The following is a 281,787-nucleotide window of genomic DNA, read 5'->3' as shown; positions in this document are numbered from 1 at the left end:
GTGCTATAAACCTCCAGGATCTAATTTGGATATGGATAGAGCCCTTTTTAATGTTTTTAATGAAGTAAATGCTAATGGAAACTGCATGATCATGGGAGACTTTAACTTCTCAGATATAGACTGGAGGACCAGTGCTAGTAATAATAATAGGGCTCAGATTTTCCTAGATGCGATAGCTGATGGATTCCTTCATCAAGTAGTTGCTGAACCGACTAGAGGGGATGCCATTTTAGATTTAATTTTGGTGAGTAGCGAGGACCTCATAGAAGAAATGGTTGTAGGGGACAATCTTGGCTCAATTGATCATGAGCTAATTCAGTTCAAACTAAATGAAAGGATTAACAAAAATAAATCTGCAACTAGAGTTTTTGATTTCAAAAGGGCTGACTTTCAAAAATTAAGGAAATTAGTTAGGGAAGTGGATTGGACTGAAGAACTTATGGATCTAAAGGTAGAGGAGGCCTGGGATTACTTTAAATCAAAGCTGCAGAAGCTATCAGAAGCCTGTATTCCAAGAATGGGGAAAAAATTCATAGGCAGGAGTTGTCGACCAAGCTGGATGAGCAAGCATCTTAGAGAGGTGATTAAGAAGAAGCAGAAAGCATACAGGGAGTGGAAGATGGGAGGGATCAGCAAGGAAAGCTACCTAATTGAGGTCAGAACATGTAGGGATAAAGTGAGACAGGCTAAAAGTTGAGTAGAGTTGGACCTTGCAAAGGGAATTAAAACCAATAGTAAAAGGTTCTATAGCCATATAAATAAGAAGAAAACTAAGAAAGAAGAAGTGGGGCCGCTAAAACTGAGGATGGAGTGGAGGTTAAAGATAATCTAGGCATGGCCCAATATCTAAACCAATACTTTGCCTCAGTCTTTAATAAGGCTAAAGAGGATCTTAGGGATAATGGTAGCATGACAAATGGGAATGAGGATATGGAGGTAGATATTACCATCTCTGAGATAGAAGCGAAACTCAAACAGATTAATGGGACTAAATTGGGGGGCCCAGATAATCTTCATCCAAGAATATTAAAGGAATTGGCACCTGAAATTGCAAGCCCATTAGAAAGAATTTTTAATGAATCTGTAAACTCAGGAGTTGTACCGAATGATTGGAGAATTGCTAATATAGTTCTTATTTTTAAGAAAGGAAAAAAAAGTGATCCGGGTAACTACAGGCCAATTAGTTTGACATCTGTAGTATGCAAGGTCCTGGAAAAAATTTTGAAGGAGAAATTAGTTAAGGACATTGAAGTCAATGGTAAATGGGACAAAATACAACATGGTTTTACAAAAGGTAGATCGTGCCAAACCAACCTGATCTCCTTCTTCGAGAAAGTAACAGATTTTTTAGATAAAGGAAATGCAGTGGATCTAATTTACCTAGATTTCAGTAAGGCATTTGATACCGTGCCACATGGGGAATTATTAGTTAAATTGGAGAAGATGGGGATCAATATGAACATCAAAAGGTGGATAAGGAATTGGTTAAAGGGGAGACTGCAACTGGTCCTACTGAAAGGCGAACTGTCGTCAGGTTGGAGGGAGGTTACCAGTGGAGTTCCTCAGGGATAGGTTTTGGGACCAATCTTATTTAATCTTTTTATTACTGACCTTGGCACAAAAAGTGGGAGTGTGCTAATAAAGTTTGCAGATGATACAAAGCTGGGAGGTATTGCCAATTCAGAGAAGGATCAGGATATTATACAGGAGGATCTGGATGACCTTGTAAACTGGAGTAATAGTAATAGGATGAAATTTAATAGTGAGAAGTGTAAGGTTATGCATTTAGGGATTAATAACAAGAATTTTAGTTATAAGTTGGGGACGCATCAATTAGAAGTAACGGAAGAGGAGAAGGACCTTGGAGTATTGGTTGATCATAGGATGACTATGAGCTGCCAATGTGATATGGCTGTGAAAAAAGCTAATGCGGTTTTGGGATGCATCAGGAGAGGCATTTCCAGTAGGGATAAGGAGGTTTTAGTACCATTATACAAGGCACTAGTGAGACCTCCCCTAGAATACTGTGTACAGTTCTGGTCTCCCATGTTTAAAAAGGATGAATTCAAACTGGAGCAGGTACAGAGAAGGGCTACTAGGATGATCCGAGGAATGGAAAACTTGTCTTATGAAAGGAGACTTAAGGAGCTTGGCTTGTTTAGCCTAACTAAAAGAAGGTTGAGGGGAGATATGATTGCTCTCTATAAATATATCAGAGGGATAAATACAGGAGAGGGAGAGGAATTATTTCAGATCAGCACCAATGTGGACACAAGAACAAATGGGTATAAACTGGCCACCAGGATGTTTAGACTTGAAATCAGACGAAGGTTTCTAACCATCAGAGGAGTGAAGTTTTGGAATAGCCTTCCAAGGGAAGCAGTGGGGGCAAAAGATCTATCTGGTTTTAAGATTCTACTCGATAAATTTATGGAGGAGATGGTATGATGGGATAATGGGATTTTGGTAAGTAATTGATCTTTAAATATTCAGGGTAAATAGGACTAATCCCCTGAGATGGAATATTAGATGGATGGGATCTGAGTTACCCAGGAAAGAATTTTCTGTAGTATGTGGCTGGTGAATCTTGCCCATATGCTCAGGGTTTAGCTGATCGCCATATTTGGGGTCGGGAAGGAATTTTCCTCCAGGGCAGATTGGAGAGGCCCTGGAGGTTTTTCGCCTTCCTCTGTAGCATGGGGCACGGCTCACTTGAGGGAGGCTTCTCTGCTCCTTGAAGTCTTTAAACCACGATTTGAGGACTTCAATAGCTCAGACATGGGTGAGGTTTTTCGTAGGAGTGGGTGGGTGAGATTCTGTGGCCTGCGCTGTGCAGGAGGTCGGACTAGATGATCAGAATGGTCCCTTCTGACCTTAGTATCTATAAATCTATGAATCTATGAATCAGACGAGCCGTCTGGACCGAGTAGTGCCAGAGGGCTCTCTCTGCGGTGAAGGAGGCTCTAATCCAGGGCCCGGTAAATCTGGTAAACCCCGACTTTGCCAAGGCCTTCAGAGTGTTCACTGACACCTCAGACACAGGGCTCGGTGCAGGGCTGATGCAACCTGATGCTAAGGAATGGGAGAGATGCTGGGGCATCCATGGAAATGTTGGTGGGGTTGAACTTCCCCAGGTCACTGGCTAAAGTGACCTCGCTCAGTTTGGTCACGAAGGGGGAAGAGATGTGACGAAGTGGGACTGTTCTTAATGTTGTCTCTGAATATTGTGGGCGTGCCTCAGTTTCCCCTTTGCAGTTCTTAAGTATCTAGGTGGTGGGATAAGGGTGTAGGATCCTTGCAGAGCCCTAGAGGCAGGTGTGTGCAGGGGTCTGGACACAGAGAATAGCCAACACCCTGTTTCCTGGCAATTGGTGGCATGGCCCTTCCCCCCTGCAAGGTGAATGCTAAAGGGTTGGAGAACAAAGGAATCAGGTGACCTCCTGGCCCGGAAAGAAGCTCACAAGAAGTGGAAGATTGGACAAATGATTAGGAAAGAGTATAAAAATATTGCTCGGGCATGCAGGAGTGAAATCAGGAAGGCCAAATCACACCTGGAGGTGCAGCTAGCAAGAGATGTTAAGAGTAACAAGAAGGGTTTCTTCAGGTATGTTAGCAACAAGAAGAAAGTCAAGAAAAGTGTGGGCCCCTTACTGAATGCGGGAGGCAACCTAGTGACAGAGGATGTGGAAAAAGCTGAAGTACTCAATGCTTTTTTTGCTTCTGTCTTCACGAACAAGGTCAGCTCCCAGACTACTGCACTGGGCAGCACAGCATGGGGAGGAGGTGACCAGCCCTCTGTGGAGAAAGAAGTGGTTCAGGACTATTTAGAAAAGCTGGACAGGCACAAGTCCATGGGGCCAGATGCGCTGCATCCGAGAGTGCTAAAGGAGTTGGCGGATGTGATGGCAGAGCCATTGGCCATTATCTTTGAAAACTCCTGGTGATCGGGGGACGTCCCGGATGACTGGAAAAAGGCTAATGTAGTGCCCATCTTCTAAAAAGGGAAGGAGGAGGATCCTGGGAACTACAGGCCAGTCAGCCTCACCTCAGTCCCTGGAAAATCATGGTGCAGGTCCTCAAGGAATCAATTCTGAAGCACTTAGAGGAGAGGAAAGTGATGAGGAACAGTCAGCATGGATTCACCAAGGACAAGTCATGCCTGACTAATCTAATTGCCTTCTATGACGAGATAACTGGCTCTGTGGATGAGGGGAAAGCAGTGGACGTGTTGTTCCTTGACTTTAGCAAAGCTTTTGACACAGTCTCCCATGGTATTCTTGCCAGTAACTTAAAGAAGTATGGGCTGGATGAATGGACTATAAGGTGGATAGAAAGCTGGCTAGATCGTCGGGCTCAACGGGTAGTGATCAATGGCTCCATGTCTAGTTGGCAGCCGGTATCAAGTGGAGTGCCCCAAGGGTTGGTCCTGGGGCCGGTTTTGTTCAATATCTTCATAAATGATCTGGAGGATGGTGTCGATTGCACCCTCAGCAAGTTTGCAGATGACACTAAACTGGGAGGAGAGGTAGGTACACTGGAGGGTAGGGATAGGATACAGAGGGCCCTAGACAAATTAGAGGATTGGGCCAAAAGAAATCTGATGAGGTTCAACAAGGACACGTGAAGAGTCCTGCACTTAGGATGGAAGAATCCCATGCACTGCTACAGACTAGGGACCGAATGGCTTGGCAGCAGTTCTGCAGAAAAGCACCTAGGGGTTACAGTGGACAAGAAGCTGGATATGAGTCAACAGTGTGTCCTTGTTGCCAAGAAGGCCAATGGCATTTTTGGCTGTATAAGTAGGGGCATTGCCAGCAGATCGAGGGACGTGATCGTTCCCCTCTATTCGACATTGGTGAGGCCTCATCTGGAGTACTGTGTCCAGTTTTGGGCCCCACACTACAAGAAGGATGTGGAAAAATTGGAAAATGTCCAGCGGAGGGCAACAAAAATGATAAGGGGACTGGAACACATGACTTATGAGGAGAGGCTGAGGGAACTGGGATTGTTTAGTCTGCAGAAGAGAAGAATGAGGGGAGATTTGATAGCTGCTTTCAACTACCTGAAAGGGGGTTCCAAAGAGGATGGATCTAGACTGTTCTCGGTGGTAGCAGATGACAGAACAAGGAGTAATCGTCTCAAGTTGCAGTGGGGGAGGTTTAGGTTGGATATTAGGAAAAACATTTTCACTAGGAGGGTGGCGAAGCACTGGAATGTATTACCTAGGGAGGTGGTGGAATCTCCTTCCTTTGAAGTTTTTTAGGTCAGGTTTGACAAAGCCCTGGCTGGGATGATTTAGTTGGGGATTGGTCCTGCTTTGAGCAGGGGGTTGGACTAGATGATCTCCCGAGGTCCCTTCCAACCCTGATATTCTATGATTCTATGAAAGGGACAAAGCCCAGAGGAGGAGGGGGCTGGAGAGAGTTTTCAGTTTGGGTCTGGCTAGGGACATGGAGTGAAGTGCAGATGTGGTTGTCTGGCTCACTGCCCCCCAAAGCGGAGGGGTCCTGTTCTCTGTACCTACAAGCTGTGTGTTGGACCATGTTCCTGTCATCTAATAAACCTCTGTTTTACTGGCTGGCTGAGAGTCCCGTCTGACTGCGGAGTTGGGGGGCAGGACCCTCTGGCTTCCCCAGGACCCCGCCTGGACGGACTCACTGTGGGAAGTGCACGGAGGGGCAGAGGATGCTGAATGCTCTGAGGTCAGACCCAGGAAGGGGGGAGCCGGGTGAGCTGTGTGTCCTGCAGACAGGCTGCTCCCAGAGAGGAGACTCCCCCAGAGTCCTGCCTGGCTTCGTAGGGGGCAGTTCCAGAGCATCGCCCGGGGACTCCGTGACACAGCCCTGAGAGGGGTTTGTCCAACCTGGTCTTATAAACCTCCGATGACAGGGATCCCCAAGCCTCCTGTGGGCACCTGCTCCAGAGTTTAGCTCCCCTGAGAGTTTGAAAGTCTGTTCTAATCACCTACATCTCACGTGTTGCAGATTAAACCCATCATGTGTTGCAGTTTGCTTCTTGTTCTCCCATCAGTGGCCCTGGAGAACAATCGATCCCTATCATCTTTGTAACAGCTCTTAATATATTTGAAGACTTATCAGGTCCCCCCCTCAGTCTCCTTTTCTCAAGGCTAAACATGCCCAGTCTAACCTTTCCTCACAGGCCAGGTTTTCTAAACCTTTTCTTGTTTTGGTTACCCTCCCCTGGAGTCTCTCCAATTTGTGCACATCTTGCCTAAGTGAGGTGTGCAGAATTGGACATGGTATCCAGCTGAGACCTCCCCAGTGTCAAGTACAGAGGGACAATTACCTCCCGTGCCTTACATGCGACACTCTGGTTAGTGCCCCTTAGGGTGATATTACAATTTTTCACAACTCCACTACTTTGTGGACTCGCATTCAGTTTCTGATCCACTACAACCCCCAGATCCTTTTCTGCACTGCTACCGCCCACCCAGTTATCCCCCATTTGTAGCTGTGTATTTGATTTTGCCTTCCCAAGTGCAGTACTTTGCACTTGTCTTTATTGAATTTCATCTTGTTGATTTCAGATGAATTCTCTAATTTGTCAAGGTCATTTTGAATTCCAGTTCTGTCTGCCAAAGTGCATGTAACCCCTCCCCGTGTGGTGTCATCCATATATTTTATAAGCATATTCCCCGCTCTATAATCAATGGAGTAGTCCTTTTGGGATCCAGGAAGTGGGCGGGCGAAGACCGTCCACTGCTAAAGGATCCCCCCCAGCCTAGAAGGGAGATCCACAGGACCTAGATTCCAATTAATTTTGGGGGACAACTAATGAAATAACGGACAGGAGTGTGGTCAAAGGGTCAAACGAAGGGAACTGGACGGGGACACCGAGCAGAGAACCCCGGACAGCGCCCACTGCTCCTCAAAGGCGTCAAGGGAGTCAGAGGACGCCACCCAGAGGAACTCTGCCCGGATACGTGAACGGACCGAGGATCGGAAATAGGCCCCACAGTCACAGAAAACGCCATCGGCCAACCTCCTCACTCTGGCTTTATAGATGGCCATTTTAGCTAGGGATTAATTTCATTGGGTGGTCCCTAGTTGTTGTTATGAGAAGGAGTAAATAACACTTTCTCCACACCACTCATGATTTTATATACCTCAGTAGTATATAGCACGATAGTGTTCACCACCCTGTAATTTTTGACAGGTTTCCACGCCCCTTTTAGGGCTTATGTCCTGCCCTCCATTCCCATTAGAGTTTAGATTTGGTGCCAGCGGCCCTTGTGAATTTCTTTTTGATTATTTTTTATGTTTGAATAGGGGGTATGTTGCATGTTTGTGCTTTGCTACAGGTGGTTGACTGTTCAGAGGAAAAGGCTGGAAAAAATAGAAAAAAAAAAGATTTTTGTTTTTAAAGAGTTAGTTTGAAATAATAGAGGCAAGTTATTAAAGAAAAAGATTTTTGGTTAGGTTTAGCAAAGAGATAATTTTAAAGGCCTAGTTTGGCATGTTAAAGAATACAAAAATTGAAATTATATTTAATAAACATTTTAAATTTAAGAAGTTAAAAACACATGGCAAAAAAAAAAGGAAATGTTATAAAGTGGAGACTGTTTGGTAAGCACATGGTAAAATATAAAGGGAGGTTAATAGAAAAGCATTTAAAATATTACATATAAGGCTAGGTTAAGAAAAGAGCATTTAAAAACATTAAACAATATTGAAAAATATAAAGAGAGAACAGGGAAGAAAAGGGAAAAGAAAGCCCCTTTGCAAAGGGCAAAAGACAGGCAGCACGTGGTTGAGTCAGAGAGAATCTTTCCCCAGTAAAGGTCACAGGGGTAAGAGGGAGCTCCCAAGGCTCACAACCCCTCAGGCTAGTTATCTCCGCCTTTGGATCGGACCAATCAGATGCTGTTCTACAGCTGCATCATAGATTACATTTTCCTGAACCAATCCTGTCATCACAAGGTTTTTAAACAAGAGCCATGTCCCTCCCCTCAATACTTCCCTGTAGCATATCAAGCACTCACTGCTGTGGCACCTGATGCTGGTTGTCCAGGAATTAGCTCAATTCCAGCACTCTGAGCACCTCCTGCTGACCGGTGTCCCTCCCAGACCCTGGTGCCCCTTTCCTTGGGGTGCTGTCCTATAGCAGTGTCCCCACACTCTGGGTCTCCCCTCCCACCTATCCTCACCTTGCCTCAGTGGCTACTGCCAGTCACGATCTAGCCCCCTTTCTCTGGGGGCAAACTGCAGTCTGTAATAGCCACTCATCATTGTCAAGGGGGTTGGACCAGCTGCCTCTGCCTATCCCTGGACTGCACCTCTGCAGCCCCAGGACCTGTTTGGACCTTTAACCAGGCCTCAGCCTGGGGAGTTGCCAGGCTGGAGCTCCTCAGCTCCTCTTGCCCTTCCCCAGCACTGCTCTGCCCAAGGTCTCCTGTGCTCCCAGGCAGCCGGGTCCTTCCCCCTCCAAGGCTGGAGTGAGACTGACCCAGCTCCTCTTTTAGCCCTTAGATCAGGGCCAGCTGTGGTCTCACTGGGTGTGGCCACAGCTCTGTCTACTACTCAGCCAGCCTCCCTCAGCTGCTCTCTCCTTTTTTCCTAGGAGTGGGGTAACTGCCTTGCTACACCCCCCTGTCAAAATCACACCCCTGGGGGTAGGGGAGGTCCTCTAGCCTGCACGAACTGGAGATGTCCTGCCAGTCGCACTCACTTCTCTTCACTGTCCTTCAGCTTCAGGGCCAGATCTTCCTTCCCCCGTGGGCTTTCTTCAGCTCCACCTCCACTGTCCAGTGGGCCTGTTCCACTGCCTCCAACCGCACCCGCAGGTCAGCATCCCCCAGACCCTCCACCTTTAGATTCTGGATCCATTTTGTGGCCTTCCCCATGACCACCTGAGTCCTGACCTCTTGCTGGGCCCACTCCGTCTCAGTTCCTTTGGTTGAGACCTCCCCAGTGACGGTCTGGATCCTGACCTCCCGCTGGGTCCCCATTGCTGCCTCCACCACCTCCCGTTGGTGGCCCGTTGGCCAGTCAGCCATCTTCCCTGCAGCATCAACCCTGTCCATTTTTGACCCTTCTGGGGCCCCAAGCACCCCCTTCCTCAGCCCCTCTCTTCCCTTGAGGGGGTAGTGCCTCTTAATGTGGCCCAGTTCATGGCAGTCCCAGCAGGCTCCCCATCTCTTCACTGCTTTGGGCCTCTCGTGGTCTTCCTTGGGTCCAGCTTTCTCACTGGGGCTTACCTGGACCCCCTGCCTCGGGCCTGGGCACGCCCACTGTACGTGTCCGCAATGCCCAAAGGCCCAACATGTCCGCAGTCCCCTGGATTCCCTCACCAGGCAGGCTGTCTTAGGGACTTGCTCCTTCCCCTGCTTGGGGTGAGGCACCCTGTCCCCATCCCAGTAGGGACAATCCCTTTTTAAATGTCCACACCACCCACAGGCGTAGAAAGCCCTGCGCTCCACCACAGGCCTCCTGGCCCTTGGCTTCTTGCGCCATTCTCTGCAGCTCCTCCAAAACTCCCTTCTGAGGAGTTTTACCAGGGTCCTCTGTTCCTCTGCCTAACTGCTCCGGCAGGGGCCACTGCGCCTCACAATGCCTCTGCTGGGTCTCCCCGACCTCAAACACAAGACTCTCAAGCCTCTCAGGCTGCTGGACTGCCCCTTTCCTCAGGGGACCCAACCTGTGAGATGGCACAAGAAACTTCTGCAAAGAACACCTCCGTGTAGCCCAGATCCATCGTCCCCTTTCTCCTCTGTCCCAGTCCTGTCCCTTGTATCGGGTGACTGGCTATGCCCGCATTCTTCACCACGTGACACGTCGAGCACTCACCACCACAGCACCTCCTGCTGGTCATCCGGGCATTAGTTCAATTCCAGCACTCAGAGCACCTCCTGCTGACCGGTGTCTTTCCTGTCTAAGGCCCACCATGTCCCTCCCAGACCCCAGTGCCCCTTTCTTTGGGGTGCTGCCCCACAGCAGTACCCCCTCCCCCTATGCCCATCTTGCATCAATGGCTACTGCCAGTCATCCTCTAGCCCTCTTTCTCTGGGGCAGACTGCAGTCTGTAACAGCTAATCATCACTAGCAAGAGGGTTGGACCAGCTGCCTATCCCTGCAGCCCCAGTACCTCCCTAGGCCTTAACCAAGCCTCTGCCTGGGGAGTTGCCAGGCCAGAGCTCCTCTTGCCCTTCCCCAGCACTGCTCTGCTTGAGGGACCCTGAGCTCCCAGGTAGCCAAGTCCTTCCCACTCCAGGACTGGAGTGAGATTGACCCAGCTCCTCCCTTAGTGCTTAGATCAGGGCCAGCTGTGGCCTGATTAGGAGTGGCCCCAGCTGTGGCCACTTCCCCAACCAGCCTACTCCTTTTTTTCTAGGAGTGGGGTAAGTGCCCCGCTACACCCGCTCTTTAACTGCCTTATTCTTATCTAAAAAAAACCAGACCCCAAGCATCTCGCCCACAATGTAGCACTTTTACGCAGGTGCTTTAATAAAGGTTAAAACCATAAGCCCTTAGTAACAGTTTTTAAAAGTTTTCCCCCCTATGTTTTAGACTAACATTGGTCATTTTTGGTGAGGACAATTTGAAGCTACAGTAAAGCCACTGTCAGCAAAAACAGCATCTGTAAGTCAGTGGATCAGAGGGAAGAAGGCTGCTTCTTCCCCCGCTTTTTAACAAAAGCAAGTGAAAGTTATATGAAGTTTTATAAAGGAAAAATAGCTCTGTTTTATAATCACTTGAAAAGCCAAGCCTAGTTGAAGAAACAGCCCTTTATTTATAGGTGTTTTGAAAATTTTGAAAAAATGAGCATGCAGAAGCACCCCAAGGTTAAACCCACAGACAACCAGTTTATCAAAGAAATTTACAGTAATAAAAAAAGTTTTCCCCTGTGCTTTTGCTAACATTGGTTATTTTTTAGTGAGGACAATTTGAAGCAGCCTTTTTAAGTTAGTGGATTAGAAAAGAAGAAGACCACTTTGAAAGACAAGGCTATCTGAAGAAACATCCCACCATTTAACACTTTTACAGGTGTGTTTCAATAACAAATGAACATGCAGAAGTACCCCAGGGTTAAACCCACAAACCCTTACTAACAAAAAGTTTTTAAAAGCTTTTCCGTATCCTTTTCGTGAGGACAATTTGAAGCTGCAGCAAAAACAGCCTCTGTGAGCCAGTGGATCAGAGAGAAGAAGGCTGCTTCTTCCCCTACTTTTTAAGAAACACAAGTGAAAGTTATATTCAGTTTTGTAAAGGAATAAACACTTTAAAAGACAAGCCTACGTGAAGACAGAGTGTGTTTTTATGAAAAAAGAAAAGCAGTACTTGTGGCACCTTAGAGACTAACAAATTTATTAGAGCATAAGCTTTCGTGAGCTACAGCTCACTTCATCGGATACATACATGCTTTTCTTTTTGCGAATACAGACTAACACGGCTGCTACTCTGAAACCTGTGTTTTTATGGAGTTCAAGGTGTGTGGGGCCCCCATAGTATACGTGCAGTTAGGTTACAGTTTGTCAACAACAGCAAGAAGTATAGGAGGAGCGGGCTGTTCCTCTAACAAAGACCCACGCACCTCAGCCAGCCCAGGCGCTTGTGCATGAGGGATTTGTAATTGTTGCTTTGAAGGCCCTGCTACAAAGTATCTTTAAGTTTGTTTTTCTTAATATTTCTGATAGGCCATAGGATGGGGGAGATAATACCTCATAAAGTGGGAACGTGCTTCTGAATGACAAACGCTTGCCCGTGCTAAAGCATAACCGCTAACACGGAATGGCTGCCTGCAAAACTGTTTCTCTAAAAGAGTTCTCAACATTCCTTCTAAAACTCAGGACAGGTGTCTTACCCCCATGGCCTGATCTCTGGGGCTGTTTAAAAATTTGTTTGTCCTGAGTTTAAATTTTAAAAAACATTAGAAAAGAAGAAGGGGGAGGGGGAGAGTAGGAAGGTGTGTGGGGGCGGGGCAGACTCCTTATCTGAGGTTAAAAGAACAGCTCACTTGTTTTACATAAGCTAATTTTTTCTTGTTTTTTTGTATACATCCAAACTTTAAAAGCAATCTTGTTTATTTTTTGTTAATTTTGTTTTTTTATTGAAACACATGTAAACTCCCCTCAATTGCCAGTTTTCATATTGTTACCCAGTTGCTGTTTTGGTACTTTAAAAACACTATTTTTAAAAGGCTAGTGTTGCTTTTTAAAGCTGGTTCTGGTGGGACCCAACTGAGAGTGTCAATTCAGGACAAATTGCTTAGAGCAGGGCAGTCACAGCCCAAGGCTGGGGTTTTTATGCACACCAGGGCAAACCAAACCAGCCAAACAGAGAGGACTTTGGTTTTACCCCACTGGCTAACCAGGACAAATTGCTTAGAGCAGGAAAGTCAGAGCCCAAGGCTGGGGGTCCTTTACTAAAGGCACCAAACCAGCCAGATAGAGAGGACTTCGGTCTCACCCCACCGGCTAAACATTTCCCTAGACACTCCAGTTTCCCAGTATCACCATCAGTGCCCTCGTTATGGGGACAAATGGTTATGAAAACCAAAACCCCAGTAAAAGAAAAAAGGTTCTCTCGATCCCAAAGGACCAAGCCCCAGACCCAGGTCAATACACAAATCAGATCTTACCCACAAATCACACTGTTGCCAATCCTTTAGAATCTAAAATCTAAAGGTTTATTCATAAAAGGAAAAAGATATAGATGAGAGCTAGAATTGGTTCAATGGAATCAATTCCATACAGTAATGGCAGAGTTCTTGGTTCAGGCTTGCAGCAGTGATAAAATAAACTGCAGGTTCAAATCAAGTCTCTGGAGAACATCCCCAGCTGGGATGGGTCATTCAGTCCTTCATTCACAGCTTCAGTGTAGCAAAGTTCCTCCAGAGGTAGGAAGCAGGACTGAAGACAAGATGGAGGAGCTGCAGCAGCTTTTGATATTTTCTTGCCATGGGGCCTCTCTTTTTTTGTCCCAAAGACAAGCTGTCCATCACATGGCCTGGAAAAACCTCAGAGTTCTGTCCATAACCTGGTCCCTGCATACCTTGCTGAATCCCCAGGCGTGTCTGCCTTCTCTCAATGGGTCACTTGTGTAGCTGATGGTCCTTAATGGGCCATCCAGCAGGCTGGGCAGAGCTGACACCAACTTGTCTGGGGTGTCACCCAGAAGCACAGCATAAGTTTGAAATACAGACAGTGTAGAGCCAATACTTATATCTTTAACTACAAAAATGATACACAGACAGCATAATCATAATCAGCAAACCATCACCTTGTCTGAGACACCGCATTTGACCCCCTTTATACAAGATTTGGTGCCACTACAGGACATTGGTTGCAACCATGTACTATATGGTCCCAGTTCAAGTCAATGAACGTGACAGCTAGGCCAGTATCTTCAGCCTTTTTAGTTCACTAAACTTCTACAAAATATCCCTGAGGGGCTTTGTTTTGTTACAGCTCAGTCAATGCTGCTTTTTCATGTTAAACTTTTAAAAAAACAAACAAACCTAATGCTTCCAATAGGCCTCACTGCACACAGAGTATCCTTAAAAAAGCTCATGTAGTGTTACATCTTCGTCAATGCTGTATTTTCACGTTAAATGTTAAAAAAATCTTTATATAATGAAACATGGCATGTTTAGCAAGTGTTAAAAGTCTGGGGGGAAAGTTGAGGGGTGGGGATGTTCTTCAGATAGGCTCTCTCTGAGCTTCATGCAGTCACAAAGCGGTGTTTTTTGTCTTTTACAATCAATAAAGGGAATAAATACTTGTTATAACTTTCACAAAGTGTCTTTCAATGCAGTCTCACCATTTGTTAAAACTTTAACAGAGTTAAAAAAGTTAGGAAAGAAGTCTGTGTAAAAAAACAAACAAACCGAAGGGGTGACTGACCCCTAGAGCACTGCTAAGGCAGAGTATAGTGCATGGATCACTGCGAGCCTTATCTGCTAGTCTGATCTGTTTTTAAAATGTAGAGAAAGCCACAGCTCCAGCCTGTGCTGTATTATTTTAATAAAATCTATGGACCCAAAACAAACACAGGAGCTTGTCCCTGTGTCTCAGCACAAGGGTTGCAAAAATCTAAAAACAAAGACATTCTAATAATGCAACAGAAAAATTCATACTTAAATCTAAAAGTCCTAAGAAAATGAAAGTTTAATAGAACTTTCACATGGATTTGTTGAAAAGTGGGGAGGAAGATAAACTTCTCTTTGATCCACTGGATTATAGAAAAAGGGGAATATAAACTAGCTGTTAATACGGTTCTGAGCTTTTCACTCTGGGGTGTTTCTCCATGCTCTTTTTTTTTTAATTGAAACACATGTAAAAATGTCTAACAAAGCCTTCCCCTCCCTACCCCGCACCCAGCACTGGTGCTTGTGCATGAGGGATATAGGCTGTTGGGGCACCCGGACCATTGCAAAGCAGCCCAAGAACCCCTCTTAAACCATACCATCTTCTGCTTTGGCTGGACCTTTTCATTTCCCCACACAGGCCCTCTGCATTAGGACTTAATCATGACCCCTCTGATTTCAACAGTGTCTGAGGTCTCTTGTCTATTGGTTCATATTATTTAATGCTGGAGGGTACGCTGGAGGGTAGGGATAGGATACAGAGGGCCCTAGACAATCCTAGAGGATTGGGCCAAAAGAAATCTGATGAGGTTCAACAAGGACAAGTGCAGAGTCCTGCACTTAGGATGGAAGAATCCCATGCACCGCTACAGACTAGGGACCGAATGGCTCGGCAGCAGTTCTGCGGAAAAGGACCTAGGGGTGACAGTGGACGAGAAGCTGGATATGAGTCAACAGTGTGCCCTTGTTGCCAAGAAGGCCAATGGCATTTTGGGATGTATAAGTAGGGGCATTGCCAGCAGATCGAGGGACATGATCGTTCCCCTCTATTCGACACTGGTGAGGCCTCATCTGGAGTACTGTGTCCAGTTTTGGGCCCCACACTACAAGAAGGATGTGGAAAAATTGGAAAATGTCCAGCGGAGGGAAACAAAAATTATTAGAGGGCTGGAGCACATGATTTATGAAGAGAGGCTGAGGGAACTGGGATTATTTAGTTGCAGAAGAGAAGAATGAGGGGGGATTTGATAGCTGCTTTCAACTACCTGAAAGGGGATTCCAAAGAGGATGGCTCTAGACTGTTCTCAGTGGTGGCAGATGACAGAACAAGGAGTAATGGTCTCAAGTTGCAGTGGGGGAGGTCTAGGTTGGATATTAGGAAACACTATTTCACTAGGAGGGTGGTGAAGCACTGGAAGGGTTATCTAGGGAGGTGGTGGAATCTCCTTTCTTAGAGGTTTTTAAGGTCAGGCTTGACAAAGTCCTGGCTGGGATGATTTAGTTGGGGATTGGTCCTGCTTTGAGCAGGGGGTTGGACTAGATGACCTCCTGAGATTCCTTCCAACCCTGGTATTCTATGATTCTATGAATGCTGTACAGCATCTAGGGTTACAGTTTGCATAAAAGTGTTTTATAAAAAACAAAACACAAAAAATATTCTCTAGGGGCTTAGACAAGGTAATGGTCAACAAAATTCAGGTTTCAGAGTAGCAGCCGTGTTAGTCCGTATTCGCAAAAAGAAAAGGAGTACTTGTGGCACCTTAGAGACTAACAAATTTATTAGAGCATAAGCTTTCGTGAGCTACAGCTCCGATGCATCCGATGAAGTGAGCTGTAGCTCACGAAAGCTTATGCTCTAATAAATTTGTTAGTCTCTGTCAACAAAATTGGGCTTTGCAGGCCCTCCTACAAAGTGTCTTTATGTTTGTTTTTGTTAATATTTCTGATAGGCCATAGGATGGGGGAGATAAAATGGAAAAGTGTTTCCGAATGACAAACACTTGCCTGTGCTAAAGCATAACCAGGGGTGGCAAGTTGAATGGGCCTGAGGAGCACGTGCTCCAGGAATATTCAGAGCATGGGGGCCAAGCTCCACCAACGTTCGGGGCTGGGGTCTGCTGTCCCTGGGCGATTTAAAAGGGCCCGGGGGCCCCTGCTGCCACCACCATCTAAAGCGGCTTCCTGCCCGCCCTTGCTCCATGCAGTGCACCACTCCTGGAAGTGGCTGGCACGTCTCTGCGGCCCCTGGGATAGGTGTGTGTATATCTGTGCACGCTGCCCCCACCGCAGGTGCCGACTCTGCCATTGGAACTGCAGCCAGTGGGAGCTGTGGGGGCAGTGCCTGCAGGCAGCAGCATGTGGAGACCTCCGGCCCCTGCGCCTAGGAGCCGCTGCCAGAGGCGTGTGCAGGTCGCTTTTTGGAGCCACCTGAGGTAAGTGCCACACCCCTCACCCCCCAACCTCCTGCCCCAGCCCAGAGCATGCACCCAAACTACCACCTAAAGCCTGCCCCCGCACCGCCTCCTGCCCCCCAACCCCAGCCCAGAGTGTGCCCAAACTACCACCAAAAGCCTGTCCCCGCACCTCCTCTTGCCCCCCAACCCCCTGCCCCAGCCCAAAGCCCGCACCCAGCACCCCAACTCCCTCCCAGAGCCCGACCCCTCCCACACTCAAACTCCATTTCAGAGCTTTAGGCAGGTGTGAGGGTGGGGACGGGACTTGGACCAAGTTGGGCACCACCAAAAATTATACAAACCTGCCGCTCCTGAGCATAACAACTAACACAGAATGGCTGCCTGCAAACCTGTTTCACTAAAAGAGTTGTCAACATTCCCTCTAAAACTCAAGACAGGTCCAACCCCTGCTCAAAGCAGGACCAATCCCCAACTAAATCATCCCAGCCAGGGCTTTGTCAAGCCTGACCTTAAAAACGTCTAAGGAAGGAGATTCCACCTCCTCCCTAGGTAACCCATTCCAGTGCTTCGCCACCCTCCTAGTGAAATAGTGTTTCCTGATATCCAACCTAGACCTCCCCCACTGCAACTTGAGACCATTGCTCCTCGTTCTGTCATCTGCCACCACTGAGAACAGCCCAGCTCCATCCTCTTTAAAACCCCCTTCAGGTAGTTGAAAGCAGCTATCAATTGCTCTTATTTAAAAATCTTGGGACTACAGGATTGGTTCAGGAAAATGTATTCTATGACGCAGCTGTGACGCAGCAGGGAGCAGGGAGCAGTGACCTGGGAATGTGGCAGGGGAGTTTCACTGGGGATGGGAGACCTGAGAGCCTGTAACCTGAGCCAGGAGTGGGAGGGGGAGGTAACACCTCTGCCCAGGAAACCAGACAAAGGCTGCAGGAGGGAGCCTGCTGGGGGGGAGGGGGTTGGTTTCAGTTTGGTGCTGGGTGGTGGAATGCTGGGAACCCCCGGGATGGGGTCTGAGCTCCCTGCCCCCCCAGAAGGACTTGACTGAGGGGTCCTGGTTGTACCCACAAGCTCTGTTGTAGACTGTGTTCCTATTGTCCAATAAACCTTCCACTTTACTGGCTGGTTGAGAGTCACAGTGAATCCCAGGAAGAGGGGTGTAGGCCCCGGACTCCCACCGCACTCCATGACAACTGGTGGCAGGGGTGGGATCTACTGCACCCCCTGAATGGCGCTTCCTGCAGTAAGTGACTGGGAAGCAGTAAAACGAAGGGGGATTGACGGGGACCAGGCCTGCTGAAGATTCAGAGAGAGAAGGTTTCAGGGGGCGGTTAACTCCTGGGAGTGTGTGACCAGAGAGAAGGACTTTTGCAGTAAAAGGGTCCCCCGGGGGATTGCAGTGAGCGGTCCCAGGGGTGGAGGAGTCTGCAGCTCGACCCTGGCAAAGAGGTGGTGACCTCGAGAAGGGCTGGCACACTAGGGGTTCTCCCTGGAAACCGTGGAAAGCTGCCCAGGCCTGCGAGTGGCAGCAGGGAGATGTTTGCTAAACGCCTTAAGAGTGACCTGGTGGAGCTGTGGAGGCCGAGCAGGCTGCGCATTGGGAGGTCCACCAAGGAACAGCTGATTGCCCAGTTGGAGGAGAGGGATCGCTTGGATGACCCGATCCCTGTCCCTGAGAGAAGCCGCCTGGTGGAGGCACCATGGGCCTGGTGCCTGATCGGGCTGGGAAGGGTCAGACTGCTGCTGAGGACATGCCGAGACCCTTCCTACATATGCCAAGGGAAGGGGTTGGGGGAAGCCCGGCAAATAGGTAAGAGGTAAGCGGAAGAGGTTACCTCCAGAAGAGGTAAGCGGAATGTCCGGGTTCCAGTAACACAGACACAGGTAACTAACCGCTTTCATGTTCTCTCCACAGGTACCATTGCGGAGAGTGGACCAGATGATAGGTCTGGGGGGAGAAAGCGGAAGGAGACTCCGCTGGTTGGGAGGCATGAGATGCGATGTCCTGAGGTTGGGGGTTCCACGACCACCACTCCCAAGAGGAGAAGGCGGGTGGTGGTGGTCGGGGACTCTCTCCTCCGGGGGACTGAGTCATCTATCTGCCGCCCTGACCGGGAAAACCGAGAAGTCTGCTGCTTGCCAGGGGCTAAGATTCGTGACGTGACGGAGAGACTGCCGAGACTCATCAAGCCCTCGGATCGCTACCCCTTCCTGCTTCTCCACGTGGGCACCAATGATACTGCCAAGAATGACCTTGAGCGGATCACTGCGGACTACGTGGCTCTGGGAAGAAGGATAAAGGAGTTGGAGGCGCAAGTGGTGTTCTCGTCCATCCTCCCCGTGGAAGGAAAAGGCCTGGGTAGGGACCGTCGAATCGTGGAGGTCAACGAATGGCTACGCAGGTGGTGTCGGAGAGAAGGCTTTGGATTCTTTGACCATGGGATGGTGTTCCATGAAGGAGGAGTGCTGGGCAGAGACGGGCTCCATCTTACGAAGAGAGGGAAGAACATCTTTGCCAGCAGGCTGGCTAACCTAGTGAGGAGGGCTTTAAACTAGGTTCACCGGGGGAAGGAGACCAAAGCCCTGAGGTAAGTGGGAAAGCGGGATACCGGGAGGAAGCACAGGCAGGAATCTCTGTGAGGGGAGGGCTCCTGCCTCATACTGGGAATGAGGGGCGATCAACAGGTTATCTCAAGTGCTTATATACAAATGCACAAAGCCTTGGAAACAAGCAGGGAGAACTGGAGGTCCTGGTGATGTCAAGGAATTACGACGTGATTGGAATAACAGAGACTTGGTGGGATAACTCACATGACTGGAGTACAGTCATGGATGGTTATAAACTGTTCAGGAAGGACAGGCAGGGCAGAAAAGGTGGGGGAGTAGCACTGTATGTAAGGGAGCAGTATGACTGCTCAGAGCTCCGGTACGAAACTGTGGAAAAACCTGAGTGTCTCTGGATTAAGTTTAGAAGTGTGTGCAACAAGAGTGATGTCATGGTGGGAGTCTGCTATAGACCACCGGACCAGGGGGATGAGGTGGATGAGGCTTTCTTCCGGCAACTCACGGAAGCTACTAGATCGCATGCCCTGATTCTCATGGGTGACTTTAATTTTCCTGATATCTGCTGGGAGAGCAATACAGCGGTGCATAGACAATCCAGGAAGTTTTTGGAAAGCGTAGGGGACAATTTCCTGGTGCAAGTGCTAGGGGAGCCAACTAGGGGGAGCGCTTTTCTTGACCTGCTGCTCACAAACCGGGTAGAATTAGTGGGGGAAGCAAAAGTGGATGGGAATCTGGGAGGCAGTGACCATGAGTTGGTTGAGTTCAGGATCCTGACGCAGGGAAGAAAGGTAAGCAGCAGGATACGGACCCTGGACTTCAGGAAAGCAGACTTTGACTCCCTCAGGGAACAGATGGCCAGGATCCCCTGGGGGACTAACATGAAAGGGAAGGGAGTCCAGGAGAGCTGGCTGTATTTCAAGGAATCCCTGTTGAGGTTACAGGGACAAACCATCCCGATGAGTCGAAAGAATAGTAAATATGGCAGGCGACCAGCTTGGCTTAATGGTGAAATCCTAGCGGATCTTAAACATAAAAAAGAAGCTTACAAGAAGTGGAAGGTTGGACATATGACCAGGGAAGAGTATAAAAATATTGCTCGGGCATGTAGGAAAGATATCAGGAGGGCCAAATCGCACCTGGAGCTGCAGCTAGCAAGAGATGTCAAGAGTAACAAGAAGGGTTTCTTCAGGTATGTTGGCAACAAGAAGAAAGCCAAGGAAAGTGTGGGCCCCTTACTGAATGAGGGAGGCAAGCTAGTGACAGAGGATGTGGAAAAAGCTAATGTACTCAATGCTTTTTTTGCCTCTGTTTTCACTAACAAGGTCAGCTCCCAGACTGCTGTGCTGGGCATCACAAAATGGGGAAGAGATGGCCAGCCCTCTGTAGAGATAGAGGTGGTTAGGGACTATTTAGAAAAGCTGGACGTGCACAAGTCCATGGGGCCGGACGAATTGCATCCGAGAGTGCTGAGGGAATTGGCGGCTGTGATTGCAGAGCCCTTGCCATTATCTTTGAAAACTCGTGGCGAACGGGGGAAGTCCCGGATGACTGGAAAAAGGCTAATGTAGTGCCCATCTTTAAAAAAGGGAAGAAGGAGGATCCTGGGAACTACAGGCCGGTCAGCCTCACCTCAGTCCCTGGAAAAATCATGGAGCAGGTCCTCAAAGAATCAATCCTGAAGCACTTAGAGGAGAGGAAAGTGATCAGGAACAGTCAGCATGGATTCACCAAGGGAAGGTCATGCCTGACTAATCTAATCGCCTTTTATGATGAGATTACTGGTTCTGTGGATGAAGGGAAAGCAGTGGATGTATTGTTTCTTGACTTTAGCAAAGCTTTTGACACGGTCTCCCACAGCATTCTTGTCAGCAAGTTAAGGAAGTATGGGCTGGATGAATGCACTATAAGGTGGGTAGAAAGCTGGCTAGATTGTCGGGCTCAACGGGTAGTGATCAATGGCTCCATGTCTAGTTGGCAGCCGGTGTCAAGTGGAGTGCCCCAGGGGTCGGTCCTGGGGCCCGTTTTGTTCAATATCTTCATAAATGATCTGGAGGATGGTGTGGATTGCACTCTCAGCAAATTTGCGGATGATACTAAACTGGGAGGAGTGGTAGATACGCTGGAGGGGAGGGATAGGATACAGAAGGACCTAGACAAATTGGAAGATTGGGCCAAAAGAAATCTAATGAGGTTCAATAAGGATAAGTGCAGGGTCCTGCACTTAGGATGGAAGAATCCAATGCACCGCTACAGACTAGGGACCGAATGGCTCGGCAGCAGTTCTGCGGAAAAGGACCTAGGGGTGACAGTGGACGAGAAGCTGGATATGAGTCAGCAGTGTGCCCTTGTTGCCAAGAAGGCCAATGGCATTTTGGGATGTATAAGTAGGGGCATAGCGAGCAGATCGAGGGACGTGATCGTTCCCCTCTATTCGACACTGGTGAGGCCTCATCTGGAGTACTGTGTCCAGTTTTGGGCCCCACACTACAAGAAGGATGTGGATAAATTAGAAAGAGTACAGCGAAGGGCAACAAAAATGATTAGGGGTCTAGAGCACATGACTTATGAGGAGAGGCTGAGGGAACTGGGATTGTTTAGTCTGCAGAAGAGAAGAATGAGGGGGGATTTGATAGCTGCTTTCAACTACCTGAAAGGGGGTTTCAAAGAGGATGGCTCTAGACTGTTCTCAATGGTAGCAGATGACAGAACGAGGAGTAATGGTCTCAAGTTGCAATGGGGGAGGTTTAGATTGGATATTAGGAAAAACTTTTTCACTAAGAGGGTGGTGAAACACTGGAATGCGTTACCTAGGGAGGTGGTAGAATCTCCTTCCTTAGAGGTTTTTAAGGTCAGGCTTGACAAAGCCCTGGCTAGGATGATTTAACTGGGACTTGGTCCTGCTTTGAGCAGGGGGTTGGACTAGATGACCTTCTGGGGTCCCTTCCAACCCTGATATTCTATGATTCTATGATTCTATGATTCTAAATACCAAGGGCACCCTGACCCCGACAGCCAGCAGGGGATCCTCCCGGCGGAGCTCCCCATCCCTGGAGCGGAGGCGGATGGAATGGGAGAGGGAGATGAAAATGAGGGAGCTGGAGGATCATAAAAAGCAGCATCAGCATGAGGAGAAGCAACATCAGCATGAACAGAAGGAGAAGAAGAAACAGAGGCAGCATGAAGAGAAGCAGAGACAGCATGAACTGGAGCTGGCCAGGCTGAGGAGCAGTGGGGCCTCAGCTGCGGTGAGTGAGGGGGGACCCAAGACTGCAAGGAGCTTTGATAAGTGCTTCCTGGCCCAGCATAAGGAGGGGGAGGACATAGATAGCTTCCTGACGGCCTTTGAGAATGCCTGCGAGATGCACAGGGTTGACCCTGCACACAGGCTCCAGTTTCTCACCCCCTTACTTGTCCCCAAAGCTGTGGAGGTGTACAGCCGAATGACAGGGGTGGAGGCAGAGGACTACGAACTGTTCAAAAAGGCCCTGCTCCGTGAGTTTGGGCTGACCCCCGAGATGTACCGGAAAAGGTTCCGGAGTCAGCGTAAAACGCCTGAGGTCGCATACCTACAACTGGTTGACCGAATGCAGGGATATGCCCGCAAGTGGACAGCTGGGGCCCAAGCTAAAGAGAACCTGCTTGACCTAATTGTACTGGAGCAACTGTATGAACAGTGCCCTTCCGACCTGAGGCTATGGTTGGTGGATAAAAAGCTGGAGAACCCACAGCACGCAGGGCAGCTGGATGACGAGTTTCTGAACAGTCGGTCGGGGGTAGCCGGGAGGAGTCCCAAAAGAACAGGCCCCCCACGATGCAGAGAGAGAGTCACCATGGGACCTCCCAGCAGGGAAATATGGAGAACCCCTCCCAAGGGAAACACCTGGCGTCAGGACTATCCAACCTGCTCAAGGGGACCAACGTGACCTGAGCTGCTATCACTGTGGCCAGAGAGGCCATGTACGGACCCAGTGCCCCAGGCTCAGGGACAGACTGAGCAGACCCAACCTACCCAGGATTAACTGGGTAGGGACCCAGCTGGATGATGGGCAGACAGCCCAGGCAAGGGGGGCTGCCAGCTTACCACCTGCTCAGGAGGGAAGAGTACCCCAGGCCAGCTCTGCCAGAGGGCTGGATGCTCTGGACTCACGGTTCTCGGTTTACAGGGTGGGCGTGGGGCTGTCCCTCCGGAGCGAGTGCCTTGTTCTCCTGGAGGTGGATGGGAGGAAGGTCAATGGATACTGGGAAACGGGCGCGGATGTGATGCTGGCCCAGTCCAAGGTGATGGCCCCAGATTGGGTGGTGCCCAACACCTACCTGACCCTGACAGGGGCGGGCAGGACCTCATTCAAGGTGCCCATGGCAAGGGTACACCTGAAATAGAAGGCCCCCAGGATGTGGGGGTGCACCACCATTTTCCCACTGAGGTTTTGATGGGGGGGACCTAGTTTGCAAATTAATTCCAATTCAGCAGTCTCTCGTTGGACTTCTGTTTTTGAAGTTTTTTTGTTGAAGGATAGCCACTCTCAGGTCTGTAATCGAGTGACCGGAGAGACTGAAGTGTTCTCCGACTGGTTTTTGAATGTTATAATTCTTGACGTCTGATTTGTGTCCATTTACTCTTTTATGTAGAGACTGTCCAGTTTGACCAATGTACATGGCAGAGGGGCGTTGCTGGCACATGATGGCCTAGATCACATTGGTAGATGCGCAGGTGAACGAGCCTCTGCTAATGTGGCTGATGTGATTATCCACTGAATGCATCCGATGAAGTGAGCTGTAGCTCACGAAAGCTTATGCTCAAACAAATTTGTTAGTCTCTAAGGTGCCACAAGTACTCCTTTTCTTTTTGTTCCAATGGTTAATTCCCCTCATTGTTAAAAATGTGCCTTATTTTGAGTCTGAATTTGTCTAGCTTTAACTTCCAGCCATTGGATCATGTTTAGACCTTTCGCTGCTAGATTGAAAAGCCCATTATTAAATATTTGTTCCCCATGCCGGTGCTTACAGACTGTAATTGAGTCACTCCTTCACCTTCTCTTTGTTAAGCTAAGATTGAGCCCTTTGAGTCTATCATTACAATGCAGGTTTCTAATCCTTAAATCGTTCTCGTGGCTCTTCTCTGACCCTCTCTAATTTATCAATGTCCTTTTTGAACTGTGGACCCCAGAGCTGTATTCCAGCAGCAGTCGCACCAGGGCCCAGTAACCTCAGTGCTACTCCTTGAGATTCTCATTTACATGTCCCTAGCTCAGTGAGGTTCCCATTGCAACCCTGCACCCTGCAGTGAGGTGTGCCTGTTCTGGGCAGTGACCAGCCACATCGTGCCTTGTGGGCTCGCGGGATGTAGCACCCTAGCCTGGCCCCCAGCTCTCCTGTACCCCTGCATGAGACCCACCAGGCACCAGCCACTGCCCTTGGGTCACTGGCATTTCCTTTAGAAGCCCATATGACCTGAGAGCGACCAGAGGGCCAGGGATGCGATGCGCGTGCTGTGGAGATCGAGGGGTCAACAGCTGCGAGTACCTGGCTGGGAGGAGACCACAGCAGGGCTTTGCTATTCTGAATGATTATTGGCCCTCCAGTAGCCCTCAGAAGACCTGTCCGGAGCTGGTGCTCTCATCTGTCTGGACAGTCCCTGCCCCGAAGAATTTACAGGCTTAGTAAAGGAGACACAGGAGGGTGGATGGGGGGGGCGGGGGGAGACAAGGGTCACAGTGGAGGGGACCCGAGGCTGCAGTTTTAGTGTGTGTGGGGTATGGTGGCAGCATTGCTTAATGCCCCCCCCCCGCCAATCCTGGGACAATTCCACCCCCAACCTCAGTTATTTCCTCTTCTAAGCTGTGCTAACCTACAAGTGCCATAATGAGCACTGGAGGGCAGCACATGCTGGCCCTGCCCCACTCACCACCTCCACCCTGGCACACACCCTACTCCAGGGCCCAGATGAGGTAGGTTAGCAGCTGGGGGTCCCCCTCACTCAGTAGGGAACGTCTCGGCAGCCCATTTAAAGCAGCTGTAAGCCCCTTTGTGCAGCAGAGCAGTGCCCAGGGGTGCAGCCGAGGGTCTGGGCCAGGTATGTTTGGTGCTGAGTGTGGCAGAGCCCTGGGATTTCCCCATCGTGGAGTGTGGAACATGGGGGGTGCTGCCTCTCCCAAACCCACAGGGGCTTCACTAGGTGGGGACGCACCTGCTGCGGGAAGGTGCTCGGGGCTGCATGAACAGACGGCGCCTGTGGTGGCTTCAGGGTCGGGTGTCCCTGAGTCAGGGTCGCACGAGGGGGCTGGCTTGATGCAGGCACTGCCGGGGTGCTGCATGCCCAGCCGCAGCTGGACCCGGAGTTCCAGGGGAGGCCGTCCCAGCGGTTATACAATGTTATCGCCCCATTGTAGGGTTACTGTGTGTTCCTTGCTTCGCTCACCTGAACGTCACGGACGCTTGTTTGGGCCCCACTAGGCCTTGAGCTGAGCCTTGCCTGAGTTGCCCATCTTGGCTGCTGGAGCCTTTTCCTGCATGGACCCAGGTAATAAAGTCCAAGCGATCCCTCCAGCTTGCTTTCCTGGGCATTTCTCAGCACGGAACCCGCTGCCAGCGTGGTGCTCTGGGGTGCTCTCTGCCCACAGAGCGGGTGCTGTCTGCAGGCATGCTTGGGACACAGGGAGTTGCTGGGAACTTGAGAAGAGAGGCAGGGAGCATGCTTACCCCTCATTTGCCCACGGACGGGGGCGCTGCATGTGCTCACAGCCCCAGCCCCACCGTCCCCACGCAGGAGAGGGTGCGGCGGGCACCGCTTTGTGCCAGCCCCTGCAGGGCAGCCCTGACACTGCAAACCGCCCGGAGCTAGGGAGTGACCCCAGCTGGAGTTCTGGGTCGGGTTGCCAGGAGTCCAGTTTTTGATGGGAACCACCCAGTCGAAAAAAGGGATCCTGGAGGCTCCTGTCAGCACTGCTGACCTGGCTGTTAAAAGTCTGGTCGGCGGCACAGTGGAGCTAAGGCCGGCTCCTACGGGTAGGTGCAGTTAGGCAACTCCGCGCTCTGCCCCTGCCTCAAGCATCAGCTCTGCAACTCCCATTGGCTGCAATTCCTGGACCCACCAGAGCCTGTATCCCCAGCTGGAACCCTCACCTACCCCATGCCCCACCCCCTGCCCCTGACTTGATCCCCCTCCTGCCCTCTGAACCTCTTGATCCCAGCCCAGAGCACCTCCTGCACCCCAAATCCCTCATCCCTGTCCTCGCACCGGAGCCCACACCCCCAGCCAGAGCCCTCATCCCCCACACACACACCCAACCTCCAACGCGGAGCCCCCTTCTGCACCCTGAACCCCTCCTTTCTGGTCCCACCCCAGAACCTGCACCCCCAGCCCAGAGCCCATACCCCCCCAGCCCCCGAGCCAGCTTGGTGAAAAGTGAGGGAGGGTGGGGAGAGCGAGCAACGGAGGGAGGAAAGAAAGAATGGAGTGAGAGGAGGGCAGGACCTCGGAGAAGGGGCAGGGCAGGGGCAGGACCTCGAAGAAGGGGTGGGGCAGGGGCGGGACTTCGGAGAAGGGGTGGGGCAGGGGACAGCACGAGAGGGTTTGGTTTTGTGCGAGTAGAAAGTTGGCAGCCCGAGTTCTGGGCCGTGCTGTTCTGAGCACCATGAGAGGCCGGCAGGTGTCAGGGCAGGGGGCTCCCGCAGGAGGACTGGGTCAGTGAGATGTTCCTCGGAACCAGCTGTTAGCGGCTCCTTGGAGCTCCCATCACGTCGCTGGCCGGACTTGGAGGGGGAGCGGTGGGACTAAGGGCACGAAACTCATACAGATAGAAACCCTGTTAGCTGCTGTACCAGCCCCAGGGCAGAGGCCACAGCCAGGAGCTGAGGGTGGGTGCAATCTAATCACAGAGCACCATGCCCCCCAAGGGGACTCGGAGCCCAGCACCTCACTCACCCCCATCCCAGCGGCCTCCCTTGGCAGGCTGTGTGCCAGCGGCTCTGTGGCCCAAGCAGCTCGGGGCTCTCGGCCCAGTCCTCACACTGGTCATGGTTCTAATAACACGTGTTCCCGCCTGGCTCGGGGGCAGGGAATGTGAAATGGGGCCTTTTCCCTCTTGGGGGGCAGCTCTCATCTAGCCTCAGGCCACCCAGGGGACTGGCTCCCCCACGCTGCTGCCCTTCAGGGCTTTTTCCCTGGAGTCCCTCCCCTGGTCTGCCTCAGCACAGGTGACAGGTCCTTCCCCACATCCGTCTGGCTGGCATCTGGCCTTTTCCAGGGTCTCCTCTCCAACTGCCCCAGGAGACACCCTCCCTCTGGCTGCTACCTGCCAGCCCCCACCTGCAGCCCTCCCTCAGTCCTGCAGGGAAATGACCCACCTTCTTCCCAGCTGACCCCACCCATTGCCCCAACCTAGTCCCCAGCCGGGGAGGGTAGGGGTGACCGATCTGTCACAGGGGAGCACAGACTCAGCGTCACCTAAGGGCTAGCCAGCCTGGGACAGCCCCACGTCTATGCAGCAAAGCTAAATATCTGAACACGTCCCCCGGCACTGCAGCTGTCTCCGTGTTGTGGCAGGGAACACAAGCCAGCCTGGGCTGAGCCTACAGAAACCTCCCTCCTTATTGAACTACGTCTCCAATCGCTGCAGCACGGAGAGAGAGAGACAGACTCATTCTTGGCTTGAGCACAGAGGATAGTTACAGATGGCTGGACAGAGAGGGCAAGCACAGAACTCCAACCTTATTATGTGTAAGCAGGGTCTGAAGGAGTTCTCCCCTGACAGCTAGCTGTGACAGGGAGAGACTTCAGGAGCAAACTGTATTTACATCATGAACATACCTACTCTGCATCGGTATCCAGCATTCAGAGCGGTGCTGCCCAAAATTACCAACGTTGGCTAGTGTTGGGATACAAATCACTTCAGTACTGAATGCAGGGGGAGAGCAATGCTGTTTTCCATGTTCTTGTCTTTGTTGTATGAGTAATGGGGGGCAGTAACCTGTGCTTAACCTGTGCTTAACCTGCCCCAAATGAGGGGGTCACCCTCAGCTAAAAGGACCTTGTTAAGCCAGGGGCTCAAATGCCAGAGCCCCATGAAAGCAAGAGGGGTGGGGACAGGTATCCTAGCCAGGGGGTGTTGATTCTCCCTAAAGATCCCCAGTCTGCTTTAACCTGTTTCTCCCCACCCATTCACAGATAGAGCTCAATAGGTTCCATTAGGAGCCTGTTATTTTAAGTACTTAAATCAGAGCTGAAATCACTTGTGGTGGGGCAGCATTTCTGCCTGGCCTGCCAAAATCTGAAAAATCACTAAGAGACTGACCTGCAGAGGTCACAGCAGAGAGGCAGGTGGCAGCAGAAGGTAACTAACAGTCAGCTGGCAGGAGCCGCTTGAGCATCTGGAAGGGGAAGTGCTCAGAGGCCGGCGCAAGCCAGGTCCCTTCTTCCCTGGGTGGGAGGGGAACTCACACAGCTGCGCCTCTGAACCCTGGGTCCTCACTGTCCCAGGACAACCCCTGTGAGTGGGGTGCGGGGAGGGAGCAGAGGGGGGCACAGAAAAGGAACTGTTGGTTGTAGATCTCAAGAACATGAGGCGGAAGCTCTGCCCTACGCACTCTGGGCTGGGTGTCCTGCTCACAGTTTATGTTTATGAATCTTGTTTGTGGCATTTTCCCAAATTAATGCCGAGTTACTTCCCTCCTTTCATTAAAAGTTTCTTTTCTACATTCAGACTCTGTGTTTGCGAGAAGGGAAGTTTTGCCTCTCAAGGTGCCCAGGGGTGGGGTGTAATTGTCCCAGGTCACTGGGCGGGGGCTTGAGCCGGTTCTGTGTTGTATGGTTGAAAAGGAACCTCTAGATATGGAACCCGGCCTTGGTTGCTGCTGGCTCACTTGGCAGGAGGGCTACATGCAACCCAAAAGGAGTCTGAGTATCTGGGGTGGGTGCTTATTATTACCGACTCAGGTGATCACGCCACCAGTCATAGGTGCTGACTCCATGGGTGCTCCGGGGCTGGAGCACCCACAGGGAAAAAGCAGAAAGCTCCTCGCTCCACCCCCTCACCCCAGCTCACCGCTGCCTCTGCCTCCGAGCACGCCGTCCCTGCTTCTCCTCCCAGCTGTTTTGCAGCGTAACAAGCTGTGGGAGGGAGGGGGGAGGAGTGGGAGCCGCGCGCTCAGGGGAGGAGGCGGGGAAGAGGCAGGGCCGGAGCAGGGATTTGGGGAAGGAGTCCAATAGGGGCAGGGAGGGGGTGGAGTTGGGGTGGGGACTTTGGGGAAGGGGTTGGAATGGGGGCGGGGCAGCAGTCGAGTCGGGGCGGGGCCAGGGGGGGCATAAGCCGCCACTGTGCCAAGAGAAGCTGGGGCCTATGGCACCAGTAAGTAGACTGGTGGTCCCAACATTGTTACATGAAGCACACCCTGGCATTGCACGCGTGATGGGGCTCGCACACCATTGTGTGAGATGGCTGGGAATGGACCGGGAGATCACAAGTGTCGGGCGACACAGTGCAGTTTGCCAATCCAGCTGCCATGCTTCACCAAAAGTTCCTTTGCACCCATGGGCATGGCCTCAGCATCCCTGGGAGAGGCTTCATGGCGACTGTGCGGGTCCATTCAAAATGGATTGAGGCAGGCGTACTGCCCACTGCACAGCCCAGACTAAACTGCGACTTCCCTTTGCCATTTGGGGGTTGCCTGAGGCAGAGGGGAGGGACAATAGCACCCAGCTCTCTTGTGCTGCAGTTCAGGAATTTATTTAACAACAAAAGAGCATCCAACACGTTGGAGCTGCGCCCTGCCGCCCTTCCTCGCATGGCCGGGTGCCGTGGGCTGTGCGACTGAGAAGAGAGGGAATAAAGACGATGGTGCATGGGAGCCAAGCAGGCCAGGCTTCTTTTCCAAGATCACGGGACACCAGAAGCGACACCCGGAAAGCCAACTGCAGAACTCTTAATGGGAAGGAACCTAGGAATTCACCTGCTCTTTCTGCACCCTGCTGAAGATGCTGAGAGAGGAGCAGGCTGGATCCAATGTACAAGCATCACCACAAACTTCAGGTGTAAGTAACACACTATATGCTCTTAATTTCTGCAGTGGCCCTTGCCGGTTATCAGGTCACATTGTAGCACAGGTGGGACACTGTCTTGGGTGCCCAAGTTACCAAGTGGAAGGCACATTCGTAGACATTAGACAGGTTAATCTGCAGGACCATGAGCAGATGCCTGCAGAGAATTCTCATTTGGAGCTGGAGGTACCAGGTGTTATGGTGCCATTAGACCACCCAATTGCTCCATCCAGACATATGGAGACGGCTGAGGACTATGTACCAACCACTGCAGTGGACCTGGATGCGAGGCCTGCCAAGGGGTTGTGTTATCAGAGAGCCCTGCTGCACCCACTATCAAGAAGCACAAGTGTTTCCACTGAGCCTTTCCAGAGAATCTCCCAGACCTAGATACCGACTGGATGTGCAGCAATACAATAATGACACCAGAGGGCAGAACAAGGCCTTGTAAGTGACTGAGGATTAGGGACCTTGCTCTGAACTCTTCGTAAGGAGGTTGGGTTGGGCTGTTAGAATGGCACCCTGCACTCTGTCCTCCCCCTCCCCACAAGGCGCCCTGCACTCCGTCTCCCCCCCACCCCCGACCCACGAGGCGCCCACACATCCCCTCCTGCTCTGGCGCCAGCTTCACTGAATGGACCAGCTGCACCGGAGCTGGGCTCTCTGGGCCTGCAGAAATGCAGCTGGTGCAAAGCAGGAGCACTGTGATGCTCCTCTTGACTGAGGGTGGCTTCGTCGCTGAGCCAGCGGGTCTCCCAGCGTGGAGGGAAGTGTGAGTCATCCCATGGGACAGACACACGGCAGCAAGGCCTACAGCACGGTCCCGCTCCTCTCCGGCTGCTGAAAGCCAGTGAGACACACCTGGGCCACCACTGTTGGAGATCACCAGCACCTCTTCCAGGGAGGGCAGCCATGCATCAGCCCTGAGTCACAGGCCAATCCATGGGGTTTGAGAAACTATCACTCATTCCAACGGGTTTTCTGTCTGCAGCAATGCCTACGAGTGTCCCTGGCAGGGCTGGCAATGGGCTAATCCCAGCAGCACCTGCCTGATGCCTTAGGGACTCTCGGAGACAGAATCTGACCTGCCCTAAACCCTGGGTTATTCTGCATCTTAAATGAGCCATCAGCTCTTGATGGCCCCCTGCACACCCCGCCCAGAGGAACAAACACACCATGTGGTGGCACTATTTCGAACAGCTCCTCCCAAGGAGATCCTCACCTCCCAGAGGGTGTGACCCACAGGCTGCTGCACACAGCGCAGGGAGGTTATGCACAAGCAGGAGATGATGGAGACCACAGGACACTGTATCTCTATTGCCATGGTTGGCACAGAGATATCCAAGTGACAGGGACCACACAAGAGACTTGACAGGCAGACAGACGTGTGGCTTAGGCCGCAGGGCACTTGGTGGTGAGGTCAGGTTCCAATTCCTTCCAGGGACACTGCGTGATCACACCATGAATTGGTGGGGGGAGTCAGGCCCCATGCTCCCAGTGGGGTGATTTGCCTGTGCCGAGAGCCCTTGCAAGGGTCATGCTGACACCCTCTGCGCAAGGGGACAGGCAATGCACAGGCTGCAGGGCCTGGCATGTGCTCCCCGCCCAGGGCGATGGCACACTAGGAGCATGCTGCCCATTGTCCAGGTGAGACAGGCCAGACTGGCAAGAACAGTGCTAAGGGCCTGGATGGAGGGACGCAGGACAGACTGACAAAGCCAGGGCTTGTTTAGGCTGCAGCGATCTGGCAATGAGGAGATGGAACCAGAGGAGTAAAGCCAGCTCAGGACTAATGCGATGTAAAGGAACTGCCTGAGGTCAGTGTGACGAAGCGGGACTGTTCTTAAGATTTCCTCTGAATACTGTAGGGGTGCCTCAGTTTCCCCTATGCATTTCTTAAGTCTCTAGGTGGTGGGATAGCTGTAGCTCACAAAAGCTTATGCTCAAATAAATTTGTTAGTCTCTAAGGTGCCACAAGTACTCCTTTTCTTTTTGTGAATACAGACTAACATGCAGCTACTCTGAAACCAGATAAGGGAGTGTAATTGTTGCAGAGCAAAGGGCCAGGTACATAAATGGCGACACTCTGTCTCCTGGCAACTGATGGCCTGGGACCTTCCCCCTGCAAGGTGAGAGCTAAAGGGTTGGAGAACAAAGGAATCCGGTGTGCTCCTGGCCCCGGAAAGCCCAGAGGAGGTGGGGCTGGAGGGGGAGTCAGTTTGGGGCTGGCTGGGGACATGGAGTGAAGTGCAGCTGGGGTTCTCTGGCTCTCTGCCCCCCAAAATGGACCCAGCTGAGGGGTCCTGTTCTCTGCACCTACAAGCTCTGTTTAGACCATGTTCCTGTCGTCTAATAAACCTTCTGTTTTACTGGCTGGCTGAGAGTCATGTCTGACTGCGAAGTTGGGGGGCAGGACTCTCTGGCTTCCCCAGGACCTCGCCTGGGCGGACTCGCTGTGGGAAGCGCACGGAGGGGCAGAGGATACTGAATGCCCCGAGGTCAGACCCAGGAAGGGGGGAGCCGGGTGAGCTGTGTGTCCTGCAGACAGGCTGCTCCCAGAGAGGAGACTGCCCCAGAGTCCTGCCTGGCTTCGTAGGGAGCAGCTCCAGAGCATCGCCCGGGGACTCCGTGACAACTGGTGGCAGAGGTGGGATGTACTGCACCCTGCGGATGGCGCTTCCTGCATTAAGTGACTGGGGAGCAGTAAAACGAAGGGGGATTGACAAGGACCAGGCGCGCTGAAGGCTCAGAGAGGAGCGGTTTCGGGGGGGCAGTTACCCCCTGGGAGTGTGTGACCAGCGAGAAGGGCTGTGCAGTAATGGGGTCCCCCTGGGGACTGTGGTGAGCAGTCTCAGCGGCGGAGGAGCCTGTGGCTTGGCCCTGGGAGAGAGAAGGACTTTTGCAGTAACAGGGTTCCCCTGGGGATTGCAGCGAGTGGTCCCAGGGGCGGAGGAGGTTGCAGCTCGACCCTGGCAAAGAGGTGGTGACCTCGAGAAGGGCTGGCACACTAGGGGTTCTTCCTGGAAACCATGGGGAGCTGAGAGCACACAGGCCTGTGAGTCCACAAGAACTTGGGAAGAGCAGAGTGATGGCCTGTCACCATCTCCTTAAGAAGGACATTGTAGCCCTGTGCAAAAAGAGAGGTTTACACATTTGAAAGTTCACCAAAGCACAGTTAATTGTGCAGCTGGAGGAGGATGATCACTCTAAGGAGCAGATTCCTGACCCCAAATGGGGCTACAGCAGGATCTGGGAGCAGCTGGAGTGGTAGCCAGGCATACCTAAGACTCCTGTCCCTGAGCTGATGGGGGTCTTCATGATCGGATTCCCCATCCGGAGATCGGAGACGGACGGGATTGGAGCTGAGTCCCAGAGAGCAAGAGGACTGGGAGAGACAGCGAGAGCCTGAGAAAGAGCTGCAGAAGCAGCAGCAGCATGAACTGGCGATGGTGGAGCGGAGAGGCAGAGGGGACCTCCCAGGGGTGAGTGGGGATAGACCCCGGGGGGCCAGTTCCATAGGGAACCTCGAGACTAAATTGCTGCCTCTGGTTAAGGGGGGGATGTGGATGCCACCTCACTGCCTTTGAGCAGGCTGGCGATTTGAATCAGGGGGACCCTGCGGAAAAGCCCCAGTGTCTAGCTCCCTTGCTGGGTCCCAAGGCCATAGACTCATCAGCCAGATGGGTGGGGAGGTGGACAGGCTCCCACTCCTGGTCCCAACCTATACGTCTGTGTGGAGTTTCCTGGGGTCAGGCCCCTCGGACCCACAGTGGGAGCGGAAGGGGATGGTCAAGGGGGAGACATTCCTGGGGTGGCGAGATCCTGGGACGGAGAGAACTGTTGTCAGGCCCCTGGTGGTGCAGCCTCAGATGCTGAGGGGCTGTGTGAGCTGGGTGAGGGTCCCAGGGATGAAGCCCCTCGCCCTGCCTATGCCCAGATCCCTGTGCAGACACAGGAGGGGTGGGGCTGGCTGGTCATTGGGGTTCTCCAGGATATCAGCTGTGAGACCCTGTTGGGGGGTGACTGTGTCTCTTTGGGACAGGATCCAGGCCCTGCTCCTGTAACGGCCAAGGGTTTGAATTTGAATCCAGGGAACCAATCGGCGGAGAGGGAAATGGTCAGTGAAGATGCAGATGACCTGGCTGGCAGCGGGGAGAAGCTGCTAGGCTCAGGATACCTGCCTGCCAGTAACCAGACCCCTGGGGCTGGGTGGGAAAAAGAGATGTTCCCTGCCCCCCTGCATATCAGAGTGGGGGCCTATGCTGGCTCTGATGCTGTAAGAAAGCAGAGAGTTTGCTGCCTGCCCCACTGGAACAGCAAGGGCAGCACTGAGCAAGCGGGGGGGGGGGGAGATAAGACCCCAGTTGAGTGGGGAGACTCACAGGCAGGGCAGGTTGCCTGCCAACCAGGTTTGCCTTGTCCAGAGGTGCTGCTGGGAAGTGATTCCACGGCAGGGAGGGAGCGACCAGGGACAGGGTTCAGCGGGGCTGTGACCCCAGGCCCAGGCAGCGAGAGGGAAGACTGGATAGCTGAGTCTGCAGAGCAGAACAGCTGGGTAGTTAATCTCTGGAGAATGCAGGGGATGGCAGGTCTACTCTCATCTGCAGACACTTTGGATAGGACTTGTAGTCTTTCAGTGAATTTAACATCTAGTTCCTTGTGGAAGCAGAGGTGGGTAAGGGAAGGACAACAGAACGTTGAGAGCACAGCTTGTAAAAGGGAACCTGAGAAGGGTAACTGCGATTTGCTGGAAGTAGCTCAGGGTAGTGAGAAGAGCAGCAGGTTATCTGTTTCAGAGTAGCAGCCGTGTTAGTCTGTATTCGCAAAAAGAAAAGGAGTACTTGTGGCACCTTAGAGACTAACAAATTTATTTGAGCATAAGCATATCTTTGGGAGTGGCAAGGTGCTTGATAAGGAAAGTTTGGATGAGCCTAGGCAGCCTTGTGAGCTGATAGCTTTGTCTAGTCAGGAGGGTGGGAAGGCGAGGAGAGTGGAAGACGAGTGTCCCTGCACCTTACCTGTTAGCTGGGTGGAGAAGTGTGACAGGGAAGGAAACGTGCCTGTGTCTGTCAGGGGTATTGACTTGCCTATGGAGGGAGCTACCCCGGTAGTTATCTGTGAACAGCCCTGTGTGCTGGGACCAGGGGAATGATCCCGAGCTGGGTGTCTGGGAAAGGAGAAAGTGTCTCCGGCTCTTCTTTGTCTGTGGAGCAGACAGAAGGGGCCTTTCAGCCGGTGATGGTTGAGAATAGTGCAGTTGTCTCAGAGTTGGTTCTGGATTCAGCTGAAGCCCAGGAAGGGAATGGTCCTAAGTTTGTGTCTGCTCCGGAGACTGGCCCTGTAACTAGGTCGCATCCAGTTAGTGTCTATGTAAAATCCCAGAGACCAGACAGTTCTGGTGCTTGTATTTTGCCTGTTGCTAGTGTGTGGCTGGGGAAAGGCTGTAGCAACTCTGTCTAATCAGGGTGAGATCCTAGCCTGGGCACAAGGAGAGCAAAAAGGTGATTTGATTGTGTTACCTCCTGAGGGTGTGGAAACCTGTAGCAAGAAGGAAAAGATTCCTGAACTTGTGTGTGGCAAAGGGAAGGAGAAGGCTTCTAACCTTTTATCTAGGAAGTCTGACAGTTTGCCTGAAAGGGGGATTGTGTAGGAATCCGCCTGATGGGCCAGAGGTGATTCTGGATGTAAGTGAGACCCAGAAAGAGTCTGTTGTTGCTCAGGAAAGTGTTCCTCTAGAGCAAGCCCTAGGTGAAGAGGGTAAGGGCAGAATTTCTGTGAAGGGTGAATTGTTGCATAGAAAAGCCCCTAGGGAAAGGAATCCTCATGGAGTCTTTGCAAGCAGTTTACTGCCACTGAAGGGTGTGAAAGTGATTTAATCAAGAAAGTTTCAGTTCCTAACCGCCAGAAATTTTCTGTTGTGAATGAAGCCACTGACTTTCCGGTTGAAAGATCCAGTGTGGATAGCTTTGAGAAGGTCTCAGATGGAGTGAAAGCCGTAAAGAAAGTTGAACAGTCCTCTAACCAAGTGGCTGTGTTTGGCCAGCTTGTTGGGGAGACAAGGTTGTTGAGATAGGGATGTCTCCATGCTAGTTCTGTAAGTGAACAGTATGTGGCCCAGGTGAAGATGGGGGCTCTCAACCAAGAGAGCCCGAATTGCAGCCCTCTAGACTGGAGAGCTGGGAGAAGACCCGATCCCAGTTTGACCCCTGGGGGTTTTGGGGTGGCAAAAGGGCACGGGCCGCATAAACCTTCCCACATGCGGCATGCGAGTGCTATCGACCAGCCCCGACCTAAGAGAGTGCGTGAAACTGGAAAGGCGTAAAACTGGAAGGGCCTGGTGTAACTCCCACTGAGGAATGGGAGAGATGCTGGGGCATCCAGGGGAACGTTGGTGGCTTCGAACTTCCCCAAGTCACCGGCTAAAGTGACCCAACTCAGTTTGGTCTCGAAGGGGGGAGGGATGTGACGAAGCGGGACTGTTCTTAATGTTTCCTCTGAATAATGTAGGGGTGCCTCAGTTTCCCCTATGCATTTCTTAAGTCTCTAGGTGGCTGGATAAGGGAGTGTAATTGTTGCAGAGCAAAGGGCCAGAATACGTAAATGGCGACACTCTGTCTCCTGGCAACTGATGGCCTGGGACCTTCCCCCCTGCAAGGTGAGAGCTAAAGGGCTGGAGAACAAAGGAATCAGGTGCCCTCCTGGCATGGAAAGGGACAAAGCCCAGAGGAGGAGGGGCTGGAGGGGGAGTCAGTTTGGGGCTGGCTGGGGACATGGAGTGAAGTGCAGACATGGTTGTCTGGCTCACTGCCCCCCAAAATGGACCCAGCTGAGGGGTCTTGTTCTCTACACCTACAAGCTCTGGTTTAGAACATATTCCTGTCATCTAATAAACCTTCTGTTTTCCTGGCTAGCTGAGAGTCACGTCTGACTGCGGAGTTGGGGGGCAGGACCCTCTGGCTTCCCCAGGACCCCGCCTGGGTGGACTTGCTGTGGAGGATGCTGAATGCTCCGAGGTCAGACCCAGGAAGGGGGAAGCCGGGTGAGCTGTGTGTCCTGCAGACAGGCTGCTCCCAGAAAGGAGACTTCCCCAGAGTCCTGCCTGGCTTCGTAGGGAGCAGCTCCAGATCATCGCCCGGGGACTCCGTGACAGTCAGTGGGCAGACAGGAGCTCAGGGCACCCAGAACAGAGGCACACACAGGGTCTGCCAGCCTGGGCACCGTTACATGTAAAGCACTAAGATGGCAGCTCCAGGTGCAAGGGAGCCCTGCCCAGAGCTGGTCCCTCCTGCACTATGGGATTGGGGTCTGAGAGGCACAGAGGAGGTAGGGCAGGAGAACAGCTTACTGGCCCCTCTCCTGGCATTCGCACAGCCAGCCAGGGCAGAAGGGAAAGGCAGTTGCTGTGAATGAGCAAGGGTGGCTCTAATGGGCCCCACTGCCCCCTAGGAGTCCATCTTCAAAGGTGGGCAGCAGTGGTCAGGAGAGAAGGAGACCCGTATACATGGGAAGTGGGGCACGGGCAGCAGGTGGATAGAGACCCATTGCTAACGCAGAGACTGACCAGGGACATCCCCCAGTGTCCCCCTCCCATCCGGGTATCCCAGGATGGTGGAGTTTGGGCATTCCTTGCAGCTCTGGAAGAATGAGACCCATCCTCCTCACATGGCTCTGGCCAAATGGCAGTACCAGGGGAAGCAAAGAACCATCAGGAGGGACCATCTTGGAAGAACTCAGCTCACGGGGAGACAGTTATGCCCCTCTTACTGGGCTCCCATCCCTGGCACCCTGCCACACTTCAGCCCCTGAGACAGAGATGATGAAGGTGAACATAGGTCACTCAGAGCCAGCAAAGTCCATTAAGATGGACTGGCCTGTGCTTCGGGATGGGTCCTACCCCATGCGCAGCGCAGCGAGCCTGCGGCATGAGATAATCCATGGGGATGGATTCCCACACATGGGATGACCTTTGCATTTATGGGTTTTCTGTGCCCTTGTTGTCACGGTAACCTGAAGGATTCCTTGTTTGTGTTTGGATTTTATGTGCCAATGATGGAAAAAATGGAGCAGAGGCAAATATTTGAAAGGGAAAAATGTGGGTAATGCAGCAGCTGTGTTGTTCCATGGGTTCAGGGCAGGTTCAGGGGACAAGCTCGTTTATGAGTGGGCTGGAGGCTGGGAACATCTATCTATCTTCTCTGGGCTGGGCACTGATCTCTAGCCCTGAAAGCCCCAAAGGCACCCCATGGCCCCAGTACCACAGCCCAACTTGGCCAGCTCACCTAGAAGAGACACTTGCGTGCAGAGACTTTAAGGCCATCTCAGACCCCGGTGATCATGTAGGCCGACTTCGTGCATAGTACAGGCCCTAGAATTTCATCCCATGAGTCCTGCATCTAGATCCTAACTCGTGGCTTAGCTTGTGCATATCTTGCAGAATGGCATCCCATCATGCTGGGTGTGACCAGAACCGCTGTGTCTCATGGCCAACAAAGTGGCATCTTCAGCATGTGACTTGGTGCTCAAAAACAGCATTATACCAGATCAGTGCAGCACATATTAAAGGGATTAGACACTCACTGACAGATCTCAAAATGTATTTGTAAATCAGGAATCATCATCCATAGGGGCTGCTTCTAGTGGGGTCCCGCAGGAATCTGTTCTCTTCCCAATGAAAATCAATGTCTTTATCAATGATCCGGAAGGAAATGTAATATCTTTTTCCTCTTATGTGGCACCTCCATCACTGGAGGTTTGCAACCAGGGTAGCCCATTCAGTACAATCCTCTAATCTCTGTGTGGATGAATAGACCTTTTGGTCCCCCCAGAAGACCATGTGTCCAACCAACCAAGATCTTCTTTTTCTGCTTTGTGTTCGTCTGCCATCAACTTTCCCTTCCAGTGCCCATAAAGATGCATTGCCTGCTGAACCTCTGAAAATGTGCCCTGCACATTAAATCTCTCTTCAAAAGGTCTCTAACTGGTTTCTCAGAGAATGTAAAATCATTGATGGTAAAATCTGCAGATGACAAAAATTAGTTGAATGGTAAATAATGATAAGGACAGGTCAATTCTACTAAGTGATCTGGATCGTCTGGTAAACTGGGCTCATTTGGACAACATGCGTTTTAATAAAGCAAAAAGCAAGTGCATCTATCTAGTAAATGCAGGTCACACTTATAGCTGGGGGACTGGATTTTAGAGAGCGGTTACTCAGAAAAGAACTTAAGCTTCATGGTGGAAAGAGTCTGCACACGAGCTCGCAGTGCGATGTGGGGCTAAGAGAGCAAATGTGATGCGTGGGTGTCTAAGCAAGGAATATCCCATGGGAGCAGGAAGTAGCATTACCACTGTGTCTGGCATTAGTGAAACCGTTTCCGAATACTGGATTCAGTTCTGATGGCCACACTTCGGAATGAAGGGTGACTAATTGGAAAGGGTTCAGAAAAGAGCTACGAGAATGAGTCAAGGTCTGGAAAACTGTCTGGACACCAAGAGACTAAAGAAACTCAGTCTCTTAAAAAAAGAAGACGGTTAAGAGGCGACTGACTTGATCACAGTTTGTAAGTACCTACCCAGGGAGCAGATTTCCAACAGCAGAGTGCTCTTTCGTTTAGCTGACAAAGGTAGAAAAAGATCCAATGGCGGGAGGCTGAAGCTAGACAAATTCAGGTGCTAGTTTTTAATAGTAAAGGTAATTAACCATTGGCACCAATTCCCAAGGGACATGGTGGATTCTCCATCACTCAGAGTCTTTGCGTGCAGAAACTTTAAGGCCATACCATACTAATCGTGATGGCATTTCTTTCTAATATGACTGCTCTCACTCCCCAAGTAAAAAGAAAAGGAGTACTTGTGGCACCTTAGAGACTAACAAATTTATTAGAGCATAAGCTTTCGTGAGCTACAGCTCACTTCATCGGATGCATCCGATGAAGTGAGCTGTAGCTCACGAAAGCTTATGCTCTAATAAATTTGTTAGTCTCTAAGGTGCCACAAGTACTCCTTTTCTTTTTGCGAATACAGACTAACACGGCTGCTACTCTGAAACTCCCCAAGTAGCGCTGGGTGGGGTCACGTGGGCTACGCAGGTCAGACTGGATGGTGCTGGCTTTAAAAATCTCTGAATTTACAGGCTGGAAACTTGGGGCTTCATGCCATGTGGCCAGGGGAGGATGAAGGTGCCCCTCCTTCCTCACAACAAACACAGCCCTTTGTGTTGCTCTTCCAGGCCACTTACCGCGGGGTCCCCTCTAGTACATTCTATTATCTCCCCACATCAGGGGCTGCAGCCTAGCCGGCCGGCAGTGCCCACCTCCACCACCTGAGAACTGAAGAGAATCTCAGGAATCCAGGTGGCAGCAGGTGTGACACAAGGTTAAGAGCTACTCTGGCTGCTGCAGCCCTCCTGGCTGCCCCTCACAGCTCAGGTGAGGAACTAGATTTCCTCAGATGGGAGCCAGGGACAAACCCAGCCACCTACTGACCAACCCCCAACCCCCTCCCTAGAGACAGCGAGCTGCCAAGGAGCTGGAATCGGGACCGGAGGCCTTCTGGGAGTCAGGAGGAATCACACAGAGGAGAACTGGACGAGACTCCCCAGCGCACATTCACCTAGATTCTCTCTAGTCTACTTTTAAATACCTCCAGCAACCGCGCTCCCAGCCCTTCCCCGAGTGGGGAAGGTGCACCGCAGCCTGATACATCTGGCTGAACTTTCCCCTTGCAGACATCACCCTCATATGGAGGGGCAGCCACCGCCACCATCTCACTCTCAAGGGATTGTTTCTGAGGTTCAGCTTGAATTCTCTGTGGTGTCCTTCTGCTGAGATCCCCACACCCCTTGTCCAGAGTCACCCTTCTCCAGCCTCCCATGTAGATGGACCCTGGCCCCCACCGTTAGTTAACAGGATGTTTCCTAAAGTTCAATGATATGTTCCAAGCTTGGTGAATTCCAAAAAGTCAGTAGACGAAATGATAGAAAGTAAGTGTAGATTTTTCTACAATTGTTTCAATTGTTGGATTCAAGAGGTGATAACAAAGTTACTACTATCTTCCTTTGAGAAGGTAACTGATGTTTTCGATAAAGGAAATGCAGTAGGTCGAATCTACCTGGATGTCAGTAAGGAGTTTGATACAGTTCCACATGGGAAATTATAAGTTAAATCAGAGAAGATGGGGATTAATATGAGAATTGAAAGATGGATAAGGAACTGGATAAGGGGAGATTACAACAGGTCACACTGAACGGTGAATTGTCAGGCCAGAGGGAGGTTACTAGTGGAGTTCCTCAGGGATCAGTCTTGAGAACAATCTTATTTAACATTTTTATTCCTGACCTTGGCACAAAAAGCAGGAATGTGCTAATAAAATCTGCAGATAACACAAAGCTGGGAGGGATTTGCCAATATGGAGGAGGACCAGAATGTCCTACAGGAAGATCTGGATGACCTGGTAAACTGGAGTAATAGAAATGGGGTGAAATTTAATAGTGCAAAGTGCCAGGTCATGCACTCAGAGACTAACAACAAGAATTTTTGCTATAAGCTGGGAACTTATCAGTTGGAAGTGACAGAGGAGGAGAAAGACCTGGGCACATTGACAATTCATAGTCATCCTGGGATCAACCAATGTGATGTGGCCATGAAAAAGGCTAACACGGTCCTGGGGTGCATCAGGTGATGTATTTCCAGTAGAGATAAGGAGGTGTTAGTATCATTATACAAGGCACTGGGGAGACCTCATCTGGAATACAGCATGCAATTCTGGTCTCCCATGTTTAAGAAAGATGAATTCAAACTGGAACAGGTGCAGAGAAAGGCTACCAGGATGATCTGAGGAATGGAAAACCTATGTTATGAGAGGAGACTCAAAGAGTTTGGCTTGATTAGCCTAACCACACAAAGGCTGAGGGAAGATAGGATCACTCTCTGTTAGTACATCAGAGGGATAAATACCAGGGAGGGAGAGGAGTTATTTGAGTAAAGCACCAGTGTTGCCACAAGAACAAATGGGTATAAACTGGCCATCAACAAGTTCAGGCTTGAAATGAGACGAAAGTTTCTAACTATCAGGGGAGTGCACTTCTGGAACAGCCTCCCTAGGGGAGCAGTAGGGGCAGAAAACCTAACTGGCTTCAAGGCTGAGCTTGATACATTTATGGAGGGGCTGGTGTGACAGGACTGCCTATGATGGTGTGTGGCCCATTGGTGACTGCCTGTCACAAAAATCCCCAACCGCTGGAGACGGGACACTAGATGGAGAAGGCTCTGAGTTACTACAGAGAATTCTTCCCCAGGTATCTGCCCACATACTCAGGGTCTAACTGATCACCATATTTGGGGTTGGGAAGGGATTTTTCCCTAGGTCAGATTGGCAGAGACCCTGGGTTTTTTTTTGCCTTCCTCTGCAGCATGGGGCATGGGTCATTGCAGGTTTAAACTAGTGAATTCTCTGTAACTTGCAGTCTGTGAACCATGATTTGAGGACTTCAGTAACTCAGCCAGAGGTTAGGGGTCTGTTACAGGAGCAGGTGGGTGAAGTTCTGTGGCCTGCGATGTGCAGGAGGTCAGATCAGATGATAGGGATGGGCCGAATAAGAATAGACATTACAATTTTAAACCCAACCAGTTTCCCATAAGTGACTTACCACAAGATGTCAGAACATGTTAGTGTTAAAGCTGAGTGGGTCTAATATTTAATTTTCTTTCTTGAGACAGGAATTCAATACCGTGCTCCTGTCAGATAATTTCTAAATTATTATCTGCAAAAATACTAGAGTTTTCAGTTGCTTAAATAGCCCCTGGAATCACGGTTAAAGTTGTCTCCTCCCCCCAGTCTGAAATGGCGCCCCTTGGGCAGGGACAGAATTCCCCCCCCCGACACACACACACGCTGGCCTGACTGGAGCTGCCCCCCAATACAGAAATCAAACTACGCCAATGGTCCCACTCCCCCTCCTATGTGGAGCTGCACATGTAGCCCCAGCGCTAGAGTGGGACAGCCTTTTGCAGCCTTGTCCCATTGCAAACTCATGTCCAGTTTGCAGCCCCCCGGGTCTTTCTAGCTATCCCTGACTCCAGCCCCTTTCCCTTTGGAGCGCGTCACTGCACTCTTCCATCCTGGCAGCTTCGCCAGGCCCTTTGCTCACCTGTTTGAGAGGTGAGTTAAAGGGGACAGGACCTACCATTGATCCCTGTAGCACCCACTAGTGCAGGGGTGGGCAAACTATGGCCTGGGGGCTGCATCCGGCCCTTCAGATGTTTTAATCCAGCCCTCGAGCTCCTGCTGGCAGAAGAGGCAGGATATAGGTGGGGCCTCGGAGAAGGGGCAGGGCAAGGGTGTTCCGTTTTGCGCAAGTAGAAAGTTATGATCCCTGCTCCCCCCGAAGTCCCACCTATGTTCCACCCCCAGCCTCACTTGCCCCCTGCCTGCCACTCGTGCCTCTTTGCCCCCTCTTGCTGGCCAGCTGCTCACTGCTCCTGGGCACCTCTTCACCCCTCCTTTGAGGCTCCCATGAGAGTGGAGCGTGGACAGGAAGAGTCGGGGTCTCAGTGGAAGAGGACGAGCAGGAGCAGGGCCTCGGGGCGCAGTTTGGGTGGGGCCACGGCTGGGGGACCCACCTTTTTGGCAGCGGCGTGCTCCAGTCCAAAGGCGGTGGGCTGGCTGTTTGGAGAGGCTAGCCTCCCCATCTCCTATACCCTCTGCCTAGGCGTGGGTGTATATTTATATTCTCTCTCCCACTCACTTGCACACTGTGGGAGTCACGACCGTTTTGCCTCATGGTAGGATTTTATAGCGATTTCAATGAAGCGGGAGGTTTAGTGAAGCTGGGGAAGTGGCTAACACTGCTGCACAATGCCACTCAAGGGCATAAACCCCAGCCCTGCTGTGGAATCAAGGTCTGGACATAGGCGTGGGAAGTACGGGTGTGGGGGGTCCTGTAGGACCCCTATGTTTTGCAGCCAGCATCTCCACCACCCAGGGTCCTGGCCGCCAGCCCCATTGCTGCACCCCTCTTACTCCTGTCCGTGTCCCCCACTCCCATAGCCACGTACCTGCTCCCGGCCCCAGCTTTAGGGGGTGGTGAGGGGCACGGACAGGGGTAAGAGGGGTGCAGCTCAGCACCCCTACTCCAAAAACTGTTGGAGCGCCACTGGGTCCATTGCACTGCACAACCCAGACTCTTGGGTCAGGTGCAGAGTGGGCCAAGGATTGAGTGTGTATCAATCAGACTGTGGTGTGGGGTGGGAGGGGCAATGGGAGAGGAGGAGCCAACCCCAAGGAAGGCAAGTCCCAGCAGTCTGTGGGGAGAGTGTGACGGGGGCAGAGTGACATTAGCGACGTGATCTCGCTCACACTGCCAGGGAGGAAAGGGCGAGATCCCCCCCACCCAGGGCAGTGCATCTGATCTCTCACCCAGCATCCCAGAGCCCTGCCACCTCACTGCTCTGATTACTAAGCAGTCTTGGGGGGAGAGGCACAAAAGGGGCCAAAAATGGCCAGGAGACAGAAAGCGAAGAGCAGGATGAAATGGTCAATGTTCACCACGGGAAAAGGTTACCAGCAGTCTCCAGGCTCTGTACTAGGTCCCATGTTGTTTAATATATTTATTAATAAGCTGGAACAAAGTTATTTAAGTTAGTCAGGACTGTGAAAAACTTCAGAGAGACCCAACCAAGCCAGACGAACAGGCAACTCTATGGCAAATGAAGTGGAGTGTCTCTAAATGCAAAGGGATGGAAGGGGGAATTTAAACTCTCCTGCCACCTGACAGGGTTCTAGGTTAACTGCCTCAGTCCAAGAAAGGTTTCAGAGTAGCAGCCGTGTTAGTCTGTATTCGCAAAAAGAAAAGGAGTACCCGTGGCACCTTAGAGACTAACAAGTTTATTAGAGCATAAGCTTTCGTGAGCTACAGCTCACTTCATCGGATGCATTGTCCAAGAAAGGGAGCTGGGTGTCACTGCACAATGGAGACCTCTGCTCCCTGAGTCGCTGCGGTGAAAACTGCTAAGAAGAAGTCAGAAGACATTGGGAATGGGATGGGGAATGCTGCAGAGAATCTCCCAATGCCTTGACAGAGAACAGTGCACCCACCTCTCAAATACTGTGTGCAGCTCTGGTCACCCCAGACCGGACCGGGCAGAACCAGAAGAGGTCAGAAGGACAAGGGGAGGCCCAAGGGCCCAGATGAAAAGAGAAGGAAGATTGGGATTGTGTCCTGAGAAAGGAGACGGGTAAGAGGGGAGATGATTAAAGTCTATAAATACTGAATGGGCTGGAGAAGGGAGTTTGGGAGCTTTTCTCCCTGTCTCAAAACACAAGAACAAGAGGACAGCCAAGGAAACTGAAAGGTGACAGATTTAAAATGCATCAGAGGAAATGCTTTTTCACACAGTGCATAATTAGCCTGTAGAACTCATTGCCATGGAAAGTCAAGGAGGCCAAGAACTGTCAAGAATCAAAGAGGCAGTGGACATTTATAGGGTTATCAGGCATGTCTAGAATTATCAAAACTAATGTTACCAAAAATTCTGGCAGGGCTATTAAATCTTGTGCTTTATGGCTTGAGCCAAACTAACTCTCAGAGACCAGGAAAAAATGGATGTTGGGGCAGATAATCCCACACCTGCTTGCTGTGCACTTCTTACACGTTCCTCTGTCAGAGCTGATCCTGGTCAGTAGAGACGACAGGATATTGTACTAGGTGGACATCAGGTCTGACCATTCGACAGCTCCTATGGTCCCTCCAGCGCAACACTGGTCTCCACCCCTCAGCTTACTGTCACACCTGGAGCCTCCTGAGCCAGGACATGAAAGCACCAAGATGTCCACATGTCAAAGCTGGGTCCCTGGGCTCGTGTCAGTGTGACCCTCACCCCATCCACACAGGGTCAAAGATTCAGAGACCTTAAGGCCAGAAGGGTCCATTAGATCTAGTCTGACCTCCTGTACATCACAGGCCAGAGAATCTCACCCAGGTACCCCCGCACTGAGCCCAGTGACTCGTTGGGCTAAAACATCATCCAGAAAGGCCTCCAGTCTGGATCTGAAGACACCAAGATATGGCAAATCCGCCACTGCCCTGGGGAGTTTGTTCTTAGGGTTAATCACAGATACAAATTTGTGCCTTTTTCTAACCCAAATTTGCTTCTGCTTCCAGCCATCGGTTCTTGTCCTGCCTTTCCCTGCTAGATGCCAGAGCCCTTCGGTCCGGGGATTTTCTCCATGGGAAGGTATGCGGGCACTATCATCAGGTCACCTCTCACTGCTCTGTGCGGTACCCGGCGCAGATGGCGTGCCTGACGTCGCTCACCGGCAGAGATCTCTGCCAGCCCTTGACTCTCTGCTGCACCCTCTTGTGGCAGGATGGCACAGGCCACTCCACAGGCCTTTGGAGAGGGAGGAGGCCAGTTCACCTGCCAGGTGACCCCCACTAGAAAAGGTGCCTGGAGCCTACAGAGTGGGAGTGTGGGTGACTCAGGCCTGAGGGGCAGCTGGGAAGGGGGCAGGGAGAGCAGACATGGGGCTAGGAGACCAGGGCTGGGAACAGGAGACAGGCCAGAAGCCAGGAGGCTGGGGAGTGGGAGAAGAAGACTCCCAGGGAAGGCCCAGGGGAGCGACCTGTGGCCACGGTCCTGTACCCAGGGCAGGGAGCTGAGACAGGGCAGTCAGACCCAGCAGGGACATGAGATGTTTAACATGCCCCAGGCAGTGGGTGCTGCTCAAACTATTGCTCTGTTTGAACTCTAGCAGTGGGCTCCAGGCTCGCCAGTCTGAAGGGGATGACTGGGCTGATGAGGAGCTGGAGGAAGGAAGGTGTCCGTCTCCATAAATGAGCCTGTTGCATAGTCCACTCTGTGCCGGAGAAGTATTCTTGAGGAGCCCTGGGAAGGAGAATCGGGGGGTGGGACATCTGCAGGGCCAGCCCATGCTGGAACGGCCCGCTGTGAGGTGGCGACTCTACGACAACACTCTAGGTTTAAGACCCTTTGGAAAGTGTGCACACCAGAACCAGATGCAGGATCCAGCATTGGTTTCACCAGGGCTGTGTACAGAGATGTGGCATCCACACCATGCACTGGAGACAGCAGCCCAGGACGCGGCTCACTGGCGAAGAGTTGCCAGAGAAGGAACAGTCACTTGAGAGGAAAATTGCCTTGCCCTGGTCTCAGAAAAACACCAGAAAAGAAAGGATAGATGAGTGGCACGCAGCAAGCTTGGCCCAACCCTGCCTTCCAACATCTCCTGCAACATCTGCCACCAAGTTTGTGGCTCAGGGATTAGACTCCTGTCACCAAAGGCCTCATACAAAATAAAATCTGTGGAAGAGATCATCCTCGACCCCGAGGGATTGCCGACACTGCCCAGAGGTAAAATCCCCTCCCTGCGCCAACTTGCTCCTCCCCTGTTTAACCCCTCACAGATGGCATTAAACCTTGTGCCACAGCATCATGCTGGGGGCTCCCGTTGGGTTGCTTGTGCACCGTAGGCTCTAGATCCCTTTCAGAGTTGCTGCTTCCCAGGTCAGGCCCCCATTCTGTAGGCAGGGCCTGCACGCCCGTTCCTAGACGTATGACCTTGTATTTGGCTGTGTTGCTGTGAGTCCCACCCTGCTCCAGGAGGTCCTTTTGCTGTGACCCTTGCCCTGTCCCTGGGGGTGGAGTGTCACTGCAGCCTCCCCCCCATCCCCAGGGGGTTGTCTCACTAGGCCTTTCTCTGCCTTGCCTCAGCCCCCAGTTACTCACTTGCTGCATAGGCTGGCTGCTCTCAGGTCGGGGCTGGTGAGAGTGTAAACACAACAACAGTGTCAGTAGCCCCCACTCTCCCCAATGCACTGAAGCCCTACAAGCCCCCAACACCCTGCATCACCTCCACTATATCCCAGGAGCCTCCAGCGCTGAGACAGGGCTGCGTGGCCAGCCAAGCCCTGGCCCTGAGAGGTGGCTGCAGCTCCTTTGCTCCCGGCTGTGTCACGGCTCCCAGCACCTCCAGCGCTGAGACAGGGCTGAAGTCAGTCTGAGCCATTCCCACAGTGCTGACCGCATCCCCCTGCCGTAGCCCCAGGCCTGGGAACCTCCCGCCTGGAGCACAACTGCACAGAGCGGGCAGGTCAGAACGTGCTGGCCCTCTCGTTACTCCGGATGCTGGCTGCACGGGGGAGGTGACTGGGTCCCGGGGCCTTGCTGCTGCACTCAGTGTTGTTTGCACTAGGTGGAACGTGACAGGAGGGACCCAGGGTGTTTAGGAAAACAGGACTTGGCGCTTGTGGGCCATACTGGGAAAATAAAAACATCCGGGCATCCAGCTCTGCAGTGAGCTTGAGGGGCTGGCACTCTATAAATTTCCTTCAGCAGGTGCTTTGTAGTCTCAACACGGAAATGAGTCGTTTCAGCTTAAACCCCTCAATGTTTCCTGTCCTGTGAGTCAGAAATAACCCTGGGAGATCACAGCTCATTCCTGCACCATGAGGGAAAAGTGCTGTGCAAGCCAGTGCCACGCTCCTGTCAGGGACATGGCCGGGGTGCGTGCGAGAGCCAGGGGCATGGAAAGCCCAGCAAGGGGCTGTGGGGTGACACAGGGTGGAAAGGGAGGGTTAGGGCCCTCAAAATCCCAGCAAGGGGCTGTGGGGTGACATGGGATGCTGGTGGGGGGTTAGGGCCCTCAGGAAACCCCAGTGAGGGGCTGCAAGATGACAGGGTGTCACGGAGTCCCCGGGCGATGCTCTGGAGCTGCTCCCTATGAAGCCAGGCAGGACTCTGGGGGAGTCTCCTCTCTGGGAGCAGCCTGTCTGCAGGACACACAGCTCCCCCGGCTTCCCCCTTCCTGGGTCTGACCTCGGAGCATCCAGCATCCTCTGCCCCTCCGTGCGCTTCCCACAGCCAGTCCGCCCAGGCGGGGTCCTGGGGAAGCCAGAGGGTCCTGCCCCCCAACTCCGCAGTCAGACGTGACTCTCAGCCAGCCAGGAAAACAGAAGGTTTATTAGACGACAGGAACATGGTCTAAACCAGAGCTTGTAGTTACAGAGAACAGGACCCCTCAGCGGGGTCCATTTTGGGGGGCAGTGAGCCAGACAGCCACGTCTGCACTTCACTCCATGTCCCCAGCCAGCCCCAAACTGAAACTCCCTCCAGCCCCCCCCCCCCCCCGGGCTTTGTCCCTTTCCCGGGCCAGGAGGTCACTGGATTCCTTTGTTCTCCAACCCTTTAGCTCTCACCTTGCAGGGGGGAAGGGCCCAGGCCATCAGTGGCCAGGAAACAGGGTGTCGGCCATTCTCGGTGTCCAGACCCCTGCACACACCTGCCTCTAGGGCTCTGCAATGATCATACACCCTTATCCCACCACCTAGAGACTTAAGAACTGCACAGGGGAAACTGAGGCACTCCCACAATATTCAGAGGAAACATTAAGAACAGTCCCACCTTGTCACATGGGGCCATGGGGATAAGAGTCCTGCCTGGCCCCCAAGGGGTGGGAGGACATATGCTAGACCATAAGTTCCTGGACTGGGACAGATAAGTACTGTGGCTAAACAGAGCTAGAAGCAGCTGGAAGGGCTTCCCAAGGGTCAAAGACCTGAGGTGAGAGATCAACCTGTCCTGGGACAGTCCAAGGGGAAACAGCCACATGCAGTGGCTAATAGAAGAGAGCCAAGAGTGGACGCAGCTAATGGTGCCAGGGGGCAACAGTGCGAGCAAGGGAAAGTACAGCCATTATTAAATGGGGGAGGTCTGTCCATGAATGGTGCACAGCTTAGCTGCCAGGGAGCTCTGTTACAGATGTGTGTGCAGCCAGGAGTGCATTTGCACAAGAGGTTAATAAGGGACCCCAGTAAAACACCTAGAGGACATCTACACTAAAGAAAAAAAATCCTGCCTCAGTGAGTCTCAGACTCTGGGTCAACTCAAAGTAACAGTGTAGACATTCCTGCTGGGGCTGGCACCGGGGACGGGAAACCCGGTGAGGAGGGGGAGAGACTCAGAGCCCAGGCTCCAGCCCGAGTGGGAATAGCTACACTGAGCCCTGTAGTGCAAGCCCCAGGGGCCTGAGTCAGTTGACCTGGGCTCTGACGCTCGCTGTCGTGGGTGTTATCTTGCAGTGTAGACATATCTCTAGTGACAAACAGGGAACCATGGGCAACATGCTCATTGACCAGCCAGCCCAGGCAAAATGCAACCAGGGGATAAGGGAATCAGCCACCAAATGCTCTCATCCATTGACAATAGACTGATGTTGTAGATAAGCAAGGAGGCACCGACCGGCTGGGGACCATGGCACGGATCTGTGACTCTGGAAGGGAGATGATCCTGGTGTTCCATCCCCACATCGAACTTCTATTCTTTGCACAGTGGAGGTATCTGAGCATGGCCAGGCCTCTTGGGCACCTGCTTTCTGCCAAGGTTCCAGCAAGGAGGGGTGAAGAGGCGCCCACGAGCAGTGAGCGGCCAGCAGGGGGGAGGGGCGAAGAGACACAAGTGGCAGGTGGGGGGTGAGTGGGGCTGGGGCTGGAGCATGGGTGGAAGGGTTGCCACCTTTCTACTTGCACAAAATGGAACTCCCTTGCCCCCCCTTCTCCGAGGCCCCATCCCAGTCATGCCATCCCCCCCTCACTGTGTCACTCACTCTCCCCACCCTCACTCGCTCATTTTCACCAGGCTGCCTCAGGGGGCTGGGTGCAGAAGGGGGTGAGGGATCTGGCTGGGGGTGCAGGCTCTGGGATGGGTCCAGGGATGAGGGGTTTGGGGTGCAGGAGGGGGCTCTGTGCTGGGGGTGGAGTTTGGAGTATGGGAGGGGGCTCTGGGCTGAGGCAGGGGGTTGTGGTGTGGGAGGAGATATGGGTTCTGGGCTGGGGATGCAGGTTCTGGGGTGGGGCAAGAAATGAGGGGTTCAGGGTGAAGGAGGGGGAAAACCAGGTGGGGCAGGGAGTTGGGGTGTGGGAAGGGGGTGAGGGTGCTGGGTTTCAGGAGGGGGCTCTGGGCTGGGGCTGAGGGGTTTGGAGTGCAGGAGGGGTCTCTGGGTTGGGGCTTCTGACTCTGAAATGGGATTTGGGTTGCAGGAGGGGGATGGGGCGTGGGCTCCATCTGGGGCTGCAGGCTCTGGGGTGGGGCTGCAGATAAGGGGTTTGGGGTGCAGGAGGGTGCTCCAGGCTGGGATTGAGGGGTTCAGAGGGCAGGAAGGGAGCTGGAGGGGGTTAGGGGTGCAGGATCTGCGTGGCGCTTACCTCAAGCAGCTCCCAGAAGCAGCGGCATGTCTCTCCTCCAGCTCCTATGCGGAAGTGAAGACAGGTGGCTCTGCGCGCTGCACCATCCACAGCCATCACCCCTGCAGCTCTCATTGGCTGCGGTTCCCGGCCAATGAGAGCTGTGGGGGTGGCACTTGGAACTGGGGCAGCGTGCGGAGCAGCCAGGCCACATCTCCACATAGGAGCCAGAGGGGGACATGCCGCTGCTTCCAGGAGCTGTTTGAGGTAAGCGCCACCTGGATCCCACCCCATTCCAATCCCTGTCTTGGGTCCCCTTTGTCCCTGGATTCAGGCCAGTGCCTGGCACAGAGCCAGCCCTCTCTGCCCCCCCATGGATGCCCTTCTCCTGCCTGTAGTCAAAGGGAGCCCATCTACACTCATAGGGCAGCCTCTGGTGCCATTAATCACACCCGTCTTGCCTACAAGAGGCTAAAGGGATGAAAGGAAACACCCCGAAATGGCTTGGCTCTTTCAGATCTAACCTGGAGGGCTGTCCTGGACAATGGCCCCCACCAAGCATCTAGCAGCGACTGGTTTCTACTCCAAGCCCAGAAAGGTGACTTTTAATATAAATTATTCCTTAAATATTACCTGTAGACTGGCAGTGATTATGAATCTTGACAAGCTCTGAGCTTTCTTCTTTATGTGTAAATATCCTGTAAAACAGGTTTGGTGTGGTGAGTTTGTCAGGTCTGAGGTGAGAGCTGGTTTCAAAGAACAGGGGAGTCTTTGCCAAGGGGTCTTTGTATCACAATGCCAGGATCTGGAACCTCTTGAATTTTAGAGTGCCCTTGGCCTGTGAGAGGAGTGGGTTGGGGACTCTGCAGAAAGAGGGTCTGAGCAACCTTAACTCTGCACCTCCTGGGGTCCAGAAATGTGAGTCTTGCTTCGCTCAGTGTTCAGCAACAGGATGACCTACCACCAAGCAACTGTAATTCTGGGTTAATGTCATTTGTTTGCCATGGAATTTCCTAGTTTAACAGGAAGAGATATGTTAGGGATTAGCAGTCATTTAGGCAGTTGTGTATATCAATGTTTCACAGTTTGCATACTGGGCCAGCCATCCCCCAACCAGCTGGGCTCCACCACCCCTGCTTCGGCCGACCTATCCAGCCATGCTTCGACCCAGTCACTGTATTCCCCCTGCCCCCCCCCCCCATTGTACCCACGCTCTCCTCCCCCCTCCCCACAAGCAGGGAAGTTTTCACTCCCTGGTTGCTGTTTTACGCATAGCCACACTGCAACTCGCATCCAGTGCCTGGAGCGAAGGACAGCTATGTTACAGTGGAATGGCGTTCCTGGTCGTGTTTCACAATGGTTGGCGGGTGAAGATTTTGGCAGGGTTGGCAAGAGAAATCACAGAGTTTCTATTCCAGAATATCAGAAGGGCAGCTGTGTTAGTCTGCATCCACAAAAACGAGGAGTCCGGTGGCACCTTAAAGACTAACAGATTTATTTGGGCATAAGGTTGCTGAAGAAGTGGGTTTTTTACCCACAAAAGCTTATGCCCAAATAAATCTGTTAGTTTAAGGTGCTACTGGACTCCTCGTTGTTATTTCAGAATAGTTTTATCTTTGAAAGATCCTCTGACCCCCGCTCAATAGCTTTACCCCTTCTCTCAGAAAGAGTGAAGGTCAGATGTGTAATGTTTTGATGCCAGGGCAGTTCACATTCTCTGGTGATCCAGGAGCCTTCCATATCCCCATTAACGTTCTTCCAACACTTGCCAATAGCTTTCATAGTGTTGCTATAGCAATTAGCTATAGCCAAATCCGAGACAACTATCCCAGCTACTAGCCACAAATCTGCACTGCCCTCCAAATCTGCTCCCCTACGGTGTCTGAGGTGCACAGCAGGACCATGCCTGGATCATTTCCATCCCCGGGAATCACCACAATGGCCAGTAGATCACAACCTCTTACGTCACAGGTTAGACACTGCAGCGTGATGCCAATGCCAGCCACCAATCTCCACCCGTAAGGGAAAACTCAGCTGCATTGTGCTGTCCAGCCAGGAGGAGATGTTGTGTGCAACGTACCTCAGCCACCCCAGGCAGTACATTAAAGGGTCTGATGGGAACATCTCAAGAGCGTATCTCCATGATACGGAGCCTCTGTAGCCCATCCATAGCTAGTAGAGGAGCCTGACCTGCTCATACCAGCCCGGCAGGTACAGGACCTGGTGTCAGCAGTAAACTAGTGCCAGAGGAGAAGAGAAACATAAGGAAAGCAGCAACAAAGGTTATAAGCATAAGGAACAAAAGGTTGCAGGATCAGTCTCATCCACATGCCACTCTTCAGTGGCTCAGAGAACTTCTGGTTTGATAGAACTACAGAATGAATGGATAGACTGGAAGCAGTATTTTGCAAGACTTCACACTGCAACAAAACTCCACAAGGAAACTGAAGATATACAAGTATCCTCTTTAATTTTTGCTATGGGGAAGTAGGCAGGGCACATCTTTAAATCCTTTGACTTTATTGAAGACAGTCACAAAGATGACTAGGAAAGGTTCTGGCTAGGCTTGATGCATACTTTATACCTCAGAGAAATATGGTCTATGAAAGAGTGCGTTTTCACAAAAGAATTCAAGGGCCAGAGGGAAATGTTAACTGTTTTATATGAGCTCTGTGTACATTGGCCAAACTGATTTTGGGACTGCAAAACATGAAAATATCAGAGACAAAGCTGTACAGACAGCAAAGCAGTCTGAGCTAGTCAAACAGCAGAACAAAAGGCAGGAACAACTTTAAACACCTGAAACTGGCTTTGAAGCTGTAAACAAAAATGACGGCTAAAAGTCAATATCATAAAACCCCTGAGGCAAGGAGAGAACTCCCAAGCTAAGAAGAACAAATTCCAGTCAAGCACCAAAGCCTTTTAGCCTAATTGCACGAGATGAGGAAAACTGAATAGCCCAAGAGATGTCTGTCCAAAAGCACAAGGTATAATAAATGCACAAAACAGGACATTTTGGAGCTGTTACCACCACCAAAGCCATCAGGGAATTGATTAATATTATGGACCATCAAGAGCCATTGTTTCTGAGATGTGTCATGAGTGATGACACAGAACCTGCCTGGAGTGTGAATCTGAATATTCATGGCAAGACTATTGATGTTAAAATTGACTCAGGACGTCACAGTGCTCTCAGAAGGGACTTGCAATCACCTTGAACCCCTCCCGGAGCTGGCATCACATGGCTCAGCTCTGACAAGCCCCACAGGTGTTCTGAGCCACGGGGGCCAGTTTGCGACAGAAATAACTTCCACATTCACTGTGCATGTGGTCAAAGGATCAAAGACCAACAACCTTCTCAGCCGCAGCGTGGCAACCGTGATGGGCCTAGTGAGAAAGGTGGAGAAACTCGATGGAATATTTGGTGAATTTGGTCTTTTTAAAGGAGACCCAGTACAAATCATCTCCAAGAGAGAATACTGGACCATATTACCTTGGCTGGTACCAACAAGGCCTTTCTACACTGACAAAACCAGGGAATGAACTGCTAAAGTCCAACACACCTTGGCTCTGGGGGCCAAAAATCAAGAAATTGTCTTTAAAAGGGTAAAAAATGATCTCCACAGCTCCAGTTCTCAAGTACTACAATGTGAACAAACCCACCCTGGGCAGTGCAGATACAAGCAGCCCTGGCCTAGGTGGTTTCTTGTTCCGACAACATGGCTCTGTGTGGAAACCAGCTGCATTTCGCTCTCAGGCATTCACAGAATTAGAAAAATGATATGCACAGATTGGCAAGGAGCCTGGCAAGCGTATGGGCATGTGAGAACTATTACAGCTATCTGTGTAAACAGGTTTCAGAGTAGCAGCTGTGTTAATCTGTATTTGCAAAAAGAAGAGTACTTGTGGCACCTTAGAGACTAACAAATTTATTTGAGCATAAGCTTTCATGAGCTACAGCTCACTTCATCGAATGCATCCGATGAAGTGAGCTGTAGCTCACGAAAGCTTATGCTCAAATAAATTTGTTAGTCTAAGGTGCCACAAGTACTCCTTTTCTTTGTGTAAACAGGATTCATTTACACTGATACCAGACTACAAATTGCTTGTAAACATTGTCTATGGAAAAGACCTGGACCAAGCACTGCTGAGATGCCAACATCTATTGCTAAGATTAATGTGATTTAACCCAACTGCTAAGTATGTTCCTGGGGAAAATCTGGCTGTAGCAGACACTCTTCACAGAGCCCAGGATCGCACTCAACTACTAATGAGCTTGAAGAGGACATAAAAGCATAGGTGGATGCTCTGGACACATACAGACCAGTGTCAGAAAAGATACTATGGCAGGCACAAAAAGCAACCTTGACAGACATGCAACTTCAAGAAGTTCTAAGTTACATTAGGGGTGGCTGGCCCAAGTGTCTAAAGGACACAAAGGAACTGACAAGGGACTACTTTGTGGTACATGGATAATTAAGCTAGCCAAATGGACTCACAATTAAAGGCAATTGCATCATAATCCCAAACAAAATGAGACAAAAAATCCTAATCCTCATCCATGAATGAGATCAAGGATTCATTAAATACCATTAACAGGTCAACCAGTCAGTGCGGTGGTCAGACATCATCAAGGGCATACATACAATAAAGTATCCACATGTTACCATTGCAGAATTAACAGCACAACAAACCTTTAACAACAACACCTCTACCAGTCAGACTCTGGAAGAGATTTACTGCAGATTTATGCGAATTCAGAGGACATTACCTGGTTGTAGTGGACTATTTTTCCAGGTATATAGAAATAATGTACTTGAAAGAAACAACATGTTGCAGCGTTACTGAGCAATTGAAGTGCACTTTAGTTTATTTCAGTACATCTAGTGACAGACAATGGACCACAATTCACTGCAACAGAATTTAAGTCATTCTGAATGAAATACCATTTTGATCGCATTACTAGCAGCCCACATTACCCTCTCAGCCTCTCCAGAAAGCCAAGAAAAGCCTACAGCAGGAAGATCCATTTCTTGCTCTTCTGAGCTACAGATGAATATGAGCAGCAGCTATTGGATATAGTCCAGCACAACTCCTGATGGGAATACAACTCAGAACTACTGTTCCAACACTGGAAAAGAGCCTGTCTCTAAAGTGGCCAAACATGCAGAGAGCAGCCAAATTGGATTAAAAGGCAAGATGAGCTTATAACACTTTTACACAAGAGACATCTATCAGAGAACTGCTGGGTCTAGAACCTGGTGACCAAGTTCCTATCAAACGGGATAAAGAGAAAGGATGGACAACGCTCGGTGTTGTAAAGAAAAAGAATTTAGCACCCCTCAGACGACATGTGAGCAAGACTGATGGTGAAAGTTCACCCAAAATCATCGAGAACTAGTTTGTTCCCCAGAAATAACACACGCAGCAAACCACCGATGGTGGATGCAGAACATGAAGGAGACTCAACAATTCCAAACCAAGCACAGCCAGTTGTTGTAACTAATGGACAGCCAGACGACCAAGTAGTTATGTGTTCGAGTTGTGTAATTAGAAAACTAGAATGACTGAGAGACACTTCACAGACTGATCTGTCCCCAACTTCACAGACAGCGTGATTGTGTAACTATGGTAAATGCCAGGAGTTTAGAATAATTTAAGAGGGGGGATGGGATGCTAAACTGAATTATGCTGTTCAGCCACTATGTGGTGCTGAGTTAAATTAACCTCAGCCCTACCTGGCTGTACATGCACGGACGCGACACTACGGATCTGGCGTCTCTCGGTAGCTGGGCCACATCTGGTACCGGAGCCTGACCTGCTAGTAGCAGCCCTGCAACCTGCTGTTTACAAGTGTACATGACAACATCCAAATCAGCCTCTAGTCAGCAATCCCCTGCTCTCCTGAAAACTTCTGCAGCCTTGTGATCCAGGAATCACCCAGAATCCACACGCTGGCTATGCTGGCAGCACTCGTACTTCTTTTCCCTTTGTGTGGTCAGTTCCAAACCTCTCTGCTACGTGTTTTTAGCAACGCCTCATGAATCGATGCTCCAAGGTCAGGAAGGAGTCACTTGCCCCATGCCCCCCACAGGCCTCACTGAGTAAAATACAGATTTTCCAAACAACCAATCCAAATGTTGCTTACCACCCATCCTCATTTCCCACCCTCTTTGCAGACACAACTCCTCTTGCTGTCAGTGTCCCCTGCCCCCTCACTGCACAGTCATCTGGCTCCTCTCCACCTGATACAACCTACATTTTGCTTAGATCGCCTGCTGACTATTCTGCTGTGTTCCCAGGAAACCTCCCCATAAAATAAAAACATGTTCTATTGTCACGGCGAACAGGTAGCAAGCAACCTGGGTTATTAAATCTTTGTTGCACAGGTGTACAAAGGTTCAGACTAGAAAGATCAGTGGCCAGGTTTTCACCTGGGCAGTGGCACTGCCACACTCCTGCGAACTACCCAGGCAAGCATGAAGCAGCTTCATAGAAACCATCTCATTCCGCCCCCTTTTTTGGCACATGCCGCCTGTAAGCCTTCCAGGCTGTACATCTACGCAAGCCAAGAAGGAACGTGTTCTTAAATACCATTCCCAGCTTGGGTCCCCCAAAGCCTGTGTGGAAGCCAAGCACGACCTTGGTAAAAACTGACCAGCTGAAACCATTTGACCTGCACCACAACGATTTAGTTTGATCTCTAGCTCTTCACAAAAAAAAAAAACCCACACACCTAGAACCATTTTGAAAAATTGCTCTTTTTTCAGGGCTTATATCTCCACAACCCCTGGATCAAATGACCCCAAGTTTGGGTCACTGATCCTGTCCTGCAGCCTCTTCAGGCAAACCAAATCTCAAAGGAATCAGAGCAAGCACATTGATTTTCCAGGATTTAGAAAGGTTGTGATGCAACCTTAACTCTGGTGACACTGCCACAGCACTACAACAAATCGTGTCGTATCTGAGCGAGGCCAATGACTTTAGGCAGGTTCTTGCAGGCACTATGGCAGAAATGAGCCTTGAGAAGGGATCTGGGGAAGGACTTGGCTCCCTGGATTGGACAGAAGGAGGGCATTTCAGGCGCAAGGGGCTGGCAGTGTAGAGTCACCTAAGAGAGCCCATTGCCAACCAGTGATGGGGTGCCCCTAAGGGGCCTGTCAGGGGAAATATGGGCCTGTCCATATATGCCCAGACCTAACATGGCTCTGTGAAGCAGTGAGAAGGGGAAGGTCTGGTCTTCCCCTCCCTCCCAGGGAGATATAACCCTGTCACCTGGGACAGCACATTCCCACCAGCAGAGAAAACCAGTGGATTCTGGCCAGTCCCAGTGCCCCAGAGAGGGCTGAGCTGACCCCTTCTGCAACCCCCTTCAGATGGAGCTTCTGTCCCTGATGCCTTCTGCTGTGCATCCCCAGAAACCTCCCAGAGAGACAAGCGCAGTTTCGCCTGGGCTGGGGCAGGACATGTGCGGCTGGGTGACACGTGGAAAAAAATGCCAAGCTCTGGCAGCCGTAGAGGCTGCAGGACTCAAATTAAACCGGGAAAAGCATTTGCCAGGCCAAATCCAGCTGTCGTGCTGAAGGCCCATGACCAGAGAAATGTGGGGCAGGAAAGGACCTCGAGAGGCCGCCAAGTCCAGCTCCATGCACTGAGGCAGGGCCAAGTAACCCTAGATCATCCCTGACAGGGGTTTGTCCAAAAACCTGTTCTGAAAAACCTTCAGTGACGGTGATTCCACAGCCTCCCTTGGGAGCCTGCTCCAGAGCTGTTCCTAATATCTAACCTACATCTCTCTGGCTGCAGATTAAGCCCATTGCTTCTTGTCCCACCTTCAGTGGCCATGAAGAACAGTTGATCACTATCCTCTTTATAACATCCCTTAACAGATTTGGAGACTTATCAGGTCCCCCTCAGTCTCCTTTCCTCAAGCCTAGACATGCCCAGGTTTTAACCTTTCTAAACCTTTTATTGCTTTCTTCTGAACTTTCCAATTTATCCACATCTTTGCTAAAGTGCGGCACCCAGAAATGGATGCAGTACTTCAGCTGAGGCCTCCCCAGTGCCAGGCAGAGCAGGACAATTACTTCTCATGTCTTATATACCCCGGAATGATATTAGCCTTTCTACTGCATCCCATTGTTGACTCATTCAATTTCTCATTGACAATAACCCTCAGATCCTTTTCAGCAGTGCTACCACCTAGCCAGTTATTCCCTATTTTGTAGTTTGTGCATTTGATTTTACCCTCCTAAGTACTCTGCATTTATCTTTATTGAATTCCATCTTGAATTCAGACCAATTCTCCAAATTGTCAGTCATTTTGAATTCTAATCTTGTCCTCCAATGTGCTTGCAAACCTCCCAACTTGATGTTATCTGCAAGCTTTATATCCATACTCTCCTCTCCATTAGCCAAGTCATTAATGAAAATATTGATTAGTACTAAAGCCAGGATTAATTCCTGTGGGACCCCACTAGATATGCCCTCCCAGCTGGACGGTGAACTATTGATAAGTACTCTTTGAGTACATTCGTTCAACCTGTTGTGCACCCACGTTATAGTAATTTAATCTAGACCATATTTCTCATCTGCTTATGAGAATATCATGAGGGACTCTGTCAAATGCTTTACAAAGATATATCACTTCTACTGCTTCCCCTCTATCCACTAGACCAGTAAACCCATCAAAGAAGGAAATTAGATTGGTTTGGCATGATTTGTTCTTAACAAATCCATGCTGGCTATTCCTTATAATCCTACTTTGACTTTGGTGCTGACAAAATAATCATTTAATAATTTGTATCTTTCCCAGGATCAAAGTTAGGCTGACTGGTCTGTAATTCTCAGGTCTTCTTTGTTCCCCATTTTAAAGAGAGGAACTAGGTTTGCCCTACTCCAGGCCTCTGAAACCTTACTTGTCTTCCAGGAGCTCTCAAAGAGAGTTGCTAACAGTTCCAAGCTTGCTTCAGCTAGTTCCGAAAGTACCCTAGGATGAACTTCATCAGGCCCTGCTGACTTGAATATTTTATCTAAATATTTTTAACCTGTTCCTTCCCTATTTCAGCCTGCATTCCTTCCCTCTTGTTAATATTAATTGAGTTCAGTATCTGGTCACCATTAAGATTTTTAATGGAAGAGTGAGGCAAATAGGCATTACATTATTCTTGATGTCATCAGCTATTAGCGCTCCTTCCCCACTAAGTAGGGCACCTACACTTCTATCTCTTGCTCCTACTGTATTTAATGAACCTCTTCTTATTGCCATTTACATCTGTGAACAGGTTCACAGTCCAGCACCTCATGGGTGGAGACCCTGGCAGCCATATTGCCTAGTGGTTACAGAAGGAGGGGTAGGGGAACCCAGGCCCTCCCACTTAGAGTTGCCAACCCTCCAGGGTTGGCCTGGAGTCTCCCGGAAGCGGCACTGATCTCCCGGTGACTACTGAAAGCAATCCAGGAGATTGTAACAGGATATTTTAAGAAAATGACATCATGTCATGTTAGAAAAAAAAATCTCCTGGATTTGGCCCACAAGGACTGCCACTCACCAGCATTCATTCTCTCAGTCTGGATCCAGCTACATTCTCCTCCAGAGCTCTCAGAGCAAGTCCTTCTCCCTGCCCAGTCTGCTCCTACCTGAGGTGTCTGGCTCCCTTTTAAACCCCACCTCCAACTGGAGCATGCTCAGCACGGGCAGAGGGGCGGGGCCTCCTGAGTCCAGAATGCTCTTTAACCCCTTGCTGACCAGTGAGGGGTTTGTACACCCCATCACAATGCCCCTTGCTAGGTGTAACTCATTTGACTGTTATTTTGTACTCCTCCTTAGCAATTCTCCAGAGGCTCCCTGGAGAAAACCAGAGCCACAGCTGAAATGTCACCACGCCGAAGAGTATCAGACACATGATGTTTCCTGCCGTGGGGACTTGCTGACGTCAATTTACCTGCCCCTTGGCTCTGATCTGCACAGGCAGAGCCTGGCTCTCGGATGATGCACAGGGAGACTCAGGGGATCAGAAGGGAGTATTGTCCACATCTCCAGTACTGGCTTTTGGGGTCCTTTCTAAGTTTCAAGTCGAGGTGGCAGATGCCAGCAGCTACAGCTGTTTAAAAGGGCTGGGCCCCAGTTATCTTGAGATACCCCATCCTCAAATGGCCCCACAGCATGTAGAACAGAACCTTTCCTGCAGCCACTCTCCTGGGGTATTGGTGAGGCAGGCTGGTTCCCACAAGTGGGCCTGTGACGAGCTGGGGAATCTGTTGGTACAATTCTGGTTGACGGTGTGAAGATGTTCTTATGAAAATGCCTTTCCACCTCTGTGTAACCACCATGGGCTGGCAGGGCCGGTAGCACATACACACCACACTAGGGACAACGGAGGGTAGGTAACCTTAATGACTGTATTCTAACCAGTCAATAGGTACGCTAAGGAGGTTGGCTGGAGCTGGGAGAAGCCATTTCCTTCAGCTTGTCTGTAGGGGGCTGGGGTTGGGAGAGTGGAAAATGACTAGCAGCAGAAGAAGGGAACCTGGTGTTCATGATGGGACAGATAAAGTCCAGGGGAAGACTCAGAGACAGACAGACACTCAGGGTGGGTGGATACAGGAAGCTTTGGGCAGGAGGAGAAGAGTTTGGAACACTTTCCTAGCAGGGGGACCAGTTTAGCTGCAGGACTAACTGAGGTCAAAGCAAGCAAGCTGGTGTAGCAGGGGAGAGGCAGGCTCCACGCCTGAGCAGACATGCCATGTGCTGCAGAAGGCCCTTAGATGACCCCAGAGGACACTGATCTCAGGAGCGGTGAGGAACTGAGGCAGGGTTTGTTATTTTTGTGTAGCTCTGTGTGTTTCTCATGTGATTAGTAAAGAGCTCGTCTGTATTCCCGTCGCCTGTGCAGAGCCTCAGACTTGGCCGAAATGACGCCCTCTCGCTGGATTCTTCCCCCTGCTGCAGTTCAGCATCCTGAGCTGCACGTCCGCTCTTGGTGCAGCCCCTCGGCTTGGTGCTGCAAAGGACCTGTGCTCTGGCTGAGGGTCCCCAGCCATGGAACCACAGTGCCCTGCAGCACGGGGACCCCTGGGCTGGCCCTGGCGCGTGGCAGAGGGGTCTCACAGCACCCATGCCAGCACAGTCTCCATGGGACCCTGTCTGTGCTGAGAGCTCTGGATTTCTGCTCCAAACACAAAATCAAGGGAAGCTCCTGCCTCGCTGCTACAAAGTCTGTTTGGGGATTGTGAGCACCCCTTCCTCCCACCCCGCAAAATACACACAGCCCTTGAGGCACCCAGATGTCTCTCTTCCAGCCCAGCGAGGAAAATGGAACTTGTGTCACTGACACACAAACGCCATGTGCAACCTGCAAATACACACTGGGCTCTCCCAGTCCACCCAAAACAGCCGTATGTCTGCTTCTCGGGCCTCTGTCATGTCAAGGCAGGGGCACTGCGAAATGGCTCGTTGGGACGGCTCCCTGGAGCAGAACGGAGCAGCTCCTCCATTACCCCTGGACTGAGCCCAATTATTCTTTGGCTAAAGCATCTGCCAGAATATGGGAGAATCCACCGCTGCCCATGAGAGTTTGTTCCAATGGTTAATTAGCCTCCTTGAAAACTCTGGGCCTTATTTCTAATTTGCACGTATCTGGCTTCAGCTGCCATCGGTTCTGCCTGTCCCTGCCGGATTAAGAAATCTTTAGTGCCCAGGGTTTTCTCTTCATGAAGGTATTTCCACATACCACGATCAAGTCACCTCTGAATCTCCTTTTGGACAAGCTAAACAGATGGAGCTCTTTAACTCTCTCACTGCCAGGCATTTCCTGCAGCTTTCAAACCATCTTTGTGGCTCTTTCCTGCCCCTTCTTCTGTTTTTCACCGTTCTTTTAAAAATGTGCAGGGTACAGGATCTGTCTCGGTCTCACCAGCGCTGTGTAAAAGGCAAAATCACCTCCCTGCTCCTACTCCCGTTTCTGCACCCAAGGACAGCGTTACCCTTCAGGCGCAGGATCCCGCTGGGAGCCATGTTGAGCTGGTTGTGCACTATGGCCCCTCGATCCTTTCAGAGGCACTGCTTCCCCAGATACAGTCCCGAAGCCTAGGAGCGCCCAGCCTTCCTCCTTCCTAGATGTATGAACTACTATCTTCAGTGATAGAAATGCAGGGAAGAAGGTGGCTAGATGAAGTGGCAGAGGCAGTCTGTGAGGGACTGGAGAATGAACTGGGGCAGCATGAGCCTCAGGGCCACAGAGAAGCCAACGCAACCCCAAGAGATCAGAGACATGGGCAAGAAACAGCAGCTGGTGAGTAGCGTGAAGTCGGGGAGCAGGAATGGCTCATGGGTATGAGGGGGAGGGAGCAGCTCATTGGACAGGAGTTTGCCTCGTCATGTGGTAGTAGGGAAAGTCAATGGCATGTGAAGGGCAGAGCAGGGTGGTTCCAGTCCCTCAGCCCCGCGAGGCCACCTGGCCCAGGTGTTTGTGTTCAGTTTCGGGTGTCTTGATATCAGAAAGGGCCTGGTGACCCGGGGATCAGCGAACGCACAGGAACAGAAGGGGCAGGGCAGGAGGGGAAACACCCCTTGACACAGTGAGGCCATGCCCAGCACTGGGCAGGGTCCTGGCAATGCAGACAGGTGGCAAGGGAGTGCCATGCTGTGAACACAGACAGCCCCTGGCCCTGGGAGAGAGGCAGTCCCATTGCGGGGATCCCTGGAGGTGGGTGGGGTATCGGAGCAGACTGAAGAATGAAGGAGGCTCTGGGGGCTGAGGGGCCCGAGGGAGGAGAGAAGCGATCGCGCCCTCCAGAATGTCAGCAAGGGGAGGCGCTGAGCCAGGGCCAGGAGCTGGGAACCGGTGGCACAGAGCCGTGGTCTGGGCGAGGGGGCACTTGCCGAGGGCTTCCAGAGACCATTAGGGAAGAGACAGGAGCCGCACAGAGTGCGTGGGGCCTTGGAGCCAGTGCCACAGCTTCCCCCTCAGGACATTGTCCCTGGGAGCTGGGGAACACTGGGACGGCCAAGCTCAGCGATAAGTTTGATTTTTTTGCTGTTTCGAGAGAAAATAAGGGGAATGGAGCCAAGGCCTCCTCGGAGCCTAAAACAGCAATCCCCACTTCCTCGGGTTTATGGTGTTTGCTCTGCCAGGGCCAGCAGCAGCCTGTTGCTTCCTGTCTGCAGCTGCACCCCCGGTGCTGGGCTCTGGATTCTGGTTTTCAGCCACTCCTGGGTCCCTCCAAGGGCAGCCTGTCATCCATCTGCTTCTATTGCCCAACACTTCCTGTGGGTTTGGTGTGAGCTGTTGCTGTGGCATGTCTCTGCAGTGTCTCCTCCTGCCCGGACACCGCCCTGCCTCCTTCCCTGGCAGTGTCGCCTGCATACCCCCCAGTGCCACACCCGCTGACAACAGAAGGGCCCTGCATGCCACGTTGCGTCGCTTTGGATAAAGTGAAACCCCACACTGCACCCACATGCCAATATCTCCCACGACCCGGCCCAGGACCCATCTCTAACTCAGCTTCCCCATCCTAGCCTCTCAGACACACCAGCAGCCTTGTAAAAATATCCCAATGCCAATGTTCATCGCCTTCACCAGTACAAATTTCTGCTTAATTTCTGGTTTGAATTTGTCTGGCTCCAGGTTCCAGTCGTTGGTTCTCGTTCTGCCTGTCCCTGCTACGTTAACAAGCCCTTAGTACCCTGCCAAAGTCACTTGAAATCTTCTTTTCGATACACTGAACAGATCGAGCTCTTTAACACTCTCACTATCAGCCATTTTCCCCAGACCTGGAATCAGTTTTGTGGCTTTTCTTTGTACCCGCTCAAATTTTTCAACATTCTTTTTAAAATGTGTTCCCCAGCCCTGGATGCAGGATCCAGTATCGGTCTAACCGAGGCCATATACAGGGGCAAAATCACCTCCCCACTCCTCCTTGCTACTCCGCTGTTTATGCACCCAGGCGCTGCATTAGCCCTTTGGGCTGCAGCACCATGTGGGAGCACTTGTTGAGCTCTTGTGCATTCTGACCCTGCGTCCTTTTCAGAGTCCGGCTGTCTAGGGCACAGTGCCCCAGTCTGGAGGGAAGGCCAGCATTTCTTGTTCAGCTTCCAGAGTCCATCAGGGCCAGGAAAAGCCCCAGGGCTCGGTCGCTTTATTCCCTAACCAATCCCACGTGGCAGATGCTCAGATACCGCAGTGAGTGGCACCAGCGGAGAACCCCAAGCGAAATAGGCCCCAAAGTATTTCTAGCAAACAAACAGGCTTTCAGGAATTCCTGAGAAAGGAGGAAGTTGTGCCCCAGGCCAGGCTGCTGGTCCATCTCAAAGCAAGAGGCATCCGAGCCCAAGGTTCACCATCCATGAGCCCCAGCTGCTCATCAGTTGTGTCTGGCACCCATGGCGAATGTGCGGCAAGTCAGACATGCCCTGTACCCTGCAGAGCAAACCCCCACATGCTTGGGACTGCCGCTCAGAGGGGTGGGGGTGTCCGGCGGATGAGACTGAGTGGGAGCTGGATGGAGCCTCACACCTGCCACTTCTCCCAGAGGAGATCAAACAGGTCCCGCTCTGCAAGGGGCTAAGAGCTTTGTTTCAGAGGCCCCAGCAGTGATACAGCATCAGTGCTGCACCCACCTGCCAGGCGCCTTCCACACTGACTGCAGAGGTCCTGGTGGCACAGCATCCCTGGGCAATTATCAGTACAGAAAACCCCAACGAGGGCCTGGCCACAGCATCCAAGGAGGGCAGGCCAGTGACCTGCGGGCAGGATCCTTGTGCCTCCTTTAGCTGCTTTGTGTTGACACACTGGAAATGGCAGCATCCTACCAGAGCTACACACTGCCTGGTCTCTTCCTCCCCCCAGACTGTGTCCCTCCCGCTGTAGCACAGGGAAGCTGGGAAGGGATTAATCTGAGCCCCTTTTACAGCAAGGAGGCTGTTGGGTACCTGGGGGTCCTTGCTGCCCCAACAATGAATCCTGCTGGCGGGTGTTTGTCACCTTGCTCTGGGACCTGATCGCTCTGGTAGCTGGTGTCTTGGGCGAGCTCCAACCCCGCCAGCTCTGAGAGGTGCCCACTGCGGAACAAGTTAAATCCTAGCACTGGTCTGGCTGATACAACGGTCAGTCATGCAGCAGAAATGGCAGATGAGTTACCTGGCTACTTCTGTGTTAGGAAAGAAGCCGGATCCTCTGTTCATCTCTGACAGTGGCAAGGAAACACGTTCTAGTCCATCAATAGTTGGGAGAGTGTCACACAGCAGCTAAACATTTCTAAGTCTGTGGACCCAGATAATTTACAACTTGTCCACACTTCCAGAAGGACTGAAAATTGCAGAGGGTTCAGAGAAGAGCCAGGAGAATGATTAAAGAATTGGAAAACACACCTGACAGTGAGAGACTCCAGGAGCTCCATCTGTTCAGCTTAAAGAGAAGGTGAAGGGGTGACTTGATCACAGTCTGTAGGTACGTATGTGAGGAACAGAAAATTGTGAATAGAAGGTGTCACAGAGTCCCCGGGCGATGCTCTGGAGCTGCTCCCTACGAAGCCAGTCAGGACTCTGGGGAGTCTCCTCTCTGGGAGCAGCCTGTCTGCAGGACACACAGCTCACCCGGCTTCCCCCTTCCTGGGGCTGACCTCGGAGCATCCAGCATCCTCTGCCCCTCTGTGCGCTTCCCACAGCGAGTCTGCCCAGGCAGGGTCCTGGGGAAGCCAGAGGGTCCTGCCCCCCAACTCCGCAGTCAGACGTGACTCTCAGCCAGACAGGAAAACAGAAGACGACAGGAACATGATCTAACACAGAGCTTGTAGGTGCAGAGAACAGGACCCCTCAGCTGGGTCCATTTTGGGGGGCAGACAATCACGTCTGCACTTCACGCCATGTTCCCAGCCAGCCCCAAAGTGAAACTCTCTCCAGCTCCCCCTTCTCTGGGCTTTGTCCCTCTCCCGGGCCAGGAGGGCACCTGATTCCTTTGTTCTCCAACCCTTTAGCTCTCACCTTGCAGGGGGAAGGGCCCAGGCCATCAGGTGCCAGGAAACAGGGTGTCGGCCATTCTCTGTGTCCAGCCCCCTGCCCACACCTGCCCTCTAGGGCTCTGCAATGATCATACACCCTTATCCCACCACCCTAGATACTTAAGAACTGCCTAGGGGAAACTGAGGCACCCCCACACTATTCAGAGGAAACATTAAGAACAGTCCCACTTCGTCACAGAAGGGTCTTCAATCTAGCAGACAAAGGTATCACACGATCTAGTGGGTGGAAGATGAAACTAGATCAATTCAGACTGGAAATAAAGGACAAATTTTTAAGTGAGGGCCATTAAGCATTGGAACAATTTCCCAAGCACCGTAATGGATTCTCTATCCCTGCCAACGTTTAAATCAGAACTGGACGTTAGTCTAAAAGATCTGCTCTCGTTCAACCACAACTACTGGTCTTCAAGCAGGAATTAAGCCAGGGATGCCTATGGCCTGTGCTGTGCAGGGGGTCAGACGGGTCCTAGGGCCTGCGCTGTGCAGGGGGGTCAGGCCGGTCCTGGGGCCCGCGCTGTGCAGGGGGGGTCAGGCCGGTCCTGGGGCCCGCGCTGTGCAGGGGGGGTCAGGCCGGTCCTGGGGCCCGCGCTGTGCAGGGGGGTCAGGCCGGTCCTGGGGCCCGCGCTGTGCAGGGGGGGTCAGGCCGGTCCTGGGGCCCGCGCTGTGCAGGGGGGGTCAGGCCGGTCCTGGGGCCCGCGCTGTGCAGGGGGGTCAGACTAGATGATCACTATTGTCCCTTCTGGCCTTGATCTGTGACTCACATCCCTCTTATATGTTGTCTCTTTAAGATAAACAGCCCCTGTCTTTGCACCCTACCCGAACCTAGGGAGTCTCTTTAGCTTCTAACCTTTCTCGCTGCCCGTCTCTGACCCCTCTGTTTCTGTGGTGTCCTTTCTGAGACGGGGTGAGCAGAGCAATATACCAGGCAGGTGTTCCAATGATTAAGAATAATTTGGATATTTTCCATATAATTCTCCATCCCAGCCCATCTCCATTTGGTTTGTGTCTTTGACCCGGGCCTCTGCTGCTCATGGAGCAGAGATTTCACTGAGGTGCCCAAAGTGATACCCTGGGATTCGTCCTGCATTGAGAGTTAAACCAGCACCGTGAGAGCTGTAGGAGCAGGTCAAGTGACTCTCTTTAGCATACGTTTCTGAGCATTGACACACAAATTCCCCGGCCACCCTGCTGCCCATTTGCCTGGCTTGGTTAGGTCCCTCTGAAGTTCCTCATGGTCCTTTCTGCTTTTATTAACCAAAATAAGGTTGTCACCTGGGAATTCTGCCCCATCCCTGTGAGCCCATGTTCCAGGTTATTAATTTATTCCCCCAGGCGAGGCCTGGCACAGAACCTGGGGATGCCCCACTGTCAGTCTTTCACCGTGTTCAAACTGGCAATTCACGCCTCGTCTTGCGTTCTGACTTAGCCAGCACAGCACTTTGCCTCTCACCCCAGCACTACTCAGCTTCCCCGTCGGTGCTTGGAAGCCCAAGGACACTATATTGGCGGGTTCTCCTTTATCCACTGTTCACTGACATGCTCAGAGGAGTCCTGGAGGCTCCTGAGGCAGGATTTTCCTTCGCAGAAGCTGGGCTAGTTTGTCCCATTCGTGTCACAGCCATCTATTGCTTCGGCCAATCTGCCAGGGGCCAATTAAAGCTCATTGCTCTGAAATCCCCAGCCTCACGCCTTGCCCCTTTCTCGAAGTCAGGGATCCCAGAGGATGTCGGGGAGGTTCCGACCACAGACCTGCTTCTCCTGGTAGTAAAGCCGAGGAACCATCTGAGACTGAGGGGTCAGAAGCAGAAGCGCTGGACCAAACAGATCAGTTAAAAAGCAGAGTCCCCGGGCCTGGGGGTTCTGAGGAGCCTGCGTGTGAAGCAGTTGAGCTGATGACAATATGCCGCTCTCTGAAAACAGCTCCTGTCCCAAAAGACTGGATAGTGGGGAAAGCTGCACCTACATTTAAACCAGGCCATTGGGGTACAAGCTGCTGGCTTTAGAGTAGCCAACTTTCTAATAGCAGAAAACCGAACACCCCTGCCCCACTCCTTCCCCGAGGTCCTACCCCTGCCCTGCCCCTTCTCTCAGGCCACGCCCACCGCTCACTCCACCCCCCCTCTACCCCACCCTCTCTCACTCACTCATTTTCACCAGGCTGGGGCAGGGAGCTGGGGTGCAGGAGGGGCTCAGGACTCTGGGGTGGGGCCAGAAATGAGGGGTTCAGGGTTCAGGAGGGGCTCTGGGCTGGGGCAGAGGGGTTAAGAGTGTGGCAGGGGGCTCCGGGCTGGACCAGGGGGTTGGGGTGCAGGAGGGAGTGAGGGATGCGGGCTCCGGGAGGGAGTTTGGATATGGGAGGCAGCTCCGGGCTGGGGCTGGGGGTTGGGGTGCAGGAAGGGGTGTAGGTTGCAGCCTCTGGGAGGGAGTTTGGGTACTGGAGGGGGCTCTGGGCTTGGGCAGAAGGTTGGGGTGCGAGCTCCAGGTGGTGCTTACCTCATACGGCTCCCAAAAGCAGCCGGCATGTCCCTCCACTTCCTTGGTGAAGGGGCAGCTACAGGGCTCTGCATGCCACCACTGACCCAGGCGCTGTCCCACAGCTCCCATTGGCTGCGGTTCCTGCATTTGATCACCGGGATGGAGGGTGGCAAACTGAGGCCCAGCACAACTCTCTCAGGCTCGCTGCTCGAGATTCCTCAGGAACCGCTCCCGTTGCTGATGCTGCAGGAGTTGCAGGAGGACCTTGGGTATGATCCTGCTGTGCCACCAGCTGGCAGTCAGCTGCATCCGGTCCCTTCATCCTATAAAAATCAAAAGGGAAGGTCACCTGTCAAGCCCCAGCCCAGGGCGCTGGAACAATGTGTGTAGTGGGAGTGCTAGAGCCATTATATAACGGAAACCACTTCAAGCCGGGGGGTGCAGCAGCTCCCTAGCACCCTGAGTTCTAGCACCTCTGCCCCGTCTGCTACCAGGTGAATGTGATTTGTTGGGGAAGAGTCAATATGGTGTTTGTAAAGGGAAATCAGGCCTCCCCACTCTATTAGCATTCACTGAGCGGGGGGTCAGCAAGCTTGGGGCAAGAGGGGCCAGTGGACAGAGTGTACTTGGACTTTCAGACAGCCTGTGACAAGGTCCCGCGCCAAAGGCTCTTACGCAAAGGAAGCTGCCATGGGATAAGAGGGAAGATTCTCTCCTGGGTCGGTAACTGGTTAAAAGATAGGAAACAAAGGGCAGGAATAAATGGTCAGTTTTCAGAATGCAGAGAGATAAATAGTGGTGTCCCCCAGAGATCTGCACTGGGACCAGTCCTATTCAACATATTCATCAAGGATCTGGGAAAGGGGTTGTCATAAATATAAAGGGAAGGGTAAACACCTTTAAAATCTCTCCTGGCCAGAGGAAAAACCCTTTCACCTGTAAAAGGTTAAGAAGCTAGAATAACCTCGCTGGCACCTGACCAAAATGACCAATGAGGAGACAAGATACTTTCCAAAACTAGAGGGAGGGAGAAACAAAGTCTCTCTCTGTCTGTCTGTCTGTCTGTCGCTTTTGCCAGGGACAGAACAGGAATGGAGTCTTAGAATTTAGTAAGTAATCTAGCTAGATATGCGTTAGATTATGATTTCTTTAAATGGCTGAGAAATTAGACTGTGCTGAATGGAATGAATATTCTTGTCTTTGTGTCTTTCTTGTAACTTAAGGTTTTGCCTAGAGGGATTCTCTGTTTTGAATCTAATTACCCTGTAAGGTATTTACCATCCTGATTTTACAGAGGTGATTCTTTTTACTTTTTCTTCTATTAAAATTCTTCTTTTAAGAATCTGATTGTTTTTCATTGTTCTTAAGATCCAAGGGTTTGGGTCTGTGGTCACCTATGCAAATTGGTGAGGATTTTTATCAAACACACCCCCTTTCTTGGGGAAGAAGATCTGGGAGGATTTTGGGGGAGAAAGACGTTTCCAAACGGGCTGTTTCCCAATTATAACCCTGTTAGACGTTTGGTGGTGGCAGTGATAAAGTCCAAGGGCAAAAGGTAAAATAGTTTGTACCTTGGGGAAGTTTTAACCTAAGCTGGTAAAAGTAAGCTTAGGAGGTTTTCATGCAGGTTCCCACCTCTGTACCCTAGAGTTCAGAGTGGGGAAGGAACTTGACGGGGTAAACAGTGCGGTGGCAAAATTTGCAGATGATACAAAACTATTCAAGATAATGAAGTCCCAGGCAGACCACGAAGAGCTACAAAAGGATCTCACAAAACTGCGTGACTGGGCAACACAATGGCATATGAAATTCAGTGTTGATAAATGTAAAGTAATGCATATCGGAAATCATAATCCCACCTATATGTACAAACACATGGGATCCAAATTAGCTGTTCCCACTCAAGGAAGATCGTGGAGTCAGTGTGGAGAGTTCTCTGAAAATATCTACTCAATGTGCAGCAGCAGTCAAAACAGGGAACAGAATATTTTGAACCATTAGGAAAGGGATAGATAATAAGACAGTAAATATCATAATGCCACTAGATAAATCCAATATACACCCACACCTGGAATTCTGTGTGCAGATCTGATTGCCCCATCTCAAAAAAGATCTATTAGAATTGGAAAAGATACAGAGAAGAGCAACAAAATGATGAGGGGTAGGGAATGGCTTCCATATGAGGAGAGATTAAAAAGACCAGGACTTTTCAGCGTGGAAAAGGGACGACTCAGGGGGGAGATGATCGAGGTCTATAAAATCATGACGGGGGTGGAGAAAGTGAATAAGGATGTGTTATTTACTCCTTCTCATAACACAAGAACCAGGGGTCACACAATGAAATTTACAAGCAGCAGGTTTAAAACAAACAGAAGTATTTCTTCACACAACACAGAGTCAACTTCTGGAACTTGTTGCCAGAGAATTTTGTGAGGGCCAAACTATAAATGGATTAAAAAAACCCCAATTAGCTAAGTCCATTGAGGATAGCTCCATCAATGGCTGTTAGTCAAGATGGTCATGGATGCAACACCTAAGCCTCTGACTGCCAGAAGCTGGGAGTGAATGACAGGGGATGGATCACATGATGATTGCCCCTGTTCTGTTCATCTGGCAGTGACCACTATCAGCAGACAGGACACTGGGCTAGATGGACCATTGGTCTGACCCTTGGCTGTTCTTATGTTTCACATCTGCCATTACTTTGTGTAGCTGCTTTCATTTTCTCTTCTGCTGCCTCAGTTTCCCCTCAGTTCCCAGGGCTGATTGCCAGCCTGCATTCTCCCCATGGCAGGGCTGCCAGCACAGCAAGGCCTGACACATCACTGACCTTTCACTGTGTGCCTTGCTCTGCTCTGGGGAAAATCACAGGAGCAAATCTCCCTCCTGCAGCACCTCTCCAACAGAGTCTCTCTGCCCTTTGTGGAGATCACCTGACTCCTTCCCAGCTGGGTCTGAGAACTGAACAGGGCTGGCTGGCTCCAGCCCTCCTAGCCTTTAAAGGGGCAGGCAACCCTGTTACAAAGATTTCAGATAGCAGCCGTGTTAGTGAGCTGTAGCTCACGAAAGCTTATGCTCAAATAAATTTGTTAGTCTCTAAGGTGCCACAAGCCCTCCTTTTCTTTCTGTTACAAAGGATGACCCAAGGAATTACAGACCAGTAAGCTTTGCCTCTGAACTGTGTAAACTGGTCAAAATGCTCATTAAAATAGATTAACAAAACAACTGGAAGTCCATGACATGATAGGGTCTGACCAGCATGGATGTGGCAAAGGAAAATACTTTATCACTAATCTCTTAGACTTCTGTGTCAATAAAGTAATGGATCCAGGAGAAAAGGTTGACTTTCAAAAGGCCTTTGACTAAGGTCCCCACAAGAGAACACTAAATAAGCCTTCAAAATACACTGTCAACCCAAGTCAGGGAAGTGGGTGTCATCACAGACAGTGCAATGAAAACCTCTACAAAAGCTAGCACGTCGTTAGGAGGCATAAGGAAAGGGATGAAGAATAATAAGAAAAACATGACCTTGCAATGATGAGTCAATGGTATAGCCCTATTTGGGCACAACGTGCAGCCAGCCCACAGGAGTGCACAGAGCTAGTGGGGTTCAGAGATGGACAAGGAGAATGCTCAAGGGCTTGGAAAAACTCCCCTGTACAGAGAAATGGAAAAGAGTGGGACTGTTACCTTAGAGACAAGATGAATAGGAGGATCCATGATAAAAGAATATAAGACAATGACCGCTCCAGAGAGCTTCCTTTGTTGTGTGCAGTGCTGTTGTAGCCATGTGGGTCCCAGGCGATCAGAGAGACACAGTGGGGTGCTAATACCTTTTATTGGGCCAGCTGCTGTTGGTGAGAGAGACACACTTAGGAGCTACACAGATTTGAGGAAGAGCTCAGGGTGAGCTCCAACGCTTGTCTCTCTCCCCAACAGAAATTGATCTAATATAAGATATCCCCTCCCACACTTTCTTTGCTCTAGAGAAGGGAGGGCAAGAGAACAGAAGCTGCGGGTCTTATAACACAAGAACAAGGAGACATTCAATGAAACCGAAAGGAGGCAAATTCAAAACTGACAAAAGGAAATACTTTTTTACATAATGCACAGTTAAACTGTGGAACTCACTGGTACAGGAAACCATTGAGACCAAAACCAGCACAATTCTAAGAGACTGGATATTTATGTGGATGAGAAAAATATCCAGAATAATAAATGTTATTTCTAACAAGAATTCCATTCAGAACATTAAACCTCCTACTTCAGGGTTTAAAACAACCCCTAACTATTGGGAATTAGGATGAGCCCTAATGCAGGGGCAAATATCCCACATCTCCTACTGAGGGGTTCTTGCACCTCCCTTTGCAGCAGCTGGCAAAGGCCACTGGAAAAGAGAGAGGACCTTGAGTCCGACCCAGTCTGGCTACTACCCTCTAGCCCTCTGGCACAGTAGCTGATTCTAAGCAGCAGTTGCAAACTTGTGTTAGCAGGTCAACCACTTCATGTGTAATTTCCTGCAGAACTCAGGGCTGTGCCATCTGGGCTGGGGGACTTGTTGCTCTTTGATTTATCAATTTCTTCCAGTATCCCCACTTCCAACACCTCGGTCTCTGGAAACACCTCATCCTTCTTACCAGAAAGGAGCAGGTCCAGAACAGGAATCTCCCCAACAGACACAAAAAGAAATCGTGTTGCCTCTCAGCAATATCCTTATTTTCCATGATTGTTCCCTGTACGCCCTGCTGATCCAGCAGACCAGCTGGTTCGCTCTCAGGCTTCCTGCTTCTCATCTACTCCAAGAATCTCTTGTTCTTATGTCTCTGGTTCTTTTTTCTACTAATGCACCTTAGCTTCCCAATTCCTTCATGCTTGTTCCCTGCTGTACACCTGGCTCCTGCAGTTACTGCTTCTGAGTAACTGCTTCTGAGCAGTTACTGCTTCGCGCCAGTAACCCGGGAACTGCCATTAACCAGGCGGCTCACACGTCCATGCTGTCGGGCATCTCGCACATATATTACCGCAACCTCCATGTGGAGTTTAAGGGTTTTCATTTCCTCATCTGATAAATCCCCCCATTTGATGGAGATTTCCCGTCTGAAGTTCAGGGTTCCGGTCAGTCGCTGGTGCCTTTCCTCCCCCAAGGATACTGAAGTTAACTGCACTGCAGCTCCTGTCACTTGGCAGAACCTGCCTCTGGCCTGGCCACAGCAGTGTCTCACCAGTGGGGGATTGACGGGGCAGAGCAGATAGCCAAACCCCCACACCTGCGGCCCCTTTGAGACAACCAGTGGTGGGATGGGCACCCACAAAACCAGGAGTGCAAATGTGCTCCGCTGCTCAAACGGTGCCAGAGGGGTGAACTCCCTGACACGTGCGTGTGGACCCACAGGGGCAAGCGAGCTCTCTGCTCTGCAGCAACTCTGAGGCACTCTTCTCATCAGGGAGACGAGGGCATCCTGGCAGGGAGGCTGTGGCCATGGTTGGTGACGGGAGAAGGCTCAGATAAGCTCTGAACTCCGACTCATGGGGGCTCATCCCTGATGGAACTCCAGAGAAATCCATGGGTTTGCACAGGTATTAATTTGGCCCATTGTCTCTGTGGATGGCCGAAGTCATGGTGTGACTGTACTCATTGCCCTGGTTGTTGTTGGTAGCTGTTGTCACATTGGGTCTTGTGGGGGTTGTAGGTGTGTTGTGTCTGGTGACGGCTGTGTGTTTGCTTTGTTGCTTGGTAATTTTGGTCCCGGGCTTTCTGCAGGGAATGGTAGCCAGGTTTGTGTGCAACTTCATCTTTTGACTGGGCATGAGTTTCCTTGCTTTTGCATAGGATGGACGCTTGACTATCTTTGTTAATATCAGGAGACAAAGCCCAAGGTGCCAGTTAGTGCTTTGCAGGAGCTGAAGGTTCTGGTCACCACAGAGACAAAACACCCCTGAAATCTCACTGGTGGAGGGTTTCCGGAATGAGAGACAGCTCAACAGGACCGGGGAAGCTTCCACCAAGGCCTCTTTGCCTTGACACCCGTCACTGCCAGCCCCGGTGGTTTGTCTCTGAGTGACCCTGCACATGGAGACCCAGAGAGGGTCCAGGCTCCATGACCTCTCTGCCAATCCTTGCACCCGCCAGGATTTCCAACTGGAGCCGGTTCTGGAGGGCATGAATCAGCTTTTCACAGCTTGTTAAAAATCTTGATCCTACCTCTTGTTTTCCTGCCTTTCACATCAGGAAATGAGTTTTACAACTTTTCCAGTGGGGCACAGCTGGTGGCCAGGGTCATAAAGCTGAACTTTATAAATGTCTCCTAGAGGGACCGAGAGGAGACGTTAAACAGGAGAGGGAGAGAGAAGGAGCAAAGCACAGAGACGGAGAGAGAGCAGCAGGGGAACTTCATCAGGATTAAGAAGGGTCCAAGCACAGCTGCCGCCATGGCCAGGAAGGTGCAGAACCTTGCCTGTGCCTGGGGCAGGATCTGCCTGCTGGTCTCTTTCCTCCTCCAGCTCCAGGGATCCCAGGCGAAATGTTATTTCCAGGCGCAAGGTAAGGCAGCCGTGGAGATGACAGCTGGGATGTGCAGGTGCTGGGAGAGGCCGTCAGCTTTTCCTTGGGGTTGTCAGAGCAGCTATGCTGGGGCTCCCAGGCTGCAAAGCAATAAACAAATTGGGCTGAGCCTTGGGAGCGTGATTACAGGCCAGTGATGGCTGAAAAGCAGCCCGTAACTCCCAGCATAGCTGCCCTGGGCTCTGGCTGAGACTTGGCCTGCTGGGCCACGGCCTAGCTGCTGCCACGAGCCGGGCCGTGGGCAAGGCAGGTGGCCCAGGTAGCGAAGGGAAAGAGGAGGTCACAGCTCCCTGCAGGTGAGCGGAGTGCTGGGGCCGTGCCGAGGGGTGCTAGTGAGCCGGAGTGACGCATGTCTGCACCTGGCCCAGGGCCTCACTGCATCTCACCACACAAGAGGAAGTGGCACAGAGGCTTGCCCAGAACGCAAATGGGTGGAAACGTGTCTGCTCACGGCTGCCGGGGCTTCTCGGCCTGGTCCTGGAGCCCAGGCATGAGTGTGGGGCGGGAGTTACTGGTTATCTTCAGCGGCATAGGGCTGGTGGAGTGGCCCTGGGGTCCTTTCTCACTTCGGGGGCAGGTGGGGGACCTGGGGTCACTCACCCACCCCCTTTCTTACATCGGGGGCAGGTGGGGGACCTGGGGTCGCTCCCCCAGCCCCTTTCTCACATTGGGGGCAGGTGGGGGACCTGGGGTCGTTCCCCCACCCCCTTTCTTACATCAGGGGCAGGTGGGGGACCTAGGGTCACTCCCCCAGCTCCTTTCCCATATTGCGGAGCAGGCTGGGGAACCTGGGGTCACTCCCCCACCCCCTTTCTCACATCAGGGGCAGGCAATGGGGTCCTGGGGTCACTCTCCCAGCCCTTCCTTTCTCATGGCAGAGAGAAGGCAGCAGGCCTGGAGGTCCCCAGCCTGTTCTCACATTGCAGAGCAGCTGGGGGGTCCTGGGTCATGCTCTGGGCGGGCAGGGTCATGTACGCTCACTGGGGCCGGTTTCCTTGCAGCTCCCTGTCACTATGAGGGGAAGCAGTTCACCCTGGGAGAATCCTGGCTCAGCACCACTTGCCTGCTCTGCACCTGCCTCCATCCCATCGGCGTGGGCTGCTGTGAGATGTAAGTGGGGACGTGCCGGGGAGGGTCGCTGCTGTGGTTACTTCTATTGTGGGTGCCCCAGAAGCCCTGGTCAGGGATCAGCCCCTGGTGGCGGGGGCCGTGCATGCGGAACAAGCGCCAGTCTGTGCATGTGACAAGCAAACAGGCCACACTGCGGTGCAAGCCGGAGCATCAGCACCCTGCACCCAGCTTGCGCAAGGGGCTGCAGGGCCATGTTGGGGACCTATGTGGGGGCTGGGGCCTACAGGGAATGGAAATGGCATCTCCCTTGTGCTGCCATAGCTGCACTCCAAAGCAGACAGCTGCACCCCACTTGCGCTGGGAGGCCGAGTCAGAGGAGGCCGGGGGAGGTAAGACCGGGACATTGTTGGGCTGGGCTGTGCTCAGGGCTGGCGAGGGGTCCGGAGCCTGGGAGAAGTATCACCGGCACAGGAGATCCAGAGAGAGGCTGTCTTGTGGGGTAGCCGGGAGGCGCAGGAGCTGGGCTAGGCCATGGCCAGGCCTGGGGGAGGGAAGCATTTCCCATTTACCTTACAGGTGAGTCAGTGGAATGCACTAAAGGAGCTACTTGGCCCGGCCTGTGATTCCTCCCGATGCCCCATAGGGTCTGGGCTTTCCAGGCAGCTTCCCCCTTCCTGCAGAATGGCTGCAGACAAAGCACCCCTCTCCCTTCTCTCCTGTCCAGCACCCAGCACCCCATCGATTTTCCAGACTGGTGCATGGCCCACTACGACTCGCAGACCTGCCAGATTTCGGTGGTGCAGAGAGCCAACCCCAGCCTGCCTTGTGTGAACAGCATGGAGCACGAGTGGGGCTCGGCTGGCACCCCGGAGCCAACGATCAACAAGGTGCTAGAGACGCGGCTGAGCAGGTAGAGGTGGGGACATGCCTCCTCCACCCTCGTCCAGCACGAACCGCCACCGCCCCAACACAATTCTTGCATGTTCCGTCCCTGCACACGTCTTGTGAGACGCCACTGCAGCCGCCTTCCAGGGAAACCACTCGCCGCCCAATATTGGAATAACTAAGTTAATATTTACAACCTAGCATTGCCTTGCCCCGGCTTTGCCTTTGCCTTCAGCTTCCTGAACCAAACCAGGGCTCCCCCCCGTGCCCCAGTGCATGCTCCACACACATGCAGGGAGGTCCCGGCAGAGACGGGGGAGGGGGCAACTGGGGGCAGTGGACGAGCCCCTTGCTCCCTTTTTCAAAACCCAGCCAAAACACCTCTGAGGAAAGCCTGAAGCAGGGGACGCTTGTCTGAGTGCCCTGGATCTGTGAGCTCAGCCAGTGCAATACCCTCAGTGCTCTGTGGGCACCAAGCAGAGCAGGGAGGAGTCCAGGATGCCTTCCTGGGGGCTGGGCTGGGCTGGGCAGCCGAGCCGGGCTCCCTCCAGGCACGCAGCCCTGCAGGGACCAGGCAAGCCGATTTAAGGCTGCCAAGGTGGCAGAGAGCTGCTTTTCTAATATCTCCCCGTAGAAAGGATCGAATTTGCACAGCACTGTGGCAGCCTCCGTCTCTCCCTGCATCACCTAGGAACTGCACCCTGGGCATCCCCCTGCCGCTGGCCAGCAGTCCTAGTGCAGGGCAGTGACACAGGGCCAGCGAGTGCTGTGGAGGCCCGGGCCCTTTGCACGTACCCGTCCTGCTTGCAAAGTCACTGCACTTCCCCTGCCGGCCCCTTTGCCTTTTGGTGAAGTGGGTGAGGCTCTGTCCTGCCATTGAGGTGTGGGGGCAAAAGCCTCCTCTGGAACCACTGCAGCCCCTGCACCCACAGCTCCCTGGGGAGGAAGAAGCCCGCCTGCACCACGTGCCGCCCCCCCCAGCCCTTGTGGCAGTAGAGCTTAGCCCGGAGGCAGCCGTGTGCTGGGGGCACAGGGTGCACCAGGCCATTCCTAGGAGAGGCTCTGCCTCTGGCAGAGCAGGGAGTCTGGCCCTCTTGGGCGAGAGCGAGCAGATGGGAAGTGTGTGAGCCCAGGAGCCCTGCTGAGGCTCAGTGAGCTGAAGCGACCTGAACGCCGGCTGTGAGCTGGCTGCCCCAGCAGCCTGGCCCAGCCAGCACCGCATCTATGTTGTGCAGAACCTTGTGTAGATGTTTCTGTTCTTGCAATAAAAGTCTGAATTAAATCCCACGAGGGCTCTGGCCAGTGACTGTCTGGGGGAGGGGGACAGCTCCCAGTAGCAGGAAAGGGCCCCATATCACACCCCCTGCACAGAGCACATGCTGCACCTCCAATGAGGGACAGGCCGGGCCACACTCAGCAGCACCGGGGCCGTTTGCTCAGAGCCAGGATGGGACGTGGCAGGAATGGCCTGACGGACAGCAAGGAAGCACCCCGCCACCAGGCAGGGGCAGTACAGAGATCCGTCCCCCCCAGCACAGGGCAGGGCTAGGGCAGTGACAGGGATCCCCCCCCACACCTCCCCAAGGGCTGGGGCAGTTACAGGAATCCATCCCCCCAGGGCAGAGCTAGGGCTGCTACAGGGACTCCCTCCCGCAGCACAGGACAGGGCTAGGGCAGTTACAGGAATCCCCCCACCCCTGGGCTGGGACAGTTACAGAGATCTGTCCCGCCCACAGGGCAGAGCTAGGGCTGCTACAGGGACCCCCCTCCCCCAGCACAGGACAGGGCTAGAGCAGTTACAGGCCCCCCACACAGGACAGAGCTAGGGCTGTTACAGGAACCTCCCCCCACCCCGTCCTGCGCAGAGCAGAGCCAGGGCTGCTGTAAGGACCCGTGAAGGCTGTGGGCTGGGCACTCAGGTGTTTATTCATTTGCACACACAGAGCAGACACTGGGGAGAGAACTCAGGAGCCTGGAGGGGTCGGGTCTGGCCCCAGTCAATCCCAGCACTTTGAGCACAGCACTGGGTGCCTCAGGACTTCAGTGAAGCTGCTGCCTGCCCTGATGGGAGGGGCTCTCCCCGGGTGCAGGTCGATGGGACCCAGCGCTGCCAGCACCCAGGGGTAGATGGGTGTGACAGCATCACTCGGCGGGCAGTGGGGGATTTCACTCCCCGAGCAATGGAGTTACACTGACTGGCCCAGCCCAGAAGCAGGGAGAGAAGAGGCAGCACTCATCCGCCCTAGGGAGAGCAGGGCCAAGAACGCAGCCTCCGGGCCAGGATCTCCTTGCTCCCAGCTCAGGTGGGGATGGCAGCCTGCCTGCACCTTGGTCTAAGGTCCTGGAGCAGCAGCACCTGCCCCTGCCTCCGTGGGACCCTGGCCTCTCCCTGGAGAAGCCAGTCACATGCAGGAGCTCAGCTTGGGCGTGCAGGGCACTTGCCTCCCCTCTGCTGGGGTTGTCCCAGGCCGGGGGCTGACTCTACCAGAGGGGACTGCAGTTCACATGCGGGATGGACACGTCCCAGGGCAGTCACAGGCTGGAGGGCTGTCGCTCCCAGCGAGGGCACTGGACATGTGTCAGCTGGAAATGGGGTCCTCCCCGTGGTGGGGGGGAGATCCCAGCGGGAATGGACGTGGGCTTCCTAGGAGACTGGTGCAGGTAGTCACTGGAAGGGCAACCTTCTCCCTTCCCTGGGCTGGGCACAAGGCCCCACACTGGGGAGAAAGCAGCCAGGCCGCGCACTGCTAGTCAGCTCCCTTACAGAGAGCACTGGGGTTCCTGTGCACGCCCAGGGGACCAGGAGCCTGGCTCCCGACCCAGAGACGCAGCTCAGGAAGGAGAGGCCAGCTAGTGCTGGGCACAGAGCGTTGTCTCTCACACAAGCAGGGCTGCCAGGCATCCCTAGCAGGTGGCATGAATGGCGCCCCAGGCTCCCACCTAGGTCCTGCCCCAGCTCAGATAGTGATGGAGTTTGTGCTGGAGAACTGGGACACATAGGAGGCCAGGACAGGATTGGTCGGCAGGACTTTGATGGGCAGGTCCCAGCTGAAGGTATCCACTTCGATTTGCTCCACCCCAGTCCAGGTGATGGTTTCCGATGGATTCTCAGGGACCGTGTGGGCCTCCCCCAAGTCCCGGGAGGTCACGAACTCAAAGTGCAGCCTCCACTTCAGAGACACTGTGGGTGAAAGAAGGGTCAGAGGCTGCAAGCACAACGGCACCTGGAGGGCACGGCAGGGGGTCCCCGCTCAGCAGCCACATTAGCTCTGGCCAGCTTGGTGAAGGGGTCCCCCTTTCTAGGAGGGCAGCGACCACCCAGCACCGGCACAGCTGCATCCTCTCTGGCGCCTGTCTCTGACGGGGGTGTGCCAGCACAGGGCAGGGCAGGAGTCTGAGCAGGCAGGGGTGGGAGCCTTTGGGGATGGCAGTGGGGTGATGCCAACCCCCCCAGCCTACCCCAGCAGCGAGCGCCAGCAGCTCCCTCCCGAGCACTCACCGATATTGGTGGTGAAGCCAGGCGTGGAGCTCAGTGGGACGGGGAGGCTGAAGCTGCTCCTGGCTGTATGCAGACAGGATTCCTGGTGGCGGGCGTGTGTGCTGTAGGAGATGGGCTGCCCACGCCGCCGCTGGAACTCCTCCTGGATGCTCTCCTCTGTCTGCAGGCTCACCGAGTACTGGGGAGCAGGCACACACATGAGGGAGGGCAAAGCGCCCTGGCTTTCAGAGACCGCTGCGCGATCCCAGCTGAGAGCTCAGCAGAAGGCTCTGGGGGGCCTAGCTCTGAATAGCTGGTAGCACCCCCCCCCAACCAAACCCACCAGGAAGCCCAAGGCAGGACCCTGGACTGCCCAGAAGCGCCCAAAGCAGCCCAGTGTCTGCACCACTGCTGCTAGCCCACCTGCCCAGACAATGAGACAGGCTGCCTTCCCGCATGGCCGGGAAGCAGGAGCTGCACTCACCTGCAGACAGGGGATGTCCCCTTCCGAGAAGTTAAACGTCCCGAGGATGTCTTCTCCAATCTTATAGACAGTCTTAAAGATCCCGAACTTGCCCACCTTCCCCCGGGTGTTGCTGATATTATACACATCTGTGGAGAAAGGAGACAGGCAGATGAGCCAGGACTACTGCTACTCCCCACCTGGAACAAAGCCCCATCCCAAGAGTGTGGCTGTGCCCCTGAAAGACAGGACTCCCGCCGAGGACAGCTCTCGGGGAGCATCAGGGACCCCTCAGCACACTCACTGTGCATGCTAGTTACAGCAGGGCCCTGGCTGGCTATGGACAGAGATGCTTTGATCTGTTAGGGCCTTTACACAGGCAGGGCAGCGTGGGGCAGCTGTCAGAACATCAGGGCTCCGGACATGCAGTGAGGCTGCTGGATTGGCTAGTAAGAAAGATCTGCAGAGCTGCTGCTGAGGAATCCAGAGAGCTGGGAATGGGAGACAAATAGGCAACAGTGCGCACGCCGGCTGGGGACAGGGCAGAGATCACAAAGACCAGGCGCGTGCTGGAAGGGGCCGGGAGGGACGGTAAGATCAGGTGGGGAACAACCTACGTAGGCTGCGCCGGGAGGTGGCTGCCATCAGCAGCTCCGTGGCCAGGTCCGCCAGCCGGGAGTCTTTTTTCACCCCCTCCTCCTCCTCCAGGAAGGGGTTTGAGGGGGCGACCACTTCGTCCTGGGGGAACTGATAATCTTTGAGCCCTGGGGAGAGAGCGCAGAAAGGGTCACAGCCTGGCAGTGGGCTGGGCATGCCCCGCCCTGCCCTGCCGGGAGAGTGCCACAGCAGGCCTTACCGTGCAGCACCAGCACACGGAAGGGTACCCGCAGCAGCTTGATGGGAGAGTTCACCCGCTGGCAGCCGATGGTCAGCTTGTACACATACTTCACTGACTGCCCCCGGAAGGAGGGCGGCCCGTCCACAGGCAGCGTCTCGCAGTACGAGTCTGAAACGAGCGGGGCAGGGCTTACTGTCTGTGGGTCTTACAATGGAAAGAGTTGAGCAACCTTATCTGTGGGTGCCACTACCAGCTCGGCCTATACTCCACACAACACTTCCCTATAGTTTCCCCTCAAGAACGCCCGAGCCTCACAAGCATGAGGGAATTATCCTCACAGTGCCCCTACCTGGGACACAGAGATGTACTATCACCCCTGTTTCACAGATGGGGACCCGAGGCGTAGTGGGGTTAGGTGAATTGGTGGTAATGGGCGACTTTAACTACCCAGACATCTGTGGAAAAGTACCACAGCAAACCCTAACATTCCCAGTAAGCTCTTGGAATGCACTGGGGACAACTTGTTGTTTCAGAAAGTGGAGGGAGTAACCAGGGGGACAGCTATTTTAGACTTCATTCTGACCAGCAGGGAGGAACTGGCTGTGAATCTGAAGGTGGAAGGCAACGGGAGAAAGGGACCAGCACATTACAGATTTCATGATTCCAAGGAAAGAAATGAGTGAGAGCAGTAGAATAAGGACAATAAATTTCACAAAAGCCGACCTTAACAGACTCAGAGAACTGGTAGGTAAGGTCCAAGGGAAGAAAATCTAAAGGACTAAGGAGTTCAGGACAGCTGGTGTTTCTCAAGGAGGCAATAGTAAATGTACAACTGCAAACTAGACCAATGTGAAGGAAACGTAGGAGATTAGTAAGAAGCCAATATGGCTCCATCGGCAGTTCTTTAATGACCTGAAAATCAAAAAGGAATCCTACAAGAAGTGGAAGCCTGGATGAATTGCTTAGGAGGTGTATAAAAGAACAGCACAAGCTTACAGGCATAAAATCAGGAAGGCTGAGGAACTAAATGAGTTACACCTAGCCAGGGAGATACATGTAGCCAGGGAGATAAATGCACCGTGAAACAAGCCCCTCTCCCCCGAGGGAAGAGAACACAGTCCTTACAGGATTTCGACTCTCCGGGATCCAGGCGCAAGTCACAAAAGAGAATCTTTGGGGGTGTAGACAGGATGCACTGACCCCGCTCTCCTAAAAGGTAAAGAACAATACTTGCTGCACAGGACCAGAGCACCAGGTGCAACCAGCCCAGTGTCCCTCCACCCCCGCTATGTCCCTCCCAGACAGCGCTCAGTGCAGGAGGCATCCTTGCCCAACTGCCTGTCACCCGAGAGAGGTGACTGCTAGAGCATCTGATGTGCCCTGGAGCCGCAGGCCTGACAGCTCCGAGAGTTTAATCCTAGCTGGGCTCACTGCTTTTCTGAATCTCACTGTTTGGGGCCGAAGGTGGGAAATAGGGATTCTCTGCCCTGCATCTCAGCATGCTACGGAGCAGCCCCCCAAGCTCTCTCGGTACCAGTCACTATTTTATCTCTTCTCAGTATTACTCTCTTACTCCAAGTCCCTGCTGCATCCCCTCACACGGGCACCCTTCCCCCCGACACACACCCTGAGGCCCAGCATAACAGAGGCCAGGCCAGCACTCACCTCTGTTGGGGACAAACACTGTCTCATTCTCAGCCTGCACATCGTGTTTGCTGTCATCCGAGGGAGGCAGCGCCACCCGGTTCTCGCTGGCATGAAACTGGCAGTGAATCTGGGCGCTGGCCCATGCCAATATCTCACTGGGTGCAGAGGAGAGAGACAAGCAGTGAGACATGGGGGGACATAGCCCAGCAGACACCAAGTCAGGCAACACACCCAGAAGGGAGGACACAAGGGGAATCACTCTGCTCCCCATGACATCACATGCCCCAGAACCCTCCTTGCTGCACTTCTCCAGCTGCGGGTGCTGAGCCCAGGCTCAGGACAGCACCTAACATATAAAACCTAAATGGTTTGGGAGATGCCTCTCCCCATGCCATAGGATTCTGCCACAGCTCTGTCCAGCAGACCCCCAAACTGCAGCCCCCTTAGTCCAGGTGCTGCTAACGGGAAAATTCTTTATTAGACTTTGTCCTACCAGATAAAGAGCAACTGATCACAGAACTAAAAGTTAATGGTAGTTTAGGTACAAGTCATCATAACTTGCTCACATTTATAATGTGCAAGCAGAATAAAGTCCAGACCCATAATATATATACTTGGTCTTTTAACAGGGCCAATTTCACAAAGCTGAAAACAATTAGAAGCTAAATCAGCTATTGCGAATAACTGAATCAGAAAAATTTGAGTGATAATTAGGGATCATTTAAGAATACCTAAGTAGAGGCCCAAAAAGCTTCCCACAACTGAGGAAGACCACCATGCTGGTTAAAAAACTGACCTGGTTTAGAGAGGAAGCTAAGGATAGCTATAAAAAATTAAATAGTAATATATTACAAATGGAAGAAAGGGAAAGTTGATAGTAATGAATTTAAATCAGAAAGTAGGAATTGTAGAAAATTGACAAGGGAAGCAAAGGGACACAAGGAGTAATCTATGGCTGGCAGAGTTAAGGACAATTATTAGGAACAAAAAGCATCATCACAATGGTATTGGTTCATTACTCGATGGAAATGGTAGAGTTATGAATTATACCACAGAAAAGGCAGACGTGTTCAATACATATTTCTGTTCTTTATTTGGGGTAAAAAAGATGATATAGTCTCATTATATGAGCAAAAACAACGAGGAGTCCTTGTGGCACCTTAGAGACTAACAAATTTATTTGGGCATAAGCTTTCATGGGCTAGAACCCACTTCATCAGATGCATGGAGTGGAAAATACAGGAGCAGGTATAAATACATGAAAAGATGTGAATTGCCTTACCAAGTAGGAGGTCAGTCCAATGAGACAATTAAATTAACAGTAGGATACCAAGGGAGGAAAAATCACTTTTGTAGTGGTAACGAGAGTGGCCCATTTCAAACAGTTGACAAGAAGATGTGAGTAACAGTAGGGGGAAATTAGTACGGGGGAAATTAAGTTTTGTAATGACCCAACCACTCCCAGTCTTTATTCAGACCTAATTTGATAGTGTACAGTTTGCAAATTAATTCCAGTTCTGCAGTTTCATGTTGGAGTCTGTTTTTAAAGTTTTTTTGTTGAAGAATTGCCACTTTTAGGTCTGTTATTGAGTGACCAGGGAGATTGAAGTGTTCTCCTACTGGTTTTTGTATATTATAATTCCTGATGTCAGATTTGTGTCCATTTATTCTTTTGCGTAGAGACTGTCCGGTTTGGCCAATGTACATGGCAGAGGGGCATTGCTGGCACATGATGGCATACTGCAGCATTGTGATATTTTGTCTTATTTTGTATCCCTTTCTGAATAGTTCCTAATACTGTTAGCCCTTTTGGCTGCTGCTGCATATACAGCTGAAGTTTTCAGAGACTATCCACGGTGACTCCAAGATCTCTTTCTTGAGAGGTAACAGCTAATTTAGACCCCCATCATCACACACATATAGTTGAGATTATGTTTTCCAATGTATGTTACTTTGGATTTATCAAAGCTGAATGTCATCTGCCATTTTGTTGCCCAGTCACCCAGTTTCGTGAGATCCCCTATAACTCTTTACAGTCAGCTTTGGACTTAACTATCTTGAATACTTTGAACTTACTAAGGGCCACAGTGGAGTCTTCATCACCGACAATGTTTAAATGAAGATGGGATGTTTTTCTAAAAGATCTGCTCTGGGAATTCCGTTGGCAAGTTCTACAGCCCGTGTTGTGCAGGGGGTCAGACCGATCCTAGGACCCGTGCTGTGCAGGGGGTCAGGCCGGTCCTGGGGCCAGCATTAGCTGGGGTGGGGAGAGGGGTCAGACTGACTGATCACAATTGTCCTTTCTGGCCTTGGAATCTAGGAATGGCAGTGGGGATACTGTGACTTGGGGACTTGCTCCCCCCATGCTCAAATCAGGCTGTAGATTCTGCCCGCCAGCTCTCACAGCAAGACTTGCTCCAGGGTCAGCCTTCTGCAGAGGGCTGAGAGATGTGCAAAGCTCTCTATTTATTAGCAGTGCTCAGTAGTGTCTGGGGCCACAGACAGGATCAGAGCCCCAGTGTGCTGGGTGCTGCCCAGAGACAAGGTGAGTCAGCCATTGCCCTGAAGAGCTGGGAGCCGACACAGTTCTGCAGAAAAGGACCTGGGGATTACAGTGGACGAGAAGCTGCGTATGAGTCAGCAGTGTGCCCTGGTTGCCAAAAAGGCCAATGATTGGGCTGTATTAGTAGGGGCATTGCCAGAATATTGAGGGAAGTGATTATTCCCCTCAATTTGGCACTGGTGAGGCCACACCTGGAGTATTGTATCCAGTTTTGGTCCCACCACTATAGAAGGGATGTGGACAAATTGGAGAGGGTCCAGCGGAGGGCAACAAAAATGATCAGGGGGATGGAGCACATGACTTACAAGGAGAGGCTGAGGGTTATTTAGTCTGCAGAAGAGAAAAGGGAGGGGGGATTTGATAGCAGCCTTCAACTACCTCAAGGGGGTTCCAAAGAGGTTGGAGCTCGGCTGTTCTCAGTGGTGGCAGATGACAGACCAAGGAGCAATGGTCTCAAGTTGCAGTGGGGGAGGTTTAGGTTGGATATTAGGAAACACTATTTCACTAGGAGGGTGGTGAAGCCCTGGAATGGGTTACCTAGAGAGATGGTGGAATCTCCTTCCTTAGAGGTTTTTAAGGCTCACTTGACAAAGCCCTGGCTGGGATGATTTAGTTGGGGTTGGTCCTGCTTTGAGCAGGGTGTTGGACTAGATACTTCCTGAGATCTCTTCCAACCCTAATCTTCTATGATACTATGATAATTCTAAGAGCTCACAGTGTAAACAGACGAAGCAGAGAGGAAGCATTATTATCCCCATTTGACGAAGGGGAAATGAGGCCCAGAGAGATGAAGTGACTTCCCCAGGGTCAGACAGGAAGTCTGTGTCAGAAACAGGAGTGCTCTCTAACGCCTTTGCTGGCTGGTCAGGGGGCAGTGCTCATGCACACTGCCGGGTGAACCACGGTTCTAGTCATACTTAAGAGGTGATGGATACGAATCAAAAGTGACACATACAATATTGTGTTCTGAGGGGTGGCTTAGGACAATGGAGGAGCTCTACAAATGGACCCCCTCTGCGCAGACTAAACTGAAGTTGGAGACAAATGCTCCAGCCTGCTGACCCCAGCTCTCCCAGGACTGACCCCAGGGGAGTCAGGATAGACACACCTCCATTATGTGCACATTAAGGCCAGGAGGCTGTGTCCACCGGGAGGTGAACTCCTCCAGCTGGTTTCCTACCTGGACCAAGACCAGGAAACCCCAGGATGCTGGATTCGGGAAACAGGTGTGTATCTCCATCAGGGATACCTCTGAAAGCTGCATCCACCCTTCTCAGTAAACCCTTCTCTGAACTCCAGGACTGATGGGGAAAACGGGGCCTTTTCTCTTGTGCAGCTGTGTGCTCTGAGCCAAGGCCGCCCTCTCCAGTGCGTGTCACTAGCGCTCCCAAGTGCCTCCCAGACAGCACGTCTGCAGCAGCAGCATTGCGTGCGTCTCTTACACTAGAGCTCAGGCCAGGAGACTCCCCAGGCAGGCCTCTGGGGACCCACACTGGCATGAAGGGTGAAACACAGAGTGCAGGAAAAGATGGACCTTTATTTCTCGGCCCTAGTGACGGGACAAGAATGTGGTAACAAAAGGTTACGCCTGGGTCACATGACAGTGAGCAGCAGCTACTGACCCCATGAGATGCAGTTACTTTTTTTTTTTTTAAATTAAATTCAAACCAAACATAACACCAATGAAAAGCGACATCTGCAAACTAATTCAGCCAACTAACACAGCCCCCAAATGCACGCTGTGCCGCAGCAGGGAGGGGGGGGTGTTGACCTGGGAATGTGGCAAGGGAGTTTCGCTCCCTGCGGATGGGAGACCTGAGAGCCTGTCACCTGAGCCAGGAGAGGGCGGGGGAGGTAACACCTCTGCCCTGGGAATGTGGACAAAAGGCTGCAAGAGAGTGGGTTGGGGGGGGTTAGTTTCACTTTGGTGCTGGGTGGTGGAACGCAGGGAACCCCAGGGCTGGAGTCTAAGCTCCCTGCTCCCCCAGAAGGACTTGACTGAGGGGTCCTGGTTGTACCCCCAAGCTCTGTTTTAGACTGTGTTCCTGTTGTCCAATAAACCTTCCATTTTACTGGCTGGCTGAGAGTCACACGGACTCCCCCACACTCCATGACAACTGGTGGCAAAGGTGGGATCTACTGCACCCCGTGAACGGCACTTCCTGCAGTAAGTGACTAGGGAACAGTAAAACAAAAGGTTTATTGGACAATAGGAACACAGTCTAAAACAGAGCCTCCTTCAGGCCCAGAAAGCCTCCTGGCACTGCTCGGTCCAGACCACCTTGTCTGGCTTCCCCTTCTTGCATAGCTCGGTGATGGGGTGGCTATGGCGCTAAAGCGGGGCACAAACCTTCGGAAGTATCCTGCCAACCTGATAAAGGCTTGGATCTGCTTTTTGATGTGGGGAGCAGGCCAGTCTCTGATCACCTCCACTTTAGCTGGTTCTGGCTTTAAGCGGCCGCTCCCCACCTGATGGCCCAGGTAAGATACTTCAGCCATCCCCACCTTGCACTTCTCCGCTTTTACAGTCAACCCAGCCTCCTGGAGTCGGTCCAGCACTTGTCTAACCTGGGACACATGGTCCTCCCAGGTCTGGCTAAAGACACAGATGTCATGAAATTTCCACCAAATGCATCCGATGAAGTGAGCTGTAGCTCACGAAAGCTTATGCTCAAATAAATTTGTTAGTCTCTAAGGTGCCACAAGTACCCCTTTTCTTTTTGCGAATACAGACTAACACGGCTGCTACTCTGAAAGATGTCATGAATATACGCCACGGCAAAACTCTCCACTTCCCTCAGTAGCTGATCCACCAGGCGCTGGAAGGTGGCCGGTGCTCCCTTGAGGCCGAAAGGCAGGGTCAGGAACTCATAGAGTCCCAGAGGGGTGATAAAGGCCGATTTCAGCCGGGCATCTGCATCCAGCGGCACTTGCTAGCAGCCCTTTGTAAGCTCCATGGTGGTAAGGTATTGAGCTCCTCCCAGTTTGTCTAGGAGCTCGTCAGGCCTGGGCATGGGGTAGGCATCAGATACAGTGATGGCATTGAGCTTCCGATAGTCCACACAGAACCGGATCGACCCGTTCTTTTGGGGACCAGCACCACCGGCGAGGCCCAAGGGCTGGCAGATGGCTGGATCACCCCCAAAGCCAGCATGTCCCTGACTTCTCTTTCCAGGACCTGAGCAGTTTTCCCTGTGACGCGGAAGGGGGAGCATCTTATCAGCGGGTGTGATCCTGTCTGCACCCGGTGGACAGTCAGATTAGTGCGTCCAGGCTAGTTGGAAAACAGCTGTCGGTACGGATGCAGCACCCCCCTGATCTCAGCTTGCTGGGCAGGGGTGAGCTGATCCGAGAGCGGAATTGTTTCCAGGGGGGAACCAGCTCTGGACCCAGGGAATAGATCTACTGAAGGGTCATCTCCCTGCTCCCCCCAATATCCACACACGGCCAACACCACATTCCCTCTGGTATAATATGGCTTCATCATATTCACGTGGTACACCCGGTGGTGGTGCGCCCGGTTCGACAGCTCCACCACATAGTTTACCTCATTTAGCTGCTTGACAACCTTGAAAGGGCCCTCCCAGGCAGCCTGTAGTTTGTTCTTTCTCACGGGATGAGAACCATCACCGGATCCCTGGTGGTGTAGGCGCGGGCCCGCGCCGTGCGGTCATACCAGACCTTCTGTTTCTTCTGGGCTCTGGACAGATTCTCCCTGGCCAGGCCCATGAGTTCAGCAAGTCTCTCTCGCAAGATCAGGACATACTCTACCACTGACTCTCCATCGGGAGTGGCCTTCACCTCCCATTCGTCTCTCATCAGGTCCAGGGGGCCCCTCACCCTCCTGCCATATAACAGTTCGAAAGGTGAAAATCCAGTAGACTCCTGGGGTACCTCCCTGTACGCGAACAGCAAGTGAAGTAAGTACTTGTCCCAATCCTGCGGGTGCTGGTTCATAAAGGTTTTCAGCATCATCTTTAGCGTCCCATTGAACCTCTCCACCAGCCCACTGGACTGGGGGTGATATGCTGAGGCCCAGCTGTGCCGGACCCCACATTTCTCCCACAAGCACTGGAGCAGGGCCGACATGAGGTTGTACCCTTGGTCTGTCAAGACTTCCTTGGGGAACCCCACTCGGCTGAAAATGGTCAGCAGCGCATCTGCCACTGTGTCTGCTTCAATGGAAGCTAAGGGCACTGCCTCGGGGTAGCTGGTGGCAAAATCTACCACCACCAGAATGTATTTCTTCCCCGACCGGGTCGTCTTGCTGAGAGGCCCCACTATGTCCATGGCCACCTTCTGGAAAGGTTCCTCTATGATGGGCAAAGGTCTCAAAGCCGCTTTCCCCTTGTCCCGGGCGTTCCCAACCCTCTGACAGGGGTCACAGGATCGGTAATACTGCCGGACAGTGGTAAAGACCCCAGGCCAGTAAAAGTTCTCTTCCGCCGGATTCCCTGGTGCCCTGAGAGGGGGATGTCATGGGCCAGGTACAGTAGCTTGCGGCGATACTTCTGGGGTACCACCAGCTGCCTCCTGACCCCTCAGGACTCCCCTTCCCTTGGGGGAGCCCATTCTCGGTACAGGAACCTCTTCTCCCACAGGAATCACTCCTGGCAACCTCTCCTCATGGTCCGTACCACACTGACCAGGTCCCTGATCCCACACTGATCGGCCAGGTCCCTGAGCTTCCGCAAGGAGGGATCTTTCTGCAACTCGGCCTGGAACTCAGCAGCTGGGAAAGGGATGGGGCCCGGTTCTCTCTCATTGGCCGGGTCTGAGGCCACAGCCTCTCTGAGCCGTGCCCCTCGGCGCTCCCTCCCCAACAGGGTAGGGTCCTGCGCCTCCGGTGTGGTACCTTCCGCAAGGTCAGGGCACAGTGCCCCTCGCCGGGCACTCCCCGCTCCCTGCTGCGTCACACACGCATCTGGGACAGAGGTCAAGATACTGATCACCTGGCAGTAACGACCTCCCTGAACCTCTGAGGAGTTTGGAGCACATGGTCATTTCTTGTTCTCAGAACACTCCCTTCTGCAGTGACCTGACAGGCTGCTGAGGTGGATCTGCCACCTGGACCCGCTTTTCCTTGAGAGAGGCTGGCTGGGGCATGAGCACAACCACTACGCTCAGTGCTTTGAGTAGCCTTACACAAGCATGGCCAGACTGGGTCAGACCAACGGTCCATCTAGCCCAGTATCCTGCCTGCCGACAGTGGCCAATGCCAAGTGCCCCAGAGAGAATGAACAGAACAGGTGATTATCAAGTGACACATCCCCTGTCGTCCATTCCCAGCATCTAGCAAACGGAGGCCTAGAGATCCTCAAGAAACCAAGCCCTAGAGCTGTCTTTGCTTAGGGTTAGATACCCTCCCTTGCTTTTGCACAACTGACCCTGGGGGAGAGTCTAAGTTCTGACAGTTTTCAGAGTAGCAGCCGTGTTAGTCTGTATTCACAAAAAGAAAAGGAGGACTTGTGGCACCTTAGAGACTAACAAATTTATTTGAGCATAAGCCTTCGTGAGCTACAGCTCACCTCATCGGATACACTCAGTGGAAAATACAGTGGGGAGATTTATATACACAGAGAACATGAAACAATGGGTGTTGTCATACACACTGTAAGGAGAGTGATCACTTAAGATGAGCTATTACCAGCGGGAGGGGAGGAATAAACATGGGGAATAGTTTTACTTTGTGTAATGACCCATCCACTCTCAGTCTCTATTCAAGCCTAAGTTAATTGTATCCGGTTTGCAAATTAATTCCAATTCATCAGTGTCTCATTGGAGTCTGTTTTTAAAGTTTTTTTGTTGAAGGATAGCCACTCTCAGGTCTGTAATCGAGTGACCGGAGAGACTGAAGTGTTCTCCGACTGGTTTTTGAATGTTATAAGTTCTGACAATCAGCTTTGGCATGGATGGTACAGCTGTTGCCTCAGCAGGCTGCTAGTCATTATCTCCTGAGTGTCTGACATTCTCTCCCACTTGCAATGGGGTAACTGCCTTGGTTTGACATTTTATATCATAGTATTTCATCTGTTTTAGTTGCTTGGCCCATTGTGCTTTGTAAGTATAGCAGAATGTCAGTGTTACAAACCCCAGAGTTAAGAACTCGCCAGTCAACCACACACCTCATTCGGAGCTGGAAGTACACAATTAGACAGCAGCTTAGAAGAACGAAAGAAAGAAAGAAAAGCAAATCCAACCCAGTACTGTTAAATATAAACTACTAAAAAATAAAGGGAAAATTCAAAAAAAGATTTAACAAGCTAAGGAAACTGTTTCTGTGTTTGTTTCCTTTATATTCAGATGGTTAAAAGCAGCATTTTCTTTTGGCACAGTCAAGTTTCAAAGCTGTATTAAGTCAATTTTCAGTTGTAAACTTTTGGAAGAACATCCATAATGTTTTGCTCAGAGTTACGAACTTTTCAGAGTTACGAACAACCTCCATCCCCGAGGGGTCATAATGCTGAGGCTCTGCTGGACTTGAGGTGGCAGTCTTTGGCTCAAGACGCTTAGGAGATTCGGGAATTAAGGTTTCTATCCTTCTGTCCACAAGTCTCTAACTGGTGTGCTGGTGATGCTAACAAGCACTGCAAATGCTGTAATAGTCTGCTAGGTATGGCTCCCTTGAATCAACAGAGCTTTTATTCTCTTAATCAAGGTCCTTGCCCTCTGCACTAGCTTTCCTGCTGACCCAGCTGACTGTGCATAGCAGGGTCTTGGCATGGTGTACTTGAATCGGTCTATCAAGCAGAACAGCCACAATGAGCCATTTGTGAATTGTGAGCTGTGACTAAGTGGGAATGTTCTGTAACATTTTTATGAGTCCTATTTGTGCCTCAGGTTCATTGTTCTGCATTGTTACCCTGTGGGTTGGAAGGGACTGTTTGCTCTCAGAGCAGGCTGGGAGATACAGGTGTGGGTATCACCAAGCTGTCTGGGCCCAGGCCCCATCAATGGAGCATTTGAAAAGACAAAGGTAAATCCAATTGCTGGGACATCGACACCCAGAGGGATCGGGATTTCCCACCTCTCAGCAGAGAGGCTGAGCAGCATTCCCCAGCTGGAGAACAAAAGACTGGGGAGGTCTGAGATGGGGGATCAGAGCTGGCAGCTAGGAGGAGCTGGGACTCTCACCTGGAGTCTGACAAAAGAGATCAAAGGAAATGGGTTCCATACAGCTTGGCTGGGCTCTGGGCTGGTCAGACTGGAGGATGCTCTGGCAGTGCTGTGGGAATGTCACTGCAGGTACTGGGCAAGGTACATTCAACCCTGAGGAGTGGACAAGTTTCCATCTGAGTCTGTCTCAGTGGGACTCTGAGTGGAGCTCACAGTAAAGCAGGGGGCTGCAGGCCCAGAGGTCCAGTCTGAGGAGGCAGTGAAGCCAAATGGCTCATAGGCACCGACTCCATGGGTGCTCCGGGGCTGAAGCACCCACAGGGAAAAATTGGTAGGTGCTCTGCACCCACCGGCAGTGCCCCGCCCTGCCTCCTGCCCCAGCTCACCTCCGCCCCTCCTCCCCTGAGTGCACCATGCACCCACTTTTTCCCCCTAGCTCCCAGAACTTGCGCCGTGAAACAGCTGTTTCACGCGGCAAGCACTGGGAGGGAGGGGGAACGCGGCTCACTCGGGGAAGAGGCGGGGCCAGGGCAGGGATTTGGGGAAAGGGTCCAATGGGGCAGGGAGGGGACGGAGTTGGGGCAGGGACTTTGGGGAAGAGGTTGGAATGGGGGCAGGCGGGGTCAGGGGTGCATGACATCCACTGGCGCGGGGAAAGGTGGTGCCTATGGAATGGCTTACCCTGGAGGAAGAATGAGACCGTTAGGGGGTCTGGTACACTGAGAGGGCTCCTCCTAAAGACCGTTCCAAAGCTCGGGGTGTAGCACCAATCATGTGGATTTGTGATATGAGCCATTCTCTCTTATTAATTCACCTGGCATCCCACGGTGAGCAGGATTTACCCTACATTACAGGTTGTGCAGTACCAGCTCAATTTAGAGAAAACTGGAGTGGCAGTTCACCATTAAGTGGCAATCTTTTTCCTGCTTCATTCAAAGAGATTAGCGCCAACCTTGGACCATAAGAACATAAAAATGGCCATACTGGGTCTAGGTGACCAGACAGCAAGTGTGAAAAATCAGGACGGGGGTGGGGGCGTAATAGGAGCCTATATAAGAAAAAGACTCCAAAATCAGGACTGTCCCTGTAAAATCCGGACATCTGGTCACTCTAACTGGGTCAGACCAAAGGTCCATTTAGCCCAGTATCCTGTCTTCCAACAGTGGCCAGTGCCAGGTGCCCCAGAGGGAGTGAACAGGACAGGGAATCATCAAGTGATCCATCCCCTGTCACCCATTCCCAGCGTCTGGCAAACAGAGGCTAGGGATGCCATCCCTGCCCATCCTGGCTCATAGCCATTGATGGACCTAACATGCATGAACTTGTTTAGTTCTTTTTTGAACCCTGTTATAGTCTTGGCCTTCACAACATCCTATGGCAAGGATTTCCACAGGTTGACTGTACGCTGTGTGAAGAAATACTTCCTTCTGTTTGTTTTAAACCTGCTGCCTGTTCATTTCAGTTGGTGACCCCTGGTTCCTGAGTTGTAAGAAGGAGTAAATAACACGTCCTTGTTTACTTTCTCTGCACCAGTCACGATTTTATAGATCTCTGTCATATCGCCCCTTAGTCGGGTCCTTTCCAAGCTGAAAAGTCCGGTCTTATTCATCTTTCCTCATATGGAAGCTGTTCCATACCCTTCATCATTTTTGTTGCCCTTTTCTGTACTTTTTCCAATTCAGATACATCTTTTTTGAGATGGGGAGACCACACCTGCACATAGTATTCAAGATGTGGGCGTACCATGAATTTATATAGAGGTAACATGATATTTTCAGTCTTATCATCTCTCCCTTTCAGAATGACTCTCAACATTCCATCTGCTTCTCTGAATGCCGCTGCACACAAACAACTGCCAGTGTATTTTTTGCAATTTGAGCATAGTTCTGCTGAGTTGTGCTTTCACCCTTGCTTTGGGGGAATCATCTTGCAGAAGGTCAGCCCCAAAACCATGAGCTTGCATCACCCAAGACTTCAGCCCTTTGTCAATCTCAGAGTATTTCAGAACAGGTGCTTCTGACAGTTTTTTCAACTGCCAAAAGCTTTTCTCTCGACACTCGTGGCCATGTCTCCAGGTGGAGTTCTGCGCGAATCATTGTACCGTGACAAATTTGGTATGAATTTGCTCAGAAAAATTAACACGGCTGTGGGACAGTTACGTACATGCAAACTGTATGTGCCCAAGTGTCACTCCCTCCCCAGCCCTTCATCCACGGCTCCTCATGGTGGCGTGCGAGGTCTCTGAGGGCAGGACCCCGGCTGTATGTCTGGGCACTGCTCAGCAGAAGGATGTCCTGATGCCAAGCGGAGCCCCTGGGTGCTCCGGTAAGTAACTATTCTCCTCTCAGTGACCCGGCCGTCCCGGTGGAACCAGCCCTTCAGGTTTAAAAGCCAGTTTAGCTCTGTTCTTCCCCTGTAACCTTGTGTGTCATTTCAATCACTCCAAACTGGGGGTGGGGAGGCCTTACCCCCAGAGACAGATCTTTTGCCTAGTTTATTCCCCTTGGCCAAACTGAGCTGACCCTTCAGGCCTGGTTACTGACTAAGCAGGGGACAGCAAGTCCCAGTTCGGTGGTGCCTGAGCAGAGGGGCCCCCTTGGGTGGGGAAGGCTGTGAGGTGACAAGGCCACAGCATCCCCTCCCTGCCCCCTTCTCCTCCCAGCACCCCGCCATGGCCTCCGCTCTGCTCCGGGGGCCGCTCAGGCTGGGACCCCATCTCCCCTGGGGCTGGCGGGGGCTGGTACCTGCTGGTGGAGGTGGAGGCGGCGGAGAGCGGGTTGGTGAAGACGATCCCACACTCCAGCATCTCCCCGGCCAGGAACACGGGCCCGCGGCTTAGCTGGGCCAGAACCTCGATCATGGCTCCGGCCGCGCTGCCTGCACCTGCAACTGCCCCAGACCCCAGTGAACTCGCACGTCTGCTGGGGGGAGCCCGGAACCCCCCCGTCAGAGACACCCCCGCCCCGCCCCGCCCCTGGGGGGCAGCCCCAGACCCCAGTGAACTCGCACGTCTGCTGGGGGGGAGCCCGGAACCCCCCCGTCAGAGACTCCCCCGCCCCGCCCCGCCCCTGGGGGGCAGCCCCAGACCCCAGTGAACTCGCACGTCTGCTGGGGGGAGCCCGGAACCCCCCCGTCAGAGACACCCCCGCCCCGCCCCGCCCCCACCGCGCCCTGGGGGGCAGCCCCAGACCCCAGTGAACTCGCACGTCTGCTGGGGGGGAGCCCGGAACCCCCCCGTCAGAGACACCCCCGCCCCGCCCCGCCCCGCCCCGCCCCCACCGCGCCCTGGGGGGCAGCCCCAGACCCCAGTGAACTCGCACGTCTGCTGGGGGGGAGCCCGGAACCCCCCCGTCAGAGACACCCCCACCGCGCCCTGGGGGATCTTAAGACCCGCCCCCAAGCCCCGGGGGGGGCAGAGACCCGAACCTCCGCGGGCAGCCGGGCTGGGACCCAGGCGTCCGGGCGGGCCTTCGGCCAAAATGGCAGCCCGGGCTTCCTGCCGCGGGGCCTCCCCCGAGCCCTGCCCCGGCGGACGCCGCCTGCCCCCCACGCGGGCCCCGCTCACCCACTGGCGGGACACAGGGACCCTCGGCCGCGGAGACAGCGACCCCGGCCCGCTCGGGAATCTTCGGCTACGCTCGGAGAGGTTCGGGCTCCGCTCGGCTCCGTTCGGGAATCTTCGGGCCCGCTCGGAGAGGTTCGGGCGCCGCTCGGCTCCGTTCGGGAATCTTCGGGCCCGCTCGGAGAGGTTCGGGCTCCGCTCGGCTCCGTTCGGGAATCTTCGGCTACGCTCGGAGAGGTTCGGGCTCCGCTCGGCTCCGTTCGGGAATCTTCGGCTACGCTCGGAGAGGTTCGGGCGCCGCTCGGCTCCGTTCGGGAATCTTCGGCTACGCTCGGAGAGGTTCGGGCGCCGCTCGGCTCCGTTCGGGAATCTTCGGCTACGCTCGGAGAGGTTCGGGCGCCGCTCGGCTCCGTTCGGGAATCTTCGGCTACGCTCGGAGAGGTTCGGGCGCCGCTCGGCCGGGTTCACCTTCCCGTCCCCGCTCCCCTCGCCGGCCGAGCCGGTTGAGCTTCCGGCCGGTTTCCTCCCGAGTCCCGCCTTCGGGGCCCGCGGAGCTTGCGCGGGGTGAGGCCGGCAGATCAGCGGCGGGCGGACAGACAGACAGCCGTTGGGGGGGGGGGTGTTTGCCGACAGACAGACAGGCGGACGGACAGGTACCGGGGGGGGGTGTCTGCAGACAGACAGGCGGACGGACAGGTACCGGGGGGGGGTGTCTGCAGACAGACAGGCGGACGGACAGGTGTCGGGGGGGGTGTCTGCAGACAGACAGGCGGACGGACAGGTGTCGGGGGGGTGTCTGCAGACAGACAGGCGGACGGACAGGTGTCGGGGGGGTGTCTGCAGACAGACAGGCGGACGGACAGGTACCGGGGGGGGGTGTCTGCAGACAGACAGGCGGACGGACAGGTGTCGGGGGGGTGTCTGCAGACAGACAGGCGGACGGACAGGTGTCGGGGGGGTGTCTGCAGACAGACAGGCGGACGGACAGGTGTCGGGGGGGTGTCTGCAGACAGACAGGCGGACGGACAGGTGTCGGGGGGGTGTTTGCAGACAGACAGGCGGACGGACAGGTACCGGGGGGGGGTGTCTGCAGACAGACAGGCGGACGGACAGGTACCGGGGGGGGGGTGTCTGCAGGCGGACGGACAGGTACCGGGGGGGGGGGGTGTCTGCAGACAGACAGGCGGACGGACAGGTACCGGGGGGGGTGTTTGCAGACAGACAGGCGGACGGACAGGTACCGGGGGGGGGTGTCTGCAGACAGACAGGCGGACGGACAGGTACGGGGGGGTGTTTGCAGACAGACAGGCGGACGGACAGGTACCGGGGGGGGGGTGTTTGCAGACAGACAGGCGGACGGACAGGTACGGGGGGGTGTTTGCAGACAGACAGGCGGACGGACAGGTACCGGGGGGGGGGGTGTTTGCAGACAGACAGGCGGACGGACAGGTACCGGGGGGGGGTGTCTGCAGACAGACAGGCGGACGGACAGGTACCGGGGGGGGGTGTCTGCAGACAGACAGGCGGACGGACAGGTACGGGGGGGGTGTCTGCAGACAGACAGGCGGACGGACAGGTGTCGGGGGGGTGTCTGCAGACAGACAGGCGGACGGACAGGTGTCGGGGGGGTGTTTGCAGACAGACAGGCGGACGGACAGGTACCGGGGGGGGTGTTTGCAGACAGACAGGCGGACGGACAGGTGTCGGGGGGGGTGTTTGCAGACAGACAGGCGGACGGACAGGTACCGGGGGGGTGTTTGCAGACAGACAGGCGGACGGACAGGTACCGGGGGGGTGTTTGCAGACAGACAGGCGCCGGGGGCGGGGGGCTTGCTGAGCCCGCTGCAGGAGGCCGGCGGGGGTCGCCGCGCTGAGCTCTGCCCCAAAGGGCGGCCGGGAGCTGGCTGCACCTGCCCGGGGGTGGGGCGGAAGCTGTTACTGACCCCGTGTCCTGCCTGGGAGCTGACTGCACTGAGCAGCTGACCCTGCGCTGGGCCCGGGGGGGGCTGCACCCTGCGCTGGGGGTGGGGCGCAGGGGCGGCTGCACCCTGAGCTGGGCGCGGGAGGAGGAAGCTGCTTTGGCAGACAAGACGACAATGGCGGACGGTGCCAAGCTGATGGAGCGGTTTGAAGGCACTGCCCGGGGGCACCAGGTGCCGCCGTCCGGCTGGCGGATCTGCCTGGCCCATGAGTTCAAGGAGAAGAGGAAACCGTACCAGGCCTCGGACGTCTCCGCCTCCGATGTGGTGAAACATCTGGGCCTGGGCATGCGGTAGGTGGCTCTGCCCTTCCGTGGCCATTGTGCATGTCGATGCCCCTGCGCAGCGAACCGCGGTCACTGGCCCCTTTCTCTCCCTCAGGGAATTGAATGAGCCACCCACAGGCCACCTGGCCGGTCAGTATCCTCGGGCGCTTTGCCTTGCCTTGCTTATCTGAAAGCCTGGCATGGCTCCCTCAGCTCTTCTCCCCGCGACCCCCGAGTGGACAGACCTGTTAGTCCTGCCAGATTGGCCGGTTCCCTCACGTGCATCCCCCCTCGTTATCACCCTGGTGTCCTGTCCTCTGGGTGCATTTCCCAGTCTGGTGGGTAGATTGGCAAGGTAGGATCTGCAGTGAACTTCACAGTCTTCTGCACTTCTCCTTTCCTCGGCTGTAGGAAGTTCTTCTTGGGGTTGTTTTTTCCTTATCTTGATCATTAGCACAGAAAAGGAGGAAATCACACCTGCAGGATATGCTGAGTTCTAAGTGGGGTCGCAGTGCCACTTTAGTTAAGGTTGCACCAGTATTTCCATTTTACAGGGGTGAAAAAAGGTCTCTGGAAAGCTCCTACATCAGTGGTTCTCCACCTTTCCAGACGACTGTGCCCCTTTCAGGAGTCTGATTTGTTTTGTGTACCCCAGGTTTCACCTCATTTAAAAACAACTTGCTTACAAAATCAGACATAAAAATACAGAAGTATCAAAGCACATTATTACTGACAAATTGCTTGTGTTTTAATTTTTACCATGTAATTATAAATTGATTGGAATATAAATATTGTATTCACATTTCAGTGTATGGTCTATAGAGCAGTATAAACAACTCAGTGTGTGTATGAAATTTTAGTTTGTACTGACTTCGCTATTGTTTTTTATGTAGCCTGTTGTAAAACTAGACAAATATTTAGATGAATTGATGTATCCTCTAGAAGACCTCTGAGTATCCCCAGCAGTACACATACCCTGGTTGAGGACCACTGTCCTAGAGTCTCAGTGTCAAGTGTTTACTGTTGTTTATGAATGGCTTGGTTTTTCTTTGGCAGTTTGTGGTGATAAAATCTGATGTAAGGTTAGTTATGACTGATCTTATAAAGTGCCATGTGATTAAAATTTGTCTAGGGTCTGACACTTGTTAGACGCTGTCTTAATGACCAGAACAGCCTGAGATCCGAAATGTGTGCAATTCTGTGCTAGGAGTGGATGGGACAATGTCTGTTAAGTTGCAACGTTTTTATATCGCTGGTCACTCAAGGGTTAAGAGTGGCTGTTGGAATGTTGACAGAGATACTGTAACCGATCACAGTCCCCATGGCTACTTACCACTTGTGTGTATGTCTCGCTTGCTTTCCTGTGTGGCCCTTGTCACCTCTGAGCCTAATCATTTGCCTTTTCCTCGCCTCCGCCCTGTAAGATGGGGCCATGCTGTTGTCCCTGTTGCACCGCTGGGGAACTGAGGCACGGTCACAGGTCACAACATTGGTCTGCAGCAGAGCTGAGCTTCTGCGTTCCTTGGGCCACTGCACCTGTATTTCCCCACCGGGGCTCAGCCTTTCTGGATGGAGACCCACACCTCTCTCTTCTGACTGGGGTATTCCCGGGCTGCCTGCATCCCTGCCTTCACTGTGTATCTCCCAGCAAAGAGAGTCTGTTTGCTTTGTCCTCAGAGACTGGTAACAGAGTGGTTGTTGCAGAGATAAGTTGTGAGACGATGCTTGCTTTATTGTTAAGGTGAAAAGCATTACAGAGAAAATGTAATAAAAACCATAAAAGAGCCTACACACGTGCCAATGAGTTTACCAGAGTTCATGGATTCTGGCGTGAGCAGTCCTTTGACCCCGCGAGGATTCCTTGCGGCTGCCACCTACCTGTGGCATCACAGCTTCAGCTCAGAAGAAGCACCCAGTCTCATGGGGCCATAGTAGGCCCAGTCCTTCCAGTCCTACGCTAAGGATCAGGACCCTCCATGGCCCAGGGATCCTGTGGTTCCTGCCTGTTTGCTGGATTAGGAAGAAGGCCCTGAGCCAGTTTAAACTCAGCTATTTATCCAAAACTCTTCTTTGTCTGCTGGTCTCCGGAGAAGCCAGTTTGAAGGAGTATTTGCATATCCCTGGGGTGGGAGGGGGAAGGGGGGCTGTTGCTTCAATGGCTGATAGCTGAGGAAGTGCATTAGCATCCCCCCTTCTACTAGAGCAGGTATATGCAGTGCCCCAACAACACAGCTGCAATAGCATTTTTAATGCAATGACCTCCGAAGGGATTAACCCTAATTCTATCCGGTTTAATTTAATTCAATAAAGTTTTGTTAGTTTGAACAGGTTTTTCCAGGTATTCCAGGGTATTGGCAGTCCATCACAGTAAAGTTTGTTGATGACCCACAAATTGGTGGCAGTTCAGTTGTACAGACTGATCAGGATTTGCATGGTTAGATGGGCTCATTTGAACAACATGTGTTTTAATACAACAAAATGCATGGCCATAAATCTAGCAACCAAGATTGTAGGTCACACATCGGGGGGGGGGGGGAGGTGGGGGGGCTGTTTTGGAAAGCGGTTACTCCTGTGGGATAACTACCTGAGCTCGAGCTGGGAAGGTGGTGGAATGACTAAGAGCAAACAAGATCCTTGGCTATATAAACAGGAGAGTGGGAGTAGAGAGATGCTATTACACCTGTATATAGCAGTGGTGAGAGTGAAGTGTGGAAACCAGACCAGTAAAGAGGATGTTGAGGAAATGGAAGGGGTTCAGAAAAGTGCTATATGTGAATGGTTTAAGGTTTGGAAAACTTGCCTGACTTTGAGACACTAAGAAAGCTTTACCTGTTCAGTTTAATAAAGGGGGAGTTAAGAGGGGAGGTGATCATGGTCTATGAATACTTACAAGGGGAGAAGGACTTTGATTATTAATTGAATATTAATTGCACCCTCAGCAAGTTCGCAGATGACACTAAGCTGGAGATGCGCTGGAGGGTAGGATAGGGTCCAGAGTGACCTAGACAAATTGGAGGATTGGGCCAAAAGAAATCTGATGAGGTTCAACAAGGACAAGTGCAGAGTCCTGCACTTGGGACAGAAGAATCCCATGCACCGCTACCAGCTGGGGACCGACTGGCTAGGCAGCAGTTCTGCAGAAAAGAACCTGGGGTTTACAGTGGATGAGAGGCTGGATATGATTCAGCAGTGTACCCTTGTTGCCAAGAAGGCTAACGGCATATTGGGCTATATTAATAGGAGCATTACCAGCAGATCGAGGGAAGTGATCATTCCCCTCTATTTGGCACTGGTGAGGCGAAATCTGGAGTATTGTATCCAGTTTTGGGCCCCACACTACAGAAGGGATGTGGACAAATTGGAGAGAGTCCAGCGGAGGGCAACGAAAATGATTAGAGGGCTGGGGCACATGACTTATGAAGAGAGGCTGAGGGAACTGGCATTATTTAGTCTGCAGAAGAGAAGAGGGAGGGGGGATTTGATAGCAGCCTTCAACTACCTGAAGGGGGGGCTCAAAAGAGGATGGAGCTCGGCTGTTCTCAGTGGCACCAGATGACAGAACAAGGAGTAATGGTCTCAAGTTGCAGTGGGGAGGTCTAGGTTGGATATTAGGAAACACTATTTCACTAGGAGGGTGGTGAAGCACTGGAATGCGTGACCTAGGGAGGTGGTGAATCTTCTTCCTTAAAGGTTTTTAAGGCCCGGCTTGACAAAGCCCTGGCTGGGGTGATTTAGTTGGGGATTGGTCCTGCTTTGAGCAGGGGATTGGACTAAATGACCTCCTGAGGTCTCTTCTATGATTCTATGATAGCAGAGGGCTCTTTAATCTAACAGGCAAAGGCAGAATGAGATCCCGTGGCTGGAAGCTGGAGGTAGATGAATTCATAGTAATTAGGCAAAAATGTTTCACAGGGCGGGTAACGGCTAGTGGAACAACTTAGGGCTTGTTTCCCCATGTAGCGCTGTGTTGCTGTAGTGGAGACCACAGGAGAGCGTCTCCTGTTGGTGTAGCGAATACACCTCCGCGAGCGTTGGTAGCTACGCTGATGGGAGAAGCTCTCTCCTCGCCATAGCGCTGTGGATGCTGGGGGTTAGATCAGTATAATGGAGCTGCTTGGGAGGGGCGGATTTTTTGCACCCCAGCATGACGTAAGTTACACCGATCTAGGTCTGCATTGTAGCCTGGCCGGAGCGTGGGCCGTGCTGGAGCCTCTTTCTCAAAGACACGCTCTAGCTCAGCCCCAGGGCTGGGCTGGGTGCAGGACTCACTCACTGCATGAAATTGTGGCTGTGTGGTGCAGGCAGGGTGCTCGTCTCAGTCCGTTCTGCCCTTCAAATCAACGCGTGCTAGACGTGTGTCCTAGCTGGGCGCCTTCCTCAGCAACATGGTCTGGGTAACTCCCTGCTACTCGAGGCCTTATGGACACAGTGTTACCAAAGGGCAAGCTCTGGTGAGAGCCTTGGCCTCATCTTGATACAGTGATCAAGGGCGTAGAGTGATACATTGGATCAGGCGCGGTGCTTGTGCAGTCGTAATCCCCCTAACAGCGCGGGATCGCTGGCCACGAGGGGCGTGGGAGTCGGGCTCTGGCTCTGGGCTCACCTGTGTAGACCAGAGCGCCCAGGTCACTCCCACTGAGGGCTTGAATTTCTGGTCCTACTGCAGCTGAGGAGCAGCTTCCGAGGCCGGCACCGCTGACACTGTGTGTGTGATGCTCTGTCCCGCTTTTGTTGTGCCAGGTGGGATCACCTGCGGGGGAATGAGTGCTGGACTTCTGGCTGAGGGGCTCCTAAACCTCCCTGCCTAGTGTAGCCATTGCAGGGGGACAGGGCTGTGCTGGCCTCACCTGGGTTACATTGTGCTTTGGTTCAGGGAACTTAGGCCTGTCATGCATTACACTGGGAAAGTATGACATAGGGCCAGCATACTAAACACTGATCATACTTGGTCGTGCCCTATCCAGCGATGGTATTACTGCCATTCAATGCTAGTGGGGTGGGGGGGGTCGCTATCTCCCCTGGAGGGGCCCCTTATCCATATAACCCCACTCAACTCTCCCCCAAAACTTTGTTTCTGGCCCCTGGCACCTCAACCCCCGCTTCCTGCAGCAGACTGACAAGTCTTAGGCTCACAAGAAGTGCTGGGATCCTGGGGAAGGACACCTGCAGGGACAGGTTTCAGAGCAGTAGCTGTGTTAATCTGTATCAGCAAAAACAACGAGGAGTCCTTGTGGCACCTTAGAGACTAACACATTTATTTGGGCAAAAGCTTTCGTGGGCTAAAAACCACTGCATCAGATGCATGGAGTTGAAAATACAGTACCAGGTATAAATACACAGCACATGAAAAGATGGGAGTTGCTTTACCAGGTTTGGGGTCAGTCTGAGACCATTCAATTAACAGTAGGGTACAAAGGGAGGAAAAATTACGTTTGTCATGGTAATGAGGGTGGCCCATTTCAAACAGTTGACAAAAAGGTGACAAGAAGGTCTGAGTAACAGCAGGGGAAATTATTTTTTTTTTACTTAAATCAGATTTTTTTGATAAGAGGCTTTTTGAGGAAAAAACCTGTGTAAAGTTAGTTGTAATTAAGATTACTAAACTCAAAGATCTCTCATCATGGACTAGGGATTATAAATTTTAATTCTATAGTATGAAACAATATATTCATGTAATGGTTAAGAAAAGTTTTGTAAAGGAGTTCCAATAGTTCATGGATTAGGGACCCAATCTTATGGAGCTCCAGGGGCTTCTGTATAGATTATTTAGGTTAATCTTTCTATCTACCCAGTGGGACCCAATGCTCAGTCTAGAATATACCATCAGAGATGCTTAGTTTTGCAGTCCTCAAACTGTGGATTTGGGTTTCCAGAGATAACATGCTTGTTAACAGCAAAAATGTTTTTAAATAAATAATATTTAGAGGTGAGAAATAACAGACCTCAGCCCACTTGTCCCTCTGCAAATTTGTGTACACAGAGTCAATCCTGTACCTCTCTCTAAAAGTGCAAAGTTTCTGAAAGTTCAATGAATAGAAGATTGTTGGGGGCGGAATAGATCTGGACCAGGAGAAGAAGGCTGGAGATAAATGTGAGAAGGGAGGGTCAGGCAGTAGAAACAAAAGTGAAACTGTTTGAGCAGCATATTCCAGAACTCTTGAGGTCTTTCTGAGTGTACCCTTCATTGATTTGAGACCTACCATACCATTCTCTCACTAGAAGGGAAAACCTACAATGTCAGCAGGCTGTAAAAGAGACCCAGTTTGGGAGTATTTTGATGAAGTTCCTCTACCTGTGGGTAAGACAGGCATGCATGCAAAGGCAAACTGTGCAACCAAGAAATGCAAGGCCTGGTTTCCCAAATGAAACAACAACATGAGAAGTGTTCCTTCTCAGGAGGAAGCTGCACTGAAGATGATGAAAGGAACATGTCTGAACATGCAGGATCTTCAGGTTGGTAAACTTTTTTATTTCATACTTCTTTCTTAAGGACAGCCTGTCTTCCTTCTAGACTATTCTTGAATTCTCATGTTTGAGCAAAAAAATAGTTGTTACTCTGTGGTCCTATCATTTCAGATGCAGTTGTGATAAAAAATAAATACCTGAAATCGGCAGATCTTCCTTTTACAATTTCACCTTTAAAGTAGTGCTGAGTGTCAGTGAATACAATGAGTAATACTAAATGAGCAGTATGGTAATAATAATTAAATAACTGTATTGACTTATTTTGTTTAGGAGAATCCATCCTCAACATACAGGATTCTGAAGACTATCCACCTTCAAGATCACCATCATTTTCTATAGTTTCAGAGTTATCTGCCAATGATAGTGTTTCAGTCACATCGTATATGTCACATAGCCACAGTATATCACCTGTGGCAAAAAGGAAAAAAAAATCACCATCATCCAGAAACAATCATAGATAAGTTTGTGCTAAGAACCAGCAGATTACAAAAAGAGATAGTTGATGAAAAAATTGCCCAGTTTGTTTATCCAACAAACTCTCCTTTCCATATGATTGAGAACTCACACTTCATTAATGTGGTTCAGTCATTAAAACCAGGATACAGTCCACCCAACGGAGCAGATGTCGCAGGCAAATTGCTGGATAAAGTGTATGAAAGAGAAATTGAGCAGTGTCCAAAAGGTCTAGAGGGTAAAATTGTTAGCCTGAGTCTTGATGGGTGGAGCAATGTCCACAACGATCCTGTTGTATGTGCTTGTGTGACAAAAAAAGAAGGGAGTGTCTTCCTTACAGAAACAATTGATACATCAGGAAATGCACACACAGCAGAATACTTACAAGAAGTAGCAGTAAAAGCTATAACAAACTGAAAAAAATTCAAATGTCTAGTGCACACCTTGATCACAGACAATGCTGCAAATGTATCCAAGATGAGAAGAAATTATTTAGAAGAGAGTGAAGAGAGTCCCAAGCTAATAGCATATGGTTGCAGTGCTCATTTGATGCACCTTCTAGCCAAAGACTTCAGTGTTCCAGAAATAAAGGCTAATGTTGTTGAAATTGCAAAATATTCCCATAACAACCACTTTGCAGATGCTGCTCTGAAAAAAGTGGGAGGAACCAAGCTAACGCTCCCACAAGACGTGCGATGGAACTCAGCAGTGGACTGTTTGGAGCACTGTATCAAGAACTGGCCTAATCGGATGACAGTTTGTGAACAAAATTGTGAAAAAATAGATGGCCCTGTCACAGCCAAAGTTCTCAATATTGGGCTTCAGAGAAATGTCGAACACATGCTGACTAGCCTGAAGCCTATTTCCGTAGCCTTGAACAAAATGCAGGGAAACAGCTGTTTTATTGCCGACGCTATTGAAATTTGGAAAGAACCGAGTGAGATCTTCAAAAGAGAAATCTGCAATGATGGAGTTAAATTACAAGCATTAAAAAAACAAATGGGACAAGCACTATCCCAGCTCATTTTCTTGCAAATATTCTCAATACTCGGTGCCAGGGTCAAACCTTAACTGCTGAAGAAGAGGAGTTGGCTAGGACATGGACATCCAGCAATGAGCCCTCCATAATGCCAACTATCATAAACTTCAGAACTCAGGGTGAACCATTCAAGAAATATATGTTTGCTGATGATGTTTTAAAGAAAGTCATAGCAGTGAAATGGTGGAAGTCACTTAAGCACTTGGATTCAGAGACTGTTGAAGTGATCATCTCACTTTTAACAGCAGTAGCTGCTGCTTCCAGTGTAGAAAGAATATTTTCTTCCTTTGGACTAATTCATTCCAAATTGAGAAATCGTTTGGGACCTGAAGAAGCAGAAAATCTTGTTTTTCTTTTCCAGATTATGAACAAACAGGAAAATGAAGGTGAAGACTACTGCAGAAACCAATATTTTAAGTTTCTCATGTTGACCTTGCTGACATAGTCAATTAATTTTTGTTTTTTTAAAAAAATATTTCATTTAACTATTTAAGTTAAAAACTTAACAAAACAAAACTTTAACAAAAACAAACCTGATTTTAAAAAACTTGAATGTTTAACTAAATTCAAAAATTCATATGCTAGTTTTGTTAAAATATTATATGTTTGTTGTTGAAGAAAAAAAAATCCAGAATACATAACAAGAAAAGGAGTACCGGTGGCACCTTAGAGACTAACAAATTTGTTAGAGCATAAGCTTTCGTGAGCTACAGCTCACTTCATCGGATGCATTTGGTGGAAAAAACAGAGGAGAGATTTATATACACACACACAGAGAACATGAAACAATGGGTTTATCATACACACTGTAAGGAGAGTGATCACTTAAGATAAGCCATCACCAGCAGCAGGGGTGGGAAAGGAGGAAAACCTTTCATGGTGACAAGCAAGGTAGGCTAATTCCAGCAGTTAACAAGAATATCAGAGGAACAGTGGGGGGTGGGGTGGGAGGGAGAAATACCATGGGGAAATAGTTTTACTTTGTGTAATGACTCATCCATTCCCAGGCTCTATTCAAGCCTAAGTTAATTGTATCCAGTTTGCAAATTAATTCCAATTCAGCAGTCTCTCGTTGGAGTCTGTTTTTGAAGCTTTTTTGTTGAAGTATAGCCACTCTAAGATCTGTGATCGAGTGACCAGAGAGATTGAAGTGTTCTCCAACTGGTTTTTGAATGTTATAATTCTTGACGTCTGATTTATGTCCATTCATTCTTTTACGTAGAGACTGTCCAGTTTGGCCAATGTACATGGCAGAGGGGCATTGCTGGCACATGATGGCATATATCACATTAGTAGATGCGCAGGTGAACGAGCCTCTGATAGTGTGGCTGATGTGATTAGGCCCTATGATGGTATCCCCTGAATAGATATGTGGACAGAGTTGGCAACGGGCTTTGTTGCAAGGATAGGTTCCTGGGTTAGTGGTTCTGTTGTGTGGTGTGTGGTTGCTGGTGAGTATTTGCTTCAGACTGGGGGGCTGTCTGTAAGCAAGGACTGGTCTGTCTCCCAAGATCTGTGAGAGTGATGGCTCGTCCTTCAGGATAGGTTGTAGATCCTTGATGATGCGTTGGAGAGGTTTTAGTTGGGGGCTGAAGGTGATGGCTAGGGGCGTTCTGTTGTTTTCTTTGTTGGGCCTGTCCTGTAGTAGGTGACTTCTGGGTACTCTTGTGGCTCTATCAATCTGTTTCTTCACTTCAGCAGGTGGGTATTGTAGTTGTAGGAATGCATGATAGAGATCTTGTAGGTGTTTGTCTCTGTCTGAGGGGTTGGAGCAAATGCGGTTATATCGTAGCGCTTGGCTGTAGACAATGGATCGAGTGGTATGATCTGGATGAAAGCTAGAGGCATGTAGGTAGGAATAGCGGTCAGTAGGTTTCCGATATAGGGTGGTGTTTATGTGACCATCGCTTATTAGCACCGTAGTGTCCAGGAAGTGGATCTCTTGTGTGGACTGGTCCAGGCTGAGGTTGATGGTGGGATGGAAATTGTTGAAATCATGGTGGAATTCCTCAAGAGCTTCTTCCCCCCCCCCCCCCCCCCCGCTGTTGGTGATGGCTTATCTTAAGTGATCACTCTCCTTACAGTGTGTATGATAAACCCATTGTTTCATGTTCTCTGTGTGTGTGTTTATAAATCTCTCCTCTGTTTTTTCCACCAAATGCATCCGATGAAGTGAGCTGTAGCTCACGAAAGCTTATGCTCTAATAAATTTGTTAGTCTCTAAGGTGCCACCGGTACTCCTTTTCTTTTTGCGAATACAGACTAACACGGCTGCTACTCTGAAACCTGTGAGAATACATAACGTTGTTGTTTGTTAAATAAAACCATTTAAATGTCTGTCTGGCAATGTTCTCCTCCTAATACAGCATGGCAAGAAAATCCTCCAAATATTAATGATTAACCTGTTGAAATGGAGATAGTTCACCTCCCAATGACTTCATAAATATCTGCTTCAATTACCTTTGGTAAATGAAATAACCAAACAGTCATTCATTTTCTGATATAGTTGTAAAACTAATCTGAAAAGTTTTCAGAATAAATCACTTTAAAAAGATATAGTGTGTACCTTCTAAAACTGAAACCTACATCTATCTGAGTTGTGAAGGATATGTATTAAAGTTATAACAACCAACAAGAATGCACTTTTATGTAGAAATCCATGATTAAATTGAGTCTTCCTGACTAGTGATTTAAATAATGATTTAAATCAATTTGATTTAAATCAAATCCACCCTGCTTTTCAATGGTGATAAAATGTTAGAGATTTGGGGGTCGTGTTGAATAATCATCTGAACTTGAGCTCCCAGGAAGACACTGGCCAAGAGGCTAATGCGGTCCTTGGATGCATAAACCGGGGGTAGTGAGTAGGAGCAGGGAGGTGATTTTACCTCTGTGTACAGCACTGGTGAGACCACTGCTGGAATACCACCGCCAGCTCTGGTGTCCATAATTCAAGAAGGACGTTGATAAATTGGAGAGGTTCAGAGAAGGGTCATGAGAATAAGTAACGGATGAGAAAACCTGCCTTATAGTGATGGATTCCAGGAGCTCAACCTGTTTAGCTTAACAGAGAGAAGGTTAAGGGGTGACTTGATTCCAGTCAATAAGTACCTCGTGGGGAACAAATATTGGTAATAGAGAGCTCATCAATCTAGCAGATAGAGGTAGAGCATGATTCAGGGCAGGAAATTCAGACTGGAAATAAGTCACATTTTTAACAGTGAGGGGAAGTAACTGTTGGAACAGTTTACCAAGAGCTGCAATGGATTCTCCACCACTGACAATTGTTAAATCCAGATGGGATGTTTTTCTAACAGATGTGCTCTAGGAATTATTTTGGGGCAGTTCTCTGTCCCATGCTGTGCAGGGGGTAAGACATCCCTACGGCCTGTGCTGTACTGGGGGTCAGACTGGTCCTGTTGCCTGTGTTGTGCAGGGGGTCAGACTGGTCCTAGGCCCTGTGCTGTGCAGGGGGTCAGGCTGGATAATCACAATGGTCCTTCCTGGCCTTGCGATCTGAATGTCCTGAGCTGCATCATGGCCTCACACCCTTCAGGAGGGTCGATACAACCTGGACCAGCCTCCCTGGCTCTGGGGGGCTGCCTGCAGTACACCAACTGTGTGTTCATTTTCTTTCTGTGATGCTCTCTCCGCACGTTTAGAGATAGTTGCGTCATGACCCACCCACCCAAATAGTACTTGAAAGCCTGGAAGGAAGGGAAAAGCCTCCTGCATTTCTTGCCACCTTCCCAGGCCTACAGAGAGGTCAGGAATGCACTCCAGAAGGCAGTCACTTCTCTCTCCCACTGAAAGCAGCATGTCCCCCAGCCAAACGGGCAGATCTGTAGTGATGAGCTCAGCAGAATAATTTTGTGTGGGACAGTCAGATCTGTTGAGACAAGATGTGTGCGGGGGAGAGGGGAGTGTCCACCAGGGAGCTGTATCTAAAATTGAGGTGCAGGAAATGCTCAGACAGTGTTTGGCAGTAAATCTGGGATCTTTGCCACCATGGACAATTGCAGTACCTCTCTCCGAAAACCCACTGAGCTGCCTGCATCTCCGCCTTCAGAAAGATTGATAAAGCCCCATCTAGATCCTGGGACGTTCAGTCCCTTGTGTAGCCAGCTGACTTTCCCTCTGCCCTATCAATTGCATGAGCCTCTGCTGGGAGCACCTTGCCCTCGGAGATCCTGCTGCAAAGAGTTCACCCTGGAGCAGCCTCAGGAGCACAGCTGCCTTAGCTGCACAGGTGTTTATTCATCCCCATTCAAGAGAGGGAGATGCAAAGAAAATGACAGGAAATGGCTGGAGTTCTTGACACAGGTGAGACTACCCTGGGCGTCACAGGCAGGGGCAGTACACGTTTGATTTGGCTCGGAAAATCTCATGGGTTGAGTTCAGCCAGGACCTTCTTTGCACTCTGCTCCGTGGGTCACAACCCGTTTCAGACAGGGACCCCACTGTGCAGTTAGCAGGCCAGGAAGGGCAGGGCGGTCGTGACTACCAAGAATATGCAGAGCTACAATAGTTAATATTAAGGGTATAAATAGGGGAGGGGATAGAGAGGAGCCAAGTTACCCCACACCAGCCTGCACAGGATTCAGACGCCTCCCCCTGAAGCAGCTGGCGCGGGCCTCTCCTGGGGACAGGCTTCTGAGCTGGGGGACCTTTTCTCTGCTCCAGTGTAGCTGTTTCTGAGTCCTGTGGCTGCCTTGTACCCGTTTGCTGGGCTGAGATCCCCTGTTCTGTTCTGTTCTGTCAAGGCTGTAACCATGCTCACCGCTGTGGTGTCTGAGTGTGCAAAGCAGGGGCGAGACCAGTACTCGGAGCCAGGAGGCTGAGGGCCAATCCTGGCTCTGACACTATGCGCTGTGTGACCTTGCGCAAGACCCCTCCCCTTTCTATCATGTCTAGACCTGTTCAACCAATGGAAAGATGCCCTGGCCCGTCTCCGGGATGGGGAGGTTCATTTCTTAATATCTGTCCAGTGCTCAGAAAGTGCTACCCCCCAGGGAAAGCCCCTAAGGTAAGTTCTGCATCCCCCTACCCTGCTTCCAAGGCCAGTGCCCTGGAGCCTCGTGGGCGGTTGCCGTGTGTTACAGACCCAGGACCAGTCTCTCTCTGAAGTCAGGGCAGGTGACTCCGTGGCCATGTACAATCTTGTTCAAGTCATGCCATACAGCCTATACAGGGCCATCTGAGCGAGAGGCAAATGTCTGTGTCTCCACCACTGATGGCCATGGCATGTGTTCCGGGTTCAGTCGATATTGTATTTGCTGCTTTGCGTTTCCTGTAGCCCCTCTTGAAACGTAAGCGGCACGCTGGAACGAGCAGACCCAGGATTCAGTCTCTCTCTGCACACAACCAGCATCTGGTGTCTCACCCTAAATTACTATTTCCCTCCCCCACCAGGAGGTCTGCCCAGGCTTGTTCTGGTCTACTAGCCACCCTTCCCAGGCTGAAGGGGTCAACCTGAAGCCGGCTCATCGACTGCCTTTAAGGAAACCGGGCTTAGTATTTTCAGTAACTCCTTTTAAACAGCATTTTGGTTCACTCTCAGATAGAAAATGCTGTCACATTCCATTCCCTGGAGCATTCCACTTGTCATGGCCAGGCCCCGCTCTGGCTGTGCTCCATCTTGGACTCGTTGTGTTCACATCTGCCTGTACTCTGCAGAGCCTTCGGGTAGGGAGAGGTTATCTGATTGGCACAGCCCCCTGCTGTACAGAGCCACGTTTGCTTTAGTTATGCAGTACCTAAAGGGCACGTTACAAGTCCCATGAGGCATGGTTTGAAACTGGGATGGGCTGCATCTGTTCAAACCATACTGCACTGTTCATGCCTGACCAACCTGATTGCTTTCTCTGACGAGATAACTAGCTCTGTAGATATGGGGAAAGTGGCGGACATGATATATCTTGACTTAAGCAAAGCATTTGATACGTTCTCCCACAGTATTCTTGCCAGCAAGTTAAAAAAGTATGGGCTGGATGAATGGACTATAAGGTGGACAGAAAGCTGGCTAGATTGTCAGGCTCAATGCGTAGTGATCAACAGCTCAAGGTCTAGTTGGCAGCCGGTATCAAGTGGAGTGCCCCAAGGGTCTGTCCTGGGGCCAGTTTTGTTCAACATATTTATTAATGATCTGGAGGATGGCGTGGATTGCACCCTCAGCAAGTATGCGGATGATACTAAACAGGGGGAGAGGTAGATACGCTGGAGGGTAGGATACGGTCCAGAGTGACCTAGACAAATTGGAGGATTAGGCCAAAAGAAATCTGATGAGGTTCATCAAGGACAAGTGCAGAGTCCTGTGCTTAGGATGGAAGAATCCCATGCACCGCTACAGACTAGAGACCGAATGGCTAAACGGCAGTTCTGCAGGAAAGGACCTGGGGATTACAGTAGATGAGAAGTGGATATGAGTCAGCAGTGTGCCCTCGTTACCAAGAAGGCCAATGGCATATTGGGGCATTGCCAGCAGTTCGAGGGAAGTGATTATTCCTCTCTGGTCAGGACTGGTGAGGCCACACCTGGAGTATTGCATCTAGTTTTGGGCCCCCCATTGCAGAAGGGATGTGGACAAATTGGAGAGAGTCCAGCTGAGGGCAACGAAAATGATCATGGGGCTGGGGCACATGACTTACGAAGAGAGGCTGCGGGAACTGGGGTTATTTAGTCTGCGGGGGGATTTGATAGCAGCCTTCAACTACTTGAATGGGGGGGGGCGTTCCAAAGAGAATGGAGCTTGGCTGTTTTCAGTGGTGGCAGATGACAGAGCAAGAAGCAATGGTCTAAATTGCAGTGGGGGAGTTTTAGGTTGGATATTAGGAAACACTATTTCACTAGGAAGGTGGCAAAGCACTGGAATGGGTTCCCTAGGGAGGTGGTGGAATCTCCTTCCTTTGAGGTTTTTAAGGTCAGGCTTGACAAAGCCCTGGCTGGGATGCTTTAGTTGGGGATTGGTCCTGCTTTGAGCAGGGGGTCGGACTAGATGATCTTCTGAGGTCTCTTCCAACCCTAATCTTCTATATAGTCTATGAACTGTGCTTACACTAGGGTCTGCCCCAGTGGACTCTCCCTCTAGACAAAACACTGCTGGTGAAGATGTTAACTGAAGGGCATGAGGGGGACAGGAGGGCAAGGTTCACATCAGCATGTGTGTACGTAACAAGCCCAGTGTCAGCAGTCTGTGCCTGATCTGCAGTGTATAGCTCAGCACTGATCTGCCAGCTCCCTGGACAGGGGCCAGTAACGATCTGGATGTACAATGCCAAGTATGCTGTTGAGTCTTATCATGCCTGTCAAACCAACCTGATAGCTTTCTTTGATAGGGTAACAAGTCTTGTGGACGGGGGGAAGCGGTAGACATGGTATATCTTTCGTAAAGCTTTTGATACTGTCTCGCATGATCTTCTCATAAACAAACTATGGAAATGCAGCCTAGATGGAGCTACTATAAAGTGGGTGAAAACTGGTTGGAAAACCATTCCCAGAGAGTAGTTACCAGTGGTTCACAGTCATGCAGGAAGGTTCCGCAGGGATTGGTTCTGGGTCCGGTTCTGTTCAATATCTTCAGCAATGATTTAGATAATGGCATACAGAGTACACTTATAAAGTTTGTGGATGATACCAAGCTGGGAGGGGTTGCAAGTGCTTTGGAGGATAGGATTGAAATTCAAAATGATCTGGACAAACTGGAGAAATGGTCTGAAGTAAATAGGATGAAATTCAATAAGGACAAACGCTAAGTACTCCACTTAGGAAGGAACAATCAGTTGCACACACACAAAGTGGGCCTAGGAAGGAATACTGCAGAAAGCGATCTGGGGGTCCATAGTGGACCAGAAGCTAAATATGAGTCAACAGTGTGACACTATTGCAAAAAAAAGCAAACCTCATTCTGGGCTGTATTAGCAGGAGTGTTGTAACCAAGACACGAGAAGTAATTCTTCCACTCTACTCCGGGCTGATTACGCCTCAACTGGAGTCTTGTGTCCGGTTCTGGGTGCCACATTTCAGGAATGATGTGGACAAATGGGAGAAAGTCCAGAGAAGAGCAACAAAAATGATGAAAGGTCTAGAAAACATGACCCATGAGGGAAGATTGAAAAATTTTGGATTTGTTTAGTCTGGAAAAGAGAAGACTGAGAGGGGACATGATAACAGTTTTCAAGTACAGAAAAGGTTGTTATAAAGAGGAGGGAGAGAAATTGTTCTTCTTAATCTCTGAGAATAGGACAAGAAGCAATGGGCTTAAATTGCAGCAAGGGCGGTTTAGGTTGGACATTAGGAAAAACTTCCTACCTGTCAGGGTGGTTAAGCACTGGAACAAATTGCCTAGGGAGTTTGTGGAATCTCCATGATTGGAGCAGGTTGGACAAATACCTGTCAGGGGTGGTCTAGATAATACTTAGTCCTGCCATGAGTGCAGGGGACTGGACTAGACTGGACCTCTTGAGGTCCCTTCCAGTTCTATGATTCTATGCTAAATGTGGCACTGGTGCAGCCACCGGTGGACTCCAGTGTCCAGCTCTGGTGCCCACAGTTCAAAAAGGATGTTGATAAATTGCAGAAGGTTCAGAGAAGAGTCACGAGAATAATTAGAGGATTAGAAACCCTGCCTTGTAGTAACAGACTCAAAGAGCTCAATATATTTAGCTTAACAAAGAGAAGGTTACGGGTGACATGATTCCAGTCTGCATATACCTAGATGGGGAACAGAAAGACAAAGTGGGGGAGGTAATATATTTTATTGGACCAACTTCTGTTGGTCAGAGAGAAAACTACACTGCATATATGGGGAATAAATATTGATAATGGAGTGTTCATCTATCTAGCAGAGACAGATACAACATGATCCAGTGGCTGAAAGCTGAAGTTAGACAAATTCAGATAGGAAATAAGGTGTACTTTTTTGACAGTGAGGGTAATTAATCATTGAAACAGCTTCTGCGGAAAAGGACCTAGGGGTGACAGTGGACGAGAAGCTGGATATGAGTCAGCAGTGTGCCCTTGTTGCCAAGAAGGCCAATGGCATTTTGGGTTGTATAAGTAGGGGCATAGCGAGCAGATCGAGGGACGTGATCGTTCCCCTCTATTCGACACTGGTGAGGCCTCATCTGGAGTACTGTGTCCAGTTTTGGGCCCCACACTACAGGAAGGATGTGGATAAATTGGAAAGAGTACAACGAAGGGCAACGAAAATGATTAGGGGTCTAGAGCACATGACTTATGAGGAGAGGCTGAGGGAGCTGGGATTGTTTAGTCTGGAGAAGAGAAGAATGAGGGGGGATTTGATAGCTGCTTTCAACTACCTGAAAGGGGGTTTCAAAGAGGATGGCTCTAGACTGTTCTCAATGGTAGCAGATGACAGAACGAGGAGTAATGGTCTCAAGTTGCAATGGGGGAGGTTTAGATTGGATATTAGGAAAAACTTTTTCACTAAGAGGGTGGTGAAACACTGGAATGCGTTACCTAGGGAGGTGGTAGAATCTCCTTCCTTAGAGGTTTTTAAGGTCAGGCTTGACAAAGCCCTAGCTGGGATGATTTAACTGGGACTTGGTCCTGCTTTGAGCAGGGGGTTGGACTAGATGACCTTCTGGGGTCCCTTCCAACCCTGATATTCTATGATTCTATGATTCTATGATCCTATACCAAGTATGGTTGTGGAGTCTCCATTACTGACAACTTCTAAATCAAGTTGGGATGTTTTTCTAACCGATCTGCTCTAGGAATTATTATGGGGAAGTTCTCTGGCCCGCGCTGTGCGGGGGGGAGTCAGGCCGGTCGTAGGGCTCGTGCTGTGCGAGGGGGTCAGGCCGGTCGTAGGGCCCGTGCTGTGCAGGGGGGGTCAGGCCGGTCGTAGGGCCCGCGCTGCGCAGGGGGGTCAGGTCGGTCCTAGGGGGTCCCTTCTGGCTTTGGAATCTCTGAGGCAATGACGATAAAGGCACCAGCGCTGTTCACTAGGCCCAGGCTGGAAACCTCCCGAGGCTCCATCGTTCTCCTTGAGCCGTCGGCTGCTTCCTACGTCCTCCCTTGGCCTCTGTGCCCTGGGCCCCTCACGGGTCCCCTTGTGCCTTGATTGCTTCTTCTGTGTGTTCTCGGGTGGCGACTCCTCATCCCTCCTGCGGGCTCTGGATCTCTCCGAGGCTCGGTGCTCGCCCACGATGCCACGGCCCTCCTGCTCTGTCGCCCGCCCTGCATTTCTTTGCCTCCTTCCTAGCACCCCGCACTCCAGGCTTGGCTCTGTTCCACGGGGGACGGTAGGAGGTCGGTGCTTTGCCCTGCCCTGGGGCGTGGGATGTGTCTCACTCGCTCAGACAGCGCGTTTCTGCCACATGCTGTGCTGCGGTCGGCTGACGGTCAGGCCGCTTGGGACCCCAGCCGACTCGCTCCCCGGGGAGCATGGGCGAGTTTGGGGCCATGACCCGCTGTGGCCCTTCTCAGGTCTCCCTTCCCCTCAGCAGCTATTTGCGGTGGTGGTACAGGAAGACACACGTGGAGAAGAAGTGTCCCGTCATCGACCTGTTCAACCCGCTCCCCCTGCGCCAGATCTACGGTGAGCTGCCAGCCCGCCCTGGAGGGGACCATGGAGGGGAGCAGGGTCGCTCTGGGGCACCAAAGCTGGATGGAGTCTCCCTGAGCCCAGGGTTTGGGGGGGAGGTGGGAAGATGCCATGGTTACCCCAGGGCTGAGGGCTTAGGGCAGGTGGTTGTGGATGAGGGGATGCTGGTGCGGGCAGAGCAGGAGACACCCCAAGGCTGCCGCCAGCTGGAGCTGCTGTGGGGCTATCTTGGGTGTGGGGGGGGCGCAGGGCAGGGCAGGTGAGTTCTCTGGGTAACCCTGAGTATAGGTGGGTGCTGCAGGGGTTACCAGAGGGGGCAGGTGCTGCAGGGGTTATCCCCAGGGGTGGGTGCTCGGGGTACTGGGGTGGGTGCTGGGGCAGTGCTGCGGGGACTACCCCAGTGAGTAAGTGCTGTGGGGCGGGTGGGTGCTGTGAGGGTTACCAGAGGGGGCAGGTGTTGTGGGGCAGGGGGTGGCTGCTGCAAGAGGTATCCTAGGGGGTGGGTGCTGGAGCAGGTGCTGTGGGGGTAACTCCAGGGAGCGGGTGCTGCAGGAGGTACCCTCGGGGCAGGTGCTGCGGAGTGGTTGGGTGCTGTGGTGGTTGCCCCAGAGGGCAGGTGCTGCAGGGGTTCACCGGTGGGCGGGTGCTGTGGGGCGGGTGGGTGCTGCGGGGGTTCCCCCAGGGGGCAGGTGCTGCGGGGGTTCACCGGCGGGCGGGTGCTGTGGGTCAGGTGGGTGCTGCGGGGGTTCACCGGTGGGTGGGTGCTGTGGAGCAGGTGGGTGCTGCAGGGGGTTCCCCCGGGGGCAGGTGCTGTGGGGTGGGTGGATGCTACGGGGGTTCCCCCGGGGGCAGGTGCTGTGGGGTGGGTGGATGCTACGGGGGTTCCCCCGGGGGCAGGTGCTGTGGGGGTTCACCAGCAGGTGGGTGCTGCGGGGGTTCACTGGTGGGCGGGTGCTGTGCGGCAGGTGGGTGCTGCAGGGGGTTCACCGGCAGGCGGGTGATGTGGGGCAGGTGGGTGCTGCAGGGGGTTACCCTGGGGTGGGTGCTGTGCGGCAGGTGGGTGCTGCGGGGGTTCACCGGCGGGCAGGTGCTGTGGAGCGGGTGGGTGCTGCGGGGGTTCCCCCAGAGGGCAGGTGCTGTGGAGCGGGTGGGTGCTGCGGGGGTTCCCCCAGAGGGCAGGTGCTGTGGAGCGGGTGGGTGCTGCGGGGGTTCCCCCAGAGGGCAGGTGCTGTGGAGCGGGTGGGTGCTGCGGGGGTTCCCCCAGAGGGCAGGTGCTGTGGAGCGGGTGGGTGCTGCGGGGCGGGTGGGTGCTGCGGGGGTTCGCTGTGGGGCGGGTGGGTGCTGCGGGGGTTCACCGGCGGGCGGGTGCTGTGGGGCGGGTGGGTGCTGCAGGAGGTACCCTGGAGCAGGTGCTGTGGGGCGGGTGGGTGCTGCAGGAGGTACCCTGGAGCAGGTGCTGTGGGGCGGGTGGGTGCTGTCGGGGTTCCCCCAGGGGGCAGGTGTTGCGGGGGTTCACCGGCGGGTGGGTGCTGCGGGGCAGGTGTTGCGGGGGTTCACCGGCAGGTGGGTGCTGCAGGGCAGGTGTTGCGGGGGTTCACCGGCAGGCGGGTGCTGCGGGGCGGGTGGGTGCTGCGGGGGGTTACCCTGGGGGTGGGCAGGTGCTGGGTTGTGCTGGACTGAGTGGAGCTCCACCTCCCCTGCTCAGTGCATGTGCCCCCATGTCCCGCTAGCCCCTCTCTCATGCCGGGCTCCTGCAGGGAGGAGTGAGTCTGCTGTTTGGTCTCTCCCACAGGGTGCCCGCTGGGTGGGTTTGGGGGAGGTACCATCACCCGAGGCTGGAGGGGAGAGTTCTGTCGATGGCAGTTGAATCCCGGCGTGTACCACTACAAGACAGCCGTCGCTGACCAGGTGGGTGTGTTTGCATTGCAGGCTGAGGCATCCTGCCACCTGGTCCCCTGGCATGCCCTTTCCTCCGCGAGCTGGGCTCGTTATCCACGCTAGGTGGTGCAGCCTGGCACAGCAGTGGGCTCGAGGGAGTGAGGGCGGCTGCCGCAGCTCCGCACCCCCCGGTGCCGGCAGGACACAGCCGTGCCGGGAGCCAGCCGGGCGGGAGCTGTCTGCAGAGCGGGTTGATCTGATTCGCGCTCCGTGCAGCCCAGGGCCCAGCAGGCTGAGCAGCCATGTCGCGGCTGGAGGCAGGTTCCCAGCGCTTCCATTTCCAGTGAGCTCCTCCCTCGCCGTTCTGGTGGCTCCTCTGCCAGCTGCAGTGTGACTTTGCCCCTTCCCCCGAAGCCGAGTTGGCTGTTCCCTGCCCAGCTCTCTTGGGCAGCCTCCCTGTGAGCGCGCTCGGGGCCTTCATTCCTGTCTCCTCTGCCGGTGGATGGCAACAGTCACTGCTGCATTTGAAGTGAGTCCAAAGTCCAGCACCCCGGCTGGGAATGCCCAGCCACCCGCCCCTCCGAGCCAGCCCAGAGCTGGCGAGTGGCTGCAGAGGGAGACGGACGGTCTGTGGGGGGGGCAGGACGCGGGCCATTTAGGGCCTATAGGTCAGATCCAGCTCTTTGAGCTGCCCTGGGCAGCCAGTGCTGGGGAGGGTTCTGCTGCCGGAATTGAAGCATGCCCAGCTCCGGGGGGGCTGCCCAGCCTTCCCATCTCAGTGCTCTGTGCTCTCCTCTGCCAGTTCACCGTCTGCTTGCGCCGGAAGGGACAGACCGTTTACCAGCAGGTCCTGTCTGTGGAGAGACCCAGCGTGCTACAGGGTTGGAACTGGGGCTACTGCGGCCATTACGCCTTCTACCATGCCCTGTACCCTCGGGCCTGGACCGTCTACCAGCTTCCTGGGCAGGACGTGGTGCTCACCTGCCGGCAGATCAGCCCCATCATCCCACACGACTACCAGGTAAGGCTCCCCCTTCTCCAGCCTTCATCCCTGCCTCCGTCAGTGTCTAACCCCTGGTAGTCACCAACCTCCTCACGGGGGGTCTGCTTCTCCCTGGCCTCCACTGGAGGGATCAGCGCAGAGCGACATGAGAGGTTGGGAATGGAGCCTGGAGTTCCTGGCTGGCAGATAAAGCAGTAGGCCTGGCGCCTGGGGGATGGTCTCAGTCACGGCCTGGGCAGCAGGACTAGTGCTTTGGAGGATGGCATGGGAGAGGCCTCCATCCTGCCCTGGCCCAGATCCCTCTCATCCTGTCACCAGCAGGTTTTTTCTTATCTGCCTTTGCTTATCACTCCATTGCCTCGCCTCGCCCCTGGGGCCTGGCAGTAGGACCACAAAGAACCAGGGCCAAAGACCAAGCAGGCTTTTATCTGCCTATCAGTCCCAGATAGAGGATAAGGCAGAGAGGGCTGGGAAGTTCCTGAGGACTCTGGGTGAGAGGTGGCAGCAGGAAACCTGCCAAGGGAAAGCTGCACTGACGGTCTCCAGCTGGCTGGGCTGTGTCCTCCCAAAGCCGGCGGGGGCAGTGGGCTGGTCTGCTCTGCCGCAAGTACCCGGCTGTGTGCAGGGACAGTTGTTACTTTATAAACAGAATTGGGGGAGGGTGAGATATGGGCAGCGAGAACAAAGAATGGTCTCCAACAAAGAGAGACTGGAAGGCTGGGGCAGTTGCCTTTGAGTGTAGCTGAATCAGGGTTGGTGCGATGAAATCACAGAAGAATAATAGGGAGGGAGAGGAAGGTGCAGAAGCATCTGCTCTCCCTATCTCACAGCACGGGAACAAGGACATATTCACAATGGATAAAAGGAAATGCTTTCCTACATGTTGTACAATTATCCTGTGGAACTCACTGCCACTGGATGGCGCTGGGGCCAAGAGCTCAGCGGGGATTGGACACTCATATCGGTAACAAGAATGTCCAGTGTTACAAAATTGAATGCTGTAAATGCCCCTGCTCCAGGATTTAGCCCAGCCTCTAGGGGGAGGCTTCCTCCAGGCAGATTATCACAGCCTGACACGGCGTGATGCTGCACCGGACACAGGGCTGAGTCTGCAGCAGCTTGTGGCTGACGGAACTGGGTCTCCTAGCTCAGGCTGCAGCGACTCCTGCACCCACCCGGGGGTGCCGCGCTACACAGACCATCTGCTGTGGGGTCCAGAACACTGGAGTAGATGAGCCAGGCCCAGTCCAGCAGCCTCTATGCACCTGCGTGTGGTTCAGCAGCACCACGAGGCCGTGGGTGTTACAGACCCATGGGGAAGGGCTCAGCCCTGCCCCGGGGAATTGGGTCAGCCTGGCCAGACGAGCGAGAAAGGGAGGCAGCAGTTCAGCAGGTTGGTCAGCTGGTGACCTGCCAGAGCTGGTTCTGGGGATTCCCCAGCCAGGCAGGAATGCGGACAGGCCGGAGAGGAGGGCTGCGGGGCTTTCTTCCCTCCTCATTTCTATCGAATGCTGCCCTCCCACCAGAGGCAGTCTGGGGTGTGACAGGGCAGGGCCCCTGTGAAGTCTCGTACCCCAAGGTTTTCTCGCCAGCAGTTCTCACCCGCCTGTCCCCTTTTTGCAGTTTCTGCCCCTTTGAGCTCCCCCTATCTTACCTGTACCTGGTGCCTGTCCCAGAACTACATACGTCCCCCTTCCCACTGGGCTATGGCCCAGCCTCGCTGCCCAACTGCCTGTGTCTGGAGCAGAGAGGTCCTGGGGGCTGTGGGGGCTCCAGGGCAGTCACTGGCGCTGCCCCAGCAGAGGGGGCCTGGAGCCACTGTTGTTGAAGCCCATTGGGGTGTTTGGCTGACCTTCCCCAGGGGATGCTCCTGTTATACCAATAAAATAAAAACCAGCAGCATCTTATTAAAGGGGAAAAGGCAAAATGCCACATTTATTGTGAATACAGAAATAATCATAGTAAGCAGTTAGTTATAGCTATAACATTCCATTCAATTTCATATTTATACACACACACACACACACACACACACACACAGATTCTGCAAGGTTGTTATCATAGTTACCAGCCTTAGAGTTGCTCATGCCAAGCCACTGGCCAGGTGGCCTGGACATGAGGAGGGAGCAGGGCCTTGTCAGATGCTCATCTGATGCTCCTGGAAGTTGGTTTGCAGAATCAGACCCCAAAGTTCTCACTTTCTAGAGTCCATTTTTATAGGAATTTTTTTCCTATGCTAGTCTATGGGAATTGCTTCATCATCCTGTTGCTGAATCAATCAGCAGGTGGCACATTCCTGACGGCTCCGTGCTGCCAGATGTTATCTTGTTCTTTGGTTCTCCCATTCTTGAGGCTGTTGGGTGGATTCCAGTCTGCCGCCCGGGGGTCCTCTGGTTATTTCCACTTGACGCTGCCTTCAGCCGATGGACACGGATTCTTAGGCTGGCACCTCCCTGATCATTCAGTTATTATCCACCCCAAGCATCCATCCACATACATTCTCTATCTCTATTTTGATCACAATTGTTAACAAAGCCAGATGAGTACAACAAAAGGGCGGAGAGTCTCTGGGCGCTGTTTCTGTTGTTAGAGTATTGCTTTGAGTCTCTCTCTGTGTGAGTAGTAGTTGCAAAGAATTGCTTTGAGAACAGACTCTGTCTTAGAATGTACTAACATAATTAGCAGCTTACAAGTTTCACACAAAGAGGGAGAGAAACAGTACCAAAAACCAAGAGACTTCTTAATTAGTAATATCCTGGAATTTAAACTATGGGGAATCAAACTCATTTGTGATTTTAATACAGAACTTTTTAATATGATCCAACACTCCCAACAGCTTCTCACTGCCCTCCCCTCTCCATGGCCAGTCTATCAGCTCGGCCCTAGCCTGGCTCACTGTCGCCAGGGGAGACTTCAGTAGTGATGCTGTTGATTAGCTGGAATCACTCAGGTCCAGCTGCTCCCCAGGCCGGGGAAGCTGCCGCAGAAGGGGCGCAATCCCCCAATTCCCCGACAAGTGCAGGTAGCCAGCGGCGCAGCCCTGTGTGTAATCCAGCTGAGTGCTGCCTAGCTCACGGCCTGTCCTCGCTTCGGGTCAGCCCTGTGCCTGGGCGTGAGGCTGCCCCAGAAAGTATGAGAACATAAGAATGGACCTACTGGGTCAGATCAAAGGTCCATCTAGCCCAGTATCCTGTCTTCCGACAATGGCCAATACCAGGTGCTTCCGAGGGAATGCACAGAACAGGCAATCATCAAGTGATCCATCCCTGTCGCTCATTCCCAGCCTCTGGCAAACAGAGGCTAGGGACACCATCCCTGCCCATCCTGGCTAATAGCCATTGATGGAGCTATCCTCCATGCATTTATCTAGTTCTTTTTTGAACTCCTGGCAAGGAGTTCCACAGGTTGACTGTGCACTGTATTGAAAAAGTACTTCCTTTTGTTTGTTTTAAACCTGCTGCCTATTAATTTCATTTTGTAGCCCGTAGTTCTTGTGTTATGAGAAATAGTAAGCAACACTTCCTTTATCTACTTTCTTTACAACAGTCATGATTTTATAGACCTCAATCATATCTCCCCTTTTCAAAGCTGAAAAGTCCCAATCTTATTAATCTCTCCTCATACGGAAGCCATTCCAGACCCCTAATCATTTTTGTTGCCCTTTTCTGAAACTTTTCTGATTCCAATAGATCTTTTTTTGAGATGGGGCAACCAGAACTGCATGCAGTATTCACGATGTGGGTGTACCATGGATTTATATAGAGGCAACATGATATTTTCTGTCTTATCTATCCCTTTCTTAATTATTCCCAGCATTCTGTTCACTGTTTTGACGGCCCCTGCACATTGAGTGTGTTTTCAGAGAACTATCCACAATGACTCTAAGATCTTTCTTGAGTGGTAACAGCTAATTTAGACCCCATCATTTTATATGTCTAGTTGGGATGATGTTTTCCAATGTGCATTACTTTGCATTTATCAACATTGAATTTAATCTGCCATTTTGTTGCCCAGTCACCCAGTTTTGAGAAATCCTTTTGTAGCTCTTCGCAGTCTGCCTGGGTTTTAACTATCTTTAGTAGTTTTGTATCATCTGCAAATTTTGTCACCTCACTGTTTACCCCTTTTTCCAGATCATTTATGAATATGTTGAATAGTACTGGTCCCAGAACAGACCCCTGGGGGACACCACTATTTACCTCTCTCCATTCTGAAAACTGACCATTTATTCCTACCCTTTGTTTCCTATCTTTTAACCAGTTACCAATCCATGAGAGGACCTTCCCTCTTATCCCATGACAGCTTCCTTTGCATAAGAGCCTTTGGTGAGGGACTTTGTCAAATGTTTTCTGAAAATGGAAGTACACTATATCCACTGGATCCCCTTTGTCCACACGCTTGTTGACCCCCTCAAAGAATTCTGGTAGATTGATGAGGCATGATTTCCCTTTACTAAAACCATGTTGACTCTTCTTCAACAAATTATGCTCATCTATATGTTTGACACTATTGTTCTTTATTATAGTTTCAACCAATTTACCTGGTACTGAAGTCAGGCTTACAGGCCTGTAACTGCTGGGATCACCTGGGGAGCCCTTTTTAAAAATTGGCATCACATTAGCTATCCTCCAGTCATTTGGTACAGAAGCTGATTTAAATGATAGGTTACAGAATACAGTTGCATCCGATGAAGTGAGCTGTAGCTCACGAAAGCTTATGCTCAAATAAATTTGTTAGTCTCTAAGGTGCCACAAGTATTCCTGTTCTTTTTGAGACTACAGTTAGTAGTTCTACAATTTCACATCTGAGTTCTTTCAGAACTCTTGGGTGATACCATCTGGTCTGGTGACTTATTGCTGTTTAATTTATCAATTTGTTCCGAAACTACCTCTAATGATACCTCAATCTGTGACTGTTCCTCAGATCTGTCACCTAAAAAATATGGCTCAGGTTTGGGAATCTCCCTCATATCCTCAGCTGTGAAAACTCATGCGAAGAATTCATTTAGTTTCTCTGCAATGGCCTTATCTTCCTTGAGTGCTCCTTTAGCACCTCGATTGTCCAGTGGCCCCACTGGTTGTTTTGCAGGCTTCCTGCTTCTGATGTACTTTTAAAAAAAAAAATTGCTATTACTTTTTGAGTCTTTGGCTAACTGTTCCTCAAATTCTTTTTTGGCCTTTCTAATTGTATTTTTACACTTCATTTGCCAGAGTTTATGCTCTTTTCTATTTTCCTCACTAGGATTTAACTTCCTCTTTTTAAAGGATGCCTTTTTGCCTCTCACTGCTTCTTTTACTTTGTTGTTTAGTCACCGTGGCTCTTTTTTGATTCTCTTACTATGTTTTTTAATTTGAGGTGTACATTTAAGATGAGCCTCTATTATGGTGTCTTTAAAAAGTTTTCACACAGCTTGCAGGGATTTCACTTTTACCACTGTACCCTTTAATTTCTGTTTAAATAACCTCCACATTTTTGTGTAGTTCCCCTTTCTGAAATTAAATGCTTCAGTGTTGGGCCGCTGTGGTGTTTTTCCTGCCAGAGGGATATTAAATTTAATTATATTATGGTCACTGTAATCGAGTGGTCCAGCTATATTCACCTTTTGGGCCAGATCCTGTGCTGGTTTGGTTGGATGGCTCCAGGCACACCAGTTGCCCTTGGGGCCTTTACCCCTTTGTTTCCAGCACTGTGGGCATGCTTCCCTGGTGCTGCTTGGTGCAGAGCTGTCCTCCGGCATTGGTGCCCTGTGCTCTGGACTCTCAGCCTAGGCCTGAGCCCTCTGCCGCTCGCTATAGCAAAGGAGTCCCCAGGCCTTGCTGCATCGGCCCCGTTGCTCCCCAGAGCAGGCATGCCCCTGCAGCGCCCCGGCCCAGCCACCTCCTTGTGGTGCAGGGGATGCTCCAGGCCGTTTGCCTGGCAGGCTCTGAGGTGCGTGCTCCTGGCGCCTGTTTCCCCAGGACACCAGCCTGCCCGTGGGAGTGTTCGTCTGGGAGCTGGAGAACGGCAGCGATGAGGCTGTGGATGTTTCCATCATGCTGACTCTGCAGAACGGCACAGGCACCAAGGAGGACAAGAGAGGGGGCCACTGGAATGAGCCCTTCAGCCTGGAGAAGGAGGGCGCACGGGTCTCAGGAGTCCTGCTGCATCACTGCAGCCCCGTGAACCCCTACACCCTCGCCATCTCCGCCAGGGAGCAGGTAGAGGGGCAGGCTGGGCAGGCTGCTGTGTCTCAGTGCTGGGGGTGGGGGGCACCCGCATCTGTCCCTGGTGGCAGAGGCTCAGCGCCTGCAGGATTTGGGTTCTGGTGCCCCTCAGTCTGTCCTTGCCTGATCCCAGGGACAGGGCTCCCAGCACCCGGCTCTCCAGCTACAGCAATGTCTGTGGGCATGGGGGAGGGGCAGCTGCTGCAGGCTTCAGCCCTGGAGCTTCGGAGCTGGGCTTTGAACTCTGCTCTGCAGCCACAGGGGAGCCAGTGAAGCATGGATGGGGTGCATTTGCGCCGGGGGGAGGGGGGAGCTATGGCCATTGGGAGGCCCGGGGCTCCGGGCCCTAGTGCCGGCCCCAGTTCCAGGGAGGGCAGGGAAGTGGGTTGTAGGCTCTAAAGGGCTCTTACTTCCTGTCATCCCCTCTGTAGGCTGGGGGATGGGTAAGACCTAGACTTTCAGGTCCCTGGGGTGCGGGGGGAGCTGGGATTGATGGGAGTACAGAGTTGCGGCCAGTCGCTTACCAGAAAAGGAGCGACTCTCGCTGAGATACAGTCCTGAATACTGCCAGGGGCCTGGGCGCAGTCAGCCAGCAGGTGTTAGCTGTGCTGCTAGAAACAAATGGCTCCCCAAGACTTACCACGTCCTTCTCTTCCTCCACTAGGCCGGCTCAGGAGTGACCCACTTCACAGCGTTCAATCCCACTGGCACAGGGCAGGCAGTGTGGCAAGACCTCCTTCAGGACGGCAGGTTGGGCTCCCCAGCAGGTGAGGTGTTGCACGGGGCAGGTAACTCTCTGAGAAGAGGGGTGCACAGCTCTGCCGTCAGCGAGGCAGGGAGCTGCCAGACTGGGTCTGACCCGAGGCCCACCTAGTTCAGTACTGTCCCTGCTTCAGAGGAAGGTGGGAGACCCCACAGTAGCTGTTGTGGGATAATCGGCCTCCTACAAAGATAATCCTGCTCTCTGATAGCGAGAGAGTGGTTTAAAGCCTGAAGCCGGAGGTTTAAAATCCCTGCTATGATCATGCTGGGTAGTCTTCTCAGCCATAGAAATGTCCATCTTCTCTCTTTGTCTCCTGCTAAGTTCTTGGCCTCAGCAACTTCCTGTAGAAGTGAGTTCCACAGGCTAAGTGTGCACTGTGTGGACATGCATTTCCTTTGGTTGGGTGTGAATTTTCTGACTTTGAATTTCATTGAATGTCCTCTTATTCTTGTGTTCTGAGATATGGGGAGCAGACATTCCAAAAAGGCATTAGAATATTCTCTAGCTGGTTCCTTGTGCCTCTGAAGGCACTTCCTTGCTAGCTGTTTAAATCACTGTAAATATGAAAGGATCAATTTTATGAATTTGTTGAGATGCGGGTCAGATTTTAAAGGTGACATCAAATAAACTAGATTTGCCAATTGTCTTAAGTGTTCCAGCCAATCTTCAAATAGAATCTAATAGGCTAATCCCTTTGAATTGAATCCAGGGAGCGCTAGTTTACTAATTTAGTGCTAGGTTCTTTTCAGGTCAACTTTTAGCATGAATAGTGTTAAATCAGTAAAAGTGGCAAAGAGTCCTGTGGCAACTTATAGACTAACAGACGTATTGGAGCATGAGCTTTTGTGGGTGAATACCCACTTCGTCGGATGCATGGAGTGGAGATTTCCAGAGGCAGGTATAAATATGCAAGCAAGAATCAGGCTAAGGATAACGAGGTTAGTTCAATCAGGGAGGATGAGGCCCTCTTCTAGCAGTTGAGGTGTGAACACCAAGGGAGGGGAAACTGCTTTTGTAGTTGGCGAATCAGTCACAGTCTGTGTTTAATCCTGAGCTGATGGAGTCAAATTTGCAAATGAACTGAAGCTCAGCAGTTTCTCTTTGAAGTCTGGTCCTGAAGTTTTTTTGCTGCAGGATGGCCACCTTTACATCTGCTATTGTGCATCCAGCGAGGTTGAAGTGTTCTCCTACAGGTTTTTGTATATTGCCATTCCCAATATCTGATTTGTGTCCATTTATCCTTTTACGTAGGGACTGTCCACAAATCAGCCACACCATCACCAGTTCATTCACCTGCACGTCCACCAATGTAATCTACGCCATCATGTGCCAGCAATGCCCCTCTGCTATGTACATCGGCCTAACTGGACAGTCCCTACGTAAAAAGATAAATAGACACAAATCAGATATTAGGACTGGTACGTTGACCTGGGTCTGGGGCTTGGTCCTTTGGGATTGGGAGAATCTTTTTCTTTTACTGGGGTATTGGTTTTCATAACCATTCATCCCCATAAGGAGCAGTGCTGGTGGTGATACTGGGAAACTGGAGTGTCTGAGGGAATTGCTTGTATGACTTCCGGTTAGCCAATGGGGTGAGACTGAAGTTCTCTCTGTTTGGCTGGTTTGGTGCCTTAATAGTAAAGAACCCCCAGCCTTGGGCTGTGACTGCCCGGCTCTGAGCAGTTTGTCCTGAATTGATACACTCAGAAGTGTCCCGCCAAAGGATGCTTTGTTACACCCTGAAGCATGAACTTTAGGGACATAAAACATAAATCGGAAAGGACTCCCAGGGCTCTCAAACTCTGCCCTGTTATCCCAATACTTTACCTCATTTTTCAGTTAAGATAATAAGGAACATGGGCATGATGGCTGATGGAAAGGAGTGTATAGAAATAGAAATGACCACATCTGAACTGGAAGAAAAAATCAAAGAACTTGATGTGCTCTAATCAGGGGGACCAGATAATTTTCATCCCAGAATACTGAAAGAGGTTGCTTATGAGGGAGCTTATTCAGTAGCAAGGATTTTTAATAAATCTGTCTATTTGGCATTAGCACTATATGCCTGGAGAATAGCTAACACTGTACCTATAATTTAAAAAAGAGGAAAAAAGTGATCTGGGCAATTGCAGAGGTCTGACCTCAGCACTATGCAAGACTTTTTGGAACAACTTGTGAAAGAAAGAATAATTATATTAAATTTCTGGAGGTAAACAGAAAAGGGGATGTCGTGCAACACGGGTTACCAAAGGTAGATCATGCCAGACTAACCTGATTTCCTTCTTTCAGGAAATTCAGTACATCTGTAGAACGTTGGTTGCATCTTCCCTTGACTGGTGAACTGTTGATCACATACTGATGTGATTCTGGGTGAACTGTTGATTGGTTGAGAATAACCAAGTGTCCTGATGTAACACTTTAGAGGGGTAGCGGTGTTAGTCTGGATCTGTAAAAGTAGCAAAGAGTCCTGTGGCACCTTATAGACTAAAAGAAGTATTGGAGCATGAGCTTTCGTGGGTGCCTGTTGAAGAAGATGCAGCTGCCTTTTATAGTCTCTTGCCATGCGGCCTGTGCTTCCTTTGTTCCAAACACAAGCTGCCCAGCTCATGGCTTGGAAGCCTAAGGGCGTGGCTACACTTCCAGATGTAGAGCGCCGGGCATTAAACCAGCCCTTGGAGACAGCAGCAGGGAAAGAGCTTGTGACAGATTGGGTCACAGAAACCCCTTTGGGAACTGCCACCTGGTGTGGTGGGACTACCTCTGAGCCCGTTTTCCCCAGCAGCTTGGGACTTCTGCCAGACACGCCGGCCTGCTACAAACACAGACCCAGGTCTGAACCACGTCTCCCAAAAGCTGCAGGCTTAACTGAAAATAGCTTAAGAAGTGTCCCAGTTCCCAATGGGATCCAAACCCCAAATAAATCCGCTTTTACCCTGTATAAACTCATAAATTGTTCGCCCTCTATAACACTTATAAGAGAGAGATGCACAGCTGTTTGCCCCCCCAGGTATTAATACTTACTCTGGGTTAATTAATAAGCAAAAAGTGATTTTATTAAATATAAAAAGTAGGATGTAAGTGGTTCCAAGTAATAACAGACAGAATAAAGTGAATTACGAAGCAAAATAAAATAAAACATGCAAGTCTAAGCCTGATACAGTAAGAAAACAGAATAAAGGTAAATTTCACCCTCAGAGATGTTTCAATAGGCTTTTTTCACAGACTGGATGCCTTCCTAGTCTGGTCCCAATCATAGAATCATAGAATATCAGGGTTGGAAGGGACCCCAGAAGGTCATCTAGTCCAACCCCCTGCTCAAAGCAGGACCAAGTCCCAGTTAAATCATCCTAGCCAGGGCTTTGTCAAGCCTGACCTTAAAAACCTCTAAGGAAGGAGATTCTACCACCTCCCTAGGTAACGCATTCCAGTGTTTCACCACCCTCTTAGTGAAAAAGTTTTTCCTAATATCCAATCTAAACCTCCCCCATTGCAACTTGAGACCATTACTCCTCGTTCTGTCATCTGCTACCATTGAGAACAGTCTAGAGCCATCCTCTTTGAAACCCCCTTTCAGGTAGTAAAATCCTTTCCCCCGGTACAGTCCTTGTTCCAGCTCAGGTGGTAGCTAGGGGATTTCTCACGACTACAGCCCCCTTTGTTCTCTTTGGCAGAAGGCGGGAATCTTTTGTCGCTTTGGGTGCCCACCCCTCCTTCTAAATGGAAAAGCCCCAGGTTTAAGATGGATTCCAGTACCTGGTGACATGATCACATGTCCTGTGAGACCCCAAGCCTGACTCACAGGAAGGCTCGCAAATAAACAGAGCCATCAACAGCCAAGTGTACTGGTTGATGGGAGCCATCAAGATTCCAAGCCACCATTAATGGCCCACACTTTGCATAATCACAATAGGATCTCAGAGTTATATTTCATATTTCTAGTATCAGACACAAGAATGATACATTTATACAAATAGGATGACCACACTCAGTAGATTATAAGCTTTGTAATAAGAAAAGGAGTACTTGTGGCACCTTAGAGACTAACAAATTTATTAGAGCATAAGCTTTCGTGAGCTACAGCTCACTTCATCGGATGAAGTGAGCTGTAGCTCACGAAAGCTTATGCTCTAATAAATTTGTTAGTCTCTAAGGTGCCACAAGTACTCCTTTTCTTTTTGCGAATACAGACTAACACGGCTGCTACTCTGAAAGCTTTGTAATGATATCTTACAAGAGACCTTTTTCATGAAGCGTATTCCAGTTACATCATATTCACACTCATTAGCATATTTTCAGTAGATCATATGGAGTGCACCATCACACCCTTCTCCCGACTTACTGCCAGAGACTGGGACACAGACCATGGCGGAGGCAGTATACCTAAAATTCCTCTTTGGGCTCCCCCTGGGCCGACACTCTTGTGTCCCCCAAAAGGGAAGGTGACCCTGGTCCAGCTGTGGGTTCACAACTACCAACTATGACAGACTCTTTACTGGCCATCAATATCCCCCCCCCCTTCCCCTCAGGTTGGGCTTGCTTCCAGCAACAGAGTCCTTGGGGTCTGTTCCCACCACAGCAGTCACCAGGACCCCAACTTTCACCTCCAGGATACATGTTTCTGTGCACCTCTTCCACTCCATTACAGCCAGTCCATGCTTCTGGATCTCAATTTCTTTGTCTTTTAAGTCCAGGGTTTGCTGGTGGGCAGACTTTACCCAGGCACATTGTGCATCAGTTTCTATTCGTCTTCCCTTGAGACTATCACTCAATGAGTTGGGATACCACAGAGAACCCCTTCCTGCCAGAACAGGCACCCCTCCGCTCCTGTCTTGCTGGGTTAGACACTCCAGTCAGCTTCAGCACAGACCTAGAGGTTGGGCCACACCTCTCTGCAGTTCACTGAAACTGAGATCCACTCAGCTCAGGGGCTTGCCACAAGTACTCCTTTTCTTTTTGCGAATACAGACTAACATGGCTGCTACTCTGAAACCTGTTAGTTAACAGAGACTTTCCCAGCCCCCAGTGTTCAGCCTTCCTGGGCAGTTTGCAACTTGTGCAGTTTTAGCTTCTTCTGAATTTCACTCTTACTTATTTTGCTTCCTTTTCTGTCCCTATTTTCCTTACCCGAAATAAGCAAACAGAAAATAACAAACCGGTAACCACTTTGTCTGGTCTCCAGCCACCACCCAAAACTCACTTAAAATCACTGCCAGCATCTCAAAGCAATCAACTGTGCACAGATCCTGCTCGACTGCGCCACAGTGATGGGTTGGGTCACAGAAACCCCCTTGGGAACGGCCACCTGATGTGCTGGGACTAACTCTGAGCCTGTTTTTCCTGGCAGCCTGGGACTTCAGTGCTCTGCCTGGTTGTGTCAGACATGCCAGCCTGCTGCAAACCCAGACCCAGGTCTGAATCATGTCCCTCAAAAGCTGCAGGCTTAACAGAAAACAGCTTATGAAGTGCTCCTTTCTCCAGCACTCAGATGCCCAGTTCCCAATGGGATCCAAACCCCAAATAAATCCATTTTACCCTGTATAAGGCTTATACAGGGTAAACTCATAAATTGTTCGCCCTCTATAACACTGATAAAGAGAGATGCACAGCTGTTTGCCGCCCCCCCCCCAGGTATTAATACTTACTCTGGGTTAATTAATAAGTAAAAAGTGATTTTATTAAATATACAAAGTGGGATTTAAGTGGTTCCAAGTGATAACAGACAGAACAAAGTGAATGACCAAGCAAAGTAAAATAAAACACACAAGTCTAAGCCTAATACTGTAAGAAAGTGATTACAGATGAAATCTCACCCTCAGAGATGTTCCAATGAGCTTCTTTACAGACTGGACTTCCTCCTAGTCTGGGTCCAGCAATCATTCACACCCCTGTAGTTACTGTTCTTTGTTTCAGTTTCTTTCAGGCATCTCTTTGGGGCTGGAGAGGCTATCTTTTGTGCCACCTGAAGACAAAATGGAAGGGTCTCCCAGGACTTTATATAGTTTCTCTCTTGTGGGTGGAAACCCCTCCCCTGGGTGTAGAATCCCCTCTACAAGATGGAGTTTGGGAGTCACGTGGGCAAGTCGCATGTCCATGCATGACTCAGTTCTCTACAGGAACGTTCCCAGGAAGGGTCAAATGTGGACTGGTGTCTATCAAGGTCCATTTACTTGAATAACCGCCGTCACACTATGTTGATCAAATTTGCCTTAGGTTCTTTCTACAGCAAATGCTTTAAATACAAGCAAAGAGCCACTGCTCATAACTTCAGATATAAAAATGTTACATTTATACAAATAGGATGACCACACTCAGTAGATTAGAAGCTTTGTAATGATACCTTACAAGAACCTTTTGCATGAAGCATATTCAAGTTACATCATATTCACACTCATTAGTATATTTTCATAACATTATATGGAGTGCACCGTCACAGCGCTGCCGTGTGTTTACACTGTTAGCTGCAAGCACACTGACATGGCAACATTAGCAGCTCTTGCAATGCCACAGAGAGCAGTGCATTGTGGTAACTATCCCAGCATGCAAGTGGCTGCAGTGTGTTTTTCAAATGGGGAGGTGGAGTGTGACAGGGAGTGTGTATGTGGGGGGAGAGACTGTGCTTTGGGGGGCAGAGTGTGTCAGCATGCTGTCTTGTAAGTTCAGACAGCAGCAGACCCCTCCCACCACCACCTCACACACACACCCACCCACCCACACCCTACCCCTGTCTTGGCAGCAGCAGCAGCATTCCACAGTAATGGTTTGCTTTGTGTCCCAGAGCAGATAAGCAGCAGGCTGTCAGAAACAGAGCTTTGAAAGGGGATATCTGCATGCCTGCAGCCGAGTTCAAAACGATGACCAGAGTCGCCACTTGACTTCAGGGGATTATGGGATGTTTCCAGAGGCCAGTCACAGTGCAGTATTGCAACACATCGTCCACTCTGACCCTGGGGCATTTCAGCCAGGGCCCAGCAAACTTTATGCTTCTCGTGGAGATGGATTACCAGGAGTGCTCCAGCTGCAGAGTCCAGGCACTCTAAGTGCCTTGCCAGTGTGGACACCTCAGGAGTTAGGGCACCCGGGGCTGATTTAATGCGCTCTAACTTGCAAGTGTAGCCAAGCCCTTAGAGTCCTTGCCATAGGCAGGCCCCTGCATGCCTTGCTGAGTCACAAAGTGTATCTGCCTTCTCTCAGTGGGTCATTTGTATAGCTGATGGTCCTTAATGGGCCATCAAGCAGGCTAGGCAGTGCTGACACCAAATTGTCTGGGGTATCACCCAGAAGCATAGCACAAGTTTGAAATACAGACATACATACACATCTATAACTCATAACACAAAGGTGATACAAACAAGATTATCACATCTGGCAAATTATAACATTTTTGCAGATATCTTACATGGCAGATCTGACTGATTACTTCGTGGGTGTTACCCCAGGAGCCAACATTGGAAACAGATATAGAGCCAATACTCATAACTTTAAATACAAAAATGATACATGCATCCAGATAGCATAATCATAACCAGCAAATCATAACCTTGTCATAGACACCTCACGTGACCTCCTTCGTACAAGATTTAGTGCAACTGTAGGACCTAGGTTGCAACAATGATCAATATGGTCACAGTTCATGTCAGTAATGTCACATAGGGCTTCTGTACATCACCTGGAATTCCCCACCCCATGTACTTAGATGGATTTTTTTTGGTTATGTGCATTTTCTCCCTCCTTCCTCTGAAGCATCAGGGATGGTCACGGCTGGAGATGGTACACTAGGTGGGTAGGCCAGGGCTCTGAGATGGCACCGAGCGCGCGCTCTCTCTCTCAAGGGCTTGGCTGGCTGGTTTTTGCTCACATGTTCATGGTCTAGCTGGTCACCACAGGGACTGTGAGGGGTTTCTATTTCCTTTGCAGCGTTTGGGTGCAGGTCACTTGCCAGGATCATCTGGGAATATCTCACTTCATCAGTTCCCTGCCTCACGGGGGCCTCAGGCATGGTGCCTCTTGGCGCCTCCTGGCCTCTGCTTGTGGCATGTCACAGCTTAGTCTCCTGAGGGCTGCAAGGCTTTGGTCTCATTTCCGTTGTTGGGTTTAGTGTGTGGTGCTGGGCAGGGTCAGTGGCCTGGGATATATTGGAGGTCAGACTAAAGATCTGGTGATCACTTCTGGCTCTGTGAATGCACCAATCCAGTCTTGCAAGCAGTTGTCACAGACAAGGTTTGAGCTCAGTAGCTACATCAAAGAACAAAGCAAGTTACCGAGATGGCTTGGACATTTACTTGTGATCATCCACCATTGGGCTTTTGGCACCGAATGCATTTATCCTCTTCCAGTAATAGTCCAAGGAGTAAGGGTGCCATTGTGGTTAAGACACTTCTAAGAGTGTGGCCTCTGCTGTTGGAATGGATTGTTCCCAATGGGACCAGTTTACAGTATCAAAAGCAATTGCTTAAAGCTATAGTTCAGAACTCAGTTTGCTTGGACTTGCACAGGAGGGCATGCCTCAGCATTAGGTAACATCTAAAATACAGTTATGTGAGGTCTCACTACAGAGCATAGACTCACCAAGAGAACCCACAGCCATTGATGTTAAAGAACAGCAGGGGAAATACAAGCTTTTGAATGAAATCTCACCCCTTCTTCTCCCATTTGTGACAGGATCCCCAGGGTGCAGCCTGGGACCGTGGGACCACTGTTCCCCCTGAACTCTCTCCAGCCTGGGCTGTCTCTCACTATGCCCTGCTAGAGACCAGCAGCAACCCCGCCAGGCTCTGTGATCACTCAGCACAACCGCATGTGGAGTCCCACACCCAGCGAGATTGCATGAAGGCTCCCAGAGCCACTCCTGAATCACACAGAGAAAGGCCACAGCCAAATCCCCCCAGCTCCCAGCACTGTACCTCAGGAATAAACCGTCTTGCACTGTTCAAGACGAGCTGTGCAAGTTTATTAATTGGTTCACCACTTCATCAATGGAAAGTGGATATACACCGGCCTTTGCCAACCCAAGCAGGTTCACCAGACACTTCAGGCAAACTCACTGTTAAAGATAAACAGTTGGGGTATAGAATGTCACACCATTAACCCTGGAACCTCTCCACATGGTTGATCTGAGTGTCCATATTGCAGCTGCTTTGTGGGTTCATTCACCTCTTGGTCCTGTGACCCTGGATGAGGGGAGAGGCTGTCTCCAATTTCTCTGAGCTCTGGGGGTCCCACATGGTGACCTCAGTTTTATATACCCTGATTCCAGGGTTTGTTAGAGGGGCACCTTCTCATTTCTCCTGGGCACTTGCCAACTGATTTCAGCTGTTGCTCTGCTGCTTCCATGGGTATCCAGTAGATGGCACGGGTGTATAACACATTTCTTCAGTTTTCAGAGTAGCAGCCGTGTTAGTCTGTATTCACAAAAAGAAAAGGAGTACTTGTGGCACCTTAGAGACTAACAAATGTATTTGAGCAGAGCTGTAGCTCATGAAAGCTTGTGCTCAAATAAATTTTAGTTTCTAAGGTGCCACAAGTACTACTTTTCTTTTTACATTTCTTCAGTGCTTTTCTTATCAAGGCTTTGTATGTTTGGTTCAGTTCAAGGACTGTATTTCCGTATTAGCCCACATTGTTAATTAGAATATCCTCCTTTCAAAGTTATTCCCCAATTTATATCTTTCAGTATTCCTTCGTCTTTGTCATACAATTCCTATTTCTTCTAGAGTGCCACAATTACTTACAATGAAAACCAACAAAGTCCCTTATCTTCCAAATCTACACATCTGTGTAGATGTGCCTGGCTGTCCCTCACTGTCAATCTCTGAGGGCGGCCACAGCTCTTTCCTACAGTCCTTCGTGTGGTTTTGATTGTATATAAGCATTTCATATTATTTAGGGCTTGCAGCAGAACAAGGGACACTATTCACATCTAAAAAAGAAAAGGAGTACTGGTGGCACCTTAGAGACTAACAAATTTATTAGAGCATAAGCTTTCGTGAGCTACAGCTCAGCTCACGAAAGCTTATGCTCTAATAAATTTGTTAGTCTCTAAGGTGCCACCAGTACTCCTTTTCTTTTTGCGAATACAGACTAACACGGCTGCTACTCTGAAACCTATTCACATCTAGAATCATAGAATATCAGGGTTGGAAGGGACCTCAGGAGGTCATCTAGTCCAATCCCCTGCTCAAAGCAGGACCAACCCCAACTAAATCATCCCAGCCAGGGCTTTGTCAAGCCTGACCTTAAAAACTTCTAAGGAAGGAGATTCCACCACCTCCCTAGGTAAACCATTCCAGTGCTTTACCACCCTCCTAGTGAAATAGTGTTTCCTAATATCCAACCTAAACCTTCCCCACTGCAACTTGAGACCATTACTCCTTGTTTTGTCATTTGCCACCACTGAGAACAGTCTAGATCCCTCCTCTTTGGAATCCCCTTTCAGGTAGTTGAAAGCAGCTATCAAATCCCCCCTCATTCTTCTCCTCTGCAGACTAAACAATCCCAGTTCCCTCAGCCTCTCCTCATAAGTCATGTGCTTCAGCCCCCAAATCATTTTTGCTGCCCTTCGCTGGACTTTTTCCAATTTTTCCACATCCTTCTTGTGTGTGGGGGGAACAACCAAAACTGGACGCAATACTCCAGGTGTGGCCTCACCAATGCTGAATAGAGGGGAATGATCACATCCCTTGATCTCCTGGCAATGGCCCCACTAATGCAGCCCAAATTGCCGTTAGCCTTCTTGGCAACAAGGGCATGCTGTTGACTCATATCCAGCTTCTTGTCCACTGTAACCCCTAGGTCTTTTTCTGCAGAACTGCTGCTGAGCCATTCGGTCCTTAGTCTGTAGCGGTGCATGGGATTCTTCCGTCCTAAGTGCAGGACTCTGCACTTGTCCTTGTTGAACCTCATCAGATTTCTTTTGGCCCAATTCTCTAATTTGTCTGGATCCCTCTGTATCCTATCCCTACCCTCCAGCGCATCTACCACTCCTCCCAGTTTAGTGTCATCTGCAAACTTGCTGAGGATGCAATCCACACCATCCTCCAGATCATTAATGAAGATATTGAATCATTAGGTCTGTTTTAGTCTTTCAGGAACCAATAGTTAGATATATCACATAGGGTATGTCTACGCTGCGCGCTCCCTTTGGCACTGTGTACATCTACACTGCAGCTGCTCCTCCATCTGAAGAGGCATTACAATTTCAAGCCTTGTAGATCGAATGGTGTCAACTTACAGCTTCCCTCCATTTCTCTCGGCGAAGCTTCCCATCAGTCTAAGTTCAAGTTTAATGGTAAAAGTCTTTCTATTCTGGATGGTTAGTGGCAACCAGCAAATGCTGTGTGGGCTGATCCAGCCTCATGTCAGTCACTCGCAAAGAAAGCTGGTCATTGATGTTGGTTTCCCTATGAGGGTTTGTAATGATTTCCTGCTCACCCTTCTCTGAAGCTGATAGTAATGGCAGCAGCAACACGCAGAACAAGAGAGAGCCCATCGCACTCGGTGACTTCTGACAAGGATGGTAGAAGAATGGATGCATTGGGAAGGAAGTTATTCAGCCTCGCTTAGTATGAAACTGGCAAACTACCAAGCAGTCGTGTCTCGTTACCATTTCCTTTTTGGGGAAAAAAGTCTTGGCCAGGTCTTTGCCTGAGGATTGACAAAGACAGGTGACTGTGTTAATACAAGAGGGCAGCGTATAGCAGAGCATGAGCTAAGAGCTTCACTCGATGTTTGTGACTCAGTGGCAAGATCAGTTGCATCTTCAGTTACTCTTCGCAGACAGAGACAATACCTAAGATAGAAAATCTTCCAGGTGAAGGAGATGGACTTTTTAGTGACAAAACTAATGACATTTTAGGAAAGATAAAGGATACAAGATCAACAGCAATATCATTAGGTCTGTTTTAGTCTTTCAGGAACCAACTTTTAGATACATCACAAACAGTTTTACCTCCTTTATCCTTGTTGTTTTACTACACCCAAAGATGACAAGGATACCAACAACAACAACAACAAACCATGCAACTTCTCAGCAGCAACAGAGAAAGTCTTTAAACTATTCCTGGCATCGAGTCATTCTGCAATTTCCTCTTCTCTAAGAAATCTGAGAAGTGAGGATTGAGATCTGCCAACCACTCAATGATACAACTGTACTTCCCCTTTTTGAATGTCCGCTTTCTCACGTCCTCCATGCATGGGTCAGACAATAGTGGGCTTTAGAAATTACAGAAAAAGGTTTTACTATTCAATTCAGAGCCCTCCCTCTATCCAGCATCATCCCTCCCCACCTTTCTCTCCTCAGGGACTCCTCCCGTGAGACTATGATAAGAATAAAGAACAAGGAGTCCTTGCGGCACCTTAGAGATTAACAAATTTGTTTGGGCATAAGCTTTTGTGGGCTAAAACCCACTTCATCAGATGAATGGAGTGGAAAATACAGTAAGAAGATATATAGATAGATGAAAGCTACTATTTCAACCTCCCTGGACGCTCATTACAGACCTAAAAGTCGCAATTCTTCAACCAAAAAACTTCAAAAACAGACTCCAACGAGAAATTGCAGAACTGGAATTAATTTGCAAACTAGACACCATCAAATTAGGCCTGAATAAAGACTTTGAGTGGATGGGTCATTACACAAACTAAAAGCTATTTCCCCATGCTAATTTTCCCCCCTACTGTTACTCTCATCTTCTTGTCAACTGTTTGAAATGGGCCATCCTGATTACCACTATAAAAGTGATTTTTCCTCCTGCTGATAATAGCTCACTTTAATTGATTTGTCTCGTTAGAGTTGGTAAGGCAACCCCCATCTTTTCATGTTCTGTGTGTGTGTGTGCGTGTGTGTGTGTGTGTGTATATATATATCTTCCTACTGTATTTTCCACTCCATGCATCTGATGAGGTGGGTTTTAGTCCACGAAGGCTTATGCCCAGATAAATTTGTTTGTCTCTAAGGTGCCACAAGTACTCCTTGTTCTTTTTGCTGATACAGACTAACACGGCTACCACTCTGAAACCTGTGATAAGAATGGAAATTCAGTCCCTTCTTGAAGTGTAGGGGCAATAGAGGAGATTCGCAGATAGCATAAGAATCAGAATTTATTCAAAATGTTCCACTATACTGAAGAAGGGTGGAGAACTCCATCAGATATTGGACCTAAGGAAGCTTAATGCATGCATCAGAAAGTTCCATTTCTGTATGGTAATCCTGGCATCTCTCATCCCCTCACTTTCAAGTCAAGGTTGATTTGCAGCCCTTGATGTAAAAGAGGTGTGTTTTCATAGTGTGAGAAGACCAAAACATTGCAAATACCTGCAGTTTGCCATTGGACAAGGTCTTCCAATACCAGGTTCTACCCTTTGGGCTTTCAGTGGTGCGTAGAGTCTTAACAAAATGCCTGTCTGTGGTAGTGGCTTTTCTAAGACATCAAGGAGTTTTTTTTGTTTACCTGCTTTTGAGCAATTGGCTTCTGAAGACACCAGCCAAGGAAGTTTTGTAAGGGATATCTGCTATAGGCCTTGAATAGAGACTGGGAATGGATGAGTCATTACACAAAGTAAAACTATTTCCCCATGGTATTTCTCCCCCCCACCCCACCCCCCACTGTTCCTCCGATGAAGTGAGCTGTAGCTCACGAAAGCTTATGCTCTAATAAATTTGTTAGTCTCTAAGGTGCCACAAGTACTCCTTTTCTTTTTGCAAATACAGACTAACACGGCTGCTACTCTGAAACCTCTGATATTCTTGTTAACTGCTGGAATTAGCCTACCTTGCTTGTCACCATGAAAGGTTTTCCTCCTTTCCCCCCCCCCCCCCCCCCCCCCCCCCCCCCGCTGCTGGTGATGGCTTATCTTAAGTGATCACTCTCCTTACAGTGTGTATGATAAACCCATTGTTTCATGTTCTCTGTGTGTGTATATAAATCTCCCCTCTGTTTTTTCCACCAAATGCATCCGATGAAGTGAGCTGTAGCTCACGAAAGCTTATGCTCTAATAAATTTGTTAGTTTCTAAGGTGCCACAAGTACTCCTTTTCTTTTTGCGAATACAGACTAACAGGGCTGCTCCTATGAGATAAATTGGAAGTTACCATACAAACCATGAGAGGCTAATTAGTTAAGATGAGCTATTATCAGCAGGAGAAAAAAACTTTTGAAGTGATAATCAAGATGGCCCATTTAGACAGTTGACAAGGTGTGAAGTACTTAATTTAAGGAAATAGATTCAATATGTGTAATGACCCAGCCACTCCCAGTCTCTATTCAAACCGAAGTTAATGGTATCTAGTCTGCATATTAATTCAAGCTCAGCAGTTTCTTGTTGGAGTCTGTTTTTGAAGCTTTTCTGTTGCAAAATTGCCACCCTTAAATCTTTTACTAAGGGGTCAGAGAGGTTGAAGTGTTCTCCTACCGGTTTTTGAATGTTATGATTTCTAATGTCAGATTTGTGTCCATTTATTCTTTTGCATAGAGACTGTCCGGTTTGGCCAATGTACATGGCAAAGGGGCATTGCTGGCTCATGCTGGCATATATCACATTGGTAGATGTGCAGATGAATGAGCCCCTGCTGGCATGGCTAATGTGCTTAGGCCCTATGATGGTGTCGCTTGAATAAATATGTGGACAGAGTTGGCATCGGGCTTTGTTGCAAGGATAGGTTCCTGGGTTAGTGGTTCTGTTGTGTGGTGTGTGGTTGCTGGTGAGTATTTGCTTCAGATTGGGGGGCTGTCTGTAAGCGAGGACTGGCCTGTCTCCCAAGATCTGTGAGAATGAGGGATCATTTTTCAGGATAGGTTGTAAATCTTTGATGATGCGCTAGAGAGGTTTTAGTTGAGGGCTGAAGATGACAGCTAGTGACGTTCTGTTATTTTCTTTGTTGGGCCTGTCCTGTCGTAGGTGACTTCTGGGTACTCTTCTGGCTCTGTCAATCTGTTTTTTCACCTCAGCAGGTGCGTATTGTAGTTTTAAGAATGCTTGATAGAGATCCTGCAGGTGTTTGTCTCTGTCTGAGGGATTGGAGCAAATGCGGTTGTATCTTAGAGCTTGGCTGAAGACAATGGATCATGTGGTGTGGTCTGGATGGAAGCTGGAGGCATGTAGGTAAGTATAGCGGTCAGTAGGTTTCCTGGACACTACTGTGCTAATAAGCAATGGTCAAATAAACACCACCCTATACCTATGCATCCGATGAAGTGGGCTGTAGCCCACAAAAGCTTATGCTTTAATAAATTTGTTAGTCCCTAAGGTGCCACAACTACTCCTGTTCTTTTTGTGAACAAGTCTCTTCCATCATGTGTTCAGAGCATTCCTTTCATAGGCCCGACCCTCCTCTAGCGAGCAGAGCTCTCCTGCCCAGAGGCAGGTTTTAGAATAACCAGACTGCATACCAGTATTTGATCAGAAACCTGTTCCGAAGGTGGTTATTTATCTAAAATTGCTGGTTCCTTGATATCAGCAACATACGTCACCTCCATGCCAGGCTCAGAATGGGTCCACCACAGAATGGGGGGGCCTAGAATTACAGCTTAACCAAGGACTGCACGTTCAGAAGAATTTGTATTCCAAAGTATTCTGAGGTCTGTGATGCGGGGGGCTCGGACAGAAAACACCCTCCAGAGGGACAGCTTTGGGTGTCCCCTTGCTGGCATTGACATTCGCTTCCAATGCACCCCCAAGATCTGGTATGATGGAAGTGCAACTGATTTTAATTAACTCTGGAAATATACACCTCTACCCTGATATAATGCTGTCCTCGGGAGCCAAAAAATCTTACCGTGTTATAGATGAAACTGCATTATATCGAACTTGCTTTGATCCACTGGAGTGCACAGCCCCGCCCCCCCGGAGCGCTGCTTTACCGCGTTATAGCCGAATTCGTGTTCTATCGGGTCGCCTTATATCAAGGTAGAGGTGTACTTGGATTCTGCACCATCTACTGGGTACCAATGGAAGCAGCAGCTGAAATCAGCTGGCAAGTGCCCAGGGGAAATGAGAAGGTGCCCCCTTCTCTCCTTCTCTGGGGTCTCAGTGCTGCGACTGCAGAGGCAGGGGTAGCTGTGGCCATGTGCTCCATGCCGGGTCCCCCTGTGGTCAGCGGGGCGCCTGTCTGTGGAGCCTTTGCTGCTGGGTTTTTGTAGCATTCGTGGCACCACAAAGGTTTGTATTTCCTCTGCTTTTAATGGTAGGGCCCTTCTAGAAAGGAGCATTTCGCTAATGCTGTGTGACTGTCACTGTGGTGTTTCCCTCTCCCCAGCACACCGAGCCTAATTAGATTGTGGTCACTGTTGCTTAGTGGCTCAGCTGCTATCACTTCTTGAATTGGCTCCTGTGTGTTACTTAAGACAAAGTCAAGAATGGCATAAGAATGGCCACACTGGGTCAGACCAGTGATCCATCTAGCCCCGTATCTGGTCTGCCAACAGTGGCTTTTACAAAGAACATAACATAAGAACGTCCATGAAGGGTCAGACCAAAGGTCCATCTAGCCCAGTCTCCTGTCTACCGACAGTGGCCAGTGCCAGGTGCCCCAGAGGGAGTGAACAGGACGGGGAATCATCAAGTGATCCATCCCCTGTCGCCCATTCCCAGCGTCTGGTAAACAGAGGCTAGGGACACCATCCCTGCCCATCCTGGTTAATAGCCATTGATGGGCCTGTCCTCCATGAACTTACCTAGTTCTTTTTTTAACCCTGTTACAGTCTTGGCCTTTACAACATCCCTGGCAAAAAGTTCCACAGATTGTACATTGTGTGAAGAAATACTTCCTTTTTTTGGTTTTAAACCTGCTGCCTGTTTAATTTTATTGGGTGATCCCTGGTTCTTATGTTGTTTACCCTGTTATATAACACTTCCTTATTTACTTTCTCCAAACCATTCATGATTTTATAGATCTCTAGCATATCCCCCCCCTTAGTCGTCTCTTTTCCAAGGTGAACAGTCCCGGTCTTATTAATCTCTCTTCATACGGAAGCCGTTCCATACCCCAATCATTTTTGTTGCCCTTTTCTGAACCTTTTTCAATTCCAATACATCTTTTTTGAGATGGGGTGACCAGAACTGCACGCAGTATTCAAGATGTGGGCATACCATGGATTTATATAGAGGCAACATATTTTCTCTCCTTTTTTTCCCCTAATGATTCCCTATATTCGGTTAGCTTTTTTGACTGCCACTACATGTTGAGTGGATATTTTTAAGAGAACTATCCACAATGACTCCAAGGTCTCTTTCTTGAGTGGTAAGAGCTAATTTAGACCCCATCATTTTATATTTATAGTTGGGATTATGTTTTCCAATGTGCATTACTTTGCATTTATCAACATTAAATATCATCTGCCATTTGGTTGCCCAGTCACCCAGTTTTGTGGGATCTTTTTGTAGCTCTTCGCAGTCTGCCTGGGACTTAACCATATTGAGCAATTTTGTATCATCTGCAGATCTTGCCACCTCACTGTTTATCCCTTTTTCCAGATCATTTATGAATATGTTGAAAGGACTGGTCCCAGAACAGATCTCTGGGGGACACCACTATTTACCTCTCTCCATTCTGAAAACTGACCATTTATTCCTATCCTTTGTTTCCTATCTTTTAACCAGTTACCAATCCATGAGAGGACCTTCCCTCTTATCCCATGACAGCTTACTTTGCTTAAGAGCTTTTGGTGAGGGACCTTGTGAAAGGCTTTCTGAAAGTCCAAGTACACTATATCCCCTGGATCCTCCTTGTCCACATGCTTGTTGACATCCTCAGAGACTTGTAATAGATTGGTGAGGCATGAGTTCCTTTTTCAAAAGCTGTGTTGACTCTTCCCCAACAAATCATGTTCATCTGTGTGTCTGACGATTCTGTTTTTTTACTATTGTTTCAACCAGTTTGCCTGGCGCTGAGGTTAGGCTTACCGGCCTGTAATTGCCAGGATCACCTCTGGTTCGCCTTTCCTTGTAGGCACTAGAACTTTCTGTTCCAAGATGCAATCACTGAAAGTGTTTAGAAATTGTTTCTCTGCACTTTGTGCTTTTGCCCAGTTTATCAGAGGGGCTAAGTGTTGAGTCTGGACCAGCCTCGCTCCTTGCCTGAGCCTGCAGGACAATGTGGGGCTGGCAGCAGGTCCTGGGACGCTCTTTGGGGGGGTGAGAGTCCCAGCGTTCTCACCCTCTGCTTTTCCTACCTGACAGGTAAGGGCAGCCTCACGGAGAAGGGGGAGGTGACTGCAGCAGCTGTTTGCACCAGCTGCACAGTGCCAGCCCGGGGGCACAGGACACTGGAGCTGGCCCTGGCCTGGGACATGCCGCGCATTCACTTTGGCTCAAAGGAGAAGCTGCATCTCAGGTAGGTGCCCAGATCCCCTGTGTGCTTCCAGGCACAGCTGCCACCCACCAGACGGAGCTGTGTGTGCCGTGTGCCCAGCCTTCTCCCTCCGTCACACAATGTGGACCCGTCACCAACTCCAGTGCATGCATCTCTTAGGGCACCTTTGCCTGCATTACTCATTGTTTAACCTCCGAGACTCGGTCAGACCCTGTTGGGGCTGGGCCAAGACAAGGGGAATCTCCATTGCTCGGAGTCTTTGTATCAAGGTTGGGCCCTGCTCTGGCTCGGCCCAGCACTGGGCCTGGTGCAAGAGCTGCTGGATGGGGTCTGCAGCCGGTGTACTGCAGGAGCTCAGACTGGATGGTGACACGGGTCCCTTCTGGCTTCCTGGCTGCTTGTAATGGCGCACTACCCGTCTGGGTGCCCCAGCCTTGGGAGACCCCGTCGTAGCGCCCCTAGGCTAGGCCAGCTGCTCCTTTCCCACCCATGCCCAGTGCGCAGGGAGAGCTGGGAGTCCTGCCGGGAAGCAGTAGATGGGGATGGCGGTGCCTGGCTCAGCGGCAATGTGTCAGGGTGACAGCCTGCGCCCAGACTGGGGAGTTGCAGTTTCCAGATGTCATTGATTTCCCGTTCTGCAGGGTGCTAGAGTTGTTCCCGTTTCTGTACGGCACTGCCGGCATACGTGGCACTCCGAGGGAGGGTGGAAGGGAGAGCACCAGCAGGGCCCCTACCCCTCCCTGCAGTGCCAGGGCTGTGCTGAGAACAGGCCCTGTCGGTTCCTGGCCTGAAGCGCTGTGCTGGCTGGCCGGGGCGGGTGTCCCTGCCCTGCAGGGGACCGTGCTCTCCCGTGCAGACAGAGCCGGACAGACAGCACTTGGCTGTCTTCTGCAGACCTGCACCCAGTAACATCTCTCCCCGCAGGCGGTATACGCGCTATTTCGGCAGCGCAGGGGATGCATGCCCTGCCCTCTCCCACTACGCGCTCACGCACTATGAGCAATGGGAGGAGAAGATCGAGAGCTGGCAGAGGCCCATCTTGGAGAGCAGGTAGAGCGGTTGCCTGGCTGGTAGCTGGGGCCATCTCCAGTGGGGAGAGCACCCTGGTCAGGCCACAGACAAAGGGTTGGGCAGAATTGACAAGCTGCTGCTGGGGTCTGCAGAGTTGATTTTGGGCAGGTTTGGCCTCCTGTCAGCAGCAGAGTGGCTCGTTGGAGACTCACTGCATCCCCCCAGGTGGCTGGTCCTGCTGCACCCGGCTCCTGAAGCATGCGAGGGCAAGCGTGCTGCTCTGCGTCTACATGGGAGCGGGTGTCTTGCTGTGTGCTCCCCCATGCAGGGGGGCCTCTGGGGGTCTCCTTTCAGAGTCTGCCACCTGGTGGGTGAGCCCCGTGCCCATGTGAGGGCAGGTGCTGGACCCAGGGGCCGGTTCTCTCCTCGCCAGTTCCCTTAGGCCAGAGCCGTGGTGCAGAGCTCTGTGCAGAGCTCCTTCACTCCTTGCTCCCCTGGCTTTCCGGGGGAAAGGGGAGGCTGCGCACATGCGGGCCCAAGGAGCTTGCTGTTGCTGGTTGAGCCAGCCCAGGCCGGCGATGAGCACCTGGAAGGACCCAGGAGCCGGAGCTCCCAGCTGGCCTGAGAGGCCGGTTGCTCCTCAGCTGTGAGTGGTTCCCTCAGGGCAGCTGCTGGGGCGGGCTGGAGCCTGCGTCCCCTGGCCTTCTGCCCCCTCCCCAGCAGGGGCGGGCAGGTGTGTCTGAGTACGCTGCCCCCCAGCTCTGTGTCCCGAGGAGGGCAGGTGGGGGGTCCTTCCTGGGGTCTGAGGAAGGTGCGGTGGCTTATAGGGCTTCTGGCCCATGAGGCCAGGCAGTGGCTCCGTAAAGCGGGATCCACAGAGGCGATGTATTTGCTCTCCCATCTGTCCCTCTTGCCCACAGCCACCTGCCCCCCTGGTACAAGTCGGCTCTCTTCAACGAGCTCTACTTCCTGGCGGACGGCGGGACCCTGTGGCTGGAGCTGCCCCCGGAGGCCTGCGCAGAGGATGTGCAGGGCCCCGCGGGGGCTGGGCTGTCCCAGCTCTTCCCTGTCCTGCGGGAGTATGGAAGGTTTGCTTACTTGGAAGGTAAAGTGCAGGGCTCGGAGCCGGAGGGCAAGGGTCCCACTCACCCCTCCCGACTGAGCCCAGGGCAAGGGGATGGTCACCCTCTGGGGCAACCTCGCTGACCCACTTCCCTCAGGGCGGGGGGAGGGAGCAGCCGGCCCTCCCATGGAGTCCACTGTGGGCTGCGCCCCCTCGCCGAGACCATGGGCGACGCCTCGCCGCTAACAGCCCCCAGGAAGGGCAAATTGCCTGCTGGGCACAGGGCTCCTCCGGGCTCCAGTGCTGGAGACAGGGCCCATCCCCCTCCTCCCCCGCTCCTCGTGTTGTGTGGAGGGGTGGGGACCTCTGGTGCCCCTACGGCCCCCCGGCAGGATCTGCCCCCCTCACTGTCTGTGCTGGGCTTCCAGGCCAGGAGTACCGGATGTACAACACCTACGACGTCCACTTCTATGCCTCTTTCGCCCTTTCCATGCTGTGGCCCAAGCTGGAGATCAGCCTGCAGTACGACATCGGTGAGCACCCAGCAGGCTGGGCCCCTGCCCAGCCCGGACCCCTCGGTGGGTTCACAGGCCCCAAGCCAAGTGCTCTGGAACTGCTCCCCACAAAGCCAGGCAGGACTCTGGTGACTTCTCCTCTCTGGGAGCAGCCTGTCTGCAGGACACACAGCTCACCCGGCTCCCCCCTTCCTGGGTCTGACCTCGGAGCATCCAGCATCCTCTGCCCCTCCGTGCGCTTCCCACAGCGAGTCCGCCCAGGTGGGGTTCTGGGGAAGCCAGAGGGTCCTGCCCCCCAACTCCACAGTCAGACGCGACTCTCAGCCAGCCAGTAAAACAGAAGGTTTATTAGACGACAGGAACATGGTCTGACACAGAGCTTGTAGGTGCAGAGAACAGGACCCCTCAGCCGGGTCCATTTTGGGGGGCAGTGAGCCAGACAACCCCGTCTGCACTTCACTCCATGTCCCCAGCCAGCCCCAAACAGAAACTCTCCCCAGTCCCTCCTCCTCTGGGCTTTGTCCCTTTCCTGGGCCAGAAGATCACCGGATTCTTATGTTCTCCAACCCTTTAGCTCTCACCTTGCAGGGGGGAAGGGCCCAGGCCATCAGTTGCCAGGAAACAGGGTGTCGGCCCTTTATGTACCCTCGCCCTTTGCTCTGCAACAATTACACTCGCTTATCCCACCCCCTAGAGACTTAAGAAATATATAGGGGAAACTGAGGCACCCCTACACTATTCAGAAGAAACATTAAAACAGTCCCACTTCGTCACAGTTCATGGGTCCCCAGCCAAGCCCACTGTCCCACCCAGGCCCCTTGTTGGGCTCACCGATCCCTATCCTGGCTCCCCGCCACACCCAGGTCCCTTGGCAGGCTCTGCCCAGCCCTCACCCCGCCTGGGCCCCTCAGCAGGCTCAATAGCCTCCCCACCCCAGCCCCTCAGTGGGTGCACCAGCCCCCTGCCTTGCACCCCATCCGGCCCAGGGCACTAGCAAACTGGCCCCCACCCCCCAAGGCAGGGAGGAAGCCATCTGTGACTGTGCTGGTCCGACCAGGGAATCCCGCCTGGGCACTGGGGATGGTTTCCGCCTCTTTGCTGCACCCGAGCAGGGCAGGGATCGAGTGTGGCCCCGGGGCCCTCAGCAGCGGCCATCTCAGCTCACTGCTCCTGCCAAGGCCGGGGGCTGTCACCCGTTCTGACCCGAGACTGGGAACAGCCGGATGGTTTTCCAGGCACAAGCACCCCACGCCTGGCACCAGGGCGAGCGGTCTCTGCAGGGGTAACGGGTGCTCACCCCACTGGCCGGGGAGACCTTGGCATGGCTGGGGCCTGCCATCTCGCTGAGGGTCTGTGTCCCCCAGCTGCCGCTGTGCTGAACGAGGACACGCAGCCCAGGCTGTACCTGATGAACGGGCAGACGGCCCAGGTGAAGCTGAGGAATGTGGTGCCCCACGACATCGGGGAGCCTGGTAAGGTCTCGCCCTGGCATGTGGCTGGGGCCAGGGCTGGGCTGTGCCGGGCAGCCCATTCTCCAGCTCAATTATAAACGCCCCACATGATGAATTCATCCAGCTCCCTAGCCGGGCACAGTCCCATTGGGGACGTGTCCTCCGATGCAGCCAAACTGTCCCTTGGTGTGCCTGGGAGGAGGAGGGGCGGGAGGGGGTGGGGCAGGGAGGCCACCACCGGGAGAGCCCCCCCCATTGCCGCTAGGTGGGGGGAATGCTGTGGAGGTGGGTGTGCAGTGCACTTACAGAAATGGGGACACCATTCCCAGGAGGGCTCACTGGTGGCAGGGAAGGGACGCAGTGCAGTTACAGGAGAGCTCACTGCAGGCGTGGGGAGCGCAGTGCAGTTACAGGAGAGCTCACTGCAGGTGTGGGGAGCGCAGTGCAGGTACAGGAGGGCTCACTGCAGGCGTGGGGAACGCAGTGCAGGTACAGGAGGGCTCACTGCAGGCGTGGGGGGCACAGTGCAGTTACAGGAGAGCTCACTGCAGGCGTGGGGAACGCAGTGCAGGTACAGGAGGGCTCACTGCAGGCGTGGGGGGCACAGTGCAGTTACAGGAGAGCTCACTGCAGGCGTGGGGAGCGCAGTGCAGGTACAGGAGGGCTCACTGCAGGTGTGGGGGGCGCAGTGCAGGTACAGGAGGGCTCACTGCAGGCGTGGGGGGCGCAGTGCAGTTACAGGAGGGCTCACTGCAGGCGTGGGGGGCGAAGTGCAGGTACAGGAGGGCTCACTGCAGGCTTGGGGGCGCAGTGCAGGTACAGGAGGGCTCACTGCAGGCGTGGGGGACGCAGTGCAGGTACAGGAGGGCTCACTGCAGGCGTGGGGGGCACAGTGCAGTTACAGGAGAGCTCACTGCAGGCGTGGGGAACGCAGTGCAGGTACAGGAGGGCTCACTGCAGGCGTGGGGGGCACAGTGCAGTTACAGGAGAGCTCACTGCAGGCGTGGGGGGCGCAGTGCAGGTACAGGAGGGCTCACTGCAGGCGTGGGGGGCGCAGTGCAGTTACAGGAGGGCTCACTGCAGGCGTGGGGGGCGAAGTGCAGGTACAGGAGGGCTCACTGCAGGCGTGGGGGCGCAGTGCAGGTACAGGAGGGCTCACTGCAGGCGTGGGGGGCGCAGTGCAGGTACAGGAGTGCTCACTGCAGGCGTGGGGGGCGCAGTGCAGGTACAGGAGGGCTCACTGCATGCGTGGGGGCGCAGTGCAGGTACAGGAGGGCTCACTGCAGGCGTGGGGGGCGCAGTGCAGGTACAGTGGGGGGTGACAGGGAAGCCCCCCTAGGTGGAGCTGCTGAGAGGTGCTCTCTCCCTGCTCAGAGGATGAGCCGTGGCAGCGGGTCAATGCCTACCTGATCCATGACACGGCCGGCTGGAAGGACCTGAACCTGAAGTTCGTGCTGCAGGTGTACCGGGACTACTACCTGACCCAGGACACTGCCTACCTGCGGGACATGTGGCCCGTCTGCCAGGTACAGCGAGAGCCTCCCACTGGGGTCCGAGCTCAGCCCCCAGGCAGTCCAGCGCGGAGAAGAGCACAGGGACCCCAGGGCTGGGGAGAGGGGAGGGGCACCCGGCACAGGGCTGTGTCCTTGGGGCAGAGCAGCGGGGCCAAGGTCTCCGTCTCCCCCACAGGCTGTGATGGACTCGGAGCTGAAATTCGACACAGACGACGACGGGCTCATAGAAAACTCAGGCTTTGCTGACCAGACCTATGATGCATGGGTGGCGACTGGGGCCAGGTGAGGGGGCGGCTGGGGGCCAGGAGTGGGAGTGGCGGAGGTGAGGGGGTGGGGGCTGGGGGTGGCTGGGGGCCAGGAGTGGGAGTGGCGGAGGTGAGGGGGCGGGGCAGGCGGGGGCAGGGGGTGGCTGGGGGCCAGGAGTGGGAGAGTGGCGGAGGTGAGGGGGCGGGACAGGTGGGGGCTGGGGGCCAGGAGTGGGAGAGTGGCGGAGGTGAGGGGGCGGGGCAGGCGGGGGCTGGGGGTGGCTGGGGGCCAGGAGTGGGAGAGTGGCGGAGGTGAGAGGGCGGGGCAGGCGGGGGCTGGAGGTGGCTGGGGGCCAGGAGTGGGAGTGGCGGAGGTGAGGGGGCGGGGCAGGCGGGGGCTGGGGGTGGCTGGGGGCCAGGAGTGGGAGTGGCGGAGGTGAGGGGGCGGGGCAGGCGGGGGCTGGGGGTGGCTGGGGGCCAGGAGTGGGAGTGGCGGAGGTGAGGGGGCGGGGCAGGCGGGGGCTGGGGGTGGCTGGGGGCCAGGAGGGGGAGAGTGGCGGAGGTGAGGGGGAGGGGCAGGCGGGGGCTGGGGGTGGCTGGGGGCCAGGAGTGGGAGAGTGGCGGAGGTGAGGGGGCGGGGCAGGTGGGGGCTGGGGGCCAGGAGTGGGAGAGTGGCGGAGGTGAGGGGGCGGGGCAGGCTGGGGGTGGCTGGGGGCCAGGAGGGGGAGAGTGGCGGAGGTGAGGGGGCGGGGCAGGGGGTGGCTGGGGGCCAGGAGTGGGAGTGGCGGAGGTGAGGGGGGCGGGGCAGGCGGGGGCTGGGGGTGGCTGGGGGCCAGGAGTGGGAGTGGCGGAGGTGAGGGGGCGGGGCAGGCGGGGGGGGGGTGGCTGGGGGCCAGGAGGGGGAGAGTGGCGGAGGTGAGGGGGAGGGGCAGGCGGGGGCTGGGGGTGGCTGGGGGCCAGGAGTGGGAGAGTGGCGGAGGTGAGGGGGCAGGGCAGGCGGGGGCTGGGGGTGGCTGGGGGCCAGGAGTGGGAGTGGCGGAGGTGAGGGGGCGGGGCAGGGGGTGGCTGGGGGCCAGGAGTGGGAGTGGCGGAGGTGAGGGGGCGGGGCAGGCGGGGGCTGGGGGTGGCTGGGGGCCAGGAGTGGGAGTGGCGGAGGTGAGGGGGCGGGGCAGGGGGTGGCTGGGGGCCAGGAGTGGGAGTGGCGGAGGTGAGGGGGCGGGGCAGGCGGGGGCTGGGGGTGGCTGGGGGCCAGGAGGGGGAGAGTGGCGGAGGTGAGGGGGAGGGGCAGGCGGGGGCTGGGGGTGGCTGGGGGCCAGGAGTGGGAGAGTGGCGGAGGTGAGGGGGCAGGGCAGGCGGGGGCTGGGGGCCAGGAGTGGGAGTGGCGGAGGTGAGGGGGCGGGGCAGGGGGTGGCTGGGGGCCAGGAGTGGGAGTGGCGGAGGTGAGGGGGCGGGGCAGGCGGGGGCTGGGGGTGGCTGGGGGCCAGGAGGGGGAGAGTGGCGGAGGTGAGGGGGCGGGGCAGGGGGTGGCTGGGGTCCAGGAGTGGGAGTGACAGAGGTGAGGGGGCGGGGCAGGCGGGGGCTGGGGGTGGCTGGGGGCCAGGAGTGGGAGAGTGGCGGAGGTGAGGGGGCAGGGCAGGCGGGGGCTGGGGGTGGCTGGGGGCCAGGAGTGGGAGTGGCGGAGGTGAGGGGGCGGGGCAGGGGGTGGCTGGGGGCCAGGAGTGGGAGTGGCGGAGGTGAGGGGGCGGGGCAGGCGGGGGCTGGGGGTGGCTGGGGGCCAGGAGGGGGAGAGTGGCGGAGGTGAGGGGGCGGGGCAGGGGGTGGCTGGGGGCCAGGAGTGGGAGTGGCGGAGGGGAGGGGGCGGGGGCAGGCGGGGGCGGGGGGGGGCGGGGGGCCAGGAGGGGGAGAGTGGCGGAGGTGAGGGGGCGGGGCAGGGGGTGGCTGGGGTCCAGGAGTGGGAGTGACAGAGGTGAGGGGGCGGGGCAGGCGGGGGCTGGGGGTGGCTGGGGGCCAGGAGTGGGAGAGTGGCGGAGGTGAGGGGGCAGGGCAGGCGGGGGCTGGGGGTGGCTGGGGGCCAGGAGGGGGAGAGTGGCGGAGGTGAGGGGGCGGGGCAGGGGGTGGCTGGGGGCCAGGAGTGGGAGTGGCGGAGGTGAGGGGGCGGGGCAGGCGGGGGCTGGGGGTGGCTGGGGGCCAGGAGGGGGAGAGTGGCGGAGGTGAGGGGGCGGGGCAGGGGGTGGCTGGGGGCCAGGAGTGGGAGTGGCGGAGGTGAGGGGGCGGGGCAGGCGGGGGCTGGGGGTGGCTGGGGGCCAGGAGGGGGAGAGTGGCGGAGGTGAGGGGGCGGGGCTGGGGGTGGCTGGGGGCCAGGAGTGGGAGAGTGGCGGAGGTGAGGGGGCGGGGCAGGCGGGGGCTGGGGGTGGCTGGGGGCCAGGAGTGGGAGTGGCGGAGGTGAGGGGGCGGGGCAGGCGGGGGCTGGGGGTGGCTGGGGGCCAGGAGGGGGGAGAGTGGCGGAGGTGAGGGGGCGGGGCTGGGGTGGCTGGGGGCCAGGAGTGGGAGTGGCGGAGGTGAGGGGGCGGGGCAGGCGGGGGCTGGGGGTGGCTGGGGGCCAGGAGGGGGAGAGTGGCGGAGGTGAGGGGGCGGGGCAGGCGGGGGCTGGGGGTGGCTGGGGGCCAGGAGTGGGAGTGGCGGAGGTGAGGGGGCGGGGCAGGGCAGGGCAGGGGAGTCGGTGGCTGCTGGGTCCTGATGCAGCGCGGGGCGGGGCTGGGCTGGTGTCACCCGGCGTTATCAGCGCTCTTGGAGCACGTGACGTCTCCTGGAGAGCTGCCCCAGCGCCCGGCCTGGCCTCTCTGCAGACCATGCGAGTCTCTTCTGGCCATGCTGGCTGGGGGTCTTGCTGGTCGGTGACTGCTCCAGAGCCCCACTTTGCCAGCTGAGGCAGCCCTGGCTCGTGTCCCCATCCATCTCACGCCTTTGCTCCTTTGGTTAACCTGCTACCTGCCTGGCACGGTGCTCAGTGCAGAGCGCAAGCCCCGGCGTTTCCGGGGGTGTGGCAGGGGTGCCTGCTGGTGTCTCTGTGGCTGGCAGCACGGGGCTGCTGCTGCTCCAGCTCCCATGGGGCTGAAAGGACAGGTTAGGGGGCTGCACTCTCAGGGCTGCATCGCCCCCCCAGGTAGGGGTTGGGGGCAAGTGCTGTGAGGCTCGGGGACTGGTGCAGCCCCGGATGCGCGTGCTGTGAGTCTCAAGCCTGGCGGGGGAGCACACCCCTGCTGTGGGATGGGGACGCGTGCTGTGAGGCTCAGGGACTGGCAGGGTGGATGGGAAGTGCAGCCCCCGTCTCTGTCTAGGGCCCTGTAATGTGCCCGTCATGGTAGCGCCAGGGCTGTGAGGCTGACGTGGCGGATATGTCTGCACTAGCAGCAGCAGCTCGGTGCCCAAACCCGTTTGATGCCCAGACCTGTCTCCTTTGCTTTGCAGCGCGTACTGCGGCAGCCTGTGGCTGGCAGCCGTCTGTGTGATGTGCAAGGTGGCGGGGATTGTGGGTGACGACGAGGTCCTACAGAAATACAGCGCCATCCGAAGGAAGGGCACAGAGGCGTTTGAGCGGCTGCTGTGGAACGGTGCGTATGGGCAGGGTGCCTGGGCTCCGGCTGGCCCCACGAGGCGTGCTGCGCTGACCCACCCTCAGCCTGGGGTGTGGGCTTCTGCTCTGGGACACTGGGTGTCTGCCTCAGGCAACGAGTGACTCCCGCCTTGTGGGGCACCGTGCGGTGTGAGAGGAGGAGCTGCCGGTGTCAGAGGCGGGGGTGTGACTATCTAGCTGACTCTCTCGTCCCCACTGCAGGGAAATACTACAACTATGACAGCAGCGGGGGCCCCTTCTCCAGCACCGTCATGTCCGACCAGTGTGCTGGGCAGTGGTTCCTCCGGGCCAGTGGCCTGTCCAACGGCGAGTTCCAGGTGAGAGAAGGTTTATCGCCACCCAGGGTGGGGGTGGTGGATTGGGAAGGCAAATCTACAGATGGCACAAGGATTAGGGGAGTGGCAAGTGATGAGGACGGGGCAGCCATATAGAGCAATCTGGATGGCGTGGGAAGCTGGGCCCATTCAAACACAATGTGACAAATGCAAAGTCGTACTGTCATACTGTCTGGGGGACTTAGGAGCGTGGTCACCTTACTCAGGGCAGAGTGCCAGAAATAGGGCATAAAACCTCCGACTGGCTGTGAGTACTGTACTTAAATTTTACCAGTCAAGCAACAAGTGCAAAGCCCTGAGGCCCTGAAGCCAAATCAAGGAGTCATAGAACCATAGGAACTTTGAGAGATCTCTAGTCCAGTCCCCTGCACTCATGGCAGGACTAAGTATTAAGTTTTCAGAATAAATATGTGGACAGAATTGGCATCAAGCTTTGTTGCAAGGATACGTTCCTGGGTTAGTGTTTTTGTTGTGGTGTGTGCTTTTCAGAGTAACAGCCGTGTTAGTCTGTATCCACAAAAAGAACAGGAGTACTGAAACAAATACTCGCCAGCAACCACACACCACAGGATGGCAGGAGAGAGATCACAGAATATCAGGGTTGGAAGGGACCTCAGGAGGTCATCTAGTCCAACCCCCTGCTCAAAGCAGGACCAACCCCAACTAAATCATCCCAGCCAGGGCTTTGTCAAGCCTGACCTTAAAAACTTCAAAGGAAGGAGATTCCACCATCTCCCTAGTAACGCATTCCCGTGCTTCACCACCCTCCTAGTGAAATAGTGTTCCCTAATATTCAACCAGACCTCCCCCACTGCAACTTGAGACCATTACTCCTTGTTCTGTCATTTGCCACCACTGAGAACAGCCGAGCTCCATCCCCTTTGGAACCCCGCTTTCAGGTAGTTGAAAGCAGCTATCAAATCCCCCCTCACTCTTCTCTTCCGCAGACTAAACAATCCCAGGTCCCTCAGCTGCTCCTCACAAGTCATGTGTTCCAGTCCCTAATCATTTTTTTGCCCTCCGCTGGACGCTTTCCAATTTTTCCACATCCTTCTTGTGGTGTGGGGCCCCAAACTGGACACAGTTACCCAGATGAGGATTCACCAATGTCGAATGAAGGGGAATGATCACGTCCCTCGATCTGCTGGTTCGCTCCCTCTGGGGTACCTGGCATTGGCCACTATTGGTAGACAGGATACTGGCCTGGATGGACCTTTGGTCTGACCCAGTGTGGCCATTCTTATGTTTTTCTGTCTTCAAGTCACCAGGGCCTGATGAAATGCATCCTAGAATACTCAAGGAACTCACTGAGGAGATATCTGAGCCATTAGCAATTATCTTTGAGAAGTCATGGAAGACGGGAGAGATTCCAGAAGACTGGAAAGGGGCAAATCTAGTGCCCATCTCTAAAAAAGGGAAATAAGGACAACCCATGGAATTACAGACCAATCAGCTTAATTTCTATACTCAGAAAGATAATGGAGCAAATAATTAAGCAATCAATTCGCAAACATCTAGAAGATAATAAGGTGATAAGTAACAGTCAGCATGGATTTCTCAAGAACAAATCATGTCAAACCAACCCGAGAGCTTTCTTTGACAGAGTAACAAGCCTTGTGGATGTGGGGAAGCGGTAGACGTGGTATATCTTGACTTTAGTAAAGCTTTTGATACTGTCTCACGTGACCTTCTCATAAAAAAAACTAAGGAAATGCAACCTAGATGGAGCTGCTATAAGGTGGGTGCAAAATTAATTGGAAAACCACTCCCAGAAAGTAGTTATCAGTGATTCACAGTCATGCTGGAAGGACATAAGGAGTGGGGTCCTGCAGAGATCAGTTCTGGGTCCAGTTCTGTTCAATATCGTCATCAGTGATTTAGATAATGGCATAAAGAGTACGCTTACAAAGTTTGCAGATGATACCCAGCTGGGAGGGGTTGCAAGTGCTTTGGAGGATAGGATTAAAATTCAAAATGATTTGAACAAACTGGAGAAATGGTCTGAAGTGAATAGGATGAAATTCAATAAGGACAAACGCAAAGTACTCCATTTAGGAAGGAACACACACAAAATGGGAAATGACTGCCTACGAAGGAGCACTACGGAAAGGGATCTGGGGGTCATAGTGGATCACAAGCTAAATATGAGTCAACAGTGGAACACTGTTGCAAGAAAAGCAAACCTCATTCTAGGATGTCTTAGCAGGAGTGTTGTAAGCAAGACATGAGAAGTTATTCTTCTGCTTTACTCTGCACTGATTAGGCCTCAGCTGGAGTCTTGTGTCCAGTTCTGGGCACCACATTTCAGGAAAGATGTGGACAAATTGGAGAGAATCCAGAGAAGAGCAACAAAAATGATGAAAACATGCCCCATGAGGGAAGATTGAAAAACTTGGGTTTGTTTAGTCTGGAGAAGTGAAGACTGAGAAGGGACTTGATCACAGTTTTCAAGCACATAAAAGGTTGTTACAAGGAGGAGGGAGATAAATTGTTCTTCTTAACCTCTGAGGACAGGACAAGAAGCAATGGGCTTTAATTGCAGCAAGGGCGGATTAGGTTGGACATTAGGAAAAACGTCCTACCTGTCAGGGTGGTTAAGCACTGGAATAAATTGCCCAGGGAGGTTGTGGAATCTCCATCATTGGAGATTTCTAAGAGCAGTGTAGACACACACCTGTCAGGATGGTCTAGATCAGTGGTCACCAACCGGGTCGATCCTCGAGGATCTCCCAGTCGATCGCAGTCTCCGGCGGCACAGTGGGGCTGCTGCTAAGACCGGCTCCCTGCCTGCTCCAGCCCCACACCACTCCCAGAAGTGCCCAGCGCAGCCCCGGGGCGGGGCGGGGCGGCAGGAGTCTCCCTCCGTGCACTGCTCCTGTTGGCCGGGAATGCGGAGCTGTGGCCAATGGGAGCTGCGGGGGCTTTGCTTGCAGAGAGGGGCAGCGTGCGAAGCCACGTATTGGCCCCTTTTGGGAGTGGTGTGGGGCTGGGGTAGGCAGGGAGCTGGCCTTAGCAGCAGCCATGCTTACCGGGAGCCACCGGAGGCAAGTGCTGCCCGGCAGGAGGCCATATTCCAACCCCCAGCCCTGAGCCCCCTTCTGGAGCTGCACCCCAAGCCCCCTCCTGCACCCCAAGCCCCACCCATGACCCTCCGCAGAGCCAGCACCCCACCCCCTCCTGCACCCCAACACTGTTCTCCAGCCCTGACTCCCCTCCCAGACCCTGAACCCCAAACCCCGTCCTGCACCCCAAGCCCCACCCCTGACTCCCCTGCCAGAGCCAGCACCCTGTATCCCCTCCTGCACTCCAACATTCTGCCCCCCCTTCTGGAGCCAGCACCCCACACTCCCTCCTGCACCCAAACTCTCTCCAAGAGTTTGCACCTCTCACTCCCTCCTGCACCCCAACCCCCTGCCCCAGGCTCAGTCCAGAGCCCCCTCCTACACTGCGAACCCCTCAGCCCAGAGCCTGCACCCCCTCCCATACTCCAACCCCTGCCCAGTGAAAGTGGGGGAGAGCGAGCAATGGAGGGGGGGAAGGAGGAGGGGCTTCGGGGAAGGGGAAATCTTGGGTTGCACTTAAATTCAGAAAGTGATCTTGGGCGTGAAAAGGTTGGAGACCCCTGGTCTAGATAATACTTAGTCCTGCCATGAGTGCAGGGGACTGGACTAGAGACTCCTCGAGGTCCCTGCCAGTCCTAGGATGCTCTGAGCTGCGAGTGCCCTGCTGTGGCACACAAGGCTAATGTGATGTGTACACAGGGCAGCCAGGAGCAGGAGCAGGGAGCTGATTTTACCACTGCACACAGCACTGGTGCAACCGATACTGGATACCGCAGGCACTTGTTTTAAAAAGGTGTTGAACAACTGGAGAGGGTGGGGGAAAAGCCACCCCGATGGTGTGAGGGCAGGGTCGTGTGACGGTGAAAGACTGAACACGCTCTGTCTGGTCAGTTTACCAAAGAGAATATGGAGCGGTGACTTGCCATGGTGTACAAGGCCAACCTGGGGGCACGATGCCGGTTACTGCTGGGCTCTGTAATCCAAGAGGGACAGGCAGGACAAGAAGCACTGGATGGGAGCTGAAACCAGAGAGTTTGAGCAGCAAGGCGGATTAATGAGGGGATGGCTGAGTGGGTGAGGCTGCCGGTCAGGGATTGAGTCTCGCCCCTCCAGTTCAGCCAGCTGCAGGTGCAGCTCAGGCTAGGGCACTCGGAGGCAGGCAGACGTGGGGCTGGCCACCTCGCTCCCTTGTGTGCTGTTGGCTCTGGAACAGCCACTGGAGCTGCTGAGTCGGGAACGTGGCCGAGCCATTGGAGCAGACTTGCAATGGCAGTGGTGGGTAGCCAGCTCGCTGTCTTCACATGCAGCCTGCTGCCTCTCCACAAGGGCTCAGCTCAGGGGAATCTGGCTGCTACTGAATGACCTGTGCTATACAGAAGGCAGATGATGCACTGGCCCTATCTGCCTGTGCTGTCTCCGAGGCCCAGCCCCTGGGATGGTGCAGGACGGGCCCTGGCTTCAGGGTGGGGCCCTGTGTGGCCGAGAGACCTGATGGCATCTCTCTCCGCAGGTTTTCCCCAGGAGCCATATTGTCAGCGCACTGAAGACTATCTTTGAGCTGAACGTCATGAGCTTTGCCAATGGGACGATGGGCGCTGTGAACGGCATGAGGCCCGATGGGAGCCTGGACACATCCAGCGTGCAGTCCAGCGAGGCCTGGGTTGGGGTTGTGTACGCTCTGGCAGCCACCATGATCCAGGAGGTGGGTGTGGTGCACGGCGCCCCTTGGCACGAGCAGCTGGTGCCAGGTGATGTGCCTGACTCTCTTCTCCCTCTGCTGCAGGGCCTGGTGCAGGAGGGCTTCCACACAGCGGAGGGCTGCTACCGGACTGTGTGGGAGCGGCTGGGCATGGCCTTCCAGACGCCAGAGGCCTATTGCCAAAGGAAGCTCTTCCGCTCTCTGGCCTACATGCGCCCCCTCAGCATCTGGAGCATGCAGCTGGCCTTGGAGAACAGAGCCTGCGAGGCGCCTGCTGCCACAGCGCTGCACCCAGTGCAGGAGAACTCCCTCCAGCCGTGAGGGAAGGAACCGGGGAGCATACGCTGGGCCCCTCTGCAGGCCAGGGATTGTGTGGAGGCCGCTTGCCCCTTTTTAAAACGTGATTTTAATTGCTGTATCTTCCCTCCTCTTTGAACCTAGCCTGTCTCTCTCCCCCATGCACACAGACATGCCCCTGCCCCCTCAGAGCAGCAGGGTCCCATGCTCCATGCCCTAGCTGCGTCCCTCATCCCTGGTGCCCTCCTAGCCACAAGAGAGAGAGTTCCCCAGGCCCAGCTGCCTGAGTGAGGAGAGCAGCCCCGAGAGAATGAGGAGGAAAGAGTGTCTAGGGGGGCTGTGTCCAGGATCCTTCCTCTCCTGCGTGGCTCCGGGCCTCTGCCATGCACAGGGCAAGTCCCCTCAGGAGGTGGGGAATCCCTATGGCTGGCAGGTCTCACTGCCTCCCTCAATGCCTGGGAGAAGCACCTGGGAAGGGCCAGGGACAGAAGCTTGGCAGCAGTTATGCTCTCCCCTTTCAGCAGCACAGCCCATGGGAGAGTCGAAGATATGGGCACTGCTGTGAGTGAGCGCACCATTGCCCTTCCCTGGCCCGAGGGGCTGCCCAGCTGGGCTGGGTCCCTTCAGGGTGCCTAGTCCCGGCAGGGGCCATCGGTAACCCGTGGCAAGAGCAGTTCCCCAGCATGATCCACCCCAGGCCTGGGCACTGCTGCCTGGCCTCTGACAATCCTCATCCCAAATGAACTCTTCTTGGACGGGCGGTGTCTGTCCCCGGCACTGCAGCACCCCCGCCCCTGCATGGCCACTGCACACGATCGCAGCTGGCGCTGGGCCCTGGGACTCAAGGGAGCTGTTTTTAAATGCTGAATAATTTTAATTTAAAATCATCATAATAAAATATCATCTGCCTGTGGGCCTGTCCCTCTGCCTCGGGCTGTAGCCTCTTCCAGCCCCGCGCGGGAGCCTGTCCCTCTAGCAGTAGAGCTTAGCCCAGTGACCCTGGCTCCTGCAAGGCTGCTGCCTTCCACCTGTGCTCCCAGGAACTCTTCCCGCTCCTTTGGCCAGCAACTGCAGTGGCCTCCAGGCCTGTCTGTGCCCTGGGATCCAGTCATTCTTGTGTTGCGTGGATGGCTGTGTCCGTCTGTGTCTATCTCCGCAACACCCAGCGTGGCTCAAACAGCCACGACCTCCCAGTCTCCAGCTAGAGACACTCCCCGCCCTGCCCTGCAGGCTGCCCCAGCCAGCGCACGGGGCATGGGTCTGAGCCATAGCAGTCTGCGGGTATCAGCGCTGCCAAGGAATCAGTATGGGATCTAGGGTGAGCTCCTTGGCAGTGGATGTCCCCCAGCTGTGAGCACACAGCTGGAGAGACCTGTGCCGGCAGAGTACTCGGCTGTATTACATCCCAGCCACAGTCCTGGAGTTCCCCTGGGGGAAACCAGCTTGGTGTTTGCTCCCTAGCCTTCAGTGCCCTGCAGCCGCAGGCTGATGCGAAGCTCTGTCCCAGGCTAGTGCCCCAGCCCACTCTCACTGCTGGGAGTGTCCCACCTTCCCCTGCTGGGTTTGCACATGCTCCTAGTATGCTCACAGCTGGCTTCCAAGGGGGCTGAGCACCCACAGACCCCCAAAGTCCCTGGGTTTTGCAGGCACGTGGCACTAGTACCACAGGCTCTGTGGTTGGGCTGCTGGGCCAGGTGCGGTAGCCTTCCTACTAGACACATCAACAGGGCGAACGAGATCCCGTGGCTGGAAGTTGCAGCTAGACCAATTCAGACTGGCAATAAGGCCTAAATGTTTACCATGAGGGTGACTGGCCCCTGAAACCGGTTGCCAAGGGATGCGGTGGATTCTCTGTCAGATGGGATGTGTGTCTGGAAGCGCTGCACTAGTTCAGGCAGGAATTAATTCAGGGCAGTCGTGTGTGCTAGGCAGGGAACAGACTAGATCACAGGGGTCCCTTGCGGCCTTAGAGTCTGTGAATCTGTGAACTTGTAACTTACACATTTGGGAGCAGGAGGGTAGATGAGTTTGTTCCAGGGAGCTGGTTTTCGATGGTACATGGGAGCCTGGATTTTTATAAGAACAAACGCTACCACACTGGGTCAGACCCAAGGTCCATTGAGCCCAGTGTCCTGTATTCTGACAGGAGCCAGTGCCAGGTGCCCCAGAGGGAGTGAACAGAACAGGGAATCAAGTGATCCAGCCCCTGTCGCCCATTCCCAGCGTCTGGCAAACACAGGCTAGGGACGCCATCCCTGCCCACTCTGGCTAACAGCCATTGATGGGCCTGTCCTCCATAGAATCTAACTCGTCCTTTTTTGAACCCTGTTATAGTCTTGGCATTCACAACAGCCTGACTCTGGCTGGTCTCTTCCCTACTCTGTGCTCCTCCCTCCTGCCCTTAGTGCCAGGCAGCCTTGCTGACAATGGGCGCTCTCTTCCCTTAGCCTCGTTAGCTCCTTCAGAAAACCAGCTGCTCAGGTTCTAGTGTGGCACCAGACAGGAGCTGCCCCAGCTTGGGGAGCTGCAGTGGCTCAGAGTGTGGGTACCAACCTCAGGGCAGACTGAAGAAACGGGCACAAACCCTAAATTGGCTGTGACTTCTATAGACTTCACCTACCAAGTAGCAAGTGTGAACTCCTCAGGCATTACGCCAGCCTAACCATGGAGTCACAGACAGCCCTCTGCAGCGCTCGGGTCTGCCTTGTCACCCAGAGAGCCTACCTTTATGATAGATGGTCCCTTACACCAAAACTCAACGATATTCAGGTTACTCCCAGTCTCAAAGGACCAGGCACCCTCGGTCAATTGCCCCCTAGATCTTACTCCAAAGACAACGCTTGTAGCCAATCCTATACTAGATGAACTAAAGAGCTAGTAACTAAGAGAGAGAAATAGAGTTATTTGCAAGGTTAAAGCAGGTAAATAAAGACACACACGTGAGTTACAATCTCTAGGTTCCAAAAGGTGAAAGAAGCTGCTGTAATAAGCAAGCTCTGTGTCCTGTGAGGCTAGCCCAGGCCAAGCACTGGAGATCTTTTGCTTATGCTTGGCGATCCTGGCCCCCCAGAGTCCAAACACCATCAAAGACACAATTCCTTCTCGTCAGGGATTATCCCCAGAGTTCAGGCTGATGGGATGAGTCCACCTGCACATCCCATCTTCATGGGAGTGGGGGAGCAATTAGCAAAGTCTTAGTTCTTGGATGTTTCACAGTGGCTCATTGGTTTCAATGGGCATTCTTGGTAGGCAGAGCTACCACTGTAGTAAGCCAGCACTTTACACTAATTAATGCTTCTTTCCTATTGGATGAGTCACACAGTTACAGAGCTTTACAGGCAAACCCTCAGTATAACATGGGGTACGGACGTTGTCCGTGCAATTACTACATGCAGTATCCTACAAGCATTTCATCAAGTCTAAGCACTAAACATTCTTATCAACTTCACATCTGTTTTAACAACACCAACACACAGGTGAGCCAGACTGGTTTCCAGCTGGGTATCAGTCAGTGTTCATCTGAGAGCCTAAGGGCCTTGGCATGAGCTGGCAGCTAGCCCTAGGTAGGTTTATGCAGCATCCCTCACCATGGCATGTGGTATTTCCAGTCCTAAGTCGCCTTGTTACCAAGTCCCAAGTGTGAGAAAACGAGCTCTTGCTCTAAGTAGCTGGAACACAAAAGGCTCCTCGTCCTTGGGCTCCGAATGGAGCCCCCAGTCCTGACATCAGTTTGAATATCTGGCCGTGCAGGGAGCTGCTGGAGCACGGCCTGCCGTTCAGCCTTGTGATCCAGCCTTGTCATCTGCCTTGTGGGTAGTGATCAATGGCTCCATGTCTAGTTGGCAGCCGGTATCAAGCGGAGTGCCCCAAGGGTCAGTCCTGGGGCTGATTTTGTTCAATATCTTCATTAATGAGCTGGAGGATGGTGTGGATTGCACCCTCAGTAAGTTTGCAAGTGACACTAAACTGGGAGGATAGGTAGATACGTTGGAGGGTAGGGATAGGATACAGAGGGACCTAAACAAATTAGAGGATTGGGCCAAAAGAAATCTGATGAGGTTCAACAAGGACAAGTGCAGAGTCCTGCACTTAGGACGGAAGAATCCCATGCACTGCTACAGACTAGGGACCGAATGGCTCGGCAGCAGTTCTGCAGAAAAGGACCTAGGGGTTACAGTGGACGAGAAGCTGGATATGAGTCAATAGTGTGCCCTTGTTGCCAAGAAGGCCAATGGCATTTTGGGATGTATAAGTAGGGGCATTGCCAGCAGATCGAGGGACGTGATCGTTCCCCTCTATTCGACATTGGTGAGGCCTCATCTGGAGTACTGTTTCCAGTTTTGGGCCCCACACTACAAGAAGGATGTGGAAAAATTGGAAAGAGTCCAGCGGAGGGCAACAAAAATGATTAGGGGGCTGGAACACATGACTTATGAGGAGAGGCTGAGGGAACTGGGATTGGTTAGTCTGCGGAAGAGAAGAATGAGGGGGGATTTGATAGCAGCCTTCAAGTACCTGAAGGGGGGTTCCAAAGAGGATGGAGCTCGGCTGTTCTCAGTGGTGGCAGATGACAGAACAAGGAGTAATGGTCTCAAGTTGCAGTAGGGGAGGTCTAGGTTGGATATTAGGAAAAACTTTTTCTCTAGGAGGGTGGTGAAGCACTGGGATGGGTTACCTAGGGAGGTGGTGGAATCTCCTTCCTTAGAGGTTTTTAAGGTCAGGCTTGACAAAGCCCTGGCTGGGATGATTTAGTTGGGGTTGGTCCTGCTTTGAGCAGGGGGTGGGACTAGGACCTGCTGAGGCCCCTTCCAACCCTGATAGTCTACGATCTAGTGTGGGGCTGAAATACAGGGGCCTTGGACTCTACTGGAATATGACTATGATTAATGTCTGAGGGTGTCCAGGATGTTCTCCTCCCAGGGTTCATCCACCCTGCTCCAATCCGGACTCTCCCGTGAGGTTAATTACCCTGATGCACAGACACAGAGACCTACTTCGGTGCAAGCATCAGCAAAGTCCTGCAACAGCCTGGAGCCAAGACTCGTGTCCCCCGAGCAGTGCCATTGGACCCCATGAAAGTCCAGCGGGAGCCTGAGCACGCAGGCCACACCTCACCCAAGAAACATGGGGAAATGACAGTTCCAGGGCAGGCTCCTGCCTGAAGGCACGGGTCTCAGCATGGCATCCCGGCCTGCACCTGCTGCCCGCTGCAACCAGCAGGAGGATACATTCATCATCCGTCTGTGCACCAGCCCCTCAAATGCAGCCTGACGAGTACAGGCCGTGCAAAGACCTCCCAGCGAATGAAGCCGGGATGTGCCCTCAGCCTGACCCCCACTAACACATCCTGCCCCTCCCAGTTTAGCCCCCCATCGCACACCCAGGGCTAGCTGCGGCTCTGCTCCCGTGCTGCGCTCGCCGAGAGCCTCTTCCCTTACCCGTCTTGCAGGCGCAGCAGTGCGTTCAAGAGAGAGTCACACGGCGCCTGGTGGGAGAGATGAAGCAATGACACAAGAACGGTTTTCAGGGCTGGGCCTGTGGACACAGCCCTGCCCTGCCACGGAGCCTGGCCTGCACGGATGGACTGGCCCCATCCCAACGGCAGCCGCGAGGAGGCTCATGTGGCAGCAGGAAGCAGAGAAGGGAGGAGCTGGGGAAAAGCTGCTGCTGAGTCTGGGGGCCTGCACCCAGCAGCAGAACTTCCCCACCTGCTGCTGCGCCACTGCCCTGGGTACTGACGCTCCCGGCCTCCCTCTGCCCTGGGGCTCCTGCATTCACAGAGCGCAGGGAGGGGAAGGGGGAAAGGGGTCCTGAGCAGCAGGGGAGGAGAATCAAAAGTAATAAATAGTTTCAGCGGTTTGGACAATTGTTTCTTTTAGAAAGCCCAACGTCTTGTAACGATTGGATAATTTCATAGAATCATAGAATCATAGAATATCAGGGTTGGAAGGGACCCCAGAAGGTCATCTAGTCCAACCCCCTGCTCAAAGCAGGACCAAGTCCCAGTTAAATCATCCTAGCCAGGGCTTTGTCAAGCCTGACCTTAAAAACCTCTAAGGAAGGAGATTCTACCACCTCCCTAGGTAACGCATTCCAGTGTTTCACCACCCTCTTAGTGAAAAAGTTTTTCCTAATATCCAATCTAAACCTCCCCCATTGCAACTTGAGACCATTACTCCTCGTTCTGTCATCTGCTACCATTGAGAACAGTCTAGAGCCATCCTCTTTGAAACCCCCTTTCAGGTAGTTGAAAGCAGCTATCAAATCCCCCCTCATTCTTCTCTTCTGCAGACTAAACAATCCCAGCTCCCTCAGCCTCTCCTCATAAGTCATGTGCTCTAGACCCCTAATCATTTTTGTTGCCCTTCGCTGTACTCTTTCCAATTTATCCACATCCTTCTTGTAGTGTGGGGCCCAAAACTGGACACAGTACTCCAGATGAGGCCTCACCAGTGTCGAATAGAGGGGAACGATCACGTCCCTCGATCTGCTCGCTATGCCCCTACTTATACATCCCAAAATGCCATTGGCCTTCTTGGCAACAAGGGCACACTGCTGACTCATATCCAGCTTCTCGTCCACTGTCACCCCTAGGTCCTTTTCCGCAGAACTGCTGCCGAGCCATTCGGTCCCTAGTCTGTAGCGGTGCATTGGATTCTTCCATCCTAAGTGCAGGACCCTGCACTTATCCTTATTGAACCTCATTAGATTTCTTTTGGCCCAATCTTCTAATTTGTCTAGGTCCTTCTGTATCCTATCCCTCCCCTCCAGCGTATCTACCACTCCTCCCAGTTTAGTATCATCCGCAAATTTGCTGAGAGTGCAATCCACACCATCCTCCAGATCATTTATGAAGATATTGAACAAAACGGGCCCCAGGACCGACCCCTGGGGCACTCCACTTGACACCGGCTGCCAACTAGACATGGAGCCATTGATCACTACCCGTTGAGCCCGACAATCTAGCCAGCTTTCTACCCACCTTATAGTGCATTCATCCAGCCCATACTTCCTTAACTTGCTGACAAGAATGCTGTGGGAGACCGTGTCAAAAGCTTTGCTAAAGTCAAGAAACAATACATCCACTGCTTTCCCTTCATCCACAGAACCAGTAATCTCATCATAAAAGGCGATTAGATTAGTCAGGCATGACCTTCCCTTGGTGAATCCATGCTGACTGTTCCTGATCACTTTCCTCTCCTCTAAGTGCTTCAGGATTGATTCTTTGAGGACCTGCTCCATGATTTTTCCAGGGACTGAGGTGAGGCTAACCGGCCTGTAGTTCCCAGGATCCTCCTTCTTCCCTTTTTTAAAGATGGGCACTACATTAGCCTTTTTCCAGTCATCCGGGACTTCCCCCGTTCGCCACGAGTTTTCAAAGATAATGGCCAAGGGCTCTGCAATCACAGCCGCCAATTCCCTCAGCACTTTCGGATGCAATTCGTCCTGCCCCATGGACTTGTGCACGTCCAGCTTTTCTAAATAGTCCCTAACCACCTCTATCTCTACAGAGGGCTGGCCATCTCTTCCCCATTTTGTGATGCCCAGCACAGCAGTCTGGGAGCTGACCTTGTTAGTGAAAACAGAGGCAAAAAAAGCATTGAGTACATTAGCTTTTTCCACATCCTCTGTCACTAGCTTGCCTCCCTCATTCAGTAAGGGGCCCACACTTTCCTTGGCTTTCTTCTTGTTGCCAACATACCTGAAGAAACCCTTCTTGTTACTCTTGACATCTCTTGCTAGCTGCAGCTCCAGGTGCGATTTGGCCCTCCTGATATCTTTCCTACATGCCCGAGCAATATTTTTATACTCTTCCCTGGTCATATGTCCAACCTTCCACTTCTTGTAAGCTTCTTTTTTATGTTTAAGATCCGCTAAGATTTCACCATTAAGCCAAGCTGGTCGCCTGCCATATTTACTATTCTTTCGACTCATCGGGATGGTTTGTCCCTGTAACCTCAACAGGGATTCCTTGAAATACAGCCAGCTCTCCTGGACTCCCTTCCCTTTCATGTTAGTCCCCCAGGGGATCCTGGCCATCTGTTCCCTGAGGGAGTCAAAGTCTGCTTTCCTGAAGTCCAGGGTCCGTATCCTGCTGCTTACCTTTCTTCCCTGCGTCAGGATCCTGAACTCAACCAACTCATGGTCACTGCCTCCCAGATTCCCATCCAGTGACGAAAGTAGTGTGACGTAGTGACGAAAAATAACAATACAGGACTCTTTCGAGGCCCTGTAATTGGAATGAGTACACTTTAAATCCTTTAACGAGGATCCATTGGAGGGCAAGTCTGGTGCCAGCAGCTGCAGTAATTCCAGCTCCAATAGCGTATATTAAAGTTGCTGCAGTTAAAAAGCTCGTAGTTGGATCTTGGGATCGAGCTGGCGGTCCGCCGCGAGGCGAGCTACCGCCTGTCCCAGCCCCTGCCTCTCGGCGCTCCCTTGATGCTCTTAACTGAGTGTCCTGGGGGTCCGAAGCGTTTACTTTGAAATTTCTGTATTTCTGTAGCTGAGCGTAGTTATGTGAAGGACGTTGAGTGATTCAGAACTGTTTTTGAAAGGCTTTCGGGGGAGAGCATTGATTACTTACAAAACTCTGTAGGGCTATAAATATAATCGCTGCACCAAGCTACAGAGAGCCCTGCCCGGGTGAGAGTTTTCCAGCATTTAGCAAAGTGGCTGGTCACGTGGCCACGATATTTTTTCACACAAATATTGACAAATAACGGGAAACTTGGCTCCATGGGGGGTGTTTTGTGTTACTGGGCTGTTCATTGTTTATTCTCCAGCCCCTGTACGGGGGAGGAACGTGGGGGGGAGAATGAAACTTGGAGACAGCAGCAGGGCCCGGATGGCAGTTCCCCTGTCGTAGGAGTGAGGAGAGGGTGGGCAGCGCCAGTGTCTTCGTCTGAGCAGCCGTGCAAGGCAGCCATGTTTGTGTGAATTAAAGGTTGACTTTTCAACCTGAAATTCTCATGCGCAGGTTGGCAGAGGAGTGGAGGGAGTTAAAAAGTCAGTAGACAGACTGAAAAAACATGACAGTTTTTTGGTGTTGTCTTTTTTAAAATCTCAGGATGTTGGGGCCAATCTTGTGATTTTTTGGAGTCTGACTCATGGTTTCTGATCTCTCGAGGTTGGCAATACGGGTGGACTCACACAATTCTCCCACTGCTAGTCCAGGGCTGGGCACCCTGCTCTCAGTCTGACTGGACTTCAGGGCCTGCGTTTCCTCCCTTCAGGAAGCTGCGACCAGTGTGTTCACTGAGTCATTGGAACAAAACACTACAGAACACGGGAGTTTAAAACAAGCCAACATGCAGATTTAGTCTCATCTAATCTTATGCTTCAGATGAGCTCAGGTAGACGGACTTTCTTCTTCAGCTACTGGACCAAAGCTCGAGTCAGCCCCCGTCCTCCCAGCCAGCCCAGGGCCTCCGCTGGGTCTCAGGCCTGGGCTACAGCGCAGGGGTGTGAAGAATCCACATCACTAAGCACTGTAGCTACGCCGACCTAACCCCGGTGCAGAGGCAGCCAGCACAACAGACAGGTGCTTCCGTCAGCCTCGGCGCTGTCGAGCAGAAAACCCCCTTCCTACGGCGTAGGCTGTGTCTACCCTACAGGGCTCTACTGGTTTAGCTAAGGCGCTGTGGCTACCTCAGAGTGTAAACGTGCCCTGAGGGTCTCTGGAGCTGGTTCTCCCAACCTGACCCACCCTGGTCAGTCTGCTGTGGCTGCTCTGGAGGCTAGAACCATTAGGGCCACTCGCTAGGCACGGCCCCTTCACAACCCTGAAGTGAGAGCTGGTAGCTGAGTATTGGAAGGGGCCTGTACGCACGTACGGTGTGCACCATGGCCCTGGCCACCACAGCATGGTCTGAGCCCATCTCGCAGAGCGCCCGGGTTTGAACTTCATTCATGGGCAGGATGGTGTTAAATAGGAGGGGGGCAGTGCTGAGCCTGGCACCCCTCCAGCTCCACGCCTTGCTGTTGGAGTGACCCTTGGTGCCAGTTCTGCAGCCAGCTGTTACTCCACGGGACAGCATCACATCCCTGCTAATTGGGATCACTTCCACTTGGCACTTGCGCTGCCCCTCCACAGCGGCAATGGAAGAAGCATTGTGGGGGGGAAGAGCTGTTTGGTTTGTGCTCTTGCCACCACCACGGGTTTCCCCCCAATAACCTGATGACAGTCGGGAATGCGGAAAGGTGGCTGGAGTGTTGGCAAAGGCAGCTGGAAAGGAGCGATCGTCCGCGCTGCCTCTCAGTGCCTGCCAGGGGGAGCTTGTCCCGCCCTAGGACTGGCTTCGGGGCACTAATTGGGACGGCTGGGACTAGCCGTTAATAAAACCCAGAGCTGACTCGAATCCTGTGTGGCTGGCAGTTCAGGAAGATGAAATGTTTGGGGGGGCAGGGGCGATCTGTGCAGGGAGCCAGGACCCACATGCCCTGAGCAGTAACAGCCCAGCCCAATGGGCTCCAACCTGGGAGAGGGTCTGGACAGTGCCCGTCTCTCTCTGCCTGCAGCTGGAAGGGCCTAAGAAACACCCTTTCCACTGCAGGGCCAAGGGGGCAAAGGTTTGGTGTCACTTGACTCAGTTCCTGTGGCGTTTGTCCTGGGGAAGCAGCCCCGGTCCCTTCGCTGCAGCACGGTGGCCTTGACCTCACTGACAGCCCTGGGCTGGCGACGGCGTTGGCCTCCCAGGAGCACAGCCAGACGGCTCCTAGCGAGAGACGCCTCGTCCTCCTGCGTGCGCAGGGTCTGTGGCCCCCCAGGATGTGATGGGGCTGAAGTCCGTGACAGGGACACCTGGGAGGTGGTGACAGTTGCTCTCTAGCACCTGTCCAGTCTCATTCCCTGGTTCCTTGAGGGGGACAGGCGCTCCTGTCCTGCGATAATGGGGTTTCCAGCCCGAGGAGATTTCAGAGGCCGCCTGGGGGCAGAGCTGAATGTCCCCCCACACCTTTACGAATCTCATTAGGGACGCGCTGCTTGCAGCTCCATAGTGATGGGCGAATAGAGTTTCGCTCCCCGTGCAGGAATTTAACCGTGTCCCATGCAGGGCGTCCACGCTGACTCTCCTGCCCCAGGGGACGGCTGCTGGCTTGACCCATGGAGCAGCACTGACGGCACCAGCACCCTGCAGGAGCTGCCGTGAAGAACTAGGGAGGGGCAATGCTACAGGCCACAGGGCAGAGACGCCAGGGTCCGAAATCCCACCGGCCACAGAGAAGGGCCACCCACCATTTGCCATTGGAGGAAGGGAGACTTGCTCTCTCTGTTAATGAGGGCTCGCTGGAGCCAGCTACCTCCAGCCCAGACCCCTCTGCCCAATGCCATGCAAAGCAGGACTGCCCTCAGTGGCACTGCCAGGCAGGCAATGAAAGGATGGGAAAATCCTACCAGATGAAGCTGCCAAGACTCCTGTGGAGGTGAGTTCACACCTCAAGTTCCCTGGGTCTCTGGTCGCTGGGTCACCCACAGCACATAGTACCAAACTGTTTGCAGCACTGGCTGGAAAGGACATCTGTTTCCTCAAATGGGGCCTTTTCCCAGTGCAGCTGGTTCTGGTAAATTCAGCATCCAAAGGGCCTGACCTGGGGCTGGAATAACAGATTTCAAAATCCCCAGGTTGCACAAGAGCTGAGCGCTACCCGTAACTGTGGCGGTACTTGCCAGCCGGGAACCCAAATGCTTTTCTGTGCTCCTCCTGTGACGTGAGCGCCCACCCTGTTCTTAAAGGGGCCACTTCCTTTAAATCAAATGGAAATACCCAAATGAGGCAGTAAACTGCATATTAACACAGCCTCCAAACTCTCTCCTGCATGCAGTGTTCTGCAATGTTCCAGCGAGTACACCAGGCCCTCAGGACTGCCAGAGGTTATTTATCTAATGATGAGGCCTGTGCTGTTGATCTGAATTTCCTGCCTTCAAACATCTGATGACGTATTTTTCCCACCCCCAAAATGGTGCACCGAGGCCTTCACATTCACAGCATGAACTTCTTCCACTCCTGCAATAGCTGTGACAGCTGGAGGCAGCTCGCTGTTCTTCTCAATGCTGGTTAGCCTGGTGACGAGGGGAGACAGCATGTGCATAGCCAGTGGGTTACACAACCATTTGTAAGAAAGAGCAGGAGTGCTGGGGAGCAGGATTCCTGGGTTCTTATTCCTGGCTCTGAACAGTGGGGACAAGTGGTTGCACTGGCTAGCACATAGCATTTAACTGGGCCCGTTCCTTAGTGGGGTTCCCAGCCTCTCCTGGCGTGACCTTGTGTAAGTGCTCTGTTATCTTCTCTGAAAAGGGGGACGTGCTAGCTGCCTGCCGAGGGCTGGTGCACAAGGGGTGGGTTAATAATGGGCAGCAATATTAACTGCAGGGCATGGCAGCCGGGATTCTAGCTCCAAGAGCTTTCCCACAGAGGAGTTCGGGGAATGTCTTTCTCAGCAATCAGACTATGGTGAGAGATTGTGCCACACACTCTCAAAGAAATTTTGGAACTACCTGATCAACATCCTATACAGCAAACCGGAGAAGATCAAGAATGAGCTCTCAAAACTGGATACTCTCATAAAAAACCAACCTTCTACACAAACTTCCTCGTGGTTGGACTTTACAAAAACTAGATAAGCCATTTACAACACACACTTTACTTCTCTACAGAGGAAAAAGGACACTCAACTGTCTAAACTTCTACATGCCCCAAGGGGCCACAACAGTGGTTCCCTTAACTCACCCAACAATATTGTTAATCTGTCCAGCTATACTCTTAGCCTGGCGGAAGAATCTGTCCTATCTCAGGGCCTCTCCTTCTGCCCCACTGGCCCCACAAACATGATACAGTTCTGCAATAACCTGGAATCTTACTTTCGAGTCTCTGGCTCAAGGAATATTTCCAACACCACTGAACAGCACACTAATCCACAGAAACCTTCCTACCAACATTACAAAAAGAAGTAGACTATGTGGACTCCTCCTGACAGTCAAAACAACAGACTGAACTTCTACATAGAGTGCTTCTGCCAACGTGCACGGGCTGAAATTGTGGAAAAGCAGCATCACTTGCCCCATAACCTCAGCCATGCAGAACACAATGCCATCCTCAGCCTCAGAAACAACTCTGACATCATAATCAAAAAGGATTATGGACAAAGGAGGTGCTGTCGTCATCATGAATAGTCAGAATATGAACAGGAGGCTACTAGGCAGCTCTCCAACACCACTTTCTACAAGCCATTACCCTCTGATCCCACTGAGGGTTACCAAAAGAAACTACAGCTTTTGCTCAAGAAACTCCCTGAAAAAGCACAAGAACAAATCCGCACAGACACACCCCTGGAGCCCCGACCTGGGGTATTCTATCTGCTACCCAAGATCCATAAACCTGGAAATCCTGGACGTCCCATCATCTCAGGCATTGGCACCCTGACAGCAGGATTGTCTGGCTATGTAGACTCCCTCCTCAGGCCCTTCGTTACCAGCACTCCCAGCTATCTTCGAGACACCACTGACTTCCTGAGGAAACTACAGTCCATTGGTGATCTTCCTAAAAACACCATAGAATCATAGAATCATAGAATATCAGGGTTGGAAGGGACCCCAGAAGGTCATCTAGTCCAACCCCCTGCTCAAAGCAGGACCAAGTCCCAGTTAAATCATCCCAGGCAGGGCCTTGTCAAGCCTGACCTTAAAAACCTCCAAGGAAGGAGATTCCACCACCTCCCTAGGTAACGCATTCCAGTGTTTCACCACCCTCTTAGTGAAAAAGTTTTTCCTAATATCCAATCTAAACCTCCCCCATTGCAACTTGAGACCATTACTCCTCGTTCTGTCATCTGCTACCATTGAGAACAGTCTAGAGCCATCCTCTTTGAAACCCCCTTTCAGGTAGTTGAAAGCAGCTATCAAATCCCCCCTCATTCTTCTCTTCTGCAGACTAAACAATCCCAGCTCCCTCAGCCTCTCCTCGTAAGTCATGTGCTCTAGACCCCTAATCATTTTTGTTGCCCTTCGCTGTACTCTTTCCAATTTATCCACATCCTTCTTGTAGTGTGGGGCCCAAAACTGGACACAGTACTCCAGATGAGGCCTCACCAGTGTCGAATAGAGGGGAACGATCACGTCCCTCGATCTGCTCGCTATGCCCCTACTTATACATCCCAAAATGCCATTGGCCTTCTTGGCAACAAGGGCACACTGCTGACTCATATCCAGCTTCTCGTCCACTGTCACCCCTAGGTCCTTTTCCGCAGAACTGCTGCCGAGCCATTCGGTCCCTAGTCTGTAGCGGTGCATTGGATTCTTCCATCCTAAGTGCAGGACCCTGCACTTATCCTTATTGAACCTCATTAGATTTCTTTTGGCCCAATCCTCCAATTTGTCTAGGTCCTTCTGTATCCTATCCCTCCCCTCCAGCGTATCTACCACTCCTCCCAGTTTAGTATCATCCGCAAATTTGCTGAGAGTGCAATCCACACCATCCTCCAGATCATTTATGAAGATATTGAACAAAACGGGCCCCAGGACCGACCCCTGGGGCACTCCACTTGACACCGGCTGCCAACTAGACATGGAGCCATTGATCACTACCCGTTGAGCCCGACAATCTAGCCAGCTTTCTACCCACCTTATAGTGCATTCATCCAGCCCATACTTCCTTAACTTGCTGACAAGAATGCTGTGGGAGACCGTGTCAAAAGCTTTGCTAAAGTCAAGAAACAATACATCCACTGCTTTCCCTTCATCCACAGAACCAGTAATCTCATCATAAAAGGCGATTAGATTAGTCAGGCATGACCTTCCCTTGGTGAATCCATGCTGACTGTTCCTGATCACTTCCTCTCCTCTAAGTGCTTCAGGATTGATTCTTTGAGGACCTGCTCCATGATTTTTCCAGGGACTGAGGTGAGGCTGACCGGCCTGTAGTTCCCAGGATCCTCCTTCTTCCCTTTTTTAAAGATGGGCACTACATTAGCCTTTTTCCAGTCATCCAGGACTTCCCCCGTTCGCCACGAGTTTTCAAAGATAATGGCCAAGGGCTCTGCAATCACAGCCGCCAATTCCCTCAGCACTCTCGGATGCAATTCGTCCGGCCCCATGGACTTGTGCACGTCCAGCTTTTCTAAATAGTCCCTAACCACCTCTATCTCTACAGAGGGCTGGCCATCTCTTCCCCATTTTGTGATGCCCAGCACAGCAGTCTGGGAGCTGACCTTGTTAGTGAAAACAGAGGCAAAAAAAAGCATTGAGTACATTAGCTTTTTCCACATCCTCTGTCACTAGCTTGCCTCCCTCATTCAGTAAGGGGCCCACACTTTCCTTGGCTTTCTTCTTGTTGCCAACATACCTGAAGAAACCCTTCTTGTTACTCTTGACATCTCTTGCTAGCTGCAGCTCCAGGTGCGATTTGGCCCTCCTGATATCTTTCCTACATGCCCGAGCAATATTTTTATACTCTTCCCTGGTCATATGTCCAACCTTCCACTTCTTGTAAGCTTCTTTTTTATGTTTAAGATCCGCTAAGATTTCACCATTAAGCCAAGCTGGTCGCCTGCCATATTTACTATTCTTTCGACTCATCGGGATGGTTTGTCCCTGTAACCTCAACAGGGATTCCTTGAAATACAGCCAGCTCTCCTGGACTCCCTTCCCTTTCATGTTAGTCCCCCAGGGGATCCTGGCCATCTGTTCCCTGAGGGAGTCAAAGTCTGCTTTCCTGAAGTCCAGGGTCCGTATCCTGCTGCTTAGCTTTCTTCCCTGCGTCAGGATCCTGAACTCAACCAACTCATGGTCACTGCCTCCCAGATTCCCATCCACTTTTGCTTCCCCCACTAATTCTACCCGGTTTGTGAGCAGCAGGTCAAGAAAAGCGCTCCCCCTAGTTGGCTCCCCTAGCACTTGCACCAGGAAATTGTCCCCTACGCTTTCCAAAAACTTCCTGGATTGTCTATGCACCGCTGTATTGCTCTCCCAGCAGATATCAGGAAAATTAAAGTCACCCATGAGAATCAGGGCATGCGATCTAGTAGCTTCCGTGAGTTGCCGGAAGAAAGCCTCATCCACCTCATCCCCCTGGTCCGGTGGTCTATAGCAGACTCCCACCATGACATCACTCTTGTTGCACACACTTCTAAACTTAATCCAGAGACACTCAGGTTTTTCCACAGTTTCGTACCGGAGCTCTGAGCAGTCATACTGCTCCCTTACATACAGTGCTACTCCCCCACCTTTTCTGCCCTGCCTGTCCTTCCTGAACAGTTTATAACCATCCATGACTGTACTCCAGTCATGTGAGTTATCCCACCAAGTCTCTGTTATTCCAATCACGTCATAATTCCTTGACATCACCAGGACCTCCAGTTCTCCCTGCTTGTTTCCAAGGCTTTGTGCATTTGTATATAAGCACTTGAGATAACCTGTTGATCGCCCCTCAATGCCAGTATGAGGCAGGAGCCCTCCCCTCACAGACCTTCCTGCCTGTGCTTCCTCCCGGTATCCCGCTTTCCCACTTACCTCAGGGCTTGGTCTCCTTCCCCCGGTGAACCTAGTTTAAAGCCCTCCTCACTAGGTTAGCCAGCCTGCTGGCAAGATGTTCTTCCCTCTCTTCGTAAGATGGAGCCCGTCTCTGCCCAGCACTCCTCCTTCATGGAACACCATCCCATGGTCAAAGAATCCAAAGCCTTCTCTCCGACACCACCTGCGTAGCCATTCGTTGACCTCCACGATTCGACGGTCCCTACCCAGGCCTTTTCCTTCCACGGGGAGGATGGACGAGAACACCACTTGCGCCTCCAACTCCTTTATCCTTCTTCCCAGAGCCACGTAGTCCGCAGTGATCCGCTCAAGGTCATTCTTGGCAGTATCATTGGTGCCCACGTGGAGAAGCAGGAAGGGGTAGCGATCCGAGGGCTTGATGAGTCTCGGCAGTCTCTCCGTCACATCACGAATCTTAGCCCCTGGCAAGCAGCAGACTTCTCGGTTTTCCCGGTCAGGGCGGCAGATAGATGACTCAGTCCCCCGGAGGAGAGAGTCCCCGACCTCCACCACCCGCCTTCTCCTCTTGGGAGTGGTGGTCGTGGAACCCCCAACCTCAGGACATCGCATCTCATGCCTCCCAACCAGCGGAGTCTCCTTCCGCTTTCTCCCCCCAGACCTATCATCTGGTCCACTCTCCGCATTGGTACCTGTGGAGAGAACATGAAAGCGGTTAGTTACCTGTGTCTGTGTTACTGGAACCCGGACATTCCGCTTACCTCTTCTGGAGGTCACATGTTGCCAAGCTTCTTCACTGGCCTCTTGGCTCCTCTGTGCAACCTGCTCTACATCTTTAGAGCTTTGTGCCCCTAGAAGGCTATCCTGAGTTTGGTCCAGAAAATCCTCAGTCTCTCGTATACAACGCAGGGTCGTTACCTGTTGCTCCAGACCTTCAATCTTCTCTTCCAATATGGAGACCAGCTTGCACTTTGTACAGACAAAGTCGCTTCTGTCCTGTGGAAGAAAGACAAACATGGCACATCCAGTGCAGGTCACAACAGCTGAATTCCCCCCTTCCATATCACCTACCTACTATGAGTTTCCTCAGAGACGTTGGCAAGATGTAAGCCTCACTGGGCTCACTCCAGGCGAACTCCCAGGCAAACTCCTGCTGTGAGCTGCTCTGCTGTCCCCGCTGCTCCGCTGGTTCGCTGCCGCTCAGCTGGTTCGCGAGGCTCTGGCTATTTTTAAATTTTCCCTCTGTTGATACCTTCTTGTCAACTGTTGGGAATGGGCCACATCCACCCTGATTGAATTGGCCTCGTTAGCACTGACCCCCCACTTAGTCAGGCAATTCCCATCTTTTCATATGCTATATACTTATACCTACTCCTGTATTTTCCACTCCATGCATCCGATGAAGCGGCTTCTAGCCCATGAAAGCTTATGCCCAAATAAATTTGTTAGTCTCTAAGGTGCCACGAGAACTCCTTGTTGTTTTTTCTCAGCAATGTGTCAGCCAGTTCCTGAGAAACAGCCAGTTGTGACCCATCTGCCAAACATGTCAGTGTCACATCACAGCACAAGGGCCAGCCCCACAGACCTCACTGCACTGTTTGCAAACCTGAGGGAACCAGGAACAGGGTCAGCCAGAGGCTTCAGGGGGTTTGGCAGATAAGAACATAAGACTATCTGGCCTACAAAATAATGACTGGGGTGGAGAAAGTAAACAAGGAAGTGTTATTTACTCCTTCTCATAACACAAGAACTAGGAGTCACCCAATGGAATTAACAGACAGCAGGTTTAAACAAACAAAAGGAAGTATTTCTTCGCACAACACACAGTCGACCTGTGGAACTCCTTGCCAGAGGATGTTGTGAAGGCCAAGACTATAACAGGATTCAAAAAAGAACTAGATAAGTTCATAGGTCCGTCAATGGCTATGAGCCAGGATAGGCAGGGATGGTGTCCCTAGCCTCTGTTTGCCAGACGTTGGGAATGGCGACAGGGGATGGATCACTTGGTGATTCCCTGTTCTGTGCATTCCCTCTGGGGCCCCTGGCATGGGCCACTGTTGGCAGACAGGACACTGGGCTAGATGGACCTTTGGTCTGAGCCAGTCTGGCCATTCTTATGTTGTTATGTTTAAAGCCGAGGGGACCAGGAACACGGTCGACTGGAAGCTCGAGGGGGTTGGGCAGATATGGGCAGAGCTGTAACGAGACATATTTGCGCCCCCTGCTGGTTTTTTCAGCATTTCTCCACTCCCGTGACTGTGCCCTGGCCGGCTGCTCCACTTGCCCGCCCTGGCTCTGGCCCCGGCGGAGGGAGGCCCTGGCTTGGGGCAGGGACTGGGCAAGGATGCAGAAGAGGAAGAGGCTGGGGCTGGAGTTTCCATCACTCGAAACCTTTCAGCTGAGCTGGGACATCTCTCTCTGAGCCCTCCCCCGTAGCTCAGCCAGGAGCTATTGGGTGGGATGCAGGCCTGGCTGGGTGGGAGAAGTAAATCTGTAGTTATGCCCCCTACATGCTCCCATCGTCTCCACCTGGCAGCCATGCCCACCAGCAAAGCCTCCTCCAGCCCATCCCCATTGCAGACAGGCTCCCTGCACCTACACACATGATTGACCAGCTAAGTTTCTCTGCACGGCACGAGGCAGGGCTCTCCCGCCAGGCGCTGGGGATGGCGCAGCTCACTGCCCAGCTTCCTGTGATGGTGCAATCGGGGCGTTTCGACAGTGCGTGGGGCGGGGGGGGAGGTTGTGGTCCCCTGCCCTGTTCCCTCCTGGGGAAGCTGCTCGTGCCCTGGGGGCTGCACTCAGCCAAGCTGCCAGTAGGAGGTGCTGGGACACTCGCTGCTGAGGGGGGCAGGGGGCAGCAGGAGGCTCTGCCCGTGCGGAGGGGGTAGGGGCTAGTTCCTGGCCAGGGCTGGGGCAGGGAGACGTGCTCTGGGTGGGGAGTGGAGGGAGGGAGCTGAGGTTGGTGGGCTGCGCATACTGGCCAGCTCAGCTGGGTTTGCGGTAACAGCACCCTACAGAGGCAGGGCCAACCCCAGCCCCGCAAGGCAGCAGGGCCAGCGCCCATCCTTGGGGGTGGCCCTGACCTTCGGCTTGACAGTAACAGCAGCTGCAGCCTCTCAGACAACAAGGGGGCAAATACAGGCTGGCCCCTCCCAGAGCCAGGGCAGAAAGGCCGCCAGGGCCCTTCCGAGCAGCCTGCTGCCCATGGCAGGACTGGAGACGAGAGAAACCGGGGCATGGGGGGCTTAGGCTGGGGAGGGCTCAGGTTTGGGGTTCAGGCTGCAGGGGGCTCAGGTAGGGGGGACTTGGGCTCCTGGCATTTGGGTCACAGAGTTTGGGCCCAGTCTGACTTGGAGCTGAAAGTTCAAAGGAGCCCAAAGCTGCAGGACAGAGACCCTCTCTCCAACCTGCTGGGATCCCCAGAGTTTCTTGTGCCTGGAGCCAGGGACCTCTGTGTGGTGCCAAGTGAGAGCATCCCTCAAACTGAACCTCCTGCCCCTAGAGCTCCACTCTCTGTGTAGCCCAGCCGGGCACCCCGAGGCAGAGAGCGGTGCCCTCAGGCCAGCACAGCCCACTCCCTGCTGCGCTCCCATCAACCCCCCTGGTCCCACCTGGCACACACGGGCCCATCCAGCGAGTGGCCAAACGCTTCCCACCAGCAGCCCAGCAGGGCAGGCAGCACATGGCCAGTCACTGGCGAACGCTTCTGGGAACTTCAGTTCCCACTGCAGGAAAAACAACTTTCAAAAGCCAGCAGTTGCTCAATACCTGGCACTGCCAACGAGTGAGGTGGCTGGAGCTATAAATAGGGGCCTGCCTGGGAGCCCCAGGCATGAGTCCCTGGAAGGAGACTCACCTGGTGTCTGCAGGTGGCTTCCACTCCCAGAGATGATGGGGAAAGTTGCCTTCTCCCTGCTCCTCGCCCTGGTGCTGGTGAACCTCGGGCTCTCCTCAGAGAGAAAGGTATAGGGCAGGGCGAGAGGCTGAGGGGGCTGAGCACTGGCTCTGGGGTGTCTCAGGTGGGGCAGGGCGAGAGGCTGAGGGGGCTGGGCACTGGCTCTGGGGCGTGTCAGGGTGGGGCAGGACAAGGGGCCGAAGGGGCTGGGTGCTGGCTCTGGGGTGTCTCGGGGGGGATGCTGGCTCTGGGGTGTCTCAGGTGGGGTGGGGCATGGCGAGGGGCCAAGGGGGCTGGGCGCTGGCTCTGGGGTGTCTCGGGGTGGGGCGGGATGAGGGGCTGAGGGGGCTGGACGCTGGCTCTGGGGTGTCTCAGGGTGGGGCGGGGTGAGGGGCCGAGGGGGCTGGGCGCTGGCTTTGGGGTGTCTCAGGGTGGGGCGGGATGAGGGGCTGAGGGGGCTGGGCGCTGGCTATGGGGTGTCTCTGGTGGGGTGGGGCGAGGGGCTGAGGGGGCTGGGCGCTGGCTCTGGGGTGTCTCGGGGGGGCACTGGCTCTGGGGTGTCTCGGGGTGGGGCGGGATGAGGGGCTGGGTGCTGGCTCTGGGGTGTCTCGGGTGGGGCGGGGCGAGGGGCCGAAGGGGCTGGACGCTGGCTCTGGGGTGTCTCAGGAGGGGTGGGGCGAGGGGCCGAGGGGGCTGGGCGCTGGCTCTGGGGTGTCTCGGGGGGGCCGAGGGGGCGGGGCGCTGGCTCTGGGGTGTCTGGGGGGGCGAGGGGACGTGGCGCTGGATCTGGGGTGTCTCGGGGGGGCCGAGGGGGCGGGGCGCTGGCTCTGGGGTGTCTCAGGGGGGCGGGGCGAGGGGCCGAAGGGGATGGACGCTGGCTCTGGGGTGTCTCGGGGGGGCCGAGGGGGCGGGGCGCTGGCTCTGGGGTGTCTCGGGTGGGGCGGGGCAAGGGGCCGAAGGGGCTGGACGCTGGCTCTGGGGTGTCTCAGGAGGGGTGGGGCGAGGGGCCGAGGGGGCTGGGCGCTGGCTCTGGGGTGTCTCGGGGGGGCCGAGGGGGCGGGGCGCTGGCTCTGGGGTGTCTGGGGGGGGTGAGGGGGCGGGGCGCTGGCTCTGGGTTGTCTCGGGGGGGCCGAGGGGGCGGGGCGCTGGCTCTGGGGTGTCTGGGGGGGCCGAGGGGGCGGGGCGCCGGCTCTGGGGTGTCTGGGGGGGCAGAGGGGGCGGGGCGCCGGCTGTGGGGTGTCGGGGGGGCGAGGGGCCGAGGGGGCGGGGCGCTGGCTCTGGGGTGTCTGGGGGGCCGAGGGGGCGGGGCGCTGGGTCTGGGGTGTCTGGGAGGGCCGAGGGGGCGGGGCGCTGGCTCTGGGGTGTCTGGGGGGCCCGAGGGGGCGGGGCGCTGGCTCTGGGGTGTCGGGGGGGGGCGAGGGGCCGAGGGGGCGGGGCGCTGGCTCTGGGGTGTCGGGGGGGGCCGAGGGGCCGAGGGGGCGGGGCGCTGGCTCTAGGGTGTCTGGGGGGGCCGAGGGGGCGGGGCGCTGGCTCTGGGGTGTCGGGGGGGGCGAGGGGCCGAGGGGGCGGGGCGCTGGCTCTGGGGTGTCTGGGGGGGCCGAGGGGACGGGGCGCTGGCTCTGGGGTGTCGGGGGGGCGAGGGGGCGGGGCGCTGGCTCTGGGGTGTCTGGGGGGGCCGAGGGGGCTGGGGTCTGGCTCTGGGGTGTCTGGGGGGGGGCGAGGGGCCGAGGGGGCGGGGCGCTGGCTCTGGGGTGTCTGGGGGGGCGAGGGGCCGAGGGGGCGGGGCGCTGGCTCTGGGTTGTCTGGGGGGGCCGAGGGGGCGGGGCGCTGGCTCTGGGATGTCGGGGGGGCGAGGGGCCGAGGGGGCGGGGCGCTGGCTCTGGGGTGTCTGGGGGGGCCGAGGGGGCGGGGCGCTGGCTCTGGGGTGTCGGGGGGGGTGAGGGGCCGAGGGGGGCGGGGCGCTGGCTCTGGGGTGTCGGGGGGGGCGAGGGGCCGAGGGGGCTGGGCGCTGGCTCTGGGGTGTCTCGGGGGGACCGAGGGGGCGGGGCGCTGGCTCTGGGGTGTCTGGGGGGGCCGAGGGGGCGGGGCGCTGGCTCTGGGGGGTCGGGGGGGCCGAGGGGCCGAGGGGGCGGGGCGCTGGCTCTGGGGTGTCTGGGGGGGCCGGGGGGGCGGGGGCGCTGGCTCTGGGGTGTCGGGGGGGGGCGAGGGGCCGAGGGGGCGGGGCGCTGGCTCTGGGGTGTCTGGGGGGGCCGAGGGGGCTGGGGTCTGGCTCTGGGGTGTCTGGGGGGGGCGAGGGGCCGAGGGGGCGGGGCGCTGGGTCTGGGGTGTCTGGGGGGGCCGAGGGGGCGGGGCGCTGGCTCTGGGGTGTCTGGGGGGGCCGAGGGGGCGGGGCGCTGGCTCTGGGGTGTCGGGGGGGGCGAGGGGCCGAGGGGGCGGGGCGCTGGCTCTGGGGTGTCTGGGGGGGCCGAGGGGGCTGGGGTCTGGCTCTGGGGTGTCTGGGGGGGGCGGGGGGGCCGGGGGGGCGGGGCGCTGGCTCTGGGGTGTCTGGGGGGGCCGAGGGGGCGGGGCGCTGGCTCTGGGGTGTCGGGGGGGCGAGGGGGCGGGGCGCTGGCTCTGGGGTGTCTGGGGGGGCCGAGGGGGCGGGGCGCTGGCTCTGGGGTGTCGGGGGGGTGAGGGGCCGAGGGGGCGGGGCGCTGGCTCTGGGGTGTCTGGGGGGGCCGAGGGGGCGGGGCGCTGGCTCTGGGATGTCGGGGGGGCGAGGGGCCGAGGGGGCGGGGCGCTGGCTCTGGGGTGTCTGGGGGGGCCGAGGGGGCGGGGCGCTGGCTCTGGGGTGTCGGGGGGGGCGAGGGGCCGAGGGGGCGGGGCGCTGGCTCTGGGGTGTCTGGGGGGCCGAGGGGGCGGGGCGCTGGCTCTGGGATGTCGGGGGGGCGAGGGGCCGAGGGGGCGGGGCGCTGGCTCTGGGGTGTCGGGGGGGGCGAGGGGCCGAGGGGGCTGGGCGCTGGCTCTGGGGTGTCTGGGGGGGCCGAGGGGGCGGGGCGCTGGCTCTGGGGTGTCTGGGGGGGGCGAGGGGCCGAGGGGGCTGGGCGCTGGCTCTGGGGTGTCTCGGGGGGCCGAGGGGGCGGGGCGCTGGCTCTGGGGTGTCTGGGGGGGCCGAGGGGGCGGGGCGCTGGCTCTGGGGTGTCGGGGGGGCCGAGGGGCCGAGGGGGCGGGGCGCTGGCTCTGGGGTGTCTGGGGGGGCCGAGGGGGCGGGGCGCTGGCTCTGGGGTGTCTGGGGGGGCCGAGGGGGCGGGGCGCTGGCTCTGGGGTGTCTGGGGGGGCCGAGGGGGCGGGGCGCTGGCTCTGGGGTGTCTCGGGTGGGGCGGGGCAAGGGGCCGAAGGGGCTGGACGCTGGCTGTGGGGTGTCTCAGGAGGGGTGGGGCGAGGGGCCGAGGGGGCGGGGCGCTGGCTCTGGGGTGTCGGGGGGGCCGAGGGGGCGGGGCGCTGGCTCTGGGGTGTCGGGGGGGCCGAGGGGCCGAGGGGGCGGGGCGCTGGCTCTGGGGTGTCTGGGGGGGCCGAGGGGGCGGGGCGCTGGCTCTGGGGTGTCGGGGGGGGCGAGGGGCCGAGGGGGCGGGGCGCTGGCTCTGGGGTGTCTGGGGGGGCCGAGGGGGCGGGGCGCTGGCTCTGGGTGTCGGGGGGGGCGAGGGGCCGAGGGGTGACTTGCCCAGCACCTCCTGGGAGCCGTGTGGCAGAGGCAGGGACAGAATCTCATCTCCCGGGCAGCCTTCAGCCGTCCCCGCCATGGCACCGGCCCCGCGCCCCCGGCCCCCCGCCCCGGCCTCTCGCACGATTGAGGGGGTCCCCGGCCGCGGCTCTCTCCCTGCGCAGCCCCGGGGCAGGGTGAAGTGAGCGCGGAGTGAGGTGGGTCCGTCGCACGGGAGCTTGTCGTTGAAGGGGGCTCGCTGGGCCGGCGCGGAGCGGGCTTTGGAAAGGGGCTGAGTCTCCTGTGGGCCGTGGGAACGGCCGGAGTCAGTGCGCAGCGAGAAAGACACAGCACAGGAAGGGATCTGAGCCCGGAGCCAGCCGTTCCCTGCAGGTTTGGGGCAGAGGATCCGATCTCAGAGCCATGCTCTGTTCCTCTCCTGGTGTGTGGGTCTGGCTCCTGCGTTCCGCGCTCTCAGGGGCATGGCCTGGGGGAGCATCGGACCCCGCATTGCTGCGGGGGAGGGACCCATGCTGCGGACCGTGTCCCTCTTTCAGTGCGTCCTGTCTGGATTGTGGAAGAATGAGCTGGGCTCTAACATGAGCATCTCTGCCGTGAACGCCGATGGGGGATTCACCGGTTTGTACCACACGGCGGTGACGGCCACCAACAAACCCATCCAGGTGTCACCCCTGAAGGGGTCCCAGAAGCCCACGAGCCAGAGGAAGCAGCCGACCTTCGGCTTCACCGTGACCTGGACCTTCTCAGGCACGTGTCCCGGGGGTTCAGCGCCCGGGGCGGGGGGAACGGAGGGGAATTCAGCGCTAACCAGGCTGAATCGCTTCCCCGCCCAGTCTCTGCACCGTCCTCTGCTCTTCCGGCCCCTTAACGCTCAGCTTTGGCCAGTGCCAGGGGCTCTGAGCCAGAACTGAATAGACTGGAAACGAGATACAAATGTACCAACCTCAAACCAAAGGGCTGGGGCCCGGCCTACCCCCCCCCCCCCGACCCACAGCGCGGGACCCGTCGCTCACCCTGGGCTGTGTCTCCAAGGCCATGTGGTCAGAGCTCCTGGGGTCCATCCTCAGCTCTGCCTGGGACTTGCTGAGGGCTCTTGGGCAGCTTCCCCATCATCTCTCCACCTGCCCATGGGGACCCTTGGGGGACCCACCTCCCCAACTGGGTGCAAGGCTTCAAGTGCTCTGGGGACGAGAGGCCCTGGGGGACACTGCGAGCTGCTTTGTCTCCTCCCTGGCTTGTCCACGGCAGCTTGCTGGGGCCGCTGCCAGAGCTGTGCACGTACCAACACCAGCGTTGCTGTGAACTGTTAGTCACTGTCTGTATTAGGTAGTGGCGAGGTCCCTGTGGTGCTAGGTGCTGTACAGACCCAGCCCCTGGATCAGCACTCAGCCATCCCATGTGCACAGGGCACTTGTTGGCTTCCCCAGGCTGGGTGCAAGGCCTTGCTCAGCAGACGCGCTGGGAACCATTACTGGGAACCACGTCCTGGAGGGCTCCGAAGCAGCAGGCAGCGGTGTCTCAGGAGGCAGCAGGAGCATGTCCCCCTGCAGATGCGGGGGCTGTGAGATACAGGGGTGGCCGGGGAGCCTGGAGGAGCGAGTGCAAACTGGAGCCATCCAGAGCAGACTGAGGGGTGGGGATGGAGCCTTACCGCTCATGGGGGGTGGGGGCGGGAGGGAGGAGAAGCAGGAGAACCTGAGGCAGGAACTCCCATTCAGCCCCTGCCTCCAGCCCCATCCCATTAGTCTTCCCCATTCCCTTCTGCCCCTCCCCGGTCCCTATCCCCCGCTTCCTATCCCGCCCTTTCCCCACCCTGCCCTGTCCTCATCTGCCCTCCTGACCCCTCTGCCCTCTCCACCCAACTCTGCCCTCTGTCCTGCATCTCTTCACCCCTCTGCACTGCAGACAGGCTGCGCTCTCCATCCCTCTGCCCGGCCTGGGGAAAGCAGGGGGCCAGTGAGTGCACAGGAAAGGCAAGTTCTCGCTCTCAGTGCCGGGGCCCGGGGCCAAAGAGGCAATTGCAGGGAAAGTCCCACTCAGCCCTACACTCAGGGAATCTTGGGGGCACTTAGCTGACAAACTCTAACAAGTGTCTACTGAGCATGTGTGAAGGAAGATTTTTCAGGGACTTGTAACTTGCCCAACTTGGGGCTGGCCAAAGGCCAGTCTCCCCCACTGCCAAGTATCGAGTCCCAGCTCAAGCACGGGGCACTCAAACTTCCCAATGAGAAGGTGGTACGAATTTTTTAACATGGCAAAATTAACGTATTTTCCCCCAACCTTGTTCTTGGAAAAGGCTGAACCATATTATGATAAAAAGTAAAAGAACCCCAAACCTCACCAGCCTGAGGCAGATGCCTGGCATGGGAAACTTCAGCCAAACTGTTGAAATGTGGCTAGTTATAAACAATTGAGAACAGGGTCTTATAATGGAAAACGTCAGGCACCCTTAACTCTAGGTGCTGCTGCCAGCTCCACCGATAACATGACTTTTTTGTTCTATTCTGTAGCGGTTCCTTCCACTCCAGTCGTGCTTTAAGCAACTCTGCGTCCTTCCCTGGGGTCTGGGCTCTGTCTCTTGGGGGCATTACTGACTTTAACTCCTGTCCGGTTCCCCCGCAGACTCGACAACCGTCTTCGTGGGCCAGTGCTTCATGGATGATAAAGGGAAGGAAACTCTGAAGACCAAGTGGCTGCTGCGTGAGGAGGTCAGATCCCCCGGAGCTGACTGGAAAGCGACCAGGTGGGTGACTGGGCACCAATTGCCCAGGGGTGAAGGTGCTGCCTGTGGAGCTGGGACTGGCCCCATCTCTGTGCCAAGGGCAGGGCTGGGATCCCGGCTCTGGTCGAAGGGCTCCTAGTGCTGGAGATGTAGGAAAACCAGCTTGCGGGGACAGGGCATGGCTCTCAGCCCAGAGTCACAAACCCCTGGGGACCCTTCGCCTTCCAGTGTCTCGCTGGGGGAGGATGAAGTGCTGTGAACTCGAATGCAGGTTTATTCCCCAAGGCTGCAGAGTTCCCTGAGCCCTGTCACACCCCAGGGCTGTGATCCTGGGGCCCAGAGCCAAGCCCCCAGGCCTGTGAGAGACTAATGGGGAAATAGAGAGTGGGCTGGGGCAGCTTGTCACTGGGAAGCAGCCCCTGGGAACAGAACCATCTCCGGGGGTGCAGGTGGCTGGAGCACCTGGAAGAACTGGGGGAGGCTGGATAATGAGGCTTCGGGCAGCCCTGGCAAAGCTGTTCCCTGCTGTTACCCTGGGCTGGGCCCCAGCAAAGGCCTAGTGACCCCATGGCACAGCCACACATGCCTGCCACTGCTGAACCTTTCCCCTCACGGGGCTGCTAGTGCCCCACGGCCCTGCCCGCCTTATGGAGAGGCCCACGGGGAGTGAGGGAGGGGGCTGCCTGCCCTGGGGACACCTCCCGGGGGGCACCAAGGGGAGATTTGAGCAAGTGGCTGCTGGCGGGTCTCTGCCCCCGGTGGCCCTGCTGAGCACCACGGGGATGTGCAGCCTGCGGAGCCCCTGCCCGCCCCCCGGGTGCTGCTGGGTGGCTCTGAGGCCCTGCCAGTGCGGGGTGCCCATAGCCACGCTGCCTCCCTGGGCTGGAGCCTGGAGGGGGCATTTCCCCGGGCGGTGGTGCTCAGGTAGGTGGCCTGGGAGGCGGTGTCCTTCTTTGGTCTTTTCTCCTGAGGCTGTTGTGCCCCTTCTGCCCCCTCCTCCTCCCGTATCGGGCAGCACCGAGCGCATGGTCTGTGCTGGGCAAATAACAGGTGAGAACAAACCACAGAGGGAAAATACCAGGCGCTGACAGGCTGCTCAGTCTAGCAGGGAAAGGCAGGACAAGAACCAATGGCTGGAAGCTGAAGCCAGACAAATTCCCATCAGAAATAAGGCCCAAATGTTTAACCCTTGGAGCAAGAGGCCCAGGGCAGTGCTGGGTTCTCCAGCTCTTCATGGGCTTCAGATCAAACCCAGCTGCTTTCTGGAAGATGCTTCAGCCATTCACAAGTTACTGGGCTCAGGGCAGGGGGCAGGGGGGCATTGTGGCTGGCCTGTGCTACACAGGAGCTCAGACTGGATGAGCTGATGGTCCCTTCTGACTAAGGGTAAGATTCTGTCCCAGGGATTTTTAGTAAAAGTCAGGGACTGGTTGCAGGCAATGAACAAAAATTCATGGAAGCCTGCAACAAACAGAGAAACAAACAGAGCCTGCCAGGGCTTTCAGCTACTCCTGCAGCAGGGGCTCCACAGGGGCTGACCCAACCACAGCCGCTGCTCCATCAGGCTGGAGACTGCTCCCCGGAGGCCCCAAGGTTGGCTGCCGGTCAGCTGTTCTGGTGCCTCCCCACGCCCCGGCCGCCACTCCACAGACCCCGGTGCTGACAGCTGCTCCATCACTGCTCCAGAAGAAGTCCTGGAGGTCACGGAAAGTCACAGAATCTGTGACCTCCCTGTTAGAATTGTAGTCTTACTTCTTTCAGAGTAAAAAGAAAAGGAGTACCCGTGGCACCTTAGAGACTAACAAATTTATTAGAGCATAAGCTTTCGTGAGCTACAGCTCACTTCATCGGATGCATTTGGTGGAAAAAAAAAACATTTCCACCACATGCATCCGATGAAGTGAGCTGTAGCTCACGAAAGCTTATGCTCTAATAAATTTGTTAGTCTCTAAGGTGCCACGAGTCTTACTTCTGACTGTCACTCTACAAATCTATGAATTCTGCACTTCCCCGCAGGGTCGGCACAAACATTTTCACCCGGATCAAGTGACAAAACGTGGGCGAATCTGTGAGGAGTGACGGTGCCCGGTGACCCAGCAGTACCATGACCGCACTCTGCAGCCCCAGGGCTCCTGGGCCCCCGTCCAGTATTGTCCTGGGCTCTCTCTCAAGCGTCTCTCCCAGCCTCAGGCCTGTTTGCTGCTTACACAATCGCCCATCTCTGTCTCCACCTCCCCCTTGCTCTCTGGTGACCCCCCCCCCAGAATCGCTGTTCATGCCCCCCTATGCTGCAGTTTAGTTCCTTTCCCAATAAAGCTCTAGTGCAGGAAGCAAATGAGTCTCTGGTGTTTTTATCGCTCTTGGCCCTTGGGGTGAAGCTGTTGCTGAGCCGTGATTCCCACCTACCCCTCCCTGGATTCCCCGGGAGGTACCGGATTCTGTCCTGTTAGCCAGGCCCTTCCTGGGACACCCCTTGGCAGGTTCATCTCCCTGGTTCGCTCCTTTGCTCCCTGCCCATGGCTGGGGGCACAGAGTGCAGCAGCCGGTGTACAGCCCCAAGGAGACGCCCTTCCCGGCTAAACGGCCCTTCGCTCGCTCGGGAGGTTCCTGTCCAGCACTCTCAGCCCTGGGTTTCATTTCTCTCGGGCATCCGGCACCGCCCACCTTGAGATCTAGGCACCTGGAGCCAAATAAACATTTTTCACTGGAAAAACAGGGCTCAGTTCTGCGTTGTTCTCCACGGGAGGGGTAAAGCTCTGGAGGAACCTGGCACGGGGAAAGGGATGGGCAAAACCTGTGGATTAAAGCTCTGGAGATTCAAAGTCACATGTTCCCACCCACCCCTCACTAAAATCCCATTGTAGCTTGGATCTGACTGGAGCAGTTGGAAACCCTGCCCCCTGCAATAGAGCAGGAAGGGAGAGGCTTGAAGTGGGACCTGACCTCATTGAATTCAAACTGGAGCAGGTACAGAGAAGGGCTATTAGGATGATCCGAGGAATGGAAAACTTGTTTTATGAAAAGGAGACTTAAGGAGCTTGGCTTGTTTAGCCTAACTAAAAGAAGGTTGAGGGGAGATATGATTGCTCTCTATAAATATATCAGAGGGATAAATACAGGAGAGGAATTATTTAAGCTCAGCACCAATGTGGACACAAGAAGAAATGGGTATAAACTGGCCACCAGGAAGTTTAGATTTGAAATTAGACAAAGGTTTCTAACCATCAGAGGAGTGAAGTTTTGGAATAGCCTTCCAAGGGAAGCAGTGGGGGCAAAAGATCTATGTGGTTTTAAGATTCTACTCGATAAGTTTATGGAGGAGATGGTATGATGGGATAATGTGATTTTGGTAAGTAAATGATCTTTAAATATTCAGGGTAAATAGGCCTAATCCCCTGAGATGGGATATTAGATGGATGGGATGCGAGTTACCGAGGAAAGAATTTTCTGTAGTATCTGGCCGGTGAATCTTGCCCATATGCTCAGGAAGGAATTTTCCTCCAGGGCAGATTGGAAGAGGCCCTGGAGGTTTTTCGCCTTCCTTTGTAGCATGGGGCACGGGTCACTTGAGGGAGGCTTCTCTGCTCCTTGAAGCCTTTAAACCACGATTTGAGGACTTCAATAGCTCAGACATAGGTGAGATTTTTCGTAGGAGTGGGTGGGTGAGATTCTGTGGCCTGCGCTGTGCAGGAGGTCGGACTAGATGATCAGAATGGTCCCTTCTGACCTTAGTATCTATGAATCTATGAATCATCTCCTGGGATTTGAACAGCACACCGCGCATGGGGCTGGCTGGCTCTGGTGCAGAGGGTGGAGGGGTCAGTCCCTGGGGCAGGCCCACATTAACACACTGGGGCAATAATCCAAAGGGGGAGGGAGGCCTTTGGGGAGCAGGACCTGCTCCACCCCCATGGGGAGCAGCTAGTCCTGGAACCCACAAGGGCAGAGGCAATTCTTGATTTAGTCCTAAGTGGTGCACAGGACCTGGCCCAACATGTGCACAGAGCTGAACCACTCAGTAATAGCGACCATAATATAATTAAATGTAACATCACTGGGCCGGGGGTACCAAAGAACCTCAGCACAGTGTAGCATTTAACTTCGGAACGGGGAACGACACGAAAAGGATGAGGCGAGTGAAACAAATGAAAAGGAACAGCCACAGGAGTAAAATGACGGCAAGCTGCCTGAAAACTATTTAAACCCCACGATAGAGGCTCAAATTAAATGTACACCTGAAATAAAAAAATAGCAAAGGGGACCAGAAAAAAATGCCACCATAGCTAACAACAGAGTCAAAGAGGCGGTTGGGGCAAAAGGTTCCCTTTAAAAATGAGAGGGTCAAATCCTAGTGGGAACAACAGAAAGGAGCATCAGCCCCGGCAAATCAAGTTCAAACGTGTAATTAGACAGGCCTAGAAGAGCAACTAGCCAAAGACTCAAAAACTAACATCAAAACTGTGCTAAATACACCAGCAGCAGGAAGTCTGCCAGACAATCAGTGGGGCCCCTGGACAATGGGGGTGCTAAAGGAACCCTTCTTCTCCGTACGGCTGATGGAAATGTAGAGCAACAATGATACTCTACATTCAGATGGGTAAGTGAGATAACTGTGTCAGGCGTACCAGAGTGGGTCACTGTGAGGCCTTCTTTGTATTTGTGAATTGGGCATTGAGTCATTATATGGTCCCTGGTCTGTTCTGGGTGACCAGTCCCACACTTGAGAGTCTTTACTTTTCCATTTGTGCAGCAAGTATCTGCATCTGCCATGGTTTGTGCGGATATGGATTAGGGTTCCCATGAGCTTTGTGGGAGATTGAAGCCAGGGATCATCTGCATCGGGTTTTTTACAAGGTGTTTATTTGGGACTTCTTGTGAACTCCATTCGGCTTTCCAAGCTTCATCAGGGTTGAAGTTGCATTGTTGAAGGCTAAATGCGAGGATCCAAAAGGGCTCACGTCACTTCAAGCTAAGGTCCTGGTGGATGGGAAAACATTTGTTTTCCACGATCCTCTGGAATTCCCAAAGGATTGCAGCCTCGTGGCCAATGGATGGGGGAGCAATGTGTGACAGCACCGGCAGCCAAGGCGTTGGGGTCAACTTGAGGGCTCCAGTGATGCACCACATTGCAGTGTTCAGCTGGACATCAACAAGTTGAGTGTGGCTACTTTTGGTCCATATTGGTGCCCAGTACTCAGCTAGGGGGTAGACAAGGGCCCTTGCTGATGTCTGTAACACTGATGCTGATGGTCCCCAGCTTGTGCTTGCCAATTTCTGGATCAGGTTGACCTTTGTCTTCATCTTGGCAGCTACCTTCTTCAGGTGGTTGTGGAAGGTTAGCGTGTGATCCAGCTTCCCCCCAGGATAGGTTGGAATGGGGTCATGTTGCGCAGTGTACCCGCAGAAGGTCACTTTCAGGGTGTGCTCAGTGTTCCTGTTATCAAGATGGAATGCTGTGCTGTGGTTTTGTGAGGATTTGCCTTGAGCTTCCCTTTCCAGAAATATTCCTCCCTGGTGTTTAGGTTCGCATTCAAGGTGGACTTGAGGTCATTGAAGGTGGCTGCTTGCATTGCCAGGGCAAGATCATCCACATATGCAAATTTGCGCGACTTCGTTGGAAGCATGTTGCTCGTGTAGATATTGAAAATTGTCGGCGCGAGTACTGAGCCTTGTGGCAGCCCATTGTTGAGGAACTAGGGTGAACTGACTTTGTTGCCCAAGTGGACACATAGCTGCCTACTGCCCAGCATCATCCATAGCAGACATAGTGTTTTGTGGAGGCGAGTGATCCTTGCGAGCTTCACCATCAAGCCTTTAATCCAGACCATGTCGTAGGCAGATGACGGGTCTTCAAAGCTGCATCGGTCTCACATTTCCTCTGGAATCTGGCCTCCATGTGGCTTACAAGGGCCAAAACTTGGTCACAACAACTGTGTTTAGGCCAGAAAGACAAGGCCATTGCAGAGACGTTAAGTGAATTCTGTGCATCGGTCTTCACTGCAACAGATGGGAGGGAGATTCCCACACCTGAGCCATTCTTTTCAGGTGACAAATCTGAGGAATGTCCCAGATTAAGGTGTCAATAGAAGAGGTTGTGACGTTCCCATGGAGTTATCTGGACCGGTGATCTGCTAGGTCACTCCAATCCTTGACTCTGGGAGCCAGCCTTACCCTGCTCTGCTCTGAGAACCCCTACTCCTGGGCTGTTCATGCACACCTCTGGCATGTACGCTGCTCCTTGGATTGTGCAACCGAATGACACCAGCCAATATCTCCCATCCCAGACACAACCCTAGGAACCTCCGTCTTGCAGTGTCCAGTTATGCCCGCTGGATGCTGCAAGCTTGTATGAGTTCATCAATTTAACAAAGCAATTGATATGTACTAGGCTTGTTATCCCAAGGGGAGTCTCTGACATGCTTCAAACCAAACGCACTGCTTCAGGTAGAATAAACACAGATTTATTAACTATAAAGATGGATTTTAAGTGATTATAAGTCAAAACATAACAAGTCAGATTTGGTCAAATGAAATAAAAGCAAAACACATTCTGAGCTGATCTTAACACTTTAAATGCCCTTAAAAACTTAGACGCTTCTCACCACAGGCTGGCTGGTTGCCTTTCAGCCAGGATCTCCCCTTTGATTAGTGCTTCAGTCTCTTGGTGGTGGTGTCTGTAGATGGAGGTGGAAGAGAGAGGAAGAGCACGGCAAACGTTTCTCCCTTTTATCATGTTCTTTCTTCCCTCTTGGCTTTGCCCCCCTCCTCACTTCAGAGTCAGGTGAGTATTACCCAGTGGTGAGCTGGAGCCGGTTCGCACCAGTTCCCGGGAACCGGTTGCTAAATTTTGAAGCAGTTTTAGAACCGGATGTTAAAAATTGTTAGGAAAACAAATGTTATAAAATGATCTTAAAATGAATAATCTTAATCTTATAAAATGGTGTAGAAAATAATAGGGCAGGGGTCGGCAACCTGCAGCATGCCTGCCAAAGGTGGCACGCAAGACAATTTTTACTAGTATGCTGCTGCCAGCTGGTGTCCACTGGCCCCACTCAGCTGACTGCCTGCCTGGGTGAACGGAACTGAGTGGGACCGGCGGCCGGGACTCTGGTTGGCAGGAGCCAGCGGCCATAACCCCAGACCAGCGGTGAGTGAGCCACTGCCAGTCTGGGGTTCTGGCCGCCACCCTGCTCATCCCGCTGCTGGACTGGGGTTCTGGCCGCCGGCCTCTTGCCAGCTGGGGTTCCGGCCATTGGCCCCACTTAGCCCGCTGTCATTCTGGGGTTCCGTTGGGGGCTCATGTAAATGTAAAATTTATAACTGGCATGGGAAACCTTAAATTAATGAAGACTTGTAATACGGTATACAAAATAAACTTCAAATGCAAAGGGATGTGGAATTCTAGCAGTTAAAGAGCCATTTCTACAACAGATAGGTCAAGATTTATGTTGCTATGCGCGTGCGCATGTAATGTCATCGCAGGCTGCGACTCAGTCTCATCCAAGTTTGTCCTGATGCGAGACAAACGTCTCGTTTATTATTTTATTAACTGGGGTTGCACTTGCCTCATTTGTGCATTTGCTCAACTTTTTCTATACAATTCAACACAACCAGTGAGTCATAATTGGTCTCTTTGTTTCTAGTAAAGTGCACGTGATATTTCGGTGTGTAATATTAACTGGACTGTTGTTCAAAGATTGAAGTTTTCTATTCAGTATTATTTACCCTTCATAATGAAATGCCAGAAAAGAATTAGTGACTGGTTTTCCACTAAAATGACAAAATCATTAGTCAGTAGTTCTATTATTTAAATACTGAAAACACTGACAACAATAATTTTGGTGATGAAAATATCTTAAATGTTGAATCATCTGAAAATGTGTGTGCAATGGAAGAGGATTTACGTGATTGTGAAAATGTAGCACCCGAGGGTTGGACTTCCAAGCAGGCACACTATATTTTAAAGAAATATAATGGCTTGATAATTGAAGGCAAAAAACTTGGCTCTTCCCACTGTGCAAATACGTCACTTTTGGAGGGGTCCTTGGAGGAAAATCTTTAAACATTGCTTCATTAAGAAAAAAAAAGAAGGAACATTTTGAATCAAGCTCTCATTTGAGAGTTATAAATATTTTAAATGAATCTAAAAAAGAACCTCTCACTACAGTGATTGATAAAGTTACTGAAAAAAATACTGCAATAACCAGCAAAATTTTCAACATAGTTTACAGCTTAGTAAAAAGAAACTGACCAATGTCAGATATGAAGGATGAAGTAGAGCTACAAATTAAGAATGAAACCGATTTAGGGAACTGCCTACATTCTCGATTTTTGGCCCTCAGAATCGTAGAGTATATTTCTGAATTAATAAGAACACAAATTTTTAGTGAGATCATTGAAAACAATTCAAAGATTTGTATTATTATTGATGAAGCTTCTACAATTTCAAGTAAAACTGTGCTTGTAATTCTTATAAAATGTAAATTACAAGATTCTTCACCAACAATTTTTCTCGATTTAGTGGAATTAGAATCAACAAAAGCAGAAAATATTTATAATGCTTTGAGAAATATATTAACCGATACAGGATTTGACACAGAATATTTAAAGAAAAATTTAATCGGCTTTTGTTCTGATGGCTCAAGCACCATGCTTGGACATAAATCTGGAGTTGCTACAAGATTCATTCAAGATTTTCCGAACATTATAATTTGGCATTGTTTGAATCATCAGCTACAACTGGCTTTAGATGATGCTATAAATGATATCAATGAAATAAGCCATTTTAAGATTTTTTTGGACAAGATTTATGCAATTTTTCATCAGTCAAATAAAAGTCAGTTTGAACTTAAACAAGTTTCTGAAGAACTATATATTGAAATCATCAAAATAGGCCGTGTTTTTGGTCCTTGATGGGCTTCTTGTAGCCTTAGAGCTGTTAAAGAGGTCTGGAGAGCTTATCCAGCTCTTTATATTTATTTTTCCAAAAATAAGAAATTTTCTGGCATGGAAAAAAGATTGAAAAACAAAGAATTTTTAAAAGACTTGGCATTAATGATTGACATTTTGGATGAACTTGCATTATTATCAAATGCACTGCAAGCGAGACAATTGAATTTAACCAAGGCAGATAAGCTAATCAAACAAATGATTGATTTTTTCATACAATTAAAAGATAATTTTGGTATACATGAAAATAAAATTAATGAAATGATAGAAAGTGATGCTTTTAAATGCATAGAGTTTGAAGATAATGTAAGGTTTAAATCACTGCCACGAGACAAAGTAATAGAGTGTATTATTGAAAAAATGAAGGCAAGATTATTAAACGAAAATCACATTAAATATAAAGAAGATAATTTAGGTCATTCTAGTAATATACCTAAAATAGTTGAATTATTCAATGTTATGGATCCCACTTCATGGAATATTGAAGAAGTGAGGTTACCTTGGAAATTAGGAGAAGAAAAAGTGCATGAATTAAAAAAAATCATAAAATTTGTAGTCAATTTAAATGATTTTCGTGACTACGTAGAGAATAACATTCAATCAAAACATCTTCCTGATCCGGAAACAATAAGGAAAGCAAAGCAAATTATGAACACAACTGCAATTAGTTCTGCAGAAGCAGAAAGAGCTTTTTCGTTGATGAATATTATTTGTAGTGATAAAAGGGCGAATTTAACAATTACACATATCTCAAGCTTTATGACCATCAATTTGTTGGGAAAACCACTAAGTACCTGAAACCCAATACCATATGTTAAAGCATGGATGAGAAGTCATCGATCCGCATTAGATACCAGAATTCGTGTATCCAACACCAAAGATTATGGAGAAGATCAAGAAGCCATTTGGAAATTACGATCTAATTAGTAATAAATAATGTACTTAAATATTCTTTAAAATATTGCTTGTTGCATTGTATACTTCAGCATGAATATATTACACTTTTTATTTTTAATAACTTAAGTAGTTCACATGTAATATTTTAAAATACAAGAATAATAGGCATTTCATTCTTAAATATTATTATCGTTTGCTTACTCATACATCCCTTCTTTATATTTTCTTCTTTTCAAATGTATTTTAAATTCATTTAAGAAAGCAATACTTTGTTTCTATTGTAATAAACATGTGAAAATGTTTTTTATTTTTTTTATTGTTAACTATGACTCCCAATGGCTCAATGCATTGCCACTTCTTATGGAAAAAGGTACAAAAAATACATACTGTGGCACATCCCTTAAATCAGAACTTTTTATAGGGAACCGGTTGTTAAGATTTTGGCAGCTCATCACCGGTATTACCTCATTGCAGTCTCTGACTGACCAAGGGAAGGGGGATGACTCACTCAAGAGTCCAACAGACCCTTTGTTGCTGCCTAGGCCAGTGTCCTTTGTTCCTGTGAGGCTGGGCTGGGTTTATCCCAGAGCTGCTCTGATGAGGTGTGAACTGCCCCTCTGCTCCTGGAGAGTATTGCCTGGGCTTGTTTTAAGCCATTTGGACACATTTTCAGCCTACATACATGAAATTACAACCTATAACATCACTATAACAACCATGCTCAATGCATCACAAACCTTTCGAAGACACCCGACATGACACACTTTGCATTGGATAGCACACAATCATTTTACAAGGATGAACATGGGGATGCAGAGGGTTCCCCGAGGCACAGAGCGTCATAGAGTTTTGAGAACAAATTGACAAATTAAACAGTAATAAGTCACCAGGACCAGCTGGTATTCACCCAAGTGGTCTGAAGGCACTCAGATATGAAACTGCAGAGCTACTAGAGTGGTATATAACCTATTTTCTTAGACCAGTGACACTCAGACTGAGGCTTGGGTGCCATAAGTTACTCTTTAATTAGTCTTCTGCAACTCTTTGCAGCTCTTTGCAGCACATGATATTAAAACACTGTGTGATGTAATTATTAACCAGTCTAAGTCACTAACCAATCAGGATGCTTCTACTATGTCATTTACCAATTCTAGTTGATAAAATAATAATATTTGGTCAGTCATTTTGCTGTGAGAATATATATATATATGTAGCAAAACTAAACATTTATCCTGTCATACTGTTTAAATATGAATCTACAGAACTATAGGAAATGAAAGAATGAATTCACAACCCTCACTCTCCCACCCCCTGAGAGAAACTATGCTGCTCCTCAAGGGGAGTTCCTGGCATTACAGTGGGCCATGACAGAGAGGTTCCACCACTACCTCTATGGGGCCAAGTTCACCATAAAGACTAAAATAACATACATCAAGTCAACAGTGAAATTATCTGTAGCAGGACACCAGTGGTTAGTGGCACTCTCTGCCTATGATTTCACTCTGCAGTACTGAGCCAGTCGAACAAACATGGATGCAGATGCCTTGTCTCAATGGCTTCACTCTAAGGATTTATCACCCAATGATCGGATGAATTTGGGGACCCCTGAATTAAGAGCTTTCTGCCAACAGGTATCCATTGTGGAGGAAAAATCTACAGCTAATGGAGAACGAGCAATTGACTGTCTGGGGGCACCACCAGAAGCCAGACCCATAGTCTACTCAAGTTTTACAACAGTACAGGACCCTCAGCTGCCCAGACTAAACGATCGAGAGATGGAGCTTGCTCAGCGAGCTGATCCATGGATGAAGGACCTAAGCAAAGTCGGGGTGAGCTCCACCCTCACATCTGGTGGTGAGTTATGGCAAGTTGTGGAAAAGAACTTCAGGGGCTGATCTCATTTGCAAAGGCACATCCACCCTGCCTAGCATGAGCTCGTAGCTGCCCAAATGGTCACTTTGGCTGCTGTGGGATCCCCAGTGTCTCTGTTATTGGGGCAGGAAGAATAAATTGTTATTATCCTGATTATGTGAATCAAGGACAGTGGAACTGTACTTGGCCTTTTGTTATGATGGAGGGACTCATCATCAAATAAGTAGCACTCGCTAGGCAAGGGATGTGGGTTTAAAACCCCAATGAATGGAGAGAGATTTGGGGATGCATATTGATGCCTGGTGATATACCTTCCCCCTGCTGCCTTACGTGCTAATTGCAGTGCCTCCTCTCTCCACTGTGGACTATCAGAGCTAATTTTGATTCCATTAAGAGTCTAGTTACAGGCTGCTGAGCTGAATTCACTTTGGGCTAAGGGTGCACCAGCACTGAGGCTCCTCTACTATGAGCTGAAATCACAAAAGAGCTAAACTTACTAAGAGCTGAAATCACTGAGTGTTGTTGTCATGGAGTCCCCGAACAATGCTCTGGAACTGCTCCCCATGAAGCCAATCAGGACTGTGGGGAAGCCTCCTTTCTTTGAGCAGCCTGTCTTCAGGACACACAGCTCACACAGCTTCCACCTTCCTGGGTTTGACTTTGGAGCATTCAGCATCCTCTGCCCTCCGTGCGCTTCCCATAAGGAGTCTGCTGGGCGGACTCCTGGGGAAGCCAGAGGGTCCTGCCCCCCAACTCCGCAGTCAGACGGGACTCTCAGCCAGCCAGTAAAACAGAGGTTTATTAGACGACAGGAACATGGTCTAACACAGAGCTTGTAGGTGCAGAGAACAGGACCCCTCAGCTGGGTCCATTTTGGGGGGCAGTGAGCCAGACAACCACGTCTGCACTTCACTCCATGTACCCAGCCAGCCCCAAACCGAAACTTTCTCCAGCCCCCTCCTCCTCTGGCCTTTGTCCCTTTCCCGGACCAGGAGGTCACCTGATTCCTTTGTTCTCCAACCCTTTAGCACTTTACCAAGCACCTTGCCACTCCCAACAGATCCCCTGCCCTGCCTGTGTCTCGCCCCACTCAGCTGGGGTCTCAGCTCCCACTGTGCTCAGCGCTGCCCTTGCTGTCCCCGTGGGGGTAGGCAGCGAGCTCGCTGCTTTCCTCACTGCATCAGAGCCAGCGTGGGCCCCCTGAGCCATCTCTCTGGTGTGCAAGGAGGTGGGGAGCATCTCTCTGTCCCACCCAGCCCCAGGGGTCTGGTTACAGGCAGGCAGGTAGCCTGAGCCTAGCAGCTCCTCCCTGCTGCCAGCCAGGTCATCTGCATTTTCACTGACCATTTCCCTCTCCACCGATTGGTTCCCTGGATTCTGGATTCAAATTCAAACCCTTGGCTGTTACAGGAGCAGGGCCTGGAACCTGTCCCAAAGAGACAGTCACCCCCCAACAGGGTCTCAAGCTGATATCCTGGAGAACCCCAACGACCAGCCAGCCCCACCTCTCCTAGGTCTGCACAGGGATCTGGGCTGTAGGGAGGGCGAGGGGCTTCATCCCTGGGACCCTCACCCAGCTCACACAGCCCCTCAGCATCTGAGGCTGCAGCACCAGGGGCCTGACAACAGGTCTCTGTGTCCCAGGATCTCGCCACCCCAGGAATGTCTCCCCATTGACTATCACCTTCTGCTCCCACTGTGGGTCCGAGGGGCCTGGCACCCGGAAACTCCACACAGACATATAGGTTGGGGTCAGGAGTGGGAGTCTGTCCACCTCCCCACCCATCTGGCTGACGGAATCTATGGCTTGGGACCCAGCAAGGGAGCTAGACACTGAACTGGGGGACCCTGTGGAAAAGCCCCAAATCGCCAGCCTGCTCAAAGGCAGTGAGGTGGCATCCACATCCCCCCCATCCTTAACCAAGGGCAGCAATTTAGTATCGAGGTTCCCTGCGAAACTGGCACCCCAGGGTCTATCCACACTCACCCCTGGGAGGTCCCCTCTGCCTCTCCGCTCCACCACCGCCAGTTCATGCTGCTGCTGCTCCTGCAGCTCTTTCTTGGGTTCTCGCTATCTCTCAGTCCTCTTGCTCTCTTGGACTTGGCTCCAATCCCATCCGTCTCCGATCCCTGGATGGGGAACCTGATCGTGAAGACCCCCATCTGGTCGGGGACAGGAGTCTTGGGGAGCCTGGCTACCACTCCGGCTGCTCCCAGATCCTGCTATTACCCCATTTGAGTCAGGAATCTTTGTCCAGCTGCACGATGAACTGTGCTTTGGTGAACTTTCCAATGCGCAACCCTCTCTTTTTGCACAGGGTTACAATGTCCTTCTTAAGGAGATGGTGACAGGCCATCACTCCGCTCTTCCCAACTTGTTGTGGACTCACAGGCCTGTGTGCTCTCAGCTCCCCACAGTTTCCAGGGAGAACCCCGAGTGTGCCAGCCCTTCTCGAGGTCACCACCTCTTTGCCAGGGTCGAGCTGCAGACTCCTCTGCCCCTGGGACCACTGGCTGCAATCCCCAGGGGAACCCTGTTACTGCAAAAGTCATTCTCTCTCCCAGGGCCAAGCTGCAGGCTACTCCGCCCCTGAGACTGCTCACCACAGTCCCCAGGGGGACCCCAACCTGCACAATCCTTCTCGCTGGTCTCACACTCCCAGGGGTTAACCGCCCCCTGAAACCGCTTCTCTCTGAGCCTTCAGCTCGCCTGGTCTTCATCAATCCCCCTTCATTTTACTCCGCCCCAGTCACTTACTGCAGGAAGCGCCATCCACAGGGTGCGGTACATCCCACTTCTGCCACCAGTTGTTTCAGAGTCCCTGGGCGATGCTCTGGAACTGCTCCCCATGAAGCCAGTCAGGACTCTGGGGAAGTCTCCTTTCTTTGAGCCCACTGTCTTCAGGACACACAGCATACACAACTTGCAGCTTCCTGTGTCTGACCTCGGAGCATTCAACATCCTCTGCCCCTCTGTGCGCTTCCCACAGGGAGTCCACCCAGGCGGGGTCCTGGGGAAGCCAGAGGGTCCTGCCCCCCAACGCCACAGTCAGACGGTGACGGGACTCTCAGCCAGCCAGTAAAACAGAAGGTTTATTAGATGACAGGAACATGGTCTAAAACAGGCCTTGTAGGTGCAGAGAACAGGATCCCTCAGCTGGGTCCATTTTGGGGGGCAGTGAGCCAGACAACCCCGTCTGCACTTCACTCCATGTCCCCAGCCAGCCCCAAACTGAAACTCTCTCCAGCCCCCTCCTCCTCTGGGCTTTGTCCCTTTCCGGGGCCAGGAGGGCACCTGATTCCTTTGTTCTCCAACCCTTTAGCTCTCACCTTGCAGGGGGGAAGGGCCCAGGCCATCAGTGGCCAGGAAACAGGGTGTCGGCCATTCTCTGTGTCCAGACCCCTGCCCACACCTGCCCTCTAGGGCTCTGCAATGATCAGACACCCTTATCCCACCCCCTAGATACTTAAGAACTTCCTAGGGGTAACTGAGGCACCCCCACAATATTCAGAGGAAACATTAAGAACAGACCCGCTTCATCACAGTTGTGTTAAGTAGTGGGGGAGCCTGAAGATATATTGTGGAGCAGTTCGTGGGATGGCTGGCAGAGTGGAGCATAGCAGAGCCCCATGGAGAGGTGGGGCACTTGGCTTTGGACCAAGTAAGGTGCCCTTAAACCCCTTCATCTCCACCCAGGTTGGGAAGTAAAACTCTGCAGATAAACTTCAAACTCTGGCGCAGCACTGACCAGGGGCAGAGACTTTTGGGTTGTGGGACTTTTTGGACTTTGGGAGACTTTGCGGGACTCAAGAACCAAAGGGAAAGGACAAGCCCCAATTTGCTTGGGGTGGGTTTTTTGCACATGGGTTGTGTTATGAATCCTGTTGGTGGTGTTTCCCCAACATACTGCCACATTGTTTCTCTCTGTTATTAAAAGGCTTTTGCTACACTCAGGCTCTGTGCTTGCAAGAGGGGAAGTATTGCCTCTTGGAGGCGCCCAGCAGGGCTGGTCACTGGGTGGGGGCTCGAGCCAGTTTTGCATTGTGTTATTGGAATGGAACCCCTAGATCCTGACCCCAGCCCTTGTTGCTGCCAACGCGGATGGGCAGAAGGGTTACACACATTTGAAAAGGGAAAGGACCCCAAGCCTATCTGAGCAAGTCACCCAGAGGAAGCTCTTCTGCTAAAGGAATGGGGCTGCCTATTGGTTCGGGATGGACGACTTTATCGAGGGCAGAAGCATCCCCAGAGGTCTCACCCAAAGCAGTTGGTGCTACGGCAGAAATACCGGCGAGGCGTGTTGAAGGCCTGCCGCGACTGAATGGGGCATCTGGGAGTGAAGCGGTTGGAGGCCCTTAGTTAAGGGGAGATTCTATTGACCCCAAGGGGGGGGTGACATCGCCCACCATGTTCACACCTGCACCAGGTGTTTCCGACAAAAGACTCTGCCCAAGCAGGCAGCTCCGCTTGGCAGCATCACAAGTTGGGCACCCATGGAGCTTGTCTTTATGGACTTTCTGCCCTTGGAGCCTGACCGCCGGGGTACTGCAAATATCTCGGTGGTGACTGACCATTTTATTCGCCATGCCCAGGCTTATTCCACCAAAGACCAGAAAGCTTCCACAGTTGCCAAGATCCTGTGGGATCTTTGTTCACTATGGGTTGCCCGCAAGACTATGCTCAGACCAGGGACAGGATTTTAAAAGTTGGTTAATAAAAGAACTTTGCAAGATCGTGGGGATCAAGAAATCACACGCCACCCCATATCATCCACAAGGGGATCCACTGCCAGAACAATTCAGCCGCTTCTGACTGTACATGCTGGGAACTCTGGAGCCTCAGCAGAAGCAGTACTGGAACCAGCATGTGGAGCATTTGGTACATGCCTATAACTGTACTCAACACGACGCCACTGGCTACACACCACACATGCTGATGTTCGGTTGAGAAGCCCGGTTTCTGGTCGATCTCTGTTTCGAAGTGTCTTCAGATGGGGCACTCCTGGAAACGTATTTGGGTATGCGACTCACCAAAGGGATCAACTGAAGGAGGCATAATGGATAGCGACGCAAGCAGCTGGTCACCAAAAAGAAAAGGAGTACTTGTGGCACCTTAGAGACTAACAAATTTATTAGAGCATAAGCTTTCGAGAGCTACAGCTCACCTCATCGGATGCATTTAGTGGAAAAAACAGAGGAGAGATTTATATACAGACACAGAGAACATGAAACAATGGGTTTATCATACACACTGTAAGGAGAGTGATCACTTAAGATAAGCCATCACCAACAGCAGGGGGGGGAAGGAGGAAAACCTTTCATGGTGACAAGCAGGTAGGCTAATTCCAGCAGTTAACAAGAATATCAGAGGAACAGTGGGGAGTGGGGTGGGGGGGAGAAATACCATGGGGAAATAGTTTTACTTTATGTGTCGAATAGAGACTGGGAATGGATGAGTCATTACACAAAGTAAAACTGTTTCCCCATGTTATTTCTCCCCCCACCCCACCCCCCACTGTTCCTCTGATATTCTTAGAGACTAACAAATTTATTAGAGCATAGCTCACGAAAGCTTATGCTCTAATAAATTTGTTAGTCCCTAAGGTGCCACAAGTCCTCCTTTTCTTTTTGCGAATACAGACTAACAGGGCTGCTACTCTGAAATCTGATATTCTTGTTAACTGCTGGAATTAGCCTACCTTGCTTGTCACCATGAAAGGTTTTCCTCCTTTCCCCCCCTGCTGCTGGTGATGGCTTATCTTAAGTGATCACTCTCCTTACAGTGTGTATGATAAACCCATTGTTTCATGTTCTCTGTGTCTGTATATAAATCTCTCCTCTGTTTTTTCCACCAAATGCATCCGATGAGGTGAGCTGTAGCTCACGAAAGCTTATGCTCTAATAAATTTGTTAGTCTCTAAGGTGCCACAAGTACTCCTTTTCTTTTTGCGAATACAGACTAACACGGCTGCTACTCTGAAAGCTGGTCACCAGAATCTAAAGAACATAGCCCGATATGATCGGTGAGTGAGGCAACAGGAGCTCCAGGTTGGTGACTGAGTTTTGGCCCAAAATCTCAGATTACGGGGAAAACACCAAATTGCAGGTCATTGGGAGTCACAGCCGTATGGCATAGAGGAGAAACTGGGGGAGATATACCAGTATATCGCATACATCCGGAGGGCAGTCGTGGCCCTCCCAAAACTCTCCACCGGAATCATCTGTTACCTGTGGGACAAGTATTGTTTCCCCATGAGGCTGTTTCCACAGATTCTGAGCCTCCCGGCCCTGATGGTCGGACACAGTCCCAATGACACCGATATACTTGGTTTCTGTGAACGCCCAGCTCTTCGGAGAGGAGGATGAAATGGGGTTTGGCAAACATCCAGCATCCCAGCGGCCAGCAGAGCGAGTAAGGTGCCTCTTTACCCCACCCGGGGGGGGGGTGAATTCTGCAGCTGCACCTCTGAACTCTGGGTCTGCACTGACTAAGGACAGCAACTCTGAGGGGGGGTGCAGAGAAGGGTCGGGCTGGGCATGTGAAAAGGACTTTTGGGTTGCTGGACTCAAGAACCTGAGGGGAAAAGGGCACTGCCCGACCTATTAGAGGTGGGTCCTTAACTCATGGTTTAGGTTTATGAACCCTGTGTGTGTGGTGTTTTCCCAAATTAATACCGAGTTACTTCCCTCCTTTTATTAAAAGTTTCTTTTCTACACTCGGACTCTGTGCTTGCGAGAGGGGAAGTTTTGCTTCTCAGAGGCCTCCGGTGCCGGGGTGTAATTGTCCCAGGTCACAGGGTGGGGGCGCGAGCCGGTTCTGTGTTGGATGGATGGAAAGGAACCCCCAGATATTGAACCCGGCTCTGGATGCTGCTGGCTCCACCTGTCAGAAGGGTTACACTAGCTAAGTGGGGAGGCTGTCAGTCTGTGGGGCTTTGCAGAGAGTTGCAGAACTGGTGCCCCTGGGGCAGAAGGAACTTACCCTGCTGCGTGCTTGTGTGGACCATTTCTCTGCCAGAGCTGCCTGCAGAGCCGACTCCATCTCTGCCACAAGGGCGCTAACGTTACTTTTGTATCTGTGATTGTGTCATGCTGCAAATTCAAAGGGTGAAGCAGAAATAAAAGCCTCCCAACCACAGCACCCGGCCTCCCTCTGCCACTGGGCGCGGGCTCTGCCTTCTCTCTCCTAACCCGGGGGTATGGAGGAGGCGTCCCCCTTCCTCTCTCCACCCCACCGTCCCCTCCCCACACACAATGAGGGGAGCATCTCTGAGGCAGGGGAGACAGCAGCTGTCTGTCCCCCAGAGCCGCAGGGCCCAGATGGGGTCCACTCCCCATGGATTGCTCGAGCTTGGGGAGCTGGAGCCTCGGGCACTGGTGGGGCTCCCTGGCTTGGCACCGTGAACGCGTCAGGGTGTTTCTTGTCGGGTCACTGAGAGCTCTCTTCACAAGGACACAACCTGCCTGGTCTGAGTGGGGCGTGCGGCGCTCAGCCCGCAGGTCGCTGTGCCAGACGGTGCTGCGTTGCCTCCTGTCACGGTGTCCCCGGGCGATGCTCTGGAGCTGCTCCCTACGAAGCCAGGCAGGACTCTGGGGGAGTCTCCTCTCTGGGAGCAGCCTGTCTGCAGGACACACAGCTCACCCGGCTCCCCCCTTCCTGGGTCTGACCTCGGAGCATTCAGCATCCTCTGCCCCTCCGTGCGCTTCCCACAGCGAGTCCGCCCAGGCGGGGTCCTGGGGAAGCCAGAGGGTCCTGCCCCCGAACGCCACAGTCAGACGTGACTCTTAGCCAGCCAGGAAAACAGAAGATTTATTAGATGACAGGAACATGGTCTAACACAGAGCTTGTAGGTGCAGAGAACAGGACCCCTCAGCTGGGTCCATTTTGGGGGTCAGTGAGCCAGACAACCACATTTGTACTTCACTCCTCGTTCCCAGCCAGCCCCAAACTGACTTCCCCTCCAGTCCCTTCTCCTCTGGGCTTTGTCCCTTTCCCGGGCCAGGAGGTCACCGGATTCCTTTGTTCTCCAACCCTTTAGCTCTCACCTTGCAGGGGGGAAGGGCCAGGCCATCAGTGGCCAGGAAACAGGGTGTCGGCCATTCTCTGTGTCCAGACCCCTGCCCACACCTGCCCTCTAGGGCTCTGCAACGATCATACACCCTTATCCCACCACCTAGACACTTAAGAACTGCCTAGGGGAAACTGAGGCACCCGCACAAAATTCAGAGGAAACATTAAGAACAGTCCCGCTTCGTCACACCTTCAGAGCGCGATCCCGGTGTGGGGAAAGGCCCCCCCCCCCCCAGCCCCCTCGGCCCCACACCCAGCCCCACCCTGAGACAACCCAGAGCCAGCGCCCAGCCCCCTCGGCCCCTCGCCGTGACACATCCCAGAGCCAGCGCCCAGCCCCCTTGACCCCTCACCCTGCCCCACTCTGAGACACCCCAGAGCCAGCGCCCAGCCCCCTCGGCCCCTCAGCCTGCCCCACACTTTTTTCCCTCAAGTGGTGCCAAGGGTCATCAAAGTCAAGTGTCTAAACTCTGCTTGGGGCACGGCCAAAGTGCCGGGTGCACCGTGGGGCACGAGGAGGCTGGAGCTCTGCAGGCCTGGGCTGGGACTCACCCATACAACTGCCTCGAGCCCTGTGGGGCTGGGGCTGCCTTTTGTCATCCCCCTCAGCCCACAGTCCCCGTCCCCCGACACCTTTCAGGCACTTTCCTTTGTGGGTTCCGTGTCTCTGGGTGTCGAGCGTGGAGACGGTTATCACCCGCCTTTGCCCTGGGGTCAAAGTGCAATGTGGGGACAGAAACTGCTTCCCTGGTGACTCTTGCACCAACTCACACCTCACCTCTGATGCCTTATTGCTGGCTGCGCCTTCCCTGTCACCCAGTGTGTTTGCTCCAGGGTGCGAGGGGTTAATCTCTAGGGTTTTTTCCCCCCCTGCCCCATTGTGCCTCCTACTTGCAGGAACCTGCCTGCCCCTGGAGCAGCCTCCAGCCAGCGTCCCCTGCTGCTCCTTGTTCCCAAGTGCCTGCGGTGTGCGTCCGAGATTGCCAGTATTTCTGTAGTGTTGAATTTCGGAAGTATTGAGTCGGTAGGTCTCAAAGCTTGGGAGCAGATGCCAGTTGAAACGTCTTCCTGGGACTTGGGTCTGGGCTCCAGTCAGGCTCCTGTTTGTAACCCTGGGGGCAGGCGGGGCTGGGACCTGTGCTGGTTTTTTACTGACTAGCAGCTTCCTGCGTGGTCAGGCATTTTAGCTATTTTGTTTGCTTAAGTGTAATTGCCCAGCAAACAGCTGGCAGGGCCAGGAAGAGAAGCAAAAAGGGCCGTGGAGCAGGGCAGTGGGGTGCAGCTGTCTCTAGAAGGAGCGTCCAGGATTGTCGCGCACCGTGTAACACGGCTGCCTAGAATGTCTGCTGACCCCGTCGTGTGCAGGGCTGTTGTAGTCGTGCTGGTCCCAGGCGATGAGGGAGACGAGGTGGGGAAGGGAATTGCCTTTACTGGACCAACCTCTCTTGGTAGAAGGTACCAGCGCTGAAGTGACACAGAGCACAGCCTCGGGCCTGGGCAAGTGTGCAGAGCGTCTGAGCTAACTACAAGTTGATTCACGTTTTCCACAGGAACCAGTCACCAGAGAAAGGGAGGGCCCAGGGCAGAGCACCACGGCTTTCCCCCAGGCAGACGGCGGGTACAAGAAGGTGCCACTGAACACGGCCGTGGTGGAGGAGAGCCAGGAGAGAGTGGAGTCGCAAAGGCTGAGGGAGCCCAAGATCTCAAGGAGCGCGTGGGGGGCAGTGTCGGAAGCAGCCAGGAGGATGAGGGTGCAGAGCAGGCCCTGAGATTTGGCCAGAAAGTATGTGGCCTCCACCCCCATCTCCCACGGTCCCTTTAGCTTCCTCATCAGAGGGGATACTAAGGACTGGCTAGTTCAGGGGTGGGCCAACCTTTTTGGCCCGAGGGCCACATCGGGGTGTGAAACTGTATGGAGGGCCGGGTAGGGAAGGCTGTGCCCTCCAAACAGCCTGGCCCCTGCCCCCATCCACCTCCTCCCACTTCCCACCCCCTGACTGCCCCCCTCAGAAGTTCTGACCCATCCAACCCCCTCCGCTCCCTGACTGCCCCGACCCCTAGCCACACCCCGACGGCTAACCGACCCCGCCGGGACTCCCAAGCCTATCCAACCTCCCCCTGCTCCCTGTCCCCCACTGCCTCCTGGAACCTCCTGCCCCTTATCCAACCCCCCCACTCCCCGCCACCTTACTGGCAGGAGTGTGCAGCCCCACCACCCAGAGCGCTGGCAGCGCGGTGAGCTAAGGCTGTGGGGGGGAGGGAAACACCTCCCCAGCCAGGAGCTCAAGGGCTGGGCAGGAGGATCCCATGGGCCGGATGTAGCCCATGGGCCATAGTTTGACCCCCACTGGGCTAGGTGATGCAGCTGAACCGCTGCTACTAATAGCCCATCTCAGCTGGTGGCGCTAGGGGTCTGGCGTGCAGTACAGGCACCGAGGCGGCTTGGATGTGCGAGTGCAGCCGAGTGTGCTCTGTGCGGGGACGAGGGGCACCGGTCTCCCTGCCTTGGAGCTGCTTTGCTGGGCTCCGCAGGACAGCTGAACTGTAGGCCTCTGAATCATTCGTGGGCCATCCTCAATCTCCCCCCATGTCCCCGTGGGCCACTGTCTGTACATGCCTCCTGCCAACCTGCTGTTGTCCCTTCTGCCCCCACTGCTCTGTCCCCACCTTTCCCCTGCTCCTGCCCCGCGAGCATGGCCCCTCTCCTCTGCCACAGAGGCCACTGGCCCCGTTGCTCTGGCCAGGTCTTCAGGGCACTGGTGTCTGGCTATGGCTCTGGATATTTACACCTGGCATGGGTCCCAGCATGGCTCGTCACACATCCCTTTCACATTCACCCTCACTCCAAAACCTGTGCTTGCTTCTGGGAAATCAGCTACTTAGGGGAAATGAAACAAAAGATGAAAATGACCATCCTGCTGGTGAGCTCACACGGCTCCCTGTCAGCTGTGGGGCCCTGAGCTATAAAGGGACCTCACCAGAGAGAGAGGCACAGCTGACGCCTGCAGTCACCTTCCACTCCAGAGATGATAAAGAAGATCAGTTTCCCAGTGGCTCTGGGGCTGGCATCCCTGGGGGCTTTATCAGGGCAGAAGGTTCGTCTCAGGCTGGGGCGGGATGAGGGGCCAAGGGGGCTGGGCGCTGGCTCTGGGCTGTCTCAGGCCGGGGCAGGGCAAGGGGCCGAGGGGGCTGGGGGCTGGCTCTGGGCCATCTCAGGACAGTGCAGGGTTGGGGGCTGAGGGAGCTGGCCACTGGCTCTGGGGTATCTCAGGGTGGGGCGGGGTGAGGGGGCGAGGGGGCTGGGGGCTGGCTCTGGGCTGTCTCAGTATGGGGCAGAACAAGGGGCTGCGGGAGCTGGGCGCTCGCTCTGACTCATCTCAGACTCTTGGTCCCACAGTGACTGGGATTCACTTTCATTTGCGATTTTATCCAGCTGTGACGCAGCAGGGAGCAGGGAGCGGTGACCTGGGAATGTGGCAGGGGAGTTTCACTGGGGATAGGAGACCTGAGAGCCTGTCACCTGAGCCAGGAGGGGGAGGGGGAAGTAACACCTCTGCCCTGGGAATGTGGACAAAGGCTGCAGGAGGGAGCCTGCTGGGGGGGGGGGGGGTTAGTTTCAGTTTGGTTCTGGGTGGTGGAAGGCAGGGAATCCCCGGGCTGGGGTCTAAGCTCCCTGCTCCCCCAGAAGGACTTGACTGAGGGGTCCTGGTTGTACCCACAAGCTCTGTTTTAGACTGTGTTCCTGTTGTCCAATAAACCTTCCACTTTAGTGGCTGGCTGAGAGTCACAGTGAATCCCAGGAAGAGGGGTGCAGGGCCCGGACTCCCCCACACTCCGTGACAACTGTTGGCAGGGGTGGGATCTACTGCACCCCGTGGATGGCGCTTCCTGCAGTAAGTGACTGGGGAGCAGTAAAACGAAGGGGGATTGACGGGGACCAAGCGAGCTGAAGATTCAGAGAGAGACGGTTTCAGAGGGCAGTTAACCCCTGGGAGTGTGTGACCAGAGAGAAGGACTTTTGCAGTAACAGGGTCCCCCAGGGGATTGCAGCGAGCGGTCCCAGGGGCGGAGGAGTCTGCAGCTCGACCCTGGCAAAGAGATGGTGACCTCGAGAAGGGCTGGCACACTAGGGGTTCTCCCTGGAAACCATGGAAAGCTGCCCAGGCCTGCGAGTGGCAGCAGGGAGATGTTTGCTAAACACCTAAAGAGCGAGCTGGTGGAGCTGTGCAGGCAGAGGGGGCTGCGCATTGGGAGGTCCACCAAGGAACAGCTGATTGCCCAGTTGGAGGAGAGGGATCGCTTGGATGACCCGATCTCTGTCCCTGAGGGAAGCTGCCCGGTGGATGCAGTGTGGACCCTGGGGCCTGACCGGGCTGGGAGGGGTCAGACTGCTGCCAAAGACATCTCGAGACCCTTCTTACCTATGCCTAGGGGAGGGGTTGGGGGAAGCCCAGCCAATACCGAGGGCACCCTGACCCCGGCAGCCAGCAGGGGATTCTCCCGACGGAGCTCCCCATCCCTGGAGCGGAAGTGGCTGGAATGGGAGAGGGAGATGAAAACGAGGGAGCTGGAGGATCATGAAAAGCAGCATCAGCATGAGGAGAAGCAACGTCAGCATGAGCAGGAGGAGAAAGAGAAACAGAGGCAGCATGAACTGGAACTGGCCAGGCTGAGGAGCAGTGGGGCCCTGGCTGCGATGAGTGAGGGGGGACCCAAGACTGCAAGGAGCTTTGATAAGTGCTTCCTGGCCCAGCATAAGGAGGGGGAGGACATAGATAGCTTCCTGACGGCCTTTGAGAATGCCTGCGAGATGCACAGGGTTGACCCTGCAGACAGGCTCCAGTTTCTTACCCCCTTACTGGACCCCAAAGTTGTGAAGGTTTACAGCCGAATGACAGGGGCGGAGGCAGGGGACTACAAACAGTTCAAAAGGGCCCTGCTCCGTGAGTTTGGGCTGACCCCCGGGATGTACCAGAAAAGGTTCCGGAGTCAGCATAAAACGCCTGAGGTCACATACCTACAACTGGTTGACCGAATGCCGGGATATGCCCGCAAGAGGACAGCTGGAGTGCAAACTAAAGAGGACTTGCTTGACCTAATTGTATTGGAGCTACTCTATGAACAGTGCCCTTCTGACCTGAGGCTACGGTTGGTGGACAAAAAGCTAGAGAACCCACAGCACGCAGGGCAGCTGGATGACGAGTTTATGAACAGTCGGTCAGGGGGTAGCAGGGAGGAGTCCCAAAAGAACAGGCCCCCCACGATGCAGAGAGAGAGTCCCCATGGGACCTACCAGCGGGGAAATATGGAGAAACCCCTCCCAAGGGGAACACCTGGCGTCGGGACCATCCGACCCGCTCAAGCGGACCAATGTGACCTGAGCTGCTATCACTGTGGCCAGAGAGGCCACATACGGACCCAGTGCCCCAGGCTCAGGGACAGACTGAGCAGACCCAACCTACCCAGGGTTAACTGGGTAGGGACCCAGCTGGACGAGGGGAAGATGGCCCAGGCAAGGGGGACTGCCAGCTTACCACCTGCTCAGGAGGGAAGAGTACCCCAGGCCAGCTCCGCCAGAGGGCTGGAGGCTCTGGACTCAGGGTTCTCGGTTTACAGGGTGGGCGCGGGGCTGTCCCTCCGGAGAGAGGGCCTTGTTCCCCTGGAGGTGGATGGGAGGAAGGTCAATGGATACTGGGATATGGGTGCAGAGGTGACACTGGCCTGGCCCGAGGTGATGGCCCAACACCTACCTGACCCTGATGGGGTGGGTGGGACCCCATTCAAGGTGCCCGTAGCAAGGGTACACCTGAAATGGGGGGCCAAGGAGGGCCCCAAGGATGTGGGGATGCACCACCATTTCCCCACTGAGGTTTTGATGGGGGGGGACCTAGAGGACTGGCCAAGCAACCCCCAGAATGCCCTGGTTGTGACCCATAGCCAAAGCCGGCGAGCAGCACTACACCCTGACCTCGGGGAGGGTACACACCAGAGGCACAGGACCCTACTCTGGTGTGGAGGGAGCACCGAGGGGCACGGCTCAGAGAGGCTGTGGCTCAGACCCAGCCACTGAGAGGGAACCGGGCCACATCCCTTCCCCAGCCACTGAGTTCCAGGCCGAGTTGCAGAAAGATCCCTCCTTGCGGAAGCTCAGGGACCTGGCCGACCTCAGTTTGATGAAGCGGGACTGTTCTTAATGTTTCCTCTGAATAGTGTGGGGGTGCCTCAGTTTCCCCTAGGCAGTTCTTAAGTATCTAGGGTGGTGGGATAAGGGTGTATGATCATTGCAGAGCCCTAAGGGCAGGTGTGGGCAGGGGTCTGGACACAGAGAATGGCCGACACCCTGTTTCCTGGCAACTGGTGGCCTGGGCCCTTCCCCCCTGCAAGGTGAGAGCTAAAGGGTTGGAGAACAAAGGAATCAGGTGCCCTCCTGGCCTGGAAAAGGGACAAAGCCCAGAGGAGGAGGGGCTGGAGGGAGTTTCAGTTTGGGGCTGGCTGGGGAGGAGGAGTGAAGTGCAGATGGGGTTGTCTGGCTCACTGCCCCCCAAAATGGACCCAGCTGAGGGGTCCTGTTCTCTGCACCTACAAGCCCTGTTTTAGACGGTGTTGCTGTCGTCTAATAAACCTTCTGTTTTACTGGCTGGCTGAGAGTCACGTCTGACTGCGGAGTTGGGGGGCAGGACCCTCTGGCTTCCCCAGGACCCCGCCTGGGCGGACTCGCTGTGGGAAGCGCATGGAGGGGCAGAGGATGCTGGATGCTCCGAGGTCAGACCCAGGAAGGGGGGAGTCGGGTGAGCTGTGTGTCCTGCAGACAAACTGCTCACAGAAAGGAGACTTCCCCAGAGTCCTGCCTGGCTTCGTAGGGAGCAGTTCCAGAGCATCGCCCGGGGACTCCGTGATACTCAGTGTGGGATGGACCATGAGGAGAGGTTGCCAGGAGAGGTGCCTGTGGGAGGAGGGGTTCCTGTACCAAGAATGGGCTCCCCCAGGGGAAGTGGAGTCCTGTAGGGTCAGGAGGAAGCTGGTGGTACCCCAGAAGTATCGCCGTAAGCTCCTGTACCTGGCCCATGACATTCCCCTCTCAGGGCACCAGGGAATCCGGCGCACCCGGCAGAGGCTGCTGCAGAACTTTTACTGGCTTGGGGTCTTTACCACTGTCCGGCAGTATTGCCGATCCTGTGACCCCTGTCAGAGGGTGGGGAACGCCCAGGACAAGGGGAAAGAGGCTTTGAGACCTTTGCCCATCATAGAGGAATCTTTCCAGAAGGTGGCCATGGACATAGTGGGGCCTCTCGGCAAGATGACCCAGTCGGGGAAGAAATACATTCTGGTGGTGGTAGATTTTGCCACCTGCTACCCCGAGGCAGTGCCCTGAGCTTCCACTGAAGCAGACACCGTGGCAGATGCGCTGCTGACCATTTTCAGCCGAGTGGGGTTCCCCAAGGAAGTCTTGACAGACCAAGGATCCAACTTCATGTCGGCCCTGCTCCGTAGCTTGTGGGAGAAATGTGGGGTCTGGCACAACTGAGCCTCAGCATATCACCCCCAGCCCAATGAGCTGGTGGAGAGGTTCAATGGGATGCTAAAGATGATGCCAAAAACCTTTATGAACCAGCACCCGCAGGATTAGGACAAGTATTTACCTCATCTGCTGTTCGCGTACAGGGAGGTACCCCAGGAGTCTACCGGGTTCTCGCCTTTCGAACTGTTATATGGCAGGAGGGTGAGGGGCCCCCTGGACCTGATGAGAGACGAATGGGAGGGGAAGGCCACTCCCGATGGAGAGTCAGTGGTGGAGTATGTCCTGATCTTCCGAGAGAGACTTGCTGAACTCATGGGCCTGGCCAGGGAGAATCTTGCCAGAGCCCAGAAGAAGCAGAAGGTCTGGTATGACCGCACGGCGCGGGCCCGCGCCTACGCCACCGGGGATCCGGTGATGGTCCTCATCCCTGTGAGAAAGAACAAACTACAGGCTGCCTGGGAGGGCCCTTCCCAGGTTGTCAAGCAGCTAAATGAGATAAACTATGTGGTGGAGCTGTCGTACCGGGCCCACCACCGCCGGGTGTACCATGTGAATATGATGAAGCCATATTATGCCGGGGGAATGTGGTGTTGGCCGTGTGTGGACGTTGGGAGGAGCAGGGAGATGACCCTTTAGTAGATCTATTCCCTGGGACCAGAGCTGGTTCCCCCCTGGAAACAATTCTCCTCTCGGATCAGCTCACCCCTGCCCAGCAAGCTGAGATCAGGGGGGTGCTGCATCCGTACCGACAGCTGTTTTCCAACCAGCCTGGACGCACTAATCTGACTGTCCACCGGGTGCAGACAGGATCGCACCCGCTGATAAGATGCTCCCCCTTCCGAGTCACAGGGAAAACGGCTCAGGGCCTGGAAACAGAGGTCAGGGACATGGCTTTTGGGGTGATCCAGCCATCTGCCAGCCCTTGGGCCTCGCCGGTGGTGCTGGTCCCCAAAAGAACGGGTCGATCCGGTTCTGTGTGGACTATCGGAAGCTCAATGCCATCACTGTATCTGATGCCTACCCCATGCCCAGGCCTGACGAGCTCCTAGACAAATTGGGAGGAGCTCGATACCTCACCACCATGGACCTTACAAAGGGCTACTGGCAAGTGTCGCTGGATGTAGATGCCCGGCTGAAATCGGCCTTTATCACCCCTCTGGGGCTCTATGAGTTCCTGACACTGCCTTTCGGCCTCAAGGAAGCGCCGGCCACCTTCCAGCGCCTGGTGGATCAGCTACTGAGGGGGGTGGAGAGTTTTGCCGTGGCGTATATCGATGACATCTGTGTCTTTAGCCAGACCTGGGAGGACCAGGTGTCCCAGGTTAGACAAGTGCTGGACCGACTCCAGGAAGCTGGGCTGACTGTAAAAGCGGAGAAGTACAAGGTGGGGATGGCGGAAGTATCTTACCTGGGCCATCGGGTGGGGAGCAGCCACCTAAAGCCGGAACCAGCTAAGGTGGAGGTGATCAGAGACTGGCCTGCTCCCCACACCAAAAAGCAGGTCCAGGCCTTTACTGGGTTGGCAGGATACTATCGAAGGTTTGTGCCCCACTTTAGTGCCATAGCCACCCCCATCACTGAGCTATGCAAGAAGGGGAAGCCAGACAAGGTGGTCTGGACTGAGCAGTGCCAGGAGGCTTTCCGGGAGCTGAAGGAGGCTCTGGTCAGTGGCCCAGTTCTGGCAAACCCAGACTTTGACAAGCCCTTTATGGTGAGGCACAGACGCCTCAGACACGGGACTGGGGGCGGTGTTAATGCAGGTGGATGAAAAGGGGGAGAGACACCCCATTGTGTACCTGAGCAAGAAGTTGCTACCCCGGGAGCAAGACTACGCGGCCATCGAGAAGGAGTGCCTGGCCATGGTGTGGGCCCTTAAGAAACTAGAGCCATATCTCTTCGGGCGACACTTCACCGTGTGCACCGACCACTCTCCCCTGACCTGGCTGCACCAGATGAAAGGAGCCAACGCCAAGCTCCTGAGGTGGAGCCTGTTCATGGTGGTCCATGTGAAGTGAAGTGCCAACATGATAGCGGATGAATTGTCCCAGAGAGGGGGGCCCGAACTTCCCCAGGTCACTGGTCAGAGTGACCCCGCTCAGTTCAGTCTTGAAGGGGGGGAGAGATGTAACGAGATGTGACGCAGCAGGGATGGGGGAGTGTTGACCTGGGAATGTGGACAAATGCTGCAGGAGAGAGCCTGCTAGGTGGGTTTTTGGTTTCAGTTTTGGGCGCGGTGGTGGAATGCAGGGAACTCCAAGGCAGGGGTCTAAGCTCCCTGCCCCCCAGAAGGACTTGACTGAGGGGTCCTGGTTGTACCCACAAGCTCTGTTTTAGACTGTGTTCCTATTGTACAATAAACCTTCTGTTTTACTGGCTGGCTGAGAGTCACAGTGAATCCCAGGAAGAGGGGTGCAGGGCCCAGACTCCCCCACACTCTGTGACACCGGGTTGCGGGGACTCCCCTGGGGGATCAGTGGCCTTGGGTGCGGGAGGCTTCAGGCGCTATTTCTGGAGAAGGAGGCACCAGTGGTGGAGGGAGATGTGCTGGGTTCTTCCCCTCTCTGGGGGCAGGCAGTGGGCTCCTGGTTTGGGCAGGGGGAGTCGGAGTTCGAAGCCGGGGAGTGAGAGGTGATGGGGACGGGCACTGCGCTGACACTTGGGGAAGGTCAGAACGGGGCGTGGCCTCTGCAGGGATTTTACCCCATGAATGTCTTATGCACAAGCTTTAAAATCTTTAGCAATATGGGGGTCCATCAAGCAAGCAGAACGCTCAGTACAACGGGCCAGAAGCAGCAGGCTTAGTTTTGTAAACATTCTTCACACAATGCACAGTCAACCTGTGGAACTCATTGCCAGAGGATGTTGTGAAGGCCAAGACTATAACAGGGTTCAAAAAAGAACTAAACAAGTTCATGCATGATAGGTCCATCAATGGCTATGAGCCAGGATGGGCAGGGATGGCATCCCTAGCCTCTGTTTGCCAGACGCTGGGAATGGGCGACAGGGGATGGATCACTTGATGATTCCCTGTTCTGTGCATTCCCTCTGGGGCCCCTGGCATTGGCCACTGTTGGGAGACAGGAGACTGGGCTAGATGGACCTTTGGTCTGACCCAGTGTGGCTGTTCTGATGTTCTTAGCTCCCGTGTTACTCCAGTCACCAGCGTTAAAAGCAAGATTGAGCAATTCCTTCCAATCTGAAACCCCTTTTCTGTCCTTTAGCAGCTCCCTGGGTCTCAGCCTCCAGCCTGAGTGTCCCTGGCTCTGTGTAGTCTGGGTTTGTTTCTTTTTATATCCTACCGCTGAAGCCTCAGGGATGGCCCTGGCTGGAGATGGGACACTGGATGGGTGGGCCAGGGCTCGGAGGTGGCACGGAGCATTCTCTCTTGCAGGGGCTTGGCTGGTTGGTTCCTGCTCCCACGCTCAGGGTCTGACTGAGCACCACATATGAGGTGGGAAGGCATTTCCCCCAGGTCAGCTTGGCAGGGACCCTGGGGGGTTTCTCTTTCCTCTGCAGTGTGTGAGTATGGGTCACTTGACTGGATCATCTGGGAATATCTCATTTCATCAGTCCCCTGCCTTGCAAGGGCCTCGGGCATGGTGCCTCTCGGCGCCTCCTGGCCTCTGCCTGCGGCATGTAGCAGCTTGATCTCCTGGACTTGCAAAACTTTGGTCTCATTTCCGTTGTTGGGTTTAGTGGGTGGTGCTGGGTCGGTTGGTGGCCAGTGACACCCGGCAGGACCCTTCTGGCCTTAAACTCTGTGTCTCCATGGGCAAAATATCGGCCCTGGGGGCGGGGCCAGGGTCTGGGCACCAACTGGCATTTTCAGGAGCAGCAGCACCGGGGTGCTGGCTGCATTCACTGAGTGTCTGCCAGGAAGGCAGCTGCTCTTCTCTGCTCTCTTTAACAGCTGCTTTGCCAGGAAGATGAAAATGTCACAGAGGGAAAGAAACACACAGAGGAGGAGAGAGCCACAAAGGAAACAAAACCCAGGCCTGGACCGACCCCTGGGCAGCAAGGGCAAGCAGCAAACAGCAAGGTAACCTCAGCCTCTGTGTCCGTGTGGCCCCGGCCCCAGCTGGGACCTGGCTGCATCCCAGGATGCCCGCCCGGCTGTCTGGGGTAGCTTGGGGCTTTGCAGGACTGTGGAGACTGAGATCCTGGTTGGCCTTTCCCTCCCCCACCCCCGGCTGCGGCCAGGCTCTGCACAGCTCTTTGCCTTGTGGAAAGCAAAGGTCACTGTTTTCGGGGGCCGTTTCCAGGGGGGTAGGCTCCGGAGAGCTGCACATTCCCGGGGAACTGCGTCCTGGCAGCAGTGTGTGAGACAGAGGGAGGCCAGGGCTGGTAGCGATGGTGCACCAGCCTGGTGGCCAATGTGCTACAGGAAGGGATCATAAGGACCATGCTGCAGAGGAGGGAGCTGGTGTCAGGACACAGGCTGCAGGTCCAGAGCGTGACTGACCTTAGCGACCAAGGCGCGAGGGGACCAGGTGGCAGCCCAGGCTTGCTTACGGGGTGGAGTGACGTTACCCCACGCCGTGGGACGAGAGCAGCTGGGCCCTTGCCCAGGCTGGTCACAGACTGGGGCCGGAGAGAACTGAGCTGGAATTGCAGCTGGCTCCCTCCCCTTTTCCCAGCCGGGTGGGAGGGCAGAAGCCGCTCAGTGCTGTGTGCTTGGTGCTGTCTGTGCAGGCGTCTGCTCTCCGCATAGAGTGCTGCTGGGCTGATACACTGGGTAAACGCCTGGCAGCTGACCTCCATGCCCTTAGGCCAGGCTCCTGCATGGTGCACAGGGCCCCTGGCAGCATGGGGTCCCTGTGCAGCCCTGCTCTGGGGAATGGGTAGGGAGGGAGGGAGGGTCACACAGGCAGGACGTTGGTTTGCAGGGCTGATGGCTGAAAGGTGTGTGGGAGTGGGTGATGCCTCCCCCAGGGCAGGTGGTGAGCGGGGGCAGGAGCACCAGTGAGCAGCATCACTGAGTCAGAAGATGCCCCGTTTGTGCCTGTCCACAGAGCCACCGTGCAGCCTGGGGAATGAGCACTAATGCCCACCGGGAGACCCTGTTCCCCTTCCTCTCGGGCTCCTTGCTGGCCTGTCTCCCCATCCTCATTTTCATTTCATCGCCCCGCCTCCCGCCAGCTCTGGGAGCAGGGGTCCATCGCACCGTCCATTCACAGTCGACTCGGTTTGTACATTGTAGCCCATCTCACAGCACACCTGGACCTGGGACATTCTGGCCAGAGGACAGACCCAACCAGTCATGGACAGACGTGGTGCTACAAAAGGGCTAGGATCCCAGAGCTGATGGAAATTATCAGTGAAATTTCTTGGAAAGGAAAAGTTAGTCAGAAAAATGTGAATGGAAGTTTGGAGGTGATAAAGAAGAGTTTACTAGCTGGGAAGGAAGGAATGATTTCACAGCTGCAGAAGAGGCTGCTCCTGCTAAGAGCTCAGCCTGCTGACGTGGCGAAGTGGAGGCAGGGATTAGAAATGGGTATACTGAATGGATGTAACAATGGGGAAAGGGGACGTAGGTAGCAATCACTATTCATTAGAAGTTATGAAGTGAAGAAAATTCACAAGAGACACAAAAGACATTGGGTGATAATCCATGTGTGGCAGGACTGAAGATAATAAGGAGTTATTTAAGTATAGACCAGACCTGTTACCGGGGCTTGTGGTATCACTCATGCCAAGTGTTCAGCCATTACGAGCCCCCAGAAATCGTGAGATTAGCATTACAATCATGAGATTTTTAAAAACAAGTTCAGCCGTCTCCGTCCTGTGTTCGGGGCTCTCGAGGGCACGGCCCCGCTGAGCATCTGACCCCACAGTGCTGTGTGCAGGGCGCCGATCCCTCCCACCCACTGACCCACAGCCCCCCCCTTTCAGTGCATCCTGACTGGCTTGTGGAGGAACGAGCTGGGCTCCGAGATGCAGATACAGCAAGTGAATGGGGATGGCACCTTCTCTGGTGAGTACCACACGGCCGTGTCGCTCGCTTCGAGACCCATCCAACCTGCATCCCTCAACGGGTCCCAGCACTTCGATGAGGAAGGGCAGCCGACGTTCGGCTTCACGGTCAACTGGAAGCGCTTCTCAGGTAGGAGGCCCAGGGGCTCCAGCGCCCGGTGTGGGGAGGGGAGGGGAGGGGAACTCGGCTCCTTCCTGGCTACTCCTGGGTCGGTCCCAAGCCCCTTCCCCCTCGTTGCTCTCTCAGCCTCTTCTTCCCTCTCCCAACTCGGCCGTTTCTCGTGCTGCCCTTTGCCTGGCACCGCCTCCTGCTCTGTGCATCCAGCAGCCTCCCTCCCTGCCTGCCCTGCTCCTCTTTTTGGGGGTCTTGGCACAAACCCTTGGCCTGGTCTCAGCAGTAACCACGAGGACGCTGGGAACAAACGCGCTCCGCCGGGACAGAAACAAGCCCCCCGCCGGCTCCCGGCACTGGGGCCTGCTCTGCACACATCACTGTGTTGGTAAAAGTGTGAGAGCGTCACCCCATCCGACACAGCCGGGCCGGCAAATCCCCCAGCGCAGAGGCAGCTGGCCCAGCAAAAAGTCCCATTGCCAGCGCGGTGTGTTTTGCTCGGGGAAGTGGTGCAGTGCTGTACCCTAGTAACACTCTGTGCGGGACACAGCCCGATCTCCAGGGCCAGCTGAGACTGTGGGAAGAACTTCCCCAGGTACTAGGGACCAGCACAAACCTTCTCATCTTCCGCTCCCAGGCCAGGCGTGTTTCTGGAACCTGCCCTCTCGAGTATAAATACAGAGCAACATGTATGCTTTAAACCCCAACCCCCAGAACAAGCCCCTCCTTGCTTCTCCCCTTGGGGAGGGGGTGAGAGGACAGATGAGTAGTCACACGGCTTGGTGAACTAGGGGGGCTCAGACACGAGGATGAGGTGCACTAGCCGAGCCTGCAGGCACAGGGCCTCTCACCGGCGCGAACACGGGCTGCACTGTACTGACACGGCTCAGAGTCGTCTCGTTTAGACCTCAAGCTGCTTTGGGCTCTGTCTGGGGGCCACACGCACACGCCGTGGGGGATGCAGAGGGCAGCTCTGATTTTCACCCAAATTCCTGCTTCATTCCCTGGCAGACTCAACCACCGTCTTCACGGGTCAGTGCTTTGTGGAGGAGAATGGGAAGGAAATTCTGGAAACCATGTGGCTGCTGCGAGAGAAGGCCAAAGCCCCAAATGGCTGGGAGGCAACCAGGTGGGTGACGGGGCACAGACTGCCCAGGAACGAAGGGGCTGCCTGCAGAGCCGGGACTGCAGAGCCTGGCCCATCCCTGCTCCGGGCCCCCTTACTCTGAGCCCCTGGGAAGCAGAGCCATTTATTGTGGTGGGCTGGCAGTGAGCGGAGAGCTGCCCTGGGGGGCTCATCAGCTGGTAGTGCCTTTACTGCATGGTGCTGCTTCATGCCTCTCCCCGCACACATGCTGGGGAGGCTCCAGAGCCCGCACGTGCCTTCTCAGCTGGCGCTGCCTGGGTCCTCTGAGTGTGAGCATGGGGGTGTGGGGGGCTGCCTGCCCTGGGGGGGCACCAAGGGGAGCTTTGAGCAGGTGGCTGCTGGTGGGTCCCTGCCCCCAGTGGCCCTGCTGAGCACCACGGGGATGTGCAGCCTGCAGAGCCCCTGCCCGCCCCCTGGGTGCTGCTGGATGACTCTGAGGCCCTGCCAGTGCGGGGTGCCCACAGCCACGCTGCCTCCCTGGGCTGGGTGGCTGGGTGCCCCCCTGAGGTAACACCAATATTAATTGTCTGCCAGCCTCCTACCTGCCCCTGCATGGCGCTGTTAGGGCCCCCATGACATGGAGCCTGGAGGAGGGGTGTTCCCCAGACAGCGGTGCTCAGCATCTAGGCCAGGTGCCCTGGGGATGGGGTGTCCCTCTCTGGGCTTCTCTCCTCAGGCTCCTGTACCTTCTGCCCCTGCCTCCTTCCCCCCTCTAGTGTATGGGGCAGCCCCAAGCGCAGGCCCGTGCTGGGCCAGTAACCCAGGCTCTGTGCTTCCCCGCAGGGTCGGCACAAATGTTTTCACCCGGATCAAGAAGTAAAAGACTGGAGAATCCATGAGGAGCGACCTGTGACCAGTGACCCCAGCAGCACCGTGACCACACTCTGCAGCCCCAGGGTTCCTGAGCCCCCGTCCAGGATTGTTCTGGGCTCTCTCGAGAGCATCTCGCCCGGCCTCAGAGCTGTTTACTGGGCTGCAGAATCGTCCGTCTCTGTCTCCACCCCTTGCTCTCCGGTGACCCTCCCAGAATCGCTGTCTGCAGCCCCCCTATGCTGCAGTTTAGTTCCTTTCCCAGTAAAGCTCTAGTGCGGGAGGCAAATGAGTCTCTGGTGGTTTTATCGCTTTTGGCCGTTGGGGTGAAGCTGTTGCTGAGCCGTGATTCCCACCTGCCCCTCCCTGGATTCCCCAGGAGGTGCCGGATTCTGTCCCGTTAGCCGGGCCCTTCCTGGGACACCCCTTGGCAGGTTCATCTCCCTGGTTTGCTCCTTTGCTCCCTGAACATTCAATAACAGATTTAAAAGTAGCTATCCTGCAATAAAAAAACTTCAAAAACAGACTTCAAAGAGAAATTGCAGAGCTACAATTCATTTGCAAACTTACCACCATTGATTTGTTCTTGAATAGGGACTGGGAGTGGCTGGCTCACTCCAAAGCAATTTTCCCTCTCTTGGTATTGACACCTCCTCATCAGTTATTGGGCGTGGACCACATTCACCCTGACTGAATTGGCCTTGTCAGCACGGGTTCTCCACTTGTAAGGTAACGCCCTTCTCTTCGTGTGTCAGTATATCTATGCCTCTATCTGGATTTTTCACCCCATACATCTGAAGAAGTGGGTTTTTACTCACGAAAGCTTATGTCCAAATAAATCTGTTAGTCTTTAAGGTGCCACCCGACTCCTCGTTGTTTTTGTGGATACAGACTGACACAGCGACCACCCAATACTCCTTTGCTCACTGCCCATTGCTCTGCCCAGAGGCACCCGCTATCAGCCTGAACTCAGCTCAGCCTGGTGCTCTGATCTGGGAGTCCCCGGGTGTCCCTGTTACCCCAATTCCCAACCACTTTGCTACTGAAATTTCTAAGTCTGAGGCAGAAACTGAGGGACCGTCTAGACCTGCCTGAATGGCCAGGTCAGAAAGGGGTCAGGCTGCATCATGCAGCACCAACAAACGCCCGGGAAACTGGAGCATGGGGATTTCTGAACCCGGTCACAACCCGCCCACCTGCAGAGACCGCCCTGCACTCGGAGCACCGCAGCTTCCTGGCTGAACGTCCAGCTCAGAGGCCCTTTGGGCATGGGGCAAGAGGCTGCAGAGCAAGTGCGATTCCCTGTCTCTGCACAACCTCGCTCCCCAGGCTGGCCAGGAGCTGTGCTCCGTTTTCCGTCCCCAGAGCCCATAGTGTCTACAGCACTGCCAGCCCCCAGCCTTTGGGCTCATAAGTCAAACTCCAAAATCATGATTGACTTAAAAATCATGGGGTTTTTAAACAGAACACTGTGTTGCTAAAACTGCCCTCCAGTTATTAAGCCATTAGGGTTAGCTTCCTAGCGGCCGTCTACACTGTGTGATCATCCCAGTTCAAAATTCAACCTTAAATGCACACACACAATTGCAGGTTGCAAACAAACCTTCCAAATGTGAACAGAGTGCAAAGCAATGTGGCAATGCTTGCCTGAGTCTGCAGGCAGCCTGACACAACAGCTCTGAGACGTGTAGACAGCTCATGTGTCTCAGTGCGGCGTTAACTGAGGTGGCCAATGATGATGATGATGATGATGATGTAAATGTCAACATTATGAACTATTTCCCTGCATGACAGGAAAGGGAGGACCAGAGTGTGAAGAGTCCCAGGTTTCAGAGTAGCAGCCGTGTTAGTCTGTATTCGCAAAAAGAAAAGGAGTACTTGTGGCACCTTAGAGACTAACAAATTTATTAGAGCATAAGCTTTCGTGAGCTACAGCTCACTTCATCGGATGCATTTGGTGGAAAAAACAGAGGAGAGATTTATATACACACACACAGAGAACATGAAACAATGGGTTTATCATACACACTGTAAGGAGAGTGATCACTTAAGATAAGCCATCACCAGCAGCAGGGGGGGGAAGGAGGAAAACCTTTCATGGTGACAAGCAAGGTAGGCTAATTCCAGCAGTTAACAAGAATATCAGAGGAACAGTGGGGGGTGGGGTGGGAGGGAGAAATACCATGGGGAAATAGTTTTACTTTGTGTAATGACTCATCCATTCCCAGTCTCTATTCAAGCCTAAGTTAATTGTATCCAGTTTGCAAATTAATTCCAATTCAGCAGTCTCTCGTTGGAGTCTGTTTTTGAAGCTTTTTTGTTGAAGTATAGCCACTCTTAGGTCTGTGATCGAGTGACCAGAGAGATTGAAGTGTTCTCCAACTGGTTTTTGAATGTTATAATTCTTGACGTCTGATTTGTGTCCATTCATTCTTTTACGTAGAGACTGTCCAGTTTGGCCAATGTACATGGCAGAGGGGCATTGCTGGCACATGATGGCATAGATCACATTGGTAGATGCGCAGGTGAACGAGCCTCTGATAGTGTGGCTGATGTGATTAGGCCCTATGATGGTATCCCCTGAATAGATATGTGGACAGAGTTGGCAACGGGCTTTGTTGCAAGGATAGGTTCCTGGGTTAGTGGTTCTGTTGTGTGGTGTGTGGTTGCTGGTGAGTATTTGCTTCAGATTGGGGGGCTGTCTGTAAGCAAGGACTGGTCTGTCTCCCAAGATCTGAGAGAGCGATGGCTCGTCCTTCAGGATAGGTTGTAGATCCTTGATGATGCGTTGGAGAGGTTTTAGTTGGGGGCTGAAGGTGATGGCTAGTGGCGTTCTGTTGTTTTCTTTGTTGGGCCTGTCCTGTAGTAGGTGACTTCTGGGTACTCTTCTGGCTCTGTCAATCTGTTTCTTCACTTCAGCAGGTGGGTATGGTAGTTGTAGGAATGCATGATAGAGATCTTGTAGGTGTTTGTCTCTGTCTAAGGGGTTGGAGCAAATGCGGTTATATCGTAGCGCTTGGCTGTAGACAATGGATCGAGTGGTATGATCTGGATGAAAGCTAGAGGCATGTAGGTAGGAATAGCGGTCAGTAGGTTTCCGATATAGGGTGGTGTTTATGTGACCATCGCTTATTAGCACCGTAGTGTCCAGGAAGTGGATCTCTTGTGTGGACTGGTCCAGGCTGAGGTTGATGGTGGGATGGAAATGGTTGAAATCATGGTGGAATTCCTCAAGAGCTTCTTTTCCATGGGTCCAGATGATGAAGATGTCATCAATGTAGCGCAAGTAGAGTAGGGGCATTAGGGGACGAGAGCTGAGGAAGCGTTGTTCTAAGTCAGCCATAAAAATGTTGGCATACTGTGGGGCCATGCGGATACCCATCGCAGTGCCGCAGATTTGAAGGTATACATTGTCACCAAATGTGAAATAGTTAAATAGTTAAATAGTTAATAGTCAAAGCTGCGCGTTGAACAAGGAGGCTCAGGAACCGGGGCTCTGACCTAGCGCACAAGGGCGGCACCGAGCTGTTCAGTAACTAAGGATACGTCTGCACTGCAATCCCGGGGGTAACCACAGCTCACGTGGTCATACCTGGGCGAGCTTTTCTCTCGCTGGCTGGGGTAACAGGGCGATGAAGCTGCACTAGAGCACACTTCAGCCTGGGCTCTCCATGGGTAATTCTTAGCAGGCTGGCCCTGTGGCCGCAGCTTCCCAGCCCGGGGCTTGTAGCCGGCACCAGCACAGCTACGGGAACAGCAGTCATACCCTGCGAGCGCACGGTGGATAAGCCCAGAGGCTACGTCTACACTGTGAACTGGGGGTGATGCCCCACTTGCGCACACATACCTCATGGAGCTAGTGTGCTAAACGCAGCAGTGTAGCCAGGGTAGCATGGACAGCCATGGCCCAGGCTAGCTGCCCTGAGTACGTCCACAGGTCCAGGCAGGTTTGTACGGGGTCAGCTGGCCCATGCCACCACTCCCGCTGCCTGGGCTAGCTCAGCTTCGCTGCTACTAGTAGCGCTCTACCTCACTGAGCGCTAGCACGGGGATGCCTGTGTGAGCTGGGAATCACCCCCTAGACGCGGCCTGCGGTGAGGTTCATGCTGGTGGGGGTCTGTGATGGGGCGAAACCCCGTCACCTGCTGGACGAGGAAGAAACAGTCATGGGCCGTACCTGTGGGGTGATTAATGAATGGGCTCCCGGCCGGAGAGAGAAGACCTAGCTAGACCTATTAGGCACTTGGGCCTTGTAAGAAGCTGAGGGATCTCCGCTGGAGGGAGCAGACCCAGGAGAGAAGAGATAGGGAAAGCCGTGGGGATAGAACTGATCTCCGTGCTGGGCCCTGGGGAAGGGGACGATCCAGGGAGGCAGTCCTGGAGTCACTGTTCCAGAAAGGGAGCCCACAGGGAGCAGGGAAGGCTCCGGTGAGGGACCCTGAGCCAGGGCCTACAGGAGCAGGGAGCCGAAGAGGAGGCCAGGTGGGGTGGATGATCAGGGTGATGGACGGGGCATTTGGACTCTCAATGGGAAAAGCCTGGGGGATCAGCCCGCTGGGAAGAGTAAGAAATGTGGGTAGAGCCCAGGAGGGAGCAAAGGGCCTTTTGTTTAGGTAATTTGGGACGGTTGTTCAAGCTGGCGTTCATTTGGGGAGTCTGGGCACCCTGGATGGGGCTTGGACTTTAGGTGACTGGCCGGAGGGCTGAGCCACGGAAGACCTGAGGAGAGGTAGATGGGCTGCAGAGGAACAGGGGTTGAGGACCCCTTGCAAGGCCACCATCAGGCACCCGGGGGCGCTATGACAGGAAACCCAAGTTATTACGAGTCAAACTAGGCTTGTCCACTCAGAAACATTTGACCGATGTAATTACCCCACTATAGTTAAACCAATGTGCCTGTTATACCGGTAAAAATCCTTGTGTGGACACTCTGATTCCGGACTAAGAGCGACTGTTTTCAGTTAATCTTAAACCTCCTTCAAAACAAAATAAACGGAACTGAGAAAAGGCTCGTCTGTTCAAATACAAGTATCCGCGTGGGGCATTACAGCCGAACAAACTAGAGCTCTTTCAATTCACAGCTTAGCTTAGAGCACCGTAACTTTCCCATGTAGACAAGTCTCCAGAAGGGAGTGTGTCGCTCTTCACACTCTGGTCCTCCCTTTCCTGTCATGCAGGGAAATAGTTCATAATGTTGACATTTACATCATCATCATCATCATCATCATTGGCCGCCTCAGTTAACGCCGCACTGAGACACATGAGCTGTCTACACGTCTCAGAGCTGTTGTGTCAGGCTGCCTGCAGACTCAGGCAAGCATTGCCACATTGCTTTGCACTCTGTTCACATTTGGAAGGTTTGTTTGCAACCTGCAATTGTGTGTGTGCATTTAAGGTTGAATTTTGAACTGGGATGATCACACAGTGTAGACGGCCGCTAGGAAGCTAACCCTAATGGCTTAATAACTGGAGGGCAGTTTTAGCAACACAGTGTTCTGTTTAAAAACCCCATGATTTTTAAGTCAATCATGATTTTGGAGTTTGACTCATGAGCCCAAAGGCTGGGGGCTGGCAGTGCTGTAGACACTATGGGCTCTGGGGACGGAAAACGGAGCACAGCTCCTGGCCAGCCTGGGGAGCGAGGTTGTGCAGAGACAGGGAATCGCACTTGCTCTGCAGCCTCTTGCCCCATGCCCAAAGGGCCTCTGAGCTGGACGTTCAGCCAGGAAGCTGCGGTGCTCCGAGTGCAGGGCGGTCTCTGCAGGTGGGCGGGTTGTGACCGGGTTCAGAAATCCCCATGCTCCAGTTTCCCGGGCGTTTGTTGGTGCTGCATGATGCAGCCTGACCCCTTTCTGACCTGGCCATTCAGGCAGGTCTAGACGGTCCCTCAGTTTCTGCCTCAGACTTAGAAATTTCAGTAGCAAAGTGGTTGGGAATTGGGGTAACAGGGACACCCGGGGACTCCCAGATCAGAGCACCAGGCTGAGCTGAGTTCAGGCTGATAGCGGGTGCCTCTGGGCAGAGCAATGGGCAGTGAGCAAAGGAGTATTGGGTGGTCGCTGTGTCAGTCTGTATCCACAAAAACAACGAGGAGTCGGGTGGCACCTTAAAGACTAACAGATTTATTTGGACATAAGCTTTCGTGAGTAAAAACCCACTTCTTCAGATGTATGGGGTGAAAAATCCAGATAGAGGCATAGATATACTGACACACGAAGAGAAGGGCGTTACCTTACAAGTGGAGAACCCGTGCTGACAAGGCCAATTCAGTCAGGGTGAATGTGGTCCACGCCCAATAACTGATGAGGAGGTGTCAATACCAAGAGAGGGAAAATTGCTTTGGAGTGAGCCAGCCACTCCCAGTCCCTATTCAAGAACAAATCAATGGTGGTAAGTTTGCAAATGAATTGTAGCTCTGCAATTTCTCTTTGAAGTCTGTTTTTGAAGTTTTTTTATTGCAGGATGGCTACTTTTAAATCTGTTATTGAATGTTCAGGGAGCAAAGGAGCAAACCAGGGAGATGAACCTGCCAAGGGGTGTCCCAGGAAGGGCCCGGCTAACGGGACAGAATCCGGCACCTCCTGGGGAATCCAGGGAGGGGCAGGTGGGAATCACGGCTCAGCAACAGCTTCACCCCAACGGCCAAAAGCGATAAAACCACCAGAGACTCATTTGCCTCCCGCACTAGAGCTTTACTGGGAAAGGAACTAAACTGCAGCATAGGGGGGCTGCAGACAGCGATTCTGGGAGGGTCACCGGAGAGCAAGGGGTGGAGACAGAGACGGACGATTCTGCAGCCCAGTAAACAGCTCTGAGGCCGGGCGAGATGCTCTCGAGAGAGCCCAGAACAATCCTGGACGGGGGCTCAGGAACCCTGGGGCTGCAGAGTGTGGTCACGGTGCTGCTGGGGTCACTGGTCACAGGTCGCTCCTCATGGATTCTCCAGTCTTTTACTTCTTGATCCGGGTGAAAACATTTGTGCCGACCCTGCGGGGAAGCACAGAGCCTGGGTTACTGGCCCAGCACGGGCCTGCGCTTGGGGCTGCCCCATACACTAGAGGGGGGAAGGAGGCAGGGGCAGAAGGTACAGGAGCCTGAGGAGAGAAGCCCAGAGAGGGACACCCCATCCCCAGGGCACCTGGCCTAGATGCTGAGCACCGCTGTCTGGGGAACACCCCTCCTCCAGGCTCCATGTCATGGGGGCCCTAACAGCGCCATGCAGGGGCAGGTAGGAGGCTGGCAGACAATTAATATTGGTGTTACCTCAGGGGGGCACCCAGCCACCCAGCCCAGGGAGGCAGCGTGGCTGTGGGCACCCCGCACTGGCAGGGCCTCAGAGTCATCCAGCAGCACCCATGGGGCGGGCAGGGGCTCTGCAGGCTGCACATCCCCGTGGTGCTCAGCAGGGCCACTGGGGGCAGGGACCCACCAGCAGCCACCTGCTCAAAGCTCCCCTTGGTGCCCCCCCAGGGCAGGCAGCCCCCCACACCCCCATGCTCACACTCAGAGGACCCAGGCAGCGCCAGCTGAGAAGGCACGTGCGGGCTCTGGAGCCTCCCCAGCATGTGTGCGGGGAGAGGCATGAAGCAGCACCATGCAGTAAAGGCACTACCAGCTGATGAGCCCCCCAGGGCAGCTCTCCGCTCACTGCCAGCCCACCACAATAAATGGCTCTGCTTCCCAGGGGCTCAGAGTAAGGGGGCCCGGAGCAGGGATGGGCCAGGCTCTGCAGTCCCGGCTCTGCAGGCAGCCCCTTCGTTCCTGGGCAGTCTGTGCCCCGTCACCCACCTGGTTGCCTCCCAGCCATTTGGGGCTTTGGCCTTCTCTCGCAGCAGCCACATGGTTTCCAGAATTCCTTCCCATTCTCCTCCACAAAGCACTGACCCGTGAAGACGGTGGTTGAGTCTGCCAGGGAATGAAGCAGGAATTTGGGTGAAAATCAGAGCTGCCCTCTGCATCCCCCACGGCGTGTGCGTGTGGCCCCCAGACAGAGCCCAAAGCAGCTTGAGGTCTAAACGAGACGACTCTGAGCCGTGTCAGTACAGTGCAGCCCGTGTTCGCGCCGGTGAGAGGCCCTGTGCCTGCAGGCTCGGCTAGTGCACCTCATCCTCGTGTCTGAGCCCCCCTAGTTCACCAAGCCGTGTGACTACTCATCTGTCCTCTCACCCCCTCCCCAAGGGGAGAAGCAAGGAGGGGCTTGTTCTGGGGGTTGGGGTTTAAAGCATACATGTTGCTCTGTATTTATACTCGAGAGGGCAGGTTCCAGAAACACGCCTGGCCTGGGAGCGGAAGATGAGAAGGTTTGTGCTGGTCCCTAGTACCTGGGGAAGTTCTTCCCACAGTCTCAGCTGGCCCTGGAGATCGGGCTGTGTCCCGCACAGAGTGTTACTAGGGTACAGCACTGCACCACTTCCCCGAGCAAAACACACCGCGCTGGCAATGGGACTTTTTGCTGGGCCAGCTGCCTCTGCGCTGGGGGATTTGCCGGCCCGGCTGTGTCGGATGGGGTGACGCTCTCACACTTTTACCAACACAGTGATGTGTGCAGAGCAGGCCCCAGTGCCGGGAGCCGGCGGGGGGCTTGTTTCTGTCCCGGCGGAGCGCGTTTGTTCCCAGCGTCCTCGTGGTTACTGCTGAGACCAGGCCAAGGGTTTGTGCCAAGACCCCCAAAAAGAGGAGCAGGGCAGGCAGGGAGGGAGGCTGCTGGATGCACAGAGCAGGAGGCGGTGCCAGGCAAAGGGCAGCACGAGAAACGGCCGAGTTGGGAGAGGGAAGAAGAGGCTGAGAGAGCAACGAGGGGGGAAGGGGCTTGGGACCGACCCAGGAGTAGCCAGGAAGGAGCCGAGTTCCCCTCCCCTCCCCTCCCCACACCGGGCGCTGGAGCCCCTGGGCCTCCTACCTGAGAAGCGCTTCCAGTTGACCGTGAAGCCGAACGTCGGCTGCCCTTCCTCATCGAAGTGCTGGGACCCGTTGAGGGATGCAGGTTGGATGGGTCTCGAAGCGAGCGACACGGCCGTGTGGTACTCACCAGAGAAGGTGCCATCCCCATTCACTTGCTGTATCTGCATCTCGGAGCCCAGCTCGTTCCTCCACAAGCCAGTCAGGATGCACTGAAAGGGGGGGGCTGTGGTCAGTGGGTGGGAGGGATCGGCGCCCTGCACACAGCACTGTGGGGTCAGATGCTCAGCGGGGCCGTGCCCTCGAGAGCCCCGAACACAGGACGGAGACGGCTGAACTTGTTTTTAAAAATCTCATGATTGTAATGCTAATCTCACGATTTCTGGGGGCTCGTAATGGCTGAACACTTGGCATGAGTGATACCACAAGCCCCGGTAACAGGTCTGGTCTATACTTAAATAACTCCTTATTATCTTCAGTCCTGCCACACATGGATTATCACCCAATGTCTTTTGTGTCTCTTGTGAATTTTCTTCACTTCATAACTTCTAATGAATAGTGATTGCTACCTACGTCCCCTTTCCCCATTGTTACATCCATTCAGTATACCCATTTCTAATCCCTGCCTCCACTTCGCCACGTCAGCAGGCTGAGCTCTTAGCAGGAGCAGCCTCTTCTGCAGCTGTGAAATCATTCCTTCCTTCCCAGCTAGTAAACTCTTCTTTATCACCTCCAAACTTCCATTCACATTTTTCTGACTAACTTTTCCTTTCCAAGAAATTTCACTGATAATTTCCATCAGCTCTGGGATCCTAGCCCTTTTGTAGCACCACGTCTGTCCATGACTGGTTGGGTCTGTCCTCTGGCCAGAATGTCCCAGGTCCAGGTGTGCTGTGAGATGGGCTACAATGTACAAACCGAGTCGACTGTGAATGGACGGTGCGATGGACCCCTGCTCCCAGAGCTGGCGGGAGGCGGGGCGATGAAATGAAAATGAGGATGGGGAGACAGGCCAGCAAGGAGCCCGAGAGGAAGGGGAACAGGGTCTCCCGGTGGGCATTAGTGCTCATTCCCCAGGCTGCACGGTGGCTCTGTGGACAGGCACAAACGGGGCATCTTCTGACTCAGTGATGCTGCTCACTGGTGCTCCTGCCCCCGCTCACCACCTGCCCTGGGGGAGGCATCACCCACTCCCACACACCTTTCAGCCATCAGCCCTGCAAACCAACGTCCTGCCTGTGTGACCCTCCCTCCCTCCCTACCCATTCCCCAGAGCAGGGCTGCACAGGGACCCCATGCTGCCAGGGGCCCTGTGCACCATGCAGGAGCCTGGCCTAAGGGCATGGAGGTCAGCTGCCAGGCGTTTACCCAGTGTATCAGCCCAGCAGCACTCTATGCGGAGAGCAGACGCCTGCACAGACAGCACCAAGCACACAGCACTGAGCGGCTTCTGCCCTCCCACCCGGCTGGGAAAAGGGGGAGGGAGCCAGCTGCAATTCCAGCTCAGTTCTCTCCGGCCCCAGTCTGTGACCAGCCTGGGCAAGGGCCCAGCTGCTCTCGTCCCACGGCGTGGGGTAACGTCACTCCACCCCGTAAGCAAGCCTGGGCTGCCACCTGGTCCCCTCGCGCCTTGGTCGCTAAGGTCAGTCACGCTCTGGACCTGCAGCCTGTGTCCTGACACCAGCTCCCTCCTCTGCAGCATGGTCCTTATGATCCCTTCCTGTAGCACATTGGCCACCAGGCTGGTGCACCATCGCTACCAGCCCTGGCCTCCCTCTGTCTCACACACTGCTGCCAGGACGCAGTTCCCCGGGAATGTGCAGCTCTCCGGAGCCTACCCCCCTGGAAACGGCCCCCGAAAACAGTGACCTTTGCTTTCCACAAGGCAAAGAGCTGTGCAGAGCCTGGCCGCAGCCGGGGGTGGGGGAGGGAAAGGCCAACCAGGATCTCAGTCTCCACAGTCCTGCAAAGCCCCAAGCTACCCCAGACAGCCGGGCGGGCATCCTGGGATGCAGCCAGGTCCCAGCTGGGGCCGGGGCCACACGGACACAGAGGCTGAGGTTACCTTGCTGTTTGCTGCTTGCCCTTGCTGCCCAGGGGTCGGTCCAGGCCTGGGTTTTGTTTCCTTTGTGGCTCTCTCCTCCTCTGTGTGTTTCTTTCCCTCTGTGACATTTTCATCTTCCTGGCAAAGCAGCTGTTAAAGAGAGCAGAGAAGAGCAGCTGCCTTCCTGGCAGACACTCAGTGAATGCAGCCAGCACCCCCGGTGCTGCTGCTCCTGAAAATGCCAGTTGGTGCCCAGACCCTGGCCCCGCCCCCAGGGCCGATATTTTGCCCATGGAGACACAGAGTTTAAGGCCAGAAGGGTCCTGCCGGGTGTCACTGGCCACCAACCGACCCAGCACCACCCACTAAACCCAACAACGGAAATGAGACCAAAGTTTTGCAAGTCCAGGAGATCAAGCTGCTACATGCCGCAGGCAGAGGCCAGGAGGCGCCGAGAGGCACCATGCCCGAGGCCCTTGCAAGGCAGGGGACTGATGAAATGAGATATTCCCAGATGATCCAGTCAAGTGACCCATACTCACACACTGCAGAGGAAAGAGAAACCCCCCAGGGTCCCTGCCAAGCTGACCTGGGGGAAATGCCTTCCCACCTCATATGTGGTGCTCAGTCAGACCCTGAGCGTGGGAGCAGGAACCAACCAGCCAAGCCCCTGCAAGAGAGAATGCTCCGTGCCACCTCCGAGCCCTGGCCCACCCATCCAGTGTCCCATCTCCAGCCAGGGCCATCCCTGAGGCTTCAGCGGTAGGATATAAAAAGAAACAAACCCAGACTACACAGAGCCAGGGACACTCAGGCTGGAGGCTGAGACCCAGGGAGCTGCTAAAGGACAGAAAAGGGGTTTCAGATTGGAAGGAATTGCTCAATCTTGCTTTTAACGCTGGTGACTGGAGTAACACGGGAGCTAAGAACATCAGAACAGCCACACTGGGTCAGACCAAAGGTCCATCTAGCCCAGTCTCCTGTCTCCCAACAGTGGCCAATGCCAGGGGCCCCAGAGGGAATGCACAGAACAGGGAATCATCAAGTGATCCATCCCCTGTCGCCCATTCCCAGCGTCTGGCAAACAGAGGCTAGGGATGCCATCCCTGCCCATCCTGGCTCATAGCCATTGATGGACCTATCATGCATGAACTTGTTTAGTTCTTTTTTGAACCCTGTTATAGTCTTGGCCTTCACAACATCCTCTGGCAATGAGTTCCACAGGTTGACTGTGCATTGTGTGAAGAATGTTTACAAAACTAAGCCTGCTGCTTCTGGCCCGTTGTACTGAGCGTTCTGCTTGCTTGATGGACCCCCATATTGCTAAAGATTTTAAAGCTTGTGCATAAGACATTCATGGGGTAAAATCCCTGCAGAGGCCACGCCCCGTTCTGACCTTCCCCAAGTGTCAGCGCAGTGCCCGTCCCCATCACCTCTCACTCCCCGGCTTCGAACTCTGACTCCCCCTGCCCAAACCAGGAGCCCACTGCCTGCCCCCAGAGAGGGGAAGAACCCAGCACATCTCCCTCCACCACTGGTGCCTCCTTCTCCAGAAATAGCGCCTGAAGCCTCCCGCACCCAAGGCCACTGATCCCCCAGGGGAGTCCCCGCAACCCGGTGTCACAGAGTGTGGGGGAGTCTGGGCCCTGCACCCCTCTTCCTGGGATTCACTGTGACTCTCAGCCAGCCAGTAAAACAGAAGGTTTATTGTACAATAGGAACACAGTCTAAAACAGAGCTTGTGGGTACAACCAGGACCCCTCAGTCAAGTCCTTCTGGGGGGCAGGGAGCTTAGACCCCTGCCTTGGAGTTCCCTGCATTCCACCACCGCGCCCAAAACTGAAACCAAAAACCCACCTAGCAGGCTCTCTCCTGCAGCATTTGTCCACATTCCCAGGTCAACACTCCCCCATCCCTGCTGCGTCACATCTTGTTACATCTCTCCCCCCCTTCAAGACTGAACTGAGCGGGGTCACTCTGACCAGTGACCTGGGGAAGTTCGGGCCCCCCTCTCTGGGACAATTCATCCGCTATCATGTTGGCACTTCACTTCACATGGACCACCATGAACAGGCTCCACCTCAGGAGCTTGGCGTTGGCTCCTTTCATCTGGTGCAGCCAGGTCAGGGGAGAGTGGTCGGTGCACACGGTGAAGTGTCGCCCGAAGAGATATGGCTCTAGTTTCTTAAGGGCCCACACCATGGCCAGGCACTCCTTCTCGATGGCCGCGTAGTCTTGCTCCCGGGGTAGCAACTTCTTGCTCAGGTACACAATGGGGTGTCTCTCCCCCTTTTCATCCACCTGCATTAACACCGCCCCCAGTCCCGTGTCTGAGGCGTCTGTGCCTCACCATAAAGGGCTTGTCAAAGTCTGGGTTTGCCAGAACTGGGCCACTGACCAGAGCCTCCTTCAGCTCCCGGAAAGCCTCCTGGCACTGCTCAGTCCAGACCACCTTGTCTGGCTTCCCCTTCTTGCATAGCTCAGTGATGGGGGTGGCTATGGCACTAAGTGGGGCACAAACCTTCGATAGTATCCTGCCAACCCAGTAAAGGCCTGGACCTGCTTTTTGGTGTGGGGAGCAGGCCAGTCTCTGATCACCTCCACCTTAGCTGGTTCCGGCTTTAGGCGGCTGCTCCCCACCCGATGGCCCAGGTAAGATACTTCCGCCATCCCCACCTTGTACTTCTCCACTTTTACAGTCAGCCCAGCTTCCTGGAGTCGGTCCAGCACTTGTCTAACCTGGGACACCTGGTCCTCCCAGGTCTGGCTAAAGACACAGATGTCATCGATATACGCCACGGCAAAACTCTCCACCCCCCTCAGTAGCTGATCCACCAGGCGCTGGAAGGTGGCCGGCGCTTCCTTGAGGCCGAAAGGCAGGGTCAGGAACTCATAGAGCCCCAGAGGGGTGATAAAGGCTGATTTCAGCCGGGCATCTACATCCAGCGACACTTGCCAGTAGCCCTTTGTAAGGTCCATGGTGGTGAGGTATCGAGCTCCTCCCAATTTGTCTAGGAGCTCGTCAGGCCTGGGCATGGGGTAGGCATCAGATACAGTGATGGCATTGAGCTTCCGATAGTCCACACAGAACCGGATCGACCCGTTCTTTTGGGGACCAGCACCACCGGCGAGGCCCAAGGGCTGGCAGATGGCTGGATCACCCCAAAAGCCATGTCCCTGACCTCTGTTTCCAGGCCCTGAGCCGTTTTCCCTGTGACTCGGAAGGGGGAGCATCTTATCAGCGGGTGCGATCCTGTCTGCACCCGGTGGACAGTCAGATTAGTGCGTCCAGGCTAGTTGGAAAACAGCTGTCGGTACGGATGCAGCACCCCCCTGATCTCAGCTTGCTGGGCAGGGGTGAGCTGATCCGAGAGGAGAATTGTTTCCAGGGGGGAACCAGCTCTGGTCCCAGGGAATAGATCTACTAAAGGGTCATCTCCCTGCTCCTCCCAACGTCCACACACGGCCAACACCACATTCCCCCTGGCATAATATGGCTTCATCATATTCACATGGTACATCCGGCGGTGGTGGGCCCGGTACGACAGCTCCACCACATAGTTTATCTCATTTAGCTGCTTGACAACCTGGGAAGGGCCCTCCCAGGTAGCCTGTAGTTTGTTCTTTCTCACAGGGATGAGGACCATCACCGGATCCCCGGTGGCGTAGGCGCGGGCCCGCGCCGTGCGGTCATACCAGACCTTCTGCTTCTTCTGGGCTCTGGCAAGATTCTCCCTGGCCAGGCCCATGAGTTCAGCAAGTCTCTCTCGGAAGATCAGGACATACTCCACCACTGACTCTCCATCGGGAGTGGCCTTCCCCTCCCATTCGTCTCTCATCAGGTCCAGGGGGCCCCTCACCCTCCTGCCATATAACAGTTCGAAAGGCGAGAACCCGGTAGACTCCTGGGGTACCTCCCTGTACGCGAACAGCAGATGAGGTAAATACTTGTCCTAATCCTGCGGGTGCTGGTTCATAAAGGTTTTTGGCATCATCTTTAGCGTCCCATTGAACCTCTCCACCAGCTCATTGGGCTGGGGGTGATATGCTGAGGCTCAGTTGTGCCAGACCCCACATTTCTCCCACAAGCTACGGAGCAGGGCCGACATGAAGTTGGATCCTTGGTCTGTCAAGACTTCCTTGGGGAACCCCACTCGGCTGAAAATGGTCAGCAGCGCATCTGCCACGGTGTCTGCTTCAGTGGAAGCTCAGGGCACTGCCTCGGGGTAGCAGGTGGCAAAATCTACCACCACCAGAATGTATTTCTTCCCCGACTGGGTCATCTTGCCGAGAGGCCCCACTATGTCCATGGCCACCTTCTGGAAAGATTCCTCTATGATGGGCAAAGGTCTCAAAGCCTCTTTCCCCTTGTCCTGGGCGTTCCCCACCCTCTGACAGGGGTCACAGGATCGGCAATACTGCCGGACAGTGGTAAAGACCCCAGGCCAGTAAAAGTTCTGTAGCAGCCTCTGCCGGGTGCGCCGGATTCCCTGGTGCCCTGAGAGGGGAATGTCATGGGCCAGGTACAGGAGCTTACGGCGATACTTCTGGGGTACCACCAGCTTCCTCCTGACCCTACAGGACTCCACTTTTCCTGGGGAAGCCCATTCTTGGTACAGGAACCCCTCCTCCCACAGGCACCTCTCCTGGCAACCTCTCCTCATGGTCCATCCCACACTGAGTATCACGGAGTCCCCGGGCGATGCTCTGGAACTGCTCCCTACGAAGCCAGGCAGGACTCTGGGGAAGTCTCCTTTCTGTGAGCAGTTTGTCTGCAGGACACACAGCTCACCCGACTCCCCCCTTCCTGGGTCTGACCTCGGAGCATCCAGCATCCTCTGCCCCTCCATGCGCTTCCCACAGCGAGTCCGCCCAGGCGGGGTCCTGGGGAAGCCAGAGGGTCCTGCCCCCCAACTCCGCAGTCAGACGTGACTCTCAGCCAGCCAGTAAAACAGAAGGTTTATTAGACGACAGCAACACCGTCTAAAACAGGGCTTGTAGGTGCAGAGAACAGGACCCCTCAGCTGGGTCCATTTTGGGGGGCAGTGAGCCAGACAACCCCATCTGCACTTCACTCCTCCTCCCCAGCCAGCCCCAAACTGAAACTCCCTCCAGCCCCTCCTCCTCTGGGCTTTGTCCCTTTTCCAGGCCAGGAGGGCACCTGATTCCTTTGTTCTCCAACCCTTTAGCTCTCACCTTGCAGGGGGGAAGGGCCCAGGCCACCAGTTGCCAGGAAACAGGGTGTCGGCCATTCTCTGTGTCCAGACCCCTGCCCACACCTGCCCTTAGGGCTCTGCAATGATCATACACCCTTATCCCACCACCCTAGATACTTAAGAACTGCCTAGGGGAAACTGAGGCACCCCCACACTATTCAGAGGAAACATTAAGAACAGTCCCGCTTCATCAAACTGAGGTCGGCCAGGTCCCTGAGCTTCCGCAAGGAGGGATCTTTCTGCAACTCGGCCTGGAACTCAGTGGCTGGGGAAGGGATGTGGCCCGGTTCCCTCTCAGTGGCTGGGTCTGAGCCACAGCCTCTCTGAGCCGTGCCCCTCGGTGCTCCCTCCACACCAGAGTAGGGTCCTGTGCCTCTGGTGTGTACCCTCCCCGAGGTCAGGGTGTAGTGCTGCTCGCCGGCTTTGGCTATGGGTCACAACCAGGGCATTCTGGGGGTTGCTTGGCCAGTCCTCTAGGTCCCCCCCATCAAAACCTCAGTGGGGAAATGGTGGTGCATCCCCACATCCTTGGGGCCCTCCTTGGCCCCCCATTTCAGGTGTACCCTTGCTACGGGCACCTTGAATGGGGTCCCACCCACCCCATCAGGGTCAGGTAGGTGTTGGGCCATCACCTCGGGCCAGGCCAGTGTCACCTCTGCACCCATATCCCAGTATCCATTGACCTTCCTCCCATCCACCTCCAGGGGAACAAGGCCCTCTCTCCGGAGGGACAGCCCCGCGCCCACCCTGTAAACCGAGAACCCTGAGTCCAGAGCCTCCAGCCCTCTGGCGGAGCTGGCCTGGGGTACTCTTCCCTCCTGAGCAGGTGGTAAGCTGGCAGTCCCCCTTGCCTGGGCCATCTTCCCCTCGTCCAGCTGGGTCCCTACCCAGTTAACCCTGGGTAGGTTGGGTCTGCTCAGTCTGTCCCTGAGCCTGGGGCACTGGGTCCGTATGTGGCCTCTCTGGCCACAGTGATAGCAGCTCAGGTCACATTGGTCCGCTTGAGCGGGTCGGATGGTCCCGACGCCAGGTGTTCCCCTTGGGAGGGGTTTCTCCATATTTCCCCGCTGGTAGGTCCCATGGGGACTCTCTCTCTGCATCGTGGGGGGCCTGTTCTTTTGGGACTCCTCCCTGCTACCCCCTGACCGACTGTTCATAAACTCGTCATCCAGCTGCCCTGCGTGCTGTGGGTTCTCTAGCTTTTTGTCCACCAACCGTAGCCTCAGGTCAGAAGGGCACTGTTCATAGAGTAGCTCCAATACAATTAGGTCAAGCAAGTCCTCTTTAGTTTGCACTCCAGCTGTCCTCTTGCGGGCATATCCCGGCATTCGGTCAACCAGTTGTAGGTATGTGACCTCAGGCGTTTTATGCTGACTCCGGAACCTTTTCTGGTACATCCCGGGGGTCAGCCCAAACTCACGGAGCAGGGCCCTTTTGAACTGTTTGTAGTCCCCTGCCTCCGCCCCTGTCATTCGGCTGTAAACCTTCACAACTTTGGGGTCCAGTAAGGGGGTAAGAAACTGGAGCCTGTCTGCAGGGTCAACCCTGTGCATCTCGCAGGCATTCTCAAAGGCCGTCAGGAAGCTATCTATGTCCTCCCCCTCCTTATGCTGGGCCAGGAAGCACTTATCAAAGCTCCTTGCAGTCTTGGGTCCCCCCTCACTCATCGCAGCCAGGGCCCCACTGCTCCTCAGCCTGGCCAGTTCCAGTTCATGCTGCCTCTGTTTCTCTTTCTCCTCCTGCTCATGCTGACGTTGCTTCTCCTCATGCTGATGCTGCTTTTCATGATCCTCCAGCTCCCTCGTTTTCATCTCCCTCTCCCATTCCAGCCACTTCCGCTCCAGGGATGGGGAGCTCCGTCGGGAGAATCCCCTGCTGGCTGCCGGGGTCAGGGTGCCCTCGGTATTGGCTGGGCTTCCCCCAACCCCTCCCCTAGGCATAGGTAAGAAGGGTCTCGAGATGTCTTTGGCAGCAGTCTGACCCCTCCCAGCCCGGTCAGGCCCCAGGGTCCACACTGCATCCACCGGGCAGCTTCCCTCAGGGACAGAGATCGGGTCATCCAAGCGATCCCTCTCCTCCAACTGGGCAATCAGCTGTTCCTTGGTGGACCTCCCAATGCGCAGCCCCCTCTGCCTGCACAGCTCCACCAGCTCGCTCTTTAGGTGTTTAGCAAACATCTCCCTGCTGCCACTCGCAGGCCTGGGCAGCTTTCCATGGTTTCCAGGGAGAACCCCTAGTGTGCCAGCCCTTCTCGAGGTCACCATCTCTTTGCCAGGGTCGAGCTGCAGACTCCTCCGCCCCTGGGACCGCTCGCTGCAATCCCCTGGGGGACCCTGTTACTGCAAAAGTCCTTCTCTCTGGTCACACACTCCCAGGGGTTAACTGCCCTCTGAAACCGTCTCTCTCTGAATCTTCAGCTCGCTTGGTCCCCGTCAATCCCCCTTCGTTTTACTGCTCCCCAGTCACTTACTGCAGGAAGCGCCATCCACGGGGTGCAGTAGATCCCACCCCTGCCAACAGTTGTCACGGAGTGTGGGGGAGTCCGGGCCCTGCACCCCTCTTCCTGGGATTCACTGTGACTCTCAGCCAGCCACTAAAGTGGAAGGTTTATTGGACAACAGGAACACAGTCTAAAACAGAGCTTGTGGGTACAACCAGGACCCCTCAGTCAAGTCCTTCTGGGGGAGCAGGGAGCTTAGACCCCAGCCCGGGGATTCCCTGCCTTCCACCACCCAGAACCAAACTGAAACTAACCCCCCCCCCCCCCCCCCAGCAGGCTCCCTCCTGCAGCCTTTGTCCACATTCCCAGGGCAGAGGTGTTACTTCCCCCTCCCCCTCCTGGCTCAGGTGACAGGCTCTCAGGTCTCCTATCCCCAGTGAAACTCCCCTGCCACATTCCCAGGTCACCGCTCCCTGCTCCCTGCTGCGTCACAGCTGGATAAAATCGCAAATGAAAGTGAATCCCAGTCACTGTGGGACCAAGAGTCTGAGATGAGTCAGAGCGAGCGCCCAGCTCCCGCAGCCCCTTGTTCTGCCCCATACTGAGACAGCCCAGAGCCAGCCCCCAGCCCCCTCGCCCCCTCACCCCGCCCCACCCTGAGATACCCCAGAGCCAGTGGCCAGCTCCCTCAGCCCCCAACCCTGCACTGTCCTGAGATGGCCCAGAGCCAGCCCCCAGCCCCCTCGGCCCCTTGCCCTGCCCCGGCCTGAGACAGCCCAGAGCCAGCGCCCAGCCCCCTTGGCCCCTCATCCCGCCCCAGCCTGAGACGAACCTTCTGCCCTGATAAAGCCCCCAGGGATGCCAGCCCCAGAGCCACTGGGAAACTGATCTTCTTTATCATCTCTGGAGTGGAAGGTGACTGCAGGCGTCAGCTGTGCCTCTCTCTCTGGTGAGGTCCCTTTATAGCTCAGGGCCCCACAGCTGACAGGGAGCCGTGTGAGCTCACCAGCAGGATGGTCATTTTCATCTTTTGTTTCATTTCCCCTAAGTAGCTGATTTCCCAGAAGCAAGCACAGGTTTTGGAGTGAGGGTGATGTGAAAGGGATGTGTGACGAGCCATGCTGGGACCCATGCCAGGTGTAAATATCCAGAGCCATAGCCAGACACCAGTGCCCTGAAGACCTGGCCAGAGCAATGGGGCCAGTGGCCTCTGTGGCAGAGGAGAGGGGCCATGCTCGCGGGGCAGGAGCAGGGGAAAGGTGGGGACAGAGCAGTGGGGGCAGAAGGGACAACAGCAGGTTGGCAGGAGGCATGTACAGACAGTGGCCCACGGGACATGGGGGGAGATTGAGGATGGCCCACGAATGATTCAGAGGCCTACAGTTCAGCTGTCCTGCGGAGCCCAGCAAAGCAGCTCCAAGGCAGGGAGACCGGTGCCCCTCGTCCCCGCACAGAGCACACTCGGCTGCACTCGCACATCCAAGCCGCCTCGGTGCCTGTACTGCACGCCAGACCCCTAGCGCCACCAGCTGAGATGGGCTATTAGTAGCAGCGGTTCAGCTGCATCACCTAGCCCAGTGGGGGTCAAACTATGGCCCATGGGCTACATCCGGCCCATGGGATCCTCCTGCCCAGCCCTTGAGCTCCTGGCTGGGGAGGTGTTTCCCTCCCCCCCACAGCCTTAGCTCACCGCGCTGCCAGCGCTCTGGGTGGTGGGGCTGCACACTCCTGCCAGTAAGGTGGCGGGGAGTGGGGGGGTTGGATAAGGGGCAGGAGGTTCCAGGAGGCAGTGGGGGACAGGGAGCAGGGGGAGGTTGGATAGGCTTGGGAGTCCCGGCGGGGTCGGTTAGCCGTCGGGGTGTGGCTAGGGGTCGGGGCAGTCAGGGAGCGGAGGGGGTTGGATGGGTCAGAACTTCTGAGGGGGGCAGTCAGGGGGTGGGAAGTGGGAGGAGGTGGATGGGGGCAGGGGCCAGGCTGTTTGGAGGGCACAGCCTTCCCTACCCGGCCCTCCATACAGTTTCACACCCCGATGTGGCCCTCGGGCCAAAAAGGTTGGCCCACCCCTGAACTAGCCAGTCCTTAGTATCCCCTCTGATGAGGAAGCTAAAGGGACCGTGGGAGATGGGGGTGGAGGCCACATACTTTCTGGCCAAATCTCAGGGCCTGCTCTGCACCCTCATCCTCCTGGCTGCTTCCGACACTGCCCCCCACGCGCTCCTTGAGATCTTGGGCTCCCTCAGCCTTTGCGACTCCACTCTCTCCTGGCTCTCCTCCACCACGGCCGTGTTCAGTGGCACCTTCTTGTACCCGCCGTCTGCCTGGGGGAAAGCCGTGGTGCTCTGCCCTGGGCCCTCCCTTTCTCTGGTGACTGGTTCCTGTGGAAAACGTGAATCAACTTGTAGTTAGCTCAGACGCTCTGCACACTTGCCCAGGCCCGAGGCTGTGCTCTGTGTCACTTCAGCGCTGGTACCTTCTACCAAGAGAGGTTGGTCCAGTAAAGGCAATTCCCTTCCCCACCTCGTCTCCCTCATCGCCTGGGACCAGCACGACTACAACAGCCCTGCACACGACGGGGTCAGCAGACATTCTAGGCAGCCGTGTTACACGGTGCGCGACAATCCTGGACGCTCCTTCTAGAGACAGCTGCACCCCACTGCCCTGCTCCACGGCCCTTTTTGCTTCTCTTCCTGGCCCTGCCAGCTGTTTGCTGGGCAATTACACTTAAGCAAACAAAATAGCTAAAATGCCTGACCACGCAGGAAGCTGCTAGTCAGTAAAAAACCAGCACAGGTCCCAGCCCCGCCTGCCCCCAGGGTTACAAACAGGAGCCTGACTGGAGCCCAGACCCAAGTCCCAGGAAGACGTTTCAACTGGCATCTGCTCCCAAGCTTTGAGACCTACCGACTCAATACTTCCGAAATTCAACACTACAGAAATACTGGCAATCTCGGACGCACACCGCAGGCACTTGGGAACAAGGAGCAGCAGGGGACGCTGGCTGGAGGCTGCTCCAGGGGCAGGCAGGTTCCTGCAAGTAGGAGGCACAATGGGGCAGGGGGGGAAAAAACCCTAGAGATTAACCCCTCGCACCCTGGAGCAAACACACTGGGTGACAGGGAAGGCGCAGCCAGCAATAAGGCATCAGAGGTGAGGTGTGAGTTGGTGCAAGAGTCACCAGGGAAGCAGTTTCTGTCCCCACATTGCACTTTGACCCCAGGGCAAAGGCGGTTGATAACCGTCTCCACGCTCGACACCCAGAGACACGGAACCCACAAAGGAAAGTGCCTGAAAGGTGTCGGGGGACGGGGACTGTGGGCTGAGGGGGATGACAAAAGGCAGCCCCAGCCCCACAGGGCTCGAGGCAGTTGTATGGGTGAGTCCCAGCCCAGGCCTGCAGAGCTCCAGCCTCCTCGTGCCCCACGGTGCACCCGGCACTTTGGCCGTGCCCCAAGCAGAGTTTAGACACTTGACTTTGATGACCCTTGGCACCACTTGAGGGAAAAAAGTGTGGGGCAGGCTGAGGGGCCGAGGGGGCTGGGCGCTGGCTCTGGGGTGTCTCAGAGTGGGGCAGGGTGAGGGGTCAAGGGGGCTGGGCGCTGGCTCTGGGATGTGTCACGGCGAGGGGCCGAGGGGGCTGGGCGCTGGCTCTGGGGTGTCTCAGGGTGGGGCAGGGTGAGGGGCCGAGGGGGCTGAGGGCGGGGGGGCCTTTCCCCACACCGGGATCGCGCTCTGAAGGTGTGACGAAGCGGGACTGTTCTTAATGTTTCCTCTGAATTTTGTGCGGGTGCCTCAGTTTCCCCTAGGCAGTTCTTAAGTGTCTAGGTGGTGGGATAAGGGTGTATGATCGTTGCAGAGCCCTAGAGGGCAGGTGTGGGCAGGGGTCTGGACACAGAGAATGGCCGACACCCTGTTTCCTGGCCACTGATGGCCTGGCCCTTCCCCCCTGCAAGGTGAGAGCTAAAGGGTTGGAGAACAAAGGAATCCGGTGACCTCCTGGCCCGGGAAAGGGACAAAGCCCAGAGGAGAAGGGACTGGAGGGGAAGTCAGTTTGGGGCTGGCTGGGAACGAGGAGTGAAGTACAAATGTGGTTGTCTGGCTCACTGACCCCCAAAATGGACCCAGCTGAGGGGTCCTGTTCTCTGCACCTACAAGCTCTGTGTTAGACCATGTTCCTGTCATCTAATAAAACTTCTGTTTTCCTGGCTGGCTAAGAGTCACATCTGACTGTGGCGTTCGGGGGCAGGACCCTCTGGCTTCCCCAGGACCCCGCCTGGGTGGACTCGCTGTGGGAAGCGCACGGAGGGGCAGAGGATGCTGAATGCTCCGAGGTCAGACCCAGGAAGGGGGGAGCCGGGTGAGCTGTGGGTCCTGCAGACAGGCTGCTCCCAGAGAGGAGACTCCCCCAGAGTCCTGCCTGGCTTCGTAGGGAGCAGCTCCAGAGCATCGCCCGGGGACACCGTGACAGGAGGCAACGCAGCACCGTCTGGCACAGCGACCTGCGGGCTGAGCGCCGCACGCCCCACTCAGACCAGGCAGGTTGTGTCCTTGTGAAGAGAGCTCTCAGTGACCCGACAAGAAACACCCTGACGCGTTCACGGTGCCAAGCCAGGGAGCCCCACCAGTGCCCGAGGCTCCAGCTCCCCAAGCTCGAGCAATCCATGGGGAGTGGACCCCATCTGGGCCCTGCGGCTCTGGGGGACAGACAGCTGCTGTCTCCCCTGCCTCAGAGATGCTCCCCTCATTGTGTGTGGGGAGGGGACGGTGGGGTGGAGAGAGGAAGGGGGACGCCTCCTCCATACCCCCGGGTTAGGAGAGAGAAGGCAGAGCCCGCGCCCAGTGGCAGAGGGAGGCCGGGTGCTGTGGTTGGGAGGCTTTTATTTCTGCTTCACCCTTTGAATTTGCAGCATGACACAATCACAGATAGAAAAGTAACGTTAGCGCCCTTGTGGCAGAGATGGAGTCGGCTCTGCAGGCAGCTCTGGCAGAGAAATGGTCCACACAGGCACGCAGCAGGGTAAGTTCCTTCTGCCCCAGGGGCACCAGTTCTGCAACTCTCTGCAAAGCCCCACAGACTGACAGCCTCCCCACTTAGCTAGTGTAACCCTTCTGACAGGTGGAGCCAGCAGCATCCAGAGCCGGGTTCAATATCTGGGGGTTCCTTTCCATCCATCCAACACAGAACCGGCTCGCGCCCCCCACCCTGTGACCTGGGACAATTACACCCCGGCACCGGAGGCCTCTGAGAAGCAAAACTTCCCCTCTCGCAAGCACAGAGTCCGAGTGTAGAAAAGAAACTTTTAATAAAAGGAGGGAAGTAACTCGGTATTAATTTGGGAAAACACCACACACACAGGGTTCATAAACCTAAACCATGAGTTAAGGACCCACCTCTAATAGGTCGGGCAGTGCCCTTTTCCCCTCAGGTTCTTGAGTCCAGCAACCCAAAAGTCCTTTTCACATGCCCAGCCCGACCCTTCTCTGCACCCCCCTCAGAGTTGCTGTCCTTAGTCAGTGCAGACCCAGAGTTCAGAGGTGCAGCTGCAGAATTCACCCCCCCCCCGGGTGGGGTAAAGAGGCACCTTACTCGCTCTGCTGGCCGCTGGGATGCTGGATGTTTGCCAAACCCCATTTCATCCTCCTCTCCGAAGAGCTGGGCGTTCACAGAAACCAAGTATATCTGTGTCATTGGGACTGTGTCCGACCATCAGGGCCGGGAGGCTCAGAATCTGTGGAAACAGCCTCATGGGGAAACAATACTTGTCCCACAGGTAACAGATGATTCCGGTGGAGAGTTTTGGGAGGGCCACGACTGCCCTCCGGATGTATGCGATATACTGGTATATCTCCCCCAGTTTCTCCTCTATGCCATACGGCTGTGACTCCCAATGACCTGCAATTTGGTGTTTTCCCTGTAATCTGAGATTTTGGGCCAAAACTCAGTCACCAACCTGGAGCTCCTGTTGCCTCACTCACCGATCATATCGGGCTATGTTCTTTAGATTCTGGTGACCAGCTTTCAGAGTAGCAGCCGTGTTAGTCTGTATTCGCAAAAAGAAAAGGAGTACTTGTGGCACCTTAGAGACTAACAAATTTATTAGAGCATAAGCTTTCGAGAGCTACAGCTCACCTCATCGGATGCATTTGGTGGAAAAAACAGAGGAGAGATTTATATACAGACACAGAGAACATGAAACAATGGGTTTATCATACACACTGTAAGGAGAGTGATCACTTAAGATAAGCCATCACCAGCAGCAGGGGGGGGAAAGGAGGAAAACCTTTCATGGTGACAAGCAAGGTAGGCTAATTCCAACAGTTAACAAGAATATCAGAAAAAGAAAAGGAGTACCCGTGGCACCTTAGAGACTAACAAATTTATTAGAGCATAAGCTTTCGTGAGCCACACCTCACTTCATCAGATGCATCCGATGAAGTGAGCTGTGGCTCACGAAAGCTTATGCTCTAATAAATTTGTTAGTCTCTAAGGTGCCACAAGTACTCCTTTTCTTTTTGCGAATACAGACTAACAGGGCTGCTACTCTGAAAAGAATATCAGAGGAACAGTGGGGGGTGGGGTGGGGGGGAGAAATACCATGGGGAAATAGTTTTACTTTTTGTAATGACTCATCCATTCCCAGTCTCTATTCAATACACAAAGTAAAACTATTTCCCCATGGTATTTCTCCCCCCCACCCCACCTCCCACTGTTCCTCTGATATTCTTAAAAAGAAAAGGAGTACTTCCGATGAAGTGAGCTGTAGCTCACGAAAGCTTATGCTCTAATAAATTTGTTAGTCTCTAAGGTGCCACAAGTACTCCTTTTCTTTTTGCGAATACAGACTAACACTGCTGCTACTCTGAAATCTGATATTCTTGTTAACTGCTGGAATTAGCCTACCTTGCTTGTCACCATGAAAGGTTTTCCTCCTTTCCCCCCCCTGCTGCTGGTGATGGCTTATCTTAAGTGATCACTCTCCTTACAGTGTGTATGATAAACCCCTTGTTTCATGTTCTCTGTGTGTGTGTATATAAATCTCTCCTCTGTTTTTTCCACCAAATGCATCCGATGAGGTGAGCTGTAGCTCTCGAAAGCTTATGCTCTAATAAATTTGTTAGTCTCTAAGGTGCCACAAGTACTCCTTTTCTTTTTGGTGACCAGCTGCTTGCGTCGCTATCCATTATGCCTCCTTCAGTTGATCCCTTTGGTGAGTCGCATACCCAAATACGTTTCCAGGAGTGCCCCATCTGAAGACACTTCGAAACAGAGATCGACCAGAAACCGGGCTTCTCAACCGAACATCAGCATGTGTGGTGTGTAGCCAGTGGCGTCGTGTTGAGTACAGTTATAGGCATGTACCAAATGCTCCACATGCTGGTTCCAGTACTGCTTCTGCTGAGGCTCCAGAGTTCCCAGCATGTACAGTCAGAAGCGGCTGAATCGTTCTGGCAGTGGATCCCCTTGTGGATGATATGGGGTGGCGTGTGATTTCTTGATCCCCACGATCTTGCAAAGTTCTTTTATTAACCAACTTTTAAAATCCTGTCCCTGGTCTGAGCATAGTCTTGCGGGCAACCCATAGTGAACAAAGATCCCACAGGATCTTCAAAAAGAAAAGGAGTACTTGTGGCACCTTAGAGACTAACAAATAAGGTGCCACAATTACTCCTTTTCTTTTTGCGAATACAGACTAACACGGCTGCTACTCTGAAACACAGGATCTTGGCAACTGTGGAAGCTTTCTGGTCTTTGGTGGAATAAGCCTGGGCATAGCGAATAAAATGGTCAGTCACCACCGAGATATTTGCAGTACCCCGGCGGTCAGGCTCCAAGGGCAGAAAGTCCATAAGACAAGCTCCATGGGTGCCCAACTTGTGATGCTGCCAAGCGGAGCTGCCTGCTTGGGCAGAGTCTTTTGTCGGAAACACCTGGTGCAGGTGTGAACATGGTGGGCGATGTCACCCCCCCTTGGGGTCAATAGAATCTCCCCTTAACTAAGGGCCTCCAACCGCTTCACTCCCAGATGCCCCATTCAGTCGCGGCAGGCCTTCAACACGCCTCGCCGGTATTTCTGCCGTAGCACCAACTGCTTTGGGTGAGACCTCTGGGGATGCTTCTGCCCTCGATAAAGTCGTCCATCCCGAACCAATAGGCAGCCCCATTCCTTTAGCAGAAGAGCTTCCTCTGGGTGACTTGCTCAGATAGGCTTGGGGTCCTTTCCCTTTTCAAATGTGTGTAACCCTTCTGCCCATCCGCGTTGGCAGCAACAAGGGCTGGGGTCAGGATCTAGGGGTTCCATTCCAATAACACAATGCAAAACTGGCTCGAGCCCCCACCCAGTGACCAGCCCTGCTGGGCGCCTCCAAGAGGCAATACTTCCCCTCTTGCAAGCACAGAGCCTGAGTGTAGCAAAAGCCTTTTAATAACAGAGAGAAACAATGTGGCAGTATGTTGGGGAAACACCACCAACAGGATTCATAACACAACCCATGTGCAAAAAACCCACCCCAAGCAAATTGGGGCTTGTCCTTTCCCTTTGGTTCTTGAGTCCCGCAAAGTCTCCCAAAGTCCCAAAAGTCCCACAACCCAAAAGTCTCTGCCCCTGGTCAGTGCTGCGCCAGAGTTTGAAGTTTATCTGCAGAGTTTTACTTCCCAACCTGGGTGGAGATGAAGGGGTTAAAGGGCACCTTACTTGGTCCAAAGCCAAGTGCCCCACCTCTCCATGGGGCTCTGCTACGCTCCACTCTGCCAGCCATCCCACGAACTGCTCCACAATATATCTTCAGGCTCCCCCACTACTTAACACAACTGTGATGAAGCGGGTCTGTTCTTAATGTTTCCTCTGAATATTGTGGGGGTGCCTCAGTTTCCCCTAGGCAGTTCTTAAGTATCTAGGGGGTGGGATAAGGGTGTCTGATCATTGCAGAGCCCTAGAGGGCAGGTGTGGGCAGGGGCTGGACACAGAGAATGGCCGACACCCTGTTTCCTGGCCACTGATGGCCTGGGCCCTTCCCCCCTGCAAGGTGAGAGCTAAAGGGTTGGAGAACAAAGGAATCCGGTGACCTCCTGGCCTGGGAAAGGGACAAAGCCCAGAGGAGGAGGGGGCTGGAGAGAGTTTCAGTTTGGGGCTGGCTGGGGACATGGAGTGAAGTGCAGACGGGGTTGTCTGGCTCACTGCCCCCCAAAATGGACCCAGCTGAGGGGTCCTGTTCTCTGCACCTACAAGGCCTGTTTTAGACCATGTTCCTGTCATCTAATAAACCTTCTGTTTTACTGGCTGGCTGAGAGTCCCGTCTGACTGTGGCGTTGGGGGGCAGGACCCTCTGGCTTCCCCAGGACCCCGCCTGGGTGGACTCCCTGTGGGAAGCGCACAGAGGGGCAGAGGATGTTGAATGCTCCGAGGTCAGACACAGGAAGCTGCAAGTTGTGTATGCTGTGTGTCCTGAAGACAGTGGGCTCAAAGAAAGGAGACTTCCCCAGAGTCCTGACTGGCTTCATGGGGAGCAGTTCCAGAGCATCGCCCAGGGACTCTGAAACAACTGGTGGCAGAAGTGGGATGTACCACACCCTGTGGATGGCGCTTCCTGCAGTAAGTGACTGGGGCGGAGTAAAATGAAGGGGGATTGATGAAGACCAGGCGAGCTGAAGGCTCAGAGAGAAGCGGTTTCAGGGGGCGGTTAACCCCTGGGAGTGTGAGACCAGCGAGAAGGATTGTGCAGGTTGGGGTCCCCCTGGGGACTGTGGTGAGCAGTCTCAGGGGCGGAGTAGCCTGCAGCTTGGCCCTGGGAGAGAGAATGACTTTTGCAGTAACAGGGTTCCCCTGGGGATTGCAGCCAGTGGTCCCAGGGGCAGAGGAGTCTGCAGCTCGACCCTGGCAAAGAGGTGGTGACCTCGAGAAGGGCTGGCACACTCGGGGTTGTCCCTGGAAACCGTGGGGAGCTGAGAGCACACAGGCCTGTGAGTCCATAACAACTTGGGAAGAGCGGAGTGATGGCCTGTCACCATCTCCTTAAGAAGGACATTGTAGCCCTGTGCAAAAAGAGAGGGTTGCGCATTGGAAAGTTCACCAAAGCACAGTTCATCGTGCAGCTGGACAAAGATTCCTGACCCAAATGGGGTAATAGCAGGATCTGGGAGCAGCCGGAGTGGTAGCCAGGCATCCCCAAGACTCCTGTCCCCGACCAGACGGGGGTCTTCACGATCGGGTTCCCCATCCAGGGATTGGAGACGGACGGGATTGGAGCCAAGTCCAAGAGAGCAAGAGGACTGAGAGACAGCGAGAGCCCAAGAAAGAGCTGCAGGAGCAGCAGCAACATGAACTGGCGGTGGTGGAGCGGAGAGGCAGAGGGGACCTCCCAGGGGTGAGTATGGATAGACCATGGGGTGCCAGTTTCGCAGGGAACCTCGATACTAAATTGCTGCCCTTGGTTAAGGATGGGGGGGATGTGGATGCCCCCCTCACTGCCTTTGAGCAGGCTGGCGATTTGGGGCTTTTCTACAGGGTCCCCCAGTTCAGTGTCTAGCTCCCTTGCTGGGTCCCAAGCCATAGATTCCGTCAGCCAGATGGGTGGGGAGGTGGACAGGCTCCCACTCCTGGTCCCAACCTATATGTCTGTGTGGAGTTTCCTGGGGTCAGGCCCCTCGGACCCACAGTGGGAGCTGAAGGTGATGGTCAATGGGGAGACATTCCTGGGGTGGCGAGATCCTGGGACACAGAGACCTGTTGTCAGACCCCTGGTGCTGCAGCCTCAGATGCTGAGGGGCTGTGTGAGCTGGGTGAGGGTCCCAGGGATGAAGCCCCTCGCCCTCCCTACAGCCCAGATCCCTGTGCAGACCTAGGAGAGGTGGGGCTGGCTGGTCATTGGGGTTATCCAGGATATCTCTCCCAGCACAAAACCCCTACACACACACACAAATACTAAAAATAGAAAACCAAGTACAACTACAACTACCTTCTCCTCCAACAGAACTCCCACTCAAACTCCCCTGTTTAGAGCTCTGTTTGCTAGCTCCTGTGCCGCTGCAGCTGTCTGTGTGTCAGGGTGGGGTAGGGTGAGGGGCCAAAGGGGCTGGGTGCTGGCTCTGGAGCATGTCAGGGTGAGGGCCCAAGGGCGTCGGGCGCTGGCTCTGGGGCGTGTCAGGGCAAGGGGGTTGGGGGCTGGCTCTGGGGTGTCTCAGGCAGGGGCAGGCTGAGGGGGCTGGGCACTGGCTCTGGGGCGTGTCAGGGTGGGGCAGGGCGAGGGGCCGAGGGGGCTGGGCGCTGGCTCTGGGGCGTGTCAGGGTGGGGCAGGGTCGGGGGGCCGAGGGGGCTGGGCGCTGGCTCTGGGGCGTGTCAGGATGGGGCACGGTCGGGGGTCCGAGGGGGCTGGGCGCTGGCTCGGGGGCGTGTCAGGATGGGGCAGGGTCGGGGGGCCGAGGGGGCTGGGCGCTGGCTCTGGGGCGTGTCAGGGTGGGGCAGGGTGAGGGCCCGAGGGGGCTGAGTGCTGTCTCTGGAGGATGTCAGGGCGAGGGCCCAAGGGCGTCGGGCGCTGTCTCTGGGGCGTGTCAGGGCGAGGGCCCGAGGGGGCTGGGCGCTGGCTCTGGGGCGTGTCCGGGCGAGGGGGTTGGGGGCTGGCTCTGGGGTGTCTCAGGCAGGGGCAGGCCGAGGGGACTGAGCGCTGGCTCTGGGGCGTGTCAGGCTGGGGCAGGGTCGGGGGCCGAGGGGGCTGGGTGCTGGCTCTGGGGCGTGTCAGGATGGGGCAGGGTCGGGGGGCCGAGGGGGCTGGGCGCTGGCTCTGGGGCGTGTCAGGGTGGGGCAGGGTGAGGGCCCGAGGGGGCTGGGTGCTGTCTCTGGAGCATGTCAGGGCGAGGGCCCAAGGGCGTCGGGCGCTGGCTCTGGGGCGTGTCAGGGCGAGGGGGCTGGGCACGGGCTCTGGGGCGTGTCAGGGTGGGGCAGGGCGAGGGACCGAGGGGGCTGGGCACTGGCTCTGGGGCGTGTCAGGGTGGGGCAGGGTCGGAGGGCCGAGGGGGCTGGGCGCTGGCTCTGGGGCGTGTCAGGGCGAGGGCCCAAGGGCGTCGGGCGCTGTCTCTGGGGCGTGTCAGGGCGAGGGCCCAAGGGCGTCGGGCGCTGGCTCTGGGGCGTGTCAGGGCGAGGGGGTTGGGGGCTGGCTCTGGGGTGTCTCAGGCAGGGGCAGGCTGAGGGGGCTGGGCACTGGCTCTGGGGCGTGTCAGGGTGAGGGCCTGAGGGGGCTGGGTGCTGTCTCTGGAGCATGTCAGGGCGAGGGCCCAAGGGCGTCAGGCACTGTCTCTGGGGCATGTCAGGGCGAGGGGGTTGGGGGTTGGCTCTGGGGTGTCTCAGGCAGGGGCAGGCCGAGGGGGCCGGGCGCTGTCTCTGGAGCATGTCAGGGCGAGGGCCCAAGGGCGTCGGGCGCTGTCTCTTGGGCGTGTCAGGGCGAGGGCCCGAGGGGGCCGGGCGCTGGCTCTGGGGCATGTCAGGGCGAGGGCCCAAGGGCGTCGGGCGCTGGCTCTGGGGCATGTCAGGGCGAGGGCCGAAGGGGGCCAGGCGCTGGCTCTGGGGTGTCTCCGGCCAGGGCAGGGAGCAGTGAGAGCTGGAAGGGAGCGATGGGTCAGGCGCTGCAATGACCCGTGGGGGGTGAGGGCAGGGGGGGCCTTCCCCACGCTGGGATCACGCTCTGGCGGCAACGCAGCACCGTCTGGCACAGCGACCTGCGGGCTGAGCGCCGCACGCCCCACTCAGACCAGGCAGGTTGTGTCCTTGTGAAGAGAGCTCTCAGTGACCCAACAAGAAACACCCTGACGCGTTGGCGGTGCCAAGCCAGGGAGCCCCACCAGTGCCCGAGGCTCCAGCTCCCCAAGCTCGAGCAACCCGCGGGGAGCCTGGACCCTCTCCCTGGTGGAGCCGCCAAGCAGGACACTCAGTGCAATGGGCTGGAAGCAGCAGGCTCAGCTTTCAGAGCCCCACGTTACCCCTGTCAGCAGAGATAAAACATGACTGAGCAGTTCCCTCAAATCTGAAACCCCTCTTGTCCTTCAAGAGCTCCCGGGTCTCAGCTACCAGCTCGCGGGTCCCTGTTGCCTGAGCCGCTGGGGGTTAGAACCGGGCAGATTTCACAGCTGCTTTGCCTGGGAATTCGCCTTCTCGGATCAGAAATGTCCCAGGCCAGAGTCACTATAGAGAATGGGCTTTCTGAGCAGACTTGGCGGGGCAGCTCGGATGATGTGGAAGATTGGACAAATGACCAGGGAATAGTACAAAAATATTGCTCAGGCATGCAGGAGTGAAATCAGGAAGGCCAAATCACACCTGGAGGTGCAGCTAGCAAGAGATGTTAAGAGTAACAAGAAGGGTTTCTTCAGGTATGTTAGCAACAAGAAGAAAGTCAAGGAAAGGCCGCTTACTGAATGCGGGAGGCAACCTAGTGACAGAGGATGTGGAAAAAGCTAATGTACTCGATGCTTTTTTTGCTTCTGTCTTCACGAACAAGGTCAGCTCCCAGACTCCTGCACTGGGCAGCTCAGAATGGGGAGGAGGTGACCAGCCCTCTGTGGAGAAAGAAATGGTTCGGGACTATTTAGAGAAACTGAACGAGCACAAGTCCATGGGGCCGGATGCGCTGCATCCGAGAGTGCTAAAGGAGTTGATGGATGTGATTGCAGAGCCATTGGCCATTATCTTTGAAAACTCCTGGCGATCGGGGGAGGTCCCGGATGACTGGAAAAAGGCTAATGTAGTGCCCATCTTTAAAAAAGGGAAGAAGAAGGATCCTGGGAACTACAGGCCAGTCAGCCTCACCTCAGTCCCTGGAAAAATCATGGAGCAGGTCCTCAAGGAATCAATTCTGAAGCACTTAGAGGAGAGGAAAGTGATCAGGAACAGTCAGCATGGATCACCAAGGGCAAGTCATGCCTGACTAATCTAATTGCCTTCTACGATGAGATAACTGGCTCTGTGGATGAGGGGAAAGCAGTGGATGTGTTGTTCCTTGACTTTAGCAAAGCTTTTGATACGGTCTCCCACAGTATTTTTGCCAGCAAGTTAAAGAAGTATGGGCTGGATGAATGGACTATAAGGTGGATAGAAAGTTGGCTAGATTGTCGGGCTCAACGGGTAGTGATCAATGGCTCCATGTCTAGTTCGCAGCCGGTATCAAGTGGAGTGCCCAAGGGTCGGTCCTCAGGCCGGTTTTGTTCAATATCTTCATTAATGATCTGGAGGATGGCGTTGATTGTACCCTCAGCAAGTTTGCAGATGACACTAAACTGGGAGGAGAGGTAGGTATGGTGGAGGGTAGGGATACGATACAGAGGGCCCTAGACAAATGAGAGGATTGGGCCAAAAGAAATCGGATGAGGTTCAACAAGGACAAATACAGAGTCCTGCACTTAGGACCGAAGAATCCCATGCACCGCTACAGACTAGGGACCGAATGGCTCGGCAGCAGTTCTGCAGAAAAGGACCTAGGGGTTACAGTGGACAAGAAGCTGGATATGAGTCAACAGTGTGCCCTTGTTGCCAAGAAGGCCAGTGACATTTTGGGATGTATAAGTTGCCAGCAGATCGAGGGATGTGATCGTTCCCCTCTATTTGACATTGGTGAGGCCTCATCTGGATTACTGTATCCAGTTTTGGGCCCCACACTACAAGAAGGATGTAGAAAAATTGGAAAGAGTCCAGCGAAGGGCAACAAAAATGATTAGGGGGCTGGAACACATGACTTATGAGGAGAGGCTGAGGGAACTGGGATTGTTTAGTCTGTGGAAGAGAAGAATGAGGGGGGATTTGATAGCTGCTTTCAACTACCTGAAAGGGGGGTCAAAGAGGATGGATCTAGACTGTTCTCAGTGGTAGCAGATGACGGAGCAAGGAGTGATGGTCTCAAGTTGTAGTGGGGGAGGTTTAGGTTGGATATTAGGAAAAACTTTTTCCCCAGGAGGGTGGTGAAGCACTGGAATGCGTTACCTAGGGAGGTGGAGGAATCTCCTTCCTTAGAAGTTTTTAAGGTCAGGCCTGACAAAGCCCTGGCCGGGATGATTTATTTGGGGATTGGTTCTGCTTTGAGCAGGGGGGTTGGACTAGATGACCTCCTGAGGTCCCTTCCAACCCTGATATTCTAGGATTCTATAATTTGCTGGTTTTCCCAGGTTTATTCTGTGGGTCCCTCCCCCCGACACACACGTTTGTCCCCTCATAAAGTTCTCTTTGCTTTAAGGTCTGGGACTCAGGGCTCGCAGGTGGTGGTGTATGGCCTGCCAAGGGCAGCCATGTGGTGCAGGTAGTTTCTTGGCGGGATTCGAGATGATGCTATTTAAGTCTTTAAAAGGAACCCTAGAAACCTGAACCTGGAACCCGGGAGCTGCCCGCAGCACTTGGCAGAAGGGCTACAGGGCGCAGCTGGGCCATTGGTGGGCTGATGGGAACTGGCCGAAACGCCCTGCTCAGAGGGTTACGGGGAATCGTCGCACTGCGGGGTGCCAGATCCACGACTCAGCCAACGCACAGGACAATGTCCCTGAGAAACGACTACGATTCCAACGGTGCTCCCGCACAGCGCCCTCCCCGGCAAAGGGTGAGGCAGCAGGCACAGGACCCTGCCCTTAGAGAGATTTCAGCAACAGGAAGCCAGAGAGAGGCTGACTCGCTATTTATCTGGAGTTCTAAGCAAGTTGCTGACCGAGTAAAATACAATAGAGCCTCAGTGTTACGACCCCTCGGAGATGGAGATTGTTCGTAACTCTGAAATGTTTGTAACTCAGGACAAAACGCTCTGGTTCTTCCAAAAGTTTCTAACTGTACAGTGACTTACTACAGCTCGGAAACTTCACTAGGCAGAAGAAAATGCTGCTTTTAACCATCTGCATGTCAATGAAAGAAGCACAGAAACAGTTTCCTTCCCTTGTCAAATCTCTGTTTTCCACTTCCCCTTCAGTTTTTCAGTAGTTTATGTTAAACCCAGCACTGTACCGGGGGCCCCCTGAGGTTCCCAGCTGCCACAGGCCGCGGGGCTGCAGCTCCTGGCCGCCGCATGCAGCAGGGGCTCCACACAGCTCCTGGCTGATGCAGGCAGTGGGGACTCCCCAGAGCTCCTGGCCCCCATGAGTGGCAGAGATACTCCAGAGCTCCAAGCTGGGGGACCCTGCAGCTCCGAGCCCCCCTAGGTGGTGGGGGCCCTGAGAACTTGGAGCAGCCCACACAGCTGCCCAACCTCTGCAGGGGGTGGGGGGACCCCACAGCTGGGCTACCCATTTTGTCAGGGGTATTTTTAGTTAAAGTCAGGAACAGGACATGGGCTTTTCTTAATTTTTCATTATTGCCTGTGACCTGTCCGTGACTTTTATTAAAAATATCCGTGACAAAATCTTAGCCTTAGTTATAACTATGTGTGATATACCTGCATCTCCAACCTGTGCTGTGTTTCTAGGTGGCACTCCCAGACAGATTGACATCAGCACTACCCAGCCTGCTTGACGACCCATCAAGGGCAATCAGCTATACAACAATCCTATTGAGAGACACCAGGAGCTACGCCTATGAGTCAGCGGATATGTAGGGACATGCTTATGGACAGGGGACTCCAGGAGCTTTTCCATGCCCATGTGCTGGGAGCTTGTGTCTGGGACAAAGGATGTACAAGCCATGTGGCAAAGGATATAAAAAAGCAGCTGCAGCTTCTCCATTTTGTCTTCTATCCTGGTTCCCACCTCTGAAGCAACTTCTCTACCCACTGAAGCTTTGAACAAAGGACTGAATGATCCGTCCAAGCTGTGGATGTGCTCCAGAGGGACTCTACAAGCCAGCAAACTCACTCAAGTTGCTAAGAACCTGATGTATGGACTCTGAAGTCACGTGTAGGTATCTGACTGCTTTGACCATTTAACAATTCTCTCCTCATTCTTTCCTTTCCTTTTATAATAAGCCTTTAGTTTTTGATACTAAAGGATTGGATGGCAGAGTGGTATTTTGGGTAAGATCCAAACTAGGAGGGTAGATCCATCCTCATCATCGTACCCGCTCATTATACTCCACACCTGAACATAGCCATTATATGGACAACATACCCCCATATCTCAATATCTGTACTTGACCCGTTAAACTTTTACCCCCAATTGGAGAGATTGCAAATTATGTATTCCTTACGCCACCCGCTCCTAAACTGAATTTTGCACCCCTTGATAATCTGTAACTTATTCCCTGATAACCAGAAACTTCTATGCCTAAACTCTGTACCGTTTTCTTTTTATTTCAACATTATCTTAATAAAATTATTAAATTTGATCTGGGAATGTGGCTGGCCCTTTGGGGATTACAAGAACATTTTGTATAGCGAATAGAGTTTTTAAATAACTTCTCACTGTACTGGACCTAGGTGCTGATTGGGAGTCAGAGGCTGGAATGCCATAAAAGGGGCTGGGTGGTTTCTGTTTTTGGCTTCTTGATAACAAGTGTGGTGGGGATCAGGAGCACAGTGTGTGACTGGTTGGTGAGTCGAACTTCAGTGTTACGCACCAGTTTGGGGAGAATCAGCTCTGCTTTTGCAGCCTGCCCTGGCTTTGGCAGTGTCAGTGTGGACTGACCTAGGCACCTTGGGTTACAGGAGCACTCTCAGGATTTGGGCTCCCAGCAGAAAGCACCAAGGGGACCTCACTTTTTGGACTGCCACTGGAAGAGATGCATGTTCAGATGTGTTTGACACTGTGTGGGGCTGGTGACAGAAGCCTTCTATCCCAGAAACCACTGTAAGAGTTTTTCCAACCTGGAGGTGCCAGCAAACCTGGGGAGGCCTCTGGCCCATCAGCACCTTAAGGCTCAATGAGCAGCACTTCAACTTACCTCTCCCACCTGCTGCTGCCCTGGCTAAGGCACCTTCACGTGGTCCTCTCGCTCCGCCTCTCCCATGTGCTGGAATCTATCTATAGGGGGTCACTTTGAAGGCACTCCTCACATCACTGCCCAGGTCACACGTCCCTTCTTTTCATTTTATCTTGCTGACCCTGCCAGCAGCTGGGGCTGGAGATTGAATGTCAGTGAGACATAAACAAATAACCGAAGTGACTGCTCGCTTCTGGGAACTGCCAGCAAGGAGAGAACCAACGCAGCTCAGGTTGCAGCCCCTGCCTGCTGCAAGGGGATATAAAGACGGGGCCTGACTGGTGGCTCCAGACTAAGTGCTGGGGAGACTCAATTGGCTTCTGCAGGTGGCTTCTACTCCAGGTGATGATGGGGAAAATTGGCTTCTCCCTGATCCTCGCCCTCTCTCTGGTCACTGTTGGCACCACTTCAGAGAGAAAGGTATGGGGCAGACTTGGCAGGGTGAGGGGCGAGGGGCTGGGCGCTGGCTCTGGGCTGTCCCAGGATTGGGCAGGCCAAGGGGCCAAGAGGGTTGTTCCAGCAATAGTTTCTGCAGCAGGGGCCAGAATCCCCTTGCTCCACTGATCTGGTGAAATGGCAGCAGGTGGTGGCCATGTAGGTGCTGCGGCCGGTGGCTCGACAGGACAAAAACCACAATACCTTTTTTAAACCTCTCTGTTTTGGGGCCTGACTTGGGCATGTTTAGTGTAGGGGAGACCAGCCGAGCAAGGGACTTGATAATGGGTCCAGTCTGTAACTTGCATCCGATGAAGTGAGCTGTGGCTCACGAAAGCTTATGCTCTAATAAATTTGTTAGTCTCTAAGGTGCCACAAGTACTCCTTTTCTTTTTGCGAATACAGACTAACAGGGCTGCTACTCTGAAAAGAATATCAGAGGAACAGTGGGAGGTGGGGTGGGGGGGAGAAATACCATGGGGAAATAGTTTTACTTTTTGTAATGACTCATCCATTCCCAGTCTCTATTCAATACACAAAGTAAAACTATTTCCCCATGGTATTTCTCCCCCCACCCCACCTCCCACTGTTCCTCTGATATTCTTAAAAAGAAAAGGAGTACTTCCGATGAAGTGAGCTGTAGCTCACGAAAGCTTATGCTCTAATAAATTTGTTAGTCTCTAAGGTGCCACAAGTACTCCTTTTCTTTTTGCGAATACAGACTAACACTGCTGCTACTCTGAAATCTGATATTCTTGTTAACTGCTGGAATTAGCCTACCTTGCTTGTCACCATGAAAGGTTTTCCTCCTTTCCCCCCCTGCTGCTGGTGATGGCTTATCTTAAGTGATCACTCTCCTTACAGTGTGTATGATAAACCCCTTGTTTCATGTTCTCTGTGTGTGTATATAAATCTCTCCTCTGTTTTTTCCACCAAATGCATCCGATGAGGTGAGCTGTAGCTCTCGAAAGCTTATGCTCTAATAAATTTGTTAGTCTCTAAGGTGCCACAAGTACTCCTTTTCTTTTTGGTGACCAGCTGCTTGCGTCGCTATCCATTATGCCTCCTTCAGTTGATCCCTTTGGTGAGTCGCATACCCAAATACGTTTCCAGGAGTGCCCCATCTGAAGACACTTCGAAACAGAGATCGACCAGAAACCGGGCTTCTCAACCGAACATCAGCATGTGTGGTGTGTAGCCAGTGGCGTCGTGTTGAGTACAGTTATAGGCATGTACCAAATGCTCCACATGCTGGTTCCAGTACTGCTTCTGCTGAGGCTCCAGAGTTCCCAGCATGTACAGTCAGAAGCGGCTGAATCGTTCTGGCAGTGGATCCCCTTGTGGATGATATGGGGTGGCGTGTGATTTCTTGATCCCCACGATCTTGCAAAGTTCTTTTATTAACCAACTTTTAAAATCCTGTCCCTGGTCTGAGCATAGTCTTGCGGGCAACCCATAGTGAACAAAGATCCCACAGGATCTTCAAAAGAAAAGGAGTACTTGTGGCACCTTAGAGACTAACAAATAAGGTGCCACAATTACTCCTTTTCTTTTTGCGAATACAGACTAACACGGCTGCTACTCTGAAACACAGGATCTTGGCAACTGTGGAAGCTTTCTGGTCTTTGGTGGAATAAGCCTGGGCATAGCGAATAAAATGGTCAGTCACCACCGAGATATTTGCAGTACCCCGGCGGTCAGGCTCCAAGGGCAGAAAGTCCATAAAGACAAGCTCCATGGGTGCCCAACTTGTGATGCTGCCAAGCGGAGCTGCCTGCTTGGGCAGAGTCTTTTGTCGGAAACACCTGGTGCAGGTGTGAACATGGTGGGCGATGTCACCCCCCCTTGGGGTCAATAGAATCTCCCCTTAACTAAGGGCCTCCAACCGCTTCACTCCCAGATGCCCCATTCAGTCGCGGCAGGCCTTCAACACGCCTCGCCGGTATTTCTGCCGTAGCACCAACTGCTTTGGGTGAGACCTCTGGGGATGCTTCTGCCCTCGATAAAGTCGTCCATCCCGAACCAATAGGCAGCCCCATTCCTTTAGCAGAAGAGCTTCCTCTGGGTGACTTGCTCAGATAGGCTTGGGGTCCTTTCCCTTTTCAAATGTGTGTAACCCTTCTGCCCATCCGCGTTGGCAGCAACAAGGGCTGGGGTCAGGATCTAGGGGTTCCATTCCAATAACACAATGCAAAACTGGCTCGAGCCCCCACCCAGTGACCAGCCCTGCTGGGCGCCTCCAAGAGGCAATACTTCCCCTCTTGCAAGCACAGAGCCTGAGTGTAGCAAAAGCCTTTTAATAACAGAGAGAAACAATGTGGCAGTATGTTGGGGAACACCACCAACAGGATTCATAACACAACCCATGTGCAAAAAACCCACCCCAAGCAAATTGGGGCTTGTCCTTTCCCTTTGGTTCTTGAGTCCCGCAAAGTCTCCCAAAGTCCCAAAAGTTCCACAACCCAAAAGTCTCTGCCCCTGGTCAGTGCTGCGCCAGAGTTTGAAGTTTATCTGCAGAGTTTTACTTCCCAACCTGGGTGGAGATGAAGGGGTTAAAGGGCACCTTACTTGGTCCAAAGCCAAGTGCCCCACCTCTCCATGGGGCTCTGCTACGCTCCACTCTGCCAGCCATCCCACGAACTGCTCCACAATATATCTTCAGGCTCCCCCACTACTTAACACAACTGTGATGAAGCGGGTCTGTTCTTAATGTTTCCTCTGAATATTGTGGGGGTGCCTCAGTTTCCCCTAGGCAGTTCTTAAGTATCTAGGGGGTGGGATAAGGGTGTCTGATCATTGCAGAGCCCTAGAGGGCAGGTGTGGGCAGGGGCTGGACACAGAGAATGGCCGACACCCTGTTTCCTGGCCACTGATGGCCTGGGCCCTTCCCCCCTGCAAGGTGAGAGCTAAAGGGTTGGAGAACAAAGGAATCAGGTGCCCTCCTGGCCCCGGAAAGGGACAAAGCCCAGAGGAGGAGGGGGCTGGAGAGAGTTTCAGTTTGGGGCTGGCTGGGGACATGGAGTGAAGTGCAGACGGGGTTGTCTGGCTCACTGCCCCCCAAAATGGACCCAGCTGAGGGGTCCTGTTCTCTGCACCTACAAGGCCTGTTTTAGACCATGTTCCTGTCATCTAATAAACCTTCTGTTTTACTGGCTGGCTGAGAGTCCCGTCTGACTGTGGCGTTGGGGGGCAGGACCCTCTGGCTTCCCCAGGACCCCGCCTGGGTGGACTCCCTGTGGGAAGCGCACAGAGGGGCAGAGGATGTTGAATGCTCCGAGGTCAGACACAGGAAGCTGCAAGTTGTGTATGCTGTGTGTCCTGAAGACAGTGGGCTCAAAGAAAGGAGACTTCCCCAGAGTCCTGACTGGCTTCATGGGGAGCAGTTCCAGAGCATCGCCCAGGGACTCTGAAACAACTGGTGGCAGAAGTGGGATGTACCACACCCTGTGGATGGCGCTTCCTGCAGTAAGTGACTGGGGCGGAGTAAAATGAAGGGGGATTGATGAAGACCAGGCGAGCTGAAGGCTCAGAGAGAAGCGGTTTCAGGGGGCGGTTAACCCCTGGGAGTGTGAGACCAGCGAGAAGGATTGTGCAGGTTGGGGTCCCCCTGGGGACTGTGGTGAGCAGTCTCAGGGGCGGAGTAGCCTGCAGCTTGGCCCTGGGAGAGAGAATGACTTTTGCAGTAACAGGGTTCCCCTGGGGATTGCAGCCAGTGGTCCCAGGGGCAGAGGAGTCTGCAGCTCGACCCTGGCAAAGAGGTGGTGACCTCGAGAAGGGCTGGCACACTCGGGGTTGTCCCTGGAAACCGTGGGGAGCTGAGAGCACACAGGCCTGTGAGTCCACAACAACTTGGGAAGAGCGGAGTGATGGCCTGTCACCATCTCCTTAAGAAGGACATTGTAGCCCTGTGCAAAAAGAGAGGGTTGCGCATTGGAAAGTTCACCAAAGCACAGTTCATCGTGCAGCTGGACAAAGATTCCTGACCCAAATGGGGTAATAGCAGGATCTGGGAGCAGCCGGAGTGGTAGCCAGGCATCCCCAAGACTCCTGTCCCCGACCAGACGGGGGTCTTCACGATCGGGTTCCCCATCCAGGGATTGGAGACGGACGGGATTGGAGCCAAGTCCAAGAGAGCAAGAGGACTGAGAGACAGCGAGAGCCCAAGAAAGAGCTGCAGGAGCAGCAGCAACATGAACTGGCGGTGGTGGAGCGGAGAGGCAGAGGGGACCTCCCAGGGGTGAGTATGGATAGACCATGGGGTGCCAGTTTCGCAGGGAACCTCGATACTAAATTGCTGCCCTTGGTTAAGGATGGGGGGGATGTGGATGCCCCCCTCACTGCCTTTGAGCAGGCTGGCGATTTGGGGCTTTTCTACAGGGTCCCCCAGTTCAGTGTCTAGCTCCCTTGCTGGGTCCCAAGCCATAGATTCCGTCAGCCAGATGGGTGGGGAGGTGGACAGGCTCCCACTCCTGGTCCCAACCTATATGTCTGTGTGGAGTTTCCTGGGGTCAGGCCCCTCGGACCCACAGTGGGAGCTGAAGGTGATGGTCAATGGGGAGACATTCCTGGGGTGGCGAGATCCTGGGACACAGAGACCTGTTGTCAGACCCCTGGTGCTGCAGCCTCAGATGCTGAGGGGCTGTGTGAGCTGGGTGAGGGTCCCAGGGATGAAGCCCCTCGCCCTCCCTACAGCCCAGATCCCTGTGCAGACCTAGGAGAGGTGGGGCTGGCTGGTCATTGGGGTTATCCAGGATATCTCTCCCAGCACAAAACCCCTACACACACACACAAATACTAAAAATAGAAAACCAAGTACAACTACAACTACCTTCTCCTCCAACAGAACTCCCACTCAAACTCCCCTGTTTAGAGCTCTGTTTGCTAGCTCCTGTGCCGCTGCAGCTGTCTGTGTGTCAGGGTGGGGTAGGGTGAGGGGCCAAAGGGGCTGGGTGCTGGCTCTGGAGCATGTCAGGGTGAGGGCCCAAGGGCGTCGGGCGCTGGCTCTGGGGCGTGTCAGGGCAAGGGGGTTGGGGGCTGGCTCTGGGGTGTCTCAGGCAGGGGCAGGCTGAGGGGGCTGGGCACTGGCTCTGGGGCGTGTCAGGGTGGGGCAGGGCGAGGGGCCGAGGGGGCTGGGCGCTGGCTCTGGGGCGTGTCAGGGTGGGGCAGGGTCGGGGGGCCGAGGGGGCTGGGCGCTGGCTCTGGGGCGTGTCAGGATGGGGCACGGTCGGGGGTCCGAGGGGGCTGGGCGCTGGCTCTGGGGCGTGTCAGGATGGGGCAGGGTCGGGGGGCCGAGGGGGCTGGGCGCTGGCTCTGGGGCGTGTCAGGGTGGGGCAGGGTGAGGGCCCGAGGGGGCTGAGTGCTGTCTCTGGAGGATGTCAGGGCGAGGGCCCAAGGGCGTCGGGCGCTGTCTCTGGGGCGTGTCAGGGCGAGGGCCCGAGGGGGCTGGGCGCTGGCTCTGGGGCGTGTCAGGGCGAGGGGGTTGGGGGCTGGCTCTGGGGTGTCTCAGGCAGGGGCAGGCCGAGGGGACTGAGCGCTGGCTCTGGGGCGTGTCAGGCTGGGGCAGGGTCGGGGGCCGAGGGGGCTGGGTGCTGGCTCTGGGGCGTGTCAGGATGGGGCAGGGTCGGGGGGCCGAGGGGGCTGGGCGCTGGCTCTGGGGCGTGTCAGGGTGGGGCAGGGTGAGGGCCCGAGGGGGCTGGGTGCTGTCTCTGGAGCATGTCAGGGCGAGGGCCCAAGGGCGTCGGGCGCTGGCTCTGGGGCGTGTCAGGGCGAGGGGGCTGGGCACGGGCTCTGGGGCGTGTCAGGGTGGGGCAGGGCGAGGGACCGAGGGGGCTGGGCACTGGCTCTGGGGCGTGTCAGGGTGGGGCAGGGTCGGAGGGCCGAGGGGGCTGGGCGCTGGCTCTGGGGCGTGTCAGGGCGAGGGCCCAAGGGCGTCGGGCGCTGTCTCTGGGGCGTGTCAGGGCGAGGGCCCAAGGGCGTCGGGCGCTGGCTCTGGGGCGTGTCAGGGCGAGGGGGTTGGGGGCTGGCTCTGGGGTGTCTCAGGCAGGGGCAGGCTGAGGGGGCTGGGCACTGGCTCTGGGGCGTGTCAGGGTGAGGGCCTGAGGGGGCTGGGTGCTGTCTCTGGAGCATGTCAGGGCGAGGGCCCAAGGGCGTCAGGCACTGTCTCTGGGGCATGTCAGGGCGAGGGGGTTGGGGGTTGGCTCTGGGGTGTCTCAGGCAGGGGCAGGCCGAGGGGGCCGGGCGCTGTCTCTGGAGCATGTCAGGGCGAGGGCCCAAGGGCGTCGGGCGCTGTCTCTGGGGCGTGTCAGGGCGAGGGCCCGAGGGGGCCGGGCGCTGGCTCTGGGGCATGTCAGGGCGAGGGCCCAAGGGCGTCGGGCGCTGGCTCTGGGGCATGTCAGGGCGAGGGCCGAAGGGGGCCAGGCGCTGGCTCTGGGGTGTCTCCGGCCAGGGCAGGGAGCAGTGAGAGCTGGAAGGGAGCGATGGGTCAGGCGCTGCAATGACCCGTGGGGGGTGAGGGCAGGGGGGGCCTTTCCCCACGCTGGGATCACGCTCTGGCGGCAACGCAGCACCGTCTGGCACAGCGACCTGCGGGCTGAGCGCCGCACGCCCCACTCAGACCAGGCAGGTTGTGTCCTTGTGAAGAGAGCTCTCAGTGACCCAACAAGAAACACCCTGACGCGTTGGCGGTGCCAAGCCAGGGAGCCCCACCAGTGCCCGAGGCTCCAGCTCCCCAAGCTCGAGCAACCCGCGGGGAGCCTGGACCCTCTCCCTGGTGGAGCCGCCAAGCAGGACACTCAGTGCAATGGGCTGGAAGCAGCAGGCTCAGCTTTTCAGAGCCCCACGTTACCCCTGTCAGCAGAGATAAAACATGACTGAGCAGTTCCCTCAAATCTGAAACCCCTCTTGTCCTTCAAGAGCTCCCGGGTCTCAGCTACCAGCTCGCGGGTCCCTGTTTGCCTGAGCCGCTGGGGGTTAGAACCGGGCAGATTTCACAGCTGCTTTGCCTGGGAATTCGCCTTCTCGGATCAGAAATGTCCCAGGCCAGAGTCACTATAGAGAATGGGCTTTCTGAGCAGACTTGGCGGGGCAGCTCGGATGATGTGGAAGATTGGACAAATGACCAGGGAATAGTACAAAAATATTGCTCAGGCATGCAGGAGTGAAATCAGGAAGGCCAAATCACACCTGGAGGTGCAGCTAGCAAGAGATGTTAAGAGTAACAAGAAGGGTTTCTTCAGGTATGTTAGCAACAAGAAGAAAGTCAAGGAAAGGCCGCTTACTGAATGCGGGAGGCAACCTAGTGACAGAGGATGTGGAAAAAGCTAATGTACTCGATGCTTTTTTTGCTTCTGTCTTCACGAACAAGGTCAGCTCCCAGACTCCTGCACTGGGCAGCTCAGAATGGGGAGGAGGTGACCAGCCCTCTGTGGAGAAAGAAATGGTTCGGGACTATTTAGAGAAACTGAACGAGCACAAGTCCATGGGGCCGGATGCGCTGCATCCGAGAGTGCTAAAGGAGTTGATGGATGTGATTGCAGAGCCATTGGCCATTATCTTTGAAAACTCCTGGCGATCGGGGGAGGTCCCGGATGACTGGAAAAAGGCTAATGTAGTGCCCATCTTTAAAAAAGGGAAGAAGAAGGATCCTGGGAACTACAGGCCAGTCAGCCTCACCTCAGTCCCTGGAAAAATCATGGAGCAGGTCCTCAAGGAATCAATTCTGAAGCACTTAGAGGAGAGGAAAGTGATCAGGAACAGTCAGCATGGATTCACCAAGGGCAAGTCATGCCTGACTAATCTAATTGCCTTCTACGATGAGATAACTGGCTCTGTGGATGAGGGGAAAGCAGTGGATGTGTTGTTCCTTGACTTTAGCAAAGCTTTTGATACGGTCTCCCACAGTATTTTTGCCAGCAAGTTAAAGAAGTATGGGCTGGATGAATGGACTATAAGGTGGATAGAAAGTTGGCTAGATTGTCGGGCTCAACGGGTAGTGATCAATGGCTCCATGTCTAGTTCGCAGCCGGTATCAAGTGGAGTGCCCAAGGGTCGGTCCTCAGGCCGGTTTTGTTCAATATCTTCATTAATGATCTGGAGGATGGCGTTGATTGTACCCTCAGCAAGTTTGCAGATGACACTAAACTGGGAGGAGAGGTAGGTATGGTGGAGGGTAGGGATACGATACAGAGGGCCCTAGACAAATGAGAGGATTGGGCCAAAAGAAATCGGATGAGGTTCAACAAGGACAAATACAGAGTCCTGCACTTAGGACCGAAGAATCCCATGCACCGCTACAGACTAGGGACCGAATGGCTCGGCAGCAGTTCTGCAGAAAAGGACCTAGGGGTGACAGTGGACGAGAAGCTGGATATGAGTCAACAGTGTGCCCTTGTTGCCAAGAAGGCCAGTGACATTTTGGGATGTATAAGTTGCCAGCAGATCGAGGGATGTGATCGTTCCCCTCTATTTGACATTGGTGAGGCCTCATCTGGATTACTGTATCCAGTTTTGGGCCCCACACTACAAGAAGGATGTAGAAAAATTGGAAAGAGTCCAGCGAAGGGCAACAAAAATGATTAGGGGGCTGGAACACATGACTTATGAGGAGAGGCTGAGGGAACTGGGATTGTTTAGTCTGTGGAAGAGAAGAATGAGGGGGGATTTGATAGCTGCTTTCAACTACCTGAAAGGGGGGTCCAAAGAGGATGGATCTAGACTGTTCTCAGTGGTAGCAGATGACGGAGCAAGGAGTGATGGTCTCAAGTTGTAGTGGGGGAGGTTTAGGTTGGATATTAGGAAAAACTTTTTCCCCAGGAGGGTGGTGAAGCACTGGAATGCGTTACCTAGGGAGGTGGAGGAATCTCCTTCCTTAGAAGTTTTTAAGGTCAGGCCTGACAAAGCCCTGGCCGGGATGATTTATTTGGGGATTGGTTCTGCTTTGAGCAGGGGGTTGGACTAGATGACCTCCTGAGGTCCCTTCCAACCCTGATATTCTAGGATTCTATAATTTGCTGGTTTTCCCAGGTTTATTCTGTGGGTCCCTCCCCCCGACACACACGTTTGTCCCCTCATAAAGTTCTCTTTGCTTTAAGGTCTGGGACTCAGGGCTCGCAGGTGGTGGTGTATGGCCTGCCAAGGGCAGCCATGTGGTGCAGGTAGTTTCTTGGCGGGATTCGAGATGATGCTATTTAAGTCTTTAAAAGGAACCCTAGAAACCTGAACCTGGAACCCGGGAGCTGCCCGCAGCACTTGGCAGAAGGGCTACAGGGCGCAGCTGGGCCATTGGTGGGCTGATGGGAACTGGCCGAAACGCCCTGCTCAGAGGGTTACGGGGAATCGTCGCACTGCGGGGTGCCAGATCCACGACTCAGCCAACGCACAGGACAATGTCCCTGAGAAACGACTACGATTCCAACGGTGCTCCCGCACAGCGCCCTCCCCGGCAAAGGGTGAGGCAGCAGGCACAGGACCCTGCCCTTAGAGAGATTTCAGCAACAGGAAGCCAGAGAGAGGCTGACTCGCTATTTATCTGGAGTTCTAAGCAAGTTGCTGACCGAGTAAAATACAATAGAGCCTCAGTGTTACGACCCCTCGGAGATGGAGATTGTTCGTAACTCTGAAATGTTTGTAACTCAGGACAAAACGCTCTGGTTCTTCCAAAAGTTTCTAACTGTACAGTGACTTACTACAGCTCGGAAACTTCACTAGGCAGAAGAAAAATGCTGCTTTTAACCATCTGCATGTCAATGAAAGAAGCACAGAAACAGTTTCCTTCCCTTGTCAAATCTCTGTTTTCCACTTCCCCTTCAGTTTTTCAGTAGTTTATGTTAAACCCAGCACTGTACCGGGGGCCCCCTGAGGTTCCCAGCTGCCACAGGCCGCGGGGCTGCAGCTCCTGGCCGCCGCATGCAGCAGGGGCTCCACACAGCTCCTGGCTGATGCAGGCAGTGGGGACTCCCCAGAGCTCCTGGCCCCCATGAGTGGCAGAGATACTCCAGAGCTCCAAGCTGGGGGACCCTGCAGCTCCGAGCCCCCCTAGGTGGTGGGGGCCCTGAGAACTTGGAGCAGCCCACACAGCTGCCCAACCTCTGCAGGGGGTGGGGGGACCCCACAGCTGGGCTACCCATTTTGTCAGGGGTATTTTTAGTTAAAGTCAGGAACAGGACATGGGCTTTTCTTAATTTTTCATTATTGCCTGTGACCTGTCCGTGACTTTTATTAAAAATATCCGTGACAAAATCTTAGCCTTAGTTATAACTATGTGTGATATACCTGCATCTCCAACCTGTGCTGTGTTTCTAGGTGGCACTCCCAGACAGATTGACATCAGCACTACCCAGCCTGCTTGACGACCCATCAAGGGCAATCAGCTATACAACAATCCTATTGAGAGACACCAGGAGCTACGCCTATGAGTCAGCGGATATGTAGGGACATGCTTATGGACAGGGGACTCCAGGAGCTTTTCCATGCCCATGTGCTGGGAGCTTGTGTCTGGGACAAAGGATGTACAAGCCATGTGGCAAAGGATATAAAAAAGCAGCTGCAGCTTCTCCATTTTGTCTTCTATCCTGGTTCCCACCTCTGAAGCAACTTCTCTACCCACTGAAGCTTTGAACAAAGGACTGAATGATCCGTCCAAGCTGTGGATGTGCTCCAGAGGGACTCTACAAGCCAGCAAACTCACTCAAGTTGCTAAGAACCTGATGTATGGACTCTGAAGTCACGTGTAGGTATCTGACTGCTTTGACCATTTAACAATTCTCTCCTCATTCTTTCCTTTCCTTTTATAATAAGCCTTTAGTTTTTGATACTAAAGGATTGGATGGCAGAGTGGTATTTTGGGTAAGATCCAAACTAGGAGGGTAGATCCATCCTCATCATCGTACCCGCTCATTATACTCCACACCTGAACATAGCCATTATATGGACAACATACCCCCATATCTCAATATCTGTACTTTGACCCGTTAAACTTTTACCCCCAATTGGAGAGATTGCAAATTATGTATTCCTTACGCCACCCGCTCCTAAACTGAATTTTGCACCCCTTGATAATCTGTAACTTATTCCCTGATAACCAGAAACTTCTATGCCTAAACTCTGTACCGTTTTCTTTTTATTTCAACATTATCTTAATAAAATTATTAAATTTGATCTGGGAATGTGGCTGGCCCTTTGGGGATTACAAGAACATTTTGTATAGCGAATAGAGTTTTAAATAACTTCTCACTGTACTGGACCTAGGTGCTGATTGGGAGTCAGAGGCTGGAATGCCATAAAAGGGGCTGGGTGGTTTCTGTTTTTGGCTTCTTGATAACAAGTGTGGTGGGGATCAGGAGCACAGTGTGTGACTGGTTGGTGAGTCGAACTTCAGTGTTACGCACCAGTTTGGGGAGAATCAGCTCTGCTTTTGCAGCCTGCCCTGGCTTTGGCAGTGTCAGTGTGGACTGACCTAGGCACCTTGGGTTACAGGAGCACTCTCAGGATTTGGGCTCCCAGCAGAAAGCACCAAGGGGACCTCACTTTTTGGACTGCCACTGGAAAGAGATGCATGTTCAGATGTGTTTGACACTGTGTGGGGCTGGTGACAGAAGCCTTCTATCCCAGAAACCACTGTAAGAGTTTTTCCAACCTGGAGGTGCCAGCAAACCTGGGGAGGCCTCTGGCCCATCAGCACCTTAAGGCTCAATGAGCAGCACTTCAACTTACCTCTCCCACCTGCTGCTGCCCTGGCTAAGGCACCTTCACGTGGTCCTCTCGCTCCGCCTCTCCCATGTGCTGGAATCTATCTATAGGGGGTCACTTTGAAGGCACTCCTCACATCACTGCCCAGGTCACACGTCCCTTCTTTTCATTTTATCTTGCTGACCCTGCCAGCAGCTGGGGCTGGAGATTGAATGTCAGTGAGACATAAACAAAATAACCGAAGTGACTGCTCGCTTCTGGGAACTGCCAGCAAGGAGAGAACCAACGCAGCTCAGGTTGCAGCCCCTGCCTGCTGCAAGGGGATATAAAGACGGGGCCTGACTGGTGGCTCCAGACTAAGTGCTGGGGAGACTCAATTGGCTTCTGCAGGTGGCTTCTACTCCAGGTGATGATGGGGAAAATTGGCTTCTCCCTGATCCTCGCCCTCTCTCTGGTCACTGTTGGCACCACTTCAGAGAGAAAGGTATGGGGCAGACTTGGCAGGGTGAGGGGCGAGGGGCTGGGCGCTGGCTCTGGGCTGTCCCAGGATTGGGCAGGCCAAGGGGCCAAGAGGGTTGTTCCAGCAATAGTTTCTGCAGCAGGGGCCAGAATCCCCTTGCTCCACTGATCTGGTGAAATGGCAGCAGGTGGTGGCCATGTAGGTGCTGCGGCCGGTGGCTCGACAGGACAAAAACCACAATACCTTTTTTAAACCTCTCTGTTTTGGGGCCTGACTTGGGCATGTTTAGTGTAGGGGAGACCAGCCGAGCAAGGGACTTGATAATGGGTCCAGTCTGTAACAGGCTGCCATGAAGAGGACAGTGCCCAGCTGCTGTCCCTGTCCACTGAGGGAGGGCAGGAGGGATTCAGCTCAGTTTGCACCAAGGGAGATTTAAGTTAGATACTCAGAGAAATGTTCCCCCCATCAGGGTTTTAAGCACTGGGGCAGGTTCCCAGGGGAGGCTGCGCCATCTCCATCACTGGAGGTTTTTAAGAACAGGTTAAATAAACCCCTCTCAGAGATGGTCTAGGTACAACATAAGCCTGCAGCAGCACAGAGCACTAGACCAGATGGCCTCTCCAGGTGCCATCCAGCCCCACATTTCTATGATCTGGGGGGTCGGATTCACGTTCTGAACTGTTGGTGTTGGCCATTCTCTGCTTCACGCTGTGTAAGGTCGGACTCCAGCTCTACATGTCTGTGCTCAGCAGTGCCCATCCCTGACCTGCGGGCAGGAAGCTCCACAGTGCAGGCTGCTCTGGTGTGGGAGCGAGCACGAGGAATGCAATGCTTGGATTTCAGTAAAAGCACACGCTGACCATGGCAAGAGGCAGGGAATCTGCAAAGCCATTCCCTCTGGTGCGCTGGGACCCTGCCTGGAAAATTCTTTGCTGGACAAAGCCAGGAGCTCACTAATCTTCCATCAGAAATTATGGCCACTAGGAACGCAACCTCCACGCCCACAATGAACGGGGCCAGAGGTTCTTCTCATGACCCACTGGTCCCCTGGGATCTCAGGAACCAGAGCACAGGCGAGGCACTTCGGTTTTTTATTTCCTAGTTTGCAGGCTCTCTCTTTTGCCTTCGGGGCTCTTGGGGCCGCGGCCTCAGCTAAGTCCCTGACCGTGCAGTGCTGTGAATGGGACCATAACTGCTCCCCTTTCAGTGTGACCTGTCCGGGCTGTGGCGGAATGAGCTGCGCTCACTGATGGAAATACATGAAGTTAACCATGCAGGAGAATTCTCCGGCGAGTACCTCACAGCTGTGACGGCCACCAGCAACTGTATCCGCAGGTCACCCCTGAAGGGAGCCCAGCATGACACGAAACGGAGGGGCCAGCCGACCTTCGGCTTCACTGTGAACTGGGAGAAGTTCTCAAGTACGTACCACGCGCTGCTCCGGGGCTGGGGTGGGGGGAGTTACTGTCAGCATGAATGGGGGGCGCTGGGGGCACCTGGAGGATTATTTGGTTTGTTTGTGTGCCAGAAATGGTTGTGGGAAATATGTGACACAGTGCAGTAATTGTGTTCAATAATGGGAGGTTAAAATGAATTGTATATTGCACCAGCAAGCCCATTACCGGCTACTGTGTCCATTTCTGCTGTCTGCATTTCAAAGGGATATTACAGTCTTGGAAAGAGGTCAGAAAACAGCTACCAGGATGGTTCTAGCTCTGGGAAACTGGCCACCCGGGGAGAGACTAACGCAGCTCAATCTATTTAGTTGATACAAGAGAAGGTTATGGAGGTGTCTGATCATGGCCTATGGGCATGCACAGCAGTTAGCTCAAGTTATAATTTGAGAGTCACCCAAAACTCGACTCCTGGCCACACACACACCTGTCAAGCTCACCTAAATTCCAGATAGCTGGCCCATTGGGGGTGTGGGGTGGGTTGAAGCCTGAGTGATGCTGAGGCTCTAGCTAGTAATGCAGGGAGATGTGGGGTGAAACAGCTCTAGTTACAAGAACTCATCAGTAGCTAATTCAATCATTCTGCTAATCCAGCGGCTCCATGTAACGCCAGTGCGGCCGCTTTCACTACAGGTATGCTAGTGCTGTAACACAGGGATACTAACTTCAGCTATCACAGTGAAGATAAACCCTGCAAGAACCTGCATGTGGAGAGCTTCCTGACAGCCGATGACTCTTTAATCTAGCAGACAAAGGTGCCTGGAAACTGAAACCAGACGTATCCAAATTAGAAATGAAGTGGAAGTTTTTCCCGGTGCGGGTGATTAGCCAATGGGACAACTGAGCTGGGCACGTGGTGGATCCTCCATCGCTTGGAATCTTTACGTCAAGACAGAGTCTGTTTCCAAAAGCTCCCTCTGGCTCGAGCAACCATGGCGGGCTGGGCACTGGGATACCTGGGGGAGGTCCCCAGGGCTGGGTTACCTGGGAGGCCAGGTTGCGGCTGATCACAGGGAGGACAGTGGTGGGATCAAATGGCCAGGGGAGGAAGATATCAGCAGTACTTTGTATGGCCTGCCGAGGGGCAGGGGTGGGTTGGGGAGGCCAGAGGCACCTGTGCACAGCTGAGGGGTAGAACCAGGGCCTGAAGGAGATGGTGAGGAGCTCGAGATAGCAATGGTGAGGAGGGAGCCAGCAGACTTTGGAGATGGCCTCAGCATGTGGGGCCTGGGAGAGGGAGTCCAAGTGCCCCCAGCCTGCAGGACTCTCCCCTTCCTGGCCCTAACCCGGCTCATGTAGCCGCCCCTGGAAATGGAGTCATTGCGCTGCTCCACCCTCAGGGCCGGTGCCTGGGAGAGTGTGTCATCGGGGAGAGATGGGCTCTTTGCATGCCTGTGGCATGGGAGCCGTGTCATCGCCACAGAGCACACCCTCTGCCTCCACCCTGAGCTCTGGGCTCAGTGTCTCTGGGGGACACCGAGCATGTGGCACCGTCTCTCCCTCTGACTCCTGTCCGGCTCCCTTGCAGACTCGACAACTGTCTTCGTGGGCCAGTGCTTCGTGGATGATAAAGGGAAGGAAACTCTGAAGACCATGTGGCTGCTGCGTGAGGAGGTTGGATCCCCTGGAGATGGCTGGAGAGCGACCAGGTGGGTGATGGGACACAGACTGCCCAGGAGCGAAAGTGCTGCCTGCAGAGCCGGGACTGCAGGGCCTGGCCCCGTCTCTGCTCAGCGCTGTGCCAAGGGCTGGGATCCCGAGCCCGGCTCTGAGCCTGTGCGGGATGAGATGGCGAAGGGCAGGGCTCTCAGCCCAAAATCACAAACCCGTCCCCTGTACCTGGCTGGAGGAGAAGGAGGTGGTGTGAACATGAGTGAAGGTTTATTCCCCAAATGTGCTGAGTTCCCTGGGCCCTGTCACACCCCAGGGCTGTGTGTGATCCCCCGGCGGGTCTGGCTGGGGCAGGGCCATGTCCTCCCATAGCTCTTCTTCAAGAACTTGCTAATGGGTGAGCAACCCACCGGGGGTGTGGGCATCCTGTGAGAGGGAAGCATCCCCAGGGGAGCCTAGTGCTCCTGCCTCTCCTTGTATTGGGCACCCCGAGCGCAGTCCCATGCTAGGCCAGTAACACTAGCTCTGTGCTTCCCTGCAGGGTCGGCACAAACGTTTTCACCCGGAAACGAAATGTAGAGCGGGGGAAAATCCTTCAGCAGCACTCTCCACCCTGCGAGGCTCCAACTCCAACTCCAACAGCACAGTGAACACGCTCTCCAGCTCCACGGTTCCTGTGCCCACCTGGTCTTGAATTGTTCTGGCCTCTCTCGAGCGTCTCGCCCAGCAGAGTCGCCCGTCTCTGCCTCCATCTCCCCCTCACTCTCTGGTTACCGCCCCAGAATCGCTGCCCCGCCCCCAACGCAGCAGTTTAGTTCATTTCTCAGCAATACTCTAGTGCGGGAGGCAAATGAATTTTTTGTGTTTTTATCTCTCTTGGCTTTTTCAGTCGTGACGCCCACCTGCCCCTCTCTGACTTCCCTGGATGGTCCCGAAATCTCTCCCATTAGCTGGGGCCTTTCTGGGACACTCCTGGCAGCTTTATTGCCCTGGGTTCACTCCTTTCCTCACTCTCCATCAGTCTATGGTAGAGATTGCACCAACCTTACTAAAGTCCCAAGGAAATGGTGCTCCCCTTCTCAATGGCCTTTACGTTTGCTCAGGACTATCCACTCTCAGTGCTCCCAGCTCAAAGGTTCATTTCTCTTAGAAAGTTTCAGCCCTTCGTGAGTTCTGGACTCTAAGTACCAAATAAACTTTGTTCCAATGGAAAAATATTGTGCCATTCTGTGTTGTTATTATTGGAAAATAGTTTTTAGTTCACCATCTGCGCAGGCTACTTACTGCTGCATAGTGACCTGGGACAAGGAGAGTGATGGGGAACTGCTTAATGTAGAGGGGTCATACGCCATTGCTGGAGAGTGCTGGGTTATGAATATATTTCCTCATCTCTCTATTTCTTGGCAATTCAGTCTCCCCTCTCAACTGCCCATCATGCTGACTGATATGGTCTCATCGTTTCCTTGTACTCCCCTGTTGATTTGTCTGTATCATAGAATCATAGAAATGTAGAAATGAAAGGGACCTTGATACGTCATCTAGTCCAATCCCTGCACTGAGGCAGGACTAAGTATTATCGAGACCATCCCTGACAGGTGTCTGTCTGAACTGTTCTAAAAACCTCCAATGACCGAAATTCCACAGCTTCCCAAGGTAACTTGTTCCAGTGCTTAACCACCACAGAAGGGCGGTCATCCATCAGGGTGGCCATCTGCAGGTAGGTCATCCCCGGGGTCTTCTGCACACCCTGGAAACTTTTCCTGTATACCTCGGGGGTCAATTCAAATTTGCACAGCAGGGCTTGTTTGAACAGTGCATAGTCCCCAGGTTCCACCCCATCCATCTGGCTGAACATCCCTATGGCCTTGGGACCCAGTAAGGAGGTGAGATGCTGGAGCCTGTCTGCAGGGCCAACCTGGTGCACGTTGCAGCCTTCTCAAAGACAGCGAGGAAGGCGTCTCTATCATCCCCTTACTTAAACTCAGGTTTCAGAGTAGCAGCCGTGTTAGTCTGTATTCGCAAAAAGAAAAGGAGTACTTGTGGCACCTTAGAGACTAACAAATTTATTAGAGCATAAGCTTTCGTGAGCTACAGTGTATATAAATCTCTCCTCTGTTTTTTCCACCAAATGCATCCGATGAAGTGAGCTGTAGCTCACGAAAGCTTATGCTCTAATAAATTTGTTAGTCTCTAAGGTGCCACAAGTACTCCTTTTCTCCTTACTTAAACTGAGGCAGTACTTTGATATCAGAGTTCCCTGCAGGCTTAGCCACCTTGGGCCCATCCCTGCTCACCCCAGCAGGGATCTCTCTGCCTCTCCCCAGTTCATGCCGTCTTTGCTCTTCCTCGTGTTTTCACTCTCTCTCATGGTCCTACCCTTACTTCTCACAGTCCTCCATCTCTTTCAGTTTCAGCTCCACTTCCAACCGTCTCAGCTCCAGTCTCAGATCCACCGACGGGGAACTTGGCAGTGAAGATCCCCTGCTGATTGGATAGATGAGTCCCCAGGATCGCCTGGATGCTTTCAGCCCCTCCCATGGCCTCAGTTGGGTTGGGGCCTGGGGCGGCCCCTGGGGCTGCCTGGCTGCTCCCAGCCTCTCTCAGGACCTCAGCTATGTCAGGAACCGATCATTCTCCTCCAAATGCGATCATTCTCCTCTAACTGAGCAATCAGCTGCTCCTTGGTGAACTTTCCAATGTGCGCCCTCTCTCCCTGCACAGCTCTACAATGTCCTTCTTAAGGGGATGGTGATTGGCCATCTCCACGCTGTTCCCAAGTGGTCACGGACTCTCTCAGCTCCCCACGGTGCTTGGGGGGACCCCTTTAGTGCGACAGCCCTTCTCGGGGGTCCACTCCCTCTCAGAGGTCAAGCCGTAGGCCTCTTCACCTTCTGGAACTGCATCTCTCTGAGCCTGGTCCTCATTAATCCCCCTTTGTTTTACTGCTCCCCATTCACTTACTGCAGGATGTTTTGTCCCCAGGGTGCAGTTTATCCCACCGCTGGCACCAGTTGTCATGGAGTTCCCGGCCGATGCTCTGGAACTACTCCATACGAAGCCAGCCAAGACTCTGGGGGAGTCTCCTCTCTGTGAGCAGACTGTCTCCAGGGCAAGAAGCTTCCACGGCTTCCACCTTCCTGGGTCTGACCTCGGAGCATTCAACATCCCCTGCCCCGTGTGCTTCCCGCAGCGAGTCCATCCGAGCGAGGCTCCTGGGGAAGCCAAAGGGCCCTGCATCCCAACTCCACAGTCAGATGTGACTCTCAGCCAGCCAGGAAAACAGAAGGTTTATTAGTTGACAGGAACACAGCATAGAACAGAGCTTGTTAGTACAGAAATCAGTGACTTTCAGCCACATCCATCTTGGGAATCCTGGGCCAGATACCCTGGACTCCCCCATATCTAGTCCCCAAAAAACCCGACTCCCCAGCTTCCAGTGACCCGATCTCTGACCTGCCCATTGCTACACCTCCTGGCCTTTTGTCTTGCTTCCTGGGCAAAGAGTCACTTGGTCGCATCCCCCTCCTGGGTCTCAGGTTACAAAGGTCATGGCCTATGTGTAGAGCTGGGCAGCCACATCTGGCCAAAGGCTACAGTGAAAGTCACACACCAAATTCCCATCACCTAAGCACTGGTGCAGTACAAAGGGAAACTGAGGCACACACAGTATTAGTATCAGACTCACATGCAACATAACAAGGTGAATAAAATCCCAATTTGTCACAACTGCTCATTACACTTAGATCTGATTGTTACTGGTTTCATGTGCTGTTTTAATGAATAGTACAAGGAAGTGAAAATAGAATGTAAAATGTGTTAGAAATTGGTTTGTTAGTTATTAATTATTTCTATAGCGCTGTTGATTAATTGCAGTTAACTCGTGATTAACTCAAAAAATTTAATCACGATTAAAAAAATTAATCGTGATGAGTCTCACTGTTAAACAATAAGAAAAGGAGTACTTGTGGCACCTTAGAGACTAACAAATTTATTAGAGCATAAGCTTTCGTGAGCTACAGCTCACTTCATCGGATGCATTTGGTGGAAAAAACAGAGGAGAGATTTATATACACACACACAGAGAACATGAAACAATGGGTTTATCATACACACTGTAAGGAGAGTGATCACTTAAGATAAGCCATCACCCACAGCGGGGGGGGGGGGGGAAAGGAGGAAAACCTTCCATGGTGACAAGCAAGGTAGGCTAATTCCAGCAGTTAACAAGAATATCAGAGGAACAGTGGGGGGTGGGGTGGGGGGGAGAAATACCATGGGGAAATAGTTTTACTTTGTGTAATGACTCATCCATTCCCAGTCTCTATTCAAGCCTAAATTAATTGTATCCAGTTTGCAAATTAATTCCAATCAGCAGTCTCTCCTTGGAGTCTGTTTTTGAAGCTTTTTTGTTGAAGTATAGCCACTCTTAGGTCTGTGATCGAGTGACCAGAGAGATTGAAGTGTTCTCCAACTGGTTTTTGAATGTTATAATTCTTGACGTCTGATTTGTGTCCATTCATTCTTTTACGTAGAGACTGTCCAGTTTGGCCAATGTACATGGCAGAGGGGCATTGCTGGCACATGATGGCATATATCACATTGGTAGATGCGCAGGTGAACGAGCCTCTGATAGTGTGGCTGATGTGATTAGGCCCTATGATGGTATCCCCTGAATAGATATGTGGACAGAGTTGGCAACGGGCTTTGTTGCAAGGATAGGTTCCTGGGTTAGTGGTTCTGTTGTGTGGTGTGTGGTTGCTGGTGAGTATTTGCTTCAGATTGGGGGGCTGTCTGTAAGCAAGGACTGGTCTGTCTCCCAAGATCTGAGAGAGTGATGGCTCGTCCTTCAGGATAGGTTGTAGATCCTTGATGATGCGTTGGAGAGGTTTTAGTTGGGGGCTGAAGGTGATGGCTAGTGGCGTTCTGTTGTTTTCTTTGTTGGGCCTGTCCTGTAGTAGGTGACTTCTGGGTACTCTTCTGGCTTAGCCTACCTGCTTGTCACCATGGAAGGTTTTCCTCCTTTCCCCCCCCCGCTGTTGGTGATGGCTTATCTTAAGTGATCACTCTCCTTACAGTGTGTATGATAAACCCATTGTTTCATGTTCTCTGTGTGTGTGTATATAAATCTCTCCTCTGTTTTTTCCACCAAATGCATCCGATGAAGTGAGCTGTAGCTCACGAAAGCTTATGCTCTAATAAATTTGTTAGTCTCTAAGGTGCCACAAGTACTCCTTTTCTTTTTGCGAATACAGACTAACACGGCTGCTACTCTGAAACCTGTTAAACAATAGAATACCAACTGAAATGTATTAAATATTTGTGGATTTTTTTTTACATTTTTCAAATATATTGATTTCTCTTGCAACACAGAATGCAAAGTGTACACTGCTCATTTTATATTATTATTTTTATTACAAATATTTGCACTGTAAAAAACAAAAGAAATCGTATTTTTCAATTCACGTCATACAAGTACTGTGGCACAATTTCTTTATCGTGAAAGTGTAACTTACAAATGTAGTATTTTTTTTATACATAATGGCACTCAAAAACAAAACAATATAAAACTTTAGAGCCTACAAGTCCACTCAGTCCTACTTCTTGTTCAGCCAATCACTCAGACAAACAAGTTTGTTCACATGTATGGGAGATAATGGTGCCTGCTTCTTATTTACAATGTCACCTGAAAGTGTGAACAGCCGTTCACATGGCACTTTTGTAGCCGGCATTGCAAGGTATTCATGTGCTAGATATGCTAAACATTTGTATGCCCCTTCATGCTTCAGCCACCATTCCAGAGGACATGCTTCCATGCTGATGACGCTTGTTAAAAAAATAACGCATTAATTAAATTTGTGACTGAACTCCTTGGGGGAGAATTGTATGTCTCCTGCTCTGTGTTTTACCCGCACTCTCCATAAATTTCATGTTATAGCAGTCTCAGTTGATGACCCAGCACACTTTCATTTTAAGAACACTTTTACAGCAGATTTGACAAAACGCAAAGAAGGTACCAATGGGAGATTTCTAAAAATAGCTACAGCACTCGACCCAA

At 53.6% G+C, this 281,787-nt stretch overlaps 5 protein-coding genes across 10 annotated transcripts; 3 read left to right on the top strand and 2 right to left on the bottom strand.

Annotated features, from left to right (window-relative positions):
* Positions 1-79,964: 79,964 nt before the first annotated feature.
* Positions 79,965-97,860, bottom strand: RGP1 (RGP1 homolog, RAB6A GEF complex partner 1). 5 transcript variants are annotated; one of them, XM_038401629.2, is made up of 9 exons: positions 97,731-97,860; positions 96,906-97,044; positions 84,501-84,637; positions 83,961-84,044; positions 82,854-83,003; positions 82,615-82,761; positions 82,019-82,146; positions 81,556-81,733; positions 79,965-81,237 (listed from the first exon to the last, which is right to left on the bottom strand). In XM_038401629.2, exons 2-9 carry the CDS (start codon positions 97,019-97,021, stop codon positions 81,014-81,016), a joined length of 1,164 nt encoding a protein of 387 aa, XP_038257557.1. In that variant the 5' UTR covers positions 97,022-97,044; positions 97,731-97,860; the 3' UTR covers positions 79,965-81,013. The 5 variants fall into 5 exon arrangements, with proteins under 5 accessions (XP_038257557.1, XP_038257559.1, XP_038257558.1 ...); XM_038401631.2 differs by having other exon boundaries at positions 96,906-97,050; positions 97,731-97,848; XM_038401630.2 differs by having other exon boundaries at positions 97,727-97,812.
* Positions 97,861-99,438: 1,578 nt separating this feature from the next.
* Positions 99,439-162,390, top strand: GBA2 (glucosylceramidase beta 2). The gene is made up of 17 exons (XM_038401626.2): positions 99,439-99,995; positions 118,395-118,486; positions 120,285-120,400; positions 121,173-121,391; positions 127,331-127,570; positions 128,241-128,343; positions 146,511-146,664; positions 147,568-147,693; positions 148,575-148,759; positions 149,146-149,250; positions 150,597-150,704; positions 152,058-152,209; positions 152,373-152,479; positions 155,911-156,053; positions 156,278-156,393; positions 160,984-161,175; positions 161,257-162,390. Exons 1-17 carry the CDS (start codon positions 99,820-99,822, stop codon positions 161,491-161,493), a joined length of 2,571 nt encoding a protein of 856 aa, XP_038257554.1. The 5' UTR covers positions 99,439-99,819; the 3' UTR covers positions 161,494-162,390.
* A 19,375-nt stretch (positions 162,391-181,765) lies between these two features.
* LOC119856362 (avidin-like) lies at positions 181,766-224,130 on the top strand. 2 transcript variants are annotated; one of them, XM_043514663.1, is made up of 4 exons: positions 181,766-181,921; positions 186,090-186,300; positions 188,176-188,296; positions 223,599-224,130. In XM_043514663.1, the coding sequence occupies exons 1-4, from the start codon at positions 181,847-181,849 to the stop codon at positions 223,633-223,635; spliced, it is 444 nt and encodes a 147-aa protein (XP_043370598.1). In that variant the 5' UTR covers positions 181,766-181,846; the 3' UTR covers positions 223,636-224,130. The 2 variants fall into 2 exon arrangements, with proteins under 2 accessions (XP_043370598.1, XP_038259692.1); XM_038403764.2 differs by lacking the exon at positions 223,599-224,130 and adding an exon at positions 190,292-190,988.
* A 5,950-nt stretch (positions 224,131-230,080) lies between these two features.
* LOC119856038 lies at positions 230,081-241,111 on the bottom strand. The gene is made up of 5 exons (XM_043514999.1): positions 240,934-241,111; positions 240,170-240,210; positions 234,589-234,717; positions 232,525-232,735; positions 230,081-230,612 (listed from the first exon to the last, which is right to left on the bottom strand). The coding sequence occupies exons 1-5, from the start codon at positions 241,109-241,111 to the stop codon at positions 230,557-230,559; spliced, it is 615 nt and encodes a 204-aa protein (XP_043370934.1). The 3' UTR covers positions 230,081-230,556.
* A 29,763-nt stretch (positions 241,112-270,874) lies between these two features.
* LOC119856090 (avidin-like) lies at positions 270,875-276,890 on the top strand. Its single transcript, XM_038403185.2, has 5 exons — positions 270,875-271,248; positions 271,995-272,691; positions 273,875-274,088; positions 275,650-275,770; positions 276,274-276,890. Exons 2-5 carry the CDS (start codon positions 272,617-272,619, stop codon positions 276,380-276,382), a joined length of 519 nt encoding a protein of 172 aa, XP_038259113.2. The 5' UTR covers positions 270,875-271,248; positions 271,995-272,616; the 3' UTR covers positions 276,383-276,890.
* Positions 276,891-281,787: the final 4,897 nt, after the last annotated feature.

The sequence above is a fragment of the Dermochelys coriacea genome, chromosome 5 (assembly GCF_009764565.3).
Source record: "Dermochelys coriacea isolate rDerCor1 chromosome 5, rDerCor1.pri.v4, whole genome shotgun sequence".
In the NCBI taxonomy this organism is placed as follows: Eukaryota; Metazoa; Chordata; order Testudines; family Dermochelyidae; genus Dermochelys; species Dermochelys coriacea.
This window is presented reverse-complemented; position numbering and strand designations above follow the sequence as displayed.

Excerpts from the sequence above, each read along its gene's own strand:
- LOC119856362 (XM_043514663.1), top strand. The coding sequence starts at position 181,847 with ATGATGGGGAAAGTTGCCTTCTCCCTGCTCCTCGCCCTGGTGCTGGTG. Across the intron at positions 186,301-188,175 it reads CGTGACCTGGACCTTCTCAG|ACTCGACAACCGTCTTCGTG; the intron begins GCACGTGTCCCG and ends GTTCCCCCGCAG. Across the intron at positions 188,297-223,598 it reads GCTGACTGGAAAGCGACCAG|GGTCGGCACAAATGTTTTCA; the intron begins GTGGGTGACTGG and ends GCTTCCCCGCAG.
- GBA2 (XM_038401626.2), top strand. The coding sequence starts at position 99,820 with ATGGCGGACGGTGCCAAGCTGATGGAGCGGTTTGAAGGCACTGCCCGG. Across the intron at positions 146,665-147,567 it reads AAGGAGAAGCTGCATCTCAG|GCGGTATACGCGCTATTTCG; the intron begins GTAGGTGCCCAG and ends CTCTCCCCGCAG. Across the intron at positions 148,760-149,145 it reads AAGGTTTGCTTACTTGGAAG|GCCAGGAGTACCGGATGTAC; the intron begins GTAAAGTGCAGG and ends CTGGGCTTCCAG.
- RGP1 (XM_038401629.2), bottom strand. The coding sequence starts at position 97,021 with ATGATCGAGGTTCTGGCCCAGCTAAGCCGCGGGCCCGTGTTCCTGGCC. Across the intron at positions 83,004-83,960 it reads TCCCGGAGAGTCGAAATCCT|ACTCGTACTGCGAGACGCTG; the intron begins GTAAGGACTGTG and ends CGCTCGTTTCAG. Across the intron at positions 82,147-82,614 it reads CACCTCCCGGCGCAGCCTAC|ATGTGTATAATATCAGCAAC; the intron begins GTAGGTTGTTCC and ends CTTTCTCCACAG.
- LOC119856090 (XM_038403185.2), top strand. The coding sequence starts at position 272,617 with ATGATGGGGAAAATTGGCTTCTCCCTGATCCTCGCCCTCTCTCTGGTC. Across the intron at positions 272,692-273,874 it reads GCACCACTTCAGAGAGAAAG|TGTGACCTGTCCGGGCTGTG; the intron begins GTATGGGGCAGA and ends CTCCCCTTTCAG. Across the intron at positions 274,089-275,649 it reads GAACTGGGAGAAGTTCTCAA|ACTCGACAACTGTCTTCGTG; the intron begins GTACGTACCACG and ends GCTCCCTTGCAG.
- LOC119856038 (XM_043514999.1), bottom strand. The coding sequence starts at position 241,111 with ATGCCGGGATATGCCCGCAAGAGGACAGCTGGAGTGCAAACTAAAGAG. Across the intron at positions 234,718-240,169 it reads ACACCCTGACCTCGGGGAGG|CTGCTTTGCCAGGAAGATGA; the intron begins GTACACACCAGA and ends TCTCTTTAACAG. Across the intron at positions 230,613-232,524 it reads CAACTGGAAGCGCTTCTCAG|GGTCGGCACAAATGTTTTCA; the intron begins GTAGGAGGCCCA and ends GCTTCCCCGCAG.